The sequence below is a fragment of the Amblyomma mixtum genome, chromosome 2, assembly GCF_055824585.1.
Source record: "Amblyomma mixtum isolate Tamu chromosome 2, ASM5582458v1, whole genome shotgun sequence".
Taxonomy (NCBI): domain Eukaryota; kingdom Metazoa; phylum Arthropoda; class Arachnida; order Ixodida; family Ixodidae; genus Amblyomma; species Amblyomma mixtum.
This window is the reverse complement of record NC_143013.1, coordinates 41,600,387-41,844,195: the sequence shown is the minus strand read 5'-3', so window position 1 is coordinate 41,844,195 and position 243,809 is coordinate 41,600,387. Positions and strand designations below refer to the sequence as shown.

Below are 243,809 nucleotides of genomic sequence, written 5' to 3'. Positions count from 1 at the left end.
TCCAGATGTAAGCTCGAGCGGTACTGCCAGATAGATGGCGGAAGCTACGCGTTGCGGCACCGCCGTGAGCTGTTTACGTTGTCCAGATGAATGGTTGCCATAAACAAAGGTCTTAGCGACAGCCGCCCGCCGGAGAGCGCAGCGGATGCGCTCGTTGATAATGAAAAGCTCTTGACCCAACCACCTCGAGGTCCGTCACTGATTGTCAGGATAAGCGCTGCCGGCGCAGTGTCTAGGCAAAAAAAAAAAAAAAAAGATCTTTTTTGTTTACTCTCCACAGTGCTCCAGACGACACTTTCTGGCACTGGCTACTAGCCGCCAGCAGCAATTCAGCCGCTAAACGTGAAAAATAGCGCAAGCACTGACGGCACTGATAACTAAAGACAATCAAATCGGGCTGTGTATTAGAAGGGACCGAATAAACTTCCAGCAATTAAAATAGGTGCTTCTCGTTTGGTGTTCATCATTATCATCATCGGCATATCCATGCGCACTACAGGTCAGAGGCCTCTCCCATATCCCTCTAGTTAACCGTGTCCTGTGCCAGCTGCGGCCACCTTATGCTCGCAAACTTCCTAATTTCATCCGTTTATTATGTGCTCTCAAAATTATACATCATGTTGTGCGCAAGAAAAAAAAAGCCACTCTGGCGAGGGTCGCAGCAAAAGTTTATGGCAGGCGTGTGCTTGGCTGTAGAGCTGTTAACGTTGCCTCATGATCCCCTCACCTGGTGTTGGTACCTGCGGACGGAGTGTACAAGGTGATTGGCTTGCATGATGGCGCGGAAATAATTTTTCTCCGTACATCCGCATCCCTCAGACTAGAGTGTCGTGACCGAAAACGCCCGCGTTATCCTGCTGGGCAAAGAGAGCATTGTTTCAGTGGGCGTGATTCCTAAGAAACACGTGGGTTGACCGCACTTATGGGGAAATATGGAAGAGGCGGGGATGCGGCGCAGCCTTCTCCGCATCGCAAAGTTTGGGAATCTGGGGAGTTTCTTTCCTTTTCCTTAATCAGCTGTTAAATGCTTTTTCTCTGTAGATCGCACCATCAGCACAGCATGACATCACCATCACATTTACAGTCGCGTAGCTGCGACGGAGGCCTTGCCGCCAAACCCTCCGCAAGATTTCATGGTCGTTGTCGGCATGAAATGACGTCGTCGAACAGAAGGTGACATGAGATTTAGCATGATAGCTTGGCCAATAGGTCGCCAACAGGAATGTGACTAGAAGGTGACGTGACCTGTTGGTCACATTAATGGGTGATCATCATCAGCCTAACTACGTCCACTGCAGGACAAAGGACACTCCCCATATCCCTCGAGTTAACAGTGACGACGCCAAGCTTGGAGAGGCGAGGGATGGCGGCTGCCACTTCGAAAATTGGTCCAGGGCTTATTAAGACACTGACGAGTTGGACGTTTCATTACCTCTCGTAATGCAGCCCGTATTAGACACCCTCACGGGTAACTGAGCATGTGAAACTGTTGGTGTTTTTGAGAAGCAGTCCTATATAGGCGCCACGCCAACCCAAAACACGGCTGCCGATTGATTACCCTCGGCTCTGGCGCAACAAAAGCCGGCCATCTCGCATGCCTTTCGACAAGCGCCTGTCGCTTGCGCGCACGCAGCAACACTCCGTGGTTCGCAGGCCAAGCAATCTTCTCTGTCCTGCCTGCGGTGCAATGATCTTCGCCGCTCGCTGTCTCAGCCCAGACGGGAGAGAGGCTCCGCGACACGTGCGGCGCAGAGTGACGCGCGTCAAAGATGCGCGGTTTTTCAAAGGCGCGCGAGGTGGCCAAAATTGGTCGAGCCACAGCGCCAGGGTAATCGCGTTTTCCCCATTCTAAAACCTCATATGGCTCTTACTAACGGCTAACTATAAGCCTCTATTTGCAACCAGGCACCTTAGGGTAACAGTTAAAAAGTTAGCTATTAGAAATTAGTTAACCATTTTACTTGTTAACACGAATCATCTGTTTTCTGATGTCCACTAGTACTCGCTGTTCGATGCCGCAAAGCATTCTCTGTGCCTCGAAAAGCCTATTTCGGAAAATTAGTGACAGGCTTCGCTGAAACACCTGGTATACCTCGCGAAGGTCGAGTTGGTGCACAGCATGGCAGCACACGCCTTCAGGGCGTTCTTCTAGCCGATATACATGACTACTCGCGACGTAGGAGGCGACCGATGGTGACAGCTCCACAACTTTGGTCCGAAGATGGGGCTTTGCGCCTCTGCGTTTTCGTTGCTCGAAAAGAACTTTGTTCGGAAATGCATGCGGGCCAAGACGTAGATGAAGACTGTCGCGAGTAGTACAGTTTTTGCTTCGGGAGAAAGTTAAAAAACTTCTCGTGGATGCGCTCCGCTGGTGGTGAATCGACTACACTGAGAGCAAGGCATTACCTGCGTGATAAAACGAACAGCCATTGCAGAATTTTACTAGAAATACTTGCAGAAGAGCGACCCCCATCGATAATATCTGCGATCAGCTACCTACACGCGGCTGCGCGTATGTATGCTGAATCCATGACATTCACGTGTAGAAGTTGGGTTCTCGGTGGGCATCGAAGGCGAGCTGTGTTTTCTTCCACTTTTGGCCATCTTGGTTTCCAACAAAACACTCCTCTTCATCTCATTTTTAACGAAACAGTTCGTTTTCGGAGGTCGCTCTTTCGTCGTCCGATGTGTCCCCGGGTTAGTTTACATGAGGCAAGTAGATAAATGCACACCTAAGCTGGAAACAGAGCAGCCTTCGATGAACAATTATATTCATTCGGAGAGAGAAGATGATATGGAGTAGCCTTGGAACTTCGGGGCTCAAGATGGTTACTGTTCCTCGATCAAAGCTGTCCCAGGTTTTTTAATACAAAACCGTAAACAAGATGGCTGGAACCGTTCGCAACCATCTTTCATAGGTTCTAAGAGCAGATCCACTCCGAATATCATGTGCAATTGCAAAAAAAAAAAAAATTGTCGCACTGAATTCGCGAAAAGCTGCTATAGAGGCACCATGGCATGTCTGCAGTATGCTATATACAGGCGAAACAGTTCTCCCACTAATGCTGTGGACATGGGCTGGTCGCAGGCTTATGAAAGAAAAAGGGGGGTGTGGGAGGGGGCCTATCAGCAGTACGAGGCAGTGGGGTTTAGCCTCCTCTCTCTTCCGTCCTCTCCATCTCGATTTAACTACTAAATGCGACTTGCCACATGACCGTAGGCGCAGCTGCAAAGGACAGGGTTAATTGAAGAGGCATGGGAGAGGCCTTTGCCCTGCAGTGGGAGTAGTCAGGCTGATTACGATGATGACTTCTGAAGGTTACAAAATTCAATGTCTGTGAGTTTCATGTCTCAGCTCGAATGACTTCACAATACGGCCGGCCTCAGGTTGCGTTAATAACGTTGTTTTGCCATTCATCGCTTAAACGGAGCCGATTACTATTTTCGAAACTATACTTCCTGTCTTCATTAAGTTCATTCGTTTTGTATATTATAGTACACGTCGCAGTTAAACCATATGTGAAACTAGACGCGCCACCTGCGTTGGCCTGCATCAGGCTTCGACAGCCAACATGATCGAGAACAGCTCCGAGCGAAATATTTCGGCATCGCTACGCTGACAGTTCTGCTGGCAGGACTTTCATTGTGACGGCTCACAAGTTCTCAGCTCTTCCCATTTATGGAAAGCCACAGCTACTGGGACCAAGGACGCAGGATCGAGTCCTGGCCTTGGCAGCCGCAGTTATATGGAGACGGCCCCTGCGCTGTCAGTGCACGTTAAAGAACCCCAGGTGGTCGATATTAATCCCAGACTCTCCAATGCGGCGTCTCTCATAGCCCAAGTGTCGCTTTGAGACGTTAAACCCCCTACCATTTACGGCGAGAAGAAAGGCAAGTCGGCTAGAGTTGTGCTTATTACGGTCGATACAGAAGTAGTAAGTTGAAGTTTCAAGGCTATAATGAACCTATAATTCATACGGTCAACTCAACCAGCTGCCTGCGCCTCAAGCTATGTCAGAAGCGTGGAGAAATTCTAATTGTACGGAAAAAATGTGCGCGAGCCCACGTATGCTTCCTATCAGCGCGACGTTTGACGGCGGCGAGATAAGCCGCCATCGTAAACTCGACAAGAAAGGCAGCGCGGCGGGAGCGTCGGCAAAGCAGAGATCCTGCTGCGCTAATGACGTCGTGGCAATTAAGCCGCCGTTTCCCGTGGCCAGTTCTGCGATAGGGGCATAAAAAGGGGGCAGCGCGGTCGAAAGCGTTTCTTGAAACTGAATAAGGTCCACGAGCACTCAGCCAGCACCAATGTCTTGAGGTGAGTGCGCCAACTGCGTTTACTTATTTACATCGCTTTTTTTTACACTTAAAGTGGAGCCAAGCTGTGGGGGTGACGATAAGGACTTTGCAACAACTCGAGGCCTATGGCAGACATTCACACAGAGGACATCTGACGGCTTAACTGCTTCCAGCTACATAAGCGCCAAGCAAGGAAGCGTAATGATTCTATGTCAGTAGATTTTCATTTAGTGCCCAAGTTTAACACGTTCCTAGCGAAGGAAAGCAATAAAGCGTTCATGTAAATACAGCCTGCTATTTTGTTTTATTTCTATATCGTCATCACTAGGAGCAGCTAGCTTTAAAAAGCAGAGGCACCAAATTCTAGTTTTCTTGTGTAACAGCGCAACGGCACAAGGCCAGAGGACAAGAAGGGACGATACACAGCGCTGAACTAACAACAGAAGTTTATTCAGGAAGCCATGCTTATGAAGGCGCCAGTGACACTGAAAAACAGAAAAACACAAAGAACCGTGACAGAATTCCCTCCGACCAGGCACGTTTTAGATACCACAAGGTTAACACGTGTGCAAAAATTCATATTCTTTCTGCAAGATAGCGACAGAAGGGGTGCTTACACACCTCTGACCCAACTTCATGATCTCAGACGCTTCGATAACTTCTCTAGTCAGCTGATTTTGTGTTTATTTAATAATTTATTTAATAATAATTTATTTTATTAATAAACATCAAGATCAGCTGACTAGAGGAGTTATCGAAGAGTCTGAGATCATGAAGTTGGGTGAGAGATGTGTAAGCACCCCTTCTGTCGCTATCTTGCAGAAAGAACATGAATTTTTGCCCACGTGTTAACCTTGTGGTATCTAAAACGTGCCTGGTATGAGGGATATCTATCACGGTTCTTTGTGTTTTTCTGTTTTTCAGTGTCGCTGGCACCTTTATAAGCATGGCTTCCTCAAAAAATTTCTGTTGTTAGTTCAGCGCTGTGTATTGTCCCTTCTTGTCCTCTGGCCTTGTGCCGTTGCGCTGTTACACAAGAAATCATGTCTGACCAACGTTCCCATCAGTTTTTGTTGTACAAAAAAATCTAGTTGTGTTCTCTTTCTGCACCAACGAGAGCTAAATAATGGATAAATGAAAATTTTTTTGCTTTCATGCTGTCTCGGTATCAACCGCCAAACTACGGCTGTGGCTTAAAAGACGAGTCGAGGTCACGTAAGGCATACAAAAACTGCAGTAATGGTCGCTGCTTCTTTGTTTTAATCCACATCAATTCTTACGCAAGCCTGTCCAAAAGCTACAACGAGAAAAAACGAACAAGCAGCGATTATATAGCACTTTTTGTATGCCTCACGTGGCCTCAAATCGTTTGTTACGTCACAGCCGTCGTTCACCTGTTTGAAATCGAAACAACATGGACAAAAAAAAAATCAGTTATAATTTTTTCAGTTTGCCTAGGTGAACTCCATGTATTGACTCGTGTATACTACTACTGTCTGCGCACCATTCCAAAGAAAAAAAAATCGTTCATAAATTTCGTGTTTCTGCTTCTTTATGGCATTTGCTACTTGAAGAAAAATTAATCGTTCCTCGTGATGTTCGACGGACCTCCACTTCCTTAATGCACGATTAAGTGCGAATGATCGGCACCGTGACAGACGCGCACTGCTCAGAGACATTCAGAAATGTCGGTCCTTCAAAACGTTCCAGAACAAGTTGTTCCTTTTCGGCACTGGGCTGACGTAGATAACGTCCAAGATGTGGCTTTTTACTACGACCAAACCAGATCTTGAGGTTTACACAAAGACTTGCGATGCCACTCACTTTACTCTCAACGTATAAAAACAGGGCATGTTCCGTTAGAATTGATCTCCGCTTGGACGTCCTTTATCGATAAAGCAGAGTGCACATATAAGAATAGTTATAAAGCTAAAATGACTGTCATTACTTTCGTATTCTGTGTTCCTTCATTTTTCTTTCGATATATCAAGACTGCTTTAGGTAATTAGACAGTAGACACAATCTGAGACGCACTTATAGTTTCGTTAGAGCCTCAGACTAACTTTCGGTTGAGCCCTAGATAGCTTCCTAAGGCGACCACGGCTGCGTTTCCGACGCTTGTCGCGAACCACACACAAACACATGCTTTGATGATCGCTTTACCAAGAACTGTGCAGCAAGACATTCAAGGGTTGACTTTTTAAGCGCCGCTTTCAAAGTAACGCTCGTACGCTATGGCGATTTCTTTCACTGCGTCAGCTCTGAAGGTTCCCGGGAAAGACGTAGTTGTTTTTGCAGACGGAAAGTGTCCGCGGCGAACGCGAAAGACGGCGGCACGCATGCTTTCTCCGCACCCGAGCTGTAAAGAAAATAGATATATAAAAGAACAAGAGCGCAAACGCCACAGCTAGGCTTTGAAGGAAAAGGAATAACGCAAGAAACGGCGAAGAAACGTGAACCAAAGCCATAAAACAGTTTCGGCCATGCTGTTGTCCCGGCACTCTTGCCGAAGAAACGCAGACGAAAGCCACGACCCTCTTAATGACCAGCGACTCGGCAGGCAGCCGCTGGGTTCGACGCCAAGCCAGGCGTCCTGCTCTTCGAAGCGGCCGCCACCACGCCGCTGCGAGTGGGGCCCCCTGTCGACCGTGTTGCACCTCACGCGGCCAGGCGCCCAAACGTGGGCTTCGGGGTCGAGGGCGGAAGCGGGAAGGGTTCGAAACCTCTCCAGAGCATAGTTGGTCCCCTGTTATCTTCAGCTCCCACGCGTTGGCTTTCGCGCAGTTCGGATGCGCCGAGGACGGCGAACTTGGAGGAAGGAGAGCAGTCTGCATGAGTGGTATAGAGGGTGCATAAATGGGACTGAAACGTAATTGCGTCTCCACAGCTAGCGCTCGTCATCCTCATTACCACGCGTGTATCGGCATTAATTTCTTTTTTTTTCTTTTTAGGAAATGAAAAGAGACGTCATTTTATGCATCCTCGGCGTCTTCCTGCTTGTCTTTAAGCAAGGTAAGCTGTCATGCACGTGAATTGTACGCGGTTCATCCCCGCCGTCGATGCAATGTGAATCTTAGCGCTACCAAATAAGCGAACCATAACCTCTGTGTTCCTCTTCTGTCATTTTTTGCAGATGCGTCAGCCCAGTATGGTGTGCCGGTAAGGTGCTTAATTTTTTACTGCTCCCTTGACATTGCTTTGTCTTCCACAAGACTTAATGCACTCACTAAAGCGTAGGACAAAAAAAAATCGATTTCATTCTTCATTCTATGCAGGTGGGCACAGCTCCCTACGGCTTGGCCGTCAGCAACGCGTACATGCAGAGGGGAAACGCCATCGCAGCCTCACAGAAGGGTGTGTTTGGTGGTGGACCGGCTTACGTTGGACCCGTGGCGCCACCATTTTACCAAAACTATGGTTTCTACCCAGGAGGCCCCTACGCTGGTCCTGTAATTGCACAACCGGTGGCAGCGCCAACGCCAGCCTATGTGGCTCAACCGATGTTGCCGCCACCCAGGCCGTACGTGCTCCAGCCGGCGCCGCAGCCTCAATTCGTCTATGTTCTGCAGCCGGCGCCTGCACCCCAGGGGCAGCTCTACCCTGCGCAGCCGTTACTACCGCCCCAACCACAACTGTACCCTGCGCAGCCATTGGCAGCGCCTCAGCCCTACCTGCCTCAGCCGGGGGTAGCCCAGCCGCCACAGCCGTATCCTCAGCCACTACCAGATTCCCAGCAAGGGCCGTATACTGCTCAGATATCATCGGAACCCCAGGAACAATCTTCCCTTGCCCGGCCACTCGTGGCAGCCCAGCCACAACCGTACGCTGCTCAGCCATCACCGGAGCCACAGCCGTGTCATCTCGAACTTCAGACACCCTCGCGACCGCAGCCGCTGCTGTATAGTGTTGACCCAGCAGCAACGTCTTTCCAGCAAGAGTCGAACGACGACCTCGCCCGCGTCAAACGCGATGTCGCGGGTCTGGCCAATCTACAGACGCAAGTTGCGACGGCTGCCAACTCGCTACCTTTCACCCTGGTGCAGAAGAGTTTCCCGAGGGGCTCCGTGCTGTTCCCGGTACACAACCGAAGTCTCCCTGGTTTGGCCTTCGCGCAGAAGAGCCTGAACCAGGCCAGATCTTGGATTTCTTCCGTATCAACGATCAAGGTAAAGCCGCAACAGCCTAACCTTTCCAAAGTTATTCCATGGCTATCAGCCAATGTGCCTTGGTTGCATCGCAGTGCGTCACAACAATCTAAGGCAGTTAGAGAAACAATCCGAAAGAAGCTGCCAGCGGCTTCTAGCCCAGAGGACAGAATTGAGCAACAACAAGAAAGATTACAACTCTGGCAGGGACAGCAGAGGAGACTACAGTTAAACCAGCAAGAGCACCACTGGCAGATTCTGCAGCAAAAGAGGAGGAGGCTCGAAGAACAAAGACGACAGAGAGAGCGCCAGCACCGATTGCTTACTCAAAGGGCACGTGAACAGCGTGTGAGGCAGCAACAACGAGCACGTCAGAGCATAGTGGCACAGCAACAACGATTCAGGCAGCGCCACGGCCTCTTGACGAGGCAGCATCAGCAACAAAATCTTGACACACCCTGGACACGGCATGTGCTTCCAGGAGCAGTACTGACACCAGCGAGGCAGCCGCATGTCGCGAAAGCGATAGAAATACTACCCGACAGGGAGATAAGGACGCAAGGGCGCTCCCTTCAATCTGCAGATAAGAGAACCAATGTGTCCGTTCGCACACAAGCGCGGCCTGGTGGAAGTATTAGCATTGCCCGAGCGTCTTCATCTGGTATTTTGATAAACAAAACAGCCAATGGGAATAACCTTAAGATAGAAGTCCACCCAGGGGTACATATAGCGCGCAACAGACAAATTGCAGTCGAAAACCCCTGGACTGGAGTGAAAGTGAACAAGTCCATATCAGGGAAAGGTGTCAACGTGCAGGTGCAACGTGGGAATCACCAAATTCCTAGCAAACAGATTGTTGTGCAGAATCCCTGGACAGGAGTAAAGATCAACAGAACTGTTACAGCGCGAGGTAGCAGCCTACAAGTCGAGCGTGACGTTCAAGCAGCTCCAAGCCATCAAATCATCGTCCAAAACCCGTGGACGGGAATAACAGTAAACCGAACAGTGACAGGGGGCAATGTAAACCTGGAAATACAGCGCAAGAGGCAAGGCACCCCCAAGACTCAAATATCAGTGCAAAATCCTTGGACAGGTGTAACAGTCAACAAGAGTGTAACTGGCAGTGGTGTCGATGTTTCAGTACAACGTGGTCCACAGGGAATGCCCAGCAGGCAAATAGTTGTTGAAAAACCATGGACGGGAGTCGTTGTCAACAAAACTATAAGTGGGCACGGTATCGACGTTCAAGTGCAACGTGCAAGTCACACAATTCCTAGCACGCAAATTGTAGTGCAGAACCCGTGGACAGGAGTGACGATCAATAAAACAGTTGCCGCGCGAGGAGCCAACGTGCAAGTTGAACGTGGTGTCCATGTGCCTTCAAGCCGCCAAGTCCTAGTCCAAAACCCATGGACAGGAGTAACGGTGAACCGAACGGTGACAGGCGGCAACGTAAATCTGGAAATTCAACGCCAGGCGCAAGCAGCGGCCGAGACACAAGTAACTGTCCAAAGCCCTCGGACAGGAGTGACAGTCAACCGGACCGTAGGTGGCAGTGATGTCAAAGTGTCAGTCCAGGGTATTGGCCCACATGAAGTTCCTACGCGCCAGATACTTGTTGAGAATCCGTGGGCGGGATTCGTTGTGAACAAAACGATAAGTGCGGACGGTATCGATGTTCAAGTGCAACTTGCAACTCACGAAGTTCCTAGCAAGCAAATTGTAGTGCAGAACCCGTGGATAGGAGTGATGATCAATAAAACCATTACAGCGCGAGGAGCTAACGTGCAAGTTGAAAGCAGCCATGAGCCTTCAAGCCACCAAATCCTGGTTCAAAGCCCGTCGACTGAAGTTAATGTAAACCGGACAGTCACCGGGGGCAACGTAAATGCAGAAACCCAACGCAAGGAACAAGGAACCCCCGAGACACAAATACTGGTGCAAAATCCTAGGACAGGCCTAACAGTCAACAAGACCATAGCAGGAAGAGGTGTCCACGTCTCAGTACAGCGTGGCTCACCGGAACAGCCCATCAGGCAAATAGTTGTTGAAAATCCATGGATTACAGTCAACAAAACGATTACAGGGGCCAGTGTCAACGTGTCCGTACAACGTAACAGCCAAGCAACGGGTAACAACCTGATCCAGGTCTTAAATCCCTGGGCTCAAGTAATCATAAATAGAACAGCCCCTGAAATCAATGTCAAGGACAGCGCTCCAATATCATTCAGCAAACAGATAGCAGTGCACAGCCCTTTCACAGAAGTGACTGTCAACAAGACTATAAGCGACAATGGAGTGAACGTTTCAGTACAACGAAGCGTGAAAGTTCCCACCAGGCAAGTAGTTGTCCAGAGTCCACGGGCCGGTGTGACAGTAAACAAGACAGTAACAGCTAATGGAGTTACTTTAGATGTCCAGCGCGCCTCACCGGTGGCTCCGAGGAGTCAGTTAGAGATCCAAAACTCCTTCGCAGGAGTGACAGTTAATAAGACCATAAGTGACAGTAATGTCAACGTCTCGGCCCAACGTGGAATAGCAGGAGCTCCAAGTAGACAAATAGTAGTCCACAACCCGTGGACAGGAGTTACAATGAACAAAACAGTCAATGAAGGTGGCGTCAACATCTCAATTCAGCAAGGCACAAAAGGAGAGCACAGCAGTCAAATAACTGTCGAGAACCCGTGGACAGGAGTTACAATTAACAAAACTGTCACAGGAAACAATGTGAACGTGGAAGTCCAGCGCAGCGCAGGGGCAGCTGCCGGTGAATTTCTGACAGGGGTTACCGTCAATAAGATTGTAAGCGGAAGTGGTGTCAACGTATCCGTTGAAAAAGGCACTCAGGAAATTTCCAGCAGACAAATAGTAGTTGAAAATCCATGGGCCGGAATGAAAGTCAACAAAACAATCACAGCAGACGGCGTTAACATTCAAGTCGAACGCAGTCTTCAAGGGAATTCAGACCTGACAGCCAAAGTGACAGTCAACAAAACCGTTAGTGCAAGCAGTGTGGACGTGTCAGTACAACAGAAAAACCAAGTACTTATCAGACAAACCGCGATCGATGTCCCATTGACAGAAGTGACTGTAAACAACACTATCGCTTCAGGCGGTGTAAATGTAGCAGTTCAAGGTGGCACACGGGGCACATTTGGCACTGAAATTGTTATCCAAAATCCTTGGACAGGAGTGAAAGTCAACAAGACTGTGACCGAAAGTGGCGTAAACGTGGAAATCCAGCGTGACCTTCAAGAAGCCGTCAGACAAGTAGTTGTGCAAAACCCCTCTACAGGACCTGCAAGCAACACTAGCAACGATGCAGAACCTTCGCGTGTAACGCAAGGGCAGCCCAGCGTTCGAGTCTTCGCCAAAAATCCTTGGACTGGTGTTACAGTCAACAAGACAGTCATCGGAAGCGATGCTAGAGTGTCAGTTCAACTCGGTGCCCACGGAGCTGCAAGCCAGCAAAATATTGATCAGAGTGCCGTAAAAGGAGGAACGGCCCAAAACACATTCACAGGGAATGGTGGCAGCGTTTTCGTCCAACATGAGAACCCAGGAATGTCCGGAACCGAAACTGTGGCGCGAAACACGGCCACGAAAGTGACAGTAAACAGAACAGCGCTTGGGAAAACCATAGATGTAGAAGTAAACCGTGGTAACCAGCAACTGGTTAAGAAGCAATTAACCATAGTTCATAATCCTCTCACGGGTACCACCATAAACAAAACAATAACGAGCAACCGCGTTAACGTGACTGTCCAGCGCGGAGGCCAGGGAAACCGTATTACTGTTGTCTCGCCTAACGTCGGGGCGACCCACGTTGGTGGTCACTCGATCATTCACGTCCAGCCTGTCGTACGCCGCCTGCATCACTCGCACGTGAAGAAACTAGTGGTCCCGCAAGTCACAAACCCGATTGCGCAGCAGCAATTCTTTCCTTTCTTCCAAGCACGCCGAAACTTGAACTTTCAGATGCCTCCGTACGCCCACCCCTACATTCCTCTCGTGAGAGGGAACAGGTTTACAAAGAGAAAGCCATTCTGGCATGGCTTTCGTCTCGTGAAGCCTGCGAGCTTCGCAGAAAGGCAGGTTATCCCCAACATAGCTATAAGCACACTGGGAACCGGCTTCGCCGTGTCGCACACGGACATCTACCAAAATGGACGACCACTGGTCAAGAACAGGATAAATGCTAACCAAGACTTCACGGTTATCACCAGAGTCCACCGATTTGCTGCCGACATCTTGAGCATCAACTACACGTTCAGTTCTCAAGACGGCGAGACTAGCGGATATGGAGTCACGAACAACGTTGCCCAAAGTGAACTCGGCGGCTTTAGGACACAACAGTTCAAGCCGAACATCGACGTGGACACTGGAGGGGACAACGTCAGCGTGAACACACAAATCTACCAGTACGGAAGGCCGGCCGCAAACTCGATTGTTGACAACCGCGCTGGTTTCGTGCTCATCACGGCAGTTCACAAGCTTCAAAGGAAACCTCTGAGCATCAAGTACACGTTTCGTCCGCTCAGAGCAGGATAGCAGCAGTGCCACGTGTAGGACTTGCGACGAACACTGTATAGTAACTGTAAAGCGTGCACGTGGTTCGCTTTGATAAATAAAACTGGAAACCACGAACACTTCGCAAACAGCCTCTTTCTTCTGATGGGCGGCAGAGAACCGGGCGCATCGTTTTGTGAGCTCTTTACCTGGTAACTTCGTTCACGCCGCATCAGCTGTGACGTAACGATACTATGGCATTTCCGTACCTAGCTATTAGAAAATCTTACCCAACAGAACTAATATAACTGTGAAGATATATTCCGACTGCTTAAACCCGTGCGGCGCTAAAAACGTGCATGGACGGAGTGAAATAAATTAGCTTTGAAGTATTCATTCGCTGCTGCCAGTTTAATGGGAGGGGTGTGGGAGAGGCCTTTGTCCTGCAGTGGACGCAATTAGGCTGCCGCTGCTGCTGATGATGATGGTGGTGTTTGCATGATGATGATGCTAGTGAGTGAAAGGGAATATCGTCTGGAGCGGCAAAGGATCAAGTGAAGTGATGAGGTTGAGAGGGATCTTTCATTTAGCGACCCATGTTGAGATATAGCGGGACCTCTCATAACGACGACGTTGCTTTTTTTTTATTTTACAGCAGCAACTAAACTCAAACGACTCAAGGCGCAATGAAAACAAAACAAAACAAGTGTTACCTATGCCAGAGACATGAAACTACTTTCTATGCCAGAGACATGAAACACTTGCAATAAACTGAAAAAGGCGCTCGTTAGCGCAGATAAAAGCAGAGCAATTGCGGATATTTCGTAAGCGGGGAGAGTGGAACTGTTCTTTAGCAGCAAACAGCCAGTACCTCTTCGCACGCGTGCGGTTTTCGAATGGCGCAAGAAATGGCCAAAGTTTGTTGAGTCAGGACAGCGATGCTTTAGAAATTTAAAAAACTGATATCGATATTACTTACGGTGAGCTACACACCTCTCAATAACTAGGCAGCATAACTGTAATAGTTAGAAAGCCAAATTTTTAAAAACTGCAGAAAGTATTAGGTGAAACACTCAGTATATGAAGAGAGGAGCGACAAATGCGAAAGCCGGCCAGCTGCGTTTGGAGAGTAGGGACTGCTCACTAGCCACATCGTACAACGCGAAAGGGGTAACGTGAATACGGAATAAACCGGCTGCGCAACGCCTCTTCCCTCGGATGCAATGGAGATAGCGGCGACAACAGAGCCTGTTGCTGCGCATCCGTGACGCGTCCCCCTGTCGCTGATTTTGGCCATTCTGGCGTTACATTACTGTGAGATCCGTAACACCATGGCGTCAATTTTTCCGTTTGCATTCCCAGACCTCTAGATTATGGGCCACACACCACGGAGACAGCAGCGTGCGTAAATTTTAATTCCCAGTCCCTGCAAACACTGCCACCGCTGTCGCTTGAGACCACAGCCCATAGAGTTAATACCCACAGCCACATGCCCGGAGCGTGACGTAAGCTGGAAAGAAACGGCAGCCCCTGGCGAACTGGCAGTTCGCAACCCTGGCGCACAAGACTTCATGCTGCATGTGTGTGGCCGAAACCACGTTGATTGCTACGTACTCCCGCTTAATATCGACTGCGCGACTCGAGTGCGGCGGCACAACGACGACGAAACAAAGGCACAGCGCAGCACCGCCACTGACCGACAGCCACTTTCTAGCCCTCGCTGCTGTTGGGTTGCGGCTAAGTACCAGGCGGTGCTGAGTTATTCCTCGAATTTCTGCTTGATTTCTTGTGTTTTCTTCCCATTTTCCAGGGTGACTGAACGCGGGAACGTGGACTGATGTCCACAAACTCTCCCGGCCAGGGGAACACCCCCTGGTCAGCTTGTCTCGCCCCAGATGAGCTGCCTCTTGATTGTTTCCTCCGTGGCGGAGTTAGCAGCATACCGGTTGCTCTCGTCCCCGCGGATGAGGGCTCCATCAAGCTGAATAACCCCGAGGCTGTTCAGGCTGCGCTTAAATCTACCACCCCCCATTACATGAAGATTACTGACGTCCGGCAGTTCGGCCGTGGAGGGATCGTATGCAGATCGCCAGACCAGGCATGCGTAGCCGACCTGCTGAAGTGTTCGTCGTTTGCCAATCACCCGGTGAGCGCGTTCATACCTCCTCATCTGGCGTGTTCGAAAGGGCTAGTCCGTGGCGTAGACCCACGGCTAAGCGCGTCCGAGACATTAGAAAAGCTCACTTCGGCTGGCGTGATCGCCATTCACCGATGCAGTCGTGTGGTGGATGGAACAAAGTTACCGACGGAGACTGTTATTGCTACATTTGCAGGGCTGTCCTGTCCATCTGAAGTTAAGGTGTGGCCTTTGATTTTCCGTGTGGATCAATTTACATCTCGGCCCCTTCAGTGCCGTAATTGCTGGAGGTTTGGCCATAGCGCCAAGGCCTGTAAATCGAGTTTTCGCTGCTGTGGGTGCGGAGAGAGCCACGACCCCGCTGGGTGTTCTGCTCAACAAGAGAAATGCTGTTTGTGTGGCGGTGGACACTCAGCAAGCCATTCCGAATGCCCAGCGCGGGCTGAGGAAGTGCAAGTACTAGAGTTGATTGACAAGCGCAGGTGCTCAAGACGGGAGGCAGTTGCAGTCATCAAAGATAGGACATCTGGCTATGCAAGTGTGGCAGCGCGGCATGCAACCGTTGTGGATTCCTCCTTGTCGCAAGCGATTGCGGCGGCGGTGGAGAAAGCAATGGCAAGTGCCATGGATCGCATAGTTGAAAATCTGTCCGCGTGCATTTCGCAGGTCATGGCATCCCAAATGTCCACTTTATTGCAAGCTTCTATTGCCCCCCTTTGTGGCACAATCACTTCTCCATTGGTTGCACCTCCCCAACCTTCTGTGCCCGTGACTTCCAATCCACTGAGTCAGACTCAATCACAGCCTTCGTCTATCCCTACAACCAGTTATTCACATCACAGTGAGACAGAACTCTCATCTGAAGAGTGCGTTGATATGGAGACTGAGATGCGTGCTCAAAAGCGCAGTGCGTCTCCGATAGGTGGTGCTAGTCCGTCTTGCTCTCAGTCGAAGAATAAAAAGAATCACCCTAGATCTACACCCAAAGGCAGCATTTTGGATCAGGCGGTCTCCGCTGCGGCCCTTTCAGCGACATAGGGTCGTTGAAGGTGTTGCAATGGAACTGCCGGTCTATTCTTTCTGCTTCAACAGATTTAGTTTGTTTAATCAGTAAATTAAGTCCAGATTTAATTGCTCTTCAGGAAACGTGGCTCTCTAAAGATTCTAGGTACAATTTACAAAATTATCGTTCTTTCAGGCTTGACCGGCCCTCAAGAGGTGGTGGGTTGCTATTGTTCGTATCCACAAAATTTTGCCACAGGGCAACTGTGTCATTTCAATATATGGACAGGCAGTGCGAAATTCAGGCACTTGATCTCAATATTCCTGGATATCAGCCACTCACTCTGGCTAATGTATATTTTCCAACAGGTGTGCATGACGTTCGGCCTCTTGACTCGTTTTTGTCTAGTTGCAGGAAACAGGTTTTAATTGTTGGAGACTTCAACTCGCATCATGTTTCGTGGGGGTTTCGTACAGATCGCTGCGGTACGCTCTTATGGGACTGGGCTTGTGTGAATAACCTCATATGTTTAAATTCGGGTCTCCCCACATTTGTCCGTGGTCAGGCTCGCTCAGCGTTAGACTTGTCATTTTCTTCCCCCGGAATAACTGTGTCCTCTTGGGCGCCAGTTGACTGTGCCTCCAATAGTGATCACCTTCCGATCAGCTTCCAAGTTATGTGCCAGTTGACCTCTCCTAACAGCACACGGCGCACATTCATAAATTACGACAGTTTTAAAAATGCCCTCAAAGCAGACCTTCAGGAATTATCTCATTCCAACAGTGGAGATAATGCAATCCGCATTTGTTCAATTTTGGATGGAGCTCGTAAAAAATCGGAGTTCTTGGTTCAGGCACATAAGGGAACATCGCCGTGCCTTTGGTGGAACGCAGAGTGCGCTCGCGATTATAGGCGCCGAAAGGCTGCTTGGAAGAAACTTCTCCATAATCAGTGTCCCAAAAACTGGATCGATTATAAGTTCGTTGCAGCTACGTTTAAGCGCACCGTATCTCGTGCAAAGGAGTTGCACGATACTGAACGCTACGAATTCCTTTCAAAATCTGGTAATAGGCGTGCTCTATTCAATTACCTAAAATCCAGGAAACTAATCTCGTCCACCATGAACGCTGTCTCCCTAGTTCAGTCACCGGCTGAACTTGCACAGTCCCTGGAAGAGATAGGCAGAGGTCTTGAGCGCCGGTTTACGGCTCTTCTTCCTTCTCCTCAGAGATTTCTTGCCACTTTGGACGATTTCGAGGAGGTCACCCTCACTGAGCTCTCGAACACTGTATCCCGCCTTCCACCCGCGGCCCCTGGCCCTGATGGTGTGACTTCTTCAATGATTAAAATATTGTTCGAGGAATCTCCCACCGACTTACTGGCGCTTATAAATTACTCTCTTAAGGGGCCATGGATTCCAAATGAGTGGCGTTTAGCAAAGATTATCCCGTTGCTTAAAAAGCAGGGAGATGGTTATGTGTTAGACAATATAAGGCCAATTTCTTTAACTTCGAATCTCGTTAAGTTAATTGAGAGGGTGTTGCATGGTAGAATAATGTCTGTTATTTCAGAGGCTGGGTTGTTGAACCCTTGCCAGATTGGTTTCAGACCAGGATGCTCTATATGGTGTGCCCATACCGATCTGGAGAGCCGCATACAGTTAGCTCGGCGCCGAAATCAATACGCAGCGCTTGTTACTTTAGATGTATCTAAAGCCTATGACAGCGTTGAGCACAGGACGCTCTTGCAAAGACTGCAGGCAGTAGGACTTCCGAGATACTTTGTGGCTTGGGTTGCTGAATTCCTTGCTGACAGGGAATTTTACTGCTTTCAGAACGGTGTTTCATCAAGCAAATTTCGACAATCGAGAGGAGTGCCCCAAGGGGCGGTCCTCTCCCCTGTACTTTTTAACATCTTACTCAGCAGTATTCCCTGCAGTCCTCAGGTGGCCACCTATGTGTATGCTGATGACATCGCATTTTTTGCTTCAGAGAACGACATTTCCTCTTTGTACCAGTCCTTACAGTCCTACCTCAATGTCCTAGACCAATGGTTAGGAGACATTAATCTGTCCCTTAATGTCAATAAATGCGCTTTATTGGTTTTTCCGCTCTCTCGTCCAGTTAATATCTCTATTGTTTACCGGAACCATGTAATTCCTCAAGTGCAAAGTGTCAAATACCTCGGAGTTATTTATGATCCTTCTCTTTCCTGGGCGGCCCATATCGAGCAGATCACTGTGAAAGGAGTCCGAGCAGTCGGTATGCTGCGCAGGCTGAGCAGTGTTCGTTCTGGCATGAGAAGGCACTCACTTCTTATGATTTATAAAATGTACGTCCGTCCAGTCTTAGAGTTCGGCTGTGTTTTATTCTCTGGGGCACCAGCGTATAAACTTCGCCCCTTGATTCTCTTGGAGCGGGAGGCGTTGCGCCTTTGTTTGGGCCTTCCAAAATTTGTGGCGAATTCCGTTTTGTACCTGGAAGCGCGTACTCCATCATTGACTTCTAGATTTCGGCTCTTAACGGTGAAAACGTTCGTAAGAATGTGCGATTCTTCGCTCCATGCCTCCAATTTGATCTTCCTTCGTCAGCCTAGGCTATTTTTCAACGAAACCTGGTCTCGTTTCCGTACCCCTCAGATATGTTTGGTGCAATCCCTCCTGGACCCCTTAAACGTCCGCATTTCGGACATCCGTCCGGTATGCGCCAACTCATCTATTCAGATTGTCTTCGATGACATCTTTCCAAAACATGCAAAGTTAATGCCTTTTCATTTGCTCAGCGGTTTATTGCAGGATTACCTGCTGTGCTTTAAATCTCATGTGCTCATAGCGACAGACGCCTCACAGTGTGAAGAAAAGGCCGGTGTTGGCATTTTCTCCATCTCCCTTGACTGGTCATTCTCACTCCGCCTTCCCGATTACACCCCTATTTATTTGGCCGAATTTCTAGCAGTAGTCTTAGCGTTGCGCAAATTAAACAGCTCCTTGTCTTCTGTCATAATTATGACAGATTCATTATCGTTGTGTTCCTCTCTCACCGCGCCTACAACATCTCAGGCACTTCGGTTACTCAAATGCTTGGTTCCACCCCACGTGTGTTCATTACGGTTGGTCTGGGTGCCTGGGCACAGAGGAATCCATTTGAATGAGGTTGCTGATACCCTGGCGAAGGCATCTCTTCTAGGCCCAGTCGTATCTGTGCTTCCACCCAGCGCATATATTACCGCGGCCAGGTTTCGCAGGTATCTTGAAAGAATTCGCAGCATCAGCTCTGACCTCCTCTCCCGAATTCCGGCATCTCCTTTACCCGTGGTGCAGTAAAGGATGGCGATCACGCAAGCTTGAGGTTTCCTTCACTCGTCTACGTTGTCGCGTGCCTCTTTTAAACTTCTACCTTTATAGATCTGGTCTGGCGGTCTCCCCATTGTGCCCGTTCTGCGGAGAACCCGAAACGATAGATCATTTCTTGTTGACCTGCCGCCGTTTCTCCTCTTTACGGAGCCGCCTGCTGGAGCTTCCGTTACGACAGCTTGGTCTAAGTCTGTCAGCTGGGGTTGCTCTGTCTCTTGGGGCTTCCTCCCTTGGGCACAGCAACTGGAATGTGCTCTCCGCCATGCAAAACTTCCTTACAGACACTAAACGGCTGCCGTCTTAAGCTCTGCTCTTTCTCATGATCAATATTTCTCTGGAATGAAAGCTTTCTGAAACGTGGAATATTTAGCCCCGTTCTCTATTTCAGTCACCGATCTCACAGCATTTGTTTAACCTATTTCAATTACTCATTTGAGATCCTTTCATTTATTTCCTAATTGCTATTATTATCATGATTATTTTATTTTTCCCCACCATTATTTTCTTGTTTAACATTTTGTACACCTATCAGTTGCCGCCTGTGTCTTGGCCAATCCCCCGCAGTGGGTATGCGCCATTTTCTAGAGGACAACAACAACAACAACTTTATTACTATGTGCTTCAAAACGGTAACCCAACACTGCCTCCCAGGTTCTTTCTCCGCGCACGTGGATAGAGTTAAAGTTCGGATGACAAAGCTGGGGGCTGAGATAGATGGCGCAGAAGACATAACCCTGCGCAACCCTGCTTCATATATTACCTGGAAGCAGGGACCATACCATCGCTCACTACTGGACTTCATAAAATCGGCTAACCTATTCCAGTTCTTCATCACACGTTCGCCCATTTATGCAAACCTCGTTAAAAAAAAATGATGCAACGGCGGGCATGACACGGCGAACCATGACAACTTGCCGTCACGCCTTCTGTTCAAATTTCAATGATAATGCGACTACTGAATTTTTTTGAACATCAGATATCTTCCTCGAATGCACGTTCAACATCATTCGAGACGAAACGAATACACTCTGAAGTTGTCGAATAGTTTTCGAGTAATTGTAAAAAAAACTACACTTAAACTTTGCCTGTAAGGGTACGGCGTGACAGCGTTAATTGCTCTCTTCAGCGGTTTCTCTTAACACAGTCACTTTTCTTTACGTTCACACATTTACCACAAACACAGTTTCCACATTCTTGTCTTGAACTCTTGCACACTGCAGTTCACGCCAACGTTACTCTCATTAGTGTTTCACTAATTAGCACGTCTCTACAGCTCACTCAACTGATTACATTACTAAACTTCAAATTAAGCAAACACCCCACACATATACCCCTCTCGAACCTATGTCAAGTCAAAGTGTGTGTACATACACACACACACATATGTATATATATATATATATATATATATATATATATATATATATATATATATATATATATATATATATATATATATATATATACACACACACACACGAGGGGGTACCCAAAAGAAACCGGACAAAATTTTTTGGTCGGCAAAGCTTCTGTGGTACCGCGTTTTGCCACTAGGAGCGCATAGAACGAACATTCCAGAGTTAGTAAGCCGAGTGCCGTCGTTGAAGGAGGTCAGACTAGTTTAGGCAGAGTTTTAGAGTGACGACTGTTTTGTGTGAATGTCGTTTTTGCAATGGCTGATTTTCGTGAACAGCGTGCGCCGGTGAAATTCAGATTTTTGCTCGGAAAAAGTTGAATGGAAACTCTTGAAATATTAAAAAAGACGTACAAGGACGATGCTATGGGGACAACTCAAGTGTTCCTGAATCGAATCCTGAATCAAAGCAACAATCATGCCAATGGAAAACTTCAAATTCACCTCACCTCAAGAAAGCTCGTCAGGTGAAACCAAACCTCAAAACAATGCTGATTTGTTTTTTCGACGTGAGAGGAGTCGTCCATTGAGAATTTGTTCCGCAGGGTCCGACAGTTAGCCAGGCTTTCTACTTGGATGTTTTGAAAAGATTGGGCAGCAGTGTGCGGTGGAAGCGGCCAGATTTGTGGCGGTCGGGTGACTGGTTTTTACAACATGGCAATGCCCCTGCTCACACAGCCCTGTCTCTACGACAATTTTTGACCAAAAACGGCATGACGCCTATTCCTCAACCCTCATACTCTCCCGACCTTGCCTCGTGCTACTTTCTTTGTTTCCTAGAATGAAAAAATAGGTGAATGGAAAGCGTTTCGCTGATGTTGCTGAGGTGAAGAAAAAAACGACGGAGGCACTGTCAAGCATCACAAAAGATGAATTTAAACAATGTTTTGAAAAATGGAATGAAAGATTTGACAAGCGTATCGTTGCAAGTGGGGAATACTTTGAAGGAGATTGAAGGTCTGTGCTTAAAATGTGAACGAACAAGTTCAAACAAAAATAAGTCCGGTTTCTTTTGGGTACCCCCTCGTATATATATATATATATATATATATATATATATATATATATATATATATATATATATATATATGTGTCCTTTCTGTACAAAACCATGTAAATAAATACCATGAAAGAAGGAGAAAAAAAGTGCCTGCGTGGCCCTGTCCGCAGCATGCCTCGCTTGGCGACCCAAGGGCGGTGGGTTCGAACCCCGACTAAAGCTTATATATATTAAGGCGGAAGCCTTTAATGTCTCATCGTTGTAAGCAGCAGTTGTCGACAGAAAATTTCACGCTCTTCAATTGGTGGAAACTGTCGTGACGTCACAGTGCGCGAATTTCAAACGGGGCCAATTGTACTTTGGCTAGTAACCATGCAACCAATTGAAGGGATCGTATAGTGATGCTCCAAGTAAGTGAGACTGAACTTAGTTAATTGGTTAATTACCCAATTAGCCTAATTAGCTTTACTATTCAGGCCATATAAATAAATAAAACCGATTAAGAAATTGGTCGAGCTCGGGAATCGAACCCCGGTCTTCGGCGTGAGAGACGAGTATGCTTTCCACTCCGCCATGCCAGCTCGACGGTTTGGAATGAACAAAGGCGCGTCTAGTGAATACGGTGTCTTCACTCACTCTCATCCTCCTCCATTCCCTTCCGGCGAGGTTTAGGTGTCCACCGACAAATGAGAGACAGATACACTTCCTTTCCTCAAAAACCAATTTACCGACGAGCGAGGCGTAGAACCGAATGGGCGATGACGTTCTGTGGACTCCCTGGCAGCGTTGCAAGACGCTGTCGCGTTTGAAGCTTAACATCTTAACCACACATCAGTGACCACACTTTAGGTCAAAAAAGTGCACCCCTGAATTTTGCGAGACAGTTACTGCGTAATTTCCTTTCCTCAAATACAACTTTCATTTTCTTCATTACGGCTCCTCTTTATCTATCTTCTTTCACTCCCACTTCCTCCCTTCCTCTACGGTGCGGTTCAGGTGTCCACCGAGATGACAGAGAATTACTGCGCCATTTCCTTTCCTCAAAAAGCGTTGCGTTCAAAGGGCAAGGCATCGCGCCGAACGGGTGGTGGCGTTCCGTGGACTCCCTGGCAGCGCTACAACGCACTGTCACGTTCCACACCTAAAGGCGAAGCTTAAGCGTCATTAATTAGCAGTTAATTAGTATTCAGGCATTAATCAGTAATTAACCATTAATTAGTGATTTCTCATCACTTAGTAATTAGTACTCAATTATATGTGACGCCACCAGTGCCACAGAAACAGCGAAGGTGGTGCGGAAAACGCTTCCGCCTCTACCCACTTTAGACAGTCAAAGTGCCCCCTGAATTTTTTTTTCCTTTACGTAAAAACTTAATAAAGTTCAATCGGTTGAGACATGCGCCGAGATTTAATTCACATTACAAGTCCATTTTTCAATTATTTTAATTCCAGGCATAAACGCGTGACGTGGGTTCTCGACAGAACAACGCTGCCGTGTGGGCTTCTCGACACGACGATGACGCCGGAACGACGCCAGAAAAACAGAGGGAGTGAAAGGAGAGAGTGGAGGGCTCCGGAATAATTTCGACCACGAGGGGACCTTTAACGTCTCTGACTAGGGTGCCTATGGACGTCCGCTCGCTCCGACATTGCACATCACACGGGCGTCTTCTGCGTTTCGCCACCGCGGCCCGGATTGATCCCGCGTACTCGTGCTCATCACTCCAGCGCCCTAACCACTCGGTAGCCGCGGCGGACCTCGAATAACTGGCACGAAGTTAGAATGAGGCACGACGTAGTGTTCTCCCACAAATGTTTAAAAACCTAAGACGGTCATTGCGACTGAAGCGGAGGGGTATGCGCCAGCAATGCGATTCCGATTCGCGCTAAACTGAATTCACTCACACCAATGACAAAGTTGAGATTTGACAATCAATTTGTCTGCATGCTGTTCAATTAGTTATAGATCCCCAGGTCGCCGCGGTGGCTCAGAAGTTCAGACGCTCGTCTACCGAGCCGGAGTACCTGGGTTTGAACCCGACCGCGGCGGCCGCGTTTCGATGGAGAAAAGGCGCACGGGTGCTGCGCGATGTCAGTGCACCCTCAGACTCCCTCCTTTATCCCTTCCTTTACGACGCGGTTCAGGTGTCCACCGAGGTACGCGAGACAGATATTGCGCCATTTCCTTTCCTCAAAAGCTAATTTACCCCAGGTAGTCGAAATTATTCCCGAGCCCTTCACTATGGACTTTTTAAGGCGAAAGCCTTTAATGGCTCATACTGTCGTGACCAAGACCTGTTAGCAAATTAGTCCGCGTTTCAGATTGGCCGAAATGGTCGTGACGTCACTGCGCGCGAATTTTGACGGGTGTCCACCGAAATATGTGAGACAGTTACTGCGCAATTTCCTTTCCTCAAATATAATTTTCGAATGGTGTCCACCGAGATATGTGAGACAGTTATTGCGTAATTTCCTTTCCTCAAATACAATTTTCATTTTCTTCATTACGGGCCCTCTTTCTCTTTAAATCCCACTTCCTCCCTTCCTGTACGGTTCCCCTTCCGGTGCGGTTCAGGTGTCCACCGAGATGACAGAGAATTACAGCGCGATTTCTGTTCCTCAAAAAGCATTGCGTTCAAAGGGCAACGCATCGCGCCGAACGGGTGGTGGCGTTCCGCGGACTCCCTGGCAGCGCTACAACACACTGTCGCGTTCCACTCCTAAAGGCAAAGATTAAGCGTCAATAATTGGCAGTCAATTAAGGCACCAACAGAATGTGAAGTGAACAATCGCGTAGCAGAACGCAGCACTCAGGCTTTCGCATTTCACCACTTTAGCGGCTAAAGTTCCTCGTAATTTTTCTTCTCCATCTCCCTCCGCGGTGGCTCAGTGGCTACGGCGCTCGTACGTGGACGCTTCCGGCCCTCACCACGGTGGATGGTACACGGCCGCGGTAGTTCACAACAGCAACACAGTTAACGGCCTAACTTTTAGAGCTCGCAGTGCAACACAAGCAGAAGAGGTCGCGATTGCTCTCGCGGCCTCACATTCCAATTCAAAATACATAATCACCGACTCGCGAGGGGCCTGTCGGAACGTCGAACAAGGCTGCACTCCCTTCCTAGCCTATCGAATATATCAAAATTGCATACGGGATACGGACCCCGCACACCGTTACCTCATATGGGCCCCTGCTCATCAGGGGTTGGCAGGAAACGAGGCAGCAGACGCAGCCGCCCGCGCGCTCTCTCACCGGGCTGTTTTCTCCTCCCCATCCGATCAGGAACCCGATTTTAATCCGGTCTATACATTCAAAGATATTACAACATATTATCAAAATTGTCATCGCCTTTACCCTAGCCCATGTAAAGGCCTGAAGAAGGCGGATGAGCGGCTCCTTCTCCGCCTTCTCACCAATACTTTGCTGTGCCCGGCAGCGCTAAAACATTTTGACCCCTCCTTTAGCGGCAGCTGCCCACACTGTAGTGCAGTGTCTTCTGACACTTATCACATGGTGTGGGCCTGCCCCTCCAACCCCGCTATTCCCCCCATCCCCAACCCAACCCGGGAGGACTGGGAGGCGACCCTGCTCGGCTGCCACGACTTACAGGCCCAACAAGCCTTAGTCGGGCGCGCCCGGGCGGCGGCAACCGCCACTGGGGTCCCATGCTAGGGACCTCCACCTAGTGTTTGTAAGGATCGGTCCCTTACGGGCTGATCCAAACATACCTCCAGTTCATTCGAAATAAATGTTTTCACCACCACCACCCGAAAGACGCGGGTTCGATCCCGGCCGCGGCGGCTGAATTTCTTGCCCGCCCGTGTGCTGTGCGATGTCAGTGCACGTTAAAGGTGCCCTGCGACGTAGATAAAGCATGGGGTCTTTATTATTTGTATGCAGAGTAAGGGACATTGTGGGTCCTGAACGCGCAATGAGATCACCGAAATCATAATATTTGATATTTTAATCTTCGCTAGAAATGCTTGTTTCGAGCCGACGGTGTCGCAACGCGGCGGCCATTTGCGGCAGCGGAAATGAGGTGGCATCCAGATAGGGCGCTGCCTTTCTCATTGGTTGGGCGTCCAGTTTGCATATTGTTCCTTTATACTTGCGAAATGGATCCAAAATATTATGTCTCTGGAAAACTTTTCGCATGCCACAAAAACTGGAAAGAAGCAAGGAAAGCGAACGAAAACTAACAAGAATAAAGCTAGGGGCGACACTTTCCATCCCGCTTCAAACCTTCGTCGCGGCCAGCGCTGTTCAAAAATTCTCTGCCTCTCCCGTAACCGAGAGTAGAGTAGAAATGTTTACGGGCCTAATGTCATCTCGGTGGACACCCGAACCGCACCGTACAGGAAGGGAGGAACGCCACCACCCGTTCAGCGCGATGCCTTGCCATTTGAACGCAAGGTTTTTTTGAGGAAAGGAAATGTTGGAGTAATTCTCTGCCATCTCGGTGGACACCCGAACCGCACCGTAAAGGAAGGGAGGAACGCCACCACCCGTTCGGCGCGATGCCTTGCCCTTTGAACGCAGCGCTTCTCCCCCGGGCCCCTGTCCGCCTGCGCGGCTTTGCTTCGATGCGCGAAGCCCCTAAGAGATCATGTACGACAACCAAGTGTATCGTGGCATTTATGTGCTTTTTGCACGCGTTATTAGAAATCGGAAATTATAATTCCGTGCATTATCAAACGCACGGCGACTGATATCTTGATAAACATTGAGAAGGCACTGGCAGTAGTTATTTTTTGTGACTCCTTTGGAGACCAACCGGCGCTTGCATGCCGGTCGCGTAGGAGGGCTTACAGAGTCTCGTTAATTCTCGTTAAGTCTCGTACGGTGCCCGGATGTTCTCGTTTCAGAGCCCGGATGACTGGAATTCAGTGCCCGGATGACTGGATTTCAGTGCCCGGATGACTGGATTTCAATGCCCGGATGACTGGATTTCAATGCCCGGATGAGTGGATTTCAATGCCCGGATGAGTGGATTTCAATGCCCGGATGAGTGGATCTCGGTCTCGGCGTGACGTCACCACACTGCCGACAACGGGGGCTAAAAGCATTTCATGCTTAAAATCTCTGCCTCTCCCGTAAACGAGAGTAGAGTAAGCATGAAATGTTTACGGGCCTAATGTCATCTCGGTGGACACCCGAACCGCACCGTAAAGGAAGGGAGGAACGCCACCACCCGTTCGGCGTGATGCCTTGCCCTTTGAACGCAGCGCTTCTCCCCCGGATCACGTATGACAACGAAGTGTAACGTGGCATTTATGTGCTTTTTGCACGCGTTATTAGAAATCGAAAATTATAATTCCGTGCATTATCAAACCCACAGCTCCACTGATATCTTGATAAACATTGAGAAGGCACTGGCAGCAGTTATTTTTTGTCTCGTTTGGAGACCAACCGGCGCTTGCATGCCGGTCGCGTAGGAGGGCTTAGAGAGTCTCGTTAAATCTCGTTAAGTCTCGTACGGTGCCCGGATGTTCTCGTTTCAGAGCCCGGATGACTGGAATTCAGTGCCCGGATGAGTGGATTTCAGTGCCCGGATGAGTGGATTTCAGTGCCCGGATGACTGGAATTCAGTGCCCGGATGACTGGATTTCAGTGCCCGGATGAGTGGATTTCAGTGCCCGGATAATGGCTCTCGGTCTCGGCGTGACGTCACCACACTGCCGACAACGGGAGCTAAAAGCATTTCATGCTTAAAAACGTTGGCTCAAACCAGAAAGCGCGCGCGTCGAAACCGGCCGTGACCATACCAAGACGGCAGCGAAAAAAAAGTCAGTCGACACACCTTGCCCAAAATTGTGAAGAGAAAGGCCGGACAGGAGATGGGAGTCGAGTTTGGGGGGAGGGGAGCTACTGCCTACAGCCTTCCAGTCCGACTAAAAAAGAAACTTCGGGGAGCTTCCTTTGTTGTTAGTCACCCCTGCCTTGACTACGGCGTCGCGTACACGGGGGGAAGACGCCGACAAAATGCGCGGCTGTCTACAGCCCCGACAAAGCAACAATCGCAGGCACGCTTCCGCTGCGTGTGCGCTAGGCGCGGTTCTGATTGGTAGCGCCCAATCTCGGTACTGGGTGAGTGAAATGAGCGAGTGAAATGCGTTTTCGTCTGAGCTTTTCATTTCGAATTTTCAGAGTGGAATAACTTTCGTTTGCATGCTCCGATTTCAATAATTCTTTTTGCTCTGGTCTCTGGAAAGCATAGCCTCAGTCGCTTTGGGACGTTAAACCCCAATAAACCAATAAACCAACCAACCTTTTCCCTTACGGCGCGGTTCAGGTGTTCACCGAGATGCGAGAACGGAATTTCCTTTCCTCAAAAAAAAAAAAAATTGGCAGTGGTTTAGCTCTGGTTAAAACCTGGCGGATTGCGAAAGTAGCATCTGCGCTAGCCGTTGCGTGAGCTACATTGCCCACAGTCTCGCATGCGCGAGGAGCAAGTGACGTCACTACGCACCGCTGGCGTGCCTCGCAGCGCGCGAGGCACGCCCCTGCAACGCGCCCTCGTCACCTTGGTCCAGGACCTGTTAAACGCCTAACATGAAGGCTGTTTTGTTACACAACCTTCACCATTAGGAGGTGTGCAACACTAGGAGAGTCAGTAGTTACCCCTTTAAGGCACCGTGTACCTAACTGCGTACAAGGAGGTCAGTTATATATCGCTGCACCACAGAGCCACTGTTAACACCTATTTTGCACTATTGGTTGTGTGCGAATATTTGCACAAGCAGTGCCATCTTCGGGCTGGGTGACCAGCCCTGCGCTGCCGGGAAAAACTCGCGGTAATGGTGAAGGTCAAGCTCTTGGCGACGAGGTTCGAGCCAGCGGGCAACGAGACTGAATCCAGCGCTGTTCTTCAAAGAAATCCTCGACGGCCCGGTGTCGTTCGTCATAGGGGGGTCGAGGAGAATCGGCGGAAACCCTCCTAGACACCAATGGCGGTAGGGGCAGCGCAGGGGTAGCCCGGTTCGCTGCAGTGAAAGCATAATGGTACACGTCAGCTTTCCGCGCGAACGGTCGGTGATCGTCCACGTAACGTACTGCAGCACGGGCGAAGGCGGCTGCCGCAGCTCGACATGGACCGGAACAAAGGACGCCGAAGCGGGAGAGCAGGACACCTCAGGGTTTCGGCGTACGTGAGGCGACGGGTGTCAGGTGGGACAGGAGAAGGGGCTGGGCGCCTGCTGCACCTCTGCTCGAATAACGGTCGCGATGGAGCTGGGAGCCGTGGGAGAGGCGCCGTACAGCTGCTGAAATTCGTCCCGCACAAGCTGCTGAAATTCGTCCAGCACAGTCGGATGAGAACGGCGTCGGCCACGTGCGATGGTAACCCGCCAGAAACGGAGGCCGCGGCCATGGAACGATCGTACGCTGAAGCTCCTTCTCAGTGGTGGGACTCCGTGAGAAATTCAGCGACAGTTTTCTGAGGGCTCCAGATAAGGCCAGCAAAAAAGCTGCTCCTTGGCGCCACGCATGAAGCGGCGCAGCTTTTACAACGATAGCTCTATTCAATGCACGAACTCTAGCTTGTGTTTTGACCTTCAAATGCCCTTCGGACTTAGCGCCTCATAGCAACAGCTTTAAGTCAGATTCCGAAGCATACTTTGACTGTGGCCGATGCGATTGGTGTCTCCAAATTTGGCCCTGGTAATTACGAACATTGGGCCACTCCACCCCGACATTTGACCTCGGATCTGGACAAAAATCGATATGCAGGCTAATTTTAATGTGCTAAATACAACGGTGACCTCCAAATTTAACCGGGCCACTCCCAAAATCGCAAATTCATAGTAGAATAGCTATCGCTCAACCATTCGGTGTAAAAGAGTTCAACCACTCTTTATTTGTCCTCTGGCATTGCAGGGTCCGCGCGTTTGAAGAGACGCGTCATGTCTTCGACATATGAGGCGACATTCTCGTTAGGGAGCTGCACATGGGACTGCAGAGCGCGTTCTGCCCATTCCCGATGATCCAAGTTGCCGTAAGTTTCCAGGAGACCACGCTGGAACTCACTCCAGGAAGCCGCTCTTCGCGGTTTTTAAACCACGTCCGAGCGCCGTTGTCAAGGCTGCAGTAGACGTCCCTGAGCTGAGCGGCATCATCCCACTGGTTGAACGCGGCAACTGTCTCGCAGTGCTGCAACCAGACTCCCACGTCTTCAAAGATCTCGCCGTGGGGGTTCAGGAGCCTGAAGCTGGGGTGGTCGCGCCAAGCACTGCGGTGGAGCCGATTCTCTCCTTGGACATGCCCGATGGTGACACAGCTCAGGTGGCAAGCCTCGTAGCCTGCAGCTGGCACGGTGAACAGGCGTATTCACGGATACAGGGCTGGGACTCCTGCTGACCGTCAGGGTACGGGACATGGGATCCTACCTCCATCAGATTTGCTACGGCATTAGCGACAACAAATAGACAGGGCAGCTTGACAGCACGTCCTTCAGGAGGGGAGCCGATGAACTTTGCCTTTCAGTTCGAATGCCACGAACGTCAACGTCTGAGCACCACCTGGCAATATTTGTAAAAATATCCAATTTGGCTCTATCCTACTATTTGATTCGTTTTTTAGCTACGCTGGTCATGTTCTATTGAGTAGCAAAGTTACACTATTTGTATTCAATTCAGTTTTGAAAAAGTAGTATTTGAAAACCCCTAGGAGTTTCCCTTCTTCCATAGCTATGCAGATGTGTATTGTTAATGCTCTTCTAACATCTTTCCAACAATACATAGATATACTATTTTTACTGCTTTGCAAAGACCAGAAAACATGTTATAAAAAATCATTTATTGCGATATCGATATGCAAAAAGCATAACAATTAAAAACCCAATGTACACGTTCCACAAAAATATCTACACGGCATATTTATGTACAATCGAAGTATATATATAATATGTATATGCATATGTACACTGATACAAGCACTGGCATGCGCATTGTCGAATACTAAAATCTTGGTTGTGCGCAATGCATTGGTATTTTGATACAAATAATAGGAAGAACAAAGATTAATATTCAGCTAAAGCCCTAAACATTCAACACAATGCAACACATGGCATACTGCCCGCAGTAAAGCACTATCCTACAGTGCATGGTGCTGTCTTTCACAATGCACAACTGCCATGTAGACGAATACGATCATCCTTTCCATCAATGACAGAAGTGCAAACAGGTGTTCGACACTCTTTTTCCGGTCCAAGATTAACAGCAGCAAATGACCTCCACTTGCACTCCGCCACATCCACCGCTGAATGTACAGAGCCCGTTTTCAAACAATTTGCCTGTTTTTAAGTCTGGTCAAAACTCACCACTTCAAAAACAGTTCTGGGATGCCAGTGGTTATGCAAAAGATGCGTGAGAAAGCAGTCTTCCAAGGTCCGCACGGCATATGTTGCCAAGCATTAGAGGCAGCACCATGCAAGTGTCACATAAATATGACAGCAGCACGTTACACTAACAATGAGTGAAAATAACTTCAAATCTCTGCACCCTATAGGCAACCAGCACCAACAAAACAATTACGGGAGAAAAATAAAATGGTTCTAGTGGGGCTGCTCCATTCCGACACAGCTTCTACACATTTGGCATCAACGGTGTAGCTACATAACAGGCACGGACAGCCTGGTTCACTAGATAAAAATACCACCACAGCCAACAGCAATGAACAATTCATGAGATAGCTCGATTTACATAGTACAAGTAAAGAGGCAGTCTTAATATTAATATAACAATAATAATAATGAGAACAGTGCTTGAAAACGGTGATAAAAACAAGCACGCCACAAGCTTGTGCGACATGTACGTCTTTGGGCTGGAGGTCGGTTCTTCTTCCTTTTCAGTCTTTGTTACACCGTGTAAGTTACTTATTCTCTTATAAATAGGACAAAAAACAAGAAAGTTGAAAAATGAGCACAACCACCTTCAAACTCACTACGTCGATAGCCTGGAACAAAACCAGCACCCACACATTATGGCAGAGGAGACAATCAACAGCTAAATGAAAAAGATACTCGCACATTACGATGCTGAAAAGCACAACCTGGTAGGCTTGCTTCCAGATGTCCCTACCTGCCTTAGGTGTGACCTTTGTGCAGTTCCCAGAACAACTGCGAGGGAAGCAATGTGACTAGGGGTTGTCCAATAACACGCTGTATTCAATGGCAATTGCATGCTAAAAACAGCTAACTGCACAAGCTGGTTTAAACAGCCCTGACAAAAATCTGTGCGTTTTGCTTGCCTGAGAAAATATGCTCCCAAACCGCCACCAACTAAAACGCTCTTCCGCAGGAAGCACAAAATGACGTTAAGAAATTGCCATAGGCAAAAGCTCGCCCCAAGGATTAAAGCCATCTAAGATAAATCTCATAAAATGTCGCAGCGAGAAAAACTTAAAATATGGTGCGTTTGGATTAAGCAGGCATTCATGGCAAAGATGGTGCGTTACAGCAACGCCTGGTGCAATAGTGCGCGCGTCAGAATAAAAGTGGCAGGTCAATCTAGCAACAAATAAAAGCAAACGACAGCACCGGCATTTCAATAAATCAGAGCAATTCCAGCATGTTGACCAAGGGTAAAATCAAGTTTTAAAACATTTCATCTATCAAAGGATATAAAGACACCCCTCCACTGTTGTCACGCAGGGATAAATTCTGTTGCACCTGTGATTAAACTAAGCACATCCCTAAAATGTCAAATCATCTAAGAGCAGACAGCAGAGAGATTTTGATCCGCAAAAATAGCACAAAACAAAAGATGCAACTGACGTGAACAGCATAATAATCTCCATTATTGCTCGCCCTCTCTGAGCACACCGCTAGTTACTTTTCGGAAAGCAAAGAAGACCCTCTGCAGTCAACCAAGCCATGTAAGATGAGCCGAAAAAAAGCAATTGCTAAAGCATGTGTTAACTCGGGGAAACAGCTCACTGTTGTTCCTTCAGACTTCGAGGACTTGATCAGCCCTCAGCTCAGTGGTGTGTCAACTCACGGTACACTTCGTGGTGCGGCCAACACGCAGGTATTCTTGGCGGGCAGGCTGGTACGATTCCAGTCCACTGCTGCACCTGCTGCAAGAAAGTCACGACCGGCAACACCACATGGTGGCGGTGGCTGAGCAAATGCCAGCTCCGACAACTCAGCTTGTCCCTTCCTCTCCAGCAGGGCTACTCTCTCCCCCTCTCCGGGCATGGTCACACTGAACTTTGTTTGAGGAGCGAGAGCTGACTACCAGCGTCTACTCCAAACTCATGGTCGATGCTGTCTGGTAGTAGACCCTTGGTGATCGAACTTGGTTCCTCGGACGGGTGGCGCGACTGCGGTGGCACTACGGCCACGGGTATGTGGTGGGCCCTCCCTGTCAAGGGGGGGAACGGGAACAAGCAAAACATACACCGTTTTACAAGAGAAAACACTTTTTACACTGCAGTACCGGATGCAGCTTAGTTAAGAGTCTAGCACACTGGAACACGCAGATGTAAGAAGACTCCTTCACAGCATTATAAAAATATCCGCCTCCTGTGTACCACTGCTTAGATAGTCAGCTGCTCCAGCAAATTAGAACAAAGTTAAACTTGCTGTATTTTCTTCACTTCACTTCACTTTATTTTATTTTCCTTAAAGACCCTTTTCCAGGGTGTTACATAAGGGGTGGGGTTTACAAAATGCAGGAATCAACAGTCGTGGTTTTTTCTGAACTTTTCATCAGAGCATCTTGTACAATACTGCGACTCATACACGGCAAACAAATGATGCGTGCACTATCTTTTGCTGTGACCAGTTGACCAGTTTTGATGTTTGAAAAGGAACTCAATGCATAAAAGAGAAAAAAACTCGAGTTATTATTAAAATGTTATCTTGTAGGAAGAATCACATAATCTTGCCGCAACTGGAATGAATGCAGCGGCAGCACAAGCAGACGGTCCAGCCATATTTTTGAAAGTTTAAGTTTCGGTGTCAAACCCACTTGGCTTCACGCGCATTATGCATCATTGCTCAACACAACATTGCCTGCAAGGCAAAGGAGCTTTGATGCAAAATTTGATTTGCCTGCCGTTGGATATGCACTGGAGAATGCGAACCGGGCAAAACGGGGGGCAGTTCAACAGGAGTGAAAACATCACCCAGGACCGGCGGAAACCCGCTTAAGAGTTCCGGTCGATGAAGCCAACAAAGAAGGCTGACCACGGGAGGGAGGCACACTGGCTCGAACTTGAAAATAATCTGTGCACAGTAGCTTTCACAAGCGTGCACTTTCGTCGCACTCTCTAAAGGGATCCTCAGTGTGCTTTTATAGTGCAGAACAAATTAACAGCTGGTCTTACACACCGGTGAGACTTATACACTGATACGAGTTATAGACCGGAAAATACGGTACTAATACAGAAGCATAACTCAGGCACAGTTCAATGTGGCACAATACGCCAGTAAGGCAATCCTCAGAGGCCTGACAAAGCAGAACAAATTACCTAGTTTTACAGAAAATTTATGCTCTCACCCCGTTGGTAGAGCATAAATTGTGTAGGAGAGCATAATGTGGTGTGCTGTACTGGTCGCCTTAATTACACACTAGCAGCTTGGAGCTTCCAATGGTTGACTAATATGACAACCCAACTTTTTTTTTGTGCTTCCCAAAGTTAGGAGGCCGACCTATAATTCATGTCGACAAATACGAAAGTGAATACGGTTAACGTTTCCCACTAACTTTCTTTCCTACCATGCTTTTTGCTGTAAACATTTCTAAACTTGATTTCATACACTTGATTTACACATTTTTGAAGTTGCTTGAGTGAGCAAATTTTTTTATTCCCTTTAACCAGAAGCTCTGACACTGTGTAAATCAATATGCTGTTTGCCACAATGGCTCATTCGAGAAATTTAAACAGGAAAGGCATCAAAACCAACGTAAAGCAGGAGAAAGGCTTCGACTCATGTTTCAAAGTGGCATACAGTGTCACACAGAACAAAAACTGAAGGAGCTTTGATGACACCAACAAATGCAGACAGAAAAGAGTTAGTTAAGCCTCACACACACACATCAGCCACCAATCAGTGATGGCTTCACACGGCATTCAATCACATTTCTGAACACCGGAAAAACATTGAGAGTTAGCCTACTACACATTTCTCAAAAAAGCAGACAAGGACAAACAAAAAGTGAGCTAAAAGCCATATGATATGCTTGTGCTTCCTAAGCAGAACACTTTATAGTCTCTATACACTCAATTTCTTTTTTAAAGCAAAGAGCTCACCAACACAAACTACAATTATAAGCCCAATGTGATACTACTGCCATTATGTGGACAGAGTTAACCTCATGTGTCTGCAACTTCAAACTAAGCATTCATTGTAGCCTTACATCAGGTGCAGCACAAACTATGTGCTCTATAGAGACAATGGACAATGACAATTACCTCTAATCACTTTATGTACCGCATTTGAAAACAACATGAATTTACAATCGCTGAGAGTTGTTAACTATACCTGACACTTCACCAAACTGCCCTCTATGAAAAGCTCAGTGGGTTCACACCTCAAATATGTGCTTTGTTCCCATGCAGACTAACGAAACAAATCATGATACTATCTGGTTCCATGCTTCCTGACAATTAAAAATAATTGCAATTGTAAAAAGTTAAAAAATCAATGTCAGTCAATATAAAAAATGAAGTTGTCTTGTTATAACAAGTGTGCAGTAAGTTATCAATCTTATTCTCCATCGCATGATACAATCAGGCAGGAGGAATTCTGCATGAATAAGCAGGTGAAGTGGGATACTAAAGTACTAGTCAAAATTTAAAATCGCAATGTGCACAAGTACTGCATGAAGATCAACAGCCCTTGTTGAAACCTGGATAGATCACTTGACTGTAAATGCAAAGAACAACCCCCCACAGAGATAAAAAAAAATGCCAGATGGGATGTTGGTCTATTCTCCTCTCTTCCTTTCACTCTCTCATATTTGCAGGCAGCAGTAGTAATCCCCCAGGTGGTGAAAGTCAGAACGCCATGCACTTTGATTTCCATTTTCTTAAGGCCACTCATTGCTATCAAAAAATGCACAGCTCCCCTAACTGCACGGACTGAACGCAAGCTATCAAACTACACAACAATGAAACATGAATAATCCAAATGTTGCCACATTTTGATCGGTTGATGGGTTTCAACGTCCCGAAGCAATTGAGGGTATGAAGGACACCATAGTGGAAGGCTCAGGAAAATTTCTACCACCAGAGGTTCTTTAATGCGCACTGACATCGCACAGTACATGAGCCTCTATAGTAGGATACAATTTAAAAAAAAACAGCAGTTGCTAACACTGGGCCGCAGTCCGCGGCATCCTGTATTACTCCGCTGGCCAGTCGCAACTGTAAACAAAATAAGCTTTTTAATGTTTGACTATATCAGACAATCCACGTATAAAAATTCTAGAGCCCATATTTTTCTTCTTTTTCATAAGCTTCTTGTTTACTTAACAAGAAATGTTTAAGCAGCGGACTACTTTTTTGTCGTGGAGGAATTCTGTGCGCGGAGGCTGAATGTGGGCGGAGCTTCACTGCAGACTTAAACGTGCACTGAAGAGGATTCTGAACTTGTCTTTTTGCCGCGGGAACTCGATCTACACGTTCCTAGCATTCTTAGAAACTGCAACTTATTGCCCTGTACGGCCGATTTCCCTAATTAAATCGAATTAACGTCCGGCTCCCGCCCTTTTTTTTTAATTCTGCCTCGTACGATGGGCGGAGTCGACCAACGCGTGAAGTTCCTTTCAGCCAGCTCCATGGAGGCTTTGCTTTCGCTTTATTTTGTTTTTAGGCTTCCATGAATAAATAGTTTCATTCGCAGATAAGATAGCCGCAAAATAAGCCCGCAGAAATAAAAATACGCGCGGACTATTTGTTACTACGGACTACTACGTATTACTCCGCCGGTGGCAGAGCGGCAAGCCCCCACGGGACTGGGTGAAAGGCACTCCACGCGTTGGTCGACTCCGCCCATCGTACGAGGCAGAATTAAAAAAAAAGGGCGGGAGCCGGACATTAATTCGATTTAATTTGGGAAATTGGCCATACAGGGCAATAAGTCGCAGTTTCTAAGAATGCTAGGAACGTGTAGATCGAGTTCCCGCGGCAAAAAGACAAGTTCAGAATCCTCTTCAGTGCACCTTTAAGTTGTATCCAACTATAGCACTTCGCCTACATCGAAACACGATCGCTGCGACCGGGATCAAACCAGCTTCTTATGGGTCATCAGCCGAACACCATAACCACTGAGCCAATGCGGTGGCTGTTGCCACATTTTGAACCTACCTTCAGAGGTGCACTGCAAAGGAAACATTTACAGCACTAGTATAATGACTCAGCAAAATAAAGCTGTCAATATGTACTGATTGTTGCGCAGCTAATTGAGATAGGCATATATACTTCTCTTTTCTGAACTGTTGACTTGTTAACACTCGTTTTACAAAAAGTTACAAAACGTTTTTGCATTAACGGGCGGATTTTAAAATACATTATTGATAACCACATTAAGTTACACTACTCTTTTGTTCAGGTCAAGTGAAATAATGTGCACGGTGGTGGAGCTGTGAATTTTGCAGCTGAAATGTTGATTTGTTGATAGGAAAGCGAAACGATGCTAAGAAGTGCCGGGTTTGGGTAGAGCTGCTTGGAGTCACACAGACACAGCTAACTGCGACAGACAAGAACAGTTCGTGTGCTTAACCATTCTTGTCTATATTCGTAAAATGTGTCCACGTAAATCCAAGCAGCGCAGCTCTTGTACACAAAATGACCACTGCCAACTTATTCTTTTCAATAACATTTTTGCACTTTAAGCAACAGGCGACTCCACCATTAAAGTAACTCAGTACATTACAACATAGTTTGACTTACTGTCAATGAACTAGACAAGAAGTGTCACCAACCCCAGAACTGCACCTTGGTGTAAACTTCAACTCCAACTCAGGTGGCCACATTTTAGAACGAAAACTTACTCTGTCAGCAACGACAGAGTCATAGGTATTGCCAACTGTGTCAGAAATAACCCTGAGCGTCATGGCCCACTGGTGACCCAACCTCAGATTTCCTTAGGTGCAATGCGACCCACCAGTAAACCTCCGGCAAAGACAACTTATTCAAACCAACAACAAATGAAAATAGCAACCTAGCATGTGCGTCTTTCACAGGTTACTCAAAAAATCTGAGAATTCCCGCGGCTTCATAGAACTGCTCAGTATTTGTGCCGCAGAGCAGGAATACACGATACGATCTACCAGTGACTCACTATGCAGTAAAGAAGTAAAGAAAATCAACTAATGTTTAGTTCAATTTTTGCAGAATCATTTACTCAGAAAATATTTCTTGTTTGCAGCCTACATGCCCCCTAACTCTGCTAAATCCTCCACTTTAGCCATTTAAAGCTTTTTCTGCACTTCTGCATCTCACTCCACTGAAACCAAGTTTAATATACTTTTATTTATTTATTGTACCTCATGGGCCCTGTCGTGGGGCATTACATCAGGAACACACACACAGTGCCCTACAAAGGTGGCATGGGGCAAAAGGTCCTTTTGCACACCAAACTAAACGCAGAAGCATAACAGACTCCGAGGCCATAGTGGACACATGTCACCAGAATAGCTTCAAAAAAACAAACATACAATAAACCAATTCACAGCCAGGCAAACGCGAGCACAGCAGTCTGAGCACTACGAGGAGCAGGCAAGACAGGGACAGCGAGATAGAACAGAAACAGCCAGCATGCAAGGAAGGCGCACAGATCCGCATGTATGTATGCATATACTCACGTGTCTTTTCGGAGGCACTGGAGGAAAGGTTAGGTAAGTCGCAAAGAGAAGGACGAGAGGAAGGAGAAACATCAACCTGGAAACCACGGATCCATCACCAAAAAAAAGAAGAAAACATGACCACAGAGGAAAAAAAAGAAAAAGAAAGAAAACAGAAAGAAGGCATATCAAGAATGGGAATCACTTGATGCATCGAGCTCAGTGTCATGCAGTCTCTTTCGCGACAAGCAGGCAGATAAGAGCCCGTAAAATCGCAGGTGCGCAAAGAATTTCCTCTTCTACAAGACCACAGGCTGACAAATGAAAATGACAAGATGGAATACACAACAAAAACCCATCCCAAAGTCCCCTTTCAGTTTACAAGGCCCACAATTCAGATTAGTTTTGCGTCTTCCATGCTCTGTAGCTGACGACCAATCAGCTGGTCCTTCATCCTGAACTAGAGCAGATGTGAGGTAAAATTTTTTTCTTACTGGTTAATTATGAATTCTGAATGGTATGAAAATACTCATCAGGAAATAGCACAGATACCTTCAACAAAGTTCTGGCACCTTCGCACAATTTAATCAGTTTACAACCAGGAGTGCAAATTACTGATAGAACAGAGTCAATATTACAGTTATTGAAGACACAAAATCCACCTGAAAAACTGAGAAATCGGCTGTCAATTAGGTAGCTGCTCAATGAGGGTACTTCAACGTAGCTATATTTTGCTTGATAAGGGGACCATAACAGCCACATTTGATCCAGCATCCTAGAAAATTTAGATTAGTCAAAAAGAACAAAGGTTAATCTTGCAACCGCTGGCTCAGTTGCAAACCAGCCTAGCTGGTTAAACAGACTCTCATTCATAGCAAAGTTCCATAAACAGTGCGCAGTGACACTGGTTTTCTTGTGTTCCTTGCAAGGGTGTTAACACATTTTAATACCTGACAAATCAATAAGAGTTATTGCAACTCACCAAGTTTGTCGGCATTCTGAGGGTTAGCGCCAAAGTGCTTAGATCTATATCCTTAACACTTCCCGAACCATATCTTCCAACAAGCTGTCTAGATTACAAAATTCACCTTTTTGTAAGCTCCCAAGTGTTAAAGGATTAGGCAGTCTACGGCAAGCAAATTAAATGAAGTGAACGCACATCTAACACGCCACCAAATTGGCTGAAGACTTGGCTTCCGGAACCAAAGCTACTCAAACACAAGGCTGTCAAAATATACACTCACTGCAGTGGAATCCCAACTGCATAACCTCCCACTTTATTCAGCTAACCAGTGTGGGCCTAGCAAACTTTCCATGACAGCAAACATCTAGCATGAAACTTTCACATCTAGACAAATTCTGCCAAAAGCACAGCAGTAAGGCACTGAACCCACTGCTCATAAAACTGAACAATTTCAGGGACATAAAGTACAAAATGCAAATTCTCATTGTTTTACATGCAGCCCGAACTGAACAGATGCGCACCAGAACGTCACCATAATCAAGCACATTTACGCACGACCTTTTCTCGCTCAAGTCATAACCACAAACAAGCAAATGCAGAACTGTGGCATGCGAAGGGGTTCACACATTAAAAGCACAATAGCAAAGGACCACTATAAATGTGCAGTAAAAATTTCGCATTGCTGATAGCGAAAATGAAACATGGCCAATGAGACATCATGTGTTAAGTTATTGCAAACCATTTCCAATAAGCTACAGTGGGCTTCAAACCTGCAGGGTGTCAAACGCTTTCAGCAACATAGGTCTACTTCCCAAGTAGAACACTTCTCAGCAGAGGAGAAAGCATGAACAGAAGCATGCTTGTATACAAGAGAAACTTTCATTGTACATGAGAAAAAACATGCCTCTTCCTCAGTGGTAAAATACGAATCTGAGCACAAGTTGGCAGCAGAACAACAGGCCCGTAAGAAACTGGACAGACCACGCACAAATAGTAGTTAAAGAGTGGACCATATGCAGTAAAGCCTTGCCGATACGATCGCGTAGATACAAATTTGTGAATGTCCCTGGTGGAAAACAGCAAAAACTTGAGTTTACATATGCATAATGAACCCACTTTTTTTTTTTTTCAAAAAGAGTTGACATCAATTTGGGGAAATGGTTCATTATGTAGGAAAAAAAAGGTTTCATGATTTTTTGGGGACAGTAGAAATTTCATATCATATGTCCACCGGTCCCGTCCGCCTGCTTCGTTCGCCCCGTCCCACCCATCCACCTGCTCGTTTGCCAAAAGTGGGGGGGGTGGGCTCATTATGCGAGTATACAGTCAAACCCGGAACTCGAAGAAGATCATAAAATAGTTTGATATATCGGTATATAAAAATGGCAATATTTAAGCCCGTCTGTAATCCAGAACAAGAGTACACCACACCCAGGCTAGTGATGCACTACTTGCCGCGACATGCCATCAGTCACCATACAGCCAGCGCATGTACTGCTCGATCGGTGTCGTTAGACCTAGCCTGCTCTGTATCGAAGCCGCAGCAGCCGGCGGTTTGGGACAAGCCGCTGCCTATTATGAGATGCCCCGCTTTGTTACCAGCACACTGAGAACAGAATAATCGCTCATTCAAATTAAGGTGGAGTTGGTTTCTGCAACGCCTTTGGTAGCAAGGTGAACAAAGCACACCAGCTGTGAGCCACCGCTAGCTTGCAGTTATGTTTGGCTTCACCGCACGACAGTGATGTGGCGTGGAAAATAAGTACCGGAGACCACCTTGAAGCACACTCCAAATTCACTTCCTCACGTGGTTGCACAGCGCTAGTGCTTCTCTCCTATTATATTACACAACAATTCCAAGGGGATAATGCGGGTATTCGATATGTCGAATAATTCAAAGTATTCGGGTTCGATATATCCGAGCTCGACTGTATATGGTACTGTTAAAAATGCTATCTTATGGGTAAACTCACACAGTCCTGCCAGTCTAGCCATATTCTCAAAATTTTCGATTTCAGTGTCACAACCGTTCATTTGGCTTTGAGCGCATCGTGCACTGTTATTGCTCATATTGCTCAACATGATGCCACCTGCGAGGTGAAGGATCTATAATGCAAAATTCAAGCTACATGCATTGAATACGTCTTAGAGAATGCGAATCAGGCAGCAGAAAGACAATGCTACAGGAATAAAAAATTACCCTGGATTCGCGCAAACCTGCAAGAGTGCTCCCGTCAATGAAGCCAACAAAAAAAGGCAGACCATGGAAAGAAAAAATTCTGGCCGGAGCTCGAGAATCACCTGCACATGGCAGCTGCTGTAACCCTGCATTTCCGTCGCACTCTGACGAAAGGACCACCAGCGCATTTGTAGTGCTTACCAAATGAACAGGTGAGTCTTGTACACCGGTGTCACTTATATGCGATTTCTTTTCTGAAAAATTGCAATCTGCAGTGAGGTGTGAACTTTACACAAGTGCGACTTACAGACCAGAATATATGGCTGATGCTGACAGAGCCGATGCCTCAGTTCGAGCAAACCGACTCTTTGAATCAATCGAGTTCGAATAAATGAGTGTTCAATGTGTGTGGTCGCCCTTCTATGTCATCGTCACACCAATAAGTGAAGAATCTCACAGCCGAACAAGCGGATGCTTGCCTGCTGCTATGGAGGCAAGAATTTACTGCCCTTCCCATTTCTTCTCTTGGCTGGAATTATAACACCTCAATTAGACAGTGGTATAATTCTGCATAACAGAAATTCAGCATACTAGTAAACAAAAATTTTGCTTTTGGAAAACAAAGAAAATATGACATTATGCAAAGCCCATTCTGCCAAACACCCTATTGCATTAAGGCCAAAGACAAAGTAGACAGGGTGCAGTCAAGGCATACCATCCGGCTATGGAAGAAGCAATGTCAAAGAAAATGCTGAAACAGGAAGAGTCGACAAAGTAGACAGAGTGCAGTAAAGGCATACCATCTGGCTATGAAATGAACATTGTCAAAGAAAATGCTGAAACAGGAAGGAAGAGTCCAAAGGACAATGCCAATGCGTGAAAGGGATGGCAACAAGGGACTCCGCTTACCGTGGCTGCCAGAGTTCTGATACAGGACGTCTCGTGGGTAAGAGCCATTGGCCGCTTGGGGCAAAGTGGCACGGCCTGTGTGCAAAGGAGCTCCAGAGAAGGGGACATGACTGGCCTTCATGTCAATCACGGGGGTCGGAGCAACGGCCCCGCTTGCACTGGTTGCGTTGATTTGCAGGCCATTCTGTAAAACAGCAGGCGGCAGGCAATGAGGGGGTGTGCGTGTGCAATGTTGGCTGCGAGACCAAGGGCCAATGGCCTGAGACACCAGATCAGTGCTACATATGATTAGAGGACAACTAGAGGAGATGAAGTGCTCAGGACGACGACAGTGCTGTGTTGCATGCTTGTGAGCTGACATGATGTCTCAGGCCAATGGCTCCAGGTCTCGCAGAATGAATACCTCTGTCAATAAATAGCCACTTCGTAACATTTGGTGTGCAGTGGAGGGTATCCTCATCATCCTGGTTCTGGAACTTCGGCGTCCTGCGCTGCCGTTGTCATCGGCAGCGTTTTTCTGGTCCACGCCGCCTGGCTTGCCCCAGTCTGCCAAACAACCTCACCATTCACCCCAGTCCTGTCCACCGGCCCGATCAGAAGCCCCACATGCGAGCACACAGCGCCCCTGCCCATGTTGTTTGGAGCGCCCACAGGCTTCTGCAGTCGGCTCCGGATGACCTCTGGCCAGGAGACCTCATGGGCCAGCGCTCATCTGATCATCCTCTCATTCACCGTGGCACAAGCCCTTCACCTTCTTCCTTTCTCCGATCAACCATTCATTCGTGCCGATCATCATGTCCTGCTTCATACTGTCAGCGCCCTCCTTTGCAGACAACTGAAGGTGTTCACGCTCGCATTGCAGTGGGAGATGGAACTGCACCAACAGCCACAACAAAATTCATGGTGCCTTCAAGTGTGCTGGGTGTCGGCGTAGGTGTAACACGCCAGAAGCTGTTGAACACGGCGGTGGCTAGGTGCTGATGTAGTTGAGTTCAGCTTTTGCCAGTATGCCATCGCCGGACTGTGTGTGTAGGCTGTCAAAGGGGTAAGCCACTATCGCGAAATGACATTCACAATGTAGCATACAGGAAAGCTGCTACAGCTGCAATGTAACAGCCAAGATTGTAGAGTATGAGATTGCAGAAAATGCAGAACCCGGGAACGTAACAGCGGGGTTCTACTTTGCATGCACGCTCGTGCTTGTACTTCTGCCTCGATTTCTTTAGCCCCATGAGGAATGAGTGAGTAAACATTTATTGGCAGAAGTGGTGGTTGCAGCTGTTGTGGGTAAGACCCCTAGTCCAAAGAACCAGTGGCTTCTCCCAACTTCTTCGTTTCGTGCGTTCCACTGAGTATACCTGTGTCTTCCTGTCAATGCGCAGTATACCTGCGTGAAATACACGTTTGAAGTTTTTTTTTTTTTTTCTTTTTATGTCTACTGCATTGGTGCTTTCTCCTAAAATGGACGTTTATTGGGTGAACAACACAGTTGACTTTCTTGTACCCCAAATTCTGTACATAGATGCGCACTGCGTCAATTTTGTTATTCTTTGCTTACTTTGTGAATGCTTGGGCTGCTGTTTCTCTTTTTTTGTATTTACCTGCATTTATGTGCTGTGTTACTGTATCAACCCCCCGACTGTAATGCCAAATGGCGCTGTGGGTAAAAGATAAATAAATAATAAATAATAAATGGAGAGTGGCGCCTCCTGGTCTTCCAGGGAGACAGCTTCACCTCCCACTGCTCCAAGGCCGCATAAGGCGGCATAAGGTGGTTGGATTTGTGTGGATGTGCCCGTGCAATATGGGTGAAGGTGATGGAGATAGTGGGGATTAGGGTGTGTGGTTATGTGAGAGTCTGAACTCACAGAGAAGGTAGTATAGTCTTCCTTTGGGAAGGTGTTAGTGGGGTGCGGGTATAGACAACTGTCAAGATGCAAGGGCTTAATTGGTGTATTCAAACAGCAGCACAGCATGAATCTAAACAAGAGAGCGAACTATAGAGGAATAAGATTAGGGTAGAGCGCATTTCGCAGGTTCTCTCAAATCATGAATGGTAGTTTACCAGTATCCCACAAGAAAAAGTATATAACAGCTGTACCTTACTGGTAATCATCTATGCGGAAGAAACATGGTGGCGAATGAAAAGGGTTCAACTTAAACTGAGGACAACGCAGCTAGCTATGGAAAGGAAAATGACAGGCGTAATGTTAAGGGACAGGAAGAGGGCAAAGTGGGTCAGAGAACAAACGTGGGTTATTGACATCCTATTCGAAATCAAGAGGAAGAACTAGATGTGGACAGGGCATGTAATGTGAAGGCAATATAACCAATGGTCGTTAAGGGTAACAGACTGGATACCAAGAGAGGGCTAGTGTAGGAGGAGGTGGCAGACTGTTAGGTGGGTGGATGAGATTAATAAGTGTGCAGGGGTAAGGTGACCACGGCTGTCACAGGACATGGTTGATTGCAGAGATATGGGAGAGGCAGTAGGCGTAGTCAGACTCATGATAATGATGAAGAAACGAGGTTTCTGGGTGTGTGGCCCAGTGGGGTAGAACACAGGGTGAAGAGATCATGCTCGGCGAGTATTATAATCACGAGCTAAAGTATTAGCCCCGATGTTTCCAGCTAGGCCCTTGCGGCTGGGGACTATTAGAATCGGGTGAGCGTGGTCGGGCCGGGGAAGGGACGAGGAAGGCGGGAGACGGGGTTACGAAGAAGGAGAAAACTTTATACAGGCTATTTACATGATTTACAACAAAGGGCAACTGAGAGGGGCTCTCAGTGAAAGGGAGCTTCTTGAGGAGTCAACAGGAGTGCTCTGGAGTCCCAAAACAACACCTCGTTAAATAGCCTTCGTATTCCCCATATCCCTGACTGGGGAATAAACTTCGAAGGATGACGTCCAATCGCATGGGCAGACGTGGACTCCGGAGGTTCCACCCACGGCTGGGGCGGTGCTGGCTGTCCCGCTCTCTCGCAGCTCGGCTGATGGGAGAGGGTAAAGGCTCAGTAATTAAACACTGCTGTCTTTCACTCAGCGCACCACCACTCTGTTTGTTGACCCGAGGGTCGACTCGGCCACGGAACGCCGCCATCGTCGCCGCATATTCGGCTTTCGGCGGTCTTTGACCTTCGCCGCTGCCACTATGGTCCCACGGTCCTGGAAGTTCGCTGCCTTAATCCACTTAGCCAGGAGGGGAGGCATCACAGGCGCTACAGCACCCCTCTTTGACCTTCGCCGCTGCCACCATAGTCCCGCTGCTTCTGCCGCTGCTGCCGTCTTTGCCAGCCCCTGCCGCATCTTCGGCCTTCGCCGGTCAGGGTCTGCTGCCTTAATCCACTTAGGCAGAAGGGGACCGCGAGCTGCCTTAATCCACCCAGGCAAGAGGGGGGGGCATCCCAAACCCAACAGGACCCAGGCAATGACACGGTCTCGTTGGAGAGCATGCCCCATGGTGTGGAGAGCTTGCCTTGGAGCACAACTGCTTGTGTAAGCTCAGCAGGTGACCCGTGAGCCGGTGAAAAAGTGGGCTCTGGGAATGGGCATCACATAATTTAATAGTGAGGGCAGCTGAAGCAATTGCTTCAACAGCGGAGGGTTCTGGTGCCCGAAAGGAAACAGCCAGGTACGGAGTGCTGGGGAAGTCTACTGCTCCGCAGGTGTATGCTTGTGGTTCGGCATACGAGGCAATATCCATGTAGATGGCTGTGGTGTCTTGCCCATACTGTTTACTTTCTATAATAGTAAACGTGGTGCTTTTTGGAGTCTTGCAGCTACAGTTAAGATTACTACATGCGTAGCAAGCAATGCTAACAATAATTGTCACTGCCCTGTTAACAAAAGCAGAGCAATAACTTTTAGGAAGTGTGTAAAGACAGCTGAAAATATCACTCTTTGACTCCCCTAAGGCAAGAAAGTAATGGCAACAGAACTGCATAACCCTCCCTCTAAATGCTGAATGCGCTCCTCCCATGTCTGCCAGTCACAAGACCACAGTGCAAGCTCTCCAGCCCTGCACTCCAGGCTCACCAGGTTAACTGTTCCACTGGCCAGCAGAAAAATGTGACTGTTCTCTGAAATTACACACTACATTGTGTCAATTTTTGTAGGTGCATAGGCAGACCCCTATGCACCTACTGCTGTAACATTTCCTGACACTGTTTGTGTCGGACCCAATCCATGGATTATTCACTAGTAACGGAGCCAAATGATCACTCACGAATGCACGAGCCACTGCGATAAGTTGAGTCACGCCCTCACCCGTGATAGATGGAAGGCCTTGACGGTGCCGTAGCTCTCCCTTAGCACGGGCCCGGTGTCTGGGATCACCACACCTCGTCGATCAATCAGGCTGCATGCACACAGGAAGCTGGATTATTAGCTGTTGCTTTCCCAACATGAGAACTCACACAATTTGTGGCACAGGTCACGGATAAAACATGAGGCTCACATTAATTAGTGATAACAGCAGTGAACAGGTATAGAAAGCAAAACCTCCAAATTCTGGTCCACAAGAATCGAACAACATAGTCCCAATTCGTAAAAGTAGCTCCAAAGCTCAGGTCTCAAATTACTGTCCCATTTCCCTTACAAGCGTAAACTGCAAAATACTCGAACATATTATTTCCAGTGCCGTTAAAGAACATTTGTAAACTAATACAAACAAAAGTTTTCACCTTGGAGGAGCAGGGCTGCACAGGACTTGCACACAGTTGCTGATGAAGGAGCCCTTGCTATATGGATTGTACACATCCTGCCCTCTTCGTGATGAGAAGGAGCCTTTGATCTAAGAATACAACAAACACCGCATTACCAACCTGCTTAACATGCTTAACCACAATGCTCAAAAGCATTCTAGTAGAATTTCTTAAGGCTAATATTACTAACCTATTAAACATGCTAAACCATAACATTCAGTAGCATTGGTCGAATGTTTAGGGGGAATCCCCCAAGGTGGAGTAGATTTGTAATAAGGGAGTAATTACTCATTGGCAATGAGTAATTACTCCCTTATTACAAATCTACTCCACCTTGGGGGATTCCCCTAAACATTCGACCAACACAGTTCCCACTTCCAATTCGCACTCGTCCTACCATAAGCTTGCCGTCCTGGTTAGCTCAATTGGTAGAGCGACTGCTCCGGTGTAGCGGTGGTCCTGGGTTCGAACCCCGGACCAGGACGAATTTTTCTTTAACTACAAAGTCTCTGAGAAAGCTGTACAGCTTTCCTTTGTAGCCGGATGGCTGCGCTCGGGTGGATGCCAATGAGTAATTACTCCCTTATTATTCAGTAGCATTCTGGCAGAACCCCTCAACACTATAGTATATTACCAACCAGCTCAACATGCTCATTCGCAGCACCTGAGAGCACTCTTGTAGAACCTCTTCACTAGTATTAACTACCTGTCCAACCATGACACTCAAAAACACTTTGATAAAATCTCAGCACAATCAGCAGGAGTATGGTACTTTTCAGGTATTAGCCACAGTGCAAAGCACTGTGTGTCTGCAACCAAAAAGGTATGTGCATGAGCATGCTTTTTAATAGCATTCACCAAATGCTCCACAAGTTAAATTTATAACTGTGCCTTTTTTTGCTGCTAATTTCATTCATTTTTCTCAAAGTTTTGTTTGGGTTAGGTTTGGTTTATGGGGGTTTAACGTCCCAAAGCGACTTAGGATATGAGGGACGCCATAGTGAAATCTCCGGAAATTTCGACCACCTGGGGTTCTTCAACGTGCACTGACATCGCACAGTTCACAGGCTTCTAGAATTTCGCCTTCATCGAAATTCGACCACCGCAGGCGGGATCGAACCCGCGTGTTTCGGGTCAGCAGCCGAGTGCCATAACCACTGAGCCACTGCGGCGGCAGAAGGCTTTGTAGTAAAGATTCAAGTTCCTTAATGCTCTCCACATAATTACAATGCATCACAGCAAAAGTAGTACCCTTTTTTTTTTCTGCGTAAGCAAGCATAATTTCCGCAGAGCAGAAGCTTTACACAGAAAAGATGCAATCGCCACTTACGTCTTCATTGGTAGTCTGGTTGGACGTAGTGAGATAGGTGTGGAAGCCTGCCAAGCCCATTATGGACCACACAGAGAAGAAACACACCACTCCTTCGACCACAGTGATGCCGGAAGGCAAGTCAAGGCATAAAACAGCAGCATGTATGAGAACATCCTGCACTATATGCCTGCATACGTGAGCTAAAGCTGCTTTCCAGCTTTGCCAAACAAGCAACTGCCCTCCGACAACATAAAACAATTTTTAGTGTTCCAAAGCTGCATTTGTGTGCTGAGAGTCATAAAACAATCTTTTGTGTTCCCAAGCTGCACTTGTGTGCTGATAGTCCATTTTAAAATGCCATGGGCAGCTTTTGGTGCGTGCGACAGCCTGACCGCACAAAGAAACTGGACAAGTACCAGCCCAAACATCTACCCGTCCCAGCTTTAAACCAACTGCAACAAGTACAGTAGACTCCCTTTAAGACGAACTCCGAGGGACCATGAAGACTGTTCATCTAATTAGGAGTGCTTCTTAAAATGATGTTCGAGCATGCAGTGTGTGTCCAAATACTTCGTATATGTGAACAAAGCCATGAAATAGTCTTTTAGGAAAAAAATAATTGCAACATAAGCATTTATTGCACTACTAGTGCAGTGCATCAGGCACTGTTGAGTGTTGCCCAGTCTGTTATTTTTTTTTTGTGTCTGTCGAGAAAATCGTCTGCTTGTTACAAGCGTAGGCATATCACTTAACCTTCCAAGATATCCTTCAGTGTCCTCACAGGGGAGGAGCAGCGACAGTTCTGCTTTCACAGAATCGCCCTTTCAACGGAGACGTGGTTAGGTCTCTGTGCCTCCCTGCGTCACATGGATCGTCGGCGGTGCAAAAAAGCTTTCAATTTTTTAGCTTTTTTTCTTTCCTTCCGCTGAAATACTGCTCGAATGGTCGATAAAGCTGCATGGCTTGGGCACGGCTGGTCGTGAAAGTTCATCTTAGCCAATTAGCACGTGTGCAGTGTACATCTTAAGCAGATTTTTTTTGCATTGACTCTATGGGAAACCAAACAAATGACCACCACTGTTCATCTTAACCAAGGGTTCATCTTAAGCGAGTTCGTCTTAACGGGAGTCTACTGTATAACTGTTCACTATTGACTCAACAGTCAAGTTAAGGGAGGACACTGGTCTTGAAAAAAAATTTTTATTAATGAAGTCACAGTTACGAAATCTTCAGGGAATATGTATTTTTGTGTGCCGATTCTAAATATGTCATTTAGTTTCATGTAAAACAATTCCTTGAGCACTTACACACTTTTTATGCTGGTATTTTGCAGAGAGTTTTGAAGAAAATTTGCAGCGGGAAACTCGCTGAAATGTTGGCCATTGGGATCTCTTGACACCAAGGAATACAATAAGGGTGAAATTGTCTTCCTGCCTATCATAGAACTTAAGTTATAGAGTTTTGAAGTTGTCGCTTCAGAAATCAGAAGGAAAATGCGTATTCCTGTTTCTGAAGTGGCAGCTTCAGTACCCTATTACTTGTATTATGCAAAATACTTGCATAAAAAGTGCATAAGTGCTCAAGGAACTGTTTTACATGAAATTAAATGACATATCTAGAATCAGCGCACAAAAATACATGTGCCCTGAAAATTTCATAACTATGACTAAATTAATAAAATTTTCTTTTCAAGACCAGTGGCCCCTCTTAAAGTTCCAATAAGCCCTCATCACATTATTCAGTGAGCCCAAACTGTTCTTTCATAGGCTGAAGCATGCAGAAAACAGAAGCAGCAAATAAGAGACTACGTTTCCATGGCCATCAGCAAATCACAATGCCCAAACAAAACATCCAATAAAATGAAGCACTGCAGCCTTGTAGAACTATACAACGTCGGAACTCGCACCCAGCAGACTTTATGTAAAAGACACCAAGTGCACAAAGGATATCTTGCTGGCGTCTCCTTCACCGCCTCTATGTACGATTCATGTTCTCGAGCAACTGAAAAACACCAAAAAAGACAACAGAAAAATTATGCTGCAATAACCCCAAGCAAAGCACTCTGTCTCTCCCCCTGTGTACGTGCATGTATATGTGTGTGTGCATGTGCTCTAAAATCATCTCTGCATACTCAGTTATGTTCCTGCCAAATGAGTAGAACACACTGGCTGCCTTGTGCCGCGTGAAAGAAGAAAACAATGAAAAGGTCTCTTAAAAGCTAAATGCATTGCATTTGGCAGCATCCATGGCACATATGCATTTTCAAGTGAACATCCAGTACTCACGGACAAAAAAATGATACACGCCAAAGGCGACTGCTAGTGAGAGGTCCGTAATCAATACCATCAATAAGATATTGCTCACACGAAAACAATCAAGCCACGACTCTAACTTAAATGGATAATGAACAGAATGTCTATAATAGAAGTAATTCAGAAGATGCTACGGTTAGACTCAAGGCCTCTTTGAATGGCCGATGTCAGCTTTTCTACCCACACCAATAGTCTGCTGACTAGTGAACATTTTCGAACAAGACTATCTCTTACTTCAAAGAGAAAGTAACTTTTAACAAGATAAATAAACCACTCGTGATTTCTCTGCTGCAACTGTTACTTTGCAATGTGTGGCTTTGAGCAAACAACATTCAAGTACATGCTACTGCCACTGTCAGGACCTTAATATCCTAACATCTTCTGCCAACTTGATAAAAAACTCAATGGCTATTAAAGCTGTTTGTAAAAAGTAGAAACACTAAACTGGCCATCGAGTCAACAAACTATCCATTTAAAGGCTTTCAAAATCCTTCAGTGAAATGAGTATCCTTCAAAATCATTCAGTGAAATGAGTACCAAGAGCACGTGCCCTCCATTATTTTAAACGCACCTCCTAATTTGGCAAAAATTAAGTTTTAGATCTAAAAATGGCCTTCTAGCAAACAAAAAAGCAGTGAAAGTTTACAGGCTGCAGGTGAGCAGGAACAAAATTATTTCGGCAGAGTACCTCAAGCCAATCACCCAAAATGCCTGCAAGTACAAAGGGACTTGCATGCTCCATGCACTGGTATCAATACCAAGTGACCGGGTGGCACGGCAGCGCTGCAATAAATTTGTTCCCAAACACGAGCATCCCATAAACATTTGTTTATGATAGCATAAGTGAGCAGACAGTGTGGTGTTCGTATGATGCTGGCTGATCAAAAACCATTAGAACACATCCTAGCAACAGGGACCTGCGGCCACTTTTTAAACCCCAAAGTTGACATTCTCAATCATGCATAAGTTACTTCCTTCAAATAGACAGAGTAAGGAAAGCTTGGATGAAGTGGCGGGGAGTCTGACAAACTGGGTTGCTAGAGTGCATTTGGCGGAGAGTATTGAAAGTCTCTGCACAAAACAGAACTATGTCATCACTGACTGCATTACAAACCACACAATTTCACTGATGTCAGTTGTGGTCCTATGCATCTTGCCCCTCATATAATTCCACTATAAATTTCATCAAGCATGGAGAAATACTGTGGCACTAGCTTCGCATGGAAAGTGGTCAATTCGACCCCAGATATGCGTAAGAGCTTGCGTCCGAAAATCAAGGCAGCCCACAATATCTACTACATTTAACATCTTAAAGTTTCGGTTTGAGCCAACTGGTAATCTATTAGAACACTAATGATTGGGGTTGCTTGACCCATGCGTTCCTTTTTATTAATATTTTTTTGTGATGTGCTATAGAGGACTAAATACAGTGAAGTAGAGCTTGGAACGCATTTTGACAAAAGAGCCTAATCTACAGTTTCCTGGTTAATTTCACACTTTGAGGAAAGACAAGCGCACATATACTTATTAGATTTCTACTGACATCATCAGTGGGTTAAAATAACATTAAGAGGGTGCACAGTAAATAATTGTACATGCTTCACGCCGCAGAAGGTAAGAAGGCAACGGTGTTTGACTCACCATAAACGATGTGCGTGATGACACAGGAAAACACAAAGACACACAGGAAGGCAAGGGAGATGATGAATACATAAAAGAATCGGTAGTTCCTCTTCCCTACACAATTTCCTACCCAAGGGCAGTGGTGATCAAATCTCTCTGAAAAAGAAAAGAAAGAAAGAGTAAATTAGGAAGGGATCAAGCAGATGTCACAAGGTTCAATCCTGTTGACAAAAATTAATTGATTTTGGGTGTGGGCGAAAACAAAGCAAGCAGTAAGAAACGAAGAAGGAAGAGCCCTATGGTAACAAATAATAAAGACAATCCAGGCCTAAAGTATCAAAACGATTAAATGCTAATCAAGTGTATTTTTGGGGAGAACCCTCAAGTTGAAGCAGATTTCGATTAGGGAGTTATTAATAAGTAGCGTCAGTAAGCACAGCCTACAAAGGAAAGCTACAAAGGCTACAAAGGAAAGCTAAGAGTTTCCTTTTTTTTTTTTTTTTTCAGCTGCAAAGCTTCCAAGAAAGCTATCAGATTTCCTTTGTAGCCATACAGCTGTGATCAGGTGGTTGTTAACATTTCATTACTCCCTAACTGCTACACCGCTAACCACAAAAAATACAAGTACAAACATGCCAAAAGATAAGTGGACGCTACAAAATAAATATCAACACGACACTTAATGCCTGCTCCATCAGCCGATTCCTGCAGACATCCCGATGTGTAATTTTAAAGCATCACACAAATGAAATGCCCGAAATTTGTTAACTAAGATTTGAACATGATACTGCGTAAACCTTCCTGCTGCTATGTTAACGAGTGTAAATAATAGTACCACATTTTTTCATTGATGAATGCACTGCAATCCTGATGTGTAATTTTAAAGCATCACACAAATGAAATACCGAAATTTGTTAACTAAGATTTGAACATGATACTGCGTAAACCTTCCTGCTGCTATGTTAACGAGTGTAAATATTAGTACCACATTTTTTCATTGATGAATGCACTGCAATGATCAGAAAAAAAAAAATGCCATAATTCACTGCAATAAACATCCAGTTACCACCCAAAATATCATGAAGAAAATGAACTTTGCTAACTTGAGCAATTAGGCACACTCACTTTCCTAAATATAAAACTAACAAAGTATGCAAACTCCAACAATGAAAATTTAGGAGATGCTTTATACTTTCAATATAAGCGACAGTGCTATTCTTGGCACACTGAAGACACCACTATTTTTCAGAGAAACTTACCCACGCAATTGTCACAAAGGCTGCAATGAGACGCCCTTGGAGGCCGGAATATTTTGCACGTAAAGCAATACTTTAGCTTTACTGTTTGGCCGCTCACCACTACTTCTTTGGTGCGGGGAGGTGGCCGGAACGTTGGGGAACTTGACCCATTTGGCACCTCTGGCACAGGAAAAACACACAGCTGGTTAGGCATTTTCATTAAAAAGAGAAGCGACCATGCGTAGACATGCTCGAGCCAGCCAAGCATCAAAGTAAAGCCTTGAGAAAATTTCCTCCCAAGGCTCATTCGTCGTACCATGCACATAACAAGGATAGGCATGTCTCGCTATTTTTCAGAGTTACATTCCTTGGTGGGTACCGCTGAATGTTGCCAGCTTCACTGACAGGTCACAGGGAAACACTAGGGCAGTGTTTTTTCTAGTGTTTCTTTCCTGGTACAGAAAGACTCGAGCCCACTACCCTCTCCTTGGAAGGCTTGCCCTTTCCAATGTATTTTTTCCAACCCACCCACTAAGTGGTCACCACTAAGTGGTCATCCCTGTGGACACCAGAACTGCCCCATAAGGGAGGGAATAAAGGAGGGAGTGAGAGAAGAAAGGAAGAAAGAGTGTAGCAGTGGAGCGCTCTGGAATGATTTCGACCACCTGGGGATCTTTAACCTGCACTGACATCTCACAGCACACGGGCACCTTTCTGCATTTGGCTGCCGCAGCCGGGTTTGAACCTGGAAACTCCAGCTCAGTAGTCGAGAGGCCTAACCACTGAGCCACTGCAGCGGGTAAACCACAAAAGGACTTCTCAACTATTTCTTGACCTCAACCAATCCAATATCACACCTCCACTTGGTTAACCCTTTAACCACAAACCATAAGCTGTACTCGTCATGGGAGAATGTCACCAATGATGAGTCCCATTCATCAGGCCCGACGTTGCCCTGCCTCCACCGCCAAAGACAAGTTATGGTCAGCAATTGCATTGGTTGCAGTTTTCAACACTACAGGGTGGTAGTCGTCTCTGAAAAACGTTTCGCTTTATATCTCAAGCCTGAAAACAGTCATTTCCACTAAAAAAAGCCAAAACAATTTGGCGATTTTAGCACGTTTTTTTGGGAAATAATATGGCCATTAAAGGGTTAAGCGGGGCTTATAATTCGAGTGTAAATTGTCGCCGCTTATGTTCTGTAGGCTTTGTCTTTCATTTATGTATTAAGGCGGAAGCCTTTAATGCCTCATCGTTGTAAGCAGTAGTTGTCGACAGAAATTTCGCGCTTTTCAATTGGTCGAAACGGTTGTGACATCAAGTGCACGCATTTCAAATGGGGCAATTGTACTTTGGTTAGTAACCATGCAACCAATTGAAGGGATCGTATAGTGATGCTCCAAGTAAGTTGGACTGAGTTTAGTTAATTGCTTAATTTACCCACAATTAGCCTAATTAACCTTTCTAATCAGGCCAGATAAATAAATAAAACCGAGTAGGAAATTGGTCGAGTTCAGGAAGCAAACCCCGGTCTCCGGAGTGCGAGACGAGCATGCTACCACTCTGCCATGCCTGCTCGATGGTTTGGAATGAACAAAGGCCTTAATGCGGTGTCTTCGTTCACTCCCATCTTCCACCCTTCGCATTACCACGAGGTTCAGGTGTCCACCGAGATATGCGAAACAGATAATTTCCTTTCCTCAAAAAACAAGTTACTGATGAGCAAGGCGTAGAACCGAACGGGCGATGGCGTTCTGTGGACTCCTCGGCAGCGTTGCAAGACACTGTCGCATTTAAATCTAAGAGGCGAAGCTTAATACCTTAACAACACATCAGTGACACAAGCAGCAACACCGTGCTTAAGCCTTACTGCACTTTAGGTCAACAAAGTGCCCCCCTGAATTTTACTGCACAGAAGGCACCATTTCAAACTCATTTCCCCCAAGCACGAAAAGAAAGGCACCTTGACACAGTTCGCTCACCAATACGACAACAAGGGCAGACTGCTCTGCTATCACACATGAGCTGACACAGGGGCAGATTTATGAGGGGTGTGGAGGGAGCAGTCATGCCCCCCTTCCCCAGGTGAGAAATTTTACATAGGAAAACCATGCTGACCACCAATTTTTCGATGAAAAAAAGCTTATGAAATGCATGGTGCAAAGAGTGACCATAAATCCACCCCTGAGCTGTCATGCCACATCACCATCATCAGCAGCCTGACTACACCCACTGCAGGGCGAAGTGAAACAGGCACGGTTATAGCAAGTTGGGAAGAAAAATGAAACTACAATCGTGACTCTGGAGCAATACAGTGGGCCTCAAACAACAAATTGCCCTTAAAACAAAGAAAAAATACAGACTAGAATGTTGTGCATGTGTCTCATTTTACAGGAAAAACGCAGCGAGATGTGTCTCAGCATGAATGTTACACAGCTCCATCAGCACTAAATGCAAGTCGTTCTTTGTGGCCTATTCACTTTAAACACAACTGATATGTAGCACCAGACCACTTGCTCTTAGAAAAACCTGATATGCAATGCAACCTTGTTTCACAAAATGCACGAATAACATAGAAATGACAAACATAACTGAATCCCTTATGGGCTCTGCACAGAGAGATTCGAGTCTCCGCAATTTCTGCCCAGCACCTTAGAAGAACATAATCAATCTCTGTTGAATATACCGTGATGAAATGCTTGAAAAAAGCCACTCTCTCACCTATTTGTTTTTCTATGTCCGCTGCTTCTTCAGGGCTGGCCCTAGGAATGACCCCAGGGTCACTGAAGCTAGTCCTAAACAGAGCCGACATCACAAATAGGAACAACACTGCTGCCACTGCTGGGATGGCGGGGCTAATCTCACGGGCCAAGTAGGGGCAACTGCAATAGAAACACACAGCAAGTGCTCAACAAAGTAGGGCAGGTTTACAAGCTGGTCACAGCAAAACAAAATGGCACTGCCACAATGAAGACAAGATCATCTGGTGAAATGCCAAGTGCAGAATAGATGTACCAAATGAAACGACACTAATAGAAAATGCAAATGAACAAAGTCAACAATCACTGAAATTGAGGAAAGCACAGGTGAATGAATGTTTTCTTTTTCTTGTGGTGTTGATAAATGGGAAATTAGCAGTGTAACCATTTTTTAGCTAAACGATAACATAAAAAGTAAATGATTAAACTACATGCCACCACTGGGATCAGATTCCACAACCTCTGCTTGTTGCATGCGGTGTTCTACCAACCGAGCTAGGACGACACTATCCACTCTTCTGCTTTTGAGTGTATGTTTCATGTAACCTAACCTTTGAGAGTTTACCAGTACCACCATCGACAATAGCGGCAGACACTGGAATGTCCGGTTATATAGTGCAAGTGCCACGCAAAATGTGATCAAATGGCGAGGGAGGCAACTGTGTAGAACCCCCTTACACTTCCTGTGGCATCAATACTGCAAGAACAGAGACCCTCGTTCAGGTAACTAGCAGACAAGGATAAGGAATTGAGAGCATTGTAACTACACACACATGAAGAAAGCCAACAGTCACTGGAATTGAGGAAAGCACAGGGGAATGTTTCTGTTCGGTTTATATACCAGTCACCTTGCCTAAACAGCACTCGAATTTACACTCATTCCACACAGAGGTGAAAGTATGTGGTGGACTCTATGCAATATTTGATATGTTACTTATTACTATGACCAAAATTAATTCAATGACCCATCGCCTAAGTCGACACCACACTAAAGGTACAATTAGTGAAAGCTTAAACCGTATATGCCTAGCATCCTACCGGCAGGCCACTGCTTTTCACGCAACAGCGTTAAGGAGCTCGTGTCGCAAAAAATCTGTTGTCGGAATCATTGATCATGAGTGAAAAATCCCCAGAGAAGCAACCTGGGAGGCAGGTAAACCGCCTAGGTCACGTAATCTTGTGGCATCGTCACAGCCTGCCCACCGTGGCAAGTGGCAGTTAAAGGGACACTGAGGAGAAATTGAAGTTGGCTTGTATCGACAGAATACCAGCTCCGGATTACAAAAACGCCACTCATACTGACAACATAGCTCTTGTAACGTAGAAAAGAGCAAGAACCAAAATACAGGTATCGCCGCCACAGGCCAAACTCGCAAGTGCAAGCATGATGACGTTATAGGACACAACAGTGTTGCTAGAACCAATGGTTTTAGTGTTCGTCTTCTAGTGTTGCTAGAACCAATGGTTCTAGCAACACTAGAAGACGAGGTGCCACAAATCACTGAGGCGCAGCCAATGCATGCGCAAATCTCCTTGACGTCGCCAGATGGCGCCAGGTGCCCGGCAGCTACGCGCGCGCCTGAAGCATCGGGATCAATCAGCGCCTGCTCACCGGCGTGAGGCTGGCTCCCGGTATCCCGCTAGCGGTAACAAGGTACACGGTATGCTAAAGGTGTCTATTTGCGAGAACTTCGTTGACGACTTCGAGAACAAGATCCATCGTAACGCTGGCAAAACGCCAGTGCAAACGCAAGCGAAGCGACTGTAGCGACGGCCGCAATAGCCGATAGATGCCTTCAACGTGCGGCCGGCAGTAGCTTTCTTTTCGGTTGCTGCTAGGCCGCACTGCTGGCCGCCAGAAATCACGGAGTCTGCGTCCCGTCATGTTCACGTCATGTTTCACGTCGCTTAGTCCTGTGTCGTCATAGGAGAATCCCAAGTTTGAATCAGAGCGGCGGGAAAAACTTTTTCAACTTCAAATCCAAATTTCTTAGAAATAAATGCATCTTTCGCTGCCGGCCAAGTGGCAACAAAGCCATGACATGCCGAACTATCGGATTTTGCTATAAAAAAAATATTAATAGTGCTCTCCTCACTGTCCCTTTAAATTAATAACCGACCACTAGATGTTGCGCCGCAAGAGAAACCTGGGCCGCACAAGCCCCATCGGTGGCAGCGCCTGCCATTGCAGGGCAGTGGCGCATTGCTTAACCGCTGCATCACTGCGCCAGGATTTGGTATGAGGACTCCCAGGGATCTATGAATGTTAAATAGATTGGTTTGGTTTATTGGGGTTTAACGTCCCAAAGCGACTGAGGCTATGAGAGATGCCGTAGTGAAGGGCTTCGGAAATTTCGACCACCTGGGCTTCTTTAACATGCACTGACATCGCACACCACACGGGCTTCTAGAATTTCGCCTTCAAGAAATTCAGCCGCCGCGGCCGGAATCGAACCCGCGTCTTTCGGGTCACAGGCCGAGCGCCGTAACCACTGAGCCACCGCGGCGGGGCGAACGTTAAGCAGAGAATGACCAATTCTGCATATATGGGCATTAACCCACTAAGCTGTCGCATCATACCCTTAAGTGTCCCCCTGCCCCCCAAATTTTTTTTGCACAGTAACTGTAAAAATGTATTGCGGAAAAGCTTGCACCAACTAGCATGGATTCAAAAGGGTATAAACTTTTCCTACGCAACGGTTGTGTTGTGTGCATTCAATTTTGTGCTTTGTGTGCGCTCAGAAAGATCCGACACTCTTCCCTGGACATCATTTTTTTAAAATTCGACCTTATTGATTGCGCTGTATATCTGCAAGAAAAACAAATAGTTTTTGCGCACTGTCCCAAGAAAACCACTGCACGTGCTGAGAAATGTTTGGTTTATTGGGGTTTAACGTCCCAAAGCAACTCAGGCTATGAGGGACGCTGCTGAGAAATGTGACTTTAGGCTTCTGTCAAATGTCTGAAGCTTTACCACACGTAGCAGGCTGAAAATCTGCCCAATATTTTACATTGTAAGATGGCTCAAAAGTCACTGTTGAGAAAGATATTTACTCCAATAAAAGCATGATTCTGAACTGTGAAGTGAAATAAACATTTTATATTGAAAAATATTTTTTTCAAATTCCAGAATTTTTCGCACATAAGGGTTGACAGACAAAGCACCACGCAAAAAAGTACACGCTTTCCTTGTTTTTTTTTCTTGCAGAGGTGTTGTCGTATCTGTGATAGACGGCATCAATCATTTTTGCTTCCAAATGTCACATACTTACTGCAAGCCTATTAGAAGACTAACATGAATCTTTCTGAATGGACCAGGCAACGTACCAATGCTGAACTTAGTACTGGTCAAAATCAGCAATTAAATGAAGCCTGCATCTGAAGTAAAAGTGCAAACCAGGCAACCCTATAACCAGGAAGGACGTCTGTATCTGTTTTGGTGTAATGGCCTATGGTTTTAGGGGTTGAACGTCCGAAAGCGAGTCAGGCTATGAGGGACGCCTCATGAATGGCTCCGGAAATTTCGACCACTTGGGATCTTTAACGTGCAATGACATTGTACAGTACATGGGCCTCTAGAATTTCACCTTCATCAAAATCCGACCACCTGTGGGATCGAACCTGCGTCTTGCGGGTCAGCAGCCGAGCACCATTACCAGTGAGCCACCGCAGCGACTTGCAATGGCCTATATAAACAAAAATAACTCGCAATGGTGGCTCATGTACCAAAAGCAGTCTGCTGCTGAGCACCGGACTGCCAGTTCAACAGCTGACTGTGGTAGCCACACTTCTATGGGAGTGACACACAAAAATGCCGATTGAAACTGTGCCCAGGAGCCATGAAGTAAACCTGACAGCTTATGACACATCTACACATCTCTGATGCAAACATACGAAAGTAAACCCATTCTCCCAATCAAACCTAAATATGGTTAGACAACAGTCATTCATACATAAAAGCATACTGAGTTTATCTTACCTACCGTCAGCAATGCCTCATCCTGTGAGTCACGTTTACTACACACCCCAAAAGCTGTCAAAGCATTACCAGCCAGTAGAGGTGGCGTAATGAGTACAAACACTAAGTAGTAAATGGTCTATGTTTTAATTTTAAATCGCAATGACTCCCAGGTTTTCCCCCAGACGCCGTAACGCAGGCTTTTACACTAGCCGCCGCCTGCCGCCAAAGCAGTGTCAAAACAGAACCCTTCACAGAGCCATCGAAAATACGTGTCAAATTCCGCTATATATGCCGTAGTTATACTCCAAATCGAATTAACGGCGCAGGGCAGCTTGTGCAAGTGAAGGAGTGACCGCTAAACACAATTACGCTGGTGCAAAACGAGAGCGAACTGGAATGACAGGTTTGGTGGATACAAAGTGGTGCTTAGAAAAGATAACGCGGCGCTGGCACTGACGCCGGCCTAGAAGCAGTGACGTCGGCCTACAAATTGCGTGCCCGTCGACACGCACGAATGGTTATAGGAGAATAGGCAGCAAAGTACGGATCGGGCGATGGATCCCAGTGACAAGCACGAAAACAGTCGGGTCTACTCACTCGCACACAAAAAACAGCGTGCACGTCCCAACGATGAGCACGACGGTGACGAGAAACACACCGGTCTGTCTCGCCATCATGAGCCTGCCATCGCAGTAAAACTTGTTTCTTCCGGGGAAGACTTGCCATTTCTTGACCACTTGCGGCATGTTACCGTTGCGGCCGTCCTCAAAGGCTGGTATGCCGGACGGCAGTGTAGTCGAAACCTTGGAGTAAGTGGCCTCGCCTACCATCGGTTGGCGGCTGCGCGGCCGATGCCCTCAAACCTCTGCCCGGTGCTGCTTTGCTAGAGCCTTCCCGAGCGGGAATCACCATTCATGAGGCCGACAAGGTAGCACGGAGCGTGGGCTAGGCTTAGGGAGACGCGTAACCTCGGAGAAAACACCGTCCATCCACACATCACACGGCAAAGGGGTCACGACGAGATACGGTGTTCACAACAGCCGGAGGAGAGAAATGGTTGCATGGACATTGCCTCCACTGTTTCGGCGAAGAAAACTGCCTACATGCCGAAAATATTCGACGACTAAAAAGAACGTGGACCACGAAGACCGCGACTCACGGTCGAACTCGCCAGAACTCGCCAGATTCGCGTCAAAAATGCAAGCACAAGCAGCAGAAAGCTGCAGTTTCCACCCGCAAAAAGTAACCGACTCCGCAAGAGAGCGCTGTGAAACTTTGCGCATTCATAGCGTGCTTTTTGTGCACACACAGTAGCTTGTTAAATAAAATTATTGTCACATATAATAAAAATGCACACATATTAATGTCACAAAATGACGATCAGTAAACGTTATCTGTGCTATATTTTGATAGTGCTGCCATAGCGCATCACTAATGTTTGAAATATACTGAGACGGCCAGGGCTTCAGAAATCAAAACAAATGCAGTTTTCGTTGCACGTGCAACGCATGGGTGCAACGAGTGTGGTTGGTGTGGTCATTGCCTCATGTGGTCAACTGCGTAGACCCTTGCTTACAATGCTGCATTGTTTTTCAAATTTATAATTCGTTCTGATGGGTCATACAGCAGAGCCGGAGAAAACAACGCAGGACTATAAAACTGGCACTGTGAAGAAATATGCAGGTAGTTGCGAGCTCGAAACCGTGCATGCGTCGTCTCCGCTGCCACTTGATAATTACCTGCGGGCAGGCAGAGTGTAAGCAGGCGATCCCCAAGCCGCCAGCGCGCATTTTTTTTTTTATCATTTTGATTCCAGAAGCTGCATTCCTTATTGGAGTTGCCGGAGCGGCGGCAATTTTCGGCTTCGGGATGACGTTAGCGCAAGCGAAGAAACGCGACCCTGAAACGTTTGCTCAGGCAAGTTATGCCAATATTTGTAAGGGCCTTGAGTTTTTCGGTATGTCAGAGCCGGAGGAATGTTTATTCTTTTCTCTCTCTTTTTTTTTTTTTGTTCTACAGGGTTTGACTGCATCACAGAAGCTGCACGAGAGTGGATCTAAACTTGCGTTACGAGCCCTTGGAAGGGGAACACTCTATTCCGTCACAGGATTTTCTCTGTTTTGCTTTTTGTCGTGGAAGGCGATGGGAGTCTCTAATGTAAGTATACCATAGTGCTGTTCATTGCCTGAATACATAACCGTCCTTGACCTTTAGCACCGATACGTCGTCATTGCGACGTTACGGTCAATCTTACAAGCGGCGAAACCACTGTAAAGGCCTATTGGGTCTACTGACTATCGCATTTAAAGCTGAGCGTTTTCCAAAAACGCCTTTTGCCCCCTTGAACCGAAACCGATATGGTGCTATAATCAGAGTGCCTTGTGCTCGCGCCAAAACTCAACTACCTTGAATAAGCAGAGGCAGGTTCCAAAATGCAAACGTTTTTCGTCGCTGCTCGACTTTTCTTGTTATAATTTCTGGCTGTGTGCCCTTCCTTTACCTGCTACTTGTAGTTGTCCTCTGCTTGCGTTTCAGCTTCAAGAGTTCAGGCAGAAGGCTGGCTCATTTCTGCCACGGATACCAAAGCACGAGCCGCAAGGACGAACGGAATTTTCTTCATTGCGGGACCTTTTGAATTACGTTATTGAAGAAAGTGGTAAAAAGAAAGGGACATAGGTCACACTGTATTTTTCAGGTGTCTACATGCACACACAAAAAAAAGCCTTTTTTTTTGCAGCATAGAAGAAGCAAATTTATCGAAGGCAATGTTAACTTGAGGCCACACCTAAACTTCGAGCAAAGTAAAGGCACATTCAGCTGCAGCTTCCAAGTGTTGGAGTTGACCTTGTAGATTAGGTACTGCTTTAGACAGTTAAGCCTGGGACACCCGAGATGCGCACAGATGCAGAAGCTTCTTTTGGACTGTACCGTCATCCACACACCCTCTAGAGCGCCCACACAGCACACCAGGACGTCATTTACGGGTTGCTTAGGTCTCGAAATCTGGCCTTCCTAGACAATACCAAATGTTGTGAGGACGTTCTGAAACGACCTCATCCAAAACAGGACATTTTGGAGTGTATCACGCTTTCAAATGTCCTCATGAGGATGTCTTCAGTTTTTGCTTTGCTGGATGACTTGAGGATGAAAAGTCCTCAAATGTCCTACAAACGTCCTACCACAAGACAATATTGTAACACTGAACTCGGATAAAACCAGCTTTATCTCTCGCAGTCGGGTTTCATTATTTGTTTATTAAAAGGGATGTGTTCAACAGGGATATAATGAGGGAAAACATTGTGACAGTAAAATTTATATGCCTTGAGATATCTTCAGATACTTTGACTTCTAAACCTGGTCTTATGTACTGCATGCTTCTGATGGGGTTAAAAAAATTGGTTTTTGAGGAAAGGAAGTGGTGCAGTAATTGTCTCACATCACAGTGGACACCCAAACCACCTTAAGTGAAGTGGGGAAGGTGGGAGTGAAAGAGGGAAAGAGGTGCCATAGTGGAGGGCTTCAGAATAGTTCCGACCACCTGGGGAGCTTGAACATGCACTGACATCGCACAGCACATGGGCGCCTTTTGCGTTTCCCCTCCATCAAAACAAAGCTGCCGCAATCGGGTTCGAACTCTGGTATTCCAGCTCGGTAGACGAGCGCCTTAACCACTGAGCCACCGCGTTGGGTATGGGCTAAAATTTTTGGGCCACTTGTCAGAATGGCTTTTCCATGTACATAGCAGAATTCAACTGCAGAGAGAGTTATAGTCGTCGCTATACGAAAAGATTACATGAAAATCCTGTAGGTGCCAATAAATGTGGTGAACGAACTAGTCAATTGTTGAGCATGGCGAAACTTTTCCAAATGTTTGCCAAAATTCAAGACAAAAGGAAAATTAAAGCCATTTCACAAACCCTGTGCACACTGCCTACAATATTTAAGTAAATAACCCACATTCTCTGAGCTAAATCGTCATCTGACGTCCTGAAACCAGACTAAGAAGGTCCTTCAGAGGAAATTTGAGGATGTCCTGTGGACATACTAAGGGCGGACAGCAGGACTAATTGAGGACTTGCCGAGAATAAGGAGAGGACATCCTCAAGACAACACAATGTTTTCAAAACTTAATCCTCGGGACGGTTTGGTTTGGTTTATGGGGTTTAACGTCCCATAGCGACTAAGGTTATGAGAGACGCCGTAGTGAAGGGCTCCTAAAATTTCGACCCCTTAGATTTCTTTACCGTGCACTGACATCGCACAGTACACGGGCCTCTAGAATTTCAGGACGTCCTGGGATGTAGTGTTGTCTGGGTTATTGTGCATGCATATTCCCGTATATCGTGTTTAACTCCTCAAGTCTTTAAGAGCTGTATACAGCTTTCAAGGAGTTGAACATGATATACGGGAATATGCATGCACAGCAAACCAGACAACACTACATCCCAGAACGTATCCAGCAGCCATTGTCAAGAATGCACAACAGAGCGTGCCATTCAAGCACTGTAGACAGGTGTGTGGATGAATGTACAAATAGGCGTAGGCTTCTTTGTCTATAGAACTTTGTGCAAGGTTGTAGAGGACTTTGTGCGTGCTAATTTTTGAGGCTAAGCCTTACTGGCCTCATTGAACAAAAACCCATGTGTGTGTGTTGACACTTAATGGTACCCATAAAAGATGGCGCCCTTATGCCACCTGGCAGGCAGGTTAAATTAATGATTGGTGGCAGCACCTGCCACCCCCGGGCGTTGGCAGTCTAATGATCGGTCGCACGGGGTTGCTCAGGAAGAGCAGCCGAGGCCTGGATCGCACAAGTCCCACCGGTGGCAGCACCTGCCATTCCAGGGGACTGGCAGGTGGCAGTTAAATCACAGCAGGTTAAATTAATGATTGGTCGCGTGAGGTTGCTCATCCCACTGATGGTAGCACCTGCCATCCCAGGGCAGCTGCACACCGCTGCGCCAGGAGTGGTACAAGGACTACCAGGGATTTATGAATGTTAAGTAGAGAAAGACTAATTCTGAATATATGGACATTAACCCATTAACTATTGCGTCATACCTTTCAGGCAGAGCGGGGGCCGCGGTATGGCGGTGACCGCCTTCACCAAGTTAGCGCGCAGATCAGAACAGGTGGTGCAGTGGCAGCTACGTAGAGCCACGCAGAGGTGGAATTGCCAGCTGTATGGCATTGGGCTACATCATGCCATGCAGGAACTGCGTTCACAGAGTGGGTGGGCTTACGCCTTCTCATATGTATGCAGTCTTAAGCATCTCTGCACACTTTTTTTCCTTAGGTGCAAATCATATACCACTTAGTTATTACTAAATGTTAGTAGGATGTCTCAACATTGCATGGGAATATTGGGCAAGCCGCTGTTTTGGGTGTCAGACTGCAGCCACAAACGAGAGTGATGTCTGAAGTAGGACAAGGTTAGAATAAACGATTTTGTGCAGCACTTCTTGGTGGATGAAAGCCTGCGCAACTTGCACAGTTTGCCTTTGTAAAATATTTATTTCATACACAGCTTTCAACATTACAACAGCTTACACAACAGGCAGCCTGTATAGAAGATGTCGTTGACTCCAGTCAAGCTCTTGAATGCATTTAGTGCGCACCACTTCAGCAACTGCAAAAGCATCTAGCAGGCAAATCAGCTCACGCCTCAGATCTACACTCCAACATATGCATAGAGAGATTACAACACAGTGCATCTCTTCTGTGCTTGCAACAGCTGCCCTTAATGAAGTCATTGTCACGTTGTGTCGTATTGTGCTAGGAATAGTTATTTTTTGTCATTCTTGGCCATAATAATGGCTCGAGTACTGGAAATTTGTTATCCATTGCCTCTTATTTGGCTACACAAGAAAACTATCGTGAATGGTGGTGGTACAGCAAGGAATTGTGATGCCAGTTGCACCTTTTTGTTTACATAGTAAAAAAAAATGTAATCGTCTCTGTATGACATGAACTTCACAAATGAAGGTACTCGGCTCTGTATAACCAGCAGCACGGTCAAAGTACTGTTGTCCAGTCTGGGTGCATATATGCAAGTGAAAACACCACACAGCAAGCACAACATGCACTGAAATATTTCACTTCGCAATCGAGGCAACACAGTAATAGAGCTTTGATGTGCATTTACTGAACACTGCGCTCTGCAACTAAACCCTTCCCTTCCGACAGGGGGGGCTACCAGCGAAAGGATCACAAGAACAGTTCTCAGCAAATCGTGGCAAGCTGTAACCAAGGAAACTGGCAGCGTATCCATGGCAATGCTCTCATAGGGGCACGCTTTCCCTTCTAAACCGCAAGCTCACATCGTGGATTGTATACGCTTTGCATTTCAGACATGAGCAGCTATCAGCATCGATACCAACGTATGCAACGTACCAAGAGGCACCAGCGCGAGGCACAGCAGTCTAAGGCGGCAAACTATGGCCATCATAGCAGCTCTGGAGGCAGGCAACTCAAAAGGTGGCTGCAGATGGGAAAGTCTGAAGCAATTTCATTGGCGCAGTTTGCTTCACAGCAGGAGTTTTTCTTTTTCCAGCTTTCTTTCTTACTCGCTGTTGCCAACAGTGCTGGCATTACCAGAACTGAGAAATTTTGCTCACTTGTAGCAAGCGTGGCTACGAGGGCTTATAAGAAGGCCTCCCAATGGTTGGACTTTGTTACACTGCCATATCAGTAAGTTGAATATATTTCATCACAGCCGTTGTGGAGAGCTGCAAATTCCAGAATTAAAATGTAATTGGGACTGCAAGGACTGGCAAATTCGGAAAATGAGCACTAAACGCTTGTAGCAGCCTGTGAAATGGGCAAGTAAATCCTGCTAAGAATGCGAATGGCTCTCTGAAAATGCTGCTTTCCAGATTTCTGAAGCCAGCTTTTGGTGCATTTTTGAGAAAACAAGTGACACAAAAGATGAAATACATGCTCGTACCAGTGGCAATATTGTCTTCATGACTGCAACAGTGACAATGTATCTGCTGCCAAGAGAAGAATAGCGATGTCATCTCTGCGATTGTAATGAAAGACTATGCCACAAAAGACCCAGTCTGAACACCAAGAGGCAGTGCTTGGCAGAGTGACGTCTACTCCCGCAGACTGCAGACTTCTCAACAGTAAATATATTGTAAACACACACACAACAAACCATATACATCCGAGAGGCTTATTATATAGCAGCCATTTGGTGCCAGCACTTGGAGATGATTACTAGACGTTTGCAATATTGTTTGCAAAAAGGCGGCAGCACTGTGCACTACTCTATTCTTTGTCTACCGACACCTGGAGTGCAACAATACGCAATTTAAGCAAGCCTCAAGTCGACACCATGAAGCAAGAGCTTTTTTAGAGATACGTGCTGCAAACTTTTTTTTGGTTGTTGCTTTTGTCACAACGTCCTACATGCATGTTGACAGAGAACTGAAAGTGAGGGGCGGGTATTCAGAGAAATTACCTGGCTGCTGTGAAAAGAAGAGTTTGGTCCACCACTGCACTTGACATTTGGGTTGAGGCCTTGCCAAACGTGTGTGTACAAAAATAGTGCAGATCGTAATACAGTGTGTATGACAACAATGCTTGCTCTAAATATGGATTGGCCGATGGACTGCTCTGGTACACAGTCCAGTACGTCGCAATGCAATGATTAGTTAGCATGTCTCATGCACCTTTTTACCGGTACACCTCGGCAGCTATGCAAGCCAGTACAAGCGAGTCTCAACAGAAATAATGTTTCCCATCTTGAGGCACAGAAAAATAGTATGCAAAAGCAGTGCCCAAACTTGCAAAGCTGCATCCATAATATGAATAATGATCAAAGGTGATGAGAGACTAGTAGAAAGCTCTACATTATAGTCCAAGTGGATGAGTTACTGCCAGTATATGCGTCGAGCTTGTAAAGCATTGTCTGCTCTGATTGTTTCTTTACACAGTTCGCTGTCTGCTGCATTTTAAAAAAGGCAGCTTTGGATCATAAAATGGACAGCAAGAAATTGCATTGAAACTCAAGTACTAAAAGCCATTTTATGTGGCACCAAAGTGCTTGCTTGCTATGTCAAGCATGCTCACACATTAAGATCCCTGGATGTCATCAGCCATCACAGTTGTTCAGTTGGAGCAAAGACTATACTATCGACTATGGCCATCTCTGTTTGTGCGACGGGATGACCCATAATCCATAACAGGCAATGCAAAACTGAGCAATAAATTTCAGCCGCTGCACGTCGAGCTCAACTATATTCACATTCACGTTTCCTCACAGAACACTAACGTTGTCCACGAGGATAGCATTGACATACTCAGCAACTGGCCCTCAAAAAGCACGTCGGTGTGAAACCTAACTGGTAAAATGGCATGTATCTTGTACATCGTGCATCTGCTAGGGAAACGGAACACGGAAAGGCCATTGCAGATCTCGCTTCCAACTATATGCAGTAGGCAGAGCAAGTAAATGAAGTTAATTAAGCAGTGTTTCACATGGAATTCCACCACATGTTCCCAACTGGCAAATGGGTATTTTAACAACTGAGCAATGCATGTGAGTGAAATGCCCAGAAATTGCCAACAACCCCGTAATTCTAATTACCAGTAAGCCTCTCTGTTCATGATGCCATCTGACAAGAGGAGGTCTGTAGAAAGCAGGCAAACTCTGCACACAGCTTTTTCTGTGAGTGTTAGTTTTTCTGAGCTGTCGGAATGGTAAGCAGCATAGAAACTTTATGCTAAAAACTTTTTCTTAGAAGACCACATATCTACGTAAAAATTCTGAAAGCACGTGCTAAACCAGCACTGCCGTGAGTTACAGTAACTTTAACGGACCGCATTTAACGGTCACTAGATTGTAGTTTGCCCCAGTGAACTTGCAACAGAACAGAAAAAAAAAAGGAAATATCTGTCTGCACCACCTCGTCTTTAAATGCAGCCATCACAATGAATATCTAATGCTGCAATACATATATTGGTTGGTTTATTGGGGTTTAATGTCCCAAAGCAACCCAGGCTATGAGGGACGCCGTAGTGGAGGGCTCCGGAAATTTCGACCACCTGGGGTTCTTTAACGTGCACTGACATCGCACAGCACACGGGCCTCTAGAATTTCGCCTTCATCCACAACATATATATATATATTATCCCCAGGTTCCACGTTGATTAAGATTGCTATTCACATATAATTACTGCTGTCAGCTGCTTTGTTCTTGCCAAGAGTGCCGCACACTACAGCACTAGCACAAATGACAAGTAGCAGACAGGTTTCATAACAATAGTATTTCATGCGTGAATGGTAGTAAAAGGTGAAGCCATTGAAAACAAAGAGCAGCACGACTCGCCTGACGTGAAGTTTTGGGGCCAAAGTGCTGCGATGACAATCAGTCGCCACATACCTGCGTTCCATATGTCAATACTAGCAAATGTTTAGAACATACTCTAATTTGATCTTAAATTCTTTCTGGTTGGTCGATATTAAGGAGCAGCATTTTGACCTAAAAATGGTGCGATGCTGTGAAACCTATTCGACATACATGCAGCAAAGAGCAGCGACATGATGCCATGTGGGGGACATCACCTTCTCAGCCACTGAAACCAAAACCGATGGCCAGAACAGTAAAATTAGTCACCTGGGGTGCATCTGCACTGCCTAGTAGAGACTAATGGGTAAAGAGGAAACTGTCAAAGCAAAAACTAGTACCATCCAGAAATTTAACATCAGGACCCCTTTCACTGCTGTCCTTAATGGGCTGATATCTCCCATGTTTTTTTACTGCCAAACTTTCCTACGGACCATGCACTTTCCTGTGGAAACAGATAGACACAAAAAGCTTATTACATGTGAGTATAATGCGTGAGCTACCTGATGTGCACAGCCAACAAACAGCCACACATTTTTTCTTAAGCAGCCCTGAACAACTGTCGAGCAACAGCTCCCATCCTGAACAAAACATAATTTGGGCTTATTTAGCCTGAACTGAGCTCTCAATAGTGATTGCCCACCACAGTGAGATAAAAGAACAGTTGCTAAAACAAAAAGACATATATGAGAGTGCTTTCTACCACGGCTACTGACACTGACCCCTTTTATGGGCATCACACACATAAACATACATTCACAGCTTAGATGCATCACAGTGCCAAAACCAAAGATTTCTTATATGACTGAATAAATTTGCAGGCAAAAAAATTGTAATCATATTGCTTTTCTCCTAAACTTACTTTTTCTATGGTGTCAAGGTGCCATGGTAAAGATTACCACTCATTTGAATAGCTGGAGAGATGCACATCAATGTTTACACACAGCATGCTCCACATAACATGACAAGTTTTTTCTGTTAAGAAAAGCTTGCGTCCCAGCAAAAATCCGTCAATATGCCGCAAAAAAAAATTGAGCCTGACGTGCATGCCCAACCCATTTCTTGGTTGGCATACCTGACACAAATTTTTGTCCCTCAATCAGTCGTAAGCGCTCGGTCTGTGTAGAATGAACCCCAGACCCGCTCAACACACGTCGATTTTGCATCTACAAGCCAGCCTGCGTTACCAAGACTATGTCGTCGCGCTACTCAACAGGCTTACCGCTATATTCGAGCAGTCTTTTTCAAAGTGTGTGAAAAGTAAGACCGAGGCACAGCATAAACAGACAGCCACATTATCCAGCTCAAAATTTTCCAATAAGGTGTCTAGGTTTCCCAAATTTTATTTCTAGCTTGGCTAAGGAGCTTTGTGAAATGAAGCCTTTCTGGAAACTGAAATACTAATGGGCCTTTCCTTCCTTCAATTATTTGCACCCATTTACAGACAAATGGAGGGGAGCGAAGGTAAAAACTGCTGTTTCACAGCTTGAGAGGTTGCTGGCCCCTGGTCCTCATGCCTTGAAAATCCTCGAGTGAAAAGCTGTATATATTTACTGATTAGAAGCTTTCCATTAATACTGATCAACATGTTGATCAGTGACAGCATTAAATACATACACATGGAACATTTGTTTCCGGTGACGTGACGCAGTTTGGTCTACGTTACATGGAACATACAGTAAACTTATATTTAGTTATAAATATTTGTAGTGAAAAGACACTCATGCACATGTAACAAACAATGTTGTTCAGGGCTCCCCAAGACATTTAAAACAAGTGTCCAAAGCCTGAGAAACGTGACAGTTGTACTGTGATATCACTCACCGAGACAAAAAGATCAACAAATGCGCCCCCACGAACAAGAAAAGTGCTTGCCCATGGAACAGAACAGCAGACAGCAGAAAACACACAATAAAAAAGTCGCACCTGTCGGGCGAATATATTCAACAACAGGATAAAAAGAAATGCTATTCACCGGACTGAGAACCGCGTGACAACGCCACGGTTCGTTCAACACACTCAGCTGGGCAGGAGCAACTTAATTCCTTTGCTTTCTTTGGGAGCAGATTAAAAAGCGAGTTGCTGGGCAAATAAAAGCAAGAAACACGCCGCCACGTGTGGTGTCTTGTCAGGCATTTAGAAACAAGGGTAGACAGGTGGTGCCCTCTGGTGGCAGTCTTGTCACAGAGAAGGAGGAGGTCACATGACGACGCAAGTTGATGACTGCGGAGGACACAGTGAAAGGCAAGGGCTTTAATGGAAATGGGCACTTTGTCAATATGCACTGCAACTTGGTCAATGATGATGCAACTCTCTTCCAAAAGACAAGAGTCAAAAGGATGGGAATTTACAGCCTACTGATAAGCAATGTGCACCAACACACTGAGCATACCATATTTACTCCCATAATGAATGCCCCCCCCTTTTTTTTTTCTCAAAAAATCTAAAAATTTGGGGGTGCACTCATTATGTGGGGTAAAATATTCGGAAAAAAATTAGTCTATCATGTGTCTGTGTATGCAAGTGTATTTGTATTTTATGGTATTTCATTGTGATATTTTGTGCTCACCCCTGCTTGGAGTCAAAGCGACTCTGCAGTATTAATAAATAAATAAATAAAAACTCGTAAAAGCAGGACAGAAAACAGGCTGCTTGAATAAATATCTCATTCAATAGAGCTCACACTCTGCAGCACAGTTTCTCCGCCCAAGAGCGTAGTCCACACCTTTTGTCTTAAACCAGCACATGATTTGTGTAGCGGCCCACGATACTATGCAAAGCCTGCAGCATTCAGCGCGAAGAACAACCACAACGACTTGATATTGCTACTGGTGTGGCAGATCGAATAGAGAAATCCACAGTGAACAGCTGCGGTTGCTATTGATTCTCGAATTGTTTTTATAGGTCCCGTAAGGCGAGATATCATAGCCTTCATATTCGACACATGATGCTTTATAGTAAAGCACAATTGTTCTGGCAGTCACAAAGGGTGCTTGATAGTATTCACTATCATCAGCAGCCGACACCGTGCAAAAAAAATGGAATGTGCTTATTACACGAGAGGGAAAAAAAATGCACTTTTCGACAGCCAAAAAGGTGTATGCATTCATTATGTGAGTGCTTCATTATGCGAGTAAATACAGTATATAAGAGGTACTCACTATGACAATAAGTACTATATTACACGAAAAAAAACAATTCTCTCTGCCCTGAACACAGTACCACTCCTAACACTCCACCAGTGCCTTGGGTGCCAGGACGAGACGTTCTGATTGGTGGCGTGTGATAAAGGCCGTGCTCAACTTTTTGTGTGAAACAGGCCTGGATACTCGTCTGTGACCGCCTGTGCACAACCTACATGGTTAATGACATGTGTCGGTGTTTGTGTTGCAGACACCAGTTTTATGAGTTTTATGTGCGAGTGCCAGCCAGCCAGCCAGCCACAGTGTGTGTGTGTGTGTGTGTGTGTGTGTGTGTGTGTGTGTGTGTGTGTGTGTGTGTGTGTGTGTGTGTGTGTGTGTGTGTGTGTGTGTGTGTGTGTGTGTGTGTGTGTGTGTGTGTGTGTGTGTGTGTGTGTGTGTGTGTGTGTGTGTGTGTGTGTGTGTGTGTGTGTGTGTGTGTGTGTGTGTGTGTGTGTGTGTGTGTGTGTGTGTGTGTGTGTGTGTGTGTGTGTGTGTGTGTGTGTGTGTGTGTGTGTGTGTGTGTGTGTGTGTGTGTGTGTGTGTGTGTGTGTGTGTGTGTGTGTGTGTGTGTGTGTGTGTGTGTGTGTGTGTGTGTGTGTGTGTGTGTGTGCGCGCGCGCGCGCGCGCGCGCGCGCGCGTGCGTGTGTGTGTGGACATCACCCGTGAAACTCATTGTATTATGCCATCATCAGCCTTCATTCGCACTTTCCTTTTCCTCCTCTTCCATTTCCCCTGTGTGGAGTAGCAGGCCAGGGCCATGTTACCACCGGCCGACCTCTCCACCTTTTCCTCATTAAAATTCCTTTCTCTCGCTCCCTCTCTAAAACATATTACCGTATTATACTGCCAAGTATAAAGGGGCTCTGAAGCACCTTCTGATGAGAGCACATCAACTCTCTCAATCACTGCATTGTGTTGTGATGAAAACCTGAGCCAAACAATGTACTTCTACACGCAGCAAAGAACCCAAAATCACGCACGAAAGTTGGAGAGCCCTCCCTGGAGACTTTCTCATGTTTGCACCCTCCTCAGTCGTTTGCACCTGTGTATACAAGCTGAGAGGTGGCTACTGGTTATTCCTTCAGACGTCAGGCATCTATCATGTCCCCGGCCCATAAGCCGTGTAGCTCGAGCGGGTCATGAAGCTCCACCCCCGGAGGTGGGACCGGCAGAGAAGCGCTGACCTTCCAGCGAGCAAAAAGTGACGAGAGGAAAGGGAAATGCGCGACGGCACTGAAATTCAAATTTTCAATACAGATAACTTAGCTCCTACAAAGTGCACTAAAAAAATTCCTGAAGCGGCATACTTTAACATCCCAGGCATACTGTAACTTTATTAAAGCCCCTTTCAGAGCCCCTATAAGTCAACTCCAGATATAAGTTGACTCCCACCAACTCGCAGCTCTCGTTGAAGTTAACCCCACGCAGAAGTGACGTGTACACCCCCCCCCCGCCCCCCCTTCCCAAATAAAAAAGCAAAGGGAGTAGCATGAAGCATGACAAGACAGAATTACAGGCAGCAATCACTTCATTTGGTAGTGCTGTTGCATGCTTACCTTCGAATCTTTCTTGTCGCCATCTCCCTTTCCATCTGAAAAATCAAATTCAACTCTTGAGTAGACCACAACAGCCCTTTCAGAAATAAAGTATATGCACTCTTGTACTCTACTTTCTCTTCTTTTCTGGTTTCTTTTTCCTGCGCACTTGCTGAGTCAAGCTATACATTTGCATGCTGGTCCTATAAAACTTAAGTTGCCAGCATAGCATCTTCCTGTTTCTCCTGCCTCTGCTTTCTTTTGACAATGACAGTAGCTGTATCAGACCTCTTCTGGGGCAAACGACGTCGCACACAGGCACATAAGATTAAAATGCAGCAAAATGTAGCATGTACTACCTTTTGAAGCCTCCTTGTCTGCCTCTGTGTCTTTCTTCTTCTTCCCAGCACGCTTCGTTGGTGTGCCTGTAAATTGGAGATCGTCAGAAAACACTCAGACAAGCAACAGGTTTCTGTTTTTTCAGAACAAATCAAGCAGCAGGCATAAACAGGTGGTAATAATCCCTCGTGGGCTGATTTGGTAGTGTCATCCTCTCCACCTTTCCCTCATTAAAATTCCTTTCTCTCTTTGGTAGTGTCAGAGCTGCATCAAGTGGTTAGGAGCCAGTTGCACGCCAATGACAAGATGCTCACTTTAGCCCGACGTATATTTCATTGACTAATTCAACCACACGCAGATGGTTTAAAATGCACCCAATGGTCTTGGGAGGCTTCTATTGCAGATGAGACCAGTGTGTGCGTTCCCATTAGTGCCACTGTCTTAGGCGGTTTCTACCTGGCTGTTTGCTTTTATTCACAATGAAAACAAGTTTCATGCCTCTTACTTATCTCCACAGTGCTGTTGAGCAAGTGATATTTATTTTTATTTTATTTATACAAATACCTGCAGCGCCCAGGGGCATTATAGCAGGGGGGGGGGACAATAACAGTAAACATATACATAAAATGAGCATGTCACAAATATTAAAAATAAACAATAAGGCACAATTGTCTAAAATAAAATAGTAACGCATCACTGAAATGGCGGTCTGAGAAAACAAGTTCTGAAAAGGTGGAAAGCTTCTACGACAGATTGGCCGCCAGGAAAGAGTGAAAATGTTTATCTGTTTTACATTGTTCTATGCTCTTGGGAAGCCTATTCCAATGTGAAGAAGTATGAGGAAAAAAAGAATTACGAAACACATCAGTTCGACATCGCGGTACAAGAACTTTCAAGTTATGATCGCGGCATACAGAGATGAAATGTGGAGGTAGAATGTACAAGCTCGTTTATTCCCGTGAGATCAGAGTATATCTGGAAAAAAAGTTCTAATTTTGCGGTTAGTCTCCGGTGAGCCAGTGTTTTCCACCTCAAGTTTTCTTTAACTAATGTGATGCTACTATGGAAATTATAGTTGCCAGAAACAAACCTGGCAGCGCGGTTTTGGATGCGTTCAAGTTTTTCCACGAGATAAGAGCTTTGAGGGTCCCATGCCGCACAAGCATACTCAAGTATTGGACGAACATTAGTGACGTATAGCTGTTCTTTTACTTTTGGGGGGGCTTTATGAAAATTTCGTCGAATGAGGTTTAGCGTTCTAGATGACTTTAAGGTTAAATATTCTATGTGTCAGTTCCATGTCAAATTTTCTGAAAAATAGACCCCTAGATACTTGTAATGTTGAACCTTTTCAAGCGGTAGCCCGTCCAAATTATAAACTGATCTCACAGGAAGTCGTTTACGGGAAAATGACACATACTGACATTTAGCGCTGTTTAAAGACATGCCCCATTTAGTACACCAACAATGAATTTTGTTCAGATCACTCTGTATACTGTTTACATCATGGTAGTTTCTTATATTCCTGTAAATGGCACAGTCGTCGGCATATAATCTCAGAGAGGTTTTGAAGAGAGGTTTTTGAATGACAGCACAACAAGTGGCACAGAGCCGGTCATGCCTTACCTTTGTCTGAAGAGTCTTCGGCAGCCTTCTCAGCAGCCTTCTCTGCCATGCGTTCCAATTCCTTTTTATGCTTTGGCGAGTCTTTGTACGCTGGTAGCCACCGCACTTTCTCTCGCTTCTCCTCACCCTCGCTGTCAGTTTTTGGATGGCTGGCAGTAGCAGCTGCTTTCTTTGGTGTCTCCAGAGCAGGTACCTAGCCAGCAACAACAAGAGATGGAGGGTATTTTATTAAAAATAAAATGAAATAAATGAAAGTGAATCAATGAACATTCTACCATGGCTGAGTATACTAAGTACATGGTTAATCCGTTCTCAGTTATAACACACCTGCAAAGTTTGGGATCTTCTCACTATAAAGCCATTGACAAGCTTGAGCAAACAAAAAGATCAGCAGTTTATTTCACAACTAAGCACTGCCATCACCATGATTCCCCATCTCAATTAATGAGAATAACAAAGTACTTAGAGCCCCGAAGAAAGCCAGTCAGAAAAAAATTCCTCTTTAAACTCTACCATTGCCAGTTCAGTCTTGACGCTTCAACATACTACTTGCAGCCTTCTTCATTGAGAATCACAAGGCATTACCAACCTCATAAATTATCTCCATTATTCGCCCACACAAAAAACCTTAAATATTCAATCTTTCCTAGGACTTGCGGAATTAAGCAATCTACCACCCCGTGTGTTTGCATCTGAAAATGCTTTCTGGGACTGAACGAGTTTTTGACCGATAACCCTCGTTCCTCATTTGTCAGAACCCGTTGTCTGTTTTAGTGCGAAAGCATTTCTTCATTAGCAATCATGAAAAAGATGACTGTCTGAAGCCTCTCAGACACCCGCAGAAAAAAAAAAATAAACACTGCCGAAACTGGGTTTAGGACCCGCGGCAGAGCGAACAGGCTGGCCACTGCACGAGAGCACTGTAACCAATCAAACCTTGTGTTAAACTGCCAAACTCTTGCGCTGTGCATTGCACTTCCATCTGTGCATAAAAGTCATATATAAGAAAAGGAAACGAGCATAACTGGCTCCCTGGGTCAGTGGACACCTCAACTGCACTGTGAGCTACATGGCACTGGTGACAGAGAGATGAACTGCACTGCAGCAATAGACAACGTTAAGACTGTTGATTTTGAGGAAAGGAAAAGCGTATAACTGGCTGGACACCTAAACCATGCTTTCAGGTACATGGCGGTGATGCCCACCTGCAAAAAACTGATTTTGCACAATATTTCATGCTGCTTAGCAATGCTGAACCACCAGAAGTTTTTTTCCTTTCTGTGTTTCCTTCATCACCTGTAAAGAATCCTGCACTTACCATTGAGTAACGCTGGTCTACTGTATGGTATCCCATTCATGCCTAGGCCTTTACGGCCTGCAGTATTGTAGAAATAATAAATAAATAACTAAAGTGAAACAAGTCCATGAGGCTATACGACACAACCACTGAACCACTACAACCACCGATCGCCTCTCCCAGCATTTTTCCTTACGATTTATTGTTCTACAAGCACTATGTTTCTTGCGCCCTATTTTGTACTTACCGCTGCCATCATATTCACTATCACACTGCCTTACTCGTTGATATGAGTCCCCTGCTTCTGATCGCTTCATCAATGGCCTATACCTATCACTGTCTCTCAGACAATGCCCGAGCTAAAAGGCTTTTCTAAGATTCAGGGCATGAAACAGAACTCTACAAGATGCAACATAATACACTGTGACATCTTAAAAAATTCACAGGCAATCGATCAATGCAATTGATGCTGAAGGGAATGCATTAGTACATGGGCCCCGATTCAGTGAGTGCACTGACATGTGGCACCCTCTTTGTGCAGTGGTGCAAACTAGCGTGTGCGCCACGGACGTGTGGCGCCTTCTGCGTGCAGCTGCACAAGCTAGTACTTGTGGTGTGAGCACAGCGCAAGAGGCTGGCAGTTTAACACAAAGGAAGAAAGGTTGCAGCGATAGCCGAGTGGTCTAAAGTAGCGGCAAGCAAAGCTCATCTGTTCCAAATCCCAAATCCCAATTCCAAATCCCAAATCCCACTCAATACTGTAAGCACGTAAGCTTTTACTTCTGCTCCCACTTTCTTGGAGGCTTCCGAGATCGATGCCGCTAGACAGAAATCGTTGCAGTGGGGATTCTAACACTAATGCATTAAATATTGTTTCTGAATGTAGTCCCCACTCTCCTAGCAGACACACACACACCAGCTACATTAAAGTAATTCAGCAAATCCAACAAAGAGGACCATTACACTGGATGATAGTCACAGCCATCATAAACATTATATGAACCCTGGGCTATGATTATTATACCAAACACCATATCACCAATCAATCTGATAAGGCTAGTCAGAAAAAAATAAGACAGAAAAAATATCCAAGAAGACACCAAACAATCAATGGACACTTATTTCAAGCTATAAGTGACCACTGTCACAGGATGTAAGCGTAGCCCCGGCATGTACTGATTGACGTCCTCCAGTAATGAAACAACAAAAAGTCAATACTTACCACAGATTGTTCTTCCTTAGGACCATTCAGCTTGGCCTTATCTCCGTTTTGGAGCACTTCCTGCGGAGATTTTCCAGACTCCTGACAGCAGAGATAAGTCGGTGGAAAGGGGAAGTAGAAACACATACTTCAAAAATAACTGCCCATTATGTAAAAGGAGTACTTAGCCAGCAGCTGCTTGCTGATTAAAAGAGAAAACTGAGTAACTCCACGAGAGAAAGAACAACTGCAACAACTAAGCTCCCCAGCTTGCATACTTTGATATGGTTATATGTTTCATATTCTCGTATGGTACTCTATACTTCAAGGAACCAAAATGTCACTCACCTTCTTCAACCCTGGCGGTTTCTCGTCATGGTCGAGGGTGGACAATATCTCTTTAGACCCAATGTGATTGATTATCTGTGTCTGAAGGCAGAAGGAAAAACAAAAAGGACAGTGAACAGAACTTGCACTAATGTATGCTTCTTATACTGACTTAACACCAAGAAAGGTTAAAAGCACGAAGTGCCTTGTAGCTTAGCACCACATGGCATAGCACAAAGAAACAAACTGAAATAGAAACACTGTGCCTACTTGAACGTAATGCAACTTTTTCACCAAAAATAGAAAATCCCCCCCCCCCCCCCCCCCCGGTTATAATTGAATATCATGTGCATCATAAATGAATATTTTCAAAGGCACACTATTATACCACATTTACTCGCATAAGCTTCAGCGCACAAAGTTTCAGCATAACATCTGGAGAACTTTTCTTTTTACAATTTTTTTTTTCTCTTCTACACGTTGTCAAACGCCTGCAGACTGCAGACTACCTTTCGTAGAAGACTGGCTAAACATTCACTGCATTCCTGAATGCATGCAATGCGTGATGACATGCTTAGACTTTTTTTCCCATGCCAAAAACGTTTTTGTTTCTATTTTTTACAAAGCAGTTGGCATAGGTGTGGGTCTACACTGTAAACACGACATCCCACCAAAAGTCTACAACTGATCAAAACGGAAAAGCAAAGAATAGCATCGCACAGAGCAGAGCTCTGCGAGTGCAACAGAACAAATGGCATCAAAATAGACAAAACAGTTGTAAATAAATCTGTTCCACAAAGTGAGCATCTATTAAAAAAAACTGGAAAGGAGGAAAACGACAATTTTTTTTAGCATATCCCCCCAACATGCAGTGCCACTGCAGTGCATGAGCCAATTTTTTTAGAGTTCTTCCCGGTGGATTTCAGCTACGAAACTTTGGGACACCATAGAAAACGAGGCATACGAACGGATACTACGATTTAAAAAAAAAAAAAAAAACGCATCACAATTTGAAAGCCGCGTCTCCCCTTAAAGGGGCTGCGAAACACTGCTTGGGGAGATACCGGCTATACTTCAGGTGGATTCTTTATGTCAAACAGATGCTGACTTAAAAAGAATTACAGGAATCGATGCACAGGAACGGGAGTTATTCAGTGAAGAAATTTGAAAATACAAGCAAACAAAACGCTGCCCTCAACTCGATTTTGGCTTGGCTTCCCACTCCTATTTCGCTCTCCCAATGACGGCACCTGGCAACCAATCAAAACAGCCTGCCAGAGCACGTCGCGGAAGTTTGCACTCCACAGTTGCCTGCTCTCTGTAACTCGTTCTTGCTGAGAATGACAGCATCATTTCCATGCCAGAGCGCCTGGTGGTGTATTTTTATTTTATTTTTATTTTATTTTTTTTTGCAGGCTTTTATCTAAAACAAACAATTTGTTTTTGTTGATCTAATACAAAACGCAGACAGGTGACAAAATGTTTCTCTATTTATTCACACAATTTGCAGTATATTTACTGTTTGTCCGATCATCAAGCTCGCGCCAGGTGATGTCATATCCGCTGCTGAAACCCGGCACTGTGTGGGGACACCATCAGAGCCATGAATTTGTTTTTGGGACGACATTAAAATATTAAAAAACGGAATATACGCGGTATTACCGACGCTAATAGCACCACTGTAACTCACTGTATGCGATCAACAGGCAAAATAGTCAACTAAGATAGTGTTTCTGGGCCCCTTTAAATGCTGCTAAGAACAGCCACCAACGTTTGGGAGGCACGATTTGTCACGCAGCTGAGTGACTTGGAGAACTTCTGTTTTTACGACGAGGCCTCTAAAACGCATGATACACACCGTGATGGTGGGTCTACGTGCTTATCTTCGTACTGGTCTTATCTGATAATCTTTTTTTTGTGCCCCTCTGGAAAAAGAATGACCGTTCAACCTTCCCGTGATAAAGGTCGTACCAGCTGCAGTACTGCGTTAAAGCTTCAAGGCAGCTATCCTATGAAGAATAGTCAAAAGAGCAGCCACTTTTAAAGGTGCTTTTATTTGTAAACTTCTACACAACTTTCCGTATACCGCGGGCCTCATTCCCTACATTTCATTTTTTTCTTCTTTTCTTTTAATTTTCTTTTTTTTCCTTGTCTCGTTATCCACAAAGTCGGCCACCGTATGAAAATCATGGTCATGTTACATTCAAGCAAATGTGGTAATGAAAATCAAAATAATGTCATTGCCAAACTAATATCAGAGGTCATTCAGCTCCACTCCTCCAAATGTCAACTGGCAAACATTGAATTTGCGATCAGCTCAATTCCAGCGCATTACAATATCACTGCTTGGAACACTCTTAGAGTGACTTTACCAACTCTTGGGACATAGGAACCTTGAGTTTCACTTCAATGTTCTGCTTCAGGTTATCCAGCTCACTTCCTGAAACAGTTTCTGCATTTGAGCAAAGCACAACACCTGGAGCAGAACTGTTCACAAACAATGATGTATACTTACCTTATTCAGCACGGACATCTCAGATGTATCATCATCACTGACATCGCTGTCCACATGGCGGATGCTGGTGTCTGTTTCAGCCTCAACAAGCAGTGGTGCCTTCCGAGGCTGCCGACCAGTTTCACCGAGGACTCTCGCTGTGACATGAGAGTCTGGGAGAGATGGTGAACAATTATGCAACTTCTAAGACATCAATGAAAATCTCTCTTGAAAATGCACAGTAATAAAAAAAGCTATCAATACTTTTTGAAAAAATAACAGTGAAGGAACAACTGCCCTTCTAAGTGCTCGAATTATTTCTGGAGAAACTAAATGGTTTTATTTTAAATTTTTTTGCTCGCAAAGTGGTGGTGTGCGGTGTGTGGGGTTTAATCTCCCACAGCTGCACACGGGCTAAGAAGGGTGCTGTAGTGGAGGGCTCCAGATTAATTTCAGCCACCTGGGGTTCCTTCACATGCACTAACATCATGCACTGACACTGGCATATGCATCGGCACCATTGAAATGCTGCTGCTGTGGATGGAATTCGATCGTGGAACCTTGGGCACAGCAGCTGAATGCCATAGCCATTAAGCCACTGCGGCAAGTTTTTTGCGCGAGAAGTAACGGCAGTCGTTTTAAAGTCCTTGCTAAAGCTGGCTCTCGGGACCCAAAATTTAATTTAACCTCGAAGCTGCATTAATACGCAAAGGTGCATTACTTAAACGCTGAAACAAGTGACCTCAAAAGTTGGTGAGATGTACCAAGCTAATCAATACGTTCACATTCAACCTCGATTACACAAATTGGTGCAAACAATGCATGATTCAGGAGTCATGCAATTCAAAAGAAAGTGATAATTACAGCCATGGTTCTCTACCTCATGTAATAAAATGCCAGTTAACGCAGAAACTTTCAGATAACCTCCAAATTTTGACAGCACAATGCAAGCTTCTGGCCTGCTTTGCTTTGCTGCATGTTTATGAAATTTTCACATGCCTATTGTCGTGAACAATGAAGCTATGCCATGCTAAAAACAGAGAGGATGAAAAAAAAGAAAGACAGGTGTTAGCTTTCGTGCCTAATCCACTGATGCAGTGAAATCTGGACTGTGTGTACATGCATGTGTGCAGGAATGAAATAACATAATGCGAACATATCTGTGATTCATGGTAGGCGAGGTAGTGCAAACAGGTCAAGGGACAGAGAAAGATGCACACAACACACGCGCTACCGACTTGGCCAAGTTTCTACCCTTGCGAACATATCCTTGCACATTAATTCGAAGTCTGAACTGACGAGATAACAAAAGTTGTTTAAAGATGCTTTTTTTATAGTCTACAAAAAAGTATACAAAATTTGCTGATGCTGACACTTCTTGCTTCAGTGGAGATCACCTGGTAGTGGTAGTGGTCCGCTAATTAAAATATTATTATTACTAAATTACTTATTTACTGTGTGTCAGTATTTGGAATGCATAACATCCCTGGAGAGTTTTTCAGGCATATGCAGAGCACAAAAATAAAGATATCCCATAAGCCTGAACAGCACAAGACCAAGGCTCCACTGGATTCTGAAAGTTTTGTTCAAAGGGGTTCCACAGCCTCTACACTCAACGAAGTATACCAACTCCCAGAATTCGTTCCATCAAACCGCTTTTTGTTATTCAAGCTATTCCTGCCACCTTGATAAGCAGTCTTCGAATAACCCGAGGCCACCAAAGCTGTACCCGCAACGTCACATGCAATAATGATTGAAACTCACACCAGCACAAAAAGTCTTCTCAAATCATGTGTTGATATGTGTAGAAAAATTGTGATGCTCACCTTCTTCACAGGCATCTGGCTCATCTTGGTCATTCTCAATGAGTGCTGCCTGCAAAGCACACACACATGCCAACAAAATTAAATTAAGAATAACTTAGCAGCAAATCAAGAACTCGACCAGCAGCCAACCTATCACAATAGCATTATAAGTATGGCAACACAATCATGCTTCAGCACTCTATAAATAATGTAATGGTAACGATATCACTCTCACCGCCATTCAGGCCATTATGTTCTGGTTTGTACGTATTTGCTGCCCTGAACAAAATTTTGTCTTCCTTACTGACCTCAGCAAAGATCCATACTCAGTTTCACAGTTAGCCTGCAACGTTGAAGAGGCTGCACAATTAGTGTGCCCGCAAGATAATTGGCTGGATGGAAATGTGGCAAGAAGTAAAATGAAAAGCAGGAAGTTGCCAGTCACAGCTTTGTCACAACCACAGATCCTTGCATGTACCGTATTTACACGATTGTAAGTCGACTTATTTTTCAAAATTTGAAAATCTGAAGTGGGGGGGTCGACTTACAATCGAAACCAAAGCATCGCACTATAAATAAAGGCGAGACAAACGAGATATCAGCGTGGTTGCATTTTTGCTGCGGGGCTCCGTTGCATCTCTCTTTGTGCTGGCCGTGAGCAGCTGCTATGTCAACGCGCAGAACCGGCATCCCCGCCCCGTGCGAGGCGGCCGACCGATGGTGGCTGTCGATAAGCAGCAAACCAGCACCAACCCACTCCCCACACGTGGCCCCAGATTGCGCATGCTGATAAGCGGTGGCGGCCTGATAACGCATTCGCATTCTACTCTTAATAGGCGTCGTTCAAGTTTTTTTTTTTGTTTACTTTCAAACACGACTCGGCGCCCAAGGGAGCGTCGGTAGTTGATGGAAGGGCTGCTGTTCCCAATCGTGGCGGCACCCCCACTTGGAACCGCAGCGGCGCCAGGGAGTGTCGGTAGCTGACGGAAGAGCCGACGCTGCTCACGCGTAGTTTCTCTTTGGCTCTGACACATTCGTCTACTGCCGGCCGCGTTTCACAAGTTTTTAATGTAGTGCTTCGTCATTTGTGCTCCAGGTCTGGTAAGCGACCGGCGCTCGTTCACGGCTATGTTCAAGATGTCTGTCATTCTTTATGCCAAAGAAACAAACTGCGTGCCGGGCCGCAAGTTCGACTTTCGCACTGAGTGATACAGGAGCGGCAGCTACAACGACGCAAAATTTTCAGCTGTTCCACGCGATGTCAAGATGTGGCTGTTTGCGAAGTGCAGGATTTCGCTGCCTGACGATGTTAGAACTGTGGGACAGCAGCAGCGATCTCGACGGGAGCGCTAGCGAGGACAATGGCTCAAGTGTGGACGAGCAGTCCAGTGACTAATACATTTTCGTTTTGGAATGTGCCCACGGGCACTCCCGCGTGCGGCAGCCGATAGCGGCTGGTGACAAGTGGAGGCCACAGGATAGTACTGTCGCATTCTACTATTAAAGGCCAAGCTTAAATGACCTCCAAGTTTTTTTTATTTTTCAGAATTGTGATGTGGGGGGGGGGGGGGGGGGTCGAATTACAATCGTGTAAATACGGTATATCAGACGTATGACGAACTACTTTCAGGAGTGGACGTAGGCAGCACGAAGAGGGGCACTAGCTTTAGCAGTGTTGCATGCTATGTATGAAACAGAGTATAGTATTTGACGCGTTCATGGTGAGCACTGATGGTACCATAAGCTCCCACATGCAAAGTACCTAGGTCACGGGCAGTACAGGCACACTAAATGCAGTTGCCTGTTTCTGAAACATACAGTCCCTGTAACCAGTTAATAAAAGTTGGCAACCACACAAAAAAAAAATCAGCCTATCAATAGTCTAGCTATCAACCTCTAAGCTGTTGGTGGTTTCGCAGCATGAACCCCTATGCCTTGCAGCGATACTGCAATGATGATGTCACAGTGTGAACTCTGTTTATGTGCCTGGCTTTCCACCTTGTGTGGACAACCCTATAGCACCAAAAAAGTTTTTTTTACTATCTCCAGCAATGAATGAAATCACAGCTTCTTCACTATGCCTGAAGGGTTGCTTGGAACAGCGAGTATTTACAGCGACTTCAGCTTCCAGTGCTTAAAGAGACATTAAAGGGACCATGCAAAGAATTAAAAGCCGCTTGCAAATGTTAGAAGTGATGCTCAGAAGCACTGACACCAAGTATGAGTCTTCGAAACTGAGCCGGCAATTTATTATGAATTTTTAAAAATCGTCTTTTTTAAAATTCGCGGGCCGTTTGGTGTCTTCGTAGGGAGCCTTTTTGGAACCAAAATCGGGAAAACAGACGTCACTAGTCCCATGACGTCGGCAGGCCACCACACGCTGTCATTCGCTCGAGCCGCGGCAGCTACGACGTCACGGGCACTTCCGGTAGCGGTGAAAATCGTCTGCTCGAGCCGCCACGCGCCCCCCTCGGGCAAGCGCGATCCAGGGGATTGCCTTCGCGCATATGTTTTCAATTTACCTCTGCCGCCTCTTTCTGTTGTGAGTTCGGGAGCCAAGAAAGCGCTGAGACCGGAGAGACGCTGCCGACGCACGCTGCTCCTCGGGAGTGGGACAACCGGAAGTCGTAAACCGAACGTCAGCGAATGACGTATTCATGGGCGGTGCCCAGTCCTGGAGCTGTTTTCTTTATTTTTTAATGGTGCCCAGCGCGTACGAGTTGAGGGGGAGAGGAGGAGCGTGATTTTTAATCGCCTATAACTTCGTTGTTATTGATGCTAGCTCAAAAATTCTTGCGCTGGGGTGACGAGTGATGGATTACCTATCTTTACGTAATCGCGATAAATTTATTTCATCCTTTAAGGACATCTCCGTGCCATTATTGCTCTCAGTAAAAACTGGTTCCTCAGCTCTGTCTGGGTACACTGATTTATGTCTGCAGCAAACGACGCGCATTTATCGCTAAGAGAATTGTATTTAAAACCCTTCCCACCAGACAATACAAACTCGTGACATCGTTACCAAGAAGTGCCGGTTGTGACAGTTTTGAAGTTAATGATGGTGCAGTATAGCGTCTGGGATCCGCACCAAAAAAATTGGTGTCAATGCATGCATTTTACTTGCGAAATCAGCTGATGATGGTGACATCTGTGCTTCGTTTCTTGGTATTTCATAACTTATGAAAGCTCCGTTTTCAATGAGAGTGGTCTGTTTGCAATTATAACACAGCACCCTACCAATACGGCCTGACTCCAATTTGTCCCCAGCGTCCATTTAAAACTTCTTTTTTTTTTTCCACGAAATGAACAGACTTGACAAAACAATAGGTATGCCTCTCAAGCACTGCATCATACCTGCATACCTATTTCATTTATGTTTGATATGCAAACGAAGCCTGTATGAAATTGTTTTCCAAGCGTGCAAGAAAGAGCGAAGTTTTTTGTGGCATATCTAGGCGCCTTGAAGTGGCACCTCACATGGATTACGCTCAACTTACTTCTGCCTAGCAAAGAGCCAACAAAAAATGATGATGCAGATAATAATAATAATAATAATAATAATAATAATAATAATAATAATAATAATAATACCTGGTCCCGCTCTGACTGTGGTGAGAAGTATGCAAAAGAGAAAATGCTCTGCTGCTATGAGTTGAGTGCAAGTTTGGATGGAAACACGTCACATGAGCAAAAGATTTTTACAGTGGTAGCACAGAGGGAGGCATAATAAAGTCTTTTTAATCACCATGTGCTGCCTACTTTTCTTAAAAAAAGAAATCATTAAAGAAACTGAACTGAAACAATGGCAGAAAGGAACCAGAGACATGCTGTAAGTGTGAATGCAGAGGGCTTAAAGCTGTTGAACAAATGAGTCATGGTGGAAATTTGCAGCATAAAAGTCCCAAAAAGTGTAGAAGCATGCATGTCTTTCCAGGCAACAGATGCCATCAGCTTATGCAAGGCCTCAAATCACACTGCACATCTAAGCCACTATCACAAAGAGCCAGAGAACGGAGCTTATCCCTCTGTGTATTCCTGCTACGTGTTTTAACTTAGGCTCTTTGACTGCAGAGCTTGCCTTGAATCTGTAGGCCCCAAAAGCCACTGCAACATCAATAAGTGGTCCAAGAGAGAAGGAACATCAATTCTCTGACAATGCTGCATCAGCCCAACTTCTGAAAGTGTGTACCTTTCGGTGGCGTCTCTTGGCGCGCGCAGCATTGACATCGCCAGTGGCGCCCGCTTCAGTGTTCGCATTGACCTCCTGGCCAGAACCAGGAATGACGAGGACCAGTGTGTGACAGCCACCACAGGCAACCTAGCAAGGGACGGCAATGCCACAATCCTGGTCAAAGACAGCATAATGCAGCAAAACCAAAGGCTTCAGCTGATTATGTTTAGATCGGTCAATCTCGTATTAAAACGTATTGCACCACTAAGGCAAATCAAATACACCAGATTCCTAATTGCAAAAAAAAAAAGGAAAATATCAGAAAAAATGGACAGATGATTACGATATTCGGTGATGCAAAATTTCAGTGCAGCTCTTCACACGTGGCCTGCCATCGCTGGCAGGTGGTATGTTACATTGCTAGCCACCCTCTGGGTCTTCCCATGGCAGTCCCCTTCCGGTTGTCCATTCCTCCACTCTCACTGTGGCAGGTGATCTCTCACCTGCCAACATGCTACCTGCTACACGCCTACACGTGCCACCTGTCAGGTGGCGTGTTACACCGATGACTATGACATGGAATGCAGGAACGGTGCCTAAGAGCTTCGCTTTATAAGAAACATCGACATGTACAGTTTTTGCTAAAAGTAATCGGGCACAGGTGGTTTGTCTCGTAGCCGCGTAGCGAAGCACTTGCGGCAGCCCTTAAGCAATAAATATCTGTAAAGTAAGGTGAACCCTTTTCCTCACGTTTTGACACATTTTGGTTTTTAGGAGTGCCATAACGACTCCGTTATACGGTTGAGAAGCAAAAACCTGTTGTTCGGTTACTTTTGGCAACAGGGGTACCTAAAACAGAGGTTAGGTTCCAAGCTCAGTCCAAACAATACATCATAACACTGGAAAACAATGGGCCCATTTTGCTGCACTGGCAGAAATGTCTGCAGTCAGCAAATTACCACTGTCTAGCACAAAATCAGTTATCAGACATTTAGACATGCATCTGGCATCATAGCTGGGCTTTTATCAATGCGATAGCATTTAGGCTGTTGTCTCACAAAAAATTTATGGCTTCTTCGTAACAAAATTCCCTCACTAGTTGGTTTACGTTTATTAGTTTATGGGGGTTTAACGTCCCAAAGCAACTCAGGCTATGAGGGACACTGTAGTGGAGGGCTCCGGAAATTTCGACCACCTGGGGTTCTTTAACGTGCACTGACATCGTACAGTACACGGGCCTCTGGAATGTCTCCACCATCGAAATTCAGCTGCCGCGGCCGGGATCGAACCCGCGCCTTTCAGGACAGCAGCCGAGCGCCGTAACCACTGAGCCACCGCAGCGGGGCTCTCACTAGTCAATTCCCTAATGACATCATCAGGGTCACGTGACCACAGCTGACCAATCAGAGAGCACTGCCAAATTTGAAATTCTCCATGAAATTTTCCGATTGGCTGAAGTTCCCCGATGAAATTCCCATCACAACCTGCCCACCGCATTGTGAACAAACTGCCCACCGTCGCCAAATTCAATGTAGCTGCCACCTGCCCACCGTGGCACTGTGCATGAGCCTTACTGGAGCTCAGGACTCTCACAAGCACCACCAGCGGCTATGTTTGAAAGAGCCACCTGCTGGGACAGCGGCACATTGCTTAACTGCTGCTCCACTGTGCCAGTAAGGTGACCATGAGGATTCCCCGCTATCAATGAATGCGAATGAGAGGGTCGTGACAACATCAATACCACATATCTACAAGTGGACCAATCACAGGGCACCCTCAAACTTAAAAATGTGAGGACCCCCAAAACTTGGAAGCTGGTCCACCCCTAAGAACCCCAACAGACCCCCCCCAAGACTTTGGAAGTAGGCCCAGCCCAGAAAATGGATTAAGGTGGACTAGTGGGTCAGATTAGTATGACCCAATGGAAGGTACTGGAACATTCTAAAAGGTGATGACTCATGCATCCCATACAAAGGCAATGATGAAACTGGTTCCAACAGGAGTTTTGGCAGGAAAATCGCAAGAACATTAGACTAAATGCTATTGCATTTTCTTCTTTAGGAATGTGGTTAAGAAGGCCCCCCAATTTTGGATCTCAAAGCTATGTTGCTCTCAAGATAAACTAACTACCTAGCACTTCTGCACACTATAAGTAGCTGGTTCAACATACTAATGACCCTGAACCTTCTCAAGTGTAGCCTTGATAGCCTCAGAGATAGACTGAATCTGGATATTGCAGCAAATATTGCCATCATTTTGTCAAAGTAACGCCTAAAAGTTTGCAAAATGCACCGTTTGCTTTACATGCTCTAAGTAAAGGGCACCGATGTCGTGTTAGATTTTAGAAGACAACGAAGTAAATGCCGGACCGTTCCTGCATACTGAAAATTTTTGCTGCACGGAATATAATTACTTCTACCGAATGCACATCAAATGCATTCTTCGTACATGCACATTATGCATGTCGATGAGCGCATATGTATGTGGGCCAAATGTCTCGCTCTGCCCACTGTTCTCAAGAACTCTATATGCTCTGCTGCAGAAATTGGCGGGTGCTTTAAAATAATGATGCAAATCAGCCTGGGAAAAGTGGCTAAACAAAACATTAAACATCGGGTTTAAAAGAGACGCTCTCACTTCACATTTTCTCCATGCTTTTGAACCGTGCAGTCATTTCATCCTTCCTGGCATTACCTGCTGAACCTGGTAGGAAAGAAGCTCTTCCACCAAGCCGGGGGAGAACTGGTTTGCCGAGGCATCGTTGGTAAGCAGAGCCAACTTTCCATGACGGGCGTCTCCGCATGTCAGAAGCTGCCTCTTGTCTGAGAAAAGAAAGGCAAAAAAGAAAATGTACACATGATCAATGTGGTTCATGCAGCAGAGCATGTGTTAGAGTTAGTGTTCCGCCTGGATGGCGCCACCGCTGCTGTTGACAGGTTTAAAGGTGCAGTGAAGAGGAATCTGAACTCGTCTTTTTGCCGCGGGAGCTCAATCCACACGTTCCCAGCATTCTTAGAAACTTCGATTTATTGCCCTGTGTGGCCGATTTTCCTAATTAAATCGAATTAACGTCCGGTTCCCGCCTTTTTTATTTGAATTCTCCCTGTACGGTGGGCGGAGTCGACCAACGCGTGGAGTGCCTTTCACCCAATCCCGTGGCGGCTTGCCGCTCTGCCATCGGCGAAGTAATACGTAGTAATCCGTAGAAGCAAATAGTCCGCGCGTATTTTTATTTCTGCGGGCTTATTTTGCGGCTATATTATCTGCGAATGAAACTATTTCTTCACGGAAACCTAGAAAAGAAAATAGAGCGAAAGCAAAGCCTCCACGAAGCTGTCTGAAAGGCACTCCACGCGTTGGTAGACTCCGCCCACCGTACGGGGAGAATTCAAAAAATAAAGGCGGGAGCCGGATGTTAATTCGATTTAATTAAGGAAATCGGCCCACACAGGGCAATAAATCGAAGTTTCTAAGAATGCTCGGAACGTGTAGATCGAGTTGCTGTGGCAAAAAGACGAGTTCAGATTCCTCTTCAGTGCATCTTTAAGACCGTGCGAGTATGTGGCACGATATATTCTATCAATCACCGAGTGACACGCTGTACCCTACCTCCATTCATCCGATCCAATACAGTAACCACAGTGTTATAACAGTGTTACCCCTAATCCACTCTCTGCTACCTGTCGCCCCCCCCCCCCCCCCCCCCCGCCCTCTCTCTTCCTTCTCCCTTTCCTTCTCTGAAAGTGAGAGGGGGATTTCCCTCTCTCCACTCTGCCTCCGGCAGCCAAGCGCCCTATCCACTCAGCCACCACCAGGGCAGGTCGACAAGGACTTCAACAACAAAATTCCAGCTCACCTGACAGGAAAGCAGTGTGGCTTTCTCCGCAGACCACTTTTGCAATCTTGATGCCCTCGATGAACGGTATAAGCTGCGGCTTGTTGGTTTGTAGCGTCTTGTTTCCCAGTCCCAGCTGGCCATTCCGGCCATCACCAAAAGCGTATACTTTGCCCTCGGCTATGAACAGAGGAAGAGGGGAAAAAAATTGCCTCAGAAGGGGCAGCCTACAGCTTGAAACAATGCACCAAGCCGCTGAAAAGCTTGTATAGTAAACCAAACTTCTCTAGGTGTTGCTTAATCAGGTACAGTCCTCTAAGGGCAGCCATCATCTCTTGTGCAACGAATGCATGTTTTAACATGCTCTTTAAGCACTGTTTGTCGTCCTCCCCTAACTATAAACTTTCATAATATCAGGCAAGGGCACTACAATGTGCTCATAAAAGCAATTTTCAGTTAACAAGTTAACGCAGTCCGGAGCTTCACAAAGAATTCTAGTCGTGTTACATAGTATGGAATCATTACTATACTGCTTTTAAAAGCATACACAGCTGTGTTCTCTCATGGCACATTCATTTTATGTACAGTTTAAATTCGAAAGGTTGCCAGTTGAAAACAACTCTTTTGAGCGCAGATTTTTTGTGAAAGTTAGGTGGCCCGAAGGATGATCAGATTTTGAATTTCACAGTAAGGTTAACTTTGGCTTCATTGCATTCACTCCTCAAAAATCTGTGCAATACGTTCACTGTAGATTTTATACTAAAGAACAGATGTAACTGAAGGAACAGCAATGGGGAGAGCCGTAGTCATCAGTGTAACCCATGTTTTCTACACGTGGTCATAACAACACATCACTGTGACAAATCAGCTAGACAAACTATTATACTAAATACTCCAGTGACTTCACCTGGCAGAAATGAAAGTTTGACAGCGATATGTGGACCTAGGCACTTAGCACAGCTACAATGAACAAGGCCAGGTGAAAACGAAAAGAGACAGGAAAAGAAGCTCCGTACCTGTCAGGGCCATTGTGTGAGTTCCACCACAAGAGACGGAGACTATTTTCCCTGGTATCGTGGAAACTTCGGTGGGTTTGTTGTAGCGCTTGCAGCACAGGGTCTTTGGTAGGCCAAGCTTCCCTCCATCCCTCTCTCCAAATGTGTACAGAATGCCATCAACTGCAAAGGCACCGCCACAGTGGTTATTCCTCATCATCATCATCATCAGCCTGACTACACCCACTGCAGGGCAAAGGCCTCTCCCATGTCTCTCCAATTAACCCTGTCCTTTGCCAGTTGCCACCACTGTATCCCCACAAACTTCTTAATCTCATCCGCCCACCGAACTTTCTGCCGTCCCCTGCTACGTTTGCTTTCTCTTGGAATCCACTCCGTTACCCTTAAGGACCAGCGGTTATCTTGCCTTCGCATTACATGCCTTGCCCAAGCCCATTTCTTCCTCTTGATTTCAACTAAGATGTCATTAACCCGCGTTTGTTCCCTCACCCACTCCGCCCGCTTTCGATCTCTTAACGTTACACCTATCATTTTCCTTTCCATAGCTCGCTGCGTTGTTCTTAACTTAAGCTGAACCCTCTTTGTTAGCCTCCACGCATGTCGGCATACCAAGGAGGCACCACTTTTGCCACTAGTTTGCCTAGACAGATTTCAGTGTCGAATGTTAATCAGCTCTTCCTCACATGAAGGAAGAGGGCTGGAAGTGGAACAATGTTACACAGGTTGTTTCAGCAAAGGTGAATCAGAATTTTTCAAATACAGGCTTTTTTTTTTAGTTACAGAGTGAAGGCTTCTGCGGGCCGTAGCTTCTGCGAAGTAATGTTTGTGGAAATCAAAAAAACAATTGAATCTTGTTACTAATAAGCTTGCCAATAGGAAATTTTTCAACTTTTCACTCCATTTGCAGGAAGGCATCATGGCACGCAAAGTCCAAAACAGAAAATGAGTAACAATGTTATCGCAAGGCCAGGAGTCTGAGGCAAATAAGATAGAACGCGATGAAACACCGCCCCACTCTGCCTTCCATGCTTGCGTGAAGCCGGCTGAGTAATGGCAGACTGAACTGTCAACTGTCCTGCAGTTTTGCATTCTGACGCAACCCGAGCTCTCCAGAGGTTAACGGGCCACTCGTCAGGGAAAGCGGCTGCCAGCAAGAGCAAGCTTGGTAAACGGCATGCAATTTGAATTTTCAAAGCAGAACTGACCGATCTGCACTTGAATGAGCCTTTTTTTTTTTTTTGACACTTCGGGTTCCGTGCGTCTGGCCTGGAATAGGCATGGGCACCAACAGGAGGCACATAGTATCGTGCCTTGGCCGAGTCTACCCTAAACTGCAAATAGCCACTCCGTGTATAGAACAACCCCCCCCCCACCCCCCATTTCAGATGTTCGTTTCTGGAAAAAACGCAGACTTGTTGCGGCAATATACGGTACATTACTGTGCATTCTGACACATTCACAATGTTTCACGGCCACACCCCTGCCTGGTAGACTTTCGAGAAGCGTACGTACCAGAAGCATCCACTGTACTTAAGAATTAGTCACTCAAAGCTGTCACTTAAAGCTGTCATGCTACCTGTAATGCTCAGTTTGCCACCAAGGTCAAGGTCACTACTTTGCATGACGCCACAACCAATCTTTTCCGTCCCATTACCTTTAAGAAACATCAACACATTTGAATTAGGATACTAAACAAAGTACCGTATAAACACGTAAAAGGGCTCCACTTTTTTTTTTCCATATTCGAGAGGCAATTTTCCAGGTGCGCCCCAAGTATGCGATGTGTGAAAAAAATGTTTTTCAAGTAAAAACAACACACCAATTGGAAGCTCCTGTATACGCGCATTCCGAAGACTATTCCCACTTGGGTTGTGGAAAGGTTAGGTGTGGCCTTTACAAGGATTTTTTTTTCTTCAAATATTTCCTTCGAGAAAACAGGGTGCAGCCCGTACATGGGCCCAGTCCTTACACAAGTTTGTACGGTATGCTCCAATAGGCGGCTGCGTAACCAAGAATTCCGAATGAACAATTTTAAAACCCTTGCCAGGAAAAATCCCGTTTTGGTTTTCTGACACAGATGAACCACTGCAGGCAACGGGACTCACCAGAAACAATGGCTGTGTGGTAGTAGCCCGTCGAAATACACATTATCCTGATGTCGACTTTAAGCTCCAGCGGAGAAGGAACTGTGGTCTTGGTCCCCAGTCCCAGCTGGCCTTCTTTCCCACCGCCCCAGACGTAGGCCGTCCCTTTGTCTGCAACGCAACAGGCAATCACGGAACGTGGTAATGCATGCCAAGCAGCAGACAGCATCAGCACCCTCCCCTGCCGGTCAAAATATGCCCTTCACTACTAAAGTTCTGGTTCATTTCAGTAAACTTCTGGCCACTTTCGTGTTTGAGCAAATGAGACTGGACAATGGCTATACAAAGCAGGAACAGTGGGCCCCAGCAATACCAGTTACAGCAAGTAATTCAGGCAATACCAGTTACAGCAAGTAATTCAAGCAATGCCAGTCACAGCAAGTAATGAAAAGCGCTCTATTGTCCCACAAGTAAAAATATTGCTAAGTAATGGCATGCCAAAGAATATCGCAGCAACAATAGCAGACAATGAACAATGGCAAGGCCTCTGGTATGCACAACAGTTCGAGAATTCAATCGCATCATAAAATGCAACGTGGACCCTTGAAACAAGAGCAAATTTAGGACTGCAGTAAACCGTGCATAGATAAAACAAAAAAAGAAATAAAAGCTGCAAGTGTGTTGTTTAGGCACTAAATTCCAGCTAGTAGCAACATACCATTGTCAAAACGATAACAATACAGAACCCAAGCTAGCTACACATGAGCTCCTCGTGATGAAAAATTTCAGCCGTCGAGCTCAACAAAAACATAGAAGAATGATACAGTCACGTCCAGACATCAGAGCTGCATGTCTTATCTTGGCCAAGGGAACTGCCTAATTCATCTGCCATCTCAGTTCCACGTGAGGTGGAAAAAAAGATTGTAAAGCTTATCAGCTTAGCATACTAATAATCAGCAAAAGCTGTTATAGTTTTAGTTTAGCCACTCAGCCCTGCACTTTGTGGTGGAATCTACATTGTCATCTGTAGGAGAAAGTCCAGCCATGCTAATGCGAATCAGCTAAATCAGATCTGGCCACCAATCACCCCCCCCTCCCTCTCTTCCCTTCTGTACTTTCCCTCTCCCCTAAACGTGAAGCAGGGGATTTTCCTCCTTCCACTTTGCCACCTGCATACCGCCACATGTTACAGTTGGCAAGCAACCTTTTAATGACATTGTACTAAATTAATAAACTTCAATTAAATTAACTCCTTCATAAACTAAAGATCTCACAGCTGACGCTGTAGATTGCTTGGTAGAATGCAGGGCTACATGGCTGAGCACAAGCTGTAACAGCTTTTACTGTAGAAAGGGAAAAACTAGGGCTAGCAAACCTGTAAGTGCTACAGAGTGCTCGGCGCCAGCGGCCAGTTGCTTGATTTCCAGCCCGGTCAGGGCAGTGATAAGAGCAGGCTCGGCATGCTGGAACTCCTGAGAGTTGAGGCCCAGCTGATGTTCGGTGTTGACGCCAAAGCCATACACCCTGTGGTCATCTGCCATGACAGAAAAGGAAGAAAAAGCACAGCGTGCATTTGAGACCCCGTTCAGGACATTTCCACACTGGAATACGAAATTTGCTGCACATCCTAAAAAAAAGCAAATTATAGATAAAAACATGTACATCAGGAAAGAAATTGGACACAGTCAATCAAAATAAAAACAAAAAACAAGCAAAATTATATTTTCAAAAACCTCAAATGTGCGGAAACTGACTACAGGAGCGAAAAGAATAGTGCTATACTTCCCACTGGCAGTAAGCTGCCACCTGCCCATCTACTATGTTACTCTGCTACACAGATTGCAGTAAAGTTCTGTGCCAGAAAGTCCTTCCAATATTCAGGACTCAACATGTTAATGCACTTCTGAAACAATACACTGCGCAAATAATTGTCATAAAGTGATAATAGCAACATTCACATCATGGCAATGGCGATCCATGCAATAATATTTATTTATTCAATATCAACCTTTGATGAGTACCATAGCACAGCAGCAGTTCACTGCTAAACAACGTGAAGTATTCAGAAAAATAAAGATCACTGTGAGCCGACCATACTTTACTTCACCCAATTGTAAACCCAATAAACCACTCCCTTTAAAAACTAAATCATAGACATTTAGTATATAGATGAACAACAATCCTATGCAGCTGTTCTCACCTGTCGCAACCAGGGTGTGAGCTCGTCCACATGCTAGAAGAACAGCCCTTTGGTCTTTCAGTGCTGGAATGACAAAGCATGCGAGCTGCATGAAACTATGTCAAGGTTTTTATCACACCAACTTAATTTTTTTTCACACCGATCACACTACACACTGCATCTGCTCCACCTGGTGCTGCCTGAAAAAGGCAAGCTGTGGAAGAGTTTTCCTTCATGCATTCAAAACACATCCTGGCAGCTGCTCGAGGGGTTGCTTTTCTGAATCTGAATTCAGCTCGTTCAAGCAAAACAGTCACGCATGACTGGCAGGAGAAGGATGTTTACCTTCTTCATTTTCACTCAAGGCATGCCAAGAAACACTTCCACTCCTACATCTACCACTTTCCTCTACATCGTCTTCCACGTGCACCAGCAACAAAGACACTTCCAACTCCTGCTTGTACCTCGCCTTATCATCATTTTTCCTTTTGGCAGATATTAAGTTCCTCAACAGCACCTGCACAAGGATCTGCATTCTACTGAAGCTGCATGAAGTGTCTTGGTTATAACGCGCAACTACACAACACACACGACAGGTGAAGAAACACACACAACAACAATGAAGTGTGCATCAGCATAAATGGGTCATTCCGAGCACACTAAGAAAAAAAAAAAATGCTACAAATTGGACACGCCACTCTCACTGTTAGAATGCTGCCTCACTTTTGTTGTGACCAAAGTGGCTGTTGCCAGCAGCTTCCAGCAGCAAAAGCCAACAATCACAGTGGCATCCATCTAAGCAGAACACATTCCTCCTGCCATGTGGACTCCCTTTATTTGTAACATGACAGCTAAACTATTATTCATGGCAAATACTCTTTCCACAAGTGAGCCATATATGCTCTGCAGCCCTTACACAGCCCTCAAAGAAATCTCTCTCACGTCTTTGTGCACGCACACACATACATACATGGGTTCATGCATACAGGGTCAGGGATTATGATGTGCATATCTATATCCTAGAGTTTCTGCATACACCACACGTTCAGGTGTGACTGCCAGCACATTGTGCACTTTTTCAATGAGTTTCGCCAGATATATTCAAAACCATTTGTACCTAAAAACCAGTAGCTTTTATGCCCTATATTAGGCACAGGCAAGGGCGTCCGCAGAATTTTTTGCAGGGGGGGGCCCCATTGGTTCTGGCGCCGGAGGGGGGGGGGGGGGGTATGTTCGTAGCAAAAAGGCACTATTTGCGGAGAAAATTTATTTATTTATATATAGATAAAATAAATAAGTAAAATACACACATGAAAGAAAAAATACAAACAGCAAATTAAAGCGAGGCTAGGAGAGATACATTGGAGTTTATCAACGAAGAAACAATTAAAATTAATAAAAATGCAAAAAGATACTATCACTTCGTGGAGAAGAGTGCTCAGTCTTGCTGCATACAGGTTCTCATCACATCCATAAAGTTCTGTGAGGCCGTCATTGCCTCCTGGTGCCATTGGGATTTTACATGATCCCTGCACACCTCGTGCATTTTTCTGTAGTTACTGAAAGCGCGCACGATAAAACTACCTTGAGTACCCCGGTGAACACGCGGAGGAAAAATGACGCAAAAACGACAAAAGGCGCCTTTCGCTGTCGCTGAGTACGCAAGCCAGGGGGCGTAATCTCCCAGCCATAGATGTCGAAAAGGCCTCTTTCCAGGTGTTACATCCGTCTTAAAATCATATGTAACATTTGGCGACCATGGCTTAGTAAGAAGACGTAACCTCAAAAAGTCCGGTATGCCGGTGAGTTTAGCTTTGCCTAGAAACTCTCCTAAGTCATATTCTTGAGGCAAGTTATTTGTTTTCTTGATGTTGTCTCCGGACTTCAATCCCAAGCAAGGAGAAAGGGAATCGTCTCGGCTTACTGCGTGACCGGAGCTTGCTGGTGGAGTTACTTCCATGGAGACGACGACGTCGGCTACTGTCCGGTGATGAAAGGTTGCATCGCTCTGGTCAAATCCGGACTTAAATCCCAAGAAAGGAGAAATGGAATCATCTCGGCCTGCTGCATCACCTGAACTCACTGTTGACAGAGTCCCTTCCATGGAGTCGACGACATCAGCTACTGTCCGGTGATAAAAGCTTGCATCACTCTGTTCAAATGCTACACCGTTGTCACATGTCACACCAGAATCTGGAGGGGCGCATTTGGATAATGCTTCGTCAGACAACCGCTGACGCTTGAAGAAGCGTCGAATGTCCATCATTCGGGACCGCGCGAGACAAAGCTGGCTATGGAGTTCCTCGGGGTTGGTAGTATTAAAAATATATACACATTGATTGGAAAAACGGTTGAATGCGTACGTTGAAAACAAAAAATGACTATATATACAACGAAAACTTATTGACAAGATAAACGCATGCTCGCAGCTTCATACACCTCGCTCCATCTTGCTCGCGCAACCGCACAGTCGAGTATTTGCACACACACTACTCGCCGCTCGTCGTTTTCTCGTCCGCTGTCTTGGTTGTTCTCAGCTTCGTTGACAACCGGCCACTAAAAACACCGAAGCACAAACACAGAGGCGCGCACACGCAAGGAACGCCGCGCGACTTCCGAGGGGAAGGGACACTCGCCACTCCGGTCGGAAAATTTGTTTTGTGTGTTTTTATGGGGTTCAGAGCCCCAAAACGACTCAGGCTATGAGGGACGGATTAGTACAGAGTTCCGGATAATGTCGACCACCTGGGTCTCTTTACCATGCACTGACATCGCACAGTACATGGGCGCTGTTGGGATTTGAGGCCCAGCCAGAGGTGACAGGCGAGCCAGGCAGGCGCCATCGGGCTGCCTTGACCAAAGGCGCTGGTTTCCGGAGAAGACGCAAGGAACGCTGGTGTGGGGGCGCCTCTGGAGACTGCGTCGCCGTGAACAAAAGCAGCTAATCCCCTTTGCCGAAGATTCTGAAAGCGGCGCTTGTACCGAACTGCGCCCTCCCGTGGATCGGAGGAGACAGCGAGCGGCGGCGGCGCCAACTCATCGCCCGCTTGCCCTTGAGCAGCCCGACAAAGCGGGGATGGACACGGCTGATTTGTCCCTCCCTCCTGAAGAATTCATCGGTGGCCGGGGTGTGCACTGTCTGCCTCCGTGTCGCTATCTCTTTAGAGATCAAAGAAACAGGCACACATCTCAAGACAGCTCGAAACACATGCTCGCCGGTGCCCCTGTATGTCTGCAACGACGCGTCCCCGGACGCGGCACTTCGCAGATGTGACCCAAAGCGTGGAAGCGGAGCCGCTTTTACTCTTTTGGCTGAGCGCACCGCCGCCCCTGGTGTGCGGCCATCACTCACGGTTCGAGTGAGTGATTTTCCAGGGGGGTGCAGCCGCCCCCCCTTGCCCCCCCCTCCGGACGCCCATGGGCACAGGTGCAACTCAGCCGGCTTTTCCAACCAATAATTCTTTTCAACAGTTATCCCTCATATCTGTCCTCAGCCATGCATAAAGTGAAGCTTTCATTTGTGCCATTTTTAGGCACACTTCCCTAGATGTCTGTGGAATGAGCCCATGTACACAAAACTTGCTATGGCCATTCCACCGTTAGTTGAAACACACAAAAATGGCTCAGGAAACAAGTTCAAAAGCATCAAACGTAGTGACATAAGTATCTGCCTGAGCATGTACAACATATCAGGCACAGTGAGGCAGCTTGGATATCAGGCAATGACAAGTGCGTTCATCTGGCCAACACCAATCCCTAGAGGAGCCCTGAAACATTCTTGCTAGTCCTTGAACATGTTTCATCTAATCTCTAGCTATCTTCCATGCCTTCTGCCCAGCAGGTGTTTGTTGGATCACAAAAAATAACAAATGCCACCATTTGCAGGTTCTCTCACAAAAGAGGAGAAGCGAGGTCAATGACAAGCGGATCATCAAAAATAAGAAGATAAGAAGATAAAAAGACAGACAGGTGTCAGCAGCATGCTGACTTATGATAGGCGGAGCATTGTGGGCTGTGGGCGTTGCATGTATTGCACTGGTCGCAACACTGGTCGTTGCCCTCCATCTTCTACCAGCACATTACCAGTGCAGTTAGGAAAGGAATAACCTAGCCTCAAAGAATGGCACTTTAGGAACCCTTCAAAACTCAAGAAAAGTGACAGGGGTTTGCCATGGTGGTACCTTTTATGCACTTGGGTCGCACAATAGTGTTCTTGTGACCGTGCCCCAGCTGGCCGTATTCGTTGCTTCCGAAGCTGAACACACGGCCTCCAGCTGGAAAGAGCATGCAGGAAAGAGGCACACTGGCAACACTGCATCTCTAAAAGAGCACAGAACAAACAGCAGCTAAAGGAATTGAAAGTTTCAATAGGAAAGAATTGGTGAGCAAGGCTTCTTTGCACTACAGGGCAGGCACACATATTTTTGTGCACTAATCAAACAGCTCCTGTGGTTCATTCATGTGTGCCTTGACACATGGCAGCTGAACCTTACACACACCTTCACTGGCTCTTACAATGACTACAGTTTAAATTCCCACATATCCTCACTGCTGTCCTGCCAGACTAAAGGGAAGAAGGAATTAAAGCACCATGAGCCAGTTTAGCACCATCCTATAATAAAACGCCGTATTAATACATTACCTCCTTTACTGGTCATGATCTGATCATCCTGATTTATTTTTTTAAAAACTCAGACATTTTTTCTGACATTTTGCAACATACTGTTAGCAATACACTGCCAATTTAAAAAGGCCACTAAACTTAGATCAGTAAAGTATACCACCATGCTAACCTCTTCTAACCTGGTACAGGCACTACATGAAGCAGTTGTTTCTTCTAATCAACAACTGAATCCACAACTCTTGTTGGTGTACAGCACACTGATGACAAATATACCAAAGGTGCTTATGTAAAAGCACTGCCATCACAAATCTGTGCATGTCATTCATCCAATACACAAGACTACTTTGAATGGTGTGCTTGTTGCATAACATGCAGCGTCTCACCACAAATTAGCTTCTTACAGGGCTGCTATTATCAGTGGTTTTTGCCACCACAGACATACCCAGCTATCCTAGTGGTTTATCAACACAGGAAGGAATTAGCTGAGCTAGTTATCAAACACATCTCACGGAGGATAACTAACAAGGCAGATCCACCAGATGGAGAGTCACAAAATCTAATGCAATCTAAAATAAGCCTCTTGCATGTTGGATTTCTGGTGTAACTTATCGGCCATGAAATGGCGGCCAGTGATGGCAGCACAACTGTGGTGATATCTCGCAGCGGGACAGTGGTTAAAGCACCGATAAAAATAGCTGTGATTATCACATTAAGGCATTGTGATCAGCTCCTTTTTTTTATTTATTTACAAATACTGCTGTCCTGAACAACAAGACCATCACAGGTGGGAACATAATTTGTGTAACACCAAAGGACAAAAAGAAAAAAAAAATACAGCAGACAAGGCACCACCAGCAGCGAAATTACTACATCACACTCTACCGTTTCACAACATTAGAATACATACACTACAGTCATCGAGCCAAGCATATAACAGGCTATAATCAAGCACTTTTAGTAAATCAGCACAAATTACTGAGGAAACGAACACTCAAAAGTTTGTCACTTGTTGCAGCAGTGCCTCAAAATGGGACAAATAATTCTGTTCTACTATATGACCAGCAAGGTTGTTCTACTCGGTAATAGTTCTAGGAAAATAGGAATATTTGTAGCAGTTCGTTCTTGTGGATAAAGGTATTACGGAAAGAGAATGTTGCAGCTGCATTGCATAACCACTGGAGTAACCAACAATTTTTGAGATGTCAATGTTGTAATGCCCATGAATTAACCGGAAAAAGAATTTCAAACGACAAATACGATTTCTATCAGTAACGGATGGTAAGCCACTCTCTTTAAGAAGATTAGTGATAGAGATGCGGCCATAGGAATTATAGATAAATCTTACTGCTTTCTTTTGAATCCTTTCTAATTACGGCATATTCTAAGATTGGCCGCACAATAGTGTTATACACAAGGAAACGTGTTTCAGGAGTAGCGAACCGTAGTGCATGCCTCAAGAAGAATATTTTGCAAAGAGCATTTGCCGAGACGGTATCAATATGTTTGTTCAGGAAAGATTATTGGAAATCCATAGGCCTAGATATTTGTAGCATGCTACCTCAGAGAGTGCACTATCGAAACTACCATATTGGTAGAGAAGAGGATTCTTTTTAAGCGTTATTCTCATATATACTGTTTTATCAAAATTTCTCACCATTTGCCACCTCACCTATATCACCTTCTGCGCCAATGGAAGGGCTCTGACTATCAAACTTGCTCTAAGAGTGCCCAGTGCACAGCTTCAATAGAAGAAACTAATAAGAGACTAACAAGGAAAACAATGAAATCATTTCATCAAGCAGAGCAGGAGAACAAAAGAGATACACAGCCAATGCGCTAAGCAGACATCATATATACTGTAGCAAAGGTACAGGCAACTACGTATTAGCTTTTCTCGCAGAGCAGCTGCAACAGTCATCACAAAAATGACACCACGCTAGGCAGGCAGCTCACATGCTGTGCAGCTGGACATACCAGTTATGAAGACTGAGTGCTCGTCCCCGCAGGCCACGTGAATGACAGGATCGTTTTTCACCCAGAACATTCCGGGCATGTTGCCAGCAAACCTTGTCTTTCCAAAGGTGCATACTGCCCCAGAGCCTAGCGGAAGATGAACGCAAGAACCAAACAGACTGAACAATTGTCCAGAAATAGAGGCGTTTGCAGAATGCAGTAATAAAGAGCCTTTTTTTCCCATATCAAGAAGTTGCTAATAGCCAATACATTCAACATGGTCAAAATGCTTGCTGGAAATGCATGATGCGCACGACTTGCATGTGTCAACAAGCTGTGCCTCCCACAAGGCCAGGCTAACACATGGCCCATCACTAGTATAAAGGCAGCACATTTAGTGTTAAAACATGGCAGTTTAGGATTATGTTTTACAGAAGTGTACCGACTGTGCCATTCGTTTCTTTGACTCTTTTTAATCTGTCTCCCTACAAATTTTGGTCCTCTTTTTTTTTAGGAAAGTTTAAATTGCGCCTTTTGGTAGCAGTTTTCAACTGGTGACGTTTCCTATGTATCAGTGTTTAGCTGATATTACACGACACCAGTAACAAGTTGGTAGCCAACATTTCTTACCAGTGCGCCTGATCCAAGAACAAAATGCTAAAAGCTCATTGAAGTAGACAATACGCGCTCAGATCAGGCTTGCTTCTACAAGTAATTTTCCATGTTAAATAATGACGTGCAAATCACTGCTAACAATGCGACAAGTGGGGCTAGTTGGTGTTTCATTTTTAGAGCTGTAGTAAAAATGCGCTGAGTATAAAAATGTGCTTCGTCCAGTCCTGTATCGTCTTGTTCTTTTTATACTCAGCGCATTTCTACTACAGCTCTGCAAAATCAATTTCAGTTTTTGCATAAAAATTAATAGCTTTCTCTCATGAGGTTTATTCGAGAGAGAGAAAAAAAAAACGGCGCACAAGTAAACTGTGTACTACATCAAGCGCACAATTCACGATGAGTAATTCGCGTCAAGTGACTGAGATCGCATGACGGCCGCGTTATACATGAGATAATGATGACCACAATGCAAGCTGCCCCTTAGACCAACAGGTCGAGTTCCGCGTGCCACTACACAGACATTCCAAGGTACAGCGGCGCTACGCGTACGCGCGCGTTACCGACGCGGCGCGTCGCGAAGTGCGCTACACCACGCAGAGAGCGCGCACCGGCCACACCCCCGGTCTGTCACAATCAAATAACCTTGGCCCGATTCCAAAATAAGTAGTCTGTAAGACGGCAGGGAGCCGCGCACCACGTACTGCCAGTTAGCAACGACGGCGCGACTCTCTTCCGCTCGCAGAAAGCAAGAATATCGGGCCAGTCGAGCGCGCAGCGAGGGAAATCGTCGCGAAGCAGCGCTCATATGCCGTAACGGCGCGTTCCCTCCCGCGCAGCCCCTCCCCTCTCAAGTGCGGCGTCGTAATTAATCGCGACGAGCGCAGCGTACGAGGGTCGCATTTTACGCTCTCCCTGACCTACGGCGGCGAAGCGTGCTTCGAGACGTCGCGCACAAGACCGTGGAAAAAAAAAAAACACGAACGAAAAAACGTGCTCTTCCGGGAAACCCGGAGACAGCGAACGCCGTTCGTCGCGCTAGCTCGGTCTGCATAGCGACCGATGTGGTGCGAACCCGTTTGCGTGCGTAGGAGTGGTCATCTCCGCATAGCGGTACACCGGAGAAGCATGCTCCACGCCCCGATCGTTTGATCGGGTGCGCTGGTTTCGGATAGGATGCGCCCGGTCGGCACTGACCAATAGATGAAAAATTAAATCAAAGAGCGAAACAGGCGCAAAAGAACACGATGAGCTCGAGACGCGAGCATCTTTCAACTGTAGCAACGGGAGCGAGCTTACCTGGGATGTCCTCTTCCTCATCAGCTGTCATTTTGAGTTTTCGAAGGGGTCACGGTAAGCAGTCGACGAAAATGTATCGAAAGTTACAGGGGAGACGCACAAAAATCGTGGAAATGGTTCGGTTCGGGATGAAACATGCACGCAAACCCAAGAACGCAAAAGGATGAAATATAAGGCACCCTCCCTATGCTCTCTTCCGTATAAGTGGATTCGGCCGGCCGTGCATGGAGCAACCATGAACAGTTTCGTAAGCAATAAAAGGTTGGAACAAGAATATCGAGAAAACATTATTTGAATCTTATTTGTTGCAAATAATTATTTAATTCAAACGTTATTATTTTATTGATTAATGAATAGTAATTAAATTGCTGCGTTTTAGTACGTTTTAGCCGGAAGTGGTCTAGGGCTTCCGGTAGGGAGACGATGTCGTCTTGCCGACCTCGATCAAGGATTCCTCAAATTTTGTACGAAGAATAACAGAAGACATGGCTTCTCGAGGCGGCATCCACGTTAGCGGCACTGATGGCAGTGATTTCAATCATCGACAAAAAGTGGCATCGCACTACCAAATCAGGTTAGTTGTTTTTTGCAGCAATTGTCTTCGAGCAAATACCCTTAGCAAGCGTTGCTAATATTAGGAACAGCCGGAATAACTTCTGGTACAACAAGGCATCGAAGCGAATTGGGCGATAGAAAAACATTGAGGACACGGTGTATTGCGTAATTATAAAGGGGCGAAGCTACATCAGGCTTATGTGGTGGCTGGCAAGTGCAGGGACCGTGTTGTAAAATTAGCGCGGCAGGCAATACGTGGCACCCCGTTGGAGGGATTTTTCCCGGTTACTGGAAACTTGGCTAGACGGCTGCTGCGCTGCTTCCTATGTTTTTCGCGGTGAAGCACGCTACCGTTTCCCGCTCGGCAATTTGGGGTGTTTGCATGAGTGATAGAATATCTTCGCCAAGCCCACAGCTGTCAGGGTTCTGCCGGCGCGTCCTGACGATTCAAAAAAGCATGCTCTCTAATGAAAGTTGCCCCTGATGCTGCGATTGATGAACGTGCGTTGAACAGCTGATCTCTTAATTTCGTCTGTTTTATAAGGATATTGAACCCATGGCCTGTAGAAACGCGATAGTTGGCGCAAATGATATCATCGTTGGGTGTCTGTCCGATGCACTGCGACACTGCAAGTGAATGCTGCGGCCAGGTATCTCTCGAGACCCGCCGATCGTTCCGTGCTGCCGCTGCTTGTCGGTCAGAAAAATCGTCATTAAGAAAAGCTGGATTGGCAGTTGGTTTCATTTTCGATCCGCACTTTATCCTTCGTTTTACTCGAAAACGTAATGTTCTTTCGGCAGTGGGCAGTTAGTTTATCGTAGTGCAACACCAGCAGGACCCAAAACAGTGCACTTTGGGGGACTTTTGCTTTAAACATTTTGTATGTGATGTGTGTGCATAGGGCTTGATTTGCCTCTACATAGCCTTTTCTGTCATCACCGTCATGTTGCTGTGCAAAAAAGCCCCATGCTCCTCTTGTCAACTTATCTCGAGCAGCATGTAGGAAGATGCAGCCAGTGAACCAGCGCAGTGTTCATTATTTCACACACTGCTGTGTATTGCATGACAAAGTTTGTGAGTTCATTCTTAATCATGTGGCATCCTGCATGCTAACCTTGCCTTTTCTGCAATGCATAAAAGTAACAGCGATTTGTATGTGAGTGGGTACGAACCGTCATCGCCGTTTGGTTGCTAAGTGCCACGATTTCTAGAGCTCAAGAAAAGCAGTGATTAAAACGTTATTAAGCTCTGGTTCTCGCATAGCTTGCGGTTGCACTCAGAGATATTTCTAAACACCAAAGCTTGCACAGCTCGTAATTAGCACTTGAGCATGTGAGACTTTTCAGGCCCAGGTACGAGAAGTGTTTTTGAAATAAATTTGCCAGTGTCCTGACTGCTGCACTCCTTTCTTCTATTCCCGTCCTTTCAGTGCCATCTACAAGACGCGACTAAAGTTCTCAATGCTGCTGCATTTCTTTCTCTTCCTGGCCATGTGTGCCAAGCTTGCCGAGGATGTTCTCGATCGGCTGGACATCTTCATCCTTGAGCTGGAAGAGCTGTACATCCCCAAGCCTCTTCTCTGGGAGTGGGTGTGGCTTGCCAGCCTCGTCTTCATGTTGCCTGGCCTCACCGCCATTCGCCGCAACCGCGCCAGCAGCATGAAGGTCTACGCCGTCGGCACGTTCCTCCTGGGACTGTGCCCCGTGTTTGGAGCTGCGGTCTACTTCTTCCGTGACATGTACGCCTTTGTGCAGCACGGTCATGCCGTCCAAGGCGTCGAGTTGTGGCAGGGCTACCCTGTGGCTGTGCTGTGGTACGCCTTCCTCACCGTGGCCTTCCAAGTTCACATGTTTTCGCTCTACTTTGCCGTGAGGCTTGTCCTGGCCTGGCAGCGGGGTGTTGCCGCGAAGAAGGCCAAATAGGCTGCCTGTCCGTTGCCCTGTCACTCCACTGATAAAACAAACACACCCACCGCAACGTTCTGGATGACTGCCCCTGTACAAATGATCTTCCGCCTCCCTTCTTTGCTCCTACATGTGTAAACTGCACTGGACCAGTGTCACAGTTGTCGGCTGCCGACCAAGTGCCAGCAGGTGTGGCAAGCCTGTCATCTCGTCGCCTAGTACAGCCCCTTCCACCCTACTCAGGAGCCCTCGTTATACACTCTTTGTCCACTACTGCCATCTCTGTTCCCTCCCGACAGCGTGTGCACTTCCAGTGTGGCATTTGTTATTGAACTCCATGATTTCGGCAATGTGTTACTGGTGCAGGCTCAAGTCTTCTCCTGATGCTCCTAGCTGTATAATCGTGGTTTTGCTTCTTACAGGGCAGCAAGCCTGACGCACATATTAAATGAAGGTACAGTGACACGTAAGATTGATATGTGCTGAATGGAAGCCCACGTAGTTGTTTCTTGTGGGGTAATTTTTTTTTTTCTATGCTCAAGCATGAACTACAGCTAGTCTCTGTCCTATGTCTTCCCCTACTGTTACCATGGCACTGCTTCTAGTGGCCCCCAGGAGCTTTTTTTGTGCAGAGAAAAAGTGCAGCTGTACTGTGACATCGCCGAGCTGAACTGTGGCTGGTTACAGCTTTGACAACCGAGAACTTTGGCACTGCTGCTGTGCCTTTACTGTAGTCTCCTATGTGCTCCCTGTGAAGACTCACGGACAATGCAAGTTTGTGAGGAGAAGCAACCATTCTCGAAGCGTGGCGTCTCCTGACAATTTTCGGGGGACCACGGGAATGCCCATCCGTGTCATGTGTCGTGCCTTGCCCATGTCCAGTCAGTCTTGTGCTTGCAAAGCTGTCTGTTGTGTGATGTCGGGAACCATTTGCGGGAGAAAAAAACTGTGATGATGTCTTCTTTGCACATGGCTGCACATGCAAGCTCATGCCGAATTCTGCTGGTGAGATACACTGCATACAAAACTGTGGGCTGAGATTGCGACCCTAGAAGCAGCCTGCCAATGCAGTTTCAGGCTGAGTGAAGCAGTTTATATAACTGAGGATTTTCTACTAAAGTCCAGCACAAGTGCTGGAGTTCAAAGGTTTTTCCAGCCCCCCCATTTTTTTTTTTCAGTGGCATGTAGTGAAATAATTATGATGGCAGGTCACTGCACTTCTTGCAGTCAGTGTATATCAGATGATTTCTCCGCACTTCTATTTGGAATTCAGATGTTCGCAACTTGCTAGGTTTAGGGCAGCATTTTGTAAGTTGAAACCTTTGTACTTTGCTTTGAAGTTTTCTAGTTCATCTTGCCGAAGCTTCTTGTTCTTCATGTTTGTGAAACCTTAAACTTTGTGCAGTTTATGACTAGAACACATAGTCTTATTTGTCAGAACCTATCATTTGCAGTGGCATTTATTTTGTCGGTACATGTTGCAGCAGAGAAACTTAGACAGCTTGCTTTGTAGTCTTTATCACATGATCTGCTTTTTGTAGTTGCTTTGGCCAACAGTAGCCTGCAATAACACACCTTGCTGTGCTTTTTCACTTTTCCCATAATCTAGTGCAAAACAGCCCGAAAATACATTGATTGTGTGGCTGATAATGCAGTGGGCTATTTTATTATTCTATGCAGTAAGCATATACAGAAGCAAATTACTACTAATGCAGCTTTACATGGCACACATGAGTCTTTACACACATTTTGCATCCTTTCTCTGAGTTGCTACTGGGCCATTTTTCAGGCGGAGGCTCTGCAAAGTGAGGAAAACGGTTCTTGTGACCCTCAAGAAATTTAGAGCGTAAAAAGCACCCTGTAATCTCCTTGTGGAAGGATAGGCATTTGTTTTCAAAAAGGTGTGAAGTAATTTGCTTATTTCGGTCAGTGGCTCATGGTGCATGATGATATAACAAAAAATGTTGCTCTCTGCCATACTTTTTTGGTCTGCCATGCAGGCTTCACACCCAGTATAGACCTCTCCAACCTGAGTGCCGTGATACTGCTTATTGGACTGCTTTTTGTGCCTGCCACTACCAGCCGCTCTCTGGGCGTCGCCAATGTGTTCGCTAAGCCACTATTCTCAGTGCCGCAGGCACGGTGGATTAGTAGTGCCAGGTGCAAAATGCAGTCCAGTGAGCATTATGGCAGTGTTCAGGCTCGAAAGTCTCTAGCAGGAGCAGTTATAACAATGAAAGCTTGCCCATTTAGCTATGCAGCAACAACAAAAGAAATAACCATAGCTCATTTGTGTGAAAAAAATATCTACCGAAGTTCTTGTTTCTCTGGCAATTTTGTGAGTAAAATGAAAGCGTTTATGAATTGCTTCACTGAACATGCTGATATTTCATGTCCTAAAAAAAATTGTTTATTTTTTCTTTTGTTCCACATTACATTGGGAGTGCTGACTACTGCCATGCACTGATTATTTGGAGGCTAGGAGACAACACTGAGGTTTAAATTTTTTGTCATGTGAAATAATTACACATTTATTTCTCACAGTTAGTGCCAAAAACAGAAAAGGTTTTGTTTGCCAGCAGCAGCTTCTCAAGGTTGCCTGAAGAAACAAAATACTCAAAAGTGACCGTTGTTTGTTATGCTTTTTCCACACGAAGTAATTTTGACCTTGTCCTCGTGCCTGTACAGGATCCTTTGTAGCTTTGCATTCGTAGGCATTGCCGTGGAGTGATTTCTTTTTATGTGCCAGTGTGATTGTTGGTATGTTCTTCATCAGGAGAAAACTTAAGATGCATGCTCCTGATACTTTGGTGGGTTTGCTTTGGGACAGCAATGGTTTGCAGGCTGCAAACGATGCAGGGTGTGTTTTATTACTAAAGTGAAAGTAACATCTTTCTGCCTAATTACTGCCAGCTGTTGTGACATCGAAATGTGAAACTGTGGCGCAATAAATTATTCCAATTGTTTGTTGGTACTTTTGCATTGTGCACCATATTTACAGTCATAGTAAGCATCTGAAGTAGGGGTGTATCAATATTCTAAATTTCCAGATAGCATAGTAGACATCCAGCTGTTAGATTCATTGAGCGAATTGCATAGTATATGTTCGAAATTATTCTTTGACAACTGTTTCAAAAACAATCCACTTTGAAGCCATGCAGCATGCTACCATGATAGGTCTGCATGGAAAGAAGGATATTGAGAAATTGGCAATTGTGGGGTGCAATTGAAAGTTGCAGAAAGAATTTATGAATTATGCAAATCAATGAGCTACCCTACTTGAAGGCCATTCAGTCTGATTCCCTCTTATAACACCCATTCCTTATTGCATGCAGGGAGGCATCTCTGCTTTAGGAAAAATGTAAATGACTCTGAGCTTGCATTGCAACTCCGAGTGAAAATCTCTTCCTCTCTGTGTTCTCTCTTTCTCCTGTTTCTTTATTCACCGTTTGCTTTGTCTCTGGTCTGTCTGAACTGTTGTGCTCTGGCTAGCATTCTGGTACTGTCAATACAGTTCAGTTCGATTTGCGTTATGAAGCGAAAACAAACGGTTTGTGTTAATGTGTTTGTGCAGGATGTACTGAAGGCAGAAAAGTCTGATGCACATCTGTCTCAATGAAAAACAATGAGTTAAAAGCTTGCAGCTGTATAATTCTGGATAGAGTGCCATCAAGTTTATGCTTAAGGGTGGACTTTCAATCAAGAAGCACAACATTACAGTGCACCTTAAAGAGCAACATGATGCCCATTATGCCTTAAGGACGACTTCTACTATAATCTACCTAGTGGAGATTCACCCAATTCCATCGACTGTATGATTGTGATCAAAGAAGCCCGAAATTTATTGTAATCGGAATGGCAGCCGAAAGAATTTTTCTAATTGTGAAAGAGGGGGGAGGGAGTCATTTATTGTCCTCAACCTCGCAGAGAATGATTTTCTCATGCTTTCTTTTTCTCGCACATTATTTGAAACACAGACGTATTATTTAAAATTATTGTGTATATCAAACACAGGTTATTCGTTTGAAAATGCGATGTAAAACTATTGGAAAATTTCATGTTCGATGTCGAACGACCGGCGAAATCGTAGTATATCGAACTACGATTTCGCCGGTCGTTCGATACATCGAACTGCGCGCCGCACCCCTGCAAAGGGCACTTCTCCTAACAGCGCGCTCCGATCAGTTTACGCGTGTGGAAACGAGTCGGCTGCGCGGCCTTGGGTACCTGCGGCCGGCGCTAGAGCTGTGAAACCGCGTGACGAGGTGAATATGGGGTGTGGTTTTGTTGTGTCCCCTTATTGCTTTTGTGTGTGTGCGCCCCCTCCTAACGACCACTCGCATTCCCCTCCTAACGACCGCTTGCCCCTCGTCGCACGCTGTCGCCGGATGCCCCCCCACGGTGCGCCCCCGCACCCTCCTCCTGTTCTGGGAAGCCACTCCCTCCCGTGGACGCTTCTCAGCTCCCTCCTTTCTTCGGGCGGCCAGTTCGGCTCCTGCCTCGGTCGACGCTGGTCGCACCCTCATCGGCTTTAAATAAACGAAGTCTTAAAGTACCGTGTGCGTCTTTCGCTGCATTCAACACAGCGACCGGACACGACAGTGGCGACGAGAAAGTGGATTCGACCCGCGCTACGCAACGCTATTGACAAGCCATGGCTACGCGAGGGTTTCCCAATCAGATACCAGAGTTCAACGGCTCATCGTGGTCATCGTGGGTTGGACGCCTTCAGTTCTACTTTGAAGCTAACAACATCACAGACCCAGCCTTGAAGAGGGCCAACCTGCTGACGCTGTGCGGGGAGCAGACCTACGATACTGTCTGCGCCCTTATTCAGCCAAGCACACCAGCGGCAGTGTCTTACGACGACATCGTAAAAGCGCTGCAAAAGCACTACGACCCAAGGCCATCCGAGGTCTACAGCCGGGCTCGCTTCCAACGACGAGATCAACTGGGAGGAGAAACTGTGAGCGCCTACGTAGCCGCGCTCAAGAAGCTCGCTGCCGACTGCAATTTTGGAACGCTGTCGACAACAGCTACCGGGCAGGAGGGAGACGCAGCTTCTTCTGCTAACACCACCATGCTTCCCTTGGACGTGATGTTACGCGACAGATTTGTGTGCGGACTGAGTGACGAGTCACTGCAGCAGCGCCTGTTCGCTGAGAAGGACCTCACATTCAGCAAAGCTTACGACATCGCCGTTCGAGCGGAGAGCGCCGGTCACCAGCAGAGAGGGATTCGCCGGAACACCGAGCCGGTACACCAGACAAGCAACCAGGTGCGCAAGCCTTCTGTTGTTGTAAAATCGGTCAAAAAGGCACAACGCTGCTGGCGGTGTGACGACCAACACAACCCCCAGGGATGTCGATTCCAGTCAGCCACGTGTAATTTTTGCCACAAGCGAGGGCATATCGAAAGAGCATGCATTACGAAACGGAGACTTGCCAAGATAAAGTCACCTTCCCAGCCTAATCACAGCGTCAACGCCTCAGAGAATACGCCGCTATCTGATCTCCATGGAACAACATCAGCAACACCATCTGTGTTGTACGACCTGAACACCATGAATCTCGGCACGCGACCGAAGATTTTTACAGAAGTAAGCGTACATCACCAGCTGATTAAGTTCGAGGTGGACTCCGGCGCAGCCTGTACTCTGATCAGTGAGGACACGTTCCGAACTTCATGGCCATCTGACGCACCCGCCCTGCAACAAGACGACACGCACCTGCGAACGTGGTCAGGACAGAATCTGCCACTATTGGGCTCTGCCAGCGTGCAGGTTAACTACAACGGCCAGACCCATACGCTACCTCTGCTTGTTGTGAAGGGCACAGGATCAAGCCTTCTAGGGAGAAACTGGTTTTCTCCACTAGGCGTGATGATATGCGGCATACACCAGACGCCGAGCCAGAACATGGTTGAGCAACTGCAAGAGAAATACGAAAGAGTATTCTCGGAAGAGATTCCAGGAAACGAAGGGCCCCCGGTCACACTGGAGTTGTTGGACAACGCGCAACCCAAATTTCTGAAGGCCAGGCCGGTGCCGTTTGCTCTCCGAGATTCAGTTGAAAAAGAGTTGGACAAACTGGAGCAGCAAGGTGTCATCGAGCCGACGCAGCATTCAGAATGGGCCACACCACTTGTCGTAGTTCGCAAGAAGAACGGAACCATACGCCTCTGCGGAGACTACCGGAGCACCGTCAATCTTGCGACTAAAGCGTCCTCTTACCCGCTACCGACACCTGAAGAAGTATTCAGTGTACTACGTGGCGCAAGAGTCTTCAGCACATTGGACCTCACCCAGGCGTATCAGCAGCTGAAGGTGAGCGAGTCAACTGCTGAATTATTGGCAATTAACACACTGAAAGGCTTGTACAAAGTCAAGCGACTGCCTTTTGGCGTAGCTGCAGCCCCGGCCATATTTCAAAAATTCATGGAGACAGTGCTTCAGGGCATCCCAGGAGTTTGTGTCTACCTTGACGATGTCATCATCAGTGGCACTTCCACTGAAGAGCATGCAGTGCGCCTAGAGCTCGTTCTCGAAAGGCTAGCAAACGCTAATTTGTGCATAAGCAAATCGAAGTGCTGTTTTGCGGTGCCAGAGGTGCAATTTCTGGGACACCGAATTGATGCGGAAGGCATTCACCCTACCGAGGACAAAGTGCGAGCGATCACAGAAGCACGAGCTCCAACAAACAAGCAGGAGCTACAGGCTTTTCTCGGACTCTTGACGTTCTACGACCGGTTCTTGCAACAAAGAGCTACCGTGGCCAACGACTTATACCAACTCCTTCGGAAAGATGTGACATGGACATGGTCGCCACGCCATCAGCAGTCATTCGATGCCCCGAAAGACCTGATTCGAAGATGTACAGTCCTCCGCCACTACGACGAAAGGAAGCCTCTGCTTTTGGCTTGCGACGCATCACCGTACGGAGTCGGCGCGGTTCTATCGCAAACTGACGAGCAAGGAAGGGAAGCTCCCATCGCCTTCGCCTCACGTACGTTGTCGCAAGCAGAACGCAACTACGCGCAACTTGACAAAGAAGGGCTAGCCATCGTCTACGCGGCGACACATTTTCACCAGTACATTGCCGGCCGAAAGGTGACCTTTATAACCGATCACCGACCGCTATTGGGCATTCTGGGACCACAAAGGCCTATGCCACCAACTTTGTCTCCGCGAATGACACGTTGGTGCATCAAACTCTCAGCGTACGACTACGCTCTGGTCTACCGCAATGGGAGTAAACATCAAAACGCCGATGCGCTAAGCCGTCTGCCACTAGACGCAACTGTTGACGAACCATTTCCACCAGGAGACGTTCTGATGTTCGAAGCACTGCCAGAACCTCCGCTTACAGCAGGCACAGTTGCAGCATCTACGCAGAAGTGCGCAGCTCTCCGGCTAGTTTACACAGCTGTTCAACAAGGCAACGTGCATAAACTCAAAGGGGACAACTTCGACGCTTACCGCAGGCGAGCTACAGAGTTGAGCACCCATCGCGGCTGCATCATATTTGGGTCCCGAGTTGTGATGCCGAGAGAACTACGCGCACAAGCTATGTCTCTCATCCACGCCGGACATCGGGGCATCGTTGCAATGAAAAAGTGTGCCAGAAGCTACATGTGGTGGCCTGGCATTGACAACGACATCGAAACAGTGGTGCGAGAATGCAAGCCTTGCCAGAGCAGCCGGAGCGCCCCGCCGAAAGCTCCTGTCCCAGAATGGGAAAAGCCAGACACACCATGGCACACACTGCACATTGATTTTGCAGGACCAATTGAGGGCTGCACTTTCCTTGTGGTCGTAGATGCCTACACAAAGTGGCTTGAGATAAGGCAAATGGGACAGACGACTTCGGCAGCAGTCATTGACAACCTCCGATCACTATTTGCAACGTTCGGCCTGCCGCGCAAGGTAGTGTCGGACAACGGAACACCGTTTGTGTCTGCGGAGATCCTCAAGTTTTATCGCGACAACGGGATCTCATCAGTTACATCGGCCCCCTACCACCCAGCGACAAACGGACAAGCCGAGCGCTACGTAGCCGAGCTAAAACGCGCCCTTGAAAGAGATCAGACAGGCTCGCTGCAGCGCCGCCTTGCGCGCTTTCTCTTCAAGCAGCACACGACGGTTCAGAGCACAACAGGCGAGACCCCCTCGAAAATGATGTTCGAGCGTGAAATGCGAACCCAGCTCACAGCCATCCTCCCCGAGCCAAAGGCAGAGACGTTCCGGGAAGAAAAAGCAATTCCGCGCTGCGGCACGCTTAATGAGGGGCAGCGCGTCCTCGCCCGACAGTTTCTGAAAAAGCCACGCTGGGAGGAAGCTACAATTGTCAGACGCATAGGCCTGCGCTCTTGGCTCGTCAACATACATGGCACAGTAGCACGCCGACATCTCAACCAGCTGCGTAGATTTACGACGCCGTCTGAGAGCTGTCCGCCAGCGGAGAGAACACGTGCACCATCTTCCCACATAGCCTGGCGCCTCTTCCCGGAAGAAGAGACTTCGCCCAGGACAGACCTAGGAGACACAGCGAACAACAGCCAGCCTACAAGTGTTTCTCCCCCGAGCGCACAAAGCCAGCGCGCCTCCACGCGTGAGCGCCGACCCCCTGCACGATACCAGGCAACTTTCTAAGGGGGAAGGAAGTGTTGTGTCCCCTTATTGCTTTTGTGTGTGTGCGCCCCCTCCTAACGACCACTCGCATTCCCCTCCTAACGACAGTTCGCATCCCCTCCTAACGACCGCTTGCCCCTCGTCGCACGCTGTCGCCGGATGCCCCCCCACGGTGCGCCCCCGCACCCTCCTCCTGTTCTGGGAAGCCACTCCCTCCCGTGGACGCTTCTCAGCTCCCTCCTTTCTTCGGGCGGCCAGTTCGGCTCCTGCCTCGGTCGACGCTGGTCGCACCCTCATCGGCTTTAAATAAACGAAGTCTTAAGGCCCGTTCACACTTGCGAGTCGCAGAGGTCGCGCGACTGTTTTGGTCGAAAAGCGACAGTCGCAAACGGTCGCCCCGGTCGAAAAGCGACAGTCGCGGGCCAGTCGCTCGGTGCTCGATTTTTCAGCCTCGCGACTGCGAGTCGCAAACCTCTGAACCAATCAGCGAGCGAGCCAAGCTTCCGGCAACGACACCGCTCACGGGCGCGCCGGGCGACGACCTGCGCTGCTCCCAGCGGGCTGCCGTAGTCGTCGCTAAGCCTAGCCGGTTTCATATCGATGTCGCAACTGAGGGCGCTTCGGATCCTGGCCAGCGCTAGTAATTAAGATGCTGCTTTCGTCACCACTTTATTGTGGACCTTGTATCATAATAATATCAAGGCATGCTCGACTTCCGCGACGCCTTCAGCAGCGGAGCTAGCAGACAACAGTCGAGCCGCATGGAGCAGCAGCAGCAAAGCGGCTCTGGGAAGAAATTTGCTTTTGTCGCTGTTATCCCTTCTACCAGCAACTCGGTACTGGCCAGCGATCTTCAAAAATGATTCATTTCTTACATTCCTGTACCCAAGGGCTTGGTATGAACGCGAACAAGCAATATTGGCGCATTTTTGTGACGCCGCGGCGGCCGGCATACTGCAGGCTGGTAGGCCGGCCCTACAGAGAAGCGCGCCTCTGTCATCGTGACGCTTGTACGACCTCGGTGCACATCAAAACCGTCACGACAACCTAATCTTCGCTCGGGTAGTTGTATTACATTGCGAATAGCAGTTTAGACTATCGAGCGCGAGTACAGGAGGCGCGGCCACAGCAGACGAAACTCTCGAAAGCGCGCGAACAACGTCATTCCCGAGAGTTTTCGCTTCAAACGAGAATCTAACGAGAAGGCGACCCGCTGGTCGCGCTTGCAAGTGTGAACAACGGTGCTGTCGAGCTGCTGCTTGGTCGCAAGCGACTGCGAGTCGCACGCCCTTTGCGACTCGCAAGTGTGAATGAGCCTTTAAAGTACCGTGTGCGTCTTTCGCTGCATTCAACACAGCGACCGGACACGACAGGTTTATAGGGTGGCCTTCAGCCTCTTGTACTCATTTTCCACACCACATCGCTGTCACGCAGTGAAACCAACCTAACTAAAGCCAGAGGCGGCTCTCGCGAGGCGTACTGCCGAAGGCGTTGTGAAAACCTGCTGTACCTTTTTAAGGTGAAAGCCTTTAATGCCTCATACTGTCGTTAGCAGACGCTGTCGGCAGACGCGTCGGCAGATTTGTCCGCCTTTCGGCGTCACTGCTTAAAAAGAAACTGCGCCGAGTGTGGGAATCGAGAGCCTTTGGCATTTGAAGCGGAGGCTAACACTCCGAATAAAGGCGCATCTAGTGAATGCATCGGCTTCATAAATAAAAGAAAAGGAATAAAGTGAAGGAAAAGAAAAATAAAAGGTAAAAATAAGAAAATAAACAAAAATAAAAACAACATAAAAAATAAGATATGGAAATAAAAATAAAAAACAATAAAAATGGTAAAAGGGCAAAAAGAAACAAAATATGAAGAATAAAAAATATATAAAAAAAACCAGTGCGCCAGGAAACGCTTTCGCCTTGCAGCACTTTAGAGAGCCAAAGTGCCCCCTGAATTTTGTTTAATGAATGATTATTCTCTTTATAGCGTACTGGTAACAGGAATAGACATCTTAGAATAGACAGCAGGTAGTTCTAAAGCACTACCTATTGTATGACATATCATACAATAGATTGTATGATATGTCATACAATAGGTAGTATAGTATCATACAGATTGTATGATATTCTATGATGAATGATCTATGAGGTTATTGCATCATAGAACTTTTTTTCAGCAGGGTTCGAGTTCGATATCCGGGTTGAACAGTGTTCGTTCCCGCGTCATGTCGCAAAATGAATGGGCACATGCCATGCAGCAAGCAATGGAGCTCAAACTCCGCACGATTGTTGTTCTTTGGTGTCAAGTCGGGCCGAACACCGTTAGACGAATGAAAAACTGTACCTGGAGACATTTAAGCCGAAAAAGTTCTCACGCATATAATTCTTTTGAAAAAGGTTGTAAGTGTTGTGCACATAACGCAGCTGAACTTTAAGCTGTGCTGTGCAAGACGTACATCGCAAGTGGCCTGAAGCAGCTCGCAAAAGGGCTGCAGCGCACGTGCCGGCTTTCGTGCGCGCGTACGCTGACCTTGGCCGACGTCGACAACGGACCATTGTCTGGAGACGTCATTTGGGGGCTCATGAGCGGGCCGCACCGTAGCGTGCTAGCTGAACGACAACGGCAGTGATTGACTTCCTGCAGCGCTCGGCATACGATGAATTCGACTCTTTGTGCCGTGTGCAATGGACCTTTACTCTCGAGTTCCGGGGTCATATTTTACTCCACTTTTAGCCCTCTTTAGACTCACGCTCTTCACTAACGCCCCGCAGCTGACTAACGTTTCCTAACTGCCGTACTATTGTTACACCGTCGGCTGCTCAGGAAATCGGCGGGCTGGTTGCAACCGACATTGTGGAGAAGTTATAAGGTTGCGGTTTTGGGTCGTCATCATCACGATCATACAAAAATTGGAGCGGGAAATTACGTAGGTTCGTGGAAACATATAATGAAGTGAAAAAAACAAAACAAAAAGAGGCATGGTAACTTTACACATTTCAGTGAAACCGTGTGTAATGAAAGCACAGTGTGAAACAAGGAGGACGAAAAGAACAACCATGCGATTTATGTTCTGATGTGTTTACAAAATATCCAAATAATGCTTTTTGAACACAATTCGCACAAAATAGTACGCAAGCAAGGCAAAACGTAGCCAAAACGGTGCCTGAATAGTTTGAAATGTCAGTCCGTAATGTTGTCTCAATGCTGCTAATGTCACCTTTCTTGATCACCAGGTAACGTTACGCACTAACGTTAGTACAACATTTGGGTAACATTTATATGACATTATCTACGTTGCCACTTAATTTGTGTCAGTAGTTGGGCAGAATACACGTACGCGCATCCTATATATATATACTTCACAAAAGTTTTCCCGGATCCAGAAATGTGTAATGCCGAAGAGGGACACGCCTGGCCTTCGTCAGGTAATGCGCAAAGCATCCGTGCTTGCTCTTTAAATACGTGCACTGCGAAAAGACATGTGACCAGCTACTAATATCTAATATCTAATGCTGTTGTCAGTGTTGGTTCTGCGTGTCGGGTGCAATCAGAATGCTTTTATCTTTTTGGAAGTTCTTAACTTTTTTCTGTAACTTTACTTTCTGTTTTGTTCTCTTGTGCTGTATTGAATTTTACTGTTAATGTACATACCCCCCCCCCCCCCCCCCCCCCTACAATAATGCCTCTCAAGGCGCTGTAGGTACCTTGAATAAATAAATAAATAATGACAGCGTAATAAAATGCGCGTGACGTCGTAAGTGACGCACAGTGTCGAGGCTTACAGACTTTCGGAGTTGACACGTGCTCCTCGCAAGCAAAAATAGCTTACAAAATTAGCGCTAGGGCATGCAGAAAGAAATAATCAACCCGCAATAATCAAAGGCATGTCACAGAAACACGTGGCTAGTCACTTCAACTTATAAACAATAACATTAAACACAAAAGAGTAGACGGGGCATAGGTGATACAGTACACAAGTATTCTACGAATTGACACGTGTTGTGCTCGAGCCATGCACCTTCGAGATGAAAAGGGAGTAAAGGAGAAAAACAAGCTTGTTCAAACATACTAAACAGTACTGCATAAATAGCGCATAAAATAAGGCACAACAAACGGCAATCACCAACACGTGTTGCGTTCGTTGTGTCACTATATAATGTAGTCGTGTGATGTTAGTCACACCGGTCGTCGAAAAAAGTGTTCTGCCTAAAACGCATGAGCATCAGAATCCTTAAAGACGATCACGTTTCCGTGAACAGAATTATCGCTACTTTGAGAGAAAATATATTTTCCCGTCAATCCATGCGCGAAGCACTGCGCCACAGAAAAATTACAAGCCATTATTGAAAATAGCGCTGAGAGACACGGATAGAAGGAGGACACGCTCAGACACACGCGCGCTGTTTTTGACAATGCAATACCAACTAGCCATTTTACTTTACACTTTATTACAAACCAGAAAACCATCACGCTGCGCAGGAGCGACTGACTTTCACCGAGCTTATACAGGGTGTTTCACCTGAGACTTTACACAATTTTTAAAAATAGGCATTTTGAGTTAGAAGTACGCTTTCTTAACTAGCAGGATGGTTAACTAATATTGAATAGTTAACTTTTTAACTTCTCTTGTTAGGCTCCTCAATAATTATTGAGAGTCGTGTAGCCTCCGTAAGTAAACCCACGCCAGTTTTTACAATTTCGAAAGCGCGGTTACCGTCAGCTCTGGGGCCCAACAACTTTTGGCTATTTCGACGATTTACGTGCACTGAGGAGGTTGCTTTGCCTGCAAGCTTCTCGAAAGCGCATGTATTTTGGCGCGATGTAGCCATAATAATTTGTTTTCTGTTCTTCATCTCTCTTTGTTTCTCTGCTTTTGAGCCATCGATTTTCCAGTCGCTTTTTGCTAACTTCGACCGCAGGTTCATTCGCAAGAGCATTGTGGTCTGTAAAACCTAGGGATTCAGGGAGAGTGACTGTGCCAGCATCGACGTCCGGATAGGTACCGTCAGGTTCGAATATGAGACGTTCAATTGTGTCTAGAGATTTACTACACACTGCGCATGTGTCATCTTCTTAGATACATTTCTTTTTGTAGCTAGCGGCGCGTTCTAAGGCGCCCTGATCTAGATTCAAAGAGTAGGGCACTGCCTCTTGAGTTATCATAGAACGATTCCTTCCTGATCTGCCTTTTCTAATTTCGATATAGTTCTACGCTATATATGCTTCTTTTCCATTGAATTAATCCAGTTTTTAACTCCCGAGTTTTTTAGCTGTCGTTTAAAGCTCTTTATTCTATATCCTTGCGTCCTGCATACTTACTGGTTAGCTTCCTCCGCATTCGCATTGACGCCCCGCTGTTCCCCTATGCCCCTAATCGATAGGGTCACCCTATCCTAAAAGTCCCTAATGTTTGTCCGAGTGAGCAGTCACACATCATCCGGAACAAGCAATGACACGTCAAGGAGCCGACTGCTGCACCCACAACCAGCGCTAATTTGTGCCGATGACGCTTGCGTTGCAAAGATCACATGCAACGCGGGACACGCTCTCCTTTCCGGCACGAATAATCGCTCGCTTTATTTACTGCTATGTCTTCGTTTAATTGTGCGTGTCCAGTGCGTCAGAAGACACGCGAACGGCTTGACTCTGCGAACTGGATTCCTTGGTATGTATTATTGGAAACGGTAAGTCGTGAAAGATGCGTGCGCGCCACTTGGCCTCAGCTGCAGCGTGTAACCTAAATTTAGGCGCCCTCGCTCGAGGGGAACCAGACGAGCAGCTCATAAACAATTGATACTTGAAGCCACCCCACATGGGCCCAGTGCGTGATAGAGCGCAGAGCTATGCTTGCGTAATTCATTCTCGCCTTCGGTCTCCATTTAGAGCTTGATAGGCGCTATATAGCTCACGGAAATCGAAAATTTGAGTTATGCGAAGCCTTGTGTTGCTGCAGTGAATGAAGCCCGCCAAAATTCATGGTGCTTTTCTACCCATGACCTGCAGGAGCGCGAATATAGTTTGCTCCGCATTTATACAGAAACACATCACATGGTGCTTGCCGTGCGAAGAAGTTTGTCTGTTGTATTTGTGTGTTTTTTGTCATTTATTTCTTTTCAGCCGTCCGGCCCGCTTTCAAAACATTTCAAGTGCAATCTTGAAGAGCTTCGTGTGAGATGCATGCTATAGATAGTGCAGTAGCAACAGCTTTCCTGACGCTTCTGATGTCAAGTTCTGAGGTACTTCCAGGCTGCATCTGCTCACGTGCGCTGCGAGTAAGCTGAGTTGCTGTGCCGTCAAACACTAGCTGGCAAGCACGCAAGGTGATCTTGGTGCATGGAGGAAAAAAAACTGAGGTGGGAGCGTCCGGCGACAACCTTGAAGCCTAGTCTTAACAAGTAAAGATATAGTACAAAAAGAGAGTTTGTCCCCCCGTGATCACGCCACGTGATAGCGTGCGGTAAAATATAGCCCCGCTGCGCGCGCGCATGCGCGGATTAGCGCGGCAGACTGACTCTAGATCAATCTCCTTTCTGCAGACCACGCTGTAGACGCTCCGCGTCGCAAGCCGCGCATACGTGCGCACTAAAACATACCAGAATCAAAATATAAAGGACTGACTGGGAGAGCGAAAAACTGAGGGAGAAATCGGCTTCATAAACACTCGTCTTGCGAACGCTGGCATCGTGACGTCATGCTCCCTCCTTAATTTTTATGTATATATTCCAAGTACAGCTCACCAAGATAATCTTGCGTGCTATGTTTGGTTTATTGGTTTATTGGGGTTTATCGTCCCGAAGCAACTCAGGCTATGAGGGACGCCGTAGTGAAGAGCTCCGGAAATTTCGACCACCTGGGGTACTTTAACGTGCTGTGACATCGCACAGTACACGCGTCTTTCGGGTCAGCAGCCGAGTGCCGTAACCACTGCAGGCTGGTAGTGGACTCTAATGAGGTTTCTCATGAACAAATTATGCTCCTTCATGCCTGATAGGGAAGGCGTGATTCCAATTAGATTGGAGCAGTTAGCGTGCTCCGTTTACCTGTGCACACAGAGAGCAGACCACGAAGGCGTAGTTTCAACACTAAGGAGTCAGCTGTTTCATTTCTTTCTGACGAATAAATTCATCTGTTCACTCATACATGCGAATATAGAGCACTTTCGGCACGGCACCTACGTTCTGTTATTACTTGGGTTGTTCTGCATGCTCCATATGTGAACATAATTATAATAGTCTTCGGAAAAGAAGTAGAACTGCAGCCTCTTCTGCTCTCGCCGCGTGAAGCATCACGTGCGTCTTCAATCTCCCCCTCCATTTGTATTGGAACCCGTCGGTTGATACGCTGCAGAGGCTGCTGCCCCGTTTTCAACGACTGGACCCTTGCAGTCGAAAATGTGCAAGCACTCTTGAAATGGAAGAAGGAGTGTATGATCGATCTACCGTGAGAATTACACGTGCTCCAAAAATGACAGTTTCGCATCGTGTTTCTTATACCTATAGATAAGCGATGCCAGTCAGTTCCCATCCAACAGACTATACGAACGGGCCATCCGTCTTTGTGGAGCAATTTTCAACATACTACGAGACCATTGCCATCAGCGGATATAATCTAAGGGGGAAGGTGGAAGGAGGAGGAGCGACTCCTTAGCCTTAACTTTTTTTTTTCTGTCCTTAGCTTTCGGCGGAAAAAGTTCGGTATATGCATTACGCATGTAAAACCGCTGTCCGACGCGCATTTTTCAATAATACTTGCCGTAGGGCTGGTTGGCTTATATTTGTTCTTTAGAAACAAGTGTAGCGTGCGACAGGCGACAACAGAGAGAGAGTCAGGACAGCGCTTGAGGTCCCGTCCCTCTTTCTCTTGTCGCTGTTGCGCTCTATGTGTATGTTCCTAAAGGAGCCGTTTTCATAAATGAGACCCCCATTGCTAATCTGTCGCAAATATATGCGTTTTGGAACGATATGCGCACCGTATTCATCACCAGGACCATTGCTGTAGCTCAGTGGTTATAGCGCTCGGCTGCTCACCAAAAAGATGCGGGTTCGATCCCGGCCTCGGCGGTCGCATTTCGATGGAGGAGAAATACTAGAGGCTCGTGTACTGTGTGTTGTCAGTGCGCGTTAAAGAACCCCAGCTGGTCGAAATTTCCGGAGCCCTTCACTACTGCGTCCCTCATAGCCTGAGTCGCTTTAGGACGTTAAACCCCATAAACAAAACCGTTGTCGCCTTCATTACCATCATGGAGGAAGGAAATCTGAGGAGAGGTCCCGTGTATTCCAGATGCATTACGTAAAAGCGGGCTTTCGCATTACTCCAGTGCGGTGGCCGCGGTGCCCTCTAACGTATTTGTTTCGCAGAGTCTAATAAAGGCCAGCATATTTGCACTAACGCGCAAGTGCTGCGCGGGAGGCGGTAATGTACGCAGCGAAATAACTGCGATAAATAAGGAAAATAATGTAACCGATTTGGTAAAAGTTCTTTAATGCAGCCTCCCATTTCCATATTGTTTATAATGTCATGAGCGAGAACAGAGCACTTCCTGTAAAAGAACGACTGCTTGCAGGATTCTTTTTTGCTTTTATTTTTGTTTTTGCTGCGAAAAGAGGCATCACATGTAACCTTAGTTATGAAACTTTTGTTGAATTACCTGATTTCTGGCTAAATTTCAGTTTAAAAATATCACCCGATTTTTACCCAGCGAATACTTAAAGAAAGAAAAGACACTGAAGAGGAATCTCCTCCAAACACGGTCGCGTGGAGAGGAGGACTGTGGTACTCTGGAAAGCGTACTGGGTGCGGAGCTGCAAGCTCGGATTGTGCTGTGGGCAGGGCGCCACTGCGTTCGGCCTCGCCGGGCCTATGCCGTCAATCCTGAGCATTGGCAGCAGCTCCTTCAATCCCGATGGTACACGTGGTTCTTGAGTTGTGCAATAGCAATGCATGGGGAGGTACTGATGTGGTTCTCCAAGCGCTGCCTTTCATGTTCGCGCTTCCTTCGGCACAATCTTCTGTGAGCTTCGGCTAAGATTTTAGAACAATAGTTTCCGAATGGGTTACTGTCCCTTGCAAAAACTTTAGGCCTTGAGTTTTTAGCATTGGGGTGTAAAAAGCGCGTATTTAAAAAAAAAGTGTGTTATAAATCAGTAAATGTGTTTCCATAGAGGCCGATGCAGGCGGGGGTGGATTCAGACAAGGGCAAAAGCCTACCCCCCCTCCCCCCCACTTCGGCCACCCGCGAGTAATTTACTATTGAGAAACGGCATCTGCCATTAAAGTAAAAAAAAATAAATGTAGAGAATAATGCATGCTGGAATGAGGGCAGACACCTCTGGAAGGTGTTCATAAAACCGCTCCTGGATGAAGGTATTATACCTGTGATGAAGGGCCCGAGGAGTGGCTTCTGGTGATGTGATCTTTGCCGACGACGATATGTAAAGAAACATGATAGACATGCAGGGTGTATATGTCACCCGTTTATAGTCTACCCACAGTCGTGCTTTGAAAACATGTTGGCCCGTTTTCAGGCGTCACCCTGATAGCACACGCGGCTGCCTACTAAGTGTCTTTCTGTTGCTTCGTTGCAAAATATATGGGCCTTGGTTTTGGAGTATACCTGCAGGGGCAGTTCCTCGCATAAAGAAATCGTTCTCCGCAATAATCCCGATACAGGTTTTCACCGTGACAGCTCCTATCGGTCTGTCTACACTATGTGTTATGGGAGTGTCCGCAGAATAACGCTGTCTCGTAAGGCTTGTTCAAAAGCTCTCACTTGCTCTACTTCAGTCTCTAACATTTTCACGATCCTACTCACTGAACGCGGAAACAACTTACGGCAGGTTTGCAGCAAGGTTACGCTCGCTCGAGCGCAATACACCGCTACAAACCGCTCAAGCAGCAAAGCTTGCTTCGTATACTTCAGGGTGATGTACCCTGAAAAGCTCACGCCCGCAGCGGCATGCAGAAGTTCAGTGTTCAAAAATGCACACACTACGCGCCGTCTTGCTTAGTGGACGCGTTCCAGAGCGATTCTCTCGGGTATCGCTTGCGCACGATGACTCCAGAGACGCCAGATCCGACCACGCAGACTGCCGCTGCGATGCCGAGGTACTGGTACGTCAGCCTTCCTCCGACTTTTTCAAAACTTACTCCACCAACGAAGTTCCCAACGACGACACCTACAAGTGAGAAAAAGAGAAGTTACGTACAAGATCATTTTGCCATGAGTTATCGGTGTACTTTCTTGTAAAGAAAGAATGAAAACCTCCATTAAAAGTGAATTTTGTTAAGCTATATGAACTTTAATCCAACTGAAGTATTGATGCTCTTAACGCGGGTTGTCGATGAGTCATCCAAGGTCTTCTACTTAGAGCTTGGTGTTCCTTTCTTTTCGAAAAGCAAGCAATTAGTTTTGAAGATTTCCGAAGCTACATTGCAGTCTTCATGCTCAAGTATCGTCACTGCCAGCCGGGTCAAATACACTATGAAACGAGGATCCTTTCCGTTTATCGGCAATCAGCCTTACCTTGTGGCTGCTTCTGCCGTCATGCTCCGCGAAATTTTGTAATCTCCTAACTTCACTCTTTGCCTCCTTCGAATACATTTTCTTTTACTTTGTTACCCCAAAATAGATTCTGTTTTCTGGTCTGCGCGTATACATGTCCTACCCAAGTTCTTTTGACCCTCTGGACGTCAGTTTCAATTCTAACGGAAAGTTTTGAACAACTTATAAGTAATGCGAACGGCAGAGCAAGCTTCCTGAAGCTGTAGGTGTCAATTTTTTTCTTTACATCTCTGGTCTGGGTGTCTCAAATTTACCAACATAGTAAATGGTCCGCACACCTTCTTACGACAGACTAACTGGTGGTTTCATTGCCACTTGTAGTGATCAAAACTTGACATTGTCATCAGCGCTGTCAAAATTCATTTACTATCGAGTTTCGATATTAGAGTCGCTGTACGTAATTAAAAAAAAAAAACTGGCGCTAGGTAACATTTATACAAAGCGCACGTGCCCCGTGCCCGCCACAAGTTATCCCGCAGAAAGTGGGTTAGAGTAAAACTATACCAACCAACTCCCTCGAAGCAGGCGTTGAGGTAACACAGCACAGAAGCCGCAGTCCCCTGCCGAGCGTTTTCTCTGGCGAAGACTGTCATTGAAGCGAATGCCAGGGGAAACGCTGCACCGCCGACGACGTCGACGAGAAGCGCGTACCAGGGGTTGCCCAGGAAGGAGTACGCGACTAGCTTTATGGCAGACGCGGCGAAGGACAGACTGTACGACCAGAAGTATCCAATTCGTCCCAGAATCCTGTGCGCCACAAACAGGAGCGGCAGTTCTGCCAGCAGTGTCATGACGCTGTAGCTCAGTCCGATAACCAGCTTCGGAGCTCCGATGTCCTCCAGGAACCAGGCGTTGTACGAGGCGTGGACGCCGAAGAACACACCCGTGAAGCACGTCCACACGGTGAAGACCACGACCTCGCAGCCACCGAAGACGGTCTTGATGTCCTTAAAGAAGCTTGTGGATTGCTCGCCCATTCTGAGGCGCGGCATGCGGTGTAGAAGAATCATGTCCATCACGATAAGCACGGCGAAGACGTAGAACCCTGGCGTGTAACCGGCTTGATTGTTCGTGGCTGTATTGGCCGCGTCGATCGCGATGCCAGCGATGGGGCTAACGATACCCCAGCTTATGGTTCCCCAAATCCGCTGCTTGCCGAAGGTGTTCGCCCTGTCGCCCAGCATTTCGCAGGTGGCAACGTCCGACATCACGAACGCACTGGCACCACTTATGAACGAGATGGCGACAAATATGACGTAGACGGCGAAGTTTACCGAGTTTCTTTCCGCGCCGTAGCACATACAGGTGAACCGGCACACTTCGGCGCTAACGTCAGGACCCGTCGCATTGTTCTCTTCAAAGACTGAGCACAGGTCGTCGGTTGGAACAGCCGAGATATTACCGTAAACGGCGACTTCAAATTCCCTGGACGCATTGTGAGCACAAGAATCGACGCTGCACACTTGAGGTGCGAGGTCGGTGCAGTTAAGGAAAGGGTTCTCGAATGTCCGGTTTTGCGCGGGGCAGCCAAGGAGCCCCTGCGGTGGACGCGGCGAGTTCTCCACGCTTTTGCTGAAGAACACCATGCCGTTGGATACAAGCAGAGATAAGTTTAGAATGAGCAGTATGGCGGTGACATTCTGCGTCCTGTCAGCGACGTAACCACAGATGACCTTCACGATGATAGCAACGATGGGTATCAAGGCGAATATGTAGGCGATATTCGATTCCGGTATGCCATTGCGTCGACCGACGGCGGCGAGATAGGGAAGTACGCTGGCTTGAGCTGCGCAATACACATGAAGGAAGGGCGTCTGAGAAGTTAAGCATTTAAAGTTGACACAAAGCGCTAAAGCTCGATCATTCAGGAACATTGACACACGAGAAAACAGCAGTAGTTTTTAAAATTAAGCTTAAAATACTTGATTAGCGACTGCAGACAAGATTTTTCGCCCCTATAACTTCAGTGAAAACAGATGCGAAGAATAGAGCAACAATTTTCATTCCTTTTGGACATTTAGCTGTCGACTAAACGCCGCAGACTTGAGCTGCCGTCTGAAGGCGACGTGTAGGCTTTTTTTTCCTTCTCTGATCACGAGGGAACGCGTAAGAAAAACATTTAATGCACAGAACAAAATCGAGGTTAGATGAGTGGGATCTAAGGACATGGTTCATAGCGTAGCACTAAGCTCTCCTTCTCTTACTCTGTTTCGCTTTCAAATTTACCTCGATATTCGTACCATCTTTGCAAAAAGCAACCAGACAACGGGGTTTCCCTCTCAGCTGCACATTAGAATCTATACGGTAGCCCTTAATACGAAAAGGTCTTGAAAGCTTTAAGCACCGCTAATGTTTCTTTATTGGTTCCGCACATGGTGGAGAGAGGAGCAACGTCTGTGACGTTATTTAACACTATATTCTCGGGCTTTTACTGGAGACCTGCCGAGGTGAAAGAATTTCATTGTATATACTTTGACTTGTGTACGCCGCTCGAAAATGTATTCACCGAGAAAATATCTGCCAAAACGTGCTGTGGAGCTCTGTGGGACAGCGCCTGATCTGCTGTGGTGGTCATATCTACCTAGACTGTTGGCCGGGCTTTCGCAGATTCTCTCCACTCATTAAATGAAGAGGAGTAAGTGACACATCCTATGCCTGCCGACATTTGTCACCTTACACTGAAAAAAAAAAGGGGGCAGTACGCACATTATATGCTATCATAGTCTCTGCAGAACTGCAAAATTATGCCCATGCTCAGTCATCAGACATGTAAGAATGTGTACACAAAATGAAATAAAAAACAATTTATATAGGGATTTTCAGGTTACATTGCCAATCAAGAGAGCATACTTTGTATCCTCGCCAGAACCGAGCAAAAGTTCTGTTTGTCAGCTTTAATCCAAATAAATTTATGAAGTCTGGGAGTAACAATGAATGCACACAAAAACTTTTGCAGCCGTAGGTCCAACCGTTCTTCCTCTGAGTTTAATTTGTATTCTCTGCTACGGGTCCCTGTTCCTTCGGAAACATGCAATGGCATCTCGAAAGTTTTTATAAATAAAAATTACAAATAATATCATGGTAAAGCACGAGCAGCTGGGAAATTTCCGGCGGCTGGGTGCAGAAAGCTGATTTAGACAAAGCAATCAACTTCCAATGTTATTCAGAGCGCCCCTATTGGTACGCAGTTCTTCAGGGTCTCTCTCTCTACATGGGTGTGCTGTGACTTGTACCAAGTCCAGGAATTTTGGACAGCAATTTTAATTGTGAGCCAGCTGCAGAATATTGTAACGTACTGTTATGAAAGTATTAAAGGCAATGGTTCAATCTTCAGATGCGTAGAAAAATCTTTCTTTTAAAGTTTGTCCATCGCTCGCGACGAGTAGTTAAGGATAAAAAACCAATAGGAAACGTTTTTGACGACAGCGAGAGCATTAACATGAAAAAAAAAAATGCAAGCCTGCCGAGGGGAGGTCTGCGGATATTAAGAGTGTTATAGTGGAATCTTACGATATAGGAAAAAAATTCCATTTATAAACAACTTTGAAAAATGCGCTTGTCCATAATTTGTGGGCGTGAACACTTGGACTGCAGGAGTAATACCTTTCTTTTTAATTCAGTAAAAGACAAATGTCTATTTTAATGCACGCTAGTTGGAAGAGGACTTGCACCAGTATGTCGCAAACGTGCGCATCTGATGTGAAAGCGACGTATTGACAAAACGTTGGTGTTGTGCAGCGGTGTTAATACAATCACCAGCACTGCAAAAACAAGAATTTACAACAACGAGAATCCCACATCTGGCAGCAATGGGTCCCTCGCTGGATAGTGGAGCTGTCTATGCTACTCGCTAACAGGGACCCTGTCAGTCTCTTCTGAACTTTATTAGATCAGCGAGGCTCTTTCCATGTATATAACTATCCCTTCTTTGTGCGTTGAGGCAATAAAAGCTGCTTTAAAAAAGACACTTCAAATAATTATTTTACAGGGCCTGTCCCCAAAGCACGAAGCCCTTTAATACCGTGACAGCATGCTGTAGCGCAGTCGGCAAAGAGGACGGCAGTCAACGAGTTTGCAAGCCGCGTAAAGCGGCACCCCAACCCTTGCCTGCATCTACCCGTAGATAGCACTTCCTCCTTCGTTTCATAACTAGACGGAGCACCACAGAGATACTTCGCCCGTAAGAAGGCCAACGTGGTGCGGGAGGCGTCAAGAGCTGCAACTCATGGGTTCTCGGAAATCTGGCATTTCGCGGAGATAAGACAACGGTTTATGGTCAGGAGATGTAGACATAGCTGTCAAATAGCACAACTCAACGGAGCACCTAATGACTACCTTGCATTTTTTTTTTTTTTGCATGCAGGACTGCACAGCGTGACCCTTATAAAGAAACTATGAGACTTCTAATTTCGAACGACTGTAATCCATTACACAATGGGGAGGACACCATGCAGCTTATTAGCCCTAAGAGTGCGTGCCGTCATTTTCAAAGTGGCCCATTTTGCAACGCATAATCTTTTTGTTCTCTCTTTTTTACGTCGAGCAAATAAATAGAAAGAGCACTGGTGCTATAACCGACAACTCCGCTGCTTTTATTTAAGTATTCTGGGCTGACATGATGACAGCATTCCATTATTTTCTTTTTTTCGCTCTTTGTGGTTGGCTAAGCGACGCCGATCACCTAGTTCCCTCTTCATCATCGGTTCAAACCCAGGTCGCTTAAACATAGCCAGAAAAAAAAAAATGCGCCATTACGCCTGCCGAGCATCTTGTTCTTATTTAACCTCATCGAATTCTCAGAAGTGTTCAAAGGCTTTGAGGAGCCGACAGAGGCGTCAAGTTGATACAGCGGAAACTAGGGCATTCATATTATAATTATTTCATGCCGATTCTGTTTAATTTCGATTCCTGTCCCTTTTCGTATTTGTCTTAAGCGACGCCACGCCTCCTGTATCACCGGCATCCGCGAAAGAGGTAAATGGGAAAATGATATATAATGCAAAGAAAATAATTGTTGCAGCATTATGGCGTCTTTTTTTTTACCAAAGCAACACGGGTTGACGGTAATGGTGGTGTCCGCGCCGTCCGTGTATGGCAGTTAAAGAAACCCCGAAACACGCTTTTTTGACGGGCCATTTAGTTTGTACCGAGCCCTTCCCTCGTTCTCTCGGCACTGCCGGCGCACAAAACACTACACGACCAGGGCTGCTGCAGCATATGGACAAAGCGAATAAGTACCATTCATCAGCCAATAGAGGCATTTGCTTTTCAGTGACGCAACAGAGGTAAGCCCGCTGAAACAGAATCCGTAATGGTCAACAAGCGATACGGACTAAATAATGGGCCTGGTAGCCAGTTCCAGGTGCGCCAACACATTCGCGGTTTACGGATAGCTACATCATTCAAAAGCTTGCGCATGGCATGCTTACCTGCTACGTAGAGGAAGTAGTGAGCTTTTATGGGCAGGAGACTTCGATTGATAGACGAAAACATGATTCGCACTTTGCCCGCAGTGTACGTATTCGTTGATTGGCCGGTCTTTAAAGGCGTTGAAGGCGATGGACTGGCTTGAGGACTTTTTGATTCCTGGAAAGAGATTGAACAATGTTGGGGAGTAACGAGAGCAACTGCAAAATCTTGGTGTGAGCCGCACACGCATGCATAGACATACAAAGCAGATAAAACTTAGCAATTATCTTTTAGTTAATGGCACGACCACACTGTTAAGAAAATTCCAGAGGACCAGCCGAAACCCAAACTCCCACACACATTGTGCTCCCGTTGCTCTCAACGAAAGCCCGACATAGAGCCCCTCGTGTAGCACTGCCCGGCCTTGCCACGGCATGCAGACGACACCGGCCCCCACACGTCCACTGCCACGATGTGTGGATCCAACCGTGACAAGATCCTTCGGCCACTATCAAAAGCTTGTGGAACTTCGCCCGTGAATGCAAGCTCCACCTCGTAACATAGTGTGCAGTGAAGTGCAATGTGCCTTATTATGCAGTGCTCCCAAAATAGACCCTTTTCCCTATCCCCTACTACCCTTACCCACACTCATGGGCTTCGGGCCCTTCTTCAAAAATAAATAAATTCATTCATTCATTCATTGTTCGAAATAAAGAAGCGGGCATTCATCTGTACCTTATTGCGGCAATCATCGTAACTTTCGCGCGTTGCAACCGCGTCTCCTGAGTTGCCATCTTATAGGAGGCGCAACAACAGATTCCAACCTTAACGAAACATTTGAAAGCAGTAAAAGACCGTAAGTGCACTTGATAACCTAGTACCTACCATACTCAACACACGGACGGACTCAAAATCCTGTCTAGAAACAGTTTCACAATCACCAGAGAAATTATCGAAGCAAAGCAAAAAGCGCTTGTATGTGACTCGAGCGTTAGCAGGCCATCCATTCTTCCCTTAAAAAGAAAAAAAAAAGATCGCATTCCTGAATATGCGCAGATTAAGAGCGATTAAGGTTCTCGAGGTTCCAATCATATCCGTTTTTGTATAATTGTATGTCAACGCAAACTAAGCAACGAAAGGGTGAGCTTCAGAGTTCTTTGCAAACGTTTCGGCAAGAAGACTGGTCTTTATGTGGGGCAAAGTGCTCACCATTGGATGGGTTTACATCGGGCCTTCACTCTGAAGAGGAAGAGCAAAAACTGTTACTCGCACAACACATCCTGAAAATGGAGAAATCTATGTTAGGTTTTACCTATAGTTTTGTTCGAAAGTTCGTGTTGACGTACTGAGAATCAAGCAAATCGCAAATTTTTTCGATAGGTACGAAGCACAAGGCCAACAGTTGTAATAAAAGAGCAGAAAAAGTTGCGAAGAAGAGAAGAAAATCAAAATTATAGCGAAGCTAGGCTACACGCAAAACCTGGCTGTACAACTAACGTGTTTGTAGTGGGTCATGGAACAAAACAGTAACGCGTTGTGATTCGATAATGTTTTTTCCATGCAAACAGGCGCACAAGGGTCGCGTTGGTACCTATGCATTCAGCTTCGAGGGCATTCACCGCAAACTGGGTACTGCGTTTATTTTCGAAGGGAATCTCATTTTCCCCTTGCACTGTATCATTTTGGACCGGGGTTCGGGGCAAAGCGCGACATTTTGAAATTATGAATATCACAAAATTTTTCCGTGGTCCGCTTCAACTGGTTCTTTCACATCACTGAGCGCGATGCCAGGATTTCAGGGTAGCAAATAATCCTGAAAAATTTGTTCGTTGATATTTATAAAAAAATAAAAATAAGGCAATGTTTTGCTAATTTCTGTCGCGTTTTACCCCGCTCTTCCCTAAACGGGGCTGTGTTCGATGAAAATGACAAATTATATGGGCGGTGTGGCTGTGGACACCGGGCGATCGCACAGGGTGTGGCAAGCTGCAAAAGACCACAGGCACGCGTCCATATGCAAATACGAGGTTGGAAGATTGAATTTAAAAGATGGGATTTTCGAAGATATTATACTTCACTAAATCCTTGACCTAATGAAACCCGATTTTTCTAATTTCTTGATTTAACGAGCCTACTATGATCCGGTCTGAAGTTGCCGTATAAGAGGGCGTTTTATCGATTCAAAGACTGGCCCATTTCCGGTTCACTCAAAAAGCATTTAGGGAAGTCTCTCGGATTCAAAATATGCACCACAGCTTGAAACCATCGCACCTTATGGAAACAAGCGAAGAAGTATATTCGTTCGGAACACGCGGTTGTTTAAAGCCGGATTACACTGTTCTGAAAGTAAAGTTTCAAGAGCGTTCTTAAGGCAAAATGTACCGGCAGATTCTTCTCTCCGCTTTTTTTTTCTTTTCTGTATGTAACATGTACAAAATGTCTCCAGAGATGCTGTTGTTGTCATCAATAATAAAATTAAATTCTCATAACTGTCATTCTTTTCATTGTATCCCGATTAGCATAGATAATTTGATTAAAAATACAATATATATATATATATATATATATATATATATATATATATATATATATATATATGTAGCGCTGGGAGACCTTCGCCATATGCACTTCATAAAATTTCATTTTCGCTTCTTTCTCGAGTGAGTCAGCGGCAGGAAAGCTGCAGGAGGGAGTAGGAAGAAGTGAGGAAAGCAAATTGACAGGTTTTGCTGTGGGAGAAGCAACACTAGTGCGGACAGGGGCTCAGCTATGGTTCTTTCGTCAAAAGGATATCGCCACCGATGTCATCCATTTGGCAACACCGACAACTGAGAAGACTCATTGCCCACAACGACCCGCCACCGTCACCCCCATATATTCACAAACTAGGCGAGTCGTGCTGGCGGAAAACATGATAGCTTCTGGAATTTGATAAAAGAGAGCGAGAAAAGGCGGCGATCGAAAAATTTCAAGTAATAATAAATTTGGTCTTTTTGGTATCAGAGTCCACAGTGGCTTACAGCACTTAGCATGCATGTCTATAGGAGAAGAACGAAAGATAGCATCAGGATTCTTGACGCAGTTACAAAAAAAAAGTAAGTAGTTATAGATTTGTACCGTAACGGGAGTAGCAGTACTACCCCGTTACGTAGGCTAACCACTGAGCATTGCTCATGATCGAAAAAGGATAGCGCTTACCCGTGCAGGCAACTGAAGGCGTCTGGCCGCCGCAATTTGGCAGCGCGCGAAGTGAGCGGTTCAGCTCTGCACTTCCAGTCACTAATTGCTTTACGACCGTGCCATCTTATCAAGCGCCTTGGCTCGTTCATCCGCTGCCGCCTGTAATCACCGAAGTAGGCGCGATAAATGAGGCCTCCACCAAGGAAGGGGCGCAGAACGGGGCGACTTGAGGAACAACGCGAAGCACTGCTTGCCGGGTATCCTGGCACGTGCAAGAGCGATAAGCAGATTGTTCTCGGGGTTTATGTCCTCAAATCCCGTCAGTGTCAGTTCCCGTCCAATGTCTAGTCAAAAGTCGTCCAGCGCTGCTTGCAGTAAGCCAGGCGTTAAATGTCAGTGGCACTCCTTTCGGATGTTCAACTCCAAATACTTCGGCAGCCAGTAGGCAGTGATATTCTCATGCATTTATATTTGAAATTCTCTACCGTACATTGCGAAAACTTGCCGTTTGCCGTCATCATTTCAAGCTACAGTTAAGCAATACTTGTTTCAAGTCTGATGCAATATTGCTTTTACTCTACTTTTTTTACTCCTCTGTATTTTTATTGCTTTATTTGTATCTACGATATTATTTTGGATCATGCTAGTTAGTGTTAATTTTCTAAAACAGCATATTTGTTTACACTGACTTCTTTATGCGTTCTCTAACCATCTCAATTCTATATGATGTTTGCCTATTGTTAGCATTCGTTTTTGGTGTAAGCTTATTTAAATTTATCACCTGCCATGTATTGGTTTAAATGTATTTTTATTTGCTGATTAGGAAGTTTCCCTGTAGGAGGTCCCCCTGAGAGTTTTCCACTTTGGAACCTGCTTATGCTGCATACAGTCGCATTCCCTTTTCATATTTGATTTCTAAAATACATCTAAGATCTCAAGGGGTAGGTTGAGCTGAATGGAAGGCAACTTAATTAGAACAGTAGATGTCATTCCAGCTGTTTCATCTTACTTAGTGCGAGAAGACGACAGTGCTTCGAAAGTGTGCAAGGAGATGATTTTACAGAGACACTGAGGATAGACTGAAGTTGGCCTATGTCGATAGATTATCGCATTCTAACGACCAACAGGGCATGTTTTCATAAGCTTGAAAAACATAAAACTAAATAATTAGCGTTTAATCGCGCTGCGCCTTGATTACCCCCTGCAGGAATGCATGCGTGCTGTACAATGTTTCCAACTGATGCGGACACGAAGAACGACTCAAGGAAGGCTGTCACGAAATAAATCTTCAAGCACTTGTTTCGTTACGTCACTTGTAGGCATCCAGTGTGCTTAGAAACATTGCCTGTTATCAGCGCCTCGGCGCATGCATTTGTTTTTAACTTTATGCACGTGACGAGCCAACCACACAAAAACTATCACACTCGAAGAGAGAAACGCGTTCACAACAAGCACGTGCGAGCGCGAACAAGATCACGCGCGAAAGAAGCTGCAAACGGGTGCTAGTGCGGAACAGAAAAGGCGTCACAAAGAAAGACACTCTGCTTGTTCTAAAAGCATCAAAAGCTGCAACGTTTTCAAAGAGTCCCTCTTTGATCATCTCATGAGGATGTTGTGCATTCACGAGCGGATAAAATTTACCTCTAGCACGGCGTACTTTATACATACGAGGTCTGTTAGAAAAGTATCCGACCTTTGGCCGTAGAAAAGAAACTTGCATAACTGGAGCGTTCCAAACCTAGTCACCTTCAAAGTAGTCTACTTGGGACTCCACACACTTCTCCCAGCGGTGCTGCCATTTTGGGAAGTATTCCGAAAAGGCCCCTTTCGGAATGGAGTTTAGCTCAGCTGTCGTTGCAGCCATAATGTTCTTCCTTGTCTGAAATCGCGCTCCTTTCAATGGCCTTTTGATTTTGCGAACCAGCCAGAAATCGCAGGGGCCATATCAGGAGAGTAAAGAGTCTGTTGAAATACAGGAGTCTGGTTTTTGCACCAAAAAAGTCTGAATCAAGTGCGAGGCATGTGCAGGAGCATTGTCGTGATCGATGCGCCACTTTCCTGTTGACCTCAGCTCCGGGTTCTTGCGCCGCACAGCATCACGTAGGAAACAAAGGACATCCCTGTAGCACTCTTTGGTCATTGTTTGACCCTGTGGAGTGCGTACTCGTGGTCTGCCACACAGACGGTGTCAAAGAAAGCAGTCAGCATCACTTTCACATTGCTGCGCACTTGGCGGGCCTTCTGAAGTCTTCGTGACGTGGAATGCTTCCACTGTGACGACTGGGATCTGGTTTCCGGGTCGTACCTGTACACCCAAGACTCGTCACCAGTTATTATGATGTTGATGAAGTCGGGGTCACTGTTTGCGGAATCCAGCATGTCCTGTGAGACTTCAACACGAAGCTGCTTTTGCTCCACCGTGAGCAGCTTCGGCACGAATTTCGCCGCAACTCTCTCCATGGCCAAATCTTCGGTGATAATGGAATGTGCGGAAAAATTTCTCATGTCCACCTCTTCCTCGATTTCTCGGATAGTCACGCGACGGTCCCGCATCACCACAGCGTTCAGTTCGGCAATGACCTGGTCATTTCAGCATGTTGATGGCCGATTGGAGCGTGGCTCGCTCTCCACCGATGTGCGGCCATCTTTAAATCAATTGTACCACTGCTTAATCTCTGTGCTGCTCATAGCATCGTCACCGAAAGCCGTCTGAATATTCCGAATGGTTTCCACTTGGCTGTCGCCCAGTTTATGGCAAAATTAGTTGCAGTAGCGCTGCTCCTGTCACTCCGCCATTTTCGTTGCAATAAAAAACCGACGAGAGCACTGCGCACCGCCTCACTCAAATGCTGCGTCCCAGCGACTGACGCTATCGGCAGGCGGGAAAAAATTCGTGCATGCGCACGAAGGTTCAAGGTCACGTGATGCAAGCGCGCTTGTTTCATATCCATCAGGTGTTCGCAAAAAAAAAAATAAAGTCGGATACTTTTCTAACAGACCTCGTATTTTCGCTTTCCTCCATGTGCCTCGCTGCGTATGAAATTAGCGCCATATTACAGCAACGCTGTCATTGTTATTGTCGCACTAATTGCAAACTAACTAAACATCTGTGATTTGCATGCCGGATGACAAGTGGGTATTGGGGGTATCTGTTCCTGCAGCAATCGTTTTGGGTGAACGTGGATGCTGCGACGCGTTTATTCTTATTTTTTTTTCATCTATTTATTTCAGCTCCCTTCTGTCTGCACGCGGCTGGGATGTATATATAGTGGCCCAGTTGGAGATAGTCATTTTCTCGTGGGTGGACGGACGGACGGGTGGGCAAAAATCTGCGGACAAAGAGATGTGAAAATGTAATCGTTCAATGCATTCCTCCATTAATAAAAGTGTCGCCATCACTGGCCGATTTTGCAGGTGTACTGCGTGCGACGACACAGATTTTTGGGTGCGGATCCTGAAGGGCACGCTAAAGCGCCATTCTCTTAAAAACAGTGATCACGGAGTCTTTTCCGTTGTAAACGTCATAAGTTTAAACCGAGTCGAGAGAAAATTCGTAAATGCAAACGATGGTAATTTCTGCGTATTTAGCTGTCAAGCAGGTATCAGCAGACACAGAAAGAACCACGGAATTTATTTTTTCTAAGACCAAAAATTAAACTGAATTGTCCTCAGTCTCTCTTTAGTGACTCTTTGCCATAACAAAGCTCATGTTGTCGCTGAACGGAGCCCTTACCGGAGAACAAATTTAGAAAAGGGCAAATTGCTCATGAATATATACAGTAGTGAGCAAAAAGATAAATATCTGAATTTTTCGAGCGTATATTTTTTTTACCGCGAAAAACTTGCGCACGACATCATACATTTCACACAATAACAACCAGTATTTATCAACATATTACATCCCATTTTCTTCCCACAGCAAATAAAATGAAGAACTGCTTTCTGCACTGCTTTAGGGTTTTATGGAGTTTAACGTCCCAAAGGGACTCGGGCTATGAGGGACGTCGTTGTGGAGGGTTGCGGAAAATTTCGACCACCTGGGGTTCTCTAACGTGCGCTGACATCGGACAGTACACGGGCCTCTAGCATTTCGCATCCGTCTAAATGCGAACTCCGCAGCCGGGATGAAACCTGCACGCATTAATTAGTTTCTCTGTAAGCGCCGTTGTAAAAGGCACTGCTTGAAGGTATCGATGATTACGTTGGTCTTTATTACGAAATTATGCATCAGTTTAGATAATGTCTTTTCTCAATAAAGTAATGACGTCCGCACTTCACGCGCAACACTTTTACACTGACAACTGCTTAACACTGTCGAGGCATGGAGTCCAGGAGGCTATCAGTGCATGTCTGGTCCATGTTTCCCCACTCTTGCAGCATATCGTCGAATTTCTCCTTGTCGAAGTTTGCTTTTTGTGCCTGGGACGCCCTACGGAGCCTATCCAAAAGTGTTCAGTTGACTTAATGTCAGTACACCGGCTTGGCCATTCTATAAGCCAATCCTAAAAGTTAATGCAGGTGACAGAAATTATTAGAAATCAAAGGTTGACAGGGTTCTAAAAACATTCGGGCGGAAATTTTGAACCGCAAACATCGTCGGGAACGCTTTTTGTTCAGAGGTTTTGTCCTCGCCTCTATAAATACAAGACTCCAATCCATGGAACAGGGCAGAGCTATTCTTCACAGGACTAGAACCCCGGTGGAACGGAAAGTTTTGGAAGCTAGCCTAACACTACCACGCCCCATTAGGGATCACTTAATGGTTGCACCAATGCTTCCCACTTATGCTTCCCACATATCCTCTTGAGAAGGCGCAAGGCTATAACGGAACAACATCCACCTATGTGGATGCTGCGGCATATCCGGATGGCGGCGAATTTGTGATGGCTGCAATGGGCCACGTATACCACGTGTACTAGTAGCAGCTCCCATTAGGGCAGAAGCCCTCCCACAGCTGATGCCATAGCTGTGGCCTTTGCTATTAAACACCAAGACATACTTACGGCGCACGTTATCGCAGACTCACAGCCAGCTTGCCGCGATTGTACGGCCGGTAGGACCGCGAAAAGAACAGTAGAACTCCTTGCTGCTACCCCTTTAGAAGAGCATCGCCGAATTGCTTGGACAACGGGTCATGCCGGGATATAGCGCAAAGAGGAGGAACCTAGCTCGAGCGCTAATTAACCGAGTGGGTCTTTCCCTTCACCACGTTCCCCCTTCCGTCCACATACAGCGAACGACCAGAAACACTACATCTTAACCGTAGGAAATAGCCTCCACCGCACAAAAAAGCTAAGGACAGCAGATGATGTAACTGGCGTACGGTACAAACTCAATTCTAAACCTAAATAAATACAACAAAATGTATCCTACACAATACCCTGACGCCTGGCCCTCTTGTGACGCAGGTCCCTCACCTTTCCACGTTTCGTGGGGGTGTGCAAACAATCCTTAACCTTTAAAGACGATACCTAAGTCTTACGAGCAGTTAGAGGATCAACTGACTATAGCGTATCCTTAAAAGGTCGTCTAAAGATCATCGACCAGGTTCGTGAAGCAGCTCGGACCACTCGACTCCGGAATGAGTACCCAACCTTCCTGATCGTCAAGTAACACTCAAGACCAGTTTCTCAATAAGTTTAGTCTCTCTCCCTTTCTTCAAGAGTGCAATGGGCCGCGGTGCTGACGCAGTCTTTCCCTCTTTTTTTTTTCTGGATGGCGACAGTTTCAATAATGTCACGATCCAGCCTATCTTTTTTTATTCTGAGGGTCGAGATGCCGCCCAATTTGGTGGCGAGACAAGCTGAGAAGTTGAGATAGAAGAAGGCGAGATAGAAGAAGACAGAAGCATACTCAGCGGAAGGGCAGCTAACAGCGAGATTTTTCTAATTAGAGCATTGCGCTGCTACGTGGGTCCCCTGCAGTTTTCATTATAGACAGGGCCGGTTCACGGACGGTGCACCGCCGACCTTCAACGCATTTGTTTTTCCCTTTCCCTCGTCAACCAACTGCATCAACACAGTTCGATTAACGAACGAGAACGAGTACAGAAATTTAAGCCTGCATCACCTCTAGCCGCCTCTGGCAAGGCCGTCGTTGCTTCGGTGCAAACAATGATGGCGCTTTGGCCCTTGCTGGCTTGCCTCAAAATCTGGATTTCGGCAGAACACCAGTAGCGCACTCTTGCTCCGTACAGAAGTACGAGGTACTTACCTCACGGAAACGACGAGCGGACATGAGTGGGGAGCCGAGACGACCGTGCTGCAGAGACAGTGCTTTGATTGCACGTGCTGCGGAACCAGTCACCAAATCGATAAGACAAAAAGTAAAAGCGACCAATGACCCCTCTGCAAGCAGCTGACTGCAGGCAGCTCAACCCTGAATGAACAGAGCCAGGTTGCCGTGGCCCGCCACTTGCGATCTCTCCCTCGCGCGTGTATTCCCCTCATCGCTGTATACAAACCATCTGTCCCACAGTCCGCACACCGCGAGGTATACAGCGACGACAGGCACGTGCTATAGTCGTTGTCGAAAGCATGCAAACGTCTAAAAAATTCAGGGGGCACTTTGGCTCTCTAAAGTGCTGCAAGGCGAAAGCGTTTCCTGACGCACTGTTTTTTATTTACTTTTTTATTTTTGATATTTTGTTTTTTTATTTTTTATTTTTGCTCCTTTTATTATTTTTATTGTTTTTCATTTTTATTTTCGTATCTTATTTTTGTTTCATTTTTATTTTTGTTTATTTTTATTTTTTCTTTCTTGACTTTATTCCTTTCATTTTATTTATGAAACCCATGCATTCACTAGATGCGCCTTTATTCATGCTCGAACCTTGAGCCTTCGTGGCGGAGTGGTAGCGTCTCCACTTCAAGTGCCAAAGCCCTGGTTCGATTCCAACCCTCGGCTCAGTTTCTTTTTAAGCAGTGACGCCGAAAGGCAGAAAAATCTGCCGACACGACTGCCGACGCGTCTGTCGACACGGCTGCCGACGCGTCTGCTAACGACAGTATGAGGCATTGAAGGCTTTCCCCTTAAAAGTAGCCTGGCGTGTTTGGCCGATCTTACACTATGTCCCCCAACTGAAATGCTTAGCCTTTAGTGCCCCCGCATCAGGCTCTGCCACTGTGGACGCTGTCCGACCATAACAGCAGTCAGTTTCACAGGCGTGGGCAGAAGTTTTATGAGCATGGCATTGTCGGCGAGCTAGTTGGGCCAAGAAGATATGCTTGGTTTGGTTTGGTTTATTAGGGTTTAACGTCCCAAAGCGACTTAGGCTATGAGGGACGCCGTAGTGAAGGGCTCCGGAAATTTCGACCACCTGGGGTTCTTTAGCGTGCACGGACACCGCACAATACACGGGCCTCCAGAATTTCATTTCCATCGAAATTCAGCCGCCGCGGCCGGGATCGAACCCGCGTCTTTCGGGTCAGCAGCCGAGCGCCATAACCACTGAACCACCGCGGCGGGGTCCAAGAAGATATACACAGAACTGCATACGGCCGGACTGCGGAGTGGTAGCGCACGCCATCGCTGCATCCATTCCGACCGTGTCATGCATACGAGTATACCGGGTGGTTCAGCGAACATTTTCAAAAATTCCTGAAAATATTGGGTTCAGTACGGTAAAACAAAGGTGTGGGATCACACTCTCTGCCCGGTGGACACAACATGCTGAAAAACTCATCTAATTATCCAGATAATTAACAAAAACTCACTAATTAACTTTATAATTATCGTAGCTGGATGGTTAGTCCCAATTAGCAGTTTGATGCCGTGAACAAGACGATGTCATATCAGATTTTGAAACGAGGAAAAACTCAATTTCTAGAGCCTACGAGCACGTCACTGCGTACATAAATAGACGCAAGTGGTGTGGCCTACATACGGATGCCTCCTTCGTGGCTCCTCGAGGTTCCTGCGGCTACGCCCTGTACCATACACACCTCCCTGCTCCTGAAACCCACACCAGCGGGCCGTATCTACACCCTCCAGACGCATTGTCTCTCGAGGTCCTCGCCATTGCGCATGCCCTCCAGTCATTTGCCCTCCTTCCCTCTCTCCAAGAGTACACAGTCTATTCAGACTCGCAAGCCGCTATACACCACATACAGAAACGCACCCTGACCCCTTCTCTCTCCAACAGCAGGTCGAATGAGCGGTCTCCGCACTGCAGCCTTCCATCGTTTTCCTCCTCTGGGTCCCTGGGCGTTCAGGGATTGACGGCAATGAGCTGGTCCATCAGCTCGCCCGCGACACACTTTTCCGGGCACCGTTGATCCCCTGGCCCAAGCCCTCGGAGCACGGTGGGAGACTCACCCTTCGCCGCACCATAAAAGAGGTCTACCTTGAGCTCCGCCTCGACAAACGCCTTTACCCTCCCCCTCTTCCATCACTCACGGTGCCGGAGTCTCGCCTTCTTCGGCACATTCAGATGAATGCAGTTATCACCCCGTCACGCCTCTTCCTATATCGCTATCGATCGGACCCTTCCTGTCCCAACTGCCCCTGTATCTATGCGGACCTGGCCCATTGCCCATTCTATTGCCCGGCTGCTCAGCAGTCGGGTTCCTTCCCCCCACCCTCTCTATCCGTCACCACCTGGCTCGACTGGCTTGGCGCTGAAGGGGAAGAAGAACAGCGGCTTCTGGTCGCCCAGGCGGTCGGCATGCTCGGCCTATAAATTATGGTCGAATAAAAGTCTTTTACTACTACTACTACTACTAGAGCCCTGCAGCGCGAAGAAATCCGACGCTTTTTTCGGCACGCGACCGAAACTGAGCGCACATGGAGCGCCGGAAGTATGGCGTAAGCGAAGCGTCCGCTTGTGCCATGTCGTAATGAATGCTTCCCCCAATTAGAAACGCGTGTGTCAACTTTCGTCGCTAGAGAACCTCGGCGCTCAGCTTAGACCGCGGCCGGCGTTATCGACTGCTTCGTCGCTCGGAGTAAGGAAGATTATGGTCATCGTCAGTTACGGGAACGTCGATTTTGAGAGCGGTGATGGGCGCATGTCCAGGCGTTTTTTTTGTATGTGTGTGTGCGCCACTTCTGGTATGGCTGCCCGAGGGGCTCATTTTTTTGTGCCATCATGAATTCATTTACTCACTGGGTTGATAATCTGTTTTCTTATAATGGCAGCGCATCAGGAATCACGCCCGAAAAAGAAAAGCTTTGTCAGCGTGGCAAGGAGAGCTTGCGCGGCAGCGGCGTGTGCTATCGCGCAGTTGTTCTTGCGGTTGTGGTAGCGTGTGTTAGCTTCAGTTCCCCAATAGAGCGCAGTCGTTTGCATTTAAGGTGCTTGTCTTGGAGGTGCGCGTGTTACAAAGCCATTGCAGCGCCAGTGCCTCAGATCACCTGAATGTGTGGAAGTGCCGCCTAGGATTAAAACGACACGCCGCATTGTGTGAATTGTGGGAATGGCCGTGCCGGCGCAACCCCAATACGCCACTGCCGATAAGGTGGACCGAGATCGCTTATGTGAGCGCGCAAATGGACGCGGAGCTGGCATCCAGACTGTATGCTGCCCAACATCCTGGTGGTCGTGTGCCGACTCGTCCCACGTTCGAATCGATATTTAATCGATTTAAGTCTACCGAATCAGGTCATGGTCAGAAAAGGATGGTTTATGGTTTATGGGGTTTAACGTCCCAAAGCGACTAAGGCTATGAGAGACGCCGTAGTGGAGGGCTCCGGAAATTTCGACCACCTGGGGTTCTTTAACGTGCACTGACATCGCACAGTACACGGGCCTCTAGAATTTCTCCTCCAAAGAAATTCCAGCCGCCGCGGCCGGGATCGAACCCGCGTCTTTCGGGTCAGCAGCCGAGCACCATAACCGCTGAGCCACCGCGGCGGCGGTCAGAAAAGGAAGAGACCAGGAAGCGCAACCGATGATTCTGACATTGATGTCCTCGCGTACGTTTCTATCAGGCCAGAAGCAAGTGTCAAGGAAATCGCCTACGCGTACGGAGTCAGCCCGGCATCAGTTTAGAGGTCACTATCAAGACACAGCTACCACCCCGATCATGTGTGTCTTCACCGGGAATTGACACCGAATGACGTTCAGAAACGGCTCGACTTTTGCAACTGGTGCCTAAGTAAGTGTGATGAGGACCTGTAATCCCTGCGCAAAGTGCTTTGTACAGACGAGGCCCAATTTTGCAGGGACTCCAATGTCAACTTGCAAAATGCGCATTATTGGTGCGACAAGAACCCACATTGGCTACGCCAGCACAAGCACCAAGTAAGATGGTCAGCAAATGTTTGGCGCGGCATTTATGACGGCCGTATTGCTGGCCCTTACTTCACCGACGGAAACCTCACCGGGAAAAAGTACACAGACTGCGTCCTAAAAGGCGCCGTCTCTGAATTTGTCTCAGAGTTACCACTGGCCGGGTTGCAAAAGAATGTGGTTTCAGCATGACGGAGCCCCGCCACATTTCTTTTTTCGTTCCGCGGTGCAATTCTTGGAGAACACCTTTCCCAACCTGGGCGGTGGGGGACAAGAGTGCGGCCTCCAAGATCGCCCGATTCGACACCGCTGGATACCTTCCTCTGGGGATACGTTAAGAACGAAGTTTTCAACCAGCGAACCTCGAAGACTTGAAGAAGCGTATCAAGATATCAACTGAAAAAATTCCCCCAGAGAGATGCTCATTTCGCCTGTGAATTCCATCAAAGACCGCATTCTACTGTGCATCGCAATGGACGGCAAGCACTTTGAACACGTGATGTGAAAACGGCTTCTTTTCTTCCCATATACTAGTTCTTTCCTGGAATTTCCACGTGGGTCTGCAACCAACTAAACCCATAAAAGGTACAAATTTCCTTAATTTATGTTTGTTATACAACTAGAAAGGGCTAAACATCTGCGCAGAAAGTTTCCTAATTAAGTACTAGCACTTCTTACAGCACGGGGCGTGTCTGATCCAGCACACGGCAACCGAATTGAGCCAGCCGGTACGGAGCGCCCTAGTGCTAAAATTCCGATGTTTACAGTTAGAATCTTTTCATCTACGAAGTCATTCTGATTTATTGTAGCAGTCAAACCAATACCGCATAAAAGAAATCGATGCTTGACAAATAATACAATGCATATCGATATACCGGCACTATTTAACGTTAAACCGTGCACACTGTCAGACAAGGGTACCTTTATCCCTTTCACGAAGCTAGTGACAAAAATTGAAAAGATTAAAAAAAACTTTTTCCGGAGTTAACCAGACAGGCAGATCGCCAGGTGTGCTTATCGGCGTTCCCAAAATCGACGTTCCCGTAACTGACGATGACTATAATTTTCCTTACTCCGAGCAACGAAGCAGTTGATAACGCCGGCCGCGGTCTGAGCTGAGCGCCGAGTTTCTGTAGCGAGGAAAGTTAGCACACGCGTTTCGAATTGGCCGCTGCACTCATTACGACCCGGCACCAGCGGACGCTTCATTTACGCCATACTTCCGGCGCTGACCTTTCCACAAATTGCAGCGCCGCGCCATCCCCTAGCGGATCCGCGCAAAGCATGATGGGAGAAAGGAGCGGTCACCGCCCGCGTCGTCTGCTGTCAAGCGTGTTGCTGTGTTGTGCCGCCGTTGCCGCCGTGTTCAGGCGTTGTGGGTCTTCTCGTGCGCGTTGTAAATGTTGGAGAGCACTGCTGTGGTGGTTATCTCTTAGTCTTTCTGCAATTATTTGGGGATTTTTTTAGACATTCGACATGTCTGCAGATTAGAATCGCGGTGGCGGTCAAAGTTGCCGCGTGCCCGGCTGTAGTGACAACACGAGAAAGGACATCAACATTTCATACCACGTATTCCCCAAGGACAAGAAGCTGAAGCTAGAATGGGTGCGCAGGATAAATCGGCAAGGTTCGCAAGGGCGATTTACCCTGTGGAAGCCTTCGAAACACCACAAAATATGTGGTACGCATTTCAACTCTAGCGGGCGCAAGGGATACATGGATCGTCTCTCCACGATCTTTCCACACCGAGCGTATGCGGAACGGACGCCTGCTGTGATTACGCAGAGCAATGGGCACATGCGAATCTCCAACTTCGGCTGGTGACCGGGGCAGAGGGCGTCGCGACTAGATACGGCCAGGACGCCACAACCGGCAGCCTGAAGGCCGCCCGCAATGCTGCTGCATAATTTTCGTTTCTTTTTTTTTTTTTTTTTTTGGGGGGGGGGGGGGGGCTTTTATGAATAAAGTTATTCATCACCACCATGGGCACATGAGCGGCGAGGGCTCTGTGTATACATGCATTGGGAGAACGCCGGTCTTTGCGTCTGCTGGTGATCCGTGGCCGCGGAACGCAACATCCGACTGTGTGTCAACCAACTGTGTCATGTTTAGCAAATAGCTCGTGTTCTGCCTAAGGGAGTGCTTGAAGATTATATATTACAGCAGTGAACATTTACCGCGTCAGCATGAAATTTCCGCAGGAGTGCGCCGATGAGGAAAACTGCACTCATACTGTTGTTTACATCGCTGCGTACGAACAGTTAGTACTCGTTTTCATGGCATAAAACGCGATCGGCGCTTTAGTTCTATTAATCAACCTGTTTTCTCTTTTACCGGCTGTAGCCGTGTTTGTTTACGCAGTGCGATAATGTGTGGGAAGTGATGATGCGATCGCCCGCCTGAGAAACACTTAACAACCGCGGGCTGTTGACATCGCGCAGGACCGGCGCTTCTCGTTTTTTGTCCCGGCTTCCTCCAACGTGACCAGTACTTTATTTTGAACTACTTTATCCAGAAGTATGTTTGGCGACCGTTCGCTTTAACTGAAACAGCCTAACTTGTTATCCACAAGCTAGCGACGGCGGCGACTGCTGCTGGCCGTAAAGCACGGCTCGGCAGTTTGGGTCACACCGGTGTTTCACGTTCATCATATGCGTGCCCAGCGATGTAAGCAATAATTAATTTCAGGTCACTATTGCCAAAACTACACTCGTTGACCATTTTCATTCGCTTAAGCTAGTGATTCGCTCATCACAACCGCCGCAATCACAGATCAAATCCTACGGACTCGCTAGGCCTATTCGTCGCGGAAGGGAAGGGAGTCGTCGTCGACTGAAATTAATTTTGCCAGCGCTTATCGCTGGTGACTGTTCAGGTATGCACATGTGAAATATGGCCGTTCGTTTCGCTCATTTAAAAGCGCGAATATATTTGCACCGCCGCCTCATCAGCGTGCTTTCGCTCAGCCGCCGACAAGACTGACCGTCCGCCGATCGGATTCGTCGGTGTCGTTGGCCTGAAAAACGTGTCCCACTGCAATCATATTATAGTAAACTAGATATTTCACTATAATCACATGCTGCTGTTGACCGTGATAGTGTCGTTGTCGGAGCAGTGTGACCACCGCCGTCGTTGTACACTGAAAACGAGCTGAGGCTTTCGAATGCGCTTGGAAGGTTTCGTGTAGCACCGCGCGCGTCCGTCGAGTCCGAATGTCATTCCACTTCTCGAATGTCATTCGACTCAGGTGCCATTCGAACGTTCCCGTGTAGCACAGGTATAAGAAACAGCGATGGCGACGAGATGGCAGAGGAAGGCTTTCCGGTGATCAGGCGCAGTCGGAGAGACGGACGAAAAGACGCGAGCGCGGCGCCGCGGGCGCCGCGGCGCTCCGTTTTCCCAGAGTGCTTTGCGCGGCCGCTTGGTGGCGCGGCGGAATTTGTGGAAAGGTCTGTTGCGGTCGCGTGCAGGAAAAAGCGTCGGATTTCTTCGCGCTGCAGGACTGTAGAAATTGAGTTTTTCTTCGTTTCAAAAACTGATATGACATCGTCATAACGATATGACAGCGCTGTGTGTGTGTCTTGTCTCCTTCTTGGTCTGTGTGTGTTTGCGCTGTTGAACCATCATTATGAATCTACACCAACTAGCCCAATCTGCAGTTCTACACTACAGTTGACATCGTCTTGTTCACGGCATGAAATACCCAATTGGGACTAACCACCCAGCTACGATAACTAAAAAGTTAATCAGTTGGTTTTTGTTAATTACCTGGATAATTAGAGGGGTTTTGAAGCATATTGTGTCTGCCGGGGTAGAGAGTGTGATCCTACACCTATTTTGTTTGCTATATTTAACCAAATATTTTCAGGAATTTTTGAAAGTGTTCGCTGAAACACGTGGTATATTGCGGCCCATGACGGCTTTTGAGAGAGTTATGCATGCGGAGGTTGTAGCCAAATATATATGTTTACGTGACAAATCTTGCACTTCGTTGTTGCATTTTTTTAACCATTGTGCGACTTTGTACAAAATTTCGAAAATGCCTGCAAAAAATTACTTTTTGCTGTTTTGCGTTGGAAAATTAACGAATTGGAATTCTTACGGCTTGAATATACACTATTTAGGCGGTAAAGTCCGTTTTGAAACGAAATAATGAGCGACAACCTAAAAGAGTTAAAACCATGCGCTAAGTAAGGAAAGAACATTTTGCCGCAACGAAAATTTTAAGAAATCTTTTATTTACAGTATCATCGCTTCGTGGCATCGCGGCCATGAGGGAACCAGTGAATAAAGACGCCGGATTTCTTAACTCAGGGAGTCCGTTCGACAGCGCCTTTATGAGTACCGTTGCTGTGGTGTCTGAGACCGCAGAACTAAAGCTAGAATTTACAAACAAATGAAATAAATATAGATTTCACTGAAACCTCACTTCCACGCGCGAATGCATGTCTGTCGAAAGAAAACTGGCGCTTGATATGACTGCATTGATGAAAAACACGTGCTTATGAAAAGTCGGGTAACATCACGTCCAAGATACAAAGAAAATGTGTAGCGTCTTTAAATGTGGCTTTAAGCTTTAAGCTCTCCAGCTCCCTAAGCTTTTCAAACAGGCCCCCAAACCTTTCCAGCCAGCATACTTCCTACTCTGCGAGTCCCTTACTGGCATAGTTTCCGTGAATATCGGACAGGATGAGCAAGAAAGCGTAACAGAAGCGTAACATTTGTACTTAATGCATACGAGGCCCGCTATGGCGTTGTATTTCGAAAGGATGTCCGCTCAGTGCTCGGCGCGTTCCGGGTAGCAGCCACTGCCTGCTCAATGCGGTTCGAAAAAGCTTCGTCACTCAAGCCTAGTTCTTGGGCGGCCGGAGCTGGAGCATGTCGGTGTCGGACTTGAACGAAAGCTTCGTAGCGTCGCAGCAGCCGCTCGGCGGAGTGGACGTCTTGGTTTTTTCTCTGGTAACATCTGCGAAGAGCGGCGTTTATACGTGAACGGTCTGATTTATGTTATCAGACTTAGTGACTCTTACCTAGTTTGTGAACAGTGGTGAAACGCAGCACCAGGTAGCACAGAGCACAGAGGAGCGTGGACGCCACCGACAGACAACCAAGGTAGAGAAAAGTCTGCCTGGCCCCGATCCTGTCGATGCTGGTGCCGCCAATCAGACTGCCAGCTGCAGAACCTGGGATAGAAAATTATAGGGACACTTAAGCTCCGCCTTAAAGGTATGATTTTACAGCGTTATTGGATATTTGCTACTTTCTTAATTAGTACCTATTTTTGATTACACACATTCATTAGCATACATCAATAGGCACACTATACCACGAGATACACCACAAGATACACAAGGTTCCCCTTAAACCAAGTCGAGCGACCGTGCCTCAGTGGCCTAGGGGTAAGAAATGAGTTCGATTCTAAACCAATTACTCCAGTTTACGTTTCAGCGTAATTAATTTATCTTACATTTTTACACGTCACAATGACATCAGAGTCATGCTACGAACTCATAATCACAATGTAACGCACGGTGTTTTAATCATTTTCATTCCGCAGTTCAACTTTTTACGTCACGATGCTCTCGACCAATCGGGATTTTCTCGACACGCTAATTCCAACAACTACGAAGGTTTCTCTGCTGAACGGAAGCTCAGCGCTCTCGTGTAACAAGGAAATCGTTAGCTCACTACAATCCCACTAGCATTTCGGTTGCTCCGACCCAAATCCTATCGACGCCACACTAGCGCATGTTTATTAGAGATACTAAGGACAATAAGAAGTCAGCCAGTATCGGCAGATTACCGCTTTCTAATGGCATAGACGCTCATCTCTCTAAAAAAGGAGATTTATGAGCTAAAAAAGGTCAGAAGGTGAAATACAGGAGTTTCCACCCCCGGCCATTTAAGAAAGCTAACTGTGGTGCGTCAAGACAGTTGGGCTCTGAAAGGGGCTCTAATAAAGTTGCGGTATGTCTGGGATGTTAGAGGACGCCGATTCACGAATATCTTCCAGAAATTTTTTTTAATTGATTTGTAGAAGCTGGGCTACCTCTAGTCAAAAATTTTAATTTCAGCGTCTTCGCGCCTTTCCCTCTCCACTCGTCACTTTCTGCACCGGAATACATGGAGCGTTTTTACCGCGGCGAGTCGTCGATTTTCGCCCGACGGCGCAGATTTGACGCCCGGCGTCGAGAAAAACGCCCGCCGCCGCCGATCAGGACCGGCTAGATTTGGACGCGCGGCGTCCGGTGAGACCGGAAGCGGCGGCTGAAGCGAGCCAATAGCAGCGCAGAAAGCCCGCTCTTCCGGTCCTCTGCCTGCCTCCGCCAACATGGCCGCCATGGCCGCCGAGCTACGCAGTGTTTTTGGCACGCAGATGTTTTTGTCGTGAAAATAAACGCTTCGTCAGACTTGAAATGTCGCTTTTTTTGGAGAACACGGCCGAATCTTGGATCGGAATGCCTGCGCTCCCTCGCTGAAGCGAATGTGTCGAAGAAAACCGCAGCCGCTGGTGTCCGCGGCTGAGCGGGCGTCGAAAAGTACGCGACGGCATGCATTCGAGCACGCAAATCTTTATAGATACTTAAGCGCGCGTGCTAAATTTTGTACAGTGGTGTCGAAGTGAAACTTTCCTGATTTTAACAGAATGGTCAGCGTCGCTGTTCTCACAGACCTCCTTGCACAGTTGGTGTTTGCCACTTGTTGATCACATTTGCTTTCGCGTCGAGGGATGCGCGGCGGCGCGCCGCCGCTTCAACGCTCCTTGTATCTCCAGCCGGGCGACGCGCCGGCGCGACGTTTTCTGCCGCGCGAATGTCGTCGAAAAAAACGTCGCATGTATCCGGTCCCACCACCGGGGGCGGAGCTTCCTGACTCGCCGGAGCTGTACTAGCCGTGACCATGGTAGCTGCGTGACGTCTGAACAAATCTAACTATAGCCACCTCTCAACTTGTATACGCAGGAGCGTGCTACGGAGGAAAGCGCGAGCATGAAAAAGTCGCCGGGAAGGGCTCGTCAACTTTTGCGCGTGATTGTGAGTTCTCTGCTGCGTGTAGAAGTCTATTTGGTTCAGGTGTTCTGCTCAAGAGTACATCAACTCGCCCAATCACAGTGCAGTGATTGAACTAGTTGATGTTCTCTCTCTGGAAGGTGTTTCAGATTAAGAGCACGGGTTGCTTAGGCTAAACTGCACCACCTTTTACTTCCAAGGGGTGCTCCAAAGCCCTTTTCAGTCTTGGCTTCACGAGTTTAAATTTAGTGGCGGTTAAACCCAGTTTTCTCAGCAATACATGTGCGTCTTTTGCCGGGCAATATTCAACATAACCATGAAAGGCCACGGAGTCGATTTTACTCAGAACAAAAAATTTTATGAAGTTGTTGCTATTCTCCCTTTAATAGCAAAAAGAAAGCATCAGTCGCTTTCCCACTTCCAAGTATTATTGCATTGTTGGCTGTCCTGCAATGGATTCTATATACCGCCAATAGTTTTTGCGAAGTGCTGCTTTTCGGTGCGCTGTTTAGTCAAGGTATACCGTCATGTGCGTCCCATCTGTAGCTTGTATTGGCTTGTATTCTTCAAAGAGGCAGAGTGTTAACAGTCTTGTGCAGGAATTATATGCATAGGGAGAATCCTATGTGCGTATGCGGGACTTGCGTGTGAGTGCGTAACTGTTCTGAAGATCACTATTAGTACGCGTAGCCTCCCAAGTATGCATTACCAGATCCTCCAGTATATTATGGAGTGAATTCAGTGCAAAATACGGGTATGGGTAAGTAGTATTTTCTTGGCATCGTTTTGCTCCGAGGGGCACAGAATGGTACGCTAGACACTGCACGGATAATACGCAAAACACTTTTCGTACAGCGGTCGAACAATGCCGTATTGTCGCCGCGAAGAAACAAGTCGCAACAGTGCGAGGTGAATCTCACCCAGGCCGTCGTACATGGCCCCAAGGATGCAGACCATCGATGCGGCTGTTCCGGGTCTCGCCTTCTTCTTGGCGAACACTGCCATCGCGGCGTACACCATCGGAAACACGGCTCCACCCACGATGTTCACGGCGAGCGAGCCCCATACATTCCACAGGAAAGAATAGCCAAGGGCCTTACAGGCGAACAGGGCAAAGGCCACGGAATACGAGTAGAAGTATCCGATCCGCGCCAGTATGTACGTTGAGAGGAAGAACAGGACGGGCTCTGCACCGAAGCACTGCACCGTCTTGGTTAGGCCTATGAGGTACTTCGGGGTTCCCAGGTCCTCCAAGAACCACGTCTCGAACGAGTTGAGGAACCCAATCATGAAACCCGCCAGGAAGGTGAACATCGTGAAGAGCAGGATCTCCGAGCTCGACAGGAGTTTCCCGATGTCTCCGAAGAAGTTGACGGAGACGTCGGCGATGCGCATTCTAGGTAGGCAGAGGATGAGGATCATGTCCAGAGCCATACAGGCGGCGAAGACATAAAAGCACGGCTTGTAATTGGTGAAGCCTTCGCTGCTGCTGATGTCGACCAGGTACCCTATCAGCGGCGACGCCATGCCGTAACTGAGTGTTCCGAAGAGACGTTGTCTGCCGAAGGCGTTGATGTCCGAGCCCAGCGCGTTGCTCACAGCGGCATCACCGACGTTGTTCAGCGCTGCGGCCAGAGCAAAGCCGAGGACCGCGGATACGGTGTAGATCCAGAAATTCGAGTTGCGATACAGTGCGGACTCACACGAACACCTAACTTCGCTCGGAAGGCCGACGGAACCGTTGGCTAGGAGACCGTCCTCGCGAAGATCGTTACAAGCGTAAGACGCGTTGGTCAGCATTAATTTGTTTTTCGAGACTAAGCGGGCCTCCATAGCTTCCCACACGTGTTCCCCCGAAGACAACGTGCAGTACAGCGAACCGCTCGAGCCGGAAACGCACTCCTCCGATCCCGAACTTCCGGTGACGTCGAATTCTCCCAGCGGACAGCCTAAATGGCCTTTAAATACCGCGCCGTTAGATATGGCGCTGGGGCAGAAAAAGGCGATGCCGTAAAACAAGGTGCACAAGACTTGCAGGACGAGGATGACGGCAGTGACGTTTCGAGTTTTGTCGATGATGAAACCACAGACAGGTTTGAACACGACGGCGGTCAGCGGCATGACGGCGAAGATCACGGCCATCGTGGCCGGACCTATGCCATTCTGTCGCCCCACGACGGCGATGTAGGGCCCGACTCCGGCTTCTCCTGGACGCAGAAGAATGCAAAAGCGAATAAGTGCACAATGAAGCAATGGCGAAGTCAACTATTATAATTTAGTCAATAACTTTACTAGTTAACATGATTCCCCTGTTTTTGACGTCCTCCAGCACTGGCCGCAAAAAAAGCTACCCTTTACCTAAAAAATCCTATTTTTGAAAATTAGTGGCAGGATTCCCTGCAACACCCAAATGAGATGTGTAACGATAGAACTTACTCTTGTGAACTTGTTTGAGGTAAATAATCCTTAATTATAACCGAATTAACTGTTCCCGCGTAGGCAGGTCTGAAGAAATGAACGGCGGCGCAACAAGGACACTAACAAGAGAGGGGACACCACATGCGCACACTACCACCTGTTTATTGCATGGAAAGGAGGCATATTTAAACATACAGCTCAGGCATGACACTCATCGCATTATCGCTCAGAACCCAACGCGTGGAAAAGAAACAGCAACATCAGGATAAAAGACAAGAACCCTTAACCTCTGCAGAAAAAACTAAAAGATTTTGATAACAGAACTTTGAGCAGGCCATCTCGTAGCAAAAGCAGAGTCAAACAATCGTAACAAAAGCAGAGTCAAACAAGAGAAGCAAAAGCAGTAAAAAAAAAATACAATCGTAGCAAAGGCAGAGTCAAACGTATTAAGCAAAAGCAGTCAGAACCAGAAAAACAACAAAACGGAAAGAAAAAAACAGTAACAAAGTTAACAACCCGCCTAAAACAAACAACAGACGGCCGCTAGAAATGCAGGGCTGAAAAGATGCACAGCACATGGCGTTACAAAAAACTGTCAAGAAAGGACACTTCATTTCTACGGAGGGATACTGAGGAGTCGCTAACACAAGTGCTTCCCTTCTTATTGATCATAAAGGCCTCAAGAATTTCGCGTGCCACCTGATCGCGACTCCTGCCGAGAATCCTTATTCCGTTAAGCACTGGCTCACACTTGCAATCTTTACAATGTAGGGGCAAATTCGACCCGCCTCCGTTTTCTAACGACTTTTCGTGTTCCCGTGTTCTGTCGTTAATGCAGCGACCTGTCTGGCCTATGTGCGGAAAGAGGCACGGCAAGCATTTCGTTTTTTGTGCCGTCGGAGTGGTGTACGAAATCCCACTGACGTGCGGGGGGGGGGTCTATATATATATATAGAAATAGATTGCAAGTGTGAGCCAGTGCTTAACGGAATAAGGATTCTCGGCAGGAGTCGCGATCAGGTGGCACGCGAAATTCTTGAGGCCTTTATGATCAATAAGAAGGGAAGCACTTGTGTTAGCGACTCCTCAGTATCCCTCCGTAGAAATGAAGTGTCCTTTCTTGACAGTTTTTTGTAACGCCATGTGCTGTGCATCTTTTCAGCCCTGCATTTCTAGCGGCCGTCTGTTGTTTGTTTTAGGCGGGTTGTTAACTTTGTTACTGTTTTTTTCTTTCCGTTTTGTTGTTTTTCTGGTTCTGACTGCTTTTGCTTAATACGTTTGACTCTGCCTTTGCTACGATTGAATTTTTTTTTACTGCTTTTGCTTCTCTTGTTTGACTCTGCTTTTGCTACGATTGTTTGACTCTCAGCTTTTGCTACGAGATGGCCTGCTCAAAGTTCTGTTATCAAAATCTTTTAGTTTTTTCTGCAGAGGTTAAGGGTTCTTGTCTTTTATCCTGATGTTGCTGTTTCTTTTCCACGCGTTGGGTTCTGAGCGATAATGCGATGAGTGTCATGCCTGAGCTGTATGTTTAAATATGCCTCCTTTCCATGCAATAAACAGTTGGTAGTGTGCGCATGTGGTGTCCCCTCTCTTGTTAGTGTCCTTGTTGCGCCGCCGTTCATTTCATCATGCACCAACTCGCCCCTCAGGCCATTCTTCTGCAGGTCTGAAATTGAATTACTTCATGATAAAAACGAGAAACTTTAGTTTATGATGCTATTTCCCAACACAGTGTGGAGAAGAAAACATTGGTTATTGAACTCAGCCCTGGTCAGTCCTGCAGCCAAATAATTACGCGCTCTCATCACTTTCACCATTACTGCGACAGGTGTTAGAGCGGCACAAGATGCCGTGTGTGACGTCCGATGGGGTCCGACAAAGTGACCTCACAACTCCCTCGCATCCTCGCTCTCACCTTAGCGCTCTCCCCGCAGCGAGCATGTTGTCTCAGTTATACTCAGTTATATACCTCTCCAGACACAGCGTTCACCGCTCCTACTGACAAAGATTTTTTTTTTCGTCTAAATAGTGTATGGAGGCTAAAAGAAAGAAGGTTAAATAGCTTTCAAACGTGAGACACCAATTGTTAATTTTCCACAGGCAAGCACAGAATTGTGAAAAAATCGTCACGATGTCTGCGAAAGTGCAGCATGCTTCTGACGATTGAAAGAAGTAGGAACTCGAGTGACCAAGGTATCACTTTTTCTCAGGAGGTAACCTGACAAGTACAAATTCAAATGGCATAACAAAATGGGTTTACATGACTACGTCCAAGCACGTGCTGCCAAGCCCACTGCTTTGCAAGGTATTATTTACTGTAATCGCTACAGCGTGGTTCGATAGCTAACGCAACGAAGCACCAATTTACGGTATGAATACTGCCGAATTCGTCTGAATCCAAGAAACCGCTGCCAGGCGTAGTACACTATCAGAAAGAGTTACGGGTTCGCTATATACACAGTTGTGCAGAGATGTAAGCGTATGTTAACAGCACACAGCTGTGCATATGCGCACACTGGTACCATATACTACACATGTACAGCTATGTACATATACACAGAGTCATGTACGCAGTTGCGTACATAACGTCTCAAAGGGTTAAAAAAGAGCGCGAACGCAAGCGATAACATTCTCTTGAACGAGTGGCCACTGAGATCAATGAGCGATGCCACTGCGCACGTTTTGGAGCCCTGGTGATAAAAAAAATTGGTAAATTGGTTTTTGAGGAAAGGAAATGGCGCAGTAACTGTCTCACATATCTCGGCGGACACCTGAACCGCGCCGTAAGGGAAGGGAGGAAGGTGGGAGTGAAAGAAGAAAGAGAGAAAGAGGTGCCGTAGTGGAGGGCTCCGGAATAATTTCGACCACCTGGGGATCTTTAACGTGCACTGACATCGCACAGCACACGGGCGCCTCTTGCGTTTCGCCTCCATCGAAACGCGGCCGCCGCGGTCGGGTTCGAACCCGGGAACTCCGGCTCGGTAGACGAGCGCCTTACCACTGAGCCACCGCGGCGGGTGGAGCCCTGGTGGCCCGAATTATTGTTTCACAACGAGAATTAGTTATCTCTTCTTTCTTTCACCCCCTTCTTTATTCCTTCCCTGACAGTGTGTACGACGATGAGGTAGTTCATTTTTATTAATAAAAATAAGAAGGGAAGGAAAATATGCTGCTAGACGCGGCATCTGTCACAGAAACCTGGGGCACCTGAGCTGCGGCTAGCAGGGGTTAAAGGACAGGGAGAGGACAGGAAGAGGGGAACGAAAGAGGGGAGCGATTGGGAGAAGGGAAAGAAGTTCATGCGCCTTTTTCCTTTCCTCCCCCCCCCCCCCCCTTCCCCTTCACTTTCTTGAACGCGCAAGCGACGGCAGCGATAATACGCAAAAGCGTGTACAAGCAGAAGCGTCTTGCCATCGTGTTATTAGATCGAGTCACCGAGCTGTACTCTGACAAGGATGGATGGATGGAAACAACTTTATTACACAAAAAAAAAAAATCTTCCAGGGTGGTCCCCTACTGGTCCAGGAGTCCACGGGCTAGTGCTTCGCGTAAAGCCCGATCCACTAGCCATTTCTGGCCGGCGGGCTGAGCGGTCCGTAAAGCAGCCTCCCAGGAAGAATGAGTGGGATTGGGGATGGGGGATACTGCCTTTGGGGAAGGACATTCCCAAAGGTAATGGAAAAGTGTGGATTTGGGCACGCCACAGGTGTTACAATCAGGAGGAAAGGTGGGATGAAAGCATGAGAGGCGGTGGGGTGAAATAAAGCAGCCTGTCTGTAATTGCCGCCATGTGGCGCTGGATAAGGGCGACAAGGTACTGTGGGGTGGTGGCAGTGTCATGCGGCTGAATTTGTAAAATGTGGTAATTTGGTGATATGTAGAGAGGACCGAAGGGGCTTCTTGCGCAGGGTTGGGTGCCTGATCCTCCGGGGTCCGGGAGGAGAGTTCTCGGGCCAGCGCATGAACGCGCTCATTACCGGGGATCGAGGCATGCCCAGGGACCCACGACAGAGTAACCGTTCGGTCGAGAGAGGTGGCCGTGGTAAGAATACGGTGTGTTGCCGGAGTCGCCACGCCCTGTAGGTAGTGGCGGTACGCGGCCTGTGAATCTGTGCAAATTTCTGTTATGTTTTTGTCAATGATGGAGTGGGCCAGAGCAAGTGCGATGGCGGCTCCTTCCGCCTCTGCAGGCGAATTAGTTCGAATAGTGGCAGCGGCCCCCACTGTGCCGTCTTCATAGGCTGCGACTGCCGTGAAATATCCTGGTTTAGAATTTTGTGCCGCGTCGACATAAAGGATATCGGAGCGGTTGCTGTATGTTTTCGTGTAATAGCTCGCTCGTGCCTGCCGCCTACCGTGATGGAGACTAGCACTCATATTGCGCGGTAGGGGCTTCTGATATATGTGATCCTGCGTGCGCAGAGAAATCATGTAAGGTGTAGGACTTGTTGGGGTGGGAATTGGTGGATTGAGACGTAGCTGTCGCAGTAGGCATTGTCCTGTTTCCGTGCGACTCAGGCGGACTAATTGGTTGGTGCGCTGAGCCTCTATTAATTCCATCACTGTATTGTGGGTACCAGTGGCCAGGAGACGTTTCGTGCTAACCGTCCGTGGAAGACGTAAGGCAGAGGTGACAGCCGTGCGTATTAGGATGTCTGCCTGTTGTCTTTGCCGCTGAGTGAGTATGTGGTATGGAAGGTGATATGTAATGCGGCTAATGATCAGTGCATTTGTCATATTGAGGGTCTCGCGTTCAGACAGCCCATGATTACGTGCTGCCACCCGCCTGATAAGTGCAGCGACCTGTTTGGTCTGTCTCTGCAAGAGCTGAAGGGTGGCGGTTGCATCGAGTGTGTTGTTAATTAGAAGGCCGAGAATCTTCACCTGAGGCACAATGGGCACTGGATTCCCGTACATGTGCAGTTCAATCGGGGGGTCACTGGGGAGTGGTTTAAGCTGCAGGAGTTCCGATTTATTTGGAGAGCAACGGAGGCCTGTGTTTGCTAAATGAGTGGTGGTGATGTCTATGGCAGATTGTAGGATATCCTGGGCTGTTCCAAGGGATCCTGCCGTTGTCCAGAGGGTTATATCATCTGCGTATATGGCTGTGTGGAGCCCTGGGACAGCAGCAAGGGCCTTTGCCAGTGGCGCTAGGGCAATGTTAAAGAGTAAAGGTGATAGAACCGCCCCTTGTGGGGTTCCCCGGTTAGGCAGGGGGAAAGGCTGGGAGGCAATATCCCCAAGGTGGAGGTCTGCCGTGCGCCCCTGAAGGAAGGCCCGAATATATTGCCATATGCGGGTGCCGCACCCCGTGGTGGCTAATGTCGTGAGGATATGGTCATGGCTTATTGTGTCGAAAGCCTTATGGATATCCAGGGCCAGTATGGCTCGCGTAGAGGCTGTACGACGCTTAGTGCAAAAGAGGGACTCCTTAAGCGCGAGAAGTACGTCTTGCGCCGAGATGTTTGGGCGGAAGCCGAATTGAACGTTTGAGAGAAAGCCTGTTGTTTCTAGGAATGGTTGCAGGCGATTGAGAATGACGTGCTCGAAGAGCTTGCCGACACAGCTCGTTAAGGAGATGGGGCGCAAATTTTGAAGAGTGAGGGCTTTGCCCGGTTTGGGTATAAATCGCATGCTGGCATGGGTCCAGGCTGATGGGAGCGTCCCAGCTTGCCAGTGGTTATTAAAGAGCTCCGTGAGTTCCTGGAGGGAGACATCGTCCAGATTGAGTAGTGCCTTGTACGTTATGCCATCCGGCCCCGGCGCCGTAGAGCGGCGAATACTAAAGAGTGCTCGGCGGACTTCGTTTAAGGTGATGTCGGCATCAAGTTCTGGGTTAGGTGGAGGTAGATTGGGTGGATCTGCCGACTGAAGAGATGTGGGTATATAAGTGTCCCGTAGTTGGCCAATTACGTCGGTGCCCTTTTGGAGCTCTAGTTGTATTAGACGTTGTGTGTTTACTTGTGTCTGAGATTTAGTGGTTGTTGGATCCAAGAGAGCGCGTAGGAGGGACCACGTGCGTTTAGTGCTTAATGTACCCTTCAGGTCGTTACAAAAGGTTGCCCAGTTTGCGCGGGCTAGCGTGTTCGCGTATTCTTCTGCCTCGCGAGTGAGAGCGGCTATGCGGAGTCTCAATTTACGATTGTGTCGCTGGTGACGCCAGCGCTTGAGAAGTCCCTGTCGGGCCTCCCATAGATGAGCCAGATGCGGATCAACCTGCGGTGCCTTAGGGGTATTTTTAATGCTTTTGCTGTTCGCCTGGATGGCCTTCACCAGACGGTCTGTCCAGTCAGTGACAGTACGGGGTTCTGTCGAATCAGTTGCCAAATATGAGCGCAATTTATCCCAGTCAGTGAGAAGCTGCGAACGAGGGTTGAAAATCTTGGATTCATAAGATATAATAGTGGAGACTGGAAAATGGTCACTTCCAAGGCTATCCTGGAGCACCGTGTGAGATTTAACGATTATGTTCTGTGTGGCCCATGTGAGATCGGGTGTGGTGTCGCGGGTGACGCTTGTGCCAATGCGAGTGGGTACGGTGGGGTTTGTGATCAGGCTAAGGTTGTAATCAGCCATTGCGGTAGAAATCAGATTACCTTTGGGGGTATCCGAGTTGTATCCCCAGTGCGTGTGACGTGCATTAAAATCACCGACCACAAGAAGGTTTGAGGAACGGAAGGAGCCCAAGATACCCGGAATAACTCTGCCTTTATCTTTAGGATTGCTGTATATGTTAATAATAGTGAGGCCATGTGTGTGTCCTGGTGAGCTTAGCTCTATCGCGGTATATTGAGTGCCCTTGCTGTCGGGCGTGTTTGTCGGTGTGCGGTCTAGTACCGGCATGGATGCGAGTGTCAAGATTGCCGTACGTGGTGTAAGGGCTGCCGTGTGATAACCGCGGATATGAATGCGATTTGTTTCCGTCTCTTGCAGAGCGATGACATGGGGGGGATTAGGGGAGTTTGCTATATATGCGGCTAGTTGTGCTTGTTTTCGGCGTATGCTGCGGCAGTTCCATTGCCATATAATTGTTTCTGCTGGTGTTTTGGACGTGTGTCGCCGCCGACGTTTTCGCGTGTTATTGTTCTGCGCCATGTTGCTGGTCTGGATTGAGTGGATGAGGACAGGCAGCGGGTTGAACTGCGCGCTGCTTGCGAGGCAATTCCTGATGCGGTACAAGTTCGAAAAGCTTGTTGATGCCGGCTTCATGTTTTTCCAAGCGTGTGTTAATCGTAGCTTCTATCCTGTCAGCCATGGACTGTATCAACTGTGCCTGGGCTAGTATGAGCTGTTGCTGCATCGCTCCGAGTTGTTCAGCAACTATAGTATTTATTATGGTAGTGATTTCTGAGCGAAATTCAGCGGAACGTATGTACTGTTTAACCGCCTCTTGAGGTGTAATAGGGGAGTCAGGGTTTCGAAAAGAGGTGGGAGTGGAGGCTGCTTGGACGGACAACTCACCGCTTTTAGCAGAGCCGGCTTCTTTCTCGGGTGTAGCGTTCCGGAGTGACTGCGTCTCCTGGGTCTCCTGGTTGTGGGATGCGCAATCACTGGCTTTCGAGGTACAGGCCCGTGGCTCGGTGGCGTCTGTCTCGGTACCACTGGGCACCCGAAGGGGTTGAAGTTGTGTGAAATCGCGTTGTGAAGTTTTATATCCAGCGTTCACGGTGTCCGCACTGCACTTTTCCGTGTGGTCTTTGCTATCTTGGTTGTCCGACGGTTCTGAGGTCTCGGTCTCCATGGTCTGCTCCAAAGGTGTCTGGACACCCGTGGTGGCCACTGGGTTTTCCTTCCTCAGTGGTGGGAGGGGTGGCCATTGTTCTCTGCTCTTGTTCCAAGCTTTCTTTGGATGGATGGCGAGTGCCTTGCTTGGACCGTTTTTCTGATTCCCTTTCGGGGGAAGTGTTGTGCTGTTGTTATATCCTTGAAGTTCTCCCGGCCGGTCGGCTTGGGTTTGGTTAAATTTGGGCCGATGCTCAGTCTCGCGCTCCTGTTCAGTCTTGTTCTTCTGCGCATTCTTTTGCTTCTGCTCAGGCTTTTGGTTATTCTGCATTTGGCTCTGTGCAGCAATGTCTTTATAATGATGACGTCGGATTACGCCTTCATCACCTTTGCTTGTCTTTTTCCCTCTTGTGGTGTAGTTCTTCTGTCTTGCCGGGCAGTTCGTGTCAATGGTGGAGTGGTCCGATGTGTCGCAGACGATGCAGTACTTTTTGCAATCGACATGTCCTGGTGGAGGATTGCGTACTCCGCAATTGTAGCATCTTTTCTCCTGCGGAGTGGGACAAATGTCAGCACGGTGCCCTATTTTCAGGCAGCATCCGCAAACCTGCATCACTGGTCGGAATGGTTTGCACCTGTATTCGATGCCACTGAGGTAGACAAACCGTGGCACTGCTTTGCCTTCAAAGGTATATAGACATGCCCCCTTGGTGCCGAAAGGCCTCGCTTGAATGATGTTGATTTGTTGGGGATATGTTTCCGTGCAGTTTAGTAATTCCTCTTCTGAAGGTATCGGTAAGGCGCCGGTAATGATGCCTTTACATGAGTTATCTGGTGAGGCTGCATAAGCGCTCATTGAATATTCCTTTCCTCCTAGATTGATTGCTTGGATGTTGCATATCTGTTCCGTGAGGTCCGGATCTGGGGTGCTCAGAATAGCGATGTTTTGCTCTGGCTTGATCCTGACTCTGGCCTCGTGGGTCAATTGGCGGCTGAGCTTGAATTGCAAAGCAGCAAGAAGTGACCTACCGGAGTTGTTATGCAGCGTCACCCCTCCACGTAGACGTATTACCACCTTGTAGTCATCATGCGGCAGCCTCGGTAATTTGATGGGGCGTGCGGGTCGTGATCTTTCGGCAGGTGTGTGTGCTTCGGCCTCCGTTACAGGTTTGAATTGTTTTTTGCGTGCGTCGATCATCCTGAACCATGGCGTCGCCTTCGGGTAGGCTTCAGTCCTGTCTCGTTGCGTCCCGTGCGGTAGGCCCCCCTCCGTTGTGTCTGTGGTAGAAATTCCGGGCATGGCGTCCTGGGTATCCATGTCGGCAAGTTCGTGGACTCCCTCCGCTGCCGTGGACAGCGAGCACGACCCGCTGTGGCTGGATGGGAAGGCAGCGGCGTCGGCCATATGAAGCGTTGACGTGGAACGCCGCTCCGCCGTGCGCCGCCTAGGCGGCGTTGACGTGGAACGCCGCTCCGCCGTGGGCCGCCGAGAGGGGTTAGGCTTAGTGCGGCGACTCCGCTTCGGAGATCTTCGTAAAGTGCTTGTGCAAAATACAGCGTACTCACGGACAAAGGAGTCCTCGTAAAGGTCCCTTGGGGGTTCACGAAAGCCTGAGGTAGGAATTTAGGGCGCTATGATGGGTAAGTGGGAAAATAAAGGCGAAAGTTCACAGCACCCATGTGAAGCGCGTCCGCTCCGCTCGGCTCCCCCTGGTGGTTCCTCTGACAAGGACTGGTGGTGGTGGTGAAAACATTTATTACGAATGAACAGGAGGTATGTTTGGATCAGCCCGTAAGGGACCGATCCTTACAAACACTAGGTGGAGGTCCCTAGTATGGGACCCCAGTGGCGGTTGCCGCCGCCCGGGCGCGCCCGACTAAGGCTTGTTGGGCCTGTAAGTCGTGGCAGCCGAGCAGGGTCGCCTCCCAGTCCTCCCGGGTTGGGTTGGGGATGGGGGGAATAGCGGGGTTGGAAGGGCAGGCCCACACCATGTGATAGGTGTCAGAAGACACCGCACTACAGTGTGGGCAGCTGCCGCTAAAGGAGGGGTCAAAATGTTTTAGCGCTGCCGGGCACAGCAATGTATTGGTGAGAAGGCGGAGAAGGAGCCGCTCATCCGCCTTCTTCAGGCCTTTACATGGGCTAGGGTAAAGGCGATGACAATTTTGATAATATGTTGTAATATCTTTGAATGTATAGATCGGATTAAAATCGGGTTCCTGATCGGATGGGGAGGAGAAAACAGCCCGGTGATAGAGCGCGCGGGCGGCTGCGTCTGCTGCCTCGTTTCCTGCCAACCCCTGATGAGCAGGGGCCCATATGAGGTAACGGTGTGCGGGGTCCGTATCCCGTATGCAATTTTGATATATTCGATAGGCTAGGAAGGGAGTGCAGCCTTGTTCGACGTTCCGACAGGCCCCTCGCGAGTCGGTGATTATGTATTTTGAATTGGAATGTGAGGCCGCGAGAGCAATCGCGACCTCTTCTGCTTGTGTTACACTGCGGGCTCTGAAAGTTAGGCCGTTAACTACGTTGCTGGACAAGGACTCGGCGCACCGACCGCTGCCACGGAAAAAGGCAAATTTTACATGCACACAAGTGAGTGTCGATGTGTTTAGTGATATTTTGGCCGTGTAGCTGAAATGTTGCAGACTGCCGACAGAACGCCATCTTTGTCGTCGGTAGGCGTAGCTTTAGCGGCACCCTTTTGGGTCACGTATATTTCAAGTTAACTTCAAGAGCGACGGTTGCGCGGCGCTTTACACAGCTGACACTGTTGTTGTTGTTGTGACTGAGAGAAGGATGAAAAGGAAATTGCACGGGCCTGCTACTGGCTCGAGCCAAGCCACTCCCGCTGCCACGTGCAGATAGAGGAGAGTTAAAAGATCAGAGGAAGGAGAGAGAGAGAAAGACGCGCGTCGCAGCAACAACTGCGTCCACCGGAGCGGACGCTGCTCAAAAAACAGATAAGCGGCCGAAGCCGCGCTCGCCGAAGCGAGAACAGATACAGCTGTAACTGTCATACATGTTACGCATAGCGTAAAAACAGCGCACATCGCAAGACTTGTTGCCGAGCTAGTTGCTTCGGAACTGAAGAAGCCATGTTCAGCGCGAATTTGGACACACATGGACAAGAAAGAAGTAGATGCGAGTGCACGACATGCTGCTACATACATTTTTCAAAATTCACGTTTGGCTCCGATATTTTCTCGTAATCTTATTAAAATTTCCTTATGTATACCACTATACCTTGGCCAATCCCCCCACGTGGGTATGTGCCATTATAAAGAGGTGAAGAAGAAGAAGAAGAAGACATGCTGCTTACTGCCATGTGATTTACGTCGCGGCGTACTTAATTTTTTCATTTGTTTTTTCATTTAATATCATTTCGTTCTTCAGCCGAGCTCGCGTTCCGATTTTTTTTTTGTCCCCTCCTTTTCGTGCGCACCTCAGTTCACCTCATAATTATACTCAATTGTGCGCGTCTAAACAGACAGGTGTTCTGCATTGCAGTCCAAGGCAGAGTATCGCGATATATATATGTAACTTTATAAAGCGGCTGGATGTTGTTTAAAACTGCCTCATCCGTAAAAAAAAAAAAAATGAAGAGGACAAACTGCTGTTTTTCAGGAGTACACGAATGATTTTTTTCGTATAGAGAATGCTCGCAGCGTTTCCTGCATTTAGATGACAAAAACTTTCCTCGCAGCACATTCTTTGCCGCGCTGCAAAACAGATACCGGCGGAATTCCGCGGGACTCTTCCCTATAAGCAAAAGGTTCTTCGTGTCCGAGAGTATTCCAGCCTTTGCGAGTCATACTCCATGGCCCACCGCGGTGGCTCAGTGGTAAGGCGCTCGTCTACCGAGTCGAAGTACCCGGGTTCGAACCCGACCGCGGCGGCCGCGTTTCGATGGAGGCGAAACTCAAGAGGCACCCGTGTGCTGCGCGATGTCAGTGCACGTTAAAGATCCCCAAGTGGTCGAAATTATTCCGGAGCCCTCCACTACGGCACCTCTTTCTCGCTTTCTTCTTTCACTCCTTTCCTCCCTTTCCTTTCAGCGGCGCAGTTCAGGTGTCCGCCGATATATGCGAGACAGATACTGCGCCATTTCCTTTCCTCAAAAACCAATTTACCAATTTATACTCCTGGCATGTGGGCATCGCGTTAAAAAATATATGAATAAATAAAAGCAGTGGCAGCAGAAAAAAATTAAAAACTGATACAATTAACAGTTGCACTTTAATCTACATAATTGTAATGTTATTTCAAGGTGAGCATTAGAACGCCTACGTCCGAGTTTTATCCCATCCTCCACAGTGGTTATTGAATGAAAATTGAAAATTGGTTTTTGGGGAAAGAAATGGCGCAGTATCTGTCTCACATATCTCGGTAGAAACTTGAGCGAGGGTGTTGCCTGAGTGAGTGAGTGAGTGAGTGAAGAAACTTTATTTCCGCCGGACGAAGACCCGTGCCCCTCCGGGTCCGCACGCAGGCGTCCGGGGAGGGGCAGCGTCGCAGCTGGAAGACTAGCAACGGTATAGTCGCGCAGCTTCTGCTGCCAGGCGGGTAGCGTATCGTTGTATGCTAAGGTCGGCACTTCTGAGTATGGTCTCCCATTCATCTGCATTATTGATTCTGCCATATCCTGGGGCACTGGGGCATCTCCATAGTATGTGTTCGAGTGTAGCGGTATGCCCGCAGAACTCGCACACCTCCGCATCCTCCCTCGTGTGACCTCCTGTCCAGCTCCTCCAGAGCGGGGATGCGAAGTTTCTAGCTTGGAGTCGTCTCCAGTCATAGGCCTCAGCCGAGCTAAGCGATCTATCCGGAGGAGGATAGATCCTTTTGTTCTTTTTCTGAATGTCTGTGATGCTATTAAAGGTATTGGTTTCCTCTTTAGTGCTGAATTCGTATGAGGTGTCCACGGCTCCCCGGAGTAAAGAGGAGCGGGCGAGCCTGTGGGCGGCCTCGTTTCCAACCAGACCCGAGTGGGCTGGGGTCCAGATAATTAGAATACTGTGGGCTGGGATAAAGTCTTAGATATTTAGCCGCCATTTCGAGGATGCGTCCCTTGCTGTAATTTCTAATTGCGGCTTTGCAGTCGCTTACTACGTATTTGGTACCTGGCTGAGTTAGAGCGATCGCTATTGCAACCTCCTCCGCCACAAGGGGTTTTAAGTCAAGGTGTCTTACAACGCGTAACGTTCTGCCTGAGTCCCCGACGGCTACGGAGACGGTGTCTCCTAGCGTGCCTACCGCGGCATCAGTGTAGGCCACGGTTCCCTGTGGCATCTTGCCTAGCTTAGCAGTCAGCTGTGCGACCCTGCTTTTCCTTCTGCCTTTGTCGTGGATGGGATGCATGTTTCTAGGTATGGGAGCGATAATAAGATGCTCTCTTATTTCTCTTCCCAGATCTGTTCTGGTGTTCACTGTGCTATCAACGGTTGCCCATTTCGCTAGCTCTAGGTATTTCCTTCCTGCGGGTGTGGATGTTAGCCTTTCGATTTGCGATGTTCTAACCGCTTGAGTCAGTTCTCTCCAATTGTTATGCAGGCCCATTTTCTCCAGTATATCATTGGACGTGGAAATGGGCAGCCCGTGTTGCCTGAGCCTCACCGTAAGGGAAGGGATAAAAGGGACTGAGAGAAGAAAGGAAGGAAGAGGTATCTTTCCCATTTGAGGACGCCACCAACATCAACAAAGTGGCCCACGCACAAAAAACATCGGAATTCCATCAACATCTCTTCAACACGCGCCGCGGGCTTCGTGGAAAGCTGTATGTCCTCGCTACGTTCGTAACTTTGCTTACATCCCTATTACGTGACGTCACAATGCGCATTTTTGCGTTCGTTGTCAATTCTGTAGAAGCTTTGTTACGCCTGGATTTCAGAATAACACCGTTATCGTCGGCAGGCATGCGTTTCACGTACCCGCAATGAACAAAAAGTAGTGCAGCTTGAAGGGCAACAGCTTCCGGTTGACGCAGGCCGGAAGCCAGGAGAAGGTCGTCGTCTGCTGCGGCTGGCCCGAATTTTTCCGCCTGCGCCAGCGTAACGAAAGCAGGTCAACACAAGTGCGCTTGTTTTTGCTGCACCCTGGTGCCTTGTAGCACCTGGAACTGAGAGTAAAGGCCATCCAACACGCTACTTACATAATCCAGGTCTCCTTCGCGTTAAACACGCTATTAGATCCCGCGAAAGCGCCCTCCACATAAGCTTAAGGTGCGTTGGCAGATTGACCAAGGCATTTTGTTTTGCAGTTACAGTACCATTAGCTTGTACTTTACATTATTTTAGTGTCGTCTTATGAAATAATTATTGTCTGAAAGCCTGGACAATCTGAGTATTAACCTCGTTACTGATTCCAGTCATCCTTTGTTTTTATTTAAGATAAACTGAAGTGCACGATCGCTCTGTTATCAAGTCTGGTACTTAAGGTACCGTTAGTATTTTGTGCATTCAGTTTCAACTTGTGTTACAAAGACCACTTGTGGACAGAGGTCGCATCCTCTGGAAGTGAGCTGAAGTCACGAGGGGAGCGGATTATGTGGAAGATCTTTTGGTCGCCGGCGTAGGGGGACATCTGGGAGTGAGCAACAAATTCATCGAGATAATTGATGAAGCTATTGAAGAGCAGAAGCCCCAGGTTGGATTCCTGGGGAACCCCATATGCCACACTAATGGGGCGAGACTTTTGTCCATCGTAGCTCACGTGACTTTCTTGTAGATAGCTAGTAAACCAGCTGCAATAGGACTTACAAAGACCATAGTTAGACAGTTTTTCTAGGCGGATGCAGTGGTCCACTAGATCAAACGCCATGCTTTAATCAAAATAATCAAGGCGGATGCAGTGGTCCACTAGATCAAACGCCATGCTTTAATCAAAATAATCAATGTCGACCTGTTCACGGCAGGAGACTGCCGTGAATGGCATATGGGGTTCCCCAGGAATCCAACCTGAAGCTTCTGCTCTTCAATCGCTTCATCAATTACCTCTACCAATTTGTTGCTCACTCCCAGATGTCCCACTACGCCGACGACCAAAAGGTATTCCACATAATCCTCTCCCCTCGTGACTTCAGCTCACTTCCAGAGTATGCAACCTCTGTCCACAAGTGGTGTTTGTAACACAAGTTGAAATTGATAAGGTTAGTTTCAACAGAACGACCTGTTCGAGAGGCATGCTGATGGTCGTATAGGTGGCTTTTGCGAAGAAATGACAGCTGTGAGCGAATGACTCTTTCAAACACTTTAGCAAAGGAAGACAAAAGGGAGATAGGCCTGTAGTTCTCAGCAGCAGTGAGCGCTCCGGCCTTAAGAAGTGGTACCACGAGAAATTTTTTCCAAGCGGAGGGAAAAATTGACTTGCTAAGAGCAGATCTAAGTATTTCCAGTAGAAGTGGTGCCAGGACGTCGGAACAACCCTTAACGATGAAAGGATGGATGCCACCTGCCCCACAGGATGTTTTAGATGGTATGACGGATAACGTCGGTAGGACCTTCTAGACTTACTCTGGGCTGCATCACAGAGTACGCTCCGTCGCTTTCCAGAGGCGCTAACGCCATTCCTTGTGAGCACAGACGAGAAGTGTGATCCAAATGCCTCACAAATGTATGAAGCATCGGTAATGTAGTCGGACAAGCATTCATCCATCTACAGCCACCCCCATTGCTGACAGGCACCCACCTTCGCTGTTTAGGCACACTTGCATCAAATAACTACTGATGGGGGCAGTGTCTGAAAAGTCACAACTGTAATCGAGCCGAGCATGGCTGGTAAGGGGATTGTGGGGATTGGGAAGAGTCAATGAAATGTATGGGATTTCCACATTTTCCGAATTTTGTTAATGGCAGGGCACCCGCTCCACACTGCGGATCCTCGGATGATAACCATTGTCTTTCTTAAATACTACGCTAGGACTAGCCGCAAAAAAAAAAGAAAGGCTTACGTACGAAAAAAAAAGTAAAGGAAAAAATGGGCATTGATACCTTTTTTCCATGAAGCCGATGTTATACGTTTATATAGAAAATTCACTGCGGCGAAAGAAGGTCCTCCTCTTTGCAAACATGGCGCACATGCGAACCGCGATACACAATGGCACGTGTTGTCGTGAAACTGTACACTGCACAGCCTTTTTCACTGTCGCATGCAAAACATCCCGCGCTGCCGTTTGTACCGACCAACTGTGTGGAGCTCGGCCCTCAACTTTTCGATACTTCCGACGGGTTCGCGTTCGCACAACTGGCTGCGGACCTTTACGACATATTTGCGGCCATGACTCAGCAATCAGACTAGAAATCAAAACAACAGCCAGATGACCAAATATATGCCGAGACACTCAGAGCTGAGTTGGCACGATACAGCAGAGCTCGAAAAATACGTTGACCGCAGGTCAATAGCTTCGCAACTTTCGGCCGTGAAAGTACGTACGATAGTAGAACCATGAATATCAAAACAAAGTACACATACCTTAAAAGCAAACCACATTTTACAGTAAAGCTCGAAACGGAAAGTATCGGCACTGCCCTGGCTGTTGAACTCGATTGACGCAAGTACAAAGAATAAATAACTCAACCGAAACATCCGGTGCAGTTATAACTGGGTTTTCACTCTTCAACCGACTGTCGAGGTTTGACAAAGATCAGGTGGGACACACCGTTTATTCTAGAAAATGCATGGATAAACGCGTGTGTGTGTGTGTGAAAAACTCGTCACGGCTGTCTTTGTCGTACAAGTCTGGGGTCCTGCGCTCTTCGAGGATCCTGCGGGAAAGCTGTGGAAATCACCTTCAAGAGCGTCCGCATTCCTCAACAGAGTCCCTAGTGCATAAGCAGCCAGCACAGTTATAGGAAAGCGAAACTAAAGTACCGCTATATGTATATGCTGCTGCCTCTTAACAGAATTCACCGCGTATTGTGATGCATCCACAAAAACGGTTACCGCAAGGCTCCATAATCGCGACTTTACTACTTCGGTATTACTCGGTTAAGTGTCATAGCCAAGCAGTAGTGAACCTGTGGTCCTAACCATCTTCTAAAACCGACGACCGCTAACGATTGATGACCACGATGACCACTCAGCAATGACCACTTACCATTCCCCGGCGCTCTGTTTCTGCTCGGTGGCCATGGTAGTAAAGAACTCCTAGGTCCAGCCGCACGGGAGTCTCTGGTCGTTGTGGACCCCTCACTGTCTCGTCACGTGGTCGTATTCCTTTTTTCTAGAGTGCGCGCCAGCTAACCGCGCCGCGCGATGGTGTGTGCAACGTCTGTGTAAGCTGCTGCGAGCTAAAAAGTATTCGCTACGTGTTTCGCAGAGCCAACGCCTGTTGAGCTCCGGAGCTCTTTGCGTTTCTTTTTTTAACGTTTCCTCTTCCTTCTCTCCCCCTATCATCCTCATGCGTCCCTCACATCGTCCGACTACTCACCTCTGCTCCTCTGCAAAGTTCCCGGTAGATCCGATGAGCCTCTCCGTTGTTCAATTTGAATTCGCGCTGGAGGAAAACGATCAGCCGGACAGAAATGTAAAGATTGTCTGCTCACCATGCAACTCTTTTTTCTAGCTTGTTACATTACGCCCCGCCTCGCTTTTAATGACTGCTAACTGCTGCTCCCGTTTTTCTTCTTTTTTCAATATATGAAAATGCGGAAGGCCTAACGCCGCGCTAATATTTCTTCACCATGTCCGTATATAATGCCGTTGACTAGCATGGACAACGCTCCAAAAATAACAGAATAGAACTCATGTTTGGTCTCACGAAAGCTAAAAAGTGTGCTTTTATTTTTTGCTTATGAAGAAAAGCTACTGCAAGCCCGAATGAATGCCAGTCGTGTTATTACTGCTCTTGAACACATTATGCCCCCAAAACTCGAGTACGCGTCATCTGTATGGTAGCCTGCTTACGACATCCTAACCATTCTCCAAAACCTGTCAAGAATAATACTACTCGCTTTGTTCTCTCCCATTACAGCCGAAAGGCTGTCTCGCCGTAAAATTTCGCGCCTAACTTTATTTCATAAACTTTCCCGCCATCCCGAACTACACAGCGAACTAATTCTTGAAACGCTCCATCGCTCCCATCGTGTTGATCAAATTCACAAAGTCGTTCCCGATCTTTATAACGCAAACTTTTTTCAGTCATTTTTTCAACTTACATCTTGTGAATGGAACCACTTGCTTGCTGAAATTGTGTCAATTGGTAATAGCCAACTCTTTGGCACTGCTTAGCTAACATTCGAGATAAATAACTTAATAACATTCGAGATTATAGCTGAGGAACTGTATTCACGAAGAGAACAACTTGCATGCGCCCACCGGTCTCGATAGGTGGTATACTTACATGACGACAGACAGTAAACCCATCGCGGAGATTACGACCAGAGCTTCCGCAATACGAAATATGGTCTGGCTTAGCTGATGGTTAAGCCTAGGATGCGAAGCATACCGCCGGCGGAGGCTAAGCGTCCGCAAGCGAGCGCACGAGTTGAGCCCCAGCTTTCACAGCTGTTGTGACGTCAGCGCCCCTAGCGGAAGGAGCGGGAGTTAGGCCGCCGGTGGAGGCTGCGCGTCCGCAAGCGAGCGCACGACTTGAGCCCCAGCTTTCACAGCTGTTGTGACGTCATATCACGCGGTGCGCCGATGTAGGTCAAGTGGTAGCTACGCGGCCGCGCGCGGCGCAGCAAGGAGGAGCTCGGTTGTGCGGCTAGTATGCTTCGCATAATAGGTTGCCTCGGTAGGCTTCCTGCCGACTTCCTGAACGTTAGAAACACGTGCACGGGGCGAGCGAAAGAAAGTGAGCGTCGGAGAGGTCGACAGTCGTTTCGCCACATTAAGGCGCGCGCCAGAAAAACAAACACCGCTGCCGAGAAACGACGACTTCGTTTGGCGTCGGCAGCCAGCAATAGTCTCCGTACACCTCCAAGGCCGCTTCGAACACGCGGCTGTCTTCTGAAGGCGACAAATAAAATTTAAGCGCAGCCGCCAAGCGCTTCCTCATCGCCCCGGAGAACACAACTGGCTGTTGCACCGATTGCGGCCAAGAAACGCCACAGAGCGTGTCTGCAGAAGTGGCAAGACTGTAGATGAGGAAAAGTTGCGTGGAATATGCACGCCGAGTGCCCCTAGCAATGACCCCGAGCTCCTCAAGCACGCGCGGCCGGTCTGAGGATACACAGCGGAATCGATGTCGTCTGCGCGTTACTTCCGGTCTCCTGCGGAAGCCCTGCACTAGGAATTGCACGTCTTCCGCAATTCACTATCTTCTGCACCCTCCGTCAGCAGCTTGGGAAGCATACAGTTGGGAAGCCAAGGACACGGGCAGCTTGTCTGCGGCAACGGGCGGTGGAGCCACGCAAAGCCGTGTAGAGGAGTATGCACCGGCTTAACGGTGGCCGCCATTTCGTTGCCCATGGAGCACGGCGAAAGGACGCTGGCGTGGCTAACCGGCGCATTTTCATTTCATTTATTGGCTTCGTCTGGCCAGTACAGAGACTGCAAACAAGGGAGAGCAAGCTAAAAGCGCCTAGTAGCGCCTGACAGAGGCCTGCCCTCCCCTCTCCCCCCCCCTCCCCCCCAAAAAAGTGGCACTTGGCAATGGTACAAAATTTCCATAAGTAACAGAAACTAGAAAAGCAGCGGATATATTGACAACGAAACAAAGATCAGTCATGCATAGTGCTAAGCACAACGAAACTAAGAGCAAAACATAACAAAGACAAAACTGATTAGGTAAAAACACCACAACTAGCTATAACAAAAATATTCATGAACAGTTTTCCTAAATCTGACCTCGGACATATTTTGTAGTGACAATTCTGTTAAGTATGGATAGGTGTTTAATGTGAGAGGAATTATGTTAGTTAGTTTTTGGAACCCATAGTTTGTACGGGATTTGGATGCATGGTATTGAGGGTGCCTAAGACTGTATGCTGTTTGGGCAATTAAATATGTGCTCCCAAAAATCTGCCAGTTTCCTTTCATAAGGTTTCTGACATAAACAGCAAGCTTTTTGTAGTAAGCGGCCGTGATGGTAAGCAGTCTATGGTTGAGAAAGGAAGGACCCGTACTCTCACTGTAATGCAAATTATCAATCGCTCGTACAGCTCTTTTTTGTAAAGTCAGTACTTTCACAAGATTGGTTGAGGTAGTCGTTCCCCAGATCAACAAACAATATTGTACATGCGAAAAGACTAGAGAGAAATAAATTTGTAGTTTGAATTTTCGAGGCAGTATTGTGCGAAATTTGCCACCTGCGCAGCAGTGCCACCTGTGCCGGTTGGCACTGCTTAAGCGGCGCGCTGTACAACGAAATGGCACCCGTGATGTCACTTGAATACTCTTATAGGCGTCAACCGGCCGCGCCAGAAAAGCTGTGAGCGCTTGTCTGCCCACACTCGATGGCGACGGTGTAACCAAATGCTTCACAGCTTCCTTACTTGGTAGCATCTGAATCTCTTGGACTTTCTCATCGAGGGAGGCCGTTCTGCATTTACATCCCAGACAGTGAAAAGAGAGCAGTTATCATGCCAGACCCTTCTCACAAAGTCTGCATGAATTTACGCCATACAAAAGCTTGCTCAGATGATTGAAACCGTGTTCCTGGAATTTTCAGCCAGCACTGAGGATAACCTGCGTTTCCATAACATTTTAGTTAACCCTGTTTACTAAGGCTTACAGCAATGTGTTTACTTTTTGAATAGTCGCATAATTCTGCACATACCCTAGACATATTCAGGAAAACAAACTTCTGGGCGAGTTGGTCTGATACTTGATGCACAACAGCAATGGAAAAAACACGTTCACATTAGACGCACACACGGGCGAACGCTGCTAAAAATATTACTTTAGGCGGAATTGTATAATCGGGAGCATTACGCTTGTATTAACGCGATAGCGTTAGGGGCCCCATGGCGCAGAAAGGCCGGCGTCGTCGTCGGCGGCGTTGGTCGTGAGCGAAAAATCCCAGAAGCATTAATAAATAAAGCCGAGTAGGATATTGGTCGAGTTGGGGAATCGAACCAGGGCATACGGAGTGCGAGACGAGCACGCTGACCACTCCGCAACGCCAGCTCGATGGTTTCGAATGAACAAAGTCGCGTCTGGTGAATGCGGTGTTTTCTTAGAAGGGTGCTTTAGAGATATGTACTGTGGTATTTATTAGCAATTATGAGCATGGAAATGGCAGAAGTCGCAGTTAAGCGAGTAGCAAAGTACGCTTCCGCTCCTTTTCCTCTTCGCTTGGCGTGCACATAGCGCCATCAGGCTGCGCCCACTAAATCCACTCCCTCTTCCTCCTCCTCGCAATGTGCGCCACTGCCCCAACAGATAGCGTGCGACGGAAGCGCCTCATGCTAGTCTCGTTCGGGCGCAGTGGGGCCATGCGGGGACGCAGGAATCACGCGGAGAGGCTACCAAGCAGCGCACATCCAAGGCGCTTTCACCACGAAGCTTGCGGCTTGCTGCCCGTTCGTTGGGCGCGGAAGCTATACTGGCGTTCGTGGCATTGAGTTTGTCGAGAACGATGTGCCGATGAACGCTATCGCGTTTACACCCTCAAGGCGGAGCTTGAGTGTCCCCTCTATTTTTTTTTGTCAAATTTTGTATTTATTATTTGCTTTGAAATACCTGAAATTCTGAAATACGTTTTATCTTCAGGGTCTAAGTAAAAAAAAGTAAATAAGCTTGCATGCTCTCCGCCTTTCCTCACGTGAAGAGGTACACGCATCAAGTGATCCAAGCACCACACTTGAGCACAGATGCCGCCTTCTCCAGAGCCTACATCATTGGTCTGCGCCCGCATGACCAGCAGAAGGACGCAGTGGGCCTCACATCCAACATACTATGACACCGACAGCTGACGTCACAAGCCTCGGGGGGGGGGGGGGGGGGATTTCACACAAATACCGGGTTGAAAACCACTCGCTGGCGTTATCTAACCGAGGAATAAGAGCGCTTTTGTCATGACAGTTAGGTCACTGGCAAATGCTTCCGCTGCAGGCATTGTAACGCCTCATCTCGCCTCTGCATGATGCCATTGCCGCTCTTGGTCGTTCACGTCAGCCATGTGTGTTGAGTAACCATCACCCCGAAATTTAGCCTCAGCCGGCCTAACTGGCCACTGGATGCCGACCCGGACCTGGAACTTAAATGTTAAAGTTAACTATCTATCTATCACCCGGCCTGGTCTACTTTACAATGATTGCCAAGTGTGCAATGACAACCCCGAGAGAAGTCTTTTAGGGTTAGCCTCAAGGGCCACACGTTGCCAAAGTTTTATACATATACCATCCCGTGCAGTGGCAATAGCTGGAAACACATGCTGCGCGCGGAGCTTGGGGCAAAGCGTTCAAGGAACAACTCCACGGTCAACCACAAGCTTCTCTTTCTTTTAATTTTTTTTTCTTTTTAAATCCCTTTCTAACATAAGCCGAGAATACCGCAGCCAATTATACCCATGCAGTAGCACGAGCCAGGACCTTTTTTTTTTCTTACAGTTTCTTCTTAGTCCCAAAATAATTTTTGTCGAGAATACCGCGTTTCGGTGGGACATTTTGTTGCTGTGGCGAAGCAAGCTTGCTACAATGTTATAATGCGGTGATGTTCCCTTCCCATCGCCTGCGGCGTTACGCGCGGTGTGCCGCCATAATGGCGACTCCCGGCGTGCCTGAGACGAACTTTGTAAACGACTCTCACTTGGCAGCGAACGAGGCCGCAAAGCAGCTGGGTTACAGCTGCTGCTTTCAGCTCGTACAAACGTCAGAGCGAAGTCGCCTCGTTTTCAACGACGTCTCGGCGGAAAGCACCGCTGTTGAAACGACCCATCGACAAAAGCATAAAGAAACAGACATGAAAAAAAAGCTTCACGCCAGAGAAGAGCGGGGTTGTGTTTTAGCGTGGCACGGCATGCCTGCGTCATTTTACACGGCCCCCGATTCCATACATGGTGAGAACCTGCGCAGTCGCTCAGACTTGCGCACTGCTAGCAGCATTATGCAGCAGGTGCGGACAGCAAGACCTCGCAGTTGCGGGGAGGCGAGAGATTTCACAAACATGTTTCTTGCCTGAGAATCATGTGTTTACGTCTACAGCAGGAGGGGAAATACTTTTCAAAGGTGACTTTCCACGGGACTGAAGTTTCACTGCAAAAAGACGAAAATATGGCATCGAAAAACAAAAACAGCGAAAGAAAGGAAATGGGGTACTACACTTTGCACAGAAACAGACGCCCGCAGCTCCTGCAACTTAGAACTGCAAGACAGCAGAATAACAGGGGACAGCGAGCAGAATAACGAAAGCGAACTATCCACCCTTTCACAGTAAATTATTTTCTCGCAGTTCAGCATGCACTTGCCTATCCCAAATGCTCTACAACGTACCAGACTGCCCATAAAACCCAGGATCGAGTCAAACTTTCGACAAAACAACTGCGGCGCTCAGAGTTAATAGCAGCAGCAGCGCGTAAAGCGGGCAAACGAGTAATCTGCTGGAATGTTATGACAAACGAATGGGAAGTCGAAGCGCCAACCTTGGGCGACTAAAGCACGCTCCACCTGCAACTGTCGTTGAACTGCTGCAATCGTTCTTCGAAAAACGACATTTCTATAACGCACGACTAAAACTGTAAAGTTTAACTGTATAACGCAAAAAACTGTATAACGTTTAAAACTGTATAACGTAGACTAAAATTGTAAAGTTCGAGAAAGTCTGTTTTGTTCAGGCGCATAGTCATGACGGATGAGTAAATAATAGTTAGATTCCTCAGGGTACGGACTGTTTCCTACATTCGCTAAGTTTTAACTGCACGAGCCACTTGATCACACTTCACTGCAGCATTGTCCTGTTTCTCCTGTCCTGTGCATCGTCCTGTCGCGCTCTTAGAGCGTTGTGTATATCTCCTTCTTGTGTGGGAGAGTGCGCGCCTTCTTGAAACAGCTCTGCGTCTTTATTCGCATCTCTCTCCGCGTCGCCTGTATGCCTATGTGCATGTTTGTGTGTCTGTGTGCTTGAATGCGTTCTACGCAAGTGTGCGCGGCAGGAGCCGAGAGGAAACAGCGGCAAGAGACTTACGTCTCTACGCGTTGGTGCTGACCTGGAATGGGGTTTCGTCCGCAGCGCCGACGGGGCGAGGTTGACGACCGCGAAAAGGACTGGTCCACTGGAAACGGCCATCCTGCTCTGCTTTTCGTGGGGGACTTGGCTCTTGGATTTGCAACCTCAAAAGCTTAATACGGCAGTCTTTGTTAGTTAATAAGCGTGTCTCTGTTTCCGCATTTTTTCTTTAACATAGTCGCAATATTCCGTAAGAAAAAACATGTGCTAAAGTGTAATTGAAATACGAAATCGGAGCTACTTTGTGTTTGGTCTCTTTCCCTAACTTAGTGAAAAGATGTCGGCGTGTTGCTCCGGAGCAAGCGCTCTTGTTCTTTCTTTCGATCAGATGTCGGATTCCGTCGGATTTGATTTTACAACCTCCACACAAAAAGAAAACGGCGTTCTCCGGCCGTTGAGAACAGTGCCAGCTGGGGCGTTAAAAGTGAAGGCTCCCGACATCAAACCAACTTACCTCTTTTTTTAATGTCCCAGCATTTCATATGAACAGTCCATTGTATTCGGGAACTTTATAACGACTTAATCATCGCATAAAGGAGCTGATCATTCCATCTCGTTTTACCGGCAAAGGATTGCGCTCTTCGGTCCAAACTAACACGAGGGGCAGTATCCTGCCACAGCGGCCATTCGCCGCACGGGAGCTTAACGGTCACGGACACCTAAGAAATTGAAAAAATATATTTATATCGCTCACGCCAGATATATGGCAGCTGTGGCTGTTTGTATCACAGCCATCCGTACGGGTTGTGCGACCCATGTTCTTCACGAACAACCTCTCGCACAGCTGGCGCGACGCTCCTCTGAACTTACCCGAGCTTACTCGAATTACTGACCGAGCTTATCCGAGTAACGCGGGTAAGATGGGGTAGAAACTCTGGTTTCTAGGCGACGGTACAAGATCGTACGTACGTACGTACAGGGTTCGTCAAAAGTTGCCAGGCTACAGGGTCTACTTTTTATCAGTTTGTCCTGGCACTTAAGATGCTGATAAAACTATCAATGTTCTCAAAGGTTCGGAAGATACTTCTTTTACCCTCTACAGATGTTTTCAGCTTCGATGGCGCCGTAACTGTTCGGCTGTACTGCTCAAAAGCAGACCCTGTGGCCTGGGAACTTTTGACCGACCCTGTACGTACGGTGGCAAGATTCCTGGTTGGTGTTGGTGAGCGTATGAGCACTTTCGCATTTAAAAACATTGAAGAGAGCAGATCAGGACTGCACCCCGCTACTCCATCCCACCCATGTCACTTGGGAACGTTCAACAATAAGGTTTGGTTTGGTTTATGGGGTTTAACGTCCCAAAGCGACTGAGGCTATGAGAGACGCCGTAGTGGAGGGCTCCGAAAATTTCGGCCACCTGGGGTTCTTTAACGTGCACTGACATCGCACAGTACACGGGCCTCGAATTTCTCCTCCAAAGAAATTCAACCGCCGCGGCCGGGATCGAACCCGCGTCTTTCGAGCCAGCAGCCGAGCACCATGGCCACTGAGCCACCGCGGCGGCCGTTCAACAATAAGGCTCGCCCAGATATATGTCTTACGTCAAGGGGGAGGGGCAGCTATAAATGCGCGGTGAGGTGTCGCCCTAATCGGTTACGAGCAGCATTTTGTTTTTGATTATTTGTAAACTATAGGGACCACTCATGACTGATATTTGGCTGATATTTGCCTCAAATACTCATAAGGAGCACCTCTACAGATCTGTCGCATTATAATATGACCATCAAAATCATCTCGGGTTTCCTGTAACGATTAAGCAAACGGAGAAACTGTGGTCACACCAGCACCACCGGAACACCGGGTAAGCTTGGCATCGGCTGCATTTAGGGATCGGTGAACACGCATTGATATAAGAAAAATAAACATTCACATGCACAATTATAAAAAAAAAATTTGTAGCGTTTGCGTTCATGGCAGGCGACAGTTGCAAAAATATCACGAAAACTACAAAGAAAAAAGTTTATTGAGTACAAGACTTCCAGCACTCAGAAGGAAACGTGTACCTAGAAACAAAATTTCCATATATAGTAAGCCAGACACCCCTTAATTACTCCAAAGACTGGCCACTGAGTACACTGCATTAACAATACTGTAAAACCGACGTTAATTGGGAGTATCCGGGCTCACGTGCCTTCGTTCAAATAAACAGGAACACGCACAAAATCAAAATCTCAACACGTCTTCAGCTCGAGATGACACACAAAACCGTGTTTCTAACAAAAAAAAAGCCCTAAGAGCCGAATTTATAGGCGGACGTTAAAATGTATATGCCTATTCTTCATAGAACTAAACAAAGCTGCTCTTAGCAGTGGACAACAGAACAGAATCAGAATGTTAAAATTAACCGAAAAGAACACCAACAATGACCCGACTTGGGTTACTGCGCAGTTCAATGGCCATAAAATGAGTAAAAGGATGCCACGTTTAGGCCACTATAAGCACAGGTTAACCACATGCGAACTGCAAGATCCCTTTTCCAGGAACGTGACAACTTTGCGTAGTCTGCCAACAAGACGCTTCGTGAGGAAAAACCTCACGCGTTTATAAAATTACTCTCTTCTTTCTTCTGTGTAAAGGTGGAGGTAAAAAAAACGAAGAAAACAAGAGGCAATGAGATTCCAATATTAAACCCTGTGACACGCACTGTGATTAGGCACCAGTGAAGGCAGAAAAGACCAGTTTCTGGCTGACACTGTGAGAACACCTTATCTTCTCTACAAACAAAATCTACACTATTCCACGCGAACGCTCGGCGTTCTAATAAAGCCACTCGAAAAGAGCTCCAAATGCGTTAGAAAAAGCGCATCCCATGGTGTCACAGCTCTTGCCACATCAAGTCTGTCATCAATGCAAGCACTCGGCAACGACCGCCATCAACTAGGCTCTTAAATTACACAGATGAAGTGTCAACCGTAAGTACGTTACAATATGGAGAATTCGCAGTTATATAGATTGCGCAGTTCTCATTCAGGCGAATCAATGCTCCACAATGGAGTCTGTTCTGTGGACTATATCGCGAAGCATGATTCTGTACATGAGATCCTGTGCGTGTGTCATCACTTAGGTCATGGATGAGAGAGACTTGGCACCACTGTAAGGTTCCCTATAGGTAGCGGAATGGTCCACCTAACCTGCTAAAATCAGCTGCCTTAAACAAAAATAAGCTGCTGCCTCAGCTGGGAACGCACATGCAGGATGCCAGTATACCTACCAGAGCCAGAGTACAATCCACAGTCCTCGAGGGAAAAAAACAAGAAGCATACCGACCGGCAGTGTATCTCGCGACTCGTGCTGCCTCCTTTTCAACACATTAACAATGCTTAAGACAGAGGCTTGCAACGAACAGTGCACCTGACTTTAAACACAGTTACCGACTGTCCCCACACTGTGCACACGCTTATATTTCCATGGCATCAGTAAACAGTATATCCACACTGTTCGATCCAAGATCACTCGCTTCGCACTGCGAAGTCAGGCGCATCCTGCCAAGGTTCAAGTTCATGGCTCCTTCCTGGTCTAGAGCAAGCAGCTGAGCCAAGAAGTAGGTCGCCACTTTGGGTAAAGGCGAAATGTTCGGGTGTCGTACTCATGGAGCACAGAATCCGGCTGAAAGCGGGTAGACTTCCACGCTTCGCGGGAGCACGTCCAGGCGGAGATGTCCCTCAGAAGTAGGTCTGCTCGGATCCCTCGTTGTTGACGCCGCTGGCACGCATGCGCACGCTACCGTTCTTCATCGGCCTCCGGTCTTCCTCCATCGGCGTCCGGCCCAACTTCTGGGATAGGGGCGTAGTCCCTGGACGAGAAACCTGGCGTAAAAACGCGGCACGTCATTCGGCCGTCCTCGCTCGACGGCACCGGTGGGCGCTTTATTGCGAGAAGAGACGCAGTCGCAACCAACGCGATAGTAGCAGTGAGACATTTAGGCACCTGCTTCGTGGTCGATAGCTACGCCAAACTTTACGGAAGGTGACAGGAGCAACAAGAAGTAATGAACTTTTAAGGCGCTACAGTCGGGGACAAAAGACTCCGGACCACGTGTTCTACTATCAGACAGCGGCTGGAGACCGCACTTCTGGAGATGAAAGAGCAAAAATTTAACTTTTACCTCCGCAAGTGTGGTCTCCAGCCGCCGACTAGAAGAACACGTGGTCCGGAGACTTTTGTCCCCGACTATACATAGCTGTGTACACAGTAAACCTTCAGCTTTTTCTCAGGGTGCGCTCCACCTAGCAGTAATCTTTGTTACAAGTGGGTTTACCGTCTGCCCTAATGAAAACCTGGTGTTATTTTTTTTTTTTTGTTCAGAGTAGCAAACGCATATTTCTGAGTACACTGGCTTGGTTGCAAGTGTTCTGCCATTCACATGCAGACAGATTTGGCCTTTTTTTTCTGAATCTCTAGATTCATTGGAATTTTCAGAACAGAACGCAACCTCACGATCTCTAGAGTGCTTATTAGACAAATCCTATTTTTGCGATGTTCCAGTTTCCAAACATTGTGAAACTTCATAGAAAATCTCGTGCATGCCTGCAAATAAAAAAATAAAAAAATGATCGCCAGATTTTTTTTTTGTCGGAAAAATATTGGCTTTGTCGAGACCTGGATGTTCTATTCTAGCGGAAAAATACTAATCTTGGGTCGAAATAACGAGAGGCGCCTCAAAGGATTAAAGGAACACTGCGGACAGACTGAAGCTGCTCTGTACAGAGATTACGCCGTTCCAACGACACAGACGCTACTTTCGCTGAAAACTTTTCTAGCTTACAAGCTGGAAAAGGAAATAAATAAATGAAACACAGGTGTCGCCATCATCGGTCAGTTTTGGAAGTAAACTGCGTGCGTCGAAAGCTTTGTGGGGCACGAATCCCAGAGGCTATAGCTACACGCATTTACTCTAAAGCAGGGATCACGGGGTCCTTTTCGGTGAGGACGGTCAAGAGTTTGAGCCGAGTGGCGGGAAAATGTTTAAATGCAAATTCCTCAGTAATGAACTGGTCTTCTGCTGCAAGACAAAGCTCAACGTACCGATAAAGAGCCCCAAACTCCATTTTAGTAACAACAAATATCGGATGTACTCCCTCAAAGGGACACTGAGGACAAATGGAAGTTGGCCTGTGTCGATAGGCTACCCCATTCTAATCATAAAGAGACTACCCTCATCGGAGACGGAGCTTTTATAAGCTAGAAAATACGAGGCGTGTCTGGAAAGTAAAGATACAAAGGTCAGCACGGCAGTGGAAAATTTTTACTCTATAAAACTTTAACCCAAAAGTAATCATTTACATATCTTCATTTTTCCACACATTTGCCGTCATTATCCACGCAAGTGTTCAGCTTGGGAATCAGCTTTCGGATGTTGTGGTCGCACAAGTCTCCCGCCGAACGTGTAAAATACGTCACGACTCTTCTTGTGAGCTCATTATCGGCGAACAGTTTTGCAGCGAGACGTCTCTTCAGATGAACAAACGAGTGAAAATAAGTGGGCGCCAGGTCCGAGCTATGCGGGGCATGCTCCAATATTTTCTGCTTGAACCTTGCCAGAAGCGAGGTGGTGTCATGTGCGGTATGGACCTGGGCACAGTCATGAAGCAGGCGTACGCCACTTGTCAGCACTCTCTTCTGTTTGCTTTGAATGCACTGCTGTAACCGTTGCAGAATGTTATTGTGCCCGGAAGCATGAAGTAAAAGTTCATAAAATACGCCTCATCGCCACCTGCCTACTCGAACGAATTCCATCTTGGATTTTTCAAAGGTCATCAGCGACAAAAAACGTGCTGTCGCTCGTTTTTTCGTCATGAAATAGTCATGGACATCGGCTCTGTCTTCGGCGTATCCAGGGTAGAGCACTGCACGGGCCTCAGTTTGAGGCCCAAGCCCGGCCCGGGCCCGAGACCTGAAGCCCGAGCCCGGCCCAGGCCCGCGGCTTCAAGCCCGGGCCCGGCCCTGGCCCGCTAAATTATCGCTCTAGTGAGCCCGGCCCGGCCCGTGAATCCCGGAGGAGACTTCTGAAGCCCAGCCCGGGCCCGGCCCTGCCCGTTTCACAGTAACGCTTGAGGTATACTGCTCACTGTGAGCACGTAGACTGCTACTATACCGATAAGAAACTGGCCGACAAAGGTTCTGAATCCACAGTGTGGCTTGCAGAAAGATGGTTCTTTTTAACCCAGAAGGAAGTGATTAAGAGTAGTGCTCGCCAGGCCCGTCTTTTGGACAGTGACCTCGTGTTGGTGCGCAATGATAAACTCGGAAGTTCTGAGAGCCAAAGAAAAAGGGCTGCATACGCGCGTAATAGACTACTTTGCATTCCCCCATGATTTTAATCAGTTATATTTTGCCGCCCGCGAAGTATAAAGCTGCCTAGCAAGCAGTGGGGTGCCATTTTTTTAGTGAACGCGATCTCACAGGTTAACTCATAGCCAAACTGGTTGCCTTTCAGCAGAAACGAAAAGCTAAAAGACTTGAGTATTTCACGGTGTTTGAAGACTATTAGCGTCCCAACATTTATTTCTGTATAGGTATGTTTTGGGATTACGAACGATCATGACCAATTAAGAGCGGTTGAATTTTTTCTTTTACTTGTGGAGAAGAAGATAACGCGCAAACCACGCGATAACGTACAGGGCAAAACACTTGTCATGACAACCAGGCTGAAGAAGCGAGGAGGGATAGATGTGGTTATGAGATGAGATTTACAAACTCTCGCGAGCTTTTGTGGCTATTTCATTTACGAGACGTTCCGGTCAGCTGATAAAAAAGAAAACCAACCGCGCTTTAGTTTGTGAATTTTCTCGCACGAGAAAAATATAGCTATAGAATAAAAGCTACGTTTTGCGGGCTTAAGGGCCCAAGAGGAGTCAGGCTGTGAGAGATACTGAAGCAGAGGGCTCCGGACCATTTCGACCACCTGGGTTTCTTCAACGAGTAATGATACTACAAAGTACATGGCTGTCATGCTTGCCGCCTAAATAGGAATGCGGCCGCCGAGGCTAGGAGCAAACCCTGGTTCCCCGACTCATAATCACACTAAGCCACCACGGCGCAGAACAGAAATAAGGAAATAAATAATTAAATGAATAAAGCTTAGTTTTTTTCTCAGCGCGTACTGTAACCCATAGCTCATCCGTGTCGCTGCTCCAATGCCGCAGTTTTGTACTTCACTCTGCAATAGTGAATGAACAGTCGGACACCAGACGTTTCTGTACGGACCCATGCCTGGCTCGGGTCCGCAGCTTTAAGCCCGAGCCCGGACCGGCCCACGGGCCGGGCCGGGCCGGGCCCCGGCTTTCGGGCCGGCCCGAGCCCGTGCAGTGCACTAATCCAGGGCACCAACTGAACACATTCTGTCGATTCGTATCAGAAACAGCACAGATCCGACTGAATGGCCGCTGGTGGTCCGCCTCTTGCGTGCATGAAGAGAATTCATCACGCATTGCACTCCGCGTTTGGCGGGAGTCTGGATCGGCGCAGGTATTTGTAAAGTGTGCCACTCGGCCATGCACCGGTAGGGCACTGTAAACCAAAGGGGAGAGGGAAGCTGAAGGTTCAAAGTATTTTTAAAACAGTGGCCCCACCTCTCGACTAGCCTAGTAACTCACTGGGTTGTATTCTTTCCGGACATGCCTCGTACCAAGAAACAAAATGCAGGTGTCGCCAACGTCGGCCGATTCCGCAAGGCAGCTTTTTTTTGCGCGCGAATCCCTGAGGCTAAGCAACACCGCCACTCACACCAAAACGGTGGCAACCAGTCCTTTTCGGTGTAACGCCAGGAGTGCGAATTGACCGGCGGGAAGAGTGTTAAATCCATTTTTTTTTTCGGCGATAAATGAGTCTTTTGCTGCCGGACAAAAGTCAGCGTAGCCAAAAAGGGCAGAGAATCAATTTTTAGCAAAAAAATAACTGAATGCAAACGTCACCAGCATCCCTTTAAAGAAGCATACTGGCGTTTTCGAAACTTTTTGCTCAAAGAACTGCACTCAGTGAAACATAACGGCCTGTAACCCTTACAAAAATTTTTTTAGACAGTCGATAGATTGCCCATAGACTTCTGTATATAAAGTCTGCAGACAAATCCTAGAGAAATCTATAGGCAATACAAATTCTGTAGACAGTCTACAGACCATCTATAGATTTATGGCCATAACTTTTAGTAGACTTCTGTCTATAGACTATGAATAGACAAAAATAAATATCTATAGGAAGGCAATAGAGTCTAAAAAGTCTACAGACTGTCTACAGACCATTTTTATAAGGGAAAGAGCGCGTTCAAACTGCCTGAAGTCGCTCACCTAGCCGACTGCACCCCATAAGCCGAAGGCAGAGGTAGGAGAGAGTGCAGCAAATCGCGCACGCAGCGGAGGCGTAGCCGAGGTAGCGGAATGTCAGTCGACCTGATAATTTATCGATGCACATTCCACCCAAGAGGTTTCCGGCGGCGACACCTTAAAAGAAAAAAAAAAGACGGACAAAGAAGTTACTTGTGTGAAACGTCGTTCTATCCTGACATCTGCACAACAACAAGACACTTCATTGACATACTAAAAAGCCTTCACACGAAGGCCATCAGTTTGACGCGCCAATGAAGCAGCGAAGGCTGAAAAGAACCAGCAAGGAAAGCGTCACGATGGACGCATGATGTATTCGAATCCCACTGGTGGCATGCGATTATTTTCTTCCAATAAGACATCTTTCAGGTAAAAATATATATATAATAATCATTCCCAATTTATCAACACCACAAATAAAAGGATCATTCCATTATGCTTCCTTGGTTTCGATGACTCGGCTTTCTTCAAACCTGTGTACACACAGACAGCGTATTGACCTTCACTTTTATTTGCACTTGGTTCGTGCACCCGCATGCAGCTTCTGGCCTCACAGTTAGACGGCTACGCACTATCGGGGACGGAAGTCTCCAGGACGCGCGAAAAATTATCTAGGCGCATAGCTGTCATGTTTCCTACTGCCATGTGACAGTAATATGCACGGCCGACAAAATCACTCTTTCAGTATGACAGAACATTCCAGATAAGCCGCATGCAACATCGCAACCATTTCTGGGCATCGCAGAGCTCCGCTGTGAGCTACTGCGATTCTTCACGAGCAAACTGGAACAGGTTACGGCACATTAACACAGACACCACACAGACACAGAGACCAAAGGAAACAAGAAGACTACATACCTACCGCAGTAAAGAAACAACACTAATCAAACAGAGCTTAGTAGCATTACTATAACGCTAAGATGAAGAGCCAGACACTAACAACGGACGCTCGCGCAGGAGGAATGCAGTTTCCTCCCTTACCAGTGTTTGTTTTACCTCCAACCGCTCGGTTCTCCCAGATTCTAATTGCCGATACCACGTAGTGAGTACGTGCAAACGTGTGCGTACCCAACGATCTCCCAACACGTGGCTGCCGCCACGAGTGCCATCATTTAGCTCTTATGCGGCCCTTACTCCATGTGTTTCCCGGCTAAGACTCTCTTCAAATGCCATCATACAGGCTTTTCATCCGTAGTCAAACCATTTCTCAGAAGCCCCGTACGTCGGTGACAATATTACTTTCGTGCTCCCTGTAGTTTGAAGGCTGCACAACAAAAGTACACCACAATGCGTAGCAAAAAGAGGAAAAACTCACAGGCAGTACGCTCTGACAGTACGCTACAAAAACATGGCCCCAGACGACACAGCAGCACAAGTCACGGACGGCGCGAACGCGAGATTCGGTGGAGCGAACATTTGCCGCTCTTTGGGCTTAAAACACATGTAGATAGCATGCCAAAAGCATCGATACAGAACTCACCGAGGCCTTCAAAAGTGGAACCCAAGATGCACATCATGGAAGCCGCCGTTCCCGGAGTAGCCACCCGCTTGGCGAACACCGTCATTGCAGAGTAGGCGAGAGGGAAGATGGCACCACCCGCAATGTCCACGATGAGCCCGTACCATGGGTTGACCAGGTACGAATAGCCGATGAACTTGATTGAGAACGCCAGGAAGGCCGCCGAGTACGAAAAGAAGTATCCGACGCGCTCCAGTATCGTCTTGGAAATAAAGAAGAGCGGGACCTCCACGCAAAGACTCATCACCGTGTTGGACAGGCCGATCATCAGCTTCGAGGCCTTGAGATCTTCCAAGTACCAGGTACTGAACGACCAGAGCACGCCAATTAGAGCCCCGACTATGAACGTCCACACTGTGAAGAGCACAATCTCGGCATTGCAGAACAAGGTCGCTATATCCTTGATAAAGTTCACAGACAGATCAGCCGTTCGCAGACGAGGCATGTAGCAGATGAGTATCACGTCCAGGACCATGATGGCAGCGAAGAGGTAGAAGCCGGGCTTGTAGTCTGTGTAGCTTTGATTGCTGGCTTCGTCGATCGTGAACCCGATTAGAGGACTCACGATACCCCAACTGATGGTTCCCCAAAGACGCTGGCGACCGAATGCGTTCACGTTGTCGCCGAGCAACTCGCAGACGGCAGCGTCCGTCACTGTGTACATGGTCGCAGAGGACGTCCAGGCGATGACGACCGACGTGGTGTAGATCCAAAAGTTGCCCTGATACAGAGTGATGTCGCAGGGACAGCGTAGTATGGCGTAAGAATCATTAATGGCACTTCCGCTGCCTGACGCATTCCCACACACGCTTGCTTTTCCCTCCAGGTCAACTACCGTGTCCGAGGCCTTTGTGATGTTGACGTCTATTGTGCGGCCATCTTCGAGAGTTAGGTTGCAAGAAACGGGGGAGTCTTTGCGAGCTTTGGATGCTGTGCAATAGTACGAACTCGCGTTTGAGACCACCATCTGATCCGAAGTGCAGTTTATGTATCCTTCGAACAGGCCATCGTCGTGAGTCTTGATGCTGGGGCTGAAGAAGACGACGCCGTGGGAAATGATCAAGACAACTTGAAGGAAGACGATCACGGCAGTGGCATTCTGTGTACGGTCGATGACGAAGCCGCAGATGGGCTTGAAGATAACAGCAGCCAAAGGCGTCAGAGAGAATATGATGGCGATCATGGAGGCGCTGATTCCAATCTGCCGTCCAATCACGGCTAGGTACGGGTACACGCATGCTTGTCCTAGATGTTGAAACGAAAAGAAAAAAAAATCACGATATCAAAATTACACCAAGCGCAATAATCATTTGCAGCACATAATTAATACGTTGTAGAATGCAGTGTTCGAAATGACGTTAAGCTTTATGTGAGACTAGCTCAAATGACACGGCTGCTCCGCTAGCGACACGCTAATCACTCCTGTCGAGCATTTTCGCTTGCGCTAAACAACAGCATTTGATCGCACGCATGAAAAATGCCAGCAGTCGTATGCATATTGTAATTTGCACATTTTATTGTATGTGGTCCCTCATAGCCTGAGTTGCTTCGGGACGTTAAACCCCAATAAACCATTTTATTGTATGTTGTATATTTCATATTATATAGTAGCGAGCCTCTATCATCCATGCCCTTGTGTGTTCAGCTGCATTTATCGCATGGCACACACCTGCAGGTCGAGTTGCATGCATGATCTGCCGTCATTTTGTCAAATTTGAAGCTAATATTTATGGCTTTCCACGCGCTAGCTAACAACACCAAGTACTTGCGCACTGTAAAAAAAAAATCCTACTGTATTTATTTGCATATAGGACAACCTGTTTCTTTCTTCAAAATTGCGCTTTCCAAATTCTGGCGACCACAAGTATGTGAATCATTGCCACGCATTCTTTGACCTTCATTCGCGAAAAAAATCGGGACCAACACGGTTTTCCCACAGAGAAATTGTCTGTTGAGGGTGGTGTCGAGGAGGGGGAGGGGGGGGGAGGAGATGGAAGCCATAAGTTCTCTTAAGATACCACCTGGGCGCCCAAAGTTTGTACGGAGCCCACCCCTACACCTTCCTCGGAGCTCTCACTGTTGCTTTAGCAGTTAAAAATAGTTAATCGTCGTTCCTTACAAGCTCATCCCAAGTCGAAAAAAAAAAAAGACAGAACAGTGTCAAAAATGCGACAAAATATTTTGTAAGGACAAATTTTTATATTTTGCAGTGCTTTTCTGTAGAATACAGAATCTTGAGTTGTCACTACAGGATCACGGCAAGAAACTTTACAGAGAATCTGTTGTGACCACAGAAAATCGACTCGTGTTTTTCGACCGTGTGTTGCTGAAAGTTAATAATCATAGATGTGATTTTGACAAAAGTTCTAACGAGCAGCCTACCTAGGCGGACAGAGACACGCAGGAAGCTCAACGGCTGCCGTTAACGGAAGGGTGCACCCGGAGACCGCACACGTTTACTCTTCGCATTAGTGTTTCAGCAAAAGCAAAAGCAAGTAGCCAGCGATAGAGTGCGAAAAGAGGGGAATGCGGGGAGGTTAACCAGAATAGAATCCGATTTGGCTGCTCCGCACCCACCGGGGGGAACGGGGCGAAGAAATGGAAGAGCAGAAAAAGAGAGAACGGCAGACACAACGTAATGCCGACACAAACCCGAGAGAAAGCGCTCCTCTTTACCGCAGGAAAGAAGCAGACTCGAGAACTGGGACGCAGACTGAAAGGTTTCACTGTTTATAAGCGCCCGCAACAGACTGGAGCAGGTGCAGACGATTTTACGTTCTGACGGCGCGCGACAGCAAAGCCTACTATTCACTGCAATACAAAGACGTCGTCTTCGTGAGCAGTAATATGTGCAGACATGAACCGAAACATCAAGTCGGTTCTCCGTAGCCACAAACAAAGCAGACGTCAATGATGACAAGGAACTTAAACAGGTTTCTGCGAATTATGCACTCAGACGCGAGCTACGGGGAAATATGGCCTAGCGGAAAATGCCAGTGCAATGCATTGCCCACCCTGAAGTCTTTCGGAAGAATAAAGACAGAACTACAGTGATATAACGTCAATTTGTTTTGAAGCAGCGCTGGTGAGTGGTGTTTAGCGTGGCAAAGCCGCATGCAAGCTATGAGGGTACGCCGTAGTGGAGGTCTCCGGAATAATTCCCACCGCCTGGGGTTCTTTAACGAGCACTGACATCGCAAAACGTACGGGCGTCTTCTGCTTTTCGTCCCCAACGAAATGCAAAAGACGCCCGTACCCAAGGAAATGCGGCCGCCGAAATGCGGCCGCCGCGGCCGGGATTCGATCCCGCGACCTTGGGCTCAGCAGCCTAACGCCGTAGCCCCTATACCATCGCAGTGAGTCCTTTTGAAGCTTAATAAAACACATTGACGGGCTAGTTAGTGTTGCATTGTTTCGATTAGAGTAACTGAGCGCTACTTATTTCAGACGAGGTGCACACAAAGATATGACAGGGCAGACATGAAAGCGCCCGTACTGTCATGTCTGTGTGCTCGTCTGAAAAAATCTCTGCCTCTCCCGTAAACGAGAGTACAGTAAGCATGAAATGTTTACGGGCCTAATGCCATCTCGGTGGACACCCGAACCGCACCGTACAGGAAGGGAGGAACGCCACCACCTGTTCAGCGCGATGCCTTGCCATTTGAACGCAAGGTTTTTTGAGGAAAGGAAATGGCGCAGTAATTCTCTGCCATCTCGGTGGACACCCGAACCGCACCGTAAAGGAAGGGAGGAACGCCACCACCCGTTCGGCGCGATGCCTTGCCCTTTGAACGCAGCGCTTCTCCCCCGGGCCCCTGTGCGCCTGCTCGGCTTTGCTTCGATGCGCGAAGCCCCTAAGAGATCACGTATGTAAACGAAGTGTAACGTGGCATTTATGTGCTTTTTGCACGCGTTATTAGAAATCGGAAATTATAATTCCGTGCATTATCAAACCCACAGCTCCACTGATATCTTGATAAACATTGAGAAGGCACTGGCAGCAGTTATTTTTTGTCTCGTTTGGAGACCAACCGGCGCTTGCATGCCGGTCGCGTAGGAGGGCTTACAGAGTCTCGTTAATTCTCGTTAAGTCTCGTACGGTGCCCGGATGTTCTCGTTTCAGAGCCCGGATGACTGGAATTCAGTGCCCGGATGAGTGGATTTCAGTGCCCGGATGAGTGGATTTCAGTGCCCGGATGAGTGGATTTCAGTGCCCGGATGAGTGGATTTCAGTGCCCGGATGAGTGGATTTCAGTGCCCGGATGAGTGGATTTCAGTGCCCGGATGAGTGGATTTCAGTGCCCGGATGACTGGATTTCAATGCCCGGATGAGTGGATTTCAATGCCCGGATGAGTGGATTTCAATGCCCGGATGAGTGGATTTCAATGCCCGGATGAGTGGATCTCGGTCTCGGCGTGACGTCACCACACTGCCGACAACGGGGGCTAAAAGCATTTCATGCTTAATAAGTAGCGCTCAGTTACTCTTCAAGGAACACTGAAGTGATCGACGCTTTTGCAACGTCCGCTCTGGCAAACTGCATCGAACGTAAGACTTCCTTGTAGAGATATCAGACACTTACACATCAACGGGGTTGTTATCAGCGATATCTCAGCGCTTCGCTGTTGCAAGATTTCGGCTGTGCGGTGATAAAGCCTATAATCTGAGGTGCCGAACATTCTGCCCATCCGTGAGGAAGCCATGATAGCAAGCAGAAGAGGGCCACCTTCCAGTCAGACAAAATGACAAGACAAAATGGGTGTTTGTGCCAAGGCTACACAGGGTGCAATGAGGGATGCCGTATAACCCACGGCTCCGGACAGATTACGGTCACCATGAGTTCCTTACCCGTAGCATGCAACAAAATCGCTATACATATTTTTTGTAATTTCGCCTCCATAAAAAGGACACCGCGCGGCCGGTATCGAACCCGCGACGTTTTGTACAACAGCAAAACGCTACGCCCACTGAGCCACCTCGGCGCGTGAGCTGCTCGTGTTTCGTAAACGAAGTTGAGAGCTCATTTATAAGCCGGCGACTGGAAACACTTGTGGAGGTAAAAGTAAAAAATCATGTTCTGTCACCTCCACAAGTTTAGTCCTCAGCCCGCGGCTAATAGCACAGATATCGCCTTCCTTGACGGAACACATGGACCAAGGACTTTTGTCCCGACTGTAAATGCTGAAGCGACAGGCGCACGCGCACGCGCGCACACGCACACGCACACGCACACACGCATAATCCGACTGACAGGCTCACGAAGATAGTAAAGTGAGACAAGAGCCATTGGGAAGTAGAAGAATACCGAATGATGGCCCGAGAATACTGCAAGACAGCGATGATGATGATAGTGAATGTGAAGTAGTCTGGTAGGGCATAAATGCTTCACGGTAGCAGCCGCTCGACCGGTTATCGTTTTAAGGATGGAATAAGGCAAAGCGCAACAATTGCACCTCGCCGTTCGGCATTGCAGTAAGGAGGGGGAAGGGGGGAGGGGGGTTACAAACAAAAAAGTACTGTACAGACTTCAAAACGAAATACGAAGACATGCCGCAGTCAACTACGCGAAAAACTAAAAGCTTCGGGTAAATAAACCTCAAAGTAGGCGAACAGGCGACATTAAAGCTTTCCACTACCACACTGCGATGGCATTGAAGGCATAGAAAAAGTAAAAAGATACTACTACCAAGTGGAAACACACAGGCTCATACACTGATAACGAAAGAAGCAAAAATAAGGAAGAGTGCCGTTACTATGTCTAATCGCAACCAAGAAACCTTGCCTCGAGTGAAAAGAAGGTTGCGAGAAGAAATGAGTGCGCATGCTCACAGATGGTTTTCTGTCTAAAAGAAGGAAAACTCATTTCAGAGCCCTCAGCTCGTTTGACGAAAAATAGAACGCGTCACCAGGTGTGCACGCTACGGCAGTTGGAGGCATGCGGTTGCATAGTCAAACTGTTTTAGGGAAAAAAAGCAACTGAAGCAAAGCAGAGCCAGGAACACAATCTAGTACTGATCACCCATACCTGAACCTGTGTGCAAGCCACACCTACTAGTAGCCAAAAGAGGGAAAGTTCTGCGGTTCATTTCTTATCCCAAAAGCGCGATCACGGAACAGGCGGCTTCAACTCGACATTCTATATACCTTACTACCGACGCGACCACGCGGTACCTCCTGTATAGGTCACGCTAGTTAAGATCAACGAAACCAATGCGCAGTCGTCAGCGAATGAAAGGCGGCATTCTGAGCGCGATACCTCAGGTTATTCCACACCGCGTTACGCCTGCTGGGACAGCTTTCACTGAAAGTAAGATTTCATATGATTTCGAGCGTCTCACGATCGACGTACCACTGCACGCCGCAGAATTTACCGGAGGACGACTGTGCGCCGACGTGTGAGGGGACAAAAATAAAGAAGCCAACGGAAGCCGGCTACCGGGAAGTACAACGGCGCGCTTCAGAGTCAAATACACGAGCGCCTACGCACCTGCCAGGTAGAGAAAGAAGTGGAACTTGAGCGGCAGCAGCTGCTTGTTGACGGATGCAGGCAGGCAACGGCTCCACGCGCACTCCATGGCTGCTGGTTCGTCCCTGGAAGCGGACACAACACTCACTGTTCACGCACGCTTCGCAGACGCACGGAAGGCAAGAGGAAGAAGCAACGCGCGGAGGTGTACTAACAAAAATCGGGCTACCCTTCCGTGTCGGCCGCTCACGCCGACCGGCCGCGCTCATGCATAATGCGACCAGCGCCAAAATCTCACGTCTTTGTTCGCCGATCGAGCATCGAGCGATGGGCACAGGAGCGGGGCACGCACTGACAAAAGCGATCCACTCGGTGAACAGACACGTGGTCGTTCCTATCGCTGTTTATGCGACTGCCTTCATTCGTTATCGCCGACCGTTTCGCCACGGCCGCTCGCATTAGCGGCGGGGCGCTGCATCAGTGGAGACAACGCATAAATCCAATACACAGGTGATACATAAAGAAAAGAAAATAAGCACCGAACACAAACTGCCAGCGGAATCGCCAATACAGGGAGGCCCCGGAAGCGATTGTGGCGTGGATGGGTTCCGGGGTCACTAGAAGAAAGCGTCCAACACAATCTTCCGCGGTCGATCACATACACCGCTTGTTAACGGCAACTTCTGACAAGCGTGAAATCACCGAATGAATGAATGAATGAATGAATGAATGAATGAATGAATGAATGAATGAATGAATGAATGAATGAATGAATGAATGAATGAATGAATGAATGAATGAATGAATTTGTTGATCTCCAAAGGATGGGTAAAAGGGATGAGGATCTTGAGCAGGTATAGGCGGCGTTTCTCGGCCTGGGAGGCTAATGAGCTGACAGGCGACGTTCCTTGGCCTGGGAGTCCGTTAGCCTTCGTTGCAGCCCTGGCCCGCTCCACCAAAGAAGCTGGTCTTGCAGATCTGAGCTGGTTGAGGACCTCCCACTGCTCTAAGCTAGGGCTGAGAATGATAGGCCCCACAGCTCTAGGTTGAGTGGTATAGGGCAGCTGCGTCTTTGCACCAGACGCATTTGTTATTGTATTGTGTTGTGTGCAGGGACCAGAATCAAACCACTGATTCCTTCGCTCAGTCCAGCTTAGTGGCAACCATACATTTCTTCGGCCACGCACCTGCCGCAGTGGCTCAGTATGGCCCAATGGCCTGAGCAAAAGTTTGGATGCATCAGCCCCAGTTTGCGTGTTTGACCGCAGCTGCATCTCGAAGAAGGCAAAATGCTGACATGCCCTGTGGAACGCAATTTCAGCAAAAATTAAAGAGCTTCAGGTGGACGAAAATATACACAGTCCTCCTCCACTGCGTCGCGTCTCGTAGTCCACAGTGCAGCTCCGGCTGGTTAAAGCCCAACACTAAGATGGCGGCTCAAAATCAACCACGAAAGGTCGCCAGCGCTCTGTTCGTAGGAGATGAGAGTAAAGTTCACCTTTTGTTTGGATGCAATGACAGACACGTCGAGCCGGGTTTTACCCGATTTCTGAAACCCCAAAAGATTAGATACAAAGAATAGATAAACCTGTCGCCATCACCGCCCGATTTGAAAGCTAACTGTGGTGCAGCGACAGTTTTCCGCTTCGCGGATCTCTCGGAGTCTAGGCTATGCTGCGTTCACTTCAAAACGGTGATCACGGAATCCTTTTCAGTGCAGACGTAACAAGTTTGAATCAAATGGCGGAAAAATTTTTAAATGCAATTTTATCAGCAATAAACGCATCTCAAGCTGCCGCACAAACAAAAACATTCCAAGGATGATACATAAAATGACTTTTACCAAGAACCAAAATTGGATCTAGTTGCTCTCGATGTCCCTTCACTGCTCATTGGAATTTCAATTACCGAGAGTTGTCGCATTTCGATGTATGCAAAATGCGAAACTGCCCTGTTTCATGCAGTGGTTTAATAAAACACGTTATCTTTAAGGAGCTCTGAAACACATTCTGAGGAGAGTACATAAACTCGCGAAGCCGCCGCGGCGGCTCAGTGGTTATGGCGCTCGGCGCTGACCCGAAAGACGCGGGTTCCGTCCCGCCGCGGCGGTCGAATTTCAACGGAGGCGAAATTCTATAGACGCCCGTGTACTGTGCGATGTCAGTGCATGTTAAAGAACACCAGGTGGTGGAAATTTCCGGAGCCCTTCACTACGGCGTCCCTCATAGCCTGAGTCGCTTTGGGACGTTCAACCTCTATTATACCTCTATAAATCAAATTAAATCAAGCACAAACTCGCTCATGTTCTGAAGCACGGGAACAACACAGACACAGAATGAGACTAACACGAACGAGTGCTACACCTGAAACTGGTTTGTATGTGAAAACCGCAAGCGCTTTTCGTGTGTACTCATACATCAAAATGACACAGCGAAACACAGTAAAACACAGCAAAATGACATGCTGCTGCTGCTCCTGTCACACACACTAACACAGTAGTTGCATACAGCTTACATGTGCTAGTCAAATTGGAGGCTAGTTTGCGACAGGGACTCGAACCCACGACACATGCAAATTCAATTGTATACCTTCCCAGACTACCTCTCCCCTTATGGCGCGGTTGAGGTGTACGCCGAGATGCGAAACACTTACTGCGCCATTTCCGTTCCTCAAAAGGCAATTTTCGTATAAAAATTGTGACGCAACCTCTCGTCGTACGCCGTTGCGGGTGGTGGCCCAAGACTTCTCGTTGCACATAGCGTACGTCTCTTAGGTTGGAGGCTATCTCGCGACAAGTATTCGAACCGAAAGCCCGAGTGTTTCACTCGTACCTCGTAGATCCAGCGTTTGCGGAATTAGGGGCGCGTCTTCGCACCTGCGCCGAGGTCGAACGCTCACGATGGCACAGACACACACTAATTATGCTTTCGCCTTCCCAGCACGTCAGCGGTCTTAAGTGGTTCGTTCATTTTTGAGGAAAGTAAATATTCAAAGTGTGATCGTTACCTACGTAAAAAAAAAACAACAGAAAACAACGCAAAAGTGCGCTACATTACTGTAATGTTGCAAAATAATTTGGGGCTTAACCATTTCGATGGAGGCGAAACGCAAGAGGCACCCGTGTGCTGTGCGATGTCAGTGCACGTTAAAGATCCCCAGGTGGTCGAGATTATTCCGGAGACCTCCACTGCGGCATCTCTTTCTCTCTCTCTTCCTTCACTCCCACCTTCCTCCCTTCCCTTGCAGCGCGGTTCAGGTGTCCGCCGAGATATATGAGACAGATACTGCGCCATTTCCTTTCCTCAAAAAACAATTTCAAAATTTTAACCTTTACATCATACTTGTTAATTCTTTAAATATGTTAAACGACTGTGGCATGAACTAGCGTGCTGTATCCTCGCACTGCGCCTTTATTTTCTCTTCTAACCGAGCTGAAGCAAAGACGATATCAGAAATTGCGTGATTCTGTTCTGCATGACAACGCGCCTGCACGTGGTGAAATTTTTAAGGTTGGTTTGGTTTATGGGGTTTAACGTCCCAAAGCGACTGCGGCTATGAGAGACGCCGTAGTGGAGGGCTCCGGAAATTTCGACCACCTGGGGTTCTTAAAGCTGGGTTTTTAAATTAGCTGCTACTGCCTCGCAGCTACCTACAGAAGCACACAAAATTTTCTTCCTCGAGAAAAAAATAAACTTTGAGTTCTTTCTGACCCTGGAAAACTTGGGGGGGGGGGGGGGGGGGTTGTTTTGCATTTGTTTTTTGAAAAATGCATTGCGGGTAAGTGCAAGCGTGGGGATGATAAAAAGCGATTCCCTATGAACTACACGCTTCTGCATTGCAAAGTCAGCAGACATTACATGAGAGTTGCTTATGTACCTGATCCCACATTTCGACTCACCTTCATCCTGCTTCGTTACCTAAATTACTTTTAGAGAAAACAAAGGTGTTTGGCCGCAGCAACCAGCGTTCAAACGTGGGTTAATCCCGGCTTATGATCGGTGATGGATAAGCTTTTAGATTGCTGGGATTGCCTATAAGTTATCATATATAGAGCTCGTACTCGCTGCCAAGCTCTCCAATAAGCTTTGAAATTTACAGATATATACTGGCTTGTTTGCCAGCGATCATCATTTTCCACTGCAGTGTAGACAATTATCCCTTGCGTACAGTCGCAAGAAAGTTCAGCACGCTCTCCTCGCGCGAACATTGATCCAGCAGCAGGTTCTCAGTATGGACAGAGAATTTGCTGGACTTTTTCCCGCTTGCCGCATCAACCGTCACATTTAACCCTCAGGAGTCGCCAGCCAGCCTAGCGAGCGCCTTGAGGGCACCACGAATGTAAAACTACCAAGTTTTAAGGCTTCAAGTTGGTATCATATCTTGACAACAAAGCTTTTCTATTAGCGTGTCTTTTGTGGCAACGCCTCATCAAAGTTTTTCTGTCACTCTGATGCCATTCGCTCAACAAACGTTCCTTTAGAAGTACACTTTTTTTTTCTTTATTTGTTCCTCAGACAGTCTCTAAGAGGAGGCCAAGGCTAAAGGCTAAGAGCCCGACGAGGCCTTGGCCCCTTGTACAAATTTTTGCAGCAACGAACAGAACTCAGGCATAATACTTCGGCCAGTAGCCAGTAATACTTCTTTGACCGCTCCCGTCTTAGCCGTGGTGCTATCAGCTTACGACAGCCGACGCTTAAATCTCAAAAGTTCATTAGATTGCCTCCTGGAGCGACTGTAATCGGACATCCTAGAAACATCGCCTTGTTCAAACTGAGCAGACCACCTAATGTCCGGTGACCCCGCATATAACAGTCTTTGGGAGGCCAAGGTACTACGGAATATTGGATGTACGCCCTGTTGCCAAAAGTAACCGAACAGCAGGTTTTTGCTTCTCAACCGTATAATGGAGCCTTAATTTACGGCATCCCTAAAGACCAAAAGGCGTCAAAACGTGAGGAAAAGGGCTCACTTTACTTTACAGAGATTCAGAGTTTAGGGGCTGCCATAAGTGCTCCGCTATGCGTCCGAGAAACAAACCACCGTTGCCGGGTTACTTTTGGTAAAGACGGTACGTGAACAAGAATTCCTAAAATATCTTTTCGTTGTAAAACTCCTTCTGTACCCGGCAAGAAATCATGCGCATATCCTTGTTTCGGGTATATTTGCAATCGTTCCAATATTTCGGGACAAAAGAAATGGTTTGTTTACTAGTTTTTTTTCTGGCGTCTAAAATATACGGAAATATTACATCTTTAATCGGAACACATCATTCAGCAAATTGTGCTGAGCTCGAGCATGGAGGGGGAACCTGTTCTATGTACAAAACATGGTTCAGGGAAAGAACATATACAGTGACGTTGCTGAGACGACTGAGCAATATGTAGAGACTCGTGATATCCATAGTTGTCCCGAGCTTCTTTTGTGGCGAGGCACGGCACACGCGTGGCCGACGTAGAATAAGGCACAGCGCTGCGAGCACAATATCAACGGCACAGCGAAACGCGAGTCCAAGCTTTGCTGATACGTTGTATCACTCGAAACCCCCACGCACGGCCATCTTCACTCTTATCCTCTCAGCGGGCGACCCACATCTGCGTAGCTCATTTGCCGAGGTGGCGCAGAGGCTGTGTCGTTTCGTAGCTCGGCACGAGGTCGAGGGTTCGACACCCGGTACGCCTTCTTGGGATGGCAACGAAATGCGATGTTGCCCAGGTACCGCGAGTTCGACTCGTGTTAAGGAAGCCTAGGTGGTTGAAAGCAATCCAACATCATCTATACAAAGCTCCCAGCGCGTATGATGGGGTAAAACCAGAGAAGCTGCCATTTCCCAAGTCTGAGGTCACGCCCACGTGATGCGGAATGTTAAATATTGAGAATGCGGTGATAATCACGCGTTACTTCACCAAAGCGCACAAAAAATGTACACTGATGGGTAGAAAGACACTACAAGGCACTGACCTAAACTATTTTATTGCCACCCGCTGCGCCAATATTTATACAGATCGGCGCGTAAGCGGATGCAGGAAAAAAAAAATCGAGGCGATATGTCACATCCCTACCTGAGAGCGGAACGAATCTCGCGTGAAGCAAAACCACGTCGCCACCAAACAATAATTCTGCACACCAAAGGCACTCAGCAGACCGCATCAACACTGCACCGGCAGCCCTGAAACAGCTGTTACTGGGTCACAAAAGCAATTCCTTTTCAGCCTTAAGTCACTGCTGTGTGGCGTCTTTCTTCTCATCCGTGTTAATTTTTTGTGCTCTGCGGAAATGAACCAACTAGCCGAGCAGTTCGTCTTGAGCATGCATAATAATGCAGTTGAAGACCTTGTTACGATTGTTATGAGCACGATATCCGCGAGACTGCTCGGCACGCCGCATCGCAGTGGTCACTGATCCAGTGGTCTATATCATGAGCAAATGATATTCCTTCTTTTCTCATGGCTCTCTGATATATTTTGGTGCGAAGGCACTAATTAACACGGCCCTAACCAAGAATCTCGTGTGACGCATTGGAGTAACTCGGGTAAGCACGGGTTAGTTAAGAGGATGGTCGCGCAAGCTGCTGCCAAGGGAGGAAGCTCGGGTAAGTTCGGAGAAGTGTCCTGCCAGCTGTAGCCAATGTTGCATCATGCTATCGCAACAGCCGATCACGCCTCGTGTTAAATTGTAACGCACTCTCGTGCTGTGCATGGGACATCGTCGTCTTCATAAACTTCTATCTGATCAGATCAGCTTAACCTCGATCAGAGCTTAACCTGAGTCCAATATCGTCGGCAGAAGTACCGACGGCCCAGCAATGAGCCAACCAGGCTATACATATGCTACCGCAAAAAAGAAACCACACGTCAGAGTGAAATTTAAACATTTATGGCACGACATAACACGGTTTAATAAACTCGCTCTTTGCTAACGCTCCAAAGAAATTGGTCCAGAGGAAAAGAAGGGCACAGCAACTCTCTCATTTCTCCGTGGACACCTCAACCGCACCGTGAGGGGAAAATGAGGGAGTGAAGGAGAAGGAGCAGTAGTGGAGGGACTCTCGATAATTTTGATCGACGGCTATCATTAACGTACTCTGATATCGCACAGCACACGTGCGCATTATAGAATGTCACAGACGCCAGGGCACTCCTCATAAAAACGCAATCAACGCGGTTGAAAAATCGAACTACAGTCACTGTAGATAGGAAGCACAGGTTACGCATGAGGCACGTACATATCCAGGCTATAAGAATCAGCGACGATTTGCCTATAGTAACAATTTTTCTTTTCGTGCGCCGAACGACGAGACAAACTTGAGCGATCGACTACCGTGCATTGAGCTCTCCGTCGTAATTAACTCAGGCAGTTTTAACTGCGCCACACATCGGCTGTCGTACCAGAACGCCACTAACGGAAATTTCGCAGGCACGTGATGCCCTGTGCCCATCGCGCTCGGCGTTCGGTCTCAAGCCGAAAAAGGTTTAGATCATTCCCGCGCCAGCAGAGCTCAAGACGGTCCTTTCTTGTTTTAAAAACGAATACGATACCTTATCCGAAGCTACACATTTGTCATCGGCACTGGCCGCAAATCGCGCCAATTAGAACTAAACAGGAACATTTCAGTTAATCAGTACAATAATTAACATATTTTTTACAATACCTGACACCCTCCATATGACTAACAATTTGTTCCTGAAAACAGTTTCTTGCCTTTTCGTTTTTTTTAATCACTCCATATTGAAGGGGCCCTGAAACCCCTTCTGATGAGAGTACATAAACTGCTCAATCACTACACTCTCTCGTCATGCACACCTGAGCCAAATAATACACTTTTACACGCAGCAGAGAACCCACAATCACTCGAAATTTGGACAGCCCTTTCCGCGAAGAAGAGGTAAAGGCACGAATACGATGAAATTCATATTTTTACTACAGATAATTCAGCTTCTAACAAACCTATTAAAAAAATTCTTGCTGGAGAATATTCGTGAAGCGGCGTCGTTTAACAGCCCAAGAATACCGCAAGATCAATTTTCCTGCCTACGCCGAACCACACGGTACATCGGAGTGAAATGAATGCCCTTCAATCATGCCATTCTGAAGACGCCCACTTACGACTCAAACGATCATTCAAAGAACCACGCTGGACAAAACTGACCAAAGCCTGGACATTTCATCAACGACGCGTACGAATCAAATCTACTTTAGGTCCCGGACAATGAATGACCTCAGTAAAAGGCAAGCACTAAGATCAGCCCCCAGCCCCCGATTCACTACAACAAATACAGCCCTCCACTACGGCGTCTCTCATAGCCTTAGTCGCTTTGGGACGTTAAACCCCATAAACCAAACCAAACCAAACCAAACCAAGCCAAACCAGTTACACAGTGACAGCGAGATAATAAACACCGTCGCGACGTAACACTGTTGCAGCAAAACAGAGGCATCGTTCAGAGCACGTGCTACACCCCTACCTTTGCTTCACGGGCGCTTCCTCCTTCGCCAGCACCGCGACGCCGCCGTGAACGCCACTTCGGCCACCGACACTGGCGACCATCCTGACCGGTTGCTACCGAAGCAGACAGGCAAAGTACAAGACAACACGCCTGCCTACACGCGCAACAGCGGATGCAGTTTCCCGCCCGGTACAAGGATAAAAGTCGACAGAAGCGGGACTGACACTCTAAACCCTTCCGCCGGCTACTATTCAAAGCGCGCATATACTGGCATATGCGTAATAGTTGCGTACTACACTACACAAAGCTGCGGCTGCTCGCGCGCTATAGCCAACCACCTGCGCGGTAGAGGCTCCGTCTGCAGCGCGAAAGAACGCGGCGCGCCGCCGGCAGTGACCGCGCGTGGTGACGCTCGTGTTGTAACTCGGCCCGACTGATTCTGCGTGCGCAGTTCATTCCGACGCGAGGAGCCGGCTTGGCTAAGGAAACCTGCGCCGCGCGGGAAGTATCACCACACGCGGAGAGGAAGCACGCTCGTTGCTACTGGTGGCAGCAATCCACCGAGGTCGCACGGCGGAACAGCACCTTATAAACTAGTGTTCGAACGAAGATGTTTTTGTACCAGTTATGTGCGTAAAGATGATGGCAGGGACAGACAGACAAGAAACTTCATTAGCCGAGTGGGAGGGGTGGAGCTTTTCAGGGGTGGGCTGTTACGCCTTACTACAGGCCCGCGATTGTTTTAACACACAAACACTGCGTACCCTTTATTTTGCACTTATTAATAGTCATTTAACATACTGTATAGAATCATGAGGTTGGACATACAATACTTACCTTGATCCTATCCGGCGATTACAAAAACGGGCTATCCGAATTGTAACACAAAGCAAGTATACCGAGCCAAGTAAACCACTTTTCCAGTTATTAAATATCCTTCCTTTTGACCTTTTGCGCTCTTTAAAGATAGCGGTGTGTGTAAACAACATAGTCAAATATAATCAACCTTTCAATGCCTCCCTGTTTCGCTCATCTTACCGACTCACAAGAAACCTTACACATAGTAACTTTAATCTACCGCCGAATTATAACGTTTACAACGAACGATTGGTGCAGTTTTCAGGAGCCAAGGTTTGGAATGCTTTACCCCCAGAAATAAAACAGTCTCATGAAACAAATAGAGAATTGCGAACATACTTTATGAGCCTTATTTGACATATGTGACAGTTGTCTTCGGTTTGTGTCTGTTGTACCATGTTGTTCATGAAAGATTTTTTTCATTCTGCTGTAAAATGCACATTATTTTATTTTTTCCTTGTTGTATGATGTATTTGGGTCTTTCGCCGTGATTTTGTGCTTTTCATTTTTCACAAGTGCTGTGTCATTGCCTTCATATATTTTGTTTCTGAACCCCACACTAGCCTATGGGTATGGGTTCAGTCAGTGTTTTGGTAATTTGTATGGCAAAAGTAGAAATAAAATGAATGAATGAATGAATGAATGAATGAATGAATGAATGAATGAATGAATGAATGAATGAATGAATGAATGAATGAATGAATGAATGAATGAATGAATGAATGAATGACGCAGCATGCAGGTCTGCCTGCTCGGCTCGTCCAACGGGCTGACAGGGTCGCCGAGACGCACAAGCTTTTGGCCATCCGGCGGGGTTGACCTGCTGCAGGTATTCCAGCCTATGCCACCTATGGGCCGATTGCGGGCGAGGGGACGAGAGGTGGCCTGACTGGGCAGCAATACGCTATCTTTCTGTTATCGCTCCTGTCTTAAAAGTTAAAATTGACAATATGAGCTTCTTGCTCGTTCTCGAACCCACTAGGCTTGAGCAACTCTTTTTTTTTTGACAGCGAGAGGTCTGCTTCACGACCAAAGCTGCAAAAGCGATTTCGTCGCTGAAGCCTACCTTGAATTGACCTTGTGAGCCTAAATAAAGTAAATAAATAAATATGCCCGCAACTGGTTTTCGAACCCGCGAAGCGCGACCAGATCAGTTTCGCTGGCCCGTACACGACAGCACTATATACTGCCGCCGCAGCCGACCACGCCTCGTGTTAAACTGCAACAAACTTTCGCGCTGTGCACTCCACGTCGTGGTCTTCATCACCTAATACTACTACCGAGCTAATATCGAAGCCAGATGCGCCGACGGCCCAGAAAAGCAAAATCATAAGCCAACCAGGTTAAACACATGCTCTCGCAAGGTCTAGTCGGTTTAACTGCGTTAAAACCTTACCCCTTTTTTTTATTATGAAACGCATGCACCTCTGTTCATACGGTCGACGAGGCATATTCTGTGCCTGCGCAATGGCGCAGTTCCGTTTTCTTTCTTACTTCGTTCCCGCAAGGCTTATGGCCGCTGTGCCGTTAACCCATTCTTTCAATGAAAAGGCGCGCATCGCGTCACGCGCGTCGCGACAGGAAATCGTTGGCATCATCAACTGGCAGCGGAGATCCGTATAGCTTCGTCAGCCGCAGCCGCCGAACGGACGCAGTTACCGGCACGCAAGAAGGCGTACACCCGTGGCGATGAGTATAAAATAGCCCTCTGGGCACCTCCCTACACCACTTAGCGACGTCAAGGGTTGCGTGGTCGTCAAAGCGATGCGAGTGAGCGTAACTTACACGAAACAGACAGCCTCGAACGGAGCCGCCGGTTAAAACGGGGAGAAAACAGCGGAGCGCAGGATTCGCAGCAACGCTGTACTTTAACGTAAGGTTTGAGGCGTTGTAACGAGGAGAATTACGCAGCCCGATCACAAATTAAAGCAAGGAATACAAAGCAGAGGTAAATAAAGTCTCTGTGAGGTTAGGGTTGTCGTTAGCTGTAGGTAGGACTGGATTTGCATTAATTGGCTTCCTCGCTTTCTTTTTACTCAATGGCTAATTGTGCTTTTTGCAGTAATTACGCCAGTAATAATGCTCCAAACTGCCGCGATGGCTCAGTGGTTATGGTGCTCGGCTACTGACCCGAAAGAGACGGGTTCGATCTCGGACGTAGCGCCCCTTGCAAATTCTTAATCTCATCTGCTCACCTAGCTTTCTACCGCTCCCTGCTACGCTTGCCTTCTCTTCGAGTCCAGTCTGTTATCCTTAAGGACCATCGGTTATCTTCCCTTTGCATTACATGCCCTGTCCAAGACCATTTCTTCTTGATTTCGACTAGGACGCCATTAGCCTGCGTTTGATCCCTGACCCACTATGCTCTCTTCCTTTCTCTTAACTTTACATCCATCATTTTATTATTGCGAAAGCAATACTACGCTCATGAACGGCCTTTCGCGCAGCGGCGGCTGGTAGCCACGCGTGACATTAAGAATGACCTCTGACGTCATGCCATGCTTAGTGACGTCATAGCGTGCCGTCATGCAAGGGTGAGAGACGGGCTTCCAAGTCGAGTCGTCGCGCAGCGGCGGCCGGTAGCCACGCGTGACATTTAGAATGAACTCTGACGTCATGCCATGCCTAGTGACGTCATAGCATGACGGCATACCAGGGTGGGACCTTTCGTTACAGGCGCTGCGCTCGCTTTCGCAACCTACCAGGCTTAACCGAAGTTAAGCCCCCGCCAATTTTTTCGCACTTCGCTGCGTTGCTCTCAATTTAAGTTGAACCCTTTTCGTTAGCCTCCACGTTTCTGCCCCATAGGTAAGTATAGCGGTAGGATACAGCTGTTACATACTTCTCTCTTGAGGGATATTGGTAAACTGCCATTCATGACCTAGAGTGCCTATCAAATGCACTTGACCCCATTCTTATTCTTCTAATTATTTCTCCCTCGTTATCCGGATCTGCGGTCACTCTGCCTTAAGTAGACGTATTCCCTCACCACTTCCAGCGCCACGCTGCCAACTGCAAGCTGCAGTTCCTCTCCCAGACTGCTGAACACTACTTTAGTTTTATGCATTATTAGACCCATCATTGTGCTTTGCCTGTCTAAGTCAATGATAATGTTTTGCAATTCATCTCTTTAGTGACTTATCAAGGCAATGTCATCAGCGAATAGCAGATCCCTGAAGTATTTTCCATTAACTCTTATCCCCAACTGTTCCCAATCCAGGCCTCTGAATACCTCTTGTGAACAGGCGCTGAGTAGCACCGGAAAGATCGCGTCTCCCTGCCCGGAACCCCTGCGCCTAATTGGAATTTTATTGCTGTCTTTATGCAGGACTATGGTGGCTGTACAGCCGTCATAGATATTTGCCGGTGCTTTTACATAAGGCTCTTTCTACACCTTGATTCTGCAATCCCTGCATGACTAGTGAGGTTTCGACTGAGTCAAATGCTTCCTCGTAATCTGGGGGTTAGTTATGTTGCGCGCGTTTCTGTACCACCTGACTGATAGTTTGATTGTGGTCTGTATTCGAGCAGTCTTTGCGAAAGCCTGCCTAGTCATTTGGCTGATTGGAGTCTAAGATGAACTGGACTAAGTCCAAGTCTATGCGAGTTTGAGCAAATTGCAGCAGGGCTGAGGCACTGCAAGTTTGAGCATGATACGAGTGAGTACGAATCCATACGAATGCTTGTGTTCACTCTCTGTCGTAGTCGGCACCCATGTTACATCCACTGCGCCCCTTCTACTGATTCCGCTATCCCCGGCCATCTTATTCCAGCAAACCACACCAACCTCACCTCCCACCTCCCTCGCCACAATTACCAGCTCAACTAAGCTCCTTGCCCTTGATTTTGGCTAGGATATCATTAACACGAATTCGTTCTGTAATCTACACTGCTCTCTGTTCATTTTTGTACAACCTTGCCATTTATATTTCCACTGACCGCTGTGCTGTTCTTAATCTTATTTCAAGCTTGTTGATTAGCCTGCAAGCTTCATCACTGAATACTGGCAGGAAATACAGGCGCAATATTTGTACTTTTCTCGAGATGGATATCGGTAAACTGCAGGCGATGTCTATCTCTTCTGTGGGAAGGTCAGCGCCGTTTACAAAAGCCGTCCTAGAACGCAGTAACAAGTTTTCTCTACGCCCCATGCGTTAACAGGCAAAAAGAAGACGCTGCTCCCACTGAAGCTGGTCAGAGCAGTCATTCCTCATTCCCGACGCCAAAGTGGAAAAAAGTCGCGCCATCACGCAGCGTTGTTCGCCGTTGATGTTCGTCAAGACGAGCGGGCCCGTGCGGACACAATGAGTTTCGTGGATCTTGCATTTCCACTTACAGACATATATGCTCGAAGAAGGAAAGCAAGTTTGGCACGAAACTGGCATCGCCCACGAATATTCGGGGCAGGCGTGACGAAAACGCCTTTCTTCTTCTCGTAATCCAGCAGACGCCCTGCGGTGTTTCGATTTTGAGAACGATCGATTCCAAGCTGCAGAAAATAACGTCTCGACTGAGCGAGGCCAGCAGTGTGGAAACATGATCGCAGACAGATGCGTGCATGTTTGCGACACGCAAATCGACCCGCTGGCACGCATACGTGTACGCGCGAACGCAGTGCGCAAGACGCTGCAGTCGGCAATTTTGGCTTTTTGAGCCACAGACACCGCCGCGTGCAATTCTTAACTTCTCGAGGCATCTTCTTGAACCCATCGACTGGAGTCGCCTTCAGTTCACCGCTCTTTTTCTTTTTTTGCTTCTTGTTTCGGCAGACACGTATATTTATGTAAGGGCTCCAGCAGTAGATATGGCATTACTGGAGAAAGTCCGCAATTTTTGCCGACAGATGACGAGGGTCAAATGGAGCGACGAGCCCCGGAAACTTGCCGGAGCATGGCAGCACCCGCTAATGATGCTAATGGTGACGGCCATGAACTGCGTGCATGCATAAAGTTCTGTTAGCAATAATTAGCACTAATTAATTGGCATTGGCACAGCGAATACCTTCATCGTTTCCATAATCCCTGCTTAGAGATCAGTTCAAAAACTCTACCGGATCTGTACTGGCTGCCGCGGTGGCTGTAGTTGTGGCGCTCGGCTGCTGACCCGAAAGACACGGGTTCGACCCCGTTGGCGGTGGTCGTATTTCGATGGAGGCAAAATGCTAGAGGCCCGTGTACTGTGCGATGCAAGTGCACGTTAAAGGACCTCAGGTGGTCGAAATATCCGGAGCCCTGCACTATGACCTCCCTCGTAGCCTGAGTCGCTTCGGGACGTTAAACCACCATAATTTTTGGTCCTTTTTCATCACTACATCGAACAGAAAAGTGGGTGTTTTCAGAGATTTTACTCGCATTTTTGTCAAAACAACATTTTTAGCGGATGAATTCCGTACCTTATTCTCGGTAATTATAAGGCATAAGCAAACAAATTTTTTTCACAGATGCCATTTACATAGCTGGTACCAGAATGAATAGCCTAAGTTCATTTCTATTTTTCTGTCTGAATAAAAAACATTCATGGATGGCAATTTTATGCACTGACAGAAAAAAAAACATCATAAATCTAGTTTTTGTTCGAAGCGCTAAATTTTGGAACGAGTTATGTGGTCGCTACTCTCATATAAAATATCAACACTCTGCAGATAGTATATTTTTGGAAAAAGGTACATTAGTAGAAAAAAGATAAAAACAAAATTGAAATCTATAGTTTTTAGCTCTAATACAGGCTGCGTCTATCTGTAAGGGTCCTTGCTAATTTTATTGCCACAGCTCTTATTTTAACTGCTCTACAGCCAACTTTTGAAAACCAAGTTCTGATTCTCACCGCACTTAATTTGGTGTAGATATGTCGTAGCCACTACGGCGATGAACGGTTTAAAGGACCCAAAACACAATTTCTTCAAAGTTCGGATTTTTTTTTTTTTTTCAGGGCGATTTGTATCACTGCGGTCATCAACGATCAAAAGGCGTTGAGCAATGCTTACGTGCGGGCTAGTTGGTAGTCAGTATATAGCTGGTGAAAAGCGGTGTATAGAATGTGAACGACTGGACCAGCAAGCTGAACAATAAAGAAACAATGCACGCACAACAAGCACCTGTTATCTTTAAGAGCGCAACTACAAAAAAAGGCGATGCGGCGTCATCCACGGAACTGTGGAGACAGAATAAACAGTACAATGCTCGTCTGCCAGCAGTTAACATCTGTCTTCCTGTCTCTCTTTATGCAGGCTACAAGCATTAATTCACCGTAATAAACTGGGCATTCTGTAAGCCTTTCTGGGCGACGCTCTTTCTTCCACCAACAGTGCTCCATTGTCGCACGGAGGATCACTGAGCCCATCTCGTCTCACGGAAAACGTTCTCGACTACATTTCCGGCTTGCAGCTTGGTCGTGGCTCTCGTTCCCCCCGCACGCAGCCGCCAGAACGTGTGGCTCCTCTATTTCTTTTTTGCTGTTACTGCTGCCTTTGATTCTATCACGCCATCTCGTGGTTACTCGGGTCCATTTCCCTCGGTTGAGGCAGACGTTGTGCCCCTTCCGGTGGAAGTTGTCAGGTTTATCTTCCAACAAGTTTCCTTTCTTTGTGTTTATTTTCGTTTTTCCGGACCTGGGAACAAAAAGAGTGTGCAGCCCAAGCAGACTGCACAAGCTACCCTCTTTCGGCGAAGGATATTAAAATAAACCATCCAAGGAACAAAGCATGCATCTAATATATCTATAAACACAAATACCTCACGAACACCAGGTTGGAGAAAAACATTATACATCTTTGCGGTAATTGAGCACATATATCCTCTCAGCGCCGTTTCTATTATGACATAGAAAACTGCATCTGCTGATCAACAAAGACGAACGCAAACTGAGAATGTGTTATCGCAAAACAACGGATTTCAACCGTATATAAGTTTTCACCTTGATTCGACGACACAAAGCGAGAGCCAAGATCATAGTTTGTATCGTCTGTCAATGCGCCCAACAACATATATGCAACATATTTGATATTTCAAACAGCGCAAAGGTCAGGACACAAAAAAAGGAGACACCACTAGCGCTTCAAATGTGAACGTTAACCAACAAGCCCAATTCACAACACTTGTGCAAGATATACAACAGGCAAGATCGCTTTTGATCGGATTTTGAAACGAGGGGATCCCCTATTCGGAACGCGCAGCCATGTTGCTATGCTTTCTACTCATGCACAGCGGTAAAGAAAAAGCACAATTTTTAAAGTATGACACACTCGGGCGCTAGCTGCAGCCCTCGATATAGCCTAACCGTTGTGCTACTGCTGAGTAGTGGCATGAGGGCTCGCCGAGATCTAACTACGTGACACATTTTGCGCAGTTCCATAGTCGGAACTGGAATACAATCACAGCTGGAACAGATTCGCGAGTGAACGAAGAACGCTGTCGGATTTCTTCCGCATCAATCCGATTTATCGCCCCTGAATATTTTTTTTAATGTGCAGTGGCAAACACACTAAATGCACCGTATGCACGTACTCCGCCATTTTTAAGCAGGCAGTTTTGGCCACCAGTAATAACATTTGGTTTTTATGGATTTCTAGCATCATGTTCGTCTTCGAAATAGACAACACGGATCCACTGATCTTTGCATTACTCATTAGACAAATCCTGGTGCTTCGATGTTACAATTTCTAACCACTGTGACACTCTGTCGGGTGCAAAAAGTGGTGCACAACACTCGAGGTTGCATGGCTCGGTGCTCTTCGGGCGCCTATCGGCTTTTAGACCAAGCTGGAGCGCCACACATCGAAAAAGCGAAATGACATGTCTCTGGATCAAGACGGTCACCTTCTTGTCTGTCTGGGCACTTGACATTGCTGGAAAGTGGCGCAGCAATCAAGTCCAATCAAAGCGCTTGAGTTATACCTTACTTTTGCGCCCGATAGTACATGGCCGTAAAGCAATTACCGTTGACATTTTCCATTGTAAACTAGATAATTGTCTTTGGTGAAGCTAGGCAGAGAAATAAAATGTACGACGAAAAATGGCGAACGGTGACTGGAAGGGTTAAATAAGTATGCTGGTGATGCAACTTTCTCTGGTGCAATTTATTAAATAGCACCCTAAACTAAATAGCATCTTGACCAAGAAACAGCGTACACTTTTTCTATGGGGAGCTAACTCAACTGAAAAATTTATAGGAGAGTGTGTCTCTTGTCTTCATTCGGGGTCATAGCACCATATTTTTTCTCTAATCGAGAATGAAGAATAACTTGCACATGTAAGCGAACACTGGGTCATTCCATATAAATATGGCGTTGCTGTCGATTTCTCGGCCACAGCCGAACGAAGAAAACATCTAAACTTCTCACCCTCTGAACTTCTTCCGCTCTTCACTAGTACACACTATAAGATTAAGAATAATAGCATTTATTTCCATCAACGTGATGGGGGAGCTCGGGCAAAAAAAAGCTGGAGAGCGTGACTGGTCCCACCCGCTATACCGCCCCATATAAAATAATTACTTCAACAAAGGCAGAGTTCAGGGGACAACAAAACAGATGATGTGATTATGATGTGACCATTCCCGGCGCGTGTGTTTATAGTGATGTAATTTACACTAAAATACTAACAAACTAGAATTCTGTTCCGAATCCGCGCGCAGCTTAAATGCATTCGATTCACGCCCTATTGGTGCAGACGTCGTCAGAGTTCCATCTAGGTTCCATTAGACTCGATTGCTCGTCTGTCTGGCCCGATTTCGGATCCGGCTCCCGCGGCCTCACCAGCGAGTGCAAAACGTCCCGCCTCCGCTCCACGCGCGTTTGGTCAGCGCACGCCGGCGGCTACTGAAATCGCCGCGGAGTCGCGAGACGCAACCGAGGCGACGCTTGGGCAATTTGAGACGACTGCGACGTCGTCGGTGTGACACTTGTTTCTGCGTCCCTTACCCCCCTCATCGTCCCCCTTCCAATCCTTTCTCTCCGACAGCTTCCTCGACCCCGATCCCCATAGCAACCAGACAGAAAGCGTTATCGCAGGGCCTTCCCATCTCTTTTCCACTGGCGCTGAGCAGCGACACCCACAACGGGCCACGAAAGAAAGCCCCGCTTTCTACTTTCTGTAATAGCCAGCTCTCTCTGTGCTCGCTGCGCCTGAGAGCTAAAACATGGTATAAGTGCGGCATGCACCTATTACACATGCCCGGCATGCGCGTCTTTAAGCCGCTGCCTTGTCCCGCGCTCCACTGGATGTAAAGAAACGGCCACCTTGTACCGCGCATGCGTAGTTCGTGTTGAGGATGGGCGTAAGCGGAAGCTGCGAGCCCCTGCGCATGCGCAGTTGGCACGCACAACCGGGTCGTACCTGCCACGTCCACATGCACGTGTTTTCTACAAGTTTTCTGTGCAGCAGGCGAGTTTTCGCACCACCCCCGGAGGGCGCCACATGTGACGTCACGGGCGCCATCTTTGGGTACTGTGGTTAGCTTCCACAGTGTACGCTGGAACCGGTTGGTGATAAGCGGGTTAACAAAACGCCGAGGCTTTCGCTGCGCTTTCGGGACCCAGAGATGGCGGCCGCTATGACGACAGTGAAAACTATGTATATCGAGCACAAGTGGGTGAGTGGCCTTCCCCATGCCTCATCACTGGAACTGCTGTAACCCCGGCGCGACGTCATAGCGTCGGCTTCACTTCAGCATACAAGAGGTCATGTACGCACCAACCCATCCATAACAATAACGGACCTACTAACCGCGCTCGCCAGAGTCAGCAAGATAAGACGAAGAGCAAGAGCAAAGCCATTCGACGCCGCCTGCCGCTACGGGTACATAATCACTGCCTGGAGGTCTTGGTGGTTTGTTCCTCTACCGAAGAATGTCGCCACTGTTTCTTCGAGTCCGGAATCCTTTTCCTTTCTTTCTTTCCCGCTCCTATTCAGGTCGTTCAATTTAAACGATGGCGGCAAATGGCCCATTCTTTGCGATCCGAGCCGTTTCTGGACAAGTAGAGCTATACAGTACGTTGAAAAAGAACTGTACTTCAGTTCCGGATTCTGTTTTTTTTTTTTCGTTAGCCCCATGGCAGAGTACTTTTAAACTTCCCGTGAAACCTGCAGCCACGGAGCGACCACAACGAGCATGGCGTTCAACAACGCCGGTGTTCTCACGACTCCGCCGTATCGACACTTGACTTCTGAGATGCAAGCGACAGCTTTGTATGAAAAATGACGCTCTTTAGTCTGACTTTAGTTCGGACAGAGATGACTGCTCCGCCCAGCCCTGAATATATCGACAGATTCTGCACATATATATATATATATATATATATATTGTCCTTTTCAAGACAGGCTCTGTCCTAAACGTCTACTCCCAATAAATGTTTACTAAAATGAAGCGTTTCTCAATTTCGCATTTTACCTCTAGCAACCAAGTACGTTTATGATTTTGTGATTATATATATATATATATATATATATATATATATATATATATATATATATATATATATATATATATATATATATATATATATATATATATCAGTGGTGCTCCAGCCATTTCAAGTTCTGGAGCAATTTTTGGAGCAGAAAAATATCCATTCTGGAGCACATTTGTATCAGAACGATAACCCTGGAGCAACATGGGAACAGCATGAACGGAATAAAGGAGTCACAAAGAGTTAGTTCCTAACGAGATAAGGTTCAGCCATGCGTAGCTAGGAAAAAAACAATCACAAAAACAGAGAAAATATTTTATTAATGCTCACACTGCCTTGCACGCAAGTTCAACCAAGCGTGCTTGACTAAAAGTCCAGAGAACACGTTTACTAGAATCATTCTTTTTTCATGTTGGCTCTACAGTTAAACGTGGTCATAACGAAATTTCCGTTACATGTAGGTTTCGTGAAGTGAGTCAAAATGACACTGCAGAACGGGAACCGAAATAAGAAATAAAAGTAGGTGCAATCACCTTGAAAACATTTACACAAAGCAGTGTTACTCGAAAGTCATAAACGTGGAGAAACTTTTTGCGATCACGCTGATAGTGTGACTGCAGCAGCAGCTGCCGCCACCTCCGCCGCGACCCACGCAAGGCAGGGGCACCGCGACCGAGCTGGAGACGAACGCATGCGGCCGTGCCGCTGCAGTAGACCACCGCGGAGGTTCTTCCCCGCTGCTCCCTCGCTGTAGCCCCAGGAAACGGACTACTCCTCACCTTGCGTCACCGGCGATCTCCGCCGTCCCCGCTCCTGACACGCCAAAGTTATCGGCACCGGAATCACACGAGCAACTACGCGGCAGTGATGGCCACGCACTGCTCGGGTCTTTTCTTTTTTGCTATGCCCTATCATTTTTCGCTGCTTTTGAGCATGAACAGTTGTAACGCCACGTGGTATGACGTTCCAAAAGAGAAAGAGCCGCAGATGCGCCAACTGCAGCGGCTCGATGCGATCGGCGTTCCTCTCATGTCAGTTCGTGCTTTATCGTCACGGAACTTTAGCGTGGTTCTAACAAATTTTGAGTGGCTCAGCACTAACAGATCGAGAGTGTAGCCAGTTCGTTACATCAAGGTCAACTCCCGCAACACCTTTACTACATGAAGGTCTGAAATACACGCGCTTCAATGGAGGCGGCGATGGTCTTTATGACTAGGCTTCACCGGACGCTCCCTGCTCTGTTTTTTTTTCTACAGGAGCCGGCTTCAAAAAATGTGAAGTAACAGCCTCTCCCGAGTTCTTTCCTTCCTCCATAAAAACTGGCTGCTAAATTCTACCACAAGGCAGCCCACCAACGCCCATGGTTGCCAACTGCGAAAACGTTTTAGTAGGTTGTCGACCGAAATCCTGAATGGCTCTAAATATAGTTGCTTTCCCGCGACTGTGTCTTCTTTTTGGAGCAGCTAAGGCGCAATATTGATCAATTTGCCACTTTTGGAGCAGACTGGTGCAGCAAAATGTAAATGTATCAAAATGGAGCAAATGGAGCAGCTGGAGCATCACTGATATATATATATATATATATATATATATATATATATATATAGAAGCCAACAGCCACAGAAACCAAGGGACACAGGGGATTTTTAATTTATTTCGTGGTGTTGGTCAACTCAGAATATTACTGAATATGTTATCGCTTAAAGCTAAATGAATAGAAAATCAGAAGAAAAAACAACCACATGCCACCGGTGGGATCCGAACCAACGACCTCCGAATTACGCGTCCGGTGCTCTACCGCTGAGCTACGGCGACGGCTGTCTGAACTTCTGCTTTCGGGGGCTTACCTGTGACCTAACCTTGAGAGTGTTCGTCAGCGCCACCCACGTTCATAAGCGGCGGACTTTGTACGTCCTGAGTTAGCGCTGGTGTGACGTAGACCGTCATCGAACGACGCGGGTGGAAGCTGTGTGAGAACCCTCTTATTCCTCCTAGGGCGTCAATGCTGCCAGAACCGAGGCCCTCGCTAAGTAATTGAGCAAACAAGAGAAGGGGAATGAGAGGCTCGTTAAAGTATGAGAAAAGCCAACAGCCACAGAAACCAAGGGATACAGGGGTTTTTTAATTTATTTATTTATTTTGTGGTGTTGATCAACTTAGAATATTACTGAATATGTTATCGCTTAAAGCTAATTGATTAGAAAAGCAGAAGAAAAAACAACCACCCCCCCCAGCGGTAACTCAGGACGTACTACGTACGCCGCTTATGAACGTGGGTGGCGCTGATGAACACTCTCAAGGTTAGGTCACATGTAAACCCCGTAAGCAGATCAGACAGCCGTCGCCGTAGCTCAGCGGTAGGGCACCGGACGCGTAATTCGGAGGTCGTGGGTACGGATCCCACCGGTGGAATGTGGTCGTTTTTTCTTCTGCTTTTCTAATCAATTAGCTTTAAGCGATAGCATATTCAGCAATATTCTAAGTTGATCAACACCACAAAATAAATTAATAGATTAAATATCCCCTGTGTCCCTTGGTTTCTGTGGCTGTTGGCTTCTCTCATATTTATAACGAGCCCCTCATTCCCCTTCCCTTGTTTGCTTAATTATATATATATATATATATATATATATAAGAGATAACAAAATCTTCAAGGCAACTGATTAAAAATATAAGAAGTTGGGGAAGTCACATTGAAAAACTTAACAGATTGCAACCTGGTCTTGAAAAAGACCAGTCCCTGGTCGAAACGTTGAATAAATCTGTTAAGTTTTTCAATGTGACTTCCCCAACTTCTTATATATATATATATATATATATATATATATATATATATATATATATATATATATATATATATATATATATATATATATATATATATATCGCTTGGTACGAGTTATACATAAATTAGCTGAACTGAAGTTTTGTTGTTCCTAGCTGGTAGGGTATAGTTTTTAGCTCAAGTATGGATAGATGGGGATTGCTAAGGGTGCCCCCTTTTAGACTATATACAGTGGGCGTCCTTCAAGGCGAACTTGAAAGGACTATGAAAGGTGCACCACGAGTCATTCCGTCCATCGCAGGCAATGGCCATCTCCGCGCCACTTGAAAATTCGGCTCCCGTTTAACTGTTGAAGCCCCACGTAAGTCACCAGGTCCACTCAGAGCCTTTTCATCCGCCTCCGGAGGCAAAGCGCGGCACGTGACGAGCACTCGAAGCTGGGATCAGCTTTGTACCGAGCGCAGGTGAACTACCTTCTCCGAACCTGCAAGCAAGCTTCCCTGTGTGAGAGTACGCCTCCACCGCAAGAAGGCTTGGCCACACCTCTCGTGAAGGCGCACGGAAGGTACAGACGAAGTCGAAGGAGAACGCGAAATAGTTCGATATATCGGCAATTCTATAAATTAAAATGGGAAAGGGTAAGGTTATTTGTAACCTATACAGAAGCAAGAATACGCTGCACCCATGCTAGTGAAGCGCTTCTTGCAGCCACGTGCCACCCAACGGCGATCTAAATATAAAAGCCTATTTTTAAAATTAAAAGCTCTGTAAAAGTAGTACGTGAAACATCATATATAGTTAGGTCTGCTTCACCGCGTGACAGCAGTCTGGCTAGGAAAATTATTACAAAAGCTGAAGGGGACGCCTAAGCACCTCCTTAGAGGTATGACGCAACAGCTTCAAGGAATTAATGCCCACATATGCAGAATTTATCATTCTGTACATTACATTCACAGATCCCTGGCAGCCATCATGCTACATCTGGCGCAGTGGTTCTGCGGCTAAGCGACGCACCCCTGTCCCGGCAGGTGGTTGCTCAAAGCACATCCATCGGTGGGGCTTGTGATGCCCAGGTTGCTCTTGTCGAGCAACCTCTCGCGATAATTCATTAATTCAACTACCACCGACCACGGTGGGCACTTTGCTCACAATGCGGCGGCAGGTGGCCCGCCTGCCACGTACGTTGCTTCTCTGAGGATTTGCTTCTCTGCCACGTACGTTGCTTCTCTGAGGATTTGCTTTTCTGCCACGTACGTTGCTTCTCTGAGGATTTGCTTCTCTGCCACGTACGTTGCTTCTCTGAGGATTTGCTTCTCTGCCACGTACGTTGCTTCTCTGAGGATTTGCTTCTCTGCCACGTACGTTGCTTCTCTGCCACGTACGTTGCTTCTCTGAGGATTTGCTTCTCTGCCACGTACGTTGCTTCTCTGAGGATTTGCTTCTCTGCCACGTACGTTGCTTCTCTGAGGATTTGCTTCTCTGCCACGTACGTTGCTCAAAAATTCCTTCAAGTCTGAGGAATTTTCGCTCACGGCCAACGACGCGCAGCCAGCCGTCTCTGCGCGCGAAGAGTGATCGAAGAGCACTGTCAGGAAAAGTGCCATCTACAGAGGCATGACACGCCTTCCGATATATAGACCGAACATCGGTTTTTAAAGGGGATAATCTGTGTGTGTTCGATATAGCCAGTAATTCGAAATATCCGGGTTCGATATATCCGCACTCGACTGACTGCCTTGTGTTGGAGCACGTTATCGCGGAGAAGGGTTCTTTTGTGTTTTTCTTACCTCCCTTGAGGGAGCAGTGTGAGCTCTCTCCGCGAGCAGCTTTGCACGGAGTCGTTTTGGTTCGCGGTCGCTGTGCACGCAAAACTGTTCCCCTAAGCCGATTTTGAGCATGAAATGTGTTTAGCTCCTGTTATCGGCAACTTGAGGCGAATATCGCCCGGATCTCAATCCGGACGTGAGGGAGAATCAGGCGCCGAAAATGCGGGCGAACTTATTGGACATATCCCGAAACTTTCCGTCCGAGTCCAAATAGTATCCAATGGAAAAAACATCTTCTGCCCCAAGCGGGATTTGAACGGCCGCAGCTCAAACAGACCAGCTCAGCTTCCCGCTGCCTTACGGCGTATTTAAAACAGCGATGCGCAGCAAGTTTTCTGGCTGCACGAAACCGAAGAGGGCATTTCAATGGGCGATTTGGATTCAGATCCTGACTTCTGAATGGGCCGCGGCAGATGTCTTGCTTCTTCGTGGATTCAGAGAGCTGCTCCGGATCGCTGACTGGAATACGCCATTACATCACTTGGCCATCGTCGCAATCGCTCGTGCTGCGTGTTTATCTGGAAGCCTCTCACGCTGTGCTTTGGATGTCGTCGTCATCGCCGTTCATCAGTTTGTTCTGAGCAGGGAATGTTTGAGAACACCGCTAGGAGAATAAACTGTTTGAGGAAACGAAAATGGCAGTAACTGGTTCACTTCTCAACGTGCACATCAAACGCACCGTGAGGGAAGGGATGAAGAAGGGAGTGAACGCAAGCCAAGTGTCGTAGTGGAGGGTTTCGGGTTAATTTGGGCAACCAGCTGGGCTTCTTTATCGTGCACTGACATCGCACAGCACACGTTTGTCTCGTATTTCGGCTCCGTCGAAACGCCGTAGCCGGCTTAGCAGAAGCGCGCCCCAAACACTAAGCCACCGGTTGGGGTTGGGGAAGGCCTTGCTGCGGATGGGCGGAGGACGATGGAGCCAACCGGTAGCCCTTGGGCCGCAGCGGCTACCTCCGCCCGGGATAAAGTCCCGGCTTGAACGGCCGGGTCGGAGCTGGAAAGCATGGCCTCCACTCCTCTGGCGTAATGTTTGTGCGGTACTCTGGATGTTCTTTGGGACATATGCTCGTAACACGTGGTAAATATTTGCTGGTTCATTTTACAGTGCTTCGGGGTGTACGTTATGGCATAGTGTAGGGTATGGAAAGGTGTTTGTAACCTTCTCCATGTTGCTGAAAGTTCCTTGATGGGCGATGTGCGTGCTGGTGAATACGTCAGTCTGTCTAGTATGTAGTGCTCTAAGATCTCATGGTACGTGGTGAGATTTTTATAACCTCCCACGGATCCGGTAGAGTGTAGCGGTCTCGAGGCTCGGCTGGCAAATCCTTGATCCGCGTTGTGGGCACTTCGTTCCTGAGAAGGGACGAGTGGGAGGGGGTTCAAATCAGCTGGACCGTGCGTTGGTTTTCGTTTTCCTTCAGCATTTGCTGGGCAACTGTCGTTTCAGACTGCTGATTTGGAATCGCTTATTATTATCTTGGAGTCTGTGGTGACTACAGCCAGAGCTACAGCCGTTTCCTCCGCTTCCTCGATGTTTGTGGTCTTCAGAGAGTGCATTAGGTTTCACGACTCCTTCCCTGCCAGAGAGGTTGTACTGTAGAACTTTAGCCCGTTCTTCGCGCCGCTGTGATGTGTGGGATTCATGTTCTGGGGCATCAGTTTTGCGCTTATCATCTTTCTCATGTTCCTTTGAACTGAAACCGTTTGACCTCGTATGAACTCCTAGCTTATCCCGATCGGTGTTAATTTTTTCCTGCTCGAAGGGGCCGTCGCAAGTACTTTGAACTGTGCCGTTGTGTGGAATTTCGGATATTTTTTATATTTTTTATGCACTAGCAGAAAACAACCACACAGCTTGATTAGCACGCTTAGGTGACAGTAACTTTTCGCATTCTGCTTATTAAGTTTAACCCTTTGTTCATTAATAAAATCACATGCATGTTCTCCAAGCCTAGCACTAATTTTATGTTTCTAATTTTTGTTTCATGTGGGTAGCTTAGACCACAAATAGTGCCTTTTTGGCATAAACCTACCACCTCCATCTCCCCCCCCCCGCGCAAAAAGACGCCCTTTCACTGGTTTCTTTTTTCTTCTAGCCTTTGTGTAGTGCTGCCGGCTTTTTATTTTTTTTCCCAAGCTTTAGAAAACATGTTAATTTTCAGAATGATCGAGAACATATGTTTTGTTCCCCAATGACAAGGACAATACAAAAATGGTTCCCTGCTTCCAATTCACGCGGTGCGGTCTCTACATCCTTGTGCGGGAGGTCTGAGGTCAGCTGTGAACATGGCGTGGGGGGTCTGTGACCCCCCCCCCCCCCCTCCTTGACACTTCCCTGACTTCAATTTAAGCACAGCTTTTTGTTCACCACAAGGAACACACTACTTTTTGATCGAGGATGTAGAAAATATGTTTTGAGGAAACAGAAAGCGCCGTAACGTCTCACTGCTGGATGGACATCGTTGCGTATAGCCTTGGAGCTAAGTGAGGAAGGAAGGTAGGAAGGAAGGAAGGGGAGCGCGCTAACTTTGACAGCATTACAGGCTATGTATGAAACGATGCATAGGCGGTGGCGGCCACCAACAAATTGAGGCACTTATGCGATTCCCTAGCTTCAAAAAAAAGCGGCAGGTATAGACGCCATTGATTTTGATTTGGTTTATGGTGATATAACGTGCCAAAGCGACTCAGGAATATGAGGGACCCATAGTGAAGGGCTCCGGAGATTTCTACCACCTGGGGTTCTTTGACGTGCACAGGCATCGCACAGTACACGGGCCGTTGATTCTGATTAAAGGAAAGGTACAAAACTGGCTTCCTGGGCCAGTGGGCACCTGGCACCTCAACTGCGCTTTGAGGTACGTCGCGGTGGTGTCCACCTGCAAAAAACGGTGCTTCCACATAACACTTCGTGCATAGCAATGCTAAACCGCCAGCCATTTTTTAACACTGTGTCCAAGAAAAGCAAAAAAAAATTATCTGATTGTTCGTTCTGTCCGAGAATTCGTACAAACCGTGTCTAACTCGCAAACTAATGGAACTTGAAAACTAGAGTCACTGTTTAAAACGAAACAGGGTGGTGACATCGTATCAAGGCTCGAAAATCAAAAACGGGGTCATCGCGACATCTAGCGGCAGCCCAGAGAGACGGAGAACATATGCGTGTAGTCATACGACATAGGTGGAGCCAGCGATCAACAGCGGCGGACAGCAACGTGATGTGCCAGCTGGCACTTCTCATTCATCTTTTGTACACGCGTTAGGTGTCATCACCAACGACACAGACTATTCGCTTATGACTGAACGGTAATGGTAGCATACTTAACAACGAACGTACCGCATGCTACTCACAGGACGCGATCTTGTGCGCCCGCGGAAGAGCGAAAGGCCTAACTATGGTACCAACTAGCTGTACCGGCACCTTACCTCATCGGTGGATCCGCAAGCCTTCTTCTCTCGTGCTGATTTCTGTGCACACGATCAAGAACAGTTCATACTCCAACACGAAGAGTTTGTGAGTGCAGCTGGAATTGAATTCCCAAATGCCGGAGGTACCGAAACACCGGGCACCGATAGCGCTTCCATGCTGGATCCACTGGATCTATCGACCGGGCGTGAATGCCGTCGACGCGCTTAGCTGATGTAATCGCTCTGAATACTAAGAGAATGTTTGACCAACCGTTTGCTTTCCACAAGGAAGAAAAACTTCTAAATGGCGTTCCCGCTCACTGCTCTCGCTTCTGTAGCTTAGAACCTACGCCGATCATTCATCGGTCTCGTGAAGGTGTCGGTATTAAATTATGCGTAGAAGTGACGCTCCTTTCTTCTAGATGGCAGCACATGCAAGGCGCTACTGGTGGTACTCCCGTTCGTGCAATGTGCCTGCGACTTCATCTGCTGAAAACTCTAGTTCCCTTGTTCGCCTCAATCTCTCTATTGATCGCAAACTTACCCGAGCAATACAAACCCCCAGTGGCTAAATAATTGCTTGAACTGTCATGCGAAAAGTACCAACCCGATATCAGATGACTGGACCAATAATCCGACTAAATGGGAGGTAACGTATATGTTCAAATGCGATATTAGATGTCAGTTACTCGCAAATTTCCACAATGTGAAACTCAGTGATGAGAATCTGTGCCGTGCTTTGAATGGTACGAGCAGAATTTTTTATTATTTTTTTTTTGCGTGATGTACCCGGCTACCAATTAAGGTAGTAGTCTCAAATAAACAATACTTAATCCTGCTTAGAAGCACCAGGCTTTGGACCCTTCCCTGCACGCGCTGCTAGCGACTTCCAAGTGGGAAATTTACAACAGCACGATGACCTTTAACGGCGTCTCCATGTTGGCAGAACTAGGCCTATTAATGCCACAAAAGATTTCGCCATTGCAAAAGTGAACGGAAACGCAAGGGTGCAGTAGGCTTGTAAACGCAATTTATTGTCACCTATAAAACCGTGTTCATCGATCTGCACACAATAAAAAAGGAGCTCCAGATCTCTGAGATGGCGCAGAGGGCGACCATTTAATTGCTAACAAAATATACAAACTTTTCAGACAGCTTTCATCTCTTGATAAGATGCCCGCACGCGCAGCAGCGGTCGTCAAAAGTGGAGATCACAGTCGGGACTAGACAAAAAAAAGCTGGTTAAATTAAGAACTTAACTGGTATCCGCATCCATGTACCTTTCATGTGAGGTGGGAGGAAGTATTCCGCAATCTTATCACAGCATGAGCACAGCAGTTCGAAGAAAACAACAGCATTTGCACGGTTGCAGATTGCAAGCTTGCTTTTTTCTTATTTTAGAAAACAGAAGGAATGCAATAGGTTTCAAAGGTCCCACAGTACATTAGCAGTGTAACACCACGCACTTTTGGAAACCAATTAGGTGTTTTGACTCTGCCTATATGTAGCCAAGCTATCGAAGATATTTAAACCAATACCGCTCACCACACATCATGCAACAACTGAAGCAGAGGGCTAAGGCTCACTTAGGTATCTGGCAGAGAAGTGCCTGTAACAAGGAGGCGTCGTTCAAGCAAGCATAAAGGCAGCTGCTGCCAGAGGCAGCTTATTCAAAAATGCTAGGGTGAAGCTATACAGTAAACAACATCCCGACAAGAGTTCCTACTGTGCTGCACCAGCTTCTAAGACAACGGGGAGCTTCACAGACAGAAGAATTGCATATCAACTAGGTTGCGGTGGGACTCTCCTGCAATAGCACACCAATCGGTCACGCACATCAAGAAAATCAGTTAAAGCTAAGTAGACGCAATGTCCCATGCTGGAGGCATACAGCAGATTAAAAGCCACAGATTTCCATGTCGATAACAGAATGGGGGGGGGGGGGGGGGGGGTAAGGCCAACGAAAGAGCGAAAGGCAGATGCTTTCAAGTCCTCCTCCCAACTGCCCTGAAAAGTATCTAGTGCCTTGCGAAACCAGTGGCTGCGGAACATCTGATAGGGAGAGTTCTGTCGCCAGGAAAAAAAGAACACTTTTGCGCTGCAGGTAGAGCGAGCTATAAATGTAATAACAGAAGAAAAACACGGGTGAAAGCTACCACCAAGCGTGCAAACAGCGTGCTGTCTGTGCTTCTCATAGCTGCAGTTCGGCAATGTCTTCACTTGAATGAAAACATTTGCAGTGAACTCTTCAACTCTCACATGGATGACGACATCCAATATAAGTCAGCCAAATGCCACCCTCAGCAAAAAAAAAAAAAAAACTGGCTCAGAACTCCACCATGATCTACATTCCGCTGCGTTTACATGCCACCAATACTTTCACAAAAGAATGATGGTAAAGGAATGGAGGCAGCAAACATGGTTCCATGCTTTCAAGTAAGGTACACAAATTTGGCCTATCGCCACTTCGTTGAAATGACGAACTACAGCACGTTTCTTAAGACATTTGTGGAAGTTAAAAAAAATATATATATTGTGGAACAACCCACACCATTCCTACTTTTCCAGGATATATCCTTGAATGACAAACCTGATAAACAAAAGTGTATTAAATGTGTAAAAGAAACATGGATGTATTTTTGGGAAACATTAAAACTAACTCAAGAAACACCTGAAGTATAAAAAGAAAACAGCCATTTTGACAGAGGTATGTTCTTAGCAAGTATGCAGCAGTAAATCAAAGAACCTACGTACCTAACACAAGGAAGAACTAAAAACAGCATTTTCAGTAATGCACAAAAAAAAATTGTGGTAAGGAGAAAAAGCAACACAACAGGAGGAGTATTTAACCATCCTTTTTTTTTTAGCTTTGAACTTCCACAAAACCCCCGCCCCGTCCCACACTTAAGAAAGAACAAATAAATTAGGAAATGATCAGCACACACCACTTCTTGCCTGCCACAGGACAGCAGCAGTGGTGCTCACAGTTTGCTGAGAAATGATAAAAACAAACCGTGGGAAAAAAATGTGTATGTGTTCACAGAAAAGTTCCTGGGCGGGGCCGAGAGTATGCACGCACACACACACAAAAAAGAACAGTACAGCAGTACATGAAAACATATGAAAGGGTGCACATTGGTTCGTTCCGATGAAGACGACGACGTTGCACCACCAGTAGTACAGCAGCAGAGGAGGACTGAAGAAACGGTGGGTCTCAACTCTTCTTCTAAAGTTCCCTAGGAGACGAAGACAGCAGCACAGTAGTAGAACAGTGAGTCTTCCCCATTTTGGAGGGGTCCGGCCGCCTCACTTTAGGGTGGGGAGGTGGGGTGAGGGTTCTTGGAGACGGTGTGCACGCACAAAGAGAGAATACATTGGGAGTCCCATTTTGGCCGCCTGTTGTCCGACGAGTCACGTCATGTACCTCATGAGCGCCCGCAGTGCATAGAGGAGTTCTGCTTGCATGCGTGCCTCCAGGATCATGATTGTTACATGCACCTGCAAAGGAAAATAGAGCAGTTTTCAGAACAGGTAAAGCAGCAAAGCAAAAACTGTCGCTAACTAAACTACATAGAGTTGCACTTGGCCTTTCCAAACCATGCACCTCAACTAGAAGTGATGCTAATGCTGAAACAAGCATGCTCAAAGTGACTAAACCTGCCTGTGTCATGCCAATCGCTTCCACAGAACTTTTGCTCAACACTCTTTCCTCGCAGTGCAATAAGCAAGAAAGTGCATACAGAGATGAACTGACATGCAAGTGCAAAGCGCACTGTGAAGAGATGCACGAGACATTTACCTTCTCCGAGTACTTGAACTCCCTCATGACATTGTCGTAGTCCTCTTTGGTCATGCGATCAGGGTAGCAGCACACAGCCTTGATGTACTCTTTCAGGTCCCTGTCTAAGAGCTCATTGACCTCCCGGTAGTCGTAGTCGTCATGCCTGATGCCGTAGATGCACTGGATGTAGTTCCAGACTGCTCTCCGGAACATGGAGGTATCCACATTTGTTTTGCTCCCCATACTGCACACACAAAACATAACAGGAAGAAGGTTAAGCAAAAGCACTGCTAACTGAACAATCTTAAGACAGGAGCGAGTTGCACAGACTTGATATTCCCAACTAAAATCCTGCACACAAACACCTTACGCTTCACAGCGGGGGGATCTGCGGGCTTGCTCACTTCTCCAAGTTTCGCGGTGAGAGTTCGAAGAATAAACACAAAGCGGAAGTTTTCACCTCAAGGTATGCAGTTATCTGGCCAAAAAAGGTGTTGGAATCAATTTTGCTTCTTAAATGGTGTCTTCAATTACATTTAGTTGATAATTGCTCAGAAGTACCAGTGCAGTCGCAAACAGGGCAAGCAGCATGAACAAGCAAGGGGTGAGGCACGAAGGAGAGTAAGACAGTTCGAAAAGGGCTATGCGATTCCCAGCAAGGGCCACTCACGTGTAGTATGTGAGGTTGTAGGCCACTTTGAACTTCTCGTTGAGGAGCTCTCCAACGTCATTGTATAGCCGGTTGACCAAGGAGTAGCCATGGTCCTCCCAGGAGTAGTCTTGTATCCGGAATGTTGGGATTTCCGACACCTCCCGCCTAGCAAAGTCCTGGTAGCCAAAGTCGGCGTCTGTGACAAAGTGAGACAGGTCGCTCCGGGGAACACTGCGCCTTGCTGCTGGGAGCTCCCCACCGTTGCACTCAGTTTGGAAGCAGCGTGCCCGCTCTTCTAGCGTCGGCTCATTGGAGCGTTGTTCAGATATACTCTTCATCTTCTGCATGAGGGTCTCTACAGTGGTTTGCCCATTCTGTACAAAGAGTGGGAAAAGGAAAATATGACACTTTGATCACAGTGCTTTGCCACATTTGAATGCAAGGCAAGCCTACTCGCACGTGCCACAACTGTTATGATGTGAACAAAGTCCCCGCTGACTGAAAAGAGGATTTCAAGCTAGATGCTAATTTAATCCCAGATTTGGTCCAACTGAGCACTAGTACAGCGAATGAAATGAAAGGACCGCCACACGCCCCGTGCATGCCATCTTCGTAAGTTTTGTTACTGCACTCACATTCTATATACTAAATAATCCCTCCAACTGATTGCCATGTTTGCAGCATACGCTGAAATAAGTTTTAAGTATTCAAGTTTTCTCAGGACAAAAAATTGCTCTAGGTAAAGGGGGATGCAAAATTGCAAGAGATAGCAATGCATTAAAAAACTGCACAGTAGCAGACCCCAATGGTTCCTTTTAACCGCATCTCCGCCAAAACCTACACACGGGCAAATACATGCCCTCTAGTAACAGCGTCTGCCTTGCAAGCTTGCATACACACCTTCATGCCTGGCACCCCAGAGTCTCCATTGGCACTGTAGACAGCCGTTGCATTTGTCTCCTCCTCCATGTCAGCATTGATGCCACAACCAAACACAAAACTGGACAGCGCATGGAAGTGGGCAAGGATCACGATGGCCTGCACTACCTCCGACAAGGACCAGTTGTTTTTTCCTTTGGTTAACCTCTGCAGAAAGTAAAAAAAAAAACATTCACTTAGTGAGGCACAAAGAATAAATTACTAAGTTTATATATAACGGTTCGATAACACTATAGAAGTGCTTCTGTGCAAGCTGGCATCTTGAAAGCCTTAGAAAACAAATTTGCAGGATGAAAGTTAATACTTGACAATATCAAGTGCACTACCCAAATTTCTTAGTTACTTCAATGTCCGTCCTAGGCTTAAAATCTGCCACCTCAGTTATTTTTGCACAGCGCCAAGTTTTCACAGCAGAACACAGTCCTGGGATAGGGACATTCAATGGAGGCAACAATGTCCGGATAACCTATACCATGCAAGGCATAAAGAGTCAACATCAGCATACCTCGATGTGCTCTTTTCTGATCAGCCAAGGGCGGTGAGCAAGGATCTTGTTGATCTCGTCTAGGTCCCTCAACTTCTTCGGAATGCAGTGCAGACCCTGCAGCCAGGATTTGTCGCCCGCAACGTCCGGGGACAGGAATGCTTCCCGCTGCATGTTCACCAAGTAGCTGCAGTTGTGCCTTGCTGCTGCCTGTAGAACACAGCAAAAAAAAAATTCTATGAATGGAAACTCAAGCTTACAGCACCAGAGAATGAAAAAAAACAAATAAAAGAACTCCCAGGTCGACCTATAAGCCTGCCTGAATAATTGGCTTGAACTTTCAATTTGCATGTGCATGCATGAGGATGTCTATTCCACTTCACTTTAGTGTGTTTTATCCCTTCCAGATTCTCAGTCTGGAATCAGTTATGCAGGCCAGAACGCTAATGGACAGGGGTAGGCATAATTTTTGCTTACCATGATTGCAATGTAATGTCTTTGGTCGTATGGAAGTGGCCCATCACTCTTCAGGATGAAGTTCTGAGTCTTCAGAAATGGACCCTGGTAGGCCGAGTGGTAGCCCATGAGAAGGTCCAAGTGGCTGCTTTGGCAAAGTGCATCAATAAACAGCACTTGTGTCTGCAAAGACGAAAAAGACGACCATAGCCTACAGTTAGAGAACAGCACCTGAAACAACGCTGCTGCACAAAGTGTCACGCACAGCAACTATACACCCAACCTTGTGTTCAGGAAAGTAAAAACAGCACTAAATTGTACACAAACCATACAGCAAGACGGACAGGTCGGGCGTCTTTCTGTGTGGTTTGTGTACAATTTAGCGCTGTTTTCACTTTCCTGAACACAATGTCACACCAACTAGCCCAGCAAAAGGTACTCTTATACATCCAACCATCAGCATAATAGTAAGTTTTGCTTATTGTCAACATTTAACTGTTCCCATGCCCAACCCCTGAAAAAGCAGTGGTGCGTCTTGACAGCGTAACGAAGAAGCTGGCCTGGTCTTGAGTCCATTTCACTATCAGCAGAATTTGACAATGCTGTTGAGCCAATACAAAACTAGTTCCACATTTCTACAACTTTCCAATTTAGTCCTCACATCACAACCAAACTATATCAAGAAAATTTCATGAAGCCCACATGCAGCTCAATACACATCAAAATTTATCCACAAACAGCTGGTGTCAAATATGAACCAGCAAACATTTCACTTTTTATCTTGTTTCCCACAAAAAGACTCAGGTTCAATTATTTTCTCTTTTTTTCTTCAAGAAAGTCACCACACTTGCCACTTATTTATTTATTTATTACAATACCTTCAGGGCCCCTGTAGGGCGTTACAGAAGGGAGCGGAAAAAAAAGTAAAGACAAAAAGTAAAGGCACGCACTTAGGCAATTACTAACAGCAGCATGACAAGCAACATCTCTAATCAGGTTATGGCAGTAGAAAAACTCTGGAGAACGGTACTGTGAACAACATTCCTTCGTTTTCAGCGCAATGGCAGCTGTATCACAAGAATTGCATTTTAGCCCTGTAAAATGTTGATAGAGATACCAAGAACTATACCTAAATATAGTGAGTACAAACACATCACGCCAGGTAAATATTGTAAATTGGTTTTTGAGGAAAGGAAATACTGCAGCAACTGTCTCCCATCTCGGTGGACACCCGAACCGCGTCATAAGGGAAGGGAGGAAGGTGGGAGTGAAAAAAGGAAGAGGTGCCATAGTGGAGGGCTCCGAAATTATTTCGACCACCTCGGGATCATGCACTGACATCGCGCAGCGCCACGTGCCTAAACACTAGTTCCGCAGAAACCGTGGCTTGCCAAGTATGGAACAGCGGTCATCATCATCTCTGCTCATATACATTGCAGGTCAAATCCTTCTCCCTGTGCTGCGCTAGCCGCGGTCACAACCAAAAAAAAAAAAAACAAAGAAATTGGAATAATGAATCCTAACAGCAGAATATAATAATAGTCGATACAACAGTGCATGCTGTATTCATTTTTTTTTTTTTTTCACGCTCGAGCTGCAGCGTTCTGCTTACAAGGCGGGAAAGCAATATGGCAGGGTGAATTAACTGGTCAAATACCTGCTGCATGCTTTACAATCGCCTTGCGTACTACGATCGATTTCAGACCGTGGACAAACACGACTTCACGGAAATTGGCACTGTGTCTCGTCCCTTCCTCCCTCGTGTTCGTGCTAGTGCGCTGCTTTTTCCTAGAACGTTGTCTTTGTTTCAGGTGCACTTGAATCTTAACTGGACACCAACGTGTTACCATTCCTTCGCCGGACTAGTGGTTTCTACTTTGTCAACATTCCTAGCTGCCCTCCGAAATAGGCAAGAATGTTGCGCGAAATTGTATCCAATTAATCTGATGCGTTTACCACGCACAAAATGAGCTTCAAGATCAGTGATGCTGACAGATCGCACAGCACTCCCTTAGAAATAAATATGCAGTGAAAAAACGCGTCCGTGAAGGGGGTCTACTAACGAGGTTAAATAATGTTTGGCTACTCAGGGCATCGACTTTAGCGTACGGCGAGCTCTTCAATTATCGTGATGGACGCACAAAGCTGCGCACATTGAAATGCACAGCACGGGAATATCTAAAAGTCATCATCAGTAAACAAAGTTTATTGAGATGCAATAACTTCGAACAACGCGATAATCCGAATCGGCAAGCTTATAATATTTTTTATTTCGTCACAAAAAGTACAGCCTTTCAGTACAGCGAAAGGAACCACTAGAGCTGACACCGCAGTCATAAAGCAACGCAAACGGCGCAGTCAACAAGCATGGTTGATCACGTCAGCCGCCGGCAAACGCCACATCTGTCCGCGCGCATACGGATTGCCAGTCAGCTTCGTGATGAGAGACGCCCGTTTTTTCACCGAACGCGATAAACTTCGATTACTGCAGGATGCCGGTGCCGTGAACTGATTTAATAGCGTACTACACGGTTCCCTTCGAAGCGCCGACTGTACACAACATGGAAGCATCAAAAAGCAATCACGAAGTTCAAGAGGCAAAACACGAGGAGAAATGAAAACGCAAAATGCGTGCGGAGCAAGTATCTATCCAAAAAGCAACCATCACAGCGTAATGCAGCGCAACGCCGCCGCGACAAGCGCGCCGCCACGGCGGCCAATGGCGAGCCGGGAGCCGCTGTTGCTATGGCTGGTACGCAAGGCTGGCGAGAGAAAAACCTGAATTCAAAGCGCGGCGCACAATAGCCGCGGTGCCGCAGGGAGCCGGCGTAAAGAACTTGGGATGATACAATAACGACGATAAAAGCGAGAATCCGGCACCAACTCGGGCCACCCCGCACGGGCGGCCGAGAGATTTCGCCCTACGATAGCACTGGAGGAAAGTCGTCTACCGCGTCGGTCGAGGACCGCGAACAAGAGGCGGAACAAAAGCCGCATCCCGGCCCGCGATGTCAACTCCCTTCTTTTTAGAACAAGCGAAGAAAAATATTTAGCACCCATAGGATGTAGCCGTTTCGGGTCCATTTCGCACGAAAAAGACGATCTGCATCATTTTGCACGCGCCACGAGAAAGAGTGCGGCAAGCGCCGAAGTTGGCAACCTCGCCGGCGCATTTCGTCAGCCGGACCGGAGGAGCATGCCGGACCGGAGGAGCATGCCGAACCGGTCGCAATAACATGCCCGAACGTGCAGCAACTCCTTGCCGCTCGATCCCTCGGGCTGGATGTCCGAACATCCCGGCACACTCCGGCGCGACGGCACCCATCCGACGGCCCAGCGGGCAACGTGCCCAGCACCCTCCCCTCGCACGAAGTCAGTCTCGGCGAGCGATGCCGACTGACGCTAAGCGATGACAGGAGGCCACGTACTAGGAAGGGAACGAAAGAAGCCAACCCTTACGTTTCTGAACTCCCTCAAAGTAAGTTCGGCTACGATGATGCCAGCTCACAAAAAGAGGATAGCCTAGACACGGAAGCAGCGGAGAGGGAAACGAAAGGACAGGTCTAGACAATGGAAACGAGCGATGCAGACGATTTTTTCCGGAAACGAAGAAAGAAAATAAACGACATTGTGCCTTTGACAAGTGCATGGTATCAGATGCAAGCCGCCCTTGCGTGCTCAGAGAAGTTAGGACAGTGCTTGGGTCGAACCAGCAAGACAAAGAGACCGGCCGGCGGCTTGGCCTCCTTCCCGGCCGCCGGCACCGGCGAGTAGCTTCCCCGCCACCGAGCGTCGAGCAGAACCAGTACTCACATTTCTGATTCCCATTTGGCCCATGGTATGATTCGAAGTATCGTGCAGTGGACTGTTGTTGCGGCAGGGCAGAATCATGGGCCCCCAAAGATCCACGCGAGGCTTTTGTGATCCTGCGAGGTCTTCCCTCGACGCAACCGCACGACTAGAAGAACGGAGAACGACGCCGCTGGAGTATACCCTGTGTCACCACGCACTCACTCACACATTCACCGCAAAAGTCTGTCGTCGCGAGATCACGCGTCCGTCATCCTAAGAGCGTCCCTTGAAATCCTAAAGAAGCAGAGCTCCCGAAGCGAGACGCACGACAGCACGCACTCACACACGCATACGAGCTACCACCTAGGCTGTCATTCTCAATAATGAACGAACGGCCCTATCAGCTGGACTAGTAAACAGCTGAAAATCAGGAGATGCCTAGACGACCAATGGGCGGCCAGCAGGAGAGAGGAAAAGCTGCAACGCTAGCGCCCTCTGGCCCCTGTTGCTATGGCGACGCGTTAGGGGAGTGCTTTGTGCTACGTCCTCGTTTTCAACGGAGCGGCAGAAAGTGGAAACAGAGTGAAGGTGCGGATTCGACTAAATGGGTGCACTGGACTCGGTTGCCTTTTCGCTCTTCAGCGCATTTGAAGCAGAATAAACGTGTGCTCGATATCTATTTTTTTTCGCTTCCTGCTGTCCGCGCGTTCTTTTTTTGCGAAGGCTTCACAAATTGAATGTATATGGGATAGTATTCACTAAAGTTCAAAACTGCTCATTTACCTTCTGAAGTGTAGATGCAAATTAGTTCTAGTATTTCTCCCAGAATTATGCGCAGCTGGACGATGCAAGCATGAGAGATCAAATTCCTCTCGACTCCCGCCGATATTCCCTTTCAGGTAGTAAACTTTGTTATAAACGTGATGATGCCTCTCCCTTTTGAAGCAGCTCACCGCCGTTGCATCAGGCAACGGAAAATTCCAGCTGGGACCGGCGGCGCTGCGGTCGCGCCGGCTTCGGAAAACAGACTCGCGTTGTCTTCGCCTCAGTCTCTCAGTTCAGTTGCTTCCGCACAGGTGGATGGTGCGGGCGGGGTTAGTGACACGCGGTGCACATGAAGATGCTAGGTCGATCTGTTTGGTGTCGGGATTACCAGACTTGGCCGCGCAGAGCGGAGGCGGTCGACGGCGTAATCTTGCTTCTGTCCTTGTTTGCGACTGCGAGCTGTCCCTCTCACTCTTATCCTTTCCGGAGTTTTTATTCGTTGGCTAGAAGTCAAGGCCCGCAAACACCGTCTCGGGAGATCACGCTGGTGATTTGTAGCAGTCGGTATGCAGCACGTTTTTTCCACAGCGGAAAGCACCCATGTGTTCCTTCCTGATCCTTGAAGCGTTTAATCGAAGCGTTTTTGCTTAACTTGTGCAGCCGCCAATATTTATGCGCACTCTTGACAGGCACGTCGGCTTCCCCCGCGTGTTCCAGTCAGCGGAAAAGCAGCCTCCTCTGCTGTTTTGTTTGATTTGTCATTGGCGGGAGTAGCGCAGCACGAGACAGGAGAGAGGCGGGACACGACGCTTTGAATAGCAGTTACTAATATACTGTCTATGTTGTCCTATTCCTTGGTGCTGCATTCCTCTCCGAACGAAGAGCGGCTGTTAAAAAAAAAACTAGTTTGATGCAGAATTTGGTCATGACCTTGCATAGCCTACTCGAGCAGTTCGGGTCGTCATCGCGACGTTCTTCGCAGCTAACTTGCATAAATTAGCGCATTTAGAAAGCTTTTCTGTGCCCTACAGTTATCTACTGTGGGGCACATGCAAGTGAACCGTGCAGATAAGTTGCTGCATTTCTGGATGCTGCCCGCACAGCCTGATGCCAGAAGCAAATGTCCGACGCCAGCCTTCACCCCTTTATGCTGCAGATTCTGAAGTGAGCGAAGTGAGTTGGCATTCACGTCGTTGCACACTTGCAAAGCTAAGAGCGGCTTTTCCCTGGTGAACTAGGCGTATTTCTAGTGGCCATCAAGTGCACCCCGTCTGTTTTTCTAGCACGCCCTGCTACACACGACAGCTTTCTGACGTTTCAGCCCCGACTCGAACCGTCCTAACGACGGGCTAGTCGCGAAAATGCAACCCCTTCTGTAACAAAGAGGGCTCGCTTATCGAAGCGACAAGCACTTTCGCCGGCAGGGCCGGCCAGGCCCACGTTCTTTCTGTTCGTTCTGTCGGTCCTCCTCGCTCGTTGAGAGGGGACAACGCAACCGGAGCGTGCGCGGATCGGAGCCTGGGGGGAAGAATGGCGGAGGGCGAGAGCTGGGGGCATGGCTGTGGAGGGTGTGCGGGGCGCACTACGTGACCGGCGATCGGCGCCCGGTCACCTTCGCCGCTCGCCCTCTCCTGAGAGGGAGGGAGAAGAGGCGGCTCGCCGGGCTTTAACTAATGCCGCGTGCGCTGACTCTTCACTCCGTCCTCCTCCCCTTCGATGATGTTCTGGGAGCGGTTATACTGTCGCGCGCTTAACGCCAACATCAACCTCGCTTGCTTCGGTTGCGGCGCCGAGCGACGGTGGACGTTGATGCCGATTGGTCGTTGAATCAATTTCTTTTACCGAAGCGGTGGCTTGTGGTAGAGCATCCGCCTCGCATCGGGAGGTGCTGGGTTCGATCCCCAGTGCCACTGGGTACCCATAAGTTTTCTTATGGATACAAAATTTCTCCCGGCCTGGTGTTTGGCTCTTCTGGGATGAAGTGCTTTTGAAAACGGGCTTTGGTCACCTCACCCTCCCTCGATAGAAAATCTATTCGCGAGGGAACGAAATCCTCCTTTGTGTGGTAAAGCCCATCGTGGCCCTTATCTCTTTCGGTGTGCCTGTTCAAGCACAGAGTGGCGGGATTTGAAAGCGCAGGTTCCTTTCCCAAAACCATGCAATACTGGGAAGCCGTGCACCAGGCCGGGCCATGGCTTGTACCCATTTGAAACAGCAGGTGAGTAACCGGCCGGCAGCGGGAATCGAACCCACAATCTCTGAAAGCGGAGACGCGAGTGCTATACCACGATGTGAAGGTGAAGAAATCAATGCCACGAAGGTTCTGAAGCCGAAGTCCTCGGAGTATATGGTGTCAACAACTGGCCCACATGCACAGTTGCTTAACTTTTGGTTTGGAGCCAGAGCATGGTGCCATGCTGCCGTCGCTAAGTGTCGGTCGATTCGTCCGTAAATTACTTACCACATTTTGATCGTTGTAACAATAAAAAGACAAAGACCCAATATCGAACGCGGTAATGACACATACCAGCCCCAGTGGAGGCCATGAAAGATATACTGTCTTGTTTATGAGGAAAGATCAGAAATATGCCAGATGCGGGTGTCGGACACAGCGTTACAGGAAACTCCGCATACAGCAACATACGCAGTTATCAGAAGCACCATGCAGTCGCCAGATCACTTCAAGAACCCCAGGTGGTCGAAATTTCCGGAGCCCTTCACTACGGCGTCTCTCATAGCCTCAGTCGCTTTGGGACGTTAAACCCCATAAACCAAACTAAACCAAACTTCCGTAAAAGGACTTCACCGCCTTATCACCTAGCTTTACAAGCCCTGTTATTCGGATTCAACGGCGTTTCCTGTTTGACCGCGATATAGAGTCGCCGTCCTCATGACAAAAGTGACCTCGTTTGTGGCTAAATAATTTCGCTAAGTGGCGACCGTAGTTACTGCGCTCCGAGAGGCTCAGAAAATGGATTATTGCTCTGAGCGAGAGTCATTGCCTCTGATCTCGGGGGCAGATTTGACTACGCTGGCTAAGCGATTCGCTCCGCTCGAGCAGCCATGTATGTAGCCGAGTAATTGATTCCGTGCTTGCTGCCCGGACAACGCGATAAAAAAAAATTAAAACCAGGAAACGCGTGGTGAGTGTATTAGAACTGAAGTGCGGGACAGACGAGGAAACACGCGATGGTGGTCTTTCAGAACATCCACACTAGTTTGGCCGAACTGATGAGCAGCGTTTAAAGCTGTTTTTGTTTTGGTTTGGTTTGGTTCATGGGGTTTAACGTCCCAAAGCAACTAAGGCTATGAGAGACGCCGTAGTGGAGGGCTCCGGAAATTTCGACCAGCCGGGGTTCTTTAACGTGCACTGACATCGCACAGTACACGGGCCTCTATAATTTCTCCTCCCAAGAAATTCAACCGCCACGGCCGGGTTCGAACACGCGTCTTTCGGGTCAGTAGCCGAGCACCTTAACCACTGAGCCACCGCGGCGGCGCTGGCTTTGTTTTGTGACGCTCTTAGAGCTGCGTTACCAAGATAACCCGAAGCAAGAAAAGCAACAAAAGTTGCTGATTACATTCGGGGTACAAGACTTGCTACACCACTGCGATACTGTGATGAGAAAATTAGTCGATTGGATAATCGCGCTCGGCACAAAGGTATCTCCTTATTATTTTTCGTTATTCCGGGAAAATTCACTCGGCTGGCAGTCGATATAAAGCAGAACAAGAGAAACGAAGGCTATAGGCAATCGCACGAATGCTGCTATGCAGTGATCGAGCGCAGCTGTGATCTATGTGGGTCTTTCCTCACTCACACCCTCTAACGGAGATTGTTTTGTTCAGCGTAATGCTAGCTACCATGCTCGCAGCACAGCCAGTTGTCAGTGCACTGCAGGGAATTTCAAAGCGTTTCTATCTACAGTAAGAAAATAAAATAATAAATTCCTTTCCAACACCCACATATTGAGCAAATACGGATAGCTTGCTGCGTTGAAAAGGTGGCAGCGGAGAGGAGACGAGGCAGGTTTTTCGGCTGAAGCTTACAAACAGAAGTCAGCAATAAAATGTGACAGCAGAGAGAAACAAAAAGCCAATCCGAATGAGCTGCGCACCCGAAGCTCGTTCTATCGAGTTCTTTTGCGACTGTCGGTCTGCTACGATGTACCGCAGCCCACCTCCCATATTTAGCCGGTTATGCTCTTTGTATTCTCATACAGTCTCGAAGCTGTTCGGAACAAAAAATAAACTGATTAATAATCGAACGCCGTTTCACTTTCACGCCACGTCAGTGTGGCTGCATTTAGTGAATATCCTGCACTACCGCGCTTAAGGTTTGTCGATGCCAACGAAACAAGCACTTTTTGCTTTTTTTTTTACTCCAACGCTCTCTTTTGGTAGCTGGGAAAGTAGCTGGGTATAAACAACGCAGCTGCCAGTGCGTGAAGCATTCCGAAACAACGCTTTTCCAAACCTCCTCTCCCGCCCATCGACCCGGCCAAAACCGACCTCAAACCTCGGCGCGCGAGCACGAAAGGAGCGCGAAAAAAATGAGAGGAGCATGATGCAAGTGTGATGCATCGTTTCAAGCCACTACAGCGGCAGACGCCGTAGCAGAGCCCTAACCCACTCCGCGCTGGCGGCGTTTCGGAAACGGCGCCCACCGACAACACTGCCGGTTCTTTTTGTCTATTCCTTGATTAATTCCTCGCTCCCCGATATATATCTCTCCGCAGCCTCTCCGCCGCCCTTCCAACCGCTCTCCTCTCTTCTCAGTCACCTTCTCTCTCACTGGGCTCCCGGGGAGGAATGAGAGAGCGGAGAACCTGGGAGCAGTGACGTCAACCGGGCGCGCTGCTTGCGTCACGAACACGCCTCTGTACCCGCCCTCGTTCGTCCGCTCTGCCCTGCCGCAGCAGCCGCCAGGGAGACCGGAGTCGAGTTCTAGCCGCGGTAAGCAAGGCGACGCCTGCGTCGCAGTTGTAGCGCCGGCGCCCGCACCTCTCCGGATGACGGGGCGAGGGGAACGGAGAAGAGTGTCTTGCAGCGCAAGAATCTGTTCGAGCGACGTGCAGCTGAAACGGAAAGCAATAAGAGAAAGCGCGCCGAGTAACGAGAAACCACCGCTCGTACGATTTCTTCCGGAGTAGCTGCATCGGCATTGCTCGCCGTTCCATCAGAATAGTGTGCAAGGCCGTGGTGTGGCAGATCCAAAGGGAGTGGAAAGTAACTTCGCTACAATGCGAATTTCGCTGTTACTGAATGAAGAATTTAAAACAGCACCCGACTGTTCTTCTCCCTTGGTTGTCCACCGTTGCGACTCGCAAAAGTTTAGTTTAAAAGCCATAATTATTACAGCCTGCTGGCAATAATCTTCGAAGTTCGGTAGCGAAGTGGGCAAAGTCTGCAGCGTGAGCCTTGACGGCAAGGATACACACGTTCATGACGCTCATCAGTACGCTGTCGATGCGTTGGCCGGCATGCAATCACAGTGCATGGACACTTTAGCCACGCACAAGCAGTACTGCGCGCTCAAAGAAAGCCTGGCCCCTTCCTGCTGTAGGCGCGAGCTGCGATTCCAAAGAAACAAACCAATCAACAAACAAAAATAATGTAGTGAATGTAGTGGCTCGAGGTTCGACTACTCAGGTTGACACATCTGAGGCGCGAGATTGAAACAATTAGATTCGCGTTCTTGAAAAGCATAGCCTAGAAACAGGGAAAGGAAGTGACACGCGTGCACACGCACACACGTGCGCGTCTCCCTCGTCTTGTTTCCATGCTGTTTACTGTGTGTTCTCCTATGGACAACAATCCCACCTACAAACCGTAATCAGGTTAGAACCGTAACTGGCTTTCTCATACCTAGGTGTTGGCTAAACACATGTTAAACTGCGCGGAATTCTTTTCTTAAAATTCTGTTTTAACTGGGAAAGGTCAGCTTTCTTGACATGTGCGTCATGCATTCTATGCGTTCGCATTTGTAATTTTTACCATTGTTCACAACTGAACTGTACTGCTCTCATGTACACGCACTGATTGAAATACTAGTTTTGTTACCGTTGCCATTGTCAAAGTGGAGGAAGTGGGGGGGGTGGTTGATGCTCTGTCAAGAAGGCAGGTTTTAAACCAGGCCCCGCTATCGTGTTAACATTGATGGTAAGTTAGATTTATTATTATTATTATTATTATTATTATTATTATTATTATTATTATTATTATTATTATTATTATTATTATTATTATTATTATTATTATTATTATTATTATTATTATTATTATCTTCATTATCATTATTATTATTATTCCATCGCTGCCGTAATCACGCGATCCACATCAGGCGCGCAGTGGCTCATTTCGGATTTTCGCTACGGCCACCTTATCATAGTTTGCAATTCGAAACTTTGCTTCCTTGAAGTGCAAGCTACTTGCCTAACTACTTTCTTTGTACGCTTAATAAAGAAATAAATGTTAATAAAGCGTTTCACGGTAAATAACGGAGTCTCGTAGCTGTCGTTGCTCACGATACATAAATTCGTCCATTATTTCCACTAGGCTGAATTTGTAGTGAAAATAATGCACACAGTACGCGGCCAAGTACTGTGCCCATTGTGCAGAGTACTTGGCCACGCACGGGCATGAACTGTGTGCGCATTTTTATTTTTTGCGCAATTTCTTTCTATTTACCTGAACAAGAAAGGAGAGGCTGGTGCCGCGTAGCAACTGCGGTTGATCCTTTTCAGCAGTTCATAGAAACCATTTGTTCTGACGATATACAGTTCGAACAGAAACACTACAAAACATATAAACAAAAGTACAAGTGTCAGGAGAAGTAATATTAATGAGCGAACATAAACGCTTGTATGCAGTTGATGTTGCATATAGTTGTCTTAATAACTCACGAAAATAAATTTGTTAACTACGAAGGTCTGAAAACTTTATAAAATGGTTCATTGGTTCGTAGGGTTTTTAAAGTCCCAAAGCTGCATGTGGGCTTTGTACGACGCCCTAATGCAGAGCTCTAGATAATTTAATCACCTGAGGTCTTTTAACGTGCACTGACATTGCACAGCACACGGACGCATTTTGTTCTTCGCCTCCTGCGAAATGCGGATGCCGGAGCCGAGATTCCATCCCACGTCCTTTGCCTCAGCGGCCGAAAGCCAAAGCCACGAAGCCAAAGCGACAAGTTAGATTCGTAAGAATTGCGTCACGATTAATACTTTCCTGCTAATTCCACCCAAACTTAGCGCGTATATTGGGATCTTTTGTAGTTCTAATTCTTTGGTGCAGCACCCCTTTCGGCACTGTACATTTATGGACACATTACTTACTTTATCGTTTAATTTGTTTACGCAATGCTCACATGCGTAATGAGTGAATAATAAACTGAACCGACTGCAGTAGGTAGAAGAACGCTCGCACTTTGCACCGAAACGTGCTAAATCCACAAACCGTTGATGATATGTGTGCGGAAACGTAACACATGTTCTACGCACGAAATCAAACCACGCGGTGGGGAACAGCGAAAGGCCGGTTTATAAAAAGGGAACAGGAAGCATGGCGTAGAAATACGGCTGCAATAAAATCTCTTTATTTCCTACAAAAACACCGTAAAAACATCCACGTGGCATGTCCTGACACCTCGGAATGTTCAGAATCACGACGTCATGACATACACGCAGGCTGCTAGCCTATTTTGTTATTCACTGGCATGAGGATGTTCGCGCCTGGACACGTCACTGGCTACTATTGCTTGCCGTATGAGCCGGCGAAAAGACACTCAGTACCATCTATTTTTTCTTGCCAAAGACAAATTTCTGGAAGGCATGTCCTAAACCATGAAGTACTCTGGAGTCCTGAGCAAAGACACGTAGAGTGCCATTTTTTTTTCGTTGTCTCTTCATTGGCATGTGCCTAAAGTGCATCAGCATACTGCACCGGTGCTTCCTGTCGCATGAGCGCACTAAAGACGGGACCTGCTTACATGAACCCGATAGCGTCGGGTAGAGTCGGGGGTTGAGTTGAGCAAGGTCACCCCGACTCGATGATTGCGAGTTTACAAGAACTCGATTTTAGCAAGTCGAGACAGGTTCGACTGCAGCGACACCAGGCATTGAGCATCGCACTGAGAGAGGGCAGTGGCAGCCTTCAAGATCGCGGCACGCCACCGCTGTCTCGGAGGCGCGACGGCGCAAGCAAAAAACAACTTCGTATTTATCATCTCCCCTCCCACTACACTTCGACTTTTATCATTTATCATCTACCCGGCTCTTCGACTCGACAGCGTTTACAAGCACATCGAAGTAGGGTCAAGTCAACCGGCCCCTTGCGGCGTAGTTGACTGCACTCGACCCCTCGCCCCCCGACCCGATTCGGTGCGCGTTTACATGAACCCAGTAACTTGTTTTCGACCCGATAACTCGATTCAACCCGACCCCGTCGGGTTCGTGTAAACGCCACTTATATACAAAATTAATTGAAAGCAGTCGACAGAGGTCCTGTCGTGCAAAAGCGCTGCATCATGGATTACAAAAAGCGTTAAACAAGACCAGCACAAACTACTGAAGACAATGTGCGTGCGCTAGGTAGCGCAGATGCGGCTGTCTTCCGAGTGAAAAACACTCGTCTACGAGGGTTTGGCAAGCGTGCACATAGCGTATGCAGCCTCCCGCTTGCTCCCTTGTTTCTAGCAGCTTGGAGACATTCACCCTCTCGAGTTGCGACAGCACTCTGACTACATATCTGGCAGAACAGCATAGGCGCTTAAGACGTACGTTAACGCAATTAGTATTCGGGCACTGTTTCCAGACTTCTAACTTGATTCTGGGATCTTCGCACCGCACGCAACTAATAACCTTCAATTCTGCAACGCTTTGTGTAGCTATAGCCTAGTTTCTATAGAAATCAGTTTAAACGCCACGTGAAAGAACAGTTTCACAGAACAGGCTGTCGCAAGCCTTATGGTAAATGAGTCACTTCTGGTGACTAGTGTGCAGCTCTTCACTGTTTCTGTCGCAAGTCTTTCCTATCTTGCGTGACTATGACGAGACGAAATCCGTCAAGCAGGCAATGAATTTGACCAGGGCAGTTCTCAGAAAATATACCCGTAGACCTAGCCGCGCATATAGAGGACATTTCTGTGCACACGAACAAAGGAAAAGGGACTGAATCTGTCTTGCATTTTGTAAGCTTGTATGATGGTCGGCTGACAAGTGGAGCCTATACGCAGCTTTGAACTCGCAACCCAAAGGTGATTGCAACGGGCTTAGCAAACCAACTCTTGCGCTCGAATTTGATTCGAATCGCTGCGTCTGCAACGCAACAGCGCAGAAGTCTCGAAAAGTGCCCGAATGCGTTGGAGTATACAATGACCGATAAGAAGTTGAGTTCAAATAATGTAAACTTATAACAGTCCACATGCATAGAATGTAAAAAATTTAGAATAGTCCATAGAATATCGTGACAGGAGCATTTATATTTTTAAAATCATACCCTTAAGAAGAATGCATAGATAGTTGTCAAAACACTGCACCGAGGTATTACTTTACAATCAATGTTGTTGGGGCTGCTTTACAATTCGTCCAGTGTGATTCTTTATTGGCCTGATAATTCCATCCCTGTGTCATG

General features: G+C 47.2%; 9 protein-coding genes across 16 annotated transcripts; 3 read left to right on the top strand and 6 right to left on the bottom strand.

Annotated features, from left to right (window-relative positions):
- Positions 1-4,159: 4,159 nt before the first annotated feature.
- Positions 4,160-13,091, top strand: LOC149359113 (uncharacterized). 2 transcript variants are annotated; one of them, XM_089571335.1, is made up of 5 exons: positions 4,160-4,318; positions 7,251-7,311; positions 7,433-7,458; positions 7,575-7,653; positions 7,729-13,091. In XM_089571335.1, exons 2-5 carry the CDS (start codon positions 7,254-7,256, stop codon positions 12,993-12,995), a joined length of 5,430 nt encoding a protein of 1,809 aa, XP_089427461.1. In that variant the 5' UTR covers positions 4,160-4,318; positions 7,251-7,253; the 3' UTR covers positions 12,996-13,091. The 2 variants fall into 2 exon arrangements, with proteins under 2 accessions (XP_089427461.1, XP_089427460.1); XM_089571334.1 differs by having other exon boundaries at positions 7,575-13,091.
- A 17,541-nt stretch (positions 13,092-30,632) lies between these two features.
- On the bottom strand, positions 30,633-61,934 carry app (Palmitoyltransferase app). Of its 2 annotated transcripts, XR_016288755.1 has the most exons (11): positions 61,209-61,934; positions 56,613-56,773; positions 53,913-54,071; positions 52,672-52,809; positions 50,668-50,719; positions 48,737-48,839; positions 47,386-47,495; positions 46,970-47,060; positions 42,703-42,886; positions 38,672-38,747; positions 33,080-33,220 (listed from the first exon to the last, which is right to left on the bottom strand). XR_016288755.1 is itself a non-coding variant. In XM_089571332.1 (10 exons), exons 1-10 carry the CDS (start codon positions 61,439-61,441, stop codon positions 33,057-33,059), a joined length of 1,395 nt encoding a protein of 464 aa, XP_089427458.1. In that variant the 5' UTR covers positions 61,442-61,934; the 3' UTR covers positions 30,633-33,056. The 2 variants fall into 2 exon arrangements, 1 of the variants encoding a protein (XP_089427458.1); XM_089571332.1 differs by lacking the exon at positions 38,672-38,747 and having other exon boundaries at positions 30,633-33,220.
- A 160-nt stretch (positions 61,935-62,094) lies between these two features.
- LOC149359111 (transmembrane protein 242) lies at positions 62,095-64,527 on the top strand. The gene is made up of 4 exons (XM_089571333.1): positions 62,095-62,294; positions 62,428-62,528; positions 62,631-62,768; positions 63,147-64,527. Exons 1-4 carry the CDS (start codon positions 62,225-62,227, stop codon positions 63,285-63,287), a joined length of 450 nt encoding a protein of 149 aa, XP_089427459.1. The 5' UTR covers positions 62,095-62,224; the 3' UTR covers positions 63,288-64,527.
- A 1,578-nt stretch (positions 64,528-66,105) lies between these two features.
- Positions 66,106-105,753, bottom strand: LOC149359110 (X-linked retinitis pigmentosa GTPase regulator-like). Its single transcript, XM_089571331.1, has 18 exons — positions 105,544-105,753; positions 103,654-103,779; positions 101,237-101,329; positions 97,077-97,139; positions 96,252-96,410; positions 94,898-95,047; positions 92,793-92,954; positions 91,798-91,956; positions 90,636-90,763; positions 87,960-88,088; positions 83,792-83,840; positions 81,987-82,138; positions 79,493-79,573; positions 79,166-79,246; positions 76,647-76,839; positions 75,041-75,106; positions 74,703-74,737; positions 66,106-72,187 (listed from the first exon to the last, which is right to left on the bottom strand). Exons 1-18 carry the CDS (start codon positions 105,572-105,574, stop codon positions 72,164-72,166), a joined length of 1,881 nt encoding a protein of 626 aa, XP_089427457.1. The 5' UTR covers positions 105,575-105,753; the 3' UTR covers positions 66,106-72,163.
- Positions 105,754-105,941: 188 nt separating this feature from the next.
- Positions 105,942-110,969, top strand: jagn (jagunal). The gene is made up of 2 exons (XM_089571330.1): positions 105,942-106,117; positions 107,529-110,969. Exons 1-2 carry the CDS (start codon positions 106,029-106,031, stop codon positions 108,019-108,021), a joined length of 582 nt encoding a protein of 193 aa, XP_089427456.1. The 5' UTR covers positions 105,942-106,028; the 3' UTR covers positions 108,022-110,969.
- Positions 110,970-125,090: 14,121 nt separating this feature from the next.
- LOC149359108 (major facilitator superfamily domain-containing protein 6-like) lies at positions 125,091-135,904 on the bottom strand. 2 transcript variants are annotated; one of them, XM_089571328.1, is made up of 5 exons: positions 135,795-135,859; positions 133,806-133,876; positions 132,617-132,773; positions 127,696-128,973; positions 125,091-126,801 (listed from the first exon to the last, which is right to left on the bottom strand). In XM_089571328.1, exons 2-5 carry the CDS (start codon positions 133,806-133,808, stop codon positions 126,614-126,616), a joined length of 1,626 nt encoding a protein of 541 aa, XP_089427454.1. In that variant the 5' UTR covers positions 133,809-133,876; positions 135,795-135,859; the 3' UTR covers positions 125,091-126,613. The 2 variants fall into 2 exon arrangements, with proteins under 2 accessions (XP_089427454.1, XP_089427455.1); XM_089571329.1 differs by lacking the exon at positions 133,806-133,876 and having other exon boundaries at positions 135,795-135,904.
- Positions 135,905-150,230: 14,326 nt separating this feature from the next.
- LOC149359107 (major facilitator superfamily domain-containing protein 6-like) lies at positions 150,231-172,408 on the bottom strand. Its single transcript, XM_089568978.1, has 5 exons — positions 172,259-172,408; positions 169,095-169,204; positions 153,938-155,224; positions 151,038-151,190; positions 150,231-150,973 (listed from the first exon to the last, which is right to left on the bottom strand). The coding sequence occupies exons 1-5, from the start codon at positions 172,291-172,293 to the stop codon at positions 150,858-150,860; spliced, it is 1,701 nt and encodes a 566-aa protein (XP_089425104.1). The 5' UTR covers positions 172,294-172,408; the 3' UTR covers positions 150,231-150,857.
- Positions 172,409-181,218: 8,810 nt separating this feature from the next.
- On the bottom strand, positions 181,219-223,707 carry LOC149359106 (major facilitator superfamily domain-containing protein 6-like). Of its 5 annotated transcripts, none has more exons than XM_089571323.1 (5): positions 223,326-223,707; positions 195,600-195,703; positions 189,073-190,356; positions 187,557-187,709; positions 181,219-183,064 (listed from the first exon to the last, which is right to left on the bottom strand). In XM_089571323.1, the coding sequence occupies exons 1-5, from the start codon at positions 223,328-223,330 to the stop codon at positions 182,934-182,936; spliced, it is 1,677 nt and encodes a 558-aa protein (XP_089427449.1). In that variant the 5' UTR covers positions 223,331-223,707; the 3' UTR covers positions 181,219-182,933. The 5 variants fall into 5 exon arrangements, with proteins under 5 accessions (XP_089427449.1, XP_089427448.1, XP_089427447.1 ...); XM_089571322.1 differs by lacking the exon at positions 223,326-223,707 and adding an exon at positions 204,041-204,471 and having other exon boundaries at positions 181,219-183,077; XM_089571321.1 differs by lacking the exon at positions 223,326-223,707 and adding an exon at positions 204,041-204,471.
- Positions 223,708-224,320: 613 nt separating this feature from the next.
- Sesn (Sestrin) lies at positions 224,321-233,806 on the bottom strand. The gene is made up of 7 exons (XM_089571327.1): positions 233,433-233,806; positions 229,641-229,802; positions 229,185-229,373; positions 228,641-228,826; positions 227,759-228,114; positions 227,107-227,332; positions 224,321-226,805 (listed from the first exon to the last, which is right to left on the bottom strand). Exons 1-7 carry the CDS (start codon positions 233,508-233,510, stop codon positions 226,719-226,721), a joined length of 1,284 nt encoding a protein of 427 aa, XP_089427453.1. The 5' UTR covers positions 233,511-233,806; the 3' UTR covers positions 224,321-226,718.
- Positions 233,807-243,809: the final 10,003 nt, after the last annotated feature.

Bases quoted from the DNA above. Each gene is read 5' to 3' on its own strand.
- LOC149359113 (XM_089571334.1), top strand. From the start codon at position 7,254: ATGAAAAGAGACGTCATTTTATGCATCCTCGGCGTCTTCCTGCTTGTC. The intron at 7,312-7,432 runs GTAAGCTGTCAT...CATTTTTTGCAG, and splicing joins CCTGCTTGTCTTTAAGCAAG to ATGCGTCAGCCCAGTATGGT. The intron at 7,459-7,574 runs GTAAGGTGCTTA...CATTCTATGCAG, and splicing joins CAGCCCAGTATGGTGTGCCG to GTGGGCACAGCTCCCTACGG.
- jagn (XM_089571330.1), top strand. From the start codon at position 106,029: ATGGCTTCTCGAGGCGGCATCCACGTTAGCGGCACTGATGGCAGTGAT. The intron at 106,118-107,528 runs GTTAGTTGTTTT...CCGTCCTTTCAG, and splicing joins GCATCGCACTACCAAATCAG to TGCCATCTACAAGACGCGAC.
- LOC149359107 (XM_089568978.1), bottom strand. From the start codon at position 172,293: ATGGCCACCGAGCAGAAACAGAGCGCCGGGGAATG. The intron at 155,225-169,094 runs GTACGTGAAACG...TTCTGCGTCCAG, and splicing joins CTACTTTTTGTTCATTGCGG to GAGAAGCCGGAGTCGGGCCC. The intron at 151,191-153,937 runs GTGAGATTCACC...TTTCTATCCCAG, and splicing joins GGCCATGTACGACGGCCTGG to GTTCTGCAGCTGGCAGTCTG.
- LOC149359110 (XM_089571331.1), bottom strand. From the start codon at position 105,574: ATGACAGCTGATGAGGAAGAGGACATCCCAG. The intron at 103,780-105,543 runs GTAAGCTCGCTC...ATCTTCCGCTAG, and splicing joins TGAGGAAGAGGACATCCCAG to GCTCTGGGGCAGTATGCACC. The intron at 91,957-92,792 runs GTACGGAGCTTC...CTCTGTTCATAG, and splicing joins TCACACAATGGCCCTGACAG to CCGAGGGCAAAGTATACGCT.
- LOC149359108 (XM_089571328.1), bottom strand. The intron at 128,974-132,616 runs GTAAGCATGCCA...TGTATTGCGCAG, and splicing joins CTACTTCCTCTACGTAGCAG to CTCAAGCCAGCGTACTTCCC. The intron at 126,802-127,695 runs GTTGGTATAGTT...TCTCACTTGTAG, and splicing joins CGCCTGCTTCGAGGGAGTTG to GTGTCGTCGTTGGGAACTTC.
- app (XM_089571332.1), bottom strand. From the start codon at position 61,441: ATGGTAGGCGAGGCCACTTACTCCAAGGTTTCGACTACACTGCCGTCC. The intron at 50,720-52,671 runs GTGAGTCAAACA...GGTGTTTTTCAG, and splicing joins CATCACGCACATCGTTTATG to TTGCTCGAGAACATGAATCG. The intron at 33,221-42,702 runs GTAAGCGGAGTC...CCCCCTTGACAG, and splicing joins TCAGAACTCTGGCAGCCACG to GGAGGGCCCACCACATACCC.
- LOC149359106 (XM_089571321.1), bottom strand. From the start codon at position 204,123: ATGGTCGCCAGTGTCGGTGGCCGAAGTGGCGTTCACGGCGGCGTCGCG. The intron at 195,704-204,040 runs GTAGGGGTGTAG...GTCCGCTTCCAG, and splicing joins GAAGCGCCCGTGAAGCAAAG to GGACGAACCAGCAGCCATGG. The intron at 187,710-189,072 runs GTGAGTTCTGTA...TTTTCTTTTAAG, and splicing joins TTCCACTTTTGAAGGCCTCG to GTGTCGCCGCCGGAAACCTC.
- LOC149359111 (XM_089571333.1), top strand. From the start codon at position 62,225: ATGGGTCATACAGCAGAGCCGGAGAAAACAACGCAGGACTATAAAACT. The intron at 62,295-62,427 runs GTAGTTGCGAGC...TTTTGATTCCAG, and splicing joins CACTGTGAAGAAATATGCAG to AAGCTGCATTCCTTATTGGA. The intron at 62,769-63,146 runs GTAAGTATACCA...CTTGCGTTTCAG, and splicing joins AGGCGATGGGAGTCTCTAAT to CTTCAAGAGTTCAGGCAGAA.
- Sesn (XM_089571327.1), bottom strand. From the start codon at position 233,510: ATGATTCTGCCCTGCCGCAACAACAGTCCACTGCACGATACTTCGAAT. The intron at 229,374-229,640 runs GTAAGCAAAAAT...TGTGTTCTACAG, and splicing joins GACATTACATTGCAATCATG to GCAGCAGCAAGGCACAACTG. The intron at 226,806-227,106 runs GTAAATGTCTCG...TTTCCTTTGCAG, and splicing joins AGTTCAAGTACTCGGAGAAG to GTGCATGTAACAATCATGAT.